This window comes from Dreissena polymorpha, chromosome 10, assembly GCF_020536995.1.
Source record: "Dreissena polymorpha isolate Duluth1 chromosome 10, UMN_Dpol_1.0, whole genome shotgun sequence".
NCBI lineage: Eukaryota > Metazoa > Mollusca > Bivalvia > Myida > Dreissenidae > Dreissena > Dreissena polymorpha.
The window spans coordinates 19,583,635-19,834,228 of record NC_068364.1 but is presented as its reverse complement, the minus strand read 5'-3'; the positions used below and the strand labels follow the sequence as shown (position 1 = coordinate 19,834,228).

The following is a 250,594-nucleotide window of genomic DNA, read 5'->3' as shown; positions in this document are numbered from 1 at the left end:
GTCCAGCTAAAAAGCAAAATGTCCTGATTTACTACAGGAATAGTATCCACAGAAATTATGGCATGTACAACAAGTCCTGACACATTTTTATATAATGAAATTATTAAATAGAAATGTCCATTAATTTTGGATTGAAAAATTTTAAGTGAGAGTTTTATTGTCCTGTATGAAAGTGGGAGGCTTTCAAGTTTCATTACAGGAAAATGTTGTACACAACTTTCTTACGGTTACCCAACACCAACTCATCAGTAAAGTAGTTTAATTTTTAAATAAGTGTTTGAAAAATTATTTGAAACCAGCATGCTATAGACTGCATAACACCGCAATATAGAACATAGTAACGTGTTAATTGTACTTAATTAGCCATGATCATGTGAAACAACTGGTGTAGAACCACACGTGTGTTTATTGTGTAACTGTACACAGTAACAAACCACAGGTGGAAGTAACGTACCCTGGATAGTACATGTATTTTTTTATGAGACCAATATATTCAAATCAATACATAAAATCATGTTTAATGAGAAAAAAATTGACAAAGAGCCATGAACAAAAAATCCCCACCCTCTGATATTGGAATCATAACAAGGTCATTAACTAGAATTTATCATCGACCTGTCTTCGCGGGCCGCAAAAATGTTAAAAATAGCTTTAATCCAACACATCCCTTGATCCTCCTATGGGCAATTGGACAACCTTTCAAAAAAAAATAACAAAATCTGTCAAGCCGTTAACTCACAGTCCGTTAATAACCAAGCAATATTTCCAGTCCGTTTGTCAACCCGAATAAATCTTCCACAAACTTTCAAGCGAAATTTTTTAGTTTTGCCCTTTAATCGATGGCTTAAACACTTATTTTGTTTCAAGGATCATTTCGTAATGTTCAAACAAGTAAAATAGTATAAGTCACAAATCAATAAGATTGCATATTATTTTATTCAAGTGATATTATGAATTGAGCTGAAAAAATTTACAGGTCAAAAGAGTTAGTTGAAATGTGGTTAATGACCATTTATCTGCAACGCATCTTGCTACCAGTTGTTTATAAAAAATATATATTATATTTCATAGTTTACGTGACTGGTGAGTCCTCTTAGTCGAAATGATCCGTAAAACAAAATAGTGTCTTTGTGTCGTATGAACGAATCTGCGTAAAACTCAATTTAGATTCACATTGTAAATCGAATCATTCCTGTTGTCAGTTGTCAAAACGAAAGTACGGTTGATATTCAAAATCATTATATTTCTCTTTCCGGGATATTTTTTCAATATGTTGATGCTGCATTAACGAATATACGTGTAAATAAAGTAAAAACACCAAAAATAAACAACGGTTGCGATAGACACCTATTAACTGTTAAATGCACATAATATCACTTAAACATTGGTTCATTTTTGTTGTTGCAGAATTTATATATGTCGTGCATAAATTTATGACATCAATCTTAACTAGTTATATCTAATTTAAATCTAAATTAGCATACAGTACACTCCACGCGTTTTCCCCAAAAAACGCGCTCCCTCCGCGGGTTTTTTCTGCTAGCGAGTGTTCACGCGGCGTTGGAAGAGCGAGGTGAACTCGATAAAACGCTCGGCGTTACGCCGCGTTCGCTAATTCCCGCGGCGTGTATTACTTTAGGCTAGTCGGTAAAGGCAGACACTTTCCGTTCTTATCAGTGATCGCCGCGCAACGCCGCGTTAGCAGTGTGCTACTGGGCATGCCAAAAAATAAAAACATTGTTATAATAAATTGTTTAAATACTGTAGTACATGTATAAAAAATAATTGTATAGAAAATTAATACGTATAAAAATAATGTTTTTTAATTCACAGGTACGTCTACGATATGAATTAGTCTAATATAATACATTTGACAAATTAATATTTAAATCATAACACATATGACACAAGAATAAATGTTCCGTAAAATTTCCAAATGAGAATAATAATTCGTAATCCGAAACACACTACGATTTTTAATTGTTAACACGACGTTTACAAATGCTTCCAATATACAGTCATGTATATTTCCCGACAAAAGCGCGCGAAAATTATGCTGCAATGTACAAGGTCAAGGTACAATGTATACTCCTGCAAAGCGTGCGTGTATTGATTTTTTTATACAAACTTTGTAGCGCAGAGAACATTGAATTTTGTTGACTTCGGTTAAAAGTTTCTTTGGTATTTATTAACGAAATTATATCGCGAAAAAGTTTATATTTCCTCTAAAATAATTTCAAATCGAACACGCCGAATCTTTATCGTTACGGTATTTTAGTAGAGTAATTATTTTAACACTAATTGTATAGTAAACTGATTAAAGAAGACATCTGGGCGGAACTGGATTTTAAGTGTTTGACGTTATGAAAACACGCAAAGCTTGTCTACTGACCTATTGTGTAGACTGCTGTCTGCGGTGTTTTGACAAAAGGGATTAACATGTGTGAATGTCACTCTGCCGATTTGGTCCATAATTACTGGTAAACATTGTTTAGAATGTCGACGCAACAAGAATACAACTGTGAATATTAAATGCAATTATCAACTCAATAGTTACCACCTTTTAGCGATCAATGGAATAACCTACAAACAAAGAGAAAATCAATGCATTAGCGAGCAGAGAATTGACTTTGTTCCGACAATTAAAACCATTCCTTATGCATTCGTTGAACGTGTTTACTTGAGTAAGTTATGCCTGTAGACAGGAAGCGGCTTTTCTTTGATTACGTCAAACTGTCAATTCACACAGATTTGCGAGATTTTTAGGGTCCTTGGTCATTTGTATACATGTTCAGTATAGAAAATCACCTGCTAACATGAAAACTTTGGATTAAATTATCAAAATAAAAACAATGTTGCAAACTGTGTTTATATTAATTGGTAAGTATTAGTTAAAAGACGACGTTTTGTGTGTCGTAAATCAACGAGTTTTCTATACAACAACAACTACTTCTACAACCACGTCGGGATCGATCTATCTTGGTTGTTTTTTTTTATTGTAAATATTATACTACATGTACATGTATGTACTTGTAATAAATGTAATTTTATTTGAAAATCAGGAAGTCAAACAAAATTAAATTGATCGTTATCTCGTAAAACGCGAAGTTTCCCCCGCGTTGCCAACGCCGAGGGCCGCCGCGTTGGCTTATCAGTTTTGCCGATCGTTAACCGCCGCGTCCAAAATCATGCAAACGCCGCGTATAGCGGGATTTTCTTAATCTCCCTCCAGGTCGAAACCCGCGGAGTATGGAGGGAAATTGGGGAAAACGCGTGGAGTGTACTGTAAATTATATTGTTTCACATGTTTTTCATTAAATTAAACGCTTGCATTTATTCAGCTACTGCCGTTTGCATTTTTTGCTACTGACGTTTGCCATTCCTAAACAAACTACTGACGTTTGCCATATTTGTTTTCACTCTTTAAACATTTATTCAATATCTGGTAGATATTTGTGTTTGTTTATGCATAGACATATGTAATATATGTTTGTCCGGTAAAGCATAGACAGTTCTGTGATCGTTTATTTTCGAGAACACGGACTCTTTGTAATTTTACTACTGACGTTTGCTTCTTAAATGGAAATTTGAGCCGAAGTGTTCTCGAAAACCATAGCAACACACAAAACGCGTGATATACCGATCGAAAGCTATATGCATGCCATATTGCGTGCACTAGGTCGTATGAAAGTCAGAGGATGATCAGCAAAGATATTGGAAAACCTACCTTTCGCGGCTGTTTGTTGAAATAAAATGACTACTGACGTTGACTTTTGTGGTCACGTGACAGTTTTTGTTCATTCACAGTGATGTCCATATATTTATTAAAAATACATGTTTATCAAAAAATCTTAAAAAGCTTTTGCCCTTAAATTAGGTAGCACCTATAATCATATTATATTTATTTGAATATATTAAGCTCCTAAAAATAAATGAATAAATAAAAATAAATACTATCCTGGGAACGTTACTTCCACCTGTAACAAACTAATGACAATAACAAAACAGTGAAGCACTCAGGTTGTATCTTACCATTCGATTTATTTTTGGACACACATATAACTGTTGGAATAATTGTAATTCATATAAAATAATAAATGTCTTTCACAAATTAGTCACGAAATTCCGTATTTTTGTTCAACTGTCATCCCACTTTCTCCTTCTTAACTTCCATATTTTCCTTGTGACTGATGTAGATTCTAAATGCCGTACTGAGAGGATCAAGTTTCCGGTATCTGAATCTGAATCGATACGTTGCAGGGCCTTGTAGGGCGTAGGTCGCAACGGGAGAGAGACTAGTCCAATTGTGGATTAAGCAGCGCAGTCCTGAAACTATTGACGGAAGCCGCGCACACAACACTGTCACTAAGTTTGTTCCAGTCTTATACAGTTCTGGGAAAGAAGGAGTTTTTAAATTGCTCGGTTTTGCACACAAAAGTTTTAAAGCACTTTGTATTATTTGTCACTTGGTTTTCTAGAATGTTTGTAGCTTGATAGTCATTAAATAATTTAGGTTTAACGTTTCTTTTATTTCTTGCTGGTGTTAGTATGTCATGACAAGGTATGACAAGGGTATGACTAGATACCGAAAACAGTACTGTGACAAATACTTTACACTCCAAAAAAACGTTATGCATCCCCATATTTATACAAACAATTGAAAATGGTTGACAACGACTGACGAACAAACACAGAATTCATAGGTTGCATATTTTGTTTATTTTAAAGTAACTTTCTGTACAAGAATAATCCAAGTGCAGAGAAATAACTGGTTCCGAGCGGAAAATAACACGGAAATTCAAACACAAATAAAAATAAATTACATATCTGCTTTTTATATGGGGCAATATGTATATAAGTTGAAAAAATATCTCTAACATACGAATAAGCTCTATATGTTCAACCAGAGCACTACTCGATATGCTTTATTAATTTAAGAGTTTATTACACAAATGTTATTGATGCCAGAATGAATTACATGTATTAAAAATATAAGTGTCCATTAATGTGTCTAACTGTTCCCACATAAAAGGTTATATGCAACGGAAACATAAACTCAAATGATTTTATTAACATATAGCCGTCGTCAAATAGGTATGTGTTATTTTATTGACTTTCATGCCAATATAAGTAAATACACGAGAACTGTAAAAAACGTATATGGTCAGTTATTATGTAGTTAACAATTGCTTCAAAGCCACTCAAAATTCTTTGTTACATTAAGATATTTAGTTCGGATCTAAATATGTTACTGCTCAAGTTAAGAGTTACATTAAGTTAATGGCTTGATTGTCTCGCTTTTGCATATTACTACGGAATCCAATAGAACAAGTTTTGAGGCAAGGATTAAGTAACAAGTGATTCAAATGAAACTAAAAATAACATTTTGATAAAATTTAGTAGACGAGTTGCATTCTTAAATGCATAGAAAGGAAACATTATATAGAATAACAGGTTAATGTCTGATCTTTTTGAAATATATCAAACAAGGCTTATAATAATGTAACGGCGAGGCTTGCCGAGCTGTTATTTTATTCGCACCAAGCCTGATATATTACAAAAAGATCAGGCAGTAACCTATTTTTCTGTTTATCATACCTCTACGTCTCCGATTTTAAAGAATATATTGAATGAAAAAATCGCTAAAAAGCTGCATTTTTAGCGGGAAAGAATACTACTTTTGTCGTTTGACGTGAATAATTAAACGTCATGAGCACGTGCGCTTAATATTTGTAAACAAGTTTTTTGCTGTTTGTGCTGCATTTTGTGTTTAAAATATATTACATCTTGGTATCAAATTGTTTGTTTTGCTGACTCTGATTCTATTTAACTAAAAATGAAATCTACTTTATAGTTGATTTCGAGTGAAATTAAACCATTAAAAACAGCCTCCACTCTTCACAATCAACCTCCGTCTGTTGTAAACCAAGCCACTTATCTTGGCGTTGAAGTAAGCTCAACTTTAAACTGGTCACCTCACGTAAATAAAATAAGTAGTAAAGCAAGCCAGAGCTTAGGATTCTTAAAACAAAACATCCATTCTTCTTAAATGGAAACTAAGGCAGCGGCATATAATGGCATTGTTAGACCATCTTTGGAATATTGCTCTAGTGTGTGAGACCCTTACCATCAGAAAGATATTGATAAAATTGAAAATGTTCAGCGTCAAGCTGCCAGATTTGTAACGAATAATAACAGCAAGACACCGGGCACGGTCACAAATTTAATTAAGGATTTGAATTGGAATACATTGCAATCAAGATGACAACAAGCTAGACTCATTTTGTTCTATAAAATAGTATATAATCATGTTGGCGTCAATCCCCTTCACTATCTAACTCCATTCATTAGACACTCACGCCATCACCATCACATGGCATACCAAATTTTGGTTTAAGTGTAATTCGGTAATGATATTCGGTACTCAGTTGTAATTCGGTGAAAAGTGGAATTCGGTTGTAATTCGGTGAAAAGTGTAATTCGGTTGTAATTCGGTGAAAAGTGGAATTCGGTGTTTCCATGCACCCAATACCACCAAGTACAGCTGATTACCACAATTTTTCTTTCTTTCCAAAAACAGTTGTACAATGGAACACACTTCCATCTTATGTAGTCAGCGCTGATACGATCCCTGGATTTAAATCAGTGCTGTCTACATCAGTGTTCCTTCCTTAGATCACATGTTTCTGCTTTTATCCTGTTTTTAACCCGACTTATATTCTCACCACATGTACAGTTGTATATGTATATATTTAAGTCTTAAGGGCTTAATGTGATAGGTTTTGCATTTTTGTATCACTGTTGATAGGATTTTCCTGAGTGGATTGAGTAACTCGGGAAACCTATCAATCTATTTCTTTTTCACCCCCACGCATGGCCATAATGTATCAGTATTGAACATAGCCATTATCATAAAAGAAGAAGAAGAAGAAATGACCTACCTAGCTCCTATATGTATCATCGACTGATATAAAAATTTCCTGTTAAACTGATATAAAAAATATATCATGCAACGTTATATCAGGTAGATATAAATGCAGCCGTGTGATAAAATAAGATTTCTCTCCAGGTGGTGCTGCTAAAATAGAAATTTGCGAACGGAGAAAATAATAAACAAGTAGGGATGCGTCTGGTGAATTAGAAACAAAGAGGACTGGGTTTAGGAAAGAAATAGTCTCAAACCTCGATGATAATGAAGATACCATTTGTTTTTTACCGATTGCTCACTGATCTTGTATCCCAAAATAAAGAAATAGGGAAATTTAATTTTGCTGCATTTGAGTATATTTTTAAGTCGATTTCAATACAGATAATTTAAATGTTTGTTTAGAGACACACAATGGATGCGCCCATTGGCATTGATTAGTAGATTTCCTTTGATTGACGGACTAAATTAGCCAAACATATTTTTCTTCCCCCAGAAGCACCATAGATTGTGAAGACATGGTTAAATAACGATGCAATAGGTAGTGATACTGATACATTCAAATGCAGCATTGTTGTTTTTAAGAACAAGGCTGTCAAAGGGGCCTTTTCACGTTTTGCTAAATTGACAAAATAAACATGATAAATGGTAGTCCATATAAACGGACTTCCAGAGCCTTTGATAATTTTTGCTACGGCGGCTCTGGCAGTCCATATGCACCCCTTCATAAACATGGGTGCAGTTTAGCGCTGAGAATCTGTGCGCTTCACTAAACAGACGTCGTTCGAGACAAATTGAGGAAAATAATGAATAAACTTCATAAACATGTAAAATTTACCTGAAAGGCAACCTACGGATGTTATCCTTTTCATGCACCCTATAAAAACACGACAATGTTTCAACACACTTTCCTTGCTGACATGTTTTATGTGCAAATTTGAAACAGTGTATTCTGTATCGAATAACACAGCGTTATCGACTTTGTAGGCTCCAACACATAACCAGACGTGCAAAATATTGGTGTACTGCAACCTAACTAATATTGGGTCAATTTTCCAATATGGCGGATACAGCGCACAAAAGCAAAACTAAGTCAATAAAAAGCAATTATTTATTGTTTTAATGGTACCATTTTATGAGTTTGTGGTTTTGACAGGTAAACGTTGATAAGATCTTGCAGTTTCAGTGTTCCTTAACCATTGCATTGTTGATTAAGTTTTGCACCCATGGGCAAGAGCCGGCGTTTTGCAACTATCAGCTAACCATTGGGGTATAAAGCTGAGAGTTGAATTATTGCAACTAGATAAATGGAGGATAACACTTTTTTTTCAGATCAGGATCCTTGCTACACTTTGGGGGATTGGGACCAAGGCCCTTAGAGGGGGGAATTTAGTGTCATTTGGGGCGAAAAGGGGAATTTTAGAAGATCTTTTCCAGGGTTGTCATTATTAACCGATTGCCGATCAAATTCATCAGTAAATATCGCCAGAAAATCCGTTGTTTTACCCGAATCTTTTGAATTAAGATCGGAAGTTTTGATCACACAAACCGACAATAATTGATGAGGAATAACCGTAGTATAGTAGAGCGACGCCTGGTCATACAGTCAGTCCATTAACTCCGCCTAAGAGCTACTGTTTTCAATGAATTTCTCAGCGAGCGGCCAATATTGATTTTTCCAGCTGTCAATCAAATTCTTCTTGGTAAGCACATCAACCAATCAGCGCTCAGGCAGCCGAATACACGCCGACCCCACATGAAACTGCATCAAATAGCTGTTCATAACACCGACCGTATCTCAGCGAATGTAGCACTGTAGAGCGTAATTAACTTTTTTTTTTAGTCAGGGAAAAAGTTTCCACATATTAAAAAATGCTTTTCGATTTTCTACCAAAATAAATTATATTAGGGACCTCTGCGCTACGAAGTTGTTATTCAGCATCTTAATATTAAAGTCCACGCTTTCCCCGAGGAAGAATGACGTGATGTTATACATGAAGTCTAATTTTGGCATGATTTTCATCTGTACATGAAAAACACGAGAAAAGTGTCTCTGTTGCTAGAATTTTCTAAATTTTCCGTGAATAATGAAATCTGAAAATGATTTCGGATAACACATTTAATTATACGCATTTGAAAATACTTCAATTAAATAATGCATTTTGTTATACAAATGGTCATAACACATAATATAATAAGTAGGTAAATAACGTGTTTTGAGATTGCCAAACTATGCATACATATAGGTCTACATGCATGAATGACCTGACAAGTTATATCACTATCCCGAATGAAAGGTACTCGGTAAAATTTAAAGAAAGACGCTTTTTATTCTCAGAAAATTAACTTTCACTTTAGCAAACTTTTCTGAAAGGAGGTACATGTACATGTAACAGTTTAGATTGAGTCGTTGATTTGTCGTTATTACTTAATATAAACGGTTCTCAATGCTCTCAAATCGCGTCACGTGATTCACGCATTTTCAATGGGAATTCCCCAATCCTACAATTCAGTTTGTGTATGCACTTGCGTTAAATGTCGGCCGACATTCATCGTCAATATTGGCCGTAATTTGGTTTAAAAAAAAAGAAATTGTATGATACTGGATTGTCGGGTAGTGGATAGAATTGGAACATGAAAAGATCTATCAATATAATATGTTTTAACGTTGTACAGTATACTAAAAATGTGGAAATCTTAAAATTTTCTATTCTTTTTAGACCTCATTTTAACTTTTTTATGCTCTGAGAATAGCAGTATTTTGTCCCTAAAATGTCTAGAATTTGTTTTTGGTTGGCCCCCCTACCAAGGCCTTGTCCTGGACCTACAAAGGGGCCTAGGCACCTTGACCCCCGGCCCAATCGCTTACTATTCCAAAATAATCCTTTACAATCATAATGACAACCTTGATCTTTTCACCAACCATTCAACACTTACAATTGCTATATTTTAACAGAATTTACAAAAATATACATTCGAGTAGTTTTCTGAGAAAACAGGGCTTAATGCGTGTGTGTAAAGTGTCATCCCAGATTAGCCTGTGCAGTCCACACAGGCTAATCAGGGACAACACTTTCCCCCTAATCTTGATTTTTGGTAAGGAGGGACTTCCTTGAAACTAAAAATACCATAAAAGCTGAAAGTGTCGTCCCTGATTAGCCTTTGTGGACAGCACAGGCGAATCTGGGACGACACTTTACGCACATGCATTATGCCCAGTTTTCTCAGAACACGATTCATTTAATCAAAGATTAATAGCATGATACTTGCTGGCAACATAGGTATAAAAGTTTAAAAAAAATTGTGTGAGGGGGAAATTTTTAGCTGAAATAGGGAAAAAAAGTATACTATAAAGTATTTTAAGGGGGGAATGGGGCCAAATTTCGGCCCCGAAAATGGCCAAACGAGGGCCCTGGTCAGATTCTCAAATTTTCGTTGTAACTATGATATTTGTGAGGAAACAGTAATACTGAACATTTACTATGCTCTAAAATATCCATTATGTGCATCTTTTGACGATCTGAAAATTATAAAGCATTGCAATGCCAAACTATTGAATAGTTTGGAGAGTTCTGTTGTTGTTGTTATATTTTGTGATAGTTCTGCTAGGAGGATCGCTTATATAAAGTATAAAAAACACCGCACATTGTATGAGCACGGATAGCCAAGTGGTCTAAGAGGAAGACTTTTACCCCCAGGGCTCAGTGGTTCGAGCCAAGTTCATGGTTACTTTTTCTTTTTTTAATTTATCTTTAATATTTTATTATGTATACATTCCATAACACATACAACAAACAATTATATTTCTCATTCTGTTATCATACAGTATTTTTTTTGCTTGATATTTTACAGCTTTTGCCTTTTGCTTTTTTGATTACATTGGAAAAATGATACGTTATTAACTGATCAAGACCTATAACTGTAACCAGCTGTTTAGTACAATTTATACAAACATGTACATGTATGTACCCTTTTGAACTGATGAAAGTTTAGTTTAGGTTTGCCTGTTATTTGAAAGTCAAAAGCTGTGAAGTCTTCTAAAGATATTGAAGTAAACCTTTACTTATGTTATATGTATTCAAAGTTTTTAGCTCGGCGTTTTCAGAGAAACCTGAGGTATTGTCATAGCTAGCTCGTCGTGTCGTCCCCCGTCCGCATCGTGCTAAAACCTTAACATTTTGTTAAGGTTTTGAACATTGGCTCTAAAATCAAATTGCTTCCACCTACAACTTTGAAACTTCATATGTGGATGCAGTGTTTTTTTATGGCAATTTCGGGGTGATTTTCGGCCCCATTCCCCTAAAAAAAGAGTATATATTTTCCCCTAATTTTGTAGAAAAAATCCCCTCCAGAAGTATTTTTTTTTTATTATTATTATTTTTTTTTTAGAAAGAACTGTCGTGATAAATATATCTCAAATTTATTTCATTAACAACCAACAAATTATATAACTATAATTAAAATGATTTTTTATTATTATAAAGAGTTATATAAAATTAGTTTTGTCCGAATCAGTGGACTTTTCACATGAATTGCATTTTTTTCCCAAAATGGCCAGGAAAAGGCCTTATGTATCTATATTGTGTCAATATTTGTTTATAAAAACATTCCAATTTGGTCCATTTTACTGATTAAAAAATTGCTCAAATTTGCCATTTTATCAATTTAAAAAATCCCATAGACTCAAATTGGCTAGGAAAACTGAAACTGTGCATGACTGCTGAACTGTCTGAAAATAATGTTGAAAAAATCATTGATATATATTTAAGAAAAAGGACAGACACATTCATTTGTGAATATTACATTCATACATACACGTTTATTCATATAATAAATCTCATTACGTATAAAACGTGAATTTTTAATTTTCCCCTTTTCCTAAAAAATGACGCGTTTTTCCCCTTTGGACGGGCCCCGCCACCATTCCCCTATAGGTGAAAAAAACACTGGGATTCACCTTGATGAGTTCTACACGCCAGACCCATTTTTGGGTCACTAGGTCAAGGGTCAAGGTCACTGTGACCTTTAAAAAAATGTATATTAAAAAATCTGACAAGCTTTTATTTATTCAAAACTGCTGTAGCCGAGCCTGGCACCTGTTACGCGGTGCTCTTGTTATAAACAGTCATGGACCAAGACCTTTAATTTTTAGCTCGGCGTTTTCGGAGAAAACCCGAGGTATCGTCATAGCCAGCTCACCGTCCGTCAACCGCGTCTTGCTAAAACCTTAACATTTTTTAAGGTTTTGAACATTGGCTCTAAAATCAAATTGCTACCCCCTACAACTTTGAAACTTAATATGTAGATGCACCTTGATGAGTTCTACACGATACACCCATTTTTGGGTCACTAGGTGAAAGGTCAAGGTCACTGTGACCTTAAAAAAAAAAAAAAAAAAAATTCTGACAAGCTTTCATTTATTCAAAACTGCACCCGTAGCCGAGCGTGGCACCCGTTATGCGGTGCTCTTGTTAAACATGAATGCAGACCTATGGTGGGATTGCATTTGATCCCAGTTGGGACATAGTAGCTTTAAATGGAAAAATTGGCAGTTTGTAGAGGGCTGGAATGCAAATTGAGAATGACGCGGTTGATCCCCAGCCCATCCATATGATTTGTGCACTTATTATCACCGGCCAAAGGCGGAGGGATATTGTTTTGGCGTTGATCGTCCTCCTGTCTTTCCGTCCGTCCGGCACTTTTGTGTCTGGAGCCATATCTTGGAAGTGCTTTGGCGGATTTCATTGATACTTGGTATGAGTATATATATTGATAATAGGATGATGCACACCAAACGACATTGTACACCAACGGATAATAAGGGAGTTATGGCACTTTGTATTTTGAAAAATGCTTTTTGTGTGTGTCCAGAGCCATATCTTGGAAGTGCTTTGACGGATTGCATTGAAACTTGGTATGAGTATATAATTATATGGATAAGAGGATGATGCATTTTGGCGTAGTCCATTTGTCCAGAAAACTTTTGTGTCCAGAAGTATATTGGCAGGGGATATCAATTAAACGAATTTGCTTGTTTATCATCAAAAACTTTCTACTTTCGTTTTCCCGCTTGCTCTGATCCCTCTTATTCCAATAAGGCAGTTTTCAGTATTTGCACTATTCACTGGCAAATCTTAGGAAAACAGTGGACTTGGTAATTGAATGTTGTGCTATGTATATTGTTGAAAAATCCAGCTACACATGTATCAAAGATTTCTGCTCAATATCTTGAGTTTGGATGGAGGTTATGTGCTGAGCATGAAGACTTTCATTCAAACTTAATTAAATTTAACTTAATTGTTGGGTAAACAGTTAGAAAATATAGTTTCTTGGCATGTTCATTTTTCTTGTTTTAATTGTTATTGTTATTTACATTTATAAGCTTACATCAGGTGGCCTACAGAACATGTTCATCATACATGAATCAGAATAATAGTTAAGTGCGCCATCTTGGGACAGCCCTGGTTCTCATTTTCAATTTTTAGCTCGGCTGTTTTCGGAGAAAACCGAGGTATTGCCATAGCCTGCCCGTTGTGTTGTGTCGTTAGCCGGTGTCGTGCTTAAACCTTAACATTGGCTCTGAAATCAAAGTGCTTCTACCTACAACTTTGAAACTTCATATGTAGATGTACCTTGATGAGTTCTACATGCCACACCCATTTTTGCGTCACAAGGTTTAAGGTCAAGGTCACTGTGACCTCTTAAAAAAAAAAATTGACAAGCTTTCATTTATTCAAAACTGCACCTGCAGCAAAGCGTTGGCACCCATTATGCGGTGCTCTTGTTAGAATATGAAGTTCAGTTCAATACTTTAGTGATATTTGTCAATTTGACATGTAACAAGGTACAGTGCTCAAGCTAGGATTTGAAAAGGGCAGGGGGGGGGCTTTTTGTCAGAAGGGCACTTTCGACGCGCAGTATTTTGTCAAAAGGGCACTTTTGAGCGCGCGGGCATTTCTGGAATGCTTATGTGTTATTAATAATTGTTAAAATATATTATTCCCACTATATGAAATCATTATAAAACCATTCAAACATAATGTCTACAAGGAATGATAAATTAAATACAATGTAATAAGAGATTTATTTATTATCACATGTAAAAAAAATATTATTTTTTTTGTTTTTTAAGTAAGGGTAGGGGGGGGGGGGCCTGGGGGGGCATGGCGGAGTTTCGGGAGGGCAGGGCAGGGCGCCTTTCAATTTAGGCCTAGCTGGAGCACTGAGGTATTACAGTTGTTCATCAAAGAAACAAGCCTATTTTCATGTTTAATGTTTTAATATTATCTTCAATAGAGAGTCATTTTTCAGATATTTGATGATGTGACATGCTCGCAATGGATGGCGGGCATTCGACAAAGAAGCGTGGCTTCTGCTTCATGCTCGTCCGCAGTCGTATAGGACAGCTGATCCTGGGACTGTTGGCCATCTTTGTTCTCTCAACCTTCATATCGCACTACTACATTTCAAACTTTGGGGCTGATGGTGAACTAGGGTACAGGTAGCATGAGTTTTGGGCATAGATTGATAGTTTGTAAAACTATTGTTTCTGATAGTGAAATAGCAGCAATTCAATTGCATTGTTAAGTAGCAACAATTTCATAGTGGAATAATAACATTTGCTTATTAAATGGCAAGATTTAAAAGTAAGCTTACATTGTATCTGGTATGACACTTCAAACACATGCATTCAGTGCAGTTTTACCAGAACGAGACTTTATTGTCCTTTTTTCCACTCAATATGAATGGCTGGAGGCAAAAAACTGTGCTGAATGTATGTGTTGACATAAGCATGCAAAATAATGTTTTCTGCAAACAAATACGGTTTTATTAATATTGGTAAATTAAATTCAACATTTTGTTCTGCTATTTATCTTAATTACATATAGAATCCAGCATTTATTTTTAACCAGGTTTTCTGAAGGAAAAAACTGTTTATTAGATTTGCGAATGTCGGCGGTCAGGCTGGCTGGCGGGCAGAACAAGCTTGTCCGGGCCATAACTTTGTCGTTCATTGTCAGATTTTAAAATCATTTGGCACTTTTGTTCACCATCATTAGACAGTATGTCGCGCGAAAGAATTACGTTGATATCTCCAAGGTCAAGGTCACAATTTGAGTTTGAAGGTCAAAAATGGCCATAAATGACCTTGTCCGGGCCATAACTTTGTCGTTCATTGTGAGATTTTAAAATCATTTGGCACATTTGTTAACCATCATTAGACGGTGTGTCGCGCAAAAAAATCACATCGATATCTCCAAGGTTAAGGCCACAATTTGAGTTTGAAGGTCAAAAATGGCCATAAATGAGCTTGTCTGGGCCATTACAATGTCATTCATTGTGACATTCAAAAATCATTTGGCACATTTGTTCACCATTATTGGACGGTGTGTCGGGCGAAAGAATTACACCAATATCTCCAAGGTCAAGGTCGCCACAACTAAAAATAGATTGATTTTGTAACTATGTAACTATGAACACTCAGTAACAATGCACATTTTTATTTTGAGTTGTCTCTCTTTATCAGACTTTTTATGCCCCCGGTAGGGTGGCATATAGCAGTTGAACTGTCCGTCAGTATGTGTGTATGTCAGTCTGTCCGTCCGAAAAAAAACATTAACGTTGGCCTTAACTTTTGCATTATTGAAGACAAGAACTTGATATTTGGCATGCATGTGTATCTCATGAAGATGTACATTTTGAGTGGTGGAAGTTCAAGGTCAAGGTTATCCTTCAAGGTCAAAGGTCAAAAAAAATAATTCAAAGCGGCATTCTCATGAAGCTGCACATTTTTAGTGGTGTAAGTTCAAGGTTAAGGTCATCCTTCAAGGTAAAAGGTAAAAAAAAACAAATTCAAAGCGGCATTTCTCATGAAGCTGCACATTTTGAGTAGTGGAAGTTCAAGGTCAAGGTCATCCTTCGAGGTCAAAGGTCAATTTTAGTATTTCAAAGCGGCGCAATAGGGGGCATTGTGCTTCTTACGAACACATCTCTTGTTTTTAGATGGGCGCTTTAGCGCCCGTCTAAAGTGCTTAGTGTGAAATTCAGGTCGATACGGCCTAGGTATGATTAGCCCAATACCAGCTTGCGTATCCGCGCAAGAAAGAGTTGTATAATTTATGCAAGAGGTTTGAGTTCTCCAATTATGTGTATTCACAAATGGAAACATTATATTAATATCGTGTTACTTTCAATATTTTCGAACGGTGTTTAATAGAAAAAAATCAATAAACAATGATCGTATTGTACGAGTCGCGGAGGAGATTGTTTATGAATGATTAAAATAGTTCACTTTCTGCTGCGTGTGCGTGACGTAGTATTTTCGCTCAGCTCATTCATAAATCTGAGGCTGGCGATAAACAAAGGGGAGTCCGTGTGAGAATAACGCAGTAGTATAAGGTTACGCTTGTTTATATTCACAGGTCTCAATTAATAATACGTTGACCACGAGTTCAACAATTATTACAGGGATACGATAGACAACATACAAAAATGTTTCATTATCGCTGAAACTGTTAAAAAACATTTAAATATAACAATAATATTCTCTAAAAAATGTAGTCTTGCTGTTTTGAAATAAGGTTTGGAATTTTGTTTTCTAAATAACTTAATTCAAAACACAAGTTAAATTATAGAGTTTTTTACTTGTTAGTCGCATATTTACCGCATTATAATGTGTGTTATAATTGGCAAACCATACATTAGTAAAATTCAATCTGCCTTCGCACATAGAAGGAATGGGTCAATTAGATGCTGCGTTTCCTTTGCTTACTTCAGTTAGAGTTCAATTATTTACGTAATAGCAATCACAAGGATCCGACTTCAAAGGATTTGCGGAGCGTTCTTACATAATTAAAGTCGAAGTCGCATGGTATTTGCGTTTTGCGTCCTATTTGGTCACGTGGTTCTTTTTCCCGGTTGTTTTGGCATTCATGATATGAGGCTATTAATAGATGCGCCTGTCGATAAACAAAGGAAAGTTTACGGTTTATAACAACGCAATAGGTTACGCTCTCGCATACAACTCAATGACGTAGTACAGGTCGTAAATTGAGAGATTCGGGAAAAAGTTGACGCTTATTTATATTCTCAATTTATAAAACGTTGAACATAAATTCAAATATAACTTCAGCGATACGATAGACAAAAAATTGTTTTTCATAATTGCTAAACCCGAATATAACAAACAATTGATAATAATAATACGAATGCAATAGTAGAAGGTTAGTAGAAGGTTAAGCTTGTTTATATTCACAGTTTTCAATACATAGACAGTTGGATATGAGTTCATCAATTACTACAGGCATACTATAGGCAACCTCGAAAATGCTTTTTAATCGCTAAAACCGAAAACAACTTAATATATTATATTAAATATATTTATAGCAATAAATGTCTTAAAAATGTAGTTGGCGTATACGCTGACTTTGAAATAAAGTTAGCAATTTACTTTTCTAAATAATTAAATACAATTAAACAAAAGTTAAACTATTGTGTTGTGTTTTTCACTTGTAAGCTGCATATTCACCGCATGAAATGTGTGTTAGCATTGTCAAACCACATATTAGTGTGAGTAAATAAAAAATATACTACGGGAGAGCACTTCATATGTGTCCTCATATGCCTTGTTATGAGTATCTTTCTTCACTATCGAAATATATCGTATGTTTTTATTTTATTTAAACGCAGTTTTCTTTCGACACATTTAAATCACACGTCAATAGCGCCGTCATGCGAAAATGGGTCTTATGCGTTTCGGCAAGCGTTTGTTAAACCCAACATGTGCTTTTGCGCAGTCAGGCCATAGGGGATGATGTTCGCTTTAAAATCACTCAATATGTTATGTTTCTCCTTACCAGAAGGAGGGATAGCTGAGTGGGCTATTTATATGATGGACGCATATCTAATAAGACCCATTTTCGCATAACGAGGGTCATTACAAATCTCATTGCGAATTGAAAATGCCACATTTAAGAACAATGCTTTTTGATACAAAATTGAATTGAAAATAGCAAACTTATTAATAATGGCAGCCTATCCACACATTAAGGAATGATTTCCAGACGTGCTGACCAAGTACGGCAAACATTGTGGTATGATAATTAAACGATTTTCTCTTATCGTGACACTATACTATTTCGCTAATGATTGTTTTCTCATCTTGGAGGCGAAAGTGAAATTCTGCGAGATGGATTGTAACGCGTAGTTGTAACAGGGCCACAATTTGTGTCGTTTGAGCATACAGAGAGTAGTCCGGAATTCCTTACACTGAACAGTGCTACATCCTTTGAATTGAGCACATACGCAGTGATGTAGCAAAAATTCAGAGGTTGTATCTCGAATCAGCTTATTAAATATTCGAAAATATTCATGCGTGTCTGTTGGCGTTATGTAAAAGTCACTAAGATGAAAACTGAAACAGCTACGCCTAAAAGCGCATTAGTGCTCTATACCTATGTTTATGTTAGCGTTGTTGACACCGTGTGAACTGCTCGGGTAATAAGTAAAGCTTAAACAGCAATGTTTATATACTTTTATTCCTCCATATACAAGATACGAAGATTGTTGTATATTTTGAATTTGTATATGGTGTCAAAAATCAAAAGTTTTGTACACGGAACTTTCATTATGAATTTATATTCTTGGTGTGATAGTCATTTGATATTAGAAAAAAATATTCCTTTAATATGATGGTGACTGCAAATTTTCTTTATATTAAGTTATCATTACCATTTTCATCATACTTTCTATGCTTTCAGAACTTCCAAAAAGCATGTTGTTTTTATTTTGTCTAAGTTATTTCTATGAAATAATAAGGATGATAAAAAGTGCACACAAAACTCGACCCGTGCGCTATGACACACACTTTATAAAGTTGAATGGCGTCTGTTCATTTCAAACTTGCGATTGATTTTCAAAAATGAATTGCGTGTTAAATTATGCAATAGCGAACATCTTCAGTGCCTTCAGCGCTTTGATTTCTAATTGAAATCAAGGTCAATTTTACACAAGGAGTTACCAATACACATTTTGAATTGTCTCCCTTTATCAGACTTTTTTTCAACTAAAAACCTGGTTTTGTGACAATTTTGTCCCTTGTTTTGTATTTAACTGCTCATCACAAATGTGGGTATTCATATCTAATTTCACAGGTCAAGGTCAACAAAAAATCACCCAGAAGATGCTGACCTTGACAGAGTTCAATGTCACGAGTTGAAAGGTCAGATAACGGAGCTTCGTAGAATTCGTGGGTCTGTAAACAATGAACTCCGGGAGCTAGAAAGCAAGCGGTTGAGTTTGCAGACGGAAATCACAAAAGTCAAAACTCACCTGGAAGCGTTAAGGATCGAACAAGAGAATATTGAGAAGAATATCAAGCAGTTGACGTTGAACCTGGATCAGCTGAAAGTAGAAGTGGACGAATTTTCTAATGGTGACCAGCAGATTTTGAAGGCGCCATTACGATTTATACCGTCATCAATAAGAATTAAGGCAAAATCAGGGACTGAGAATGACCAGTTTCACATTTGTTCGATGTTCACATGTTTCGACTTCTCCAGGTGTTCACTGCTGTCACCATTCCTTGTTTATGTGTATGGTTTGAATAGCCATTTTACTGACAGCAATTTAAATGACTTTATTAAATCTTCCGTTTATCAGGCTTTTGATGGAAATGCTCATATCACTTCTTCCCCTGAGACAGCCTGTATTTACGTTGCCATTTTTGGCGAAATATTTTCTGAAGAGTCCCCAGAAACAATTCAAAATAAGATCAACTCCCTTCGGTACTGGAATGGGGATGGTCTAAATCACGTACTCATTAATCTAGCAAGGTCTAGATCTAATGTGGATCTATTCCATGGTGTTAAAACAGGCAGGGCTATAATTGTGCAATCTTCTTTTGTTGAAACCGGTTTTCGCAGACAGTTTGATATTGTTGTACCACCGTTGCTGGGTAATTCTGATGGAGAAGTGTGGGCAGAATTGCCTCCCTTGAATCCAATAAGGAGGAATTATTTACTTTCATTTTCTGGACAGTTTAAAGATAATGCAAATAGTATAGCAGCAGTTCATAATAATGATATTAAAAAGGCAGGTCCACAGAATTACCAGTCTCGTACCTTACAGGCTGCGTTACATGTTCCAATATTAAACTCAAGTGTAAAACATGTTCAAAATGAACTTGAAGACTTAGAATCAAGTATAGTGCAGCAACTTAAACTTTTTGAAAGTGAAGGTACAGAAAAACTCAGTTTTAATTTTATGTGTGAGTCAGGGCATGAAACGGTCGGCATCAACGGAGAATGGTTACTCTGTGGGAATGAAAATGATAGAGCGAACATTTTGAAACAGTCAACATTCAGCCTAATTATTGCTCCAGCAAATTATACAATTATCTCGACGACAGTGTTTCAGGCGAGACTTTACGAATCTCTCAAGTCTGGTGCTATTCCAGTCATACTTGGGGACTATGCTGAACTGCCATTCAGCGAATTGCTGGATTGGTCAAAGGCGGTCATCATTCTACCTAAGCAGAGAGTCACAGAGCTGTATTACCTGCTAAGAACCCTGTCCAATGTTGACATGATGGAGTTTAAGAGGAATGGACGCAGGTCAGTGTTTTGTCTTTTTTGGGCATTGGGCTGGGGCCCTTTGGATTGGGTAAAATGGCACTGTTTTAACTAAAACTGGGAAATCGGTGTTTTGAATGTTTTGTTATTAAAAACTTTAAAATTGAGAGTGTTTTCAAAATCATATTTACGAAGGTTTGCCCATTAGGCTGCAAAGGAAAATTATCTTAAATCTAAATTTTCATTTTATTTATCTGTTTTTTATATGTTGTGCTATGGTAATGGATTCGAATGACGGCCCAAAATTTGACAAAAAAATTGCAGGTTTTGGGAAACGTATTTCGGGACCAGTAAGAGCGTCGTGACAACCATGCTGGCTGTCGTGAGGACTCGACTCAACATTCCCGCGCCACCGGTACGTGAGGAGCCATCACCGACCGCCGTCAGTAACTTCATTCCAGTGCCACAGAATTTGGGTAAGTCTGCTTGAGGGTTTATCAAATTTCACAATAAAAATAGTAGTCGACATTTTTCTGGACTTAACATTTGACGCACAAAAAATAAAGAAATGCTGTTTTTATCCAGTTTATGTGGAAAGATATTCATTTTTCCTTTAAAATAAATATCATTAAGTTTTTAGTCTGCTTGATTTCCTGTTTGTATGGAGACATGCAATTAAGCATTGTTTTGGGAAAACTGGGCTTAATGGATGTGTGTTAAAGTCGTCCCAGATTAGCCTGTGCAGTCGGCTGCACTGTACACACATGTTTGAAGCCTAGTTTTCCCAGATAACAGCAGCTCTTTCATAGAAACGAAGCCAATATTAAAAGTGGGTTTTTAATGTACCTGAAATAATGGTTTACTCTGCCACTATTGTCCCCTACCGGTGAAACCAGAGGGGACTTATGGTTTGCGCTCTGTCTGTCAGTCTGTCTGTCAGTCTGTCCATCACACTTTTCTGAATCCTGCAAGGACTTTAAAAGTTCTTCATATTTTTTCATGAAACTTTAAACATGGATAGATGGCAATATGGAAATTATGCATATCATTTCATTTTGTTCTTACATCAACAAATCTGGTTGCTATGGCAACAAATATATAATAAAAAAAATAAAACAATCTGAAAATGATCAAGTGTCGCCGGTAGGGGACATATATTGCTTGGCAATAGTCGTGTTATCCCCGCCGAAAAAAAATCGGAGGGGATATAGTAATTGGTCCTGTCCGTCCCTTTGTCTGTCCGTCTGTCCGTCCGGCTGAAACTTTGTCGGGAGCATAACTCCAAATCTATTCAATGGATTTACTTTAAACTTAGAATATAAACAGATGGCAACTAGGAGAAGTGCAGTGACCAAGAACCATAACTCTATCTACCTTAGTTTTTTAATTATCTCCCCTTTTATATAACTTTAAGGAAATTTTTTGTCCGGAGCATAACTCTAAATATACTAGAAGGATTTACTTGAAACTTGAAATATAAACAAATGGCAACAAGGAAAAGTGCAGTGACCAAGAACCACAACTCTATCTACCTTAGTTTTTGAATAATCTCCCCTTTTATATAATTTTAAAGTTAATTTTTGTCCGGAGCATAACTCTAAATCTACTGAAGGGATTTACTTGAAACTTGAAATATAAACAAATGGCAACTAGGAGAAGTGCAGTGACCAAGAACCACAACTCTATCTACCTTAGTTTTTTAATTATCTCCCCTTTTATATAATTTTAAAGTTAATTTTTGTCCGGAGCATAACTCTAAATCTACTGAAGGGATTTACTTGAAACTTGAAATATAAACAGATGGCAAGTAGGAAAAGTGCAGTGAATAAGAACCATAACTCTATCTACCTTAGTTTTTGAATTATCTCCCCTTTTTATTAGCGGGATTTTTTTCGAAAAAATCTCGGCTTATAGATTGATGTTGTCGGGCGGGCGGGGGGGCGGGCGGGCGGGCGGGGGTGGCGGCGTGCTCGAAAATGTTAAAGTTCTTATTTCATGGTATAACTTTGGTATGCTTGGACCTAGAGTCTTCAAACTTGACATGAAGGTTGGCCAGGATTAACAGATGACCACTGGTCATTTCAAGGTCATTCATTTCAAGGTCAAGGTCACTGTGACCTTCAATATAAAAAATGTTAAAGTTGTTATAACTTTGGTATGCTTGGACCTAGAGTCTTGAAACTTGACATGAAGGTTGGCCATAACTAGTTAGTAACCACTGGTCATTTCAAGGTCATTCATTTGAAGGTCAAGGTCACTGTGACCTTGAATGTAAAAATGTTAAAGTTCTTATTTCATGGTATAACTTTGGTATGCTTGGACCTAGAGTCTTCAAACTTGACATGAAGGTTGGCCAGGATTAACAGATGACCACTGGTCATTTCAAGGTCATTCATTTGAAGGTGAAGGTCACTGTGACCTTCAATATAAAAATGTTAAAGTTGTTATAACTTTGGTATGCTTGGACCTAGAGTCTTGAAACTTGACATGAAGGTTGGCCAGAACTAGTAAGTAACCACTGGACATTTCAAGGTCATTCATTTGAAGGTCAAGGTCACTGTGACCTTGAATGTAAAAATGTTAAAGTTGTTATAACTTTGGTATGCTTGGACCTAGAGTCTTGAAACTTGACATGAAGGTTGGCCAGAACTAGTAAGTAACCACTGGACATTTCAAGGTCATTCATTTGAAGGTCAAGGTCACTGTGACCTTGAATGTAAAAATGTTAAAGTTCTTATTCCATGTTATAACTTTGGTATGCTTGTACCTAGAGTCTTCAAACTTGACATAAAGGTTGGCCAGTACTAGAAGATCACCACTGCTCATTTCAATGTCATTCATTTGAATGTCAGGGTCACTGTGACCTTCAATGTTAAAATGTTAAAATTGTTATAACTTTGGTATGCTTGGACCTAGAATCTCAAACTTGACGTAAAGGTTTGCAAGCACACTTAGATGACCACTGGTCATTTCAAGGTCATTCATTTCAATGTCATTCGTTTGAAGGTCAAGGTCACTGTGAACTTAAATGTTAAAATGTTAAAATTGTTGTAACTTTGGTATGCTTGTTATTGTTGTTCATGTATATGCATGCATTCAAAACATAACACAAGGTTTGCTCATGCCTTGAAAAGTACTTACATTTCATTTTGACCTTTGAACAATATTTCAGTAATTTAAGTATTGCATTGACAAAAACACGAAAGGTACTTTCCTGTCATTTAAATCAAAAATCCGGCTTCAATGCGGTCATCTCCGACCGCGGAACTCTTGTATAACTTTAAAGTAAATTTTATGCGGAGCATAACTATAAATCTACTAAAGGGATTTATTTGAAACTTAAAATATAAACATATGGCAACTAGGAGAAGTGCAGTGACCAATAACCATAGCTCTCTCTACCTTAGTTTTTGAATTATCTCCCCTTAGTTAATGTTTGTCCGGAGCATAACTCAAAATCTACTGAAGGGATTTACTTGAAACTTAAACAGATGGCAAGTAGGAGAAGTGCAGTGACTAAGAACCATAACTCTATCTACCTTAGTGTTTGAATTATATCCATTTATTTAATTTCAAAGTAAATTTTTGTCCAAAGCATAATGAATTATCTCGCTTTATTTGTTTTTACAAATATTCATCTACTCTCTAAAACAAATGTTGTCATACAATGAAATGAAGAATTATTATATAATTTACACATGTATAGGCATAGATACCTCAATTAAGTAAATCCAGTTAATATGATCCTTAATCAGTAAAAAAGATACTCTGGTCTCATAATCACCAATTATTTTCAATTAATGCAGAAATCCAGCTTTGTATTGATGCACATTTTGATTTGTACAGAACTTTCTGGAGCAAATATTTTAATTTGATTTAAATTTGCCAACTTTGTAAGCACTAAAAAATAGGTTTCGCAGGTGGGTATGAATCTTTTCTGATGCATTTTATCATTAGAGAGGAAGTAAGATATTTGCAGAAACTAAATTCCAGTTACATTATAAAGATTAAAAGAAGGGGTTATTTTACTTCTTGCTTTCAAAATATTCTGATCAACATACAGATAACATACATATTTTTTTAGATCTCAACAATAGGATCATCTCCCAGCCAGCCCTATTAGTTGAACCTTAGAGATCTCAACAATAGGATCATCTCCCAGCCAGCTCTATTAGTTGAACCTTAGAGATCTCAACAATAGGATCATCTCCCAGCCAGCTCTGTTAGTTGAACCTTAGAGATCTCAACAATAGGATCATCTCCCAGCCAGCTCTATTAGTTGAACCTTAGAGATCTCAACAATAGGATCATCTCCCAGCCAGCTCTATTAGTTGAACCTTAGAGATCTCAACAATAGGATCATCTCCCAGCCAGCTCTATTAGTTGAACCTTTTAGATCTCAACAATAGGATCATCTCCCAGCCAGCTCTATTAGTTGAACCTTAGAGATCTCAACAATAGGATCATCTCCCAGCCAGCTCTATTAGTTGAACCTTTTAGATCTCAACAATAGGATCATCTCCCAGCCAGCTCTATTAGTTGAACCTTAGAGATCTCAACAATAGGATCATCTCCCAGCCAGCTCTATAAGTTGAACCTTTTAGATCTCAACAATAGGATCATCTCCCAGCCAGCTCTATTAGTTGAACCTTAGAGATCTCAACAATAGGATCATCTCCCAGCCAGCTCTATTAGTTGAACCTTTTAGATCTCAACAATAGGATCATCTCCCAGCCAGCTCTATTAGTTGAACCTTTTAGATCTCAACAATAGGATCATCTCCCAGCCAGCTCTATTAGTTGAACCTTAGAGATCTCAACAATAGGATCATCTCCCAGCCAGCTCTATTAGTTGAACCTTAGAGATCTCAACAATAGGATCATCTCCCAGCCAGCCCTATTAGTTGAACCTTAGAGATCTCAACAATAGGATCATCTCCCAGCCAGCCCTATTAGTTGAACCTTAGAGATCTCAACAATAGGATCATCTCCCAGCCAGCTCTATTAGTTGAACCTTTTAGATCTCAACAATAGGATCATCTCCCAGCCAGCTCTATTAGTTGAACCTTTTAGATCTCAACAATAGGATCATCTCCCAGCCAGCTCTATTAGTTGAACCTTAGAGATCTCAACAATAGGATCATCTCCCAGCCAGCTCTATAAGTTGAACCTTTTAGATCTCAACAATAGGATCATCTCCCAGCCAGCTCTATTAGTTGAACCTTAGAGATCTCAACAATAGGATCATCTACCAGCCAGCTCTATTAGTTGAACATTTTAGATCTCAACAATTGGATCATCTCCCAGCCAGCTCTATTAGTTGAACCTTTTAGATCTCAACAATAGGATCATCTCCCAGCCAGCTCTATTAGTTGAACCTTAGAGATCTCAACAATAGGATCATCTCCCAGCCAGCTCTATTAGTTGAACCTTAGAGATCTCAACAATAGGATCATCTCCCAGCCAGCTCTATTAGTTGAACCTTAGAGATCTCAACAATAGGATCATCTCCCAGCCAGCTCTATTAGTTGAACCTTAGAGATCTCAACAATAGGATCATCTCCCAGCCAGCTCTATTAGTTGAACCTTAGAGATCTCAACAATAGGATCATCTCCCAGCCAGCTCTGTTAGTTGAACCTTAGAGATCTCAACAATAGGATCATCTCCCAGCCAGCTCTGTTAGTTGAACCTTAGAGATCTCAACAATAGGATCATCTCCCAGCCAGCTCTGTTAGTTGAACCTTAGAGATCTCAACAATAGGATCATCTCCCAGCCAGCTCTATTAGTTGAACCTTTTAGATCTCAACAATAGGATCATCTCCCAGCCAGCTCTATTAGTTGAACCTTAGAGATCTCAACAATAGGATCATCTCCCAGCCAGCTCTATTAGTTGAACCTTAGAGATCTCAACAATAGAACCATCTTCCAGCCAGCTCTATTAGTTGAACCTTAGAGATCTCAACAATAGGATCATCTCCCAGCCAGCTCTATTAGTTGAACCTTAGAGATCTCAACAATAGGATCATCTCCCAGCCAGCTCTATTAGTTGAACCTTTTAGATCTCAACAATAGGATCATCTCCCAGCCAGCCCTATTAGTTGAACCTTTTAGATCTCAACAATAGGATCATCTCCCAGCCAGCTCTATTAGTTGAACCTTTTAGATCTCAACAATAGGATCATCTCCCAGCCAGCTCTATTAGTTGAACCTTAGAGATCTCAACAATAGGATCATCTCCCAGCCAGCTCTATTAGTTGAACCTTAGAGATCTCAACAATAGGATCATCTCCCAGCCAGCCCTATTAGTTGAACCTTAGAGATCTCAACAATAGGATCATCTCCCAGCCAGCTCTGTTAGTTGAACCTTAGAGATCTCAACAATAGGATCATCTCCCAGCCAGCTCTATTAGTTGAACCTTAGAGATCTCAACAATAGGATCATCTCCCAGCCAGCTCTATTAGTTGAACCTTAGAGATCTCAACAATAGGATCATCTCCCAGCCAGCTCTATTAGTTGAACCTTTTAGATCTCAACAATAGGATCATCTCCCAGCCAGCTCTATTAGTTGAACCTTTTAGATCTCAACAATAGGATCATCTCCCAGCCAGCCCTATTAGTTGAACCTTTTAGATCTCAACAATAGGATCATCTCCCAGCCAGCTCTATTAGTTGAACCTTAGAGATCTCAACAATAGGATCATCTCCCAGCCAGCTCTATTAGTTGAACCTTTTAGATCTCAACAATAGGATCATCTCCCAGCCAGCCCTATTAGTTGAACCTTTTAGATCTCAACAATAGGATCATCTCCCAGCCAGCCCTATTAGTTGAACCTTAGAGATCTCAACAATAGGATCATCTCCCAGCCAGCTCTATTAGTTGAACCTTTTAGATCTCAACAATAGGATCATCTCCCAGCCAGCTCTATTAGTTGAACCTTAGAGATCTCAACAATAGGATCATCTCCCAGCCAGCTCTATTAGTTGAACCTTAGAGATCTCAACAATAGGATCATCTCCCAGCCAGCTCTATTAGTTGAACCTTTTAGATCTCAACAATAGGATCATCTCCCAGCCAGCTCTATTAGTTGAACCTTTTAGATCTCAACAATAGGATCATCTCCCAGCCAGCCCTATTAGTTGAACCTTTTAGATCTCAACAATAGGATCATCTCCCAGCCAGCCCTATTAGTTGAACCTTAGAGATCTCAACAATAGGATCATCTCCCAGCCAGCTCTATTAGTTGAACCTTTTAGATCTCAACAATAGGATCATCTCCCAGCCAGCTCTATTAGTTGAACCTTAGAGATCTCAACAATAGGATCATCTCCCAGCCAGCTCTATTAGTTGAACCTTAGAGATCTCAACAATAGGATCATCTCCCAGCCAGCTCTATTAGTTGAACCTTTTAGATCTCAACAATAGGATCATCTCCCAGCCAGCTCTATTAGTTGAACCTTTTAGATCTCAACAATAGGATCATCTCCCAGCCAGCCCTATTAGTTGAACCTTTTAGATCTCAACAATAGGATCATCTCCCAGCCAGCCCTATTAGTTGAACCTTAGAGATCTCAACAATAGGATCATCTCACAGCCAGCTCTATTAGTTGAACCTTAGAGATCTCAACAATAGGATCATCTCCCAGCCAGCTCTATTAGTTGAACCTTAGAGATCTCAACAATAGGATCATCTCCCAGCCAGCTCTATTAGTTGAACCTTTTAGATCTCAACAATAGGATCATCTCCCAGCCAGCTCTATTAGTTGAACCTTTTAGATCTCAACAATAGGATCATCTCCCAGCCAGCTCTATTAGTTGAACCTTAGAGATCTCAACAATAGGATCATCTCCCAGCCAGCTCTATTAGTTGAACCTTAGAGATCTCAACAATAGGATCATCTCCCAGCCAGCTCTGTTAGTTGAACCTTTTAGATCTCAACAATAGGATCATCTCCCAGCCAGCTCTATAAGTTGAACCTTAGAGATCTCAACAATAGGATCATCTCCCAGCCAGCTCTATTAGTTGAACCTTAGAGATCTCAACAATAGGATCATCTCCCAGCCAGCCCTATTAGTTGAACCTTTTAGATCTCAACAATAGGATCATCTCCCAGCCAGCCCTATTAGTTGAACCTTAGAGATCTCAACAATAGGATCATCTCCCAGCCAGCCCTATTAGTTGAACCTTTTAGATCTCAACAATAGGATCATCTCCCAGCCAGCTCTATTAGTTGAACCTTTTAGATCTCAACAATAGGATCATCTCCCAGCCAGCCCTATTAGTTGAACCTTTTAGATCTCAACAATAGGATCATCTCCCAGCCAGCTCTATTAGTTGAACCTTTTAGATCTCAACAATAGGATCATCTCCCAGCCAGCCCTATTAGTTGAACCTTAGAGATCTCAACAATAGGATCATCTCCCAGCCAGCTCTATTAGTTGAACCTTAGAGATCTCAACAATAGGATCATCTCCCAGCCAGCTCTATTAGTTGAACCTTAGAGATCTCAACAATAGGATCATCTCCCAGCCAGCTCTATTAGTTGAACCTTAGAGATCTCAACAATAGGATCATCTCCCAGCCAGCCCTATTAGTTGAACCTTAGAGATCTCAACAATAGGATCATCTCCCAGCCAGCTCTATTAGTTGAACCTTTTAGATCTCAACAATAGGATCATCTCCCAGCCAGCCCTATTAGTTGAACCTTAGAGATCTCAACAATATGATCATCTCCCAGCCAGCTCTATTAGTTGAACCTTTTAGATCTCAACAATAGGATCATCTCCCAGCCAGCTCTATTAGTTGAACCTTTTAGATCTCAACAATAGGATCATCTCCCAGCCAGCCCTATTAGTTGAACCTTTTAGATCTCAACAATAGGATCATCTCCCAGCCAGCCCTATTAGTTGAACCTTAGAGATCTCAACAATAGGATCATCTCCCAGCCAGCTCTATTAGTTGAACCTTAGAGATCTCAACAATAGGATCATCTCCCAGCCAGCCCTATTAGTTGAACCTTAGAGATCTCAACAATAGGATCATCTCCCAGCCAGCTCTATTAGTTGAACCTTAGAGATCTCAACAATAGGATCATCTCCCAGCCAGCTCTATTAGTTGAACCTTTTAGATCTCAACAATAGGATCATCTCCCAGCCAGCTCTATTAGTTGAACCTTAGAGATCTCAACAATAGGATCATCTCCCAGCCAACAATAGGATCATCTCCCAGCCAACAATAGGATCATCTCCCAGCCAGCTCTATTAGTTGAACCTTTTAGATCTCAACAATAGGATCATCTCCCAGCCAGCTCTATTAGTTGAACCTTAGAGATCTCAACAATAGGATCATCTCCCAGCCAGCCCTATTAGTTGAACCTTAGAGATCTCAACAATAGGATCATCTCCCAGCCAGCCCTATTAGTTGAACCTTTTAGATCTCAACAATAGGATCATCTCCCAGCCAGCTCTATTAGTTGAACCTTTTAGATCTCAACAATAGGATCATCTCCCAGCCAGCTCTATTAGTTGAACCTTAGAGATCTCAACAATAGGATCATCTCCCAGCCAGCTCTATTAGTTGAACCTTAGAGATCTCAACAATAGGATCATCTCCCAGCCAGCTCTATTAGTTGAACCTTAGAGATCTCAACAATAGGATCATCTCCCAGCCAGCTCTATTAGTTGAACCTTTTAGATCTCAACAATAGGATCATCTCCCAGCCAGCCCTATTAGTTGAACCTTAGAGATCTCAACAATAGGATCATCTCCCAGCCAGCTCTATTAGTTGAACCTTAGAGATCTCAACAATAGGATCATCTCCCAGCCAGCTCTGTTAGTTGAACCTTAGAGATCTCAACAATAGGATCATCTCCCAGCCAGCTCTATTAGTTGAACCTTTTAGATCTCAACAATAGGATCATCTCCCAGCCAGCTCTATTAGTTGAACCTTAGAGATCTCAACAATAGGATCATCTCCCAGCCAGCTCTATTAGTTGAACCTTAGAGATCTCAACAATAGGATCATCTCCCAGCCAGCTCTATTAGTTGAACCTTTTAGATCTCAACAATAGGATCATCTCCCAGCCAGCTTTATAGGTTTAACCTTAGCTAATATATAATATGGGAAACTTTTTTTATTCTCAATTTTTGAAGCATTTCACAGCAAATAAAAACAACACTAATTTCCCAATATAAGTCAAAACGCTGTGATTTTTTCTCAATCCAAATGGACCCAGGCCCATTCCAAAATGACAAAAAAACTCACATAGTTGTTGTATGCTTAACACTCTAATCAGCAAATGGAAAGCCAGGCTAGCAGGTCATAATTGCTAAGCATACATGTAGCTATAATTTTTGTGAAGCTGGGTCAATATGACCTGCTTGTCTTGCCTGTGAATTTTTTATTACATGTGTAATTTGCCAATTATTTGTTAGTTTAAACCTAAAGCTATTTATTTGACCCAGATTGCATCAAAAGCGTTAGGCTATTTTATTGCTCTTGAATCTGTTAAAATATTTCTAGATTTATAAACAAAATAGATTAAATGAGACTCAATTAAGTTATGACGTTTAATAAACATGTAAAATGGGCAGCATATCAAATCATCAACTCTTGTGCCTTTCCTTCGAAGACAGCATTATGAAATGGCATGAATTAAAAGAAAACAAAAGATACAAAAGAATGCATGCAATACCGGTAGTTTGTGTTGGCGATTTTTTCATTGACAATGTGTGTATGTAGATTTTTGGCCTATGGTATTTCACATTTGTCCGGCCCCATATCAGGCGATGTTACCAGGTATTTCTAACCTGTGTTTGTTAGTAACACATGTGCTTTATACACGATATCTACGCAGCCCCAGACCCAGACGAGGTGACAGACGAAGTTCTGGGCCCTGTGGAACCTCCGTTCCCCTCCCAGACCTTCAAACAAAACTACACTGTCTGGACCCTGCGAGACCCCTTCAACATGCCCGGGGACCCCTTCCATCTATTCCCCTTCCTGCCCTTCGAAAAGTTCCTGCCTTCAGATTCCAAGTTCTTTGGTAAGATTGTATTAGCCTTGGTTTTTCAAAACAGGGCTTGTTGTATGTGCATGAAGTTTCATCCCAGATTAATTGTGCATTCAGCACAGCCTGATCTGGTATGACACTCCCTGATTAGCCTGTGAAGACTGCACAGGGTCACATGGGACAACACTTTACACACATGCATTAAGCCCAGTTATCCCAGATTGAGGATCATATATTTCCAGTATTGAAGTCCACATTATTTCAGAGAGCTTGATGGTAAATTCTGTGATAAGGTCTAATTAATTCCTTCTGTCTGACTGTAAATAGCAATGTTGATATTGATTACTGACCTTTTAATAGTTCCTACCATCTGACTTCAAGTTAATTTGTAAGTTCAACAAATATTTAACTAATATATGTATTTAAAGTACCGCCCAGATTAGCCTCCCCAGTCTGCACAGGCTTTTCTTAGAACACGGCTCATATGTTTTCTGTCTCACTCATACAAAAGGATTGTGCATTTTTGCATTAAAGTTAATCATGGACGGCACTTTCATCTTTATCATTTTTAACCAGGTTTTCCGAAGGAAAAAACTGGTTATTAGATTGGCGAATGCGGGCGGGCTGGCTGGCTGGCTGGCAGGCTGGCTGGCGGGCTGGCGGAACAAGCTTGTCCGGGCCATAACTATGTCGTTCATTGTCAGATTTTAAAATCATTTGGCACATTTGTTCACCATCATTGGACGGTGTGTCGCGCAAAAAAATTACGTCGATGTCTCCAAGGTCAAGGTCACACTTTGAGTTCAAAGGTCAAAAATGGCCATAAATGAGCTTCTCCTGGCCATAACTATGTCATTCATTGTGAGATTTTAAAATCATTTGGCACATTTGTTCACCATCATGGGACGGTGTGTCGCACGAAAGAATCACGTCAATATCTCCAATGTCAAGGTCGCCACGACTAAAAATAGATTTAAAAAAAAAAAAACTTACAAAGGGGGTTAATTTTGTTTGTTCATTTCAAAAGTTCAGTTTGAGTTTTCTCCCTTTATCAGATTTTTTTTTCACAATGAAAACCTGGTTTTGTGAAAATTTTGTCCCTTGTTTTTTTTAAGTACAGGGTAAGTCGTTTTTTGATGAAAATACAGTGTAGGCGGAAAGTGTAGTCCCTGATTAGCCTGTGCAGACTTCACAGGCTTATCTGTTTAGACACTTTACACACATGAATTCAGCCCAGATGTCACAGAGGCTCATACATTTTCTGTCTCACTCACATCTATGCATTGCATAATTATTGAATAAGTGGTAAAATGTGTATAAAAAATTCAGAATCTCACTTTCATACATTTATTGTCTGAAAAACTGGACAATCTTATAAGGCTGCTGTTCCTTATTTATATTGTGCATAATTCATAACTTAAAACAGATAAATTAATAATGATATGATTATTAAGGTCAACTAATATAACTACTTGTACTATTTACTGCAACTCATTCTCAAACAAGACATTCATTTATAATAACCCCTATCAGTTTCATTTCATGCCTTCTTACTTACATGACAGGTGCTGGGTCGGGGTATCGACCAATCAACAAAGGGGAGGGTGGATCTGGCAAGGAGTTCTCGGAGTCCATTGGTGGAAACCATCCAAGGGAACAGTTCACAAGTAGGTCACGTGGCTACTAGTATGTCATTGTGGTAAAGGTTTATTTCTGTATGGTGCATAAGATCATTGTGTTCTGCAGGGTTTAAATGGTGTGTATTAAGAAAAAAATGTGCGATTTCATGTTGATTATCTGATAGTTCTTAATTGAAATAAGCAATAATTAGCCCGGCTGTTTTGGGAGTAAACCTGAGGTATTGTCATAGCCTGCTCGCCCTGCTAAAACCTTAACATTGGCTCCAAAATCTAAGTGCTTCCACCTACAACAATGACACTTCATATGTAGCTGCTCCTTGATGAGTTCTACACGCCACACACATTTTTGGGTCAAAGATCAAGGTCAATGTGACCTCTAATACTAAGTATTCTTCTGACCAGCTTTCATTTATTTATTTCATTTATCACAAAACTGCACCGCAGCCGAGCATTGGCACCCCCTATGCGGTGCTCTTGTTTTGGCTTTGTTGCAAGCTATAATAATTGTGTCAATAGTTGTGTGGCATTTTGGGAGTTCGTTACTGCAATGTTGTCCCCATTAGTTTATGAAGATGATAACTTAAGAAGATTTTGCTCCATCATACTGAAACTATAAAAAAGGAATATAAAGCTTTGTTTTGTTTGCATATTTTTTTACTTATTTATGTTTTGCCTCTTTTGATGTCTTTAGGAAACATTGTACAAAAGTTGTAGATTACTAATAGTATTAAACCAACCCTATAATGCTTCGATCAAGACTTTCACCCAGTCAAAGCTTATACTAAAACCCATATTATATGGCGAATTTGCATTTTCCAGTTGTAATGTTGACATACGAGCGTTCTGATGTCCTGATCAAGGCTGTGACGCGTCTGAAAGGTTTGCCACACCTCAACAAGGTGATCGTTGTCTGGAACAACCCAACAGTGCCCTCCGAAAACCTCGGCTGGCCAGAAATTGGGGTCCCAGTTGTGGTAATGTAGCCATTAGCTTGATTTGTATAATATGGCTTTTAACAAATCCGCTTTGCTCTAGGAAAGTTGGACTTGAGTCTTGTGCGAAAAAGTGTCCTTCTAGATGAACGCTTTGCAGTCTGCACAAGAAAGACACTCTGCTTTTATGGAATTTTTCATGTATACATGTAGGTAGTCTCTTTTAAACAAAAATCCACTTTAGGCAGAAAGAGTTGGTCCTGATAAGCCTAGGTGGATTGCGCAGGCTAATCTGGGACGACACTTGACGCTCATGCATTTGAGACCAATTTTCTCAGTACAAGGCTCAAATAGTTGTGTGTGTCTGTCGCCAAAAAATAGGGAGTGAGGTCATATTATTGGACCCCATGTAACAAAGAAGAATGGGGAAAAAGAACTGAGTACTCTGAGTACTACGGCACTTTTTAATGAACAGAACTCGGGGCTTGCATAGATTGTTCATAAGGGTATAAAGTCATGCTTACACAATCTTAATGTTTTATGTCTTAAATAAAAAAAGATTCTGAACGATTTTGCTTGATAGAGAAAAAAAATAATTTACTGTTTAAATGAGCAGATAAACAAAACAACACAATTTGTAATGTGTTTTTGTGTTCTGATGAAACAAATCACCGAAATTAAAGCAAGTTTTATACCAAAATTACCTGGAAGCTTTAAAATGCTAATCATTAAACAAGAACTATGTAACGTTTCTTAGGAATTGTGCATAAAGAAGTTGTAGAGCTGATGCTGCACACACCTTATACAGGGATTATATTAAAGCAGAACCCTGCTTTTTAATGCCTGCATTTTCACGGTGCCTATACCACGTGAAATTTTAAGATCTGTGTTGAGAGAATAAAGCGCGACCCAGCTAACATTTTTAATAATGTCTTTTTTAATATTTCACCATTTTTAATGGATAAAGTGGAGAGCCCACTCATTCGTGAGAGTTTTCTATAGGTATCATGATCTTTTAAAAAAAATAAGTATTTTTTCAGTAAAGTGCAACCGCGTGTTTCAAATATGAAGTCCCCACACTGATCCGACATTTTTTTAACCGTTCAAACGCGGTATAGGCACCATGATTTTTAGCTCACCTGAGCACAACGTGCTCATGGTGAGCTTTTGTGATCGCCTTTTGTCTGTCGTCCGTTGTCCGTTGTGCGGCGTCAACATTTGTCTTGTTAACTCTCTAGAGGGCACATTTATTGTCCAATCTTCATGAAATTTGGTCAGAAGGTTGGTCTCATTGATATCTTGGATGAGTTCGAAAATGGTTTCGTTTGCTTGAAAAACATGGCTGCCAAGGGGCGGGGCATTTTTCCTTATATGGCTAAATATGGCTATAGTGAAATCTTGTTAACACTCTAGAGGCCACAATTATTGTCTGATCTTCATGAAACTTATTCAGAAGATTCATCCCAATAATATCTTGGATGAGTTTGAAAATGATGCTGGTTGGTTGAAAAACATGGCCGCCAGGGGGCAGGGCATTTTTCCTTATATGGCTATAGTAAAACCTTGTTAACACTCTAGAGGCCACATTTATTTTCCGATCTTCATAAAAATTGGTCAGAAGATTTGTCTCAATGATATTTTTAATGAGTTCAAAAATGGTAACCTTTGCTTGAAAAACATGGCTGCTAAGGGGCGGGGCATTTTTCCTTATATGGCTGTATATGGCTATAGTAAAATCTTGTTAACACTCTAGAAGCCACATTTATTGTCCTATCTTCATGAAACTTTGTCAGAAGATTCATCCCAATAATATCTTGGACGAGTTCGAAAATGATGCCGGATGGTTGAAAAACATAGCTGCCAGGGGGCGGGGCAATTTTCCTTATATGGCTATAGTAAAACCTTGTTAACACTCTAGAGGCCACATTTATTTTCCGTTCTTCATGAAATTTGGTCAGAAGATTTGTCTTATTGATATTTTGCATTAGTTCGAAAATGGTTACGTTTGATCGAAAAACATGGCTGCCAAGGGGCGGGGCATTTTTCCTTATATCGCTATATATGGCTATACTAAAATCTTGTTAACACTCTTGAGGCCACATTTATAGTCCGATCTTCATGAAACTCTGTCAGAAGATTCATCCCAATAATAACTTGAATGTGTTCAAAAATGATGCTGGTTGGTTGAAAAACATGGCCACCACGGGGACGGGGCATTTTTCCTTATATGGCTATAGAAAAACCTTGTTAACACTCTAGAGGTCACATTTATTTTCCGATTATCATGAAACTTGGTCAGAAGATTTGTCCCAATGATATCTTGGATGAGTTCGAAAATGGTAACCTTTGCTTGAAAAACATGGCCACCAGGGGACGGGGCATTTTTCCTGATATGGCTATAGTAAAACCTTGCTAACACTCTAGAGGCCACATTTATTGTCCAGTCTTCATTAAATTTGGTCAGAAGATTGGTCTCAATGATATCTTGGATTAGTTTGAAAATAATTATGTTTGCTTGAAAAACATGGCTTCCAAGGGGCAGGGCAATTTTCCTTATATGGCTTTAGTAAAATCTTGTTAACACTCTAGAGGCCACATTTACTGTCCGATCTTCATGAAACTTGGTCAGAAGATTAATCCCAATAATATCTTGGATGAGTTAAAAAATGATGCTGGTTGGTTGAAAAACATGGCTGCCAGGGGGCGGGGCATTTTTCTTTATATGGCTATAGTAAAACCTTGTTAACACTCTACTCTAGAGGCCACATTTATTTTCCGATCTTCATGAAACTTGGTCAGAAGATTTGTCCCAATAATATCTTGTTATCTCAGGTGAGCGACTTTGGGCCTTTCAGGCCCTCTAGTTCAATTATCTTGTCTTAGACTCCTGCATATTATCTCCCTTGCCTCAATTGATCAAATTTTTCAAAGAAGCTACATTGTAACTAAAAATATATTTTATGTAATGCATTTTTTGCATAGTATTTAATGGAAGTTTATGCAAATGAAAAAATTAAGAGCCTTATGCAAAAGAAAGAAAATATCCGATCCCTGAAAATTTCATTTGACACCTGACAATTTTAAGCACAGTGTAATTGGACTCCTGATATTTAAAATCTATTGAAATCTCCATTATAAGTGATACCGGTATGTATAAAAATCATACTACAGTAGGAAATAACATACATATGATGTTTACCAACAATTTCAGGTGGTCAAAATGGCAAAGAATAGCCTTAACAACCGATTCCTACCCTTCGAGGACATACAGACAGAAGCAGTACTGAGTATTGATGATGATTCGCACCTCAGACACGATGAGATTGTCTTTGGATTCAGGTTTGTTTACAAAAAGTTTAAAATAGGGGGTTGAAATTCTGAAAATAATTGCTTAACTGCTTTTTATGTCAATTTTGCAAAAAGTTTTGTTTCTCAAAGGTGCAGAACTAAGCTGGTCATGAGTACAGTCAAAACGTGCTACATTGATTCGTGATACAACGAAATGATAGGATACTGCGAGTAAGGATGCTGTTCCTGTCTAATGTCCATTCATACTCTGCTCAAGCAAAAAAAACGTTTGGAAAAAAAAAGTGATTTTTCAAATTTATTATTTTGGTCCCTTCATATATTTACCACTTAATTTCTAAATTGATATGAAGAAAATGTTTCAAAGCCTGATTGTTTACACCCTTTTGAGCACCTATATTCACACCTGTCAATAGCCTGCATGTAATTCACAGTAAAAGCTTATATTAGTTTTTCAGTTACATGAAAATTAAAAAAACTCGCTAGAACACAACTGATTGAAGAACATGGTTTTCATAACTTGTGTTGAGTTTAATTTTAAATAAGTTGAATGGATACAAATGTTTTTCTAACATTATAGCAAATGAGAGTCAATGATCAGGTCTAGTAAATCAACTGTTGTTAGCACAGTATTATAATTTGTTAGCCATTTAAACATCAGGAAAGAATATCGCCATTCTCAGGGCAAAGTCCCATTGCATACACAAATGATAAAATCTTAGATCAACCAATCTAAAATGGTTATTGGAAAGAATAGCATTGGGGTTTAAACTGGTTGTATGTTAATGAGAACACAAAATGAAAAAGAAATAATTAATCTTTCGAAATATATATATGTAATGCAAATTGTTTAAGGAACAATTTAGACACAAATAAATTCATCCAAAGCGTACTGTTTATCTCAGAATTAGATCTAAAACGGTGAGTTTCTTTATCTCATTATTTTTATTTGCAATTTTCGGTATCAATTTCAAATGGAAATATCATGTTATAAATCAGTCAAATCTTTGTTATTCTTTTTCTCATTATTCTTATTAGAAACTGTTATTATTGATGTTAAACTTAAAGAAATATATCATATGTTATGAATCAGTCAAATCATTGTTAACTTCTACCATTACTTAATTTTAATAATTATTATCATCCATGTCACCACACTTGTGTATTTTTGCATTTGGCTTAGAAGCAATTGTAATGCTTAATAGCTAATAAATGTTGTTGTTGCTGTTGTATGGCTCGAAAAGTTTGTGAAAACAAACAATGTTACAATCAATGACTTATATTTGCAAACTAGTGAGAGATACCATTGTTTTGTTTGCCAGTTTGGGAATGGTGCTTGGGCCATTTGGAATGTGAACAATTGTGTTTGTATTGCTTCCGTTGGGAAATTTGTGTATGTTATTTTAGCTAGTTAATACTTAAATTGCAACTAAAAGTGTGTTGAACATAAAATTGACTAAGGGCCAACTTATAAAGCTGAATAGGGAAATTAACAAAATGTTGCTATTGAATTTAAAATTGTTTGTTTTTATGCCACCGGATCGATAGATCGCGGTTATATTGTTTTTGGCCTGTCTTTCTGTCTGTCATTCTGTCCCAAAACTTTAACCTTACAGAAAAGTTTTGCAATAACTTTTGAAATATTGAACATAGCAATTTCATATTTGGCATGCATGTGTATCTCATGGAGCTGCACATTTTGAGTGTGAAAGGTCAAGGTCATCCTTCAAGGTCAAAGGTAAAAAAGCACACTTTAACCTACCGTTAAGTTTTGCAATACTTTTTGAAATATTGAACATAGCTACTTCATATTTGGCATGCATGTGTATCTCATGGAGCTGCACATTTTGAGTGGTGAAAGGTCAAGGTCATGCTTCAAGGTCAAAGGTCAACAACAAAAAATCAGCGCATTAGGGGGCATTGTGTTTCTGACTAACACATCTCTTGTTTATTATTATTAATGTTTGGAAACCTTAATTTTTGGAATTTTAGGAAGTAATTTGGGAAAAATACATACTTTTTGAGATTGGGAATGGAGTTGAATGTTGGCCCCAAAACTTTGAAACCCCAAAAAACACTGGGTACACAGTTATTGTCCCTGCAGGGTCTGGCGTGAGGAGAGGGATCGTATTGTGGGTTTTCCAGGCCGCTACCACGCCTGGGACCCCCGCCATGGGGGCTGGCACTACAACTCCAACTACACCTGTGAGATGTCAATGGTCATCACGGGGGCCGCGTTCTTTCACAAGGTACTTGGGGGTTTTGGGCCCCGTAGTGGTAAAATTGTGATAAATGCATGCGCATAAGCTTTTTTAGCTCGACTATTATATAGGAAATATATATAGTGGAGCTATCCTACTCACCCCGGCGTTAGCGTTAGCGTTCAAATGTTAAAGTTTGCGTACTACCCCAAATATTTCCTATGTCCTTTGACATATTGCTTTTATATTTTGCATACTTCTTTACCAATATGACCCAATCTATAAACAAGAGCAGACAACTGTATCAAGCATTTTGACAGAATAATTGCCCCTTTTATACTTAGAATATGCATATTATTGATAAATCTATGTTAAAGTTTGCGTACCTCCCCAATTATTTCCTATGTCCTTTGACATATTGCTTTTATATTTTGCATACTTCTTTTCCAACATGACCCCAATCTATAAACAAGAGCAGACAACTGTATCAAGTATTTTGACAGAATTATGGCCCTTTTTATATTTAGATAATTGAACATTTTGCTTAAATTGCCATAACTTCTATATTAATGATCGCATTTGATTCATACTTTGACAAAACAACACTTACCTGGCATACCACAATGCACTCCACCCAAACCATCCCCCATGCCCCACCCCAGAATCCTCCCCCCAAATTTTTTTTCCCTTATGATGAAAGATCATCTATTAAATGACCACACACCCACATTATACCCCCCCCCCCCTCTCCATGATGGCTTACGTTATACTGTCAAGCACTTGAATACTCGAGTGCGCTGTCCTCTGACAGCTCTTGTTTATACATTCCCCATAACTTTTGCAATATTGAAGATAGCAACTTTATATTTGGCATGCATGTGTATCTCATGGAGCTGCACATTTTAAATGATGAAAGATCAAGGTCAAGGTCATCCTTTAAGATCAAAGGTCAAATATATGGCTTCAAAGCTGCGCAGTAGGGGGCATTGTGTTTATGACAAACACATCTCTTGTTTAATGTAAGAGATATAAAAAGTGTTCTGTAATTTCCAAATGTATCAAATTAGCCTTATTCTTGGTAAACTGGGCTTAGTGTTTGTGCGTAAAGTGTCATCTCAGTTTAGCCTGTGCAGTCCACCCAGGCTAATAAGGGACAACATTTCGCTTTAATGGATTTTGTTCAAAGGAGGTCTCTTGTAAAAGAATAGCCAGTGTGAGTAGAAAGGGTATAGGCTAATCTGGGACAACACTTTACCCACATGCATTAAGCCAGGCTAATCTGGGACAACACTTTACCCACATGCATTAAGCCAGGCTAATCTGGGACAACACTTTACCCACATGCATTAAGCCCAGTTTTCCCAGAACGCCACTCATTCTAAAATTAGAGAAAATAAAGAACACTTTGTGTGAACTCTTATATAAAATAAAAGCTTCACTAAAAAGGCTAGTTGTCTGGGTGGTGGCATATTAAGTGTGCTAGCCTTTTGATCTATAATTTGCTCTTTTTCAAGGTCTGAAACTTTAGCCCTTTTGTTCAGATGCATGCAAACCTCACATTAAAAAAATTGAATGGCATAATTCAATTGATCTAAAAGGTACTTTGATTACATATGGATGTAGAGATTTTTATGCCCCAGTCTGTCTGTCTGTCCGTCCGCGAAAACTTTAACAGTGGCCATAACTATTGCAATATTGAAGATAGTAACTTTATATTTGGCATGCATTTGTATCTCATGAAGCTGCACATGTTTAGTGGTGAAAGGTCAAGGTCATCCTTCACGGTCAAAAGTAAAAAAAATACAATCCACAAAACCTTCCAAATTATATATTGAAATTTTATTTCAAAGGGGCGAACTAGGGAGCATTGTGTTTCTGACAAACACATCTCTTGTTTGCTTGTATATTCCAGTGGTATTAGTTTTAGGCTTAAGCATAGGGGTCTGCTCCATATCTCTTTAACCATTTTAAAGATTATCATGAAATTGGCCTCATATGCTAAAGTCATTTAGAAATACCCTTAAAGCAGGAATCAGTCATGGTGTGTAATTGAATTTTTCCTTGAAACTCATTTGTGATCCAGTCTAGGCTGTAATGCATTAAGCCCATTTCACCAGAGCCAAACTAATGTCATTTAAATCTCGTTGTTTGCAGTACTACTCCTACCTGTACAGTTACACAATGGCGGCGGCAATACGGGAGAAAGTGGATGAGTATATGAACTGTGAGGACATCGCTATGAACTTTCTTGTGTCCCACATTACAAGGAAACCCCCTGTCAAGGTAAAACAGGGAATTTGATATGTGGCATTCCATTACAAGTACATAACCCTGGCTTTCGAAAAAAGGTTTAATGCCTGTGCATAAAGTGTCATCCCAGAATAGATTGCACAGTGATCATAGGCTAATCGGGTACTACACTTTCCGCTTTAATGAAATTTTTTGGTTTAAAGAAAATCTTTTTAACAAAAATCCATTTAAGGCAGAAAGTGCAGTCCCTGTAACGCTTGTGCAGACTGCATAGGATTATCTGGGAAGACACTGCACACATGCATTAACCCTTACAATGCAGGAACCAAATTTTTAAGGCCTTTGCAAACAGTTTGGATCCAGATGATACGCCACAGAACGTGGCGTCTCATCAGGATCCAAACTGTTTGCTATTCTGATAGTATTTTTTGAAAAAAATCAAAGAAAATGCTAATTTTATAAATTCAGCAGACGACATTTTAGCAGACAACAAATTTCCCAGCATGCAAAGGGTTAAATCCTGTTTTCCTAAAGCAAGGCTCATATGAATTGTGGATAAGTTACATATTTTCAGTAGGTTCTTACATTATGACTTCTATTCCAGTGATGATAATGTTTAATCATAAAGCAGACAAACACATGTTTTTATGCCCCCGGTAGGGTGGAATATAGCAGTTGAACTGTCCGTCAGTATGTCAGTCTGTCCATCCGTCCGAAAACTTTAATGGTCATAAGTTTTTCAATATTTAACATAGCAACTTGATGTTTGGCATGCATGTGCATCTCATAAAGCTGCACTTTTTGAGTGGTTAAAGGTGAAGGTCATCCTTCAAGGTCAAATGTCTAATATATGGCGTCTGTCCGAAAACTTTAACATTGGCCATAACTTTTAAATATTGAAGATAGCAACTTCATATTTGACATGCATGTGTATCTCCTGGAGCTGAACATTTTGAGTGGTGAAAGTTGAAAATCAAGGTAATTCTTCAAGGTCAAATGTCAAATATTCTGTCCGTCCGAAAACTTTAACATTGGCCATAACTTTTTAAATATGGAACATAGCAACTTGATATTTGGCATACATGTGTATCTCATGGAGCCGCACATTTTGAGTGGTGAAAAGTCAAGGTCATCCTTCAAGGTCAAGGTCAAAATCAAATTTTGCAATATTGAAGGTAGAAACTTAGATATATAAATATATAGATATAATATATAAATAGATATTTAAAATACATGCGTATCTCATAGAGCTGCACATTTTTGAGTGGTGAAAGGTCAAGGTCATCCTTCAAGTTCAAAGGTCAAATATATGGCTTCAAAGCGGTGCAATAGGGGGCATTGTGTTTCTGACAAACACATCTCTTGTATTAATATATATTCTACCCTGTAATACAGTACATAGAACCAATAAAATGCAAAGATTCCATATGAAAACAGTTCAACCCTTTCATGTTCGTTTCCTTTCACAGTTATTGTGCATTAATCCTTTCCAAAGAGAAAATGGCTAGTATATGCAGTCAGCATATGACTAGAGCAGCCTGAAGTAACTTAAAGGCTGTTCAGGTTTATGCTGTTTGCTGCTCATCAGTACCTTAGGGTTGGCCATTAAGGTCTAAAAACTTTTAATTTAGTAAGAAAGGTCCTTAATTAAATATGATTTAATACTTGGGGATAACAAACTTGTTTAACAGTGTATCTGAGCAAAAAAGAGTTAAATTGTTAAGTTGATTAAATTAGTTGTATGATCTTTGTTCGTAGGTGACAACCCACTCTGGAAAAATGGGGCTTAATGCATGTGCGTAAAGTGTTGTCCCAGATTAGCCTGTGCAGTATGCAAAGGCTAATCATAGACAACACTTTCTGCTTAAACTGGATTTTTGCTAAAATGAGATTTCCTATAAATTGTGAAGATGATAAAAACTTTGCATAACCTGTTGACATTTGACTTTAGGTGACCTCTCGCTGGACATTCCGGTGCCCCGGTTGCCCACAACAACTCGCCCTGGATGAGTCACACTTCAGCGAGCGGCACAAGTGCATCAACTACTTTGTTGAGATCTATGGCTACATGCCACTATTATATACTCAGTATAGGGCCGATTCCATATTGTTTAAGACACGGATTTCACATGATAAGCAAAAATGCTTTAAGTTTATTTAGCCTGTATACGTTTTTTTAGCTTCACTGAGTACCTCATTATCTTCATCAGCTTTTGTTATCTTCTTTTGTCAGTCGTGTGTTGAATGTCGTTCGTTGTAAATTGGCCTTGTGAACACTCTAGACACTGTATGTATTGCCCAATCTTCATACACTTGGTTAGGACATTTTTCCAATGTTATCTTGGCAGAGTTTAAAACTGGGTAATGAAGATAAAAAACTGAGTCCACATTTGTTGGGTTGTCTCGATGAAACTTTGTCAGAACAGTTCACCCATTGATATATATCGGCTCAGTTTAAACGTGGTCCCATGTATTGGAAACCTAGGTCAATTATAGGTTGTGGACAGTCAAGAGTCCTCATTTGTTGCGTAATCTTTATGAAACTTTGTCAGAACATTCCTCCCATCAATATCTTGGCTCAGTTCAAAACTGGGTCACATTATAGGTTGCAGACACCCTAGAGGCAACATTTATTGCACAATTGTTATGAAACTTTGTCAGAACATTTCTCCCATCAATATCTTGGCTCAGTTCAAAACTGGGTCACATTATAGGTTGCAGTCACCCTAGAGGCAACATTTATTGCACAATCGTTAGGAAACTTTGTCCAAGCATTTATACCAATGATATTTTAACTGAGAAAGATAAGGCATTGGTACATAGAAAAACAAGGGCGCCATGAAGCAAGCATATTTCAATTGTGGCTTTCATAAAACCTTTTATTGTATTATTCTAGAAGTTACCATTTTGACATACTCATAAAAGCTGCTCAGAACATTAAAAAATTGTGTTGTTTTAAAATCTTTGCTGAGTAGGAAAATGTTCAAAAACATTGCGTTAAGGGCTTTGGGCAGTATTCCTTTTGTGTGGTTTGTGAACATTTCCTGTTCAAATGCTTTGTGCCATGTGTTTTCAGGTAAGATATTCTCTTGTAATTGTATAAAAGTTAGTATTATGGTAATTTATTCAGTGAACTTTTATATGTTTAAATGTCACTATTATATACTCAGTATACAGAAGGTGGGGAAGTTTCCATTTCTTTTATAAACAAATGTAGAATTATTTGCAAAAAATACTTCCAAGTTTTAATGAGCATTAGTTGTTATTAATTTAACTTGAATAAGTATAGTTATAAATGTTTTGTACAATTTCATGGTAAAATTGTTATTAATGTATACTAAATATGGCTTTCATATTGTTTAATGTAAATATTTGATAAATAGCAAAAATGCTTCAAATTTGTGAAGCTGTTTTCGTTTAATTTATTAAACATGACGTTACAAATTATATATATGTAATTCTGTAGCCGTGTTTAAGTTGTATTGTATTATGGTATAGCATATTTGAAATTAGTTTCAGTAAGGTGCTTTGTTTTTTTATTGTGTCATGTGTTAGTATGATATTCAAAGCATAAATGTGCTTATTATCCCCTACCGGTTTCACCGGAGGAGACTTATGGTTTGCGCTCTGCGTCTGTGAGTCTGTCTGTCTGTCTGTCTGTCTGTCTGTCACACTTTTCTGGATCCTGCGATAACTTAAAAGGTTCTTCATATTTTTTCATGAAACTTGAAACATGGATAGATGGCAATATGGACATTATGCACGTCATTTCATTTTGTTCCTACGTCAAAAACTATGGTTTCTATGGCAACAAATAAACTAGAAATACTGCGGAAAAAGGTGTGTTTTTTTTATCCTGCGATAACTTTAAAAGTTCTTCATATTTTTTCATGAAACTTGAAACATGGATAGATTGCTATATGGACATTATGCACGTCATTTCATTTTGTTCCTATGTCAAAAATTCTGGTTGCTGTGGCAACAAATATATAACAAAAATCTGACAATGGTGGAATTTCTGACAATGGTGGAGCCGGTAAGGGACATATATTGCAAGGCAATTAATTGTCTTGTTTTTTTGTAAATATAAGTTTTAAATGTGAATATTCTGTTTTCTTCGGAATTTTTTTTTATAAATACTTATTGTGTTGATGTTATGTCAAAATTACCATCTTATGTGATGCTTACCAAAACATGAAACAAAAAAGTATAACTTAAAGTATTTTTTATAACCTTAATTTCTCCCAGCGAAATGCTTAGTCAGTGTTACTTTAACCCTTTCTCTATTAGAAGCAAAGTGAAAATGGCTGTATATGCAAACAGTATAAAACCAGAACAGCCTGTGAGTCACTCATAGTCTGTTCAGGTTTGATGCCATTTGCTGCTCATCAGTATCTTAAAGTTGAAAATGAAGCCTTTATACTTTGAATCTAGTTAGGAAGGTCTATTGTTTGATTTTCAAAGGGACTACAAGTGTGTCAACATGCATATCTGAACGATGAAGTGTTAACAGTGATTATTTCTTTATGTCTAGAACTATTCACTCATTCACTGAGTAATTTGAGTTTTTTGTTTTCATGCAGTTTTTTAGGAATTTTTACTTTTATTGTATTTAATGTGATGATGTAAATATTCACTGTGATTTTTCCCCTAATTATACATTGTTGTATTTGTTCACGTCGTGTTGCATATTTTCAACACAACATTTTTTTCATTCATTGGATATCATGATATTATTATGTATTTTAAATCAGGTTTATGTGTTGTCATCCTTTATTGTTCAGAATTTTAAATTCTATTTTTTGAAACAAAGTAGTGTATATGTGAAAAAACACTTTAAATGCTGTTCTTAATTTCAATTTAATCCTTTTCAGTTGTTTGAGTTTAAGTCTTGAATGCTTATCACATTGAGAAGTTTATGTCTGAGACATTACCTTTATACTTAGGTATATTAAACTTGAAGCACATTGTATACATGTGCCATATAATTCTTATTCAATGTGTTAATTATCTTAATCTTTTGTATAACATGTGTAGAAATGTGTAGCAAATATGTTTTTCGTCAAAAATAAACATGCCAAAGAAACTGTAATATAAGCATGTCTTAAATATAAAAAAGAGACATTCATTTTTAGCTCAACTCTTTATCAAATGAGCCGCGTTCTGAGAAAACTGGGCATAATGCATGTGCGTTAAGTGTCATCCCAGATTAGCCTGTACAGTCCGCACAGGCTAATCAGGAGAGACACTTTCCGCTTTTATGGTATTTTTAGTTTCAAGGAAGTCCCTCCTTACCAAAAATTAAGTTTAGGCGGAAAGTGTCGTCCCTGATTAGGCTGTTGGGACTGCACAGGCTAATCTGGGACGACACTTTACGCACATGCATTATGCCCAGTTTTCTCAGAACACAACCCAAATAGTTTAAGCTATCTTACTCGCCCATATGAAAGTATAAGGGTCTGCCGAATGCTCTGGCTGCTGTAAATGTTCAACAGCTCCGTATCACTGTTTCTATTACAGATATTCCATTCACACATATATTCTTTGTGGTTGACCAAGTACCTTAACTCTGACCTTCAATTTATCAAAATTATGCCTCTTTTTATGCCCCCGGTAGGGTGGCATATAGCAGTTCAACTGTCCGTCAGTCTGTACGTCTGTCCGTCCATACGAAAACTTTAACATTGGCCATAACTTTTGCAATTTTCAATATATCAACTTGATATTTGGCATGCATGTGAACTCATAAAGCTGCACATTTTGAGTGGTGAAAGGTCAAGGTCATCCTTCGAGGTCAAAGGTCAAATATATGGCTTCAAAGCGGCGCAATAGAGGGCATTGTGTTTCCGACAAACACATCTCTTGTTTTTCTGAGAAATTCAGATTTAAGATTGCAACCAACTTCTCTATATTCTCATATGTTATACAGATATTAAAATACAAATTAACATATAACGGCCACTGGAAAAACTTTGTGAACCGTCATTGCGTGAACTTGATAACCTTTTTTTCCTTTAAGATATTTATAATTGAGATAAAGTTTACGATAAAATTCCCCTTTTTGATAATTTATTGATGGGTTTTTAACCAAGTTTTCCGATGTAAAAAAACGGTTATTTGATTGGTGAATGTTGGTCGGGCGGGCGGAACAAGCTTGTCTGGGCCATAACTATGTCGTCTTTGTTAGATTTAAAATCATCTGGCCCACTTGTTCACCATCATTGGACAGTGTGTTATGCGAAAGAATTACGTCGATATCTGTAACGTCAAGGTCACACTTCGAGTTCAAAGGTCAAAAATGGCCATAAATGATCTTGTCCGGGCCATAACTATGTCATTCATTGTGAGATTTAAAAATTACTCGGTACATTTTTTAAACATCATTGGACGGTGTGTTATGCAAATGAATTACTTCGATATCTCTTAGGTCAAAGTCACACTTTGAGAAAATAGATTGAATTTTACACAAGGGGGGTAACTAGGAACAATCAGTAACAATGCACATTTTGAATTGTCTCCCTTTATCAGACTCTTATGGCCCCCTTCGAAGAAGAGGGGGTATATTGTTTTGCACATGTCGGTCCGTCCATATGTCCGTCCGTCCTTCCACCAGATGGTTTCCGGATGATAACTCAAGAACGCTTAGGCCTAGGATCATGAAACTTAATAGGTACATTGATCACAACTCGCAGATGACCCCTATTGATTTTGAGGTCACTTAGTCAAAGGTCAAGGCCACGGTGACCCGACATAGTAAAATGGTTTCTGGATGATAACTCAAGAACGCTTATGCCTAGGATCATGAAACTTCATAGGTAAATTGATCATGACTCGCAGGTGACCCCTATTGATTTTCAAGTCACTAGGTCAAGGTCATGGTGACCCAAAATAGTAAAATGGTTTCCGGATGTTAACTCAAGAACGCTTATGCCTAGGATCATGAAACTTCATAGATACATTGATCATGACTCGAAGATAACCCCCATTGATTTTCAGGTCACTAGGTCAAAGGTCTAGGTTACGGTGACCCGAAATAGTAAAATGGTTTCCGGATGATAACTCAAGAATACTTATGCCTAGGATCATGAAACTTCAAAGGTACATTGATCTTGACTTGCAGATGACCCCTAATGATTTTCAGGTCACTAGGTCAAAGGTCAAGGTCACGGTGACTTGTCACAGTAAAATGGTTTCCGGATGATAACACAAGAAAGCTTACAAAGGATCATGAAAATTCAAAGGTACATTGATCATGACTCACAGATGACTCCTATTGATTTTCAGGTCACTAGGTCAAAGGTCAAGGTCACAGTGCCAAAAAACGTATTCACACAATGGCTGCCACCACAACTGACAGCCCATATGGGGGGCATGCATGTTTTACTAACAGCCCTTGTTTTGGTTCAAAATAGCCTTTCCCCTGTTATTTTTTGTTTTCCCATGTGATTTTTTGTTACCTTTATGGAATTTTTTCCCATATAATAATGGAATGTTATGCTATGAAAGAAAATTGAATTTTTTTTAGCCATTATATCTTTTCAAAGCCTTAATGAACATTCATAATGTTTGCTCAACAACTCAAAGAAATTAAATGCAATCATCATGAAGCTTGGCAATGGCTGTCTGGTTAGTGCAGTGGGGGGAACACTTTAGCCTTGTTCTGAGAAAACTGGGCTAAATGCCTGTGCGTAAAGTGCCGTCCCAGTTTAGCCTGTGCAGTTCACGCAGGCTAATCAGGAACAACACTTTCCGCTTAAATTGGATTTTTGCTAAGAAGAGACTTCATTTAAACGAAAAATGTCATCAAAGCGGAAAGTGTCGTCCCTGATTTGCCTGTGCAGACTGCACAGGCTAATCTGGGACGACAGTTTACGCAATTGCATATAAATGCCCAGTTTTCTCAGAACGCGACTCGCGTGCTTCTCACATCAGTGACCCAGGTTCAATCGCCTTCCTGGTAACATGTGAGATGGTTGCTGGTAACTGTGCCGGACAAGCAGGGTTTCCTTTGGGTACTCTGGCAACCCCCGACAACACATGATCGCATCGAAATTCTTAACTTTAGTGAGTGACATTGTAAATTAGGTAGGAGTTATGGGACACACTCTAGGTCCTCAAATTGTGAGGCCTTAGACACGGAAGGACCTCATAAACTTGGACATACACACACGAACTTGGTTATTTTTTTATGGGCATAATATGGGCCATGTTCGAGAACCAGCCAGATTGCATTAATCATTATTAAATTACTAAAAAGAAATCAAGTTTACCTTGTGTGCTCTCTTACTTCAATAGTTGGCATCAGATCATCAAGAATCTTGATGCAAATTTTATGGGCATATAGGCTTTGAGATAACAAGCCAAATTGCATTAAGGACTTTGCAATTACAGCCTTTTAAATATCTCAAATTTTCAAAAAAAAACATCTGCTCTCCAATAGTTTCGGTTAATAATTTTAAGTACTAATGAAGGTTTTCTTATTGTACTAAAAAATCTTGGGTTAAGGCATGTGTTTAATATGCAATAGTTACAGCTGTTTGCATTGACCGTTTTGGATAAACCTGTTGATTAAGCTAGCTTGTATGGAGACCATGCTTTTGGGATAAATTGGGTCAAGGTCACTGTTGCTTAATAAGATAAAGAGTTGTTTACTGACTTGAAATTAGTAGGCTGATAACATGGTGAAATGTTGTGTAGGAAGTTTCTTTGTAGATATGGCTTGGTATTGTATAGTTATATTTATTTGTGTCTTGTTCTGAGAAAACTGGGCATAATGCATATGCGTAAAGTGTCGTCCCAGATTAGCCTGTGCAGTCCGCACAGGCTAATCAGGGACGACACTTTTCGCTAAAACTAGATTTTTGGTAAAAAGGGACTTTACACGAAAAATACCATTAAAGCGGAAAGTGTCGTCCCTGATTAGCCTGTGCGGACTGCACAGGCTAATATGGGATGACGCAAATGCATTTTGCCAAATTTTCACAGAACAAAACACAAACTTTTACTATGAATATCTAGTTTTGAGGCACCCAAACTTTACTTGTGGTAATCTAAATTTTCAGGTTTTATTTTGCATATAACTTATTATGTCTGTATTAAATATATTCACAATCAAATATGTCATCATAGTCTGGTGACAGACCGGAAATGTACATTACACTATCATAGCAGAATACTAGTGACAGACCGGAAAGGTACATTACACTATCATAGCAGAATACTAGTGACAGACCGGAAAAGTACATTACACTATCATAGCAGAATACTAGTTGAGCGTGTTTTCTTTTTCTACAGCTCTTGTAATTTTGAGCTTTGGACTTACAACTAATGGGTGATCATCCTTCATTGTCAAATTAAACATTGTTATTTGTATTGATTAGAGTTTTTGTCGTTTTAAATAGGTTTCATATCGCAACCAATAATATTCTCGATCAGATAACATTAACCCGCCTTCCCTGAGTTTCTAGTGTAGGCAAATTTTTAATGTCCTGAAAACGGCCGTACTTGAATTACCGGTAGGTAGAATGGCTATTAACATGTGTCGCGTTCTGGGGAAATTTGAGTCGTGTTCTGAGATAACTTGGCATAATGCATGTGCGTAAAGTGTCGTTCCAGATTAGCCTGTGCAGTCCGCATGACACTTTACACACATGGATTAAGCCCAGTTTTCTCAGAACAGGGCTCATTTGGCTTATTGCATACCTGTAGGCGTACAGTGTCGTCCTAGAGCCTGTGCAGTCCGACCTGTAGGCGTACAGTGTCGTCCTAGAGCCTGTGCAGTCCGATCAGGCTAATCAAGGACACCATCCAATTTTATGGTATTTTTTGTTTAAAGGAAGTATATTTTAAACAAAAATCTAGTACAACTGGAAAGTATCGTTCCTGATAAGCCTGTGCGGACGTGTATGTTATGTTGTTGGGGCTCAAAAGTTGTACGTTTTCACAAAGAATCATAAAAAACGTGTGGTATATCCAACAGAACGCATACATACTTACGTTATACATACATACGTTATTTTTTGGGGCATGTTTATATAATGATAATCATTTGATTAAATAAGAATCGCTCTTTGCTTGTATTTGATAGTGATTAAAGCTTTTTTGCAAAATTTGATAAGTTGCTTTACCAAGACAATATTTCTCCGTTTGCTTTGTAGTTTGGTTTCCATGGCATTCACTTAATAAACCAACTTATGAATATAATTGGGTGTCATAAATGGAAATTGGCTAAAGACCCTGATAAAGTTGTAAATATTGTAATTGTCTTCTTGCGTGCTCTTGTTTATATCAAAGTTTAATCGTTAAACAGCTCGTATAGAGTTTTTAGATTTTATTCTGAAAGATTGATTTGAATCTCGCTCTGGGAAAACAGGGCTTAATGCATGTACGTAAAGCGTTGTCCCATATCAGCCTGTGCAGTCTGTACAGGCTGATCATGGACGTTATTTTCCGCTTCGATTGGATGTACGTTCAGAAGAGACGAAACATGAAATACAAGCGGAAATGTCCCTTATGAGCCTGTGCGGACTGTACAGGCTGATCTGGAACGAAACTTAACGCACATGCATTAAGCCCCGTTTTTTGCAGAACGAAGCTCGAATTATTGGCGTTTGTAGAGTTTGCTGAAGCCTTGATAGCGTGTTCATGATCTCTGTGGTTGTTTGGTATTTTTCTGTCAGGATGTTGTTTGATTTTTTGGTGAGGTTTTAATGGATAATTTATGTTATTCCGTTGCCATTTTGAATTATAACCTAGTTTTCAACGAAGATGAAAATCCTGGTTATAAGATTGGATTGAGGTATGGAGGGCGGGTGGGTCAAACGGTGGTTTCCGATTAAATTTTCTCAACTTAAATGTCAGTATTATAAAAACTCAATCTCCATTCGCTCGTGCAGGTACATTAATACATTCGGAAAGTTGAGAAGCTGCATTATTATTCTAAGTCATCCTGTTGATAATAACTCGAGTTTGGATGGAGGTTTTAATTTATTTTTTTTGGATAATGAATGTAATTAGTGATGAGGAAAACGAAAGATAACAGTTTTAAATTTCACTATAACTTCAATTTCACTGTAATTCCAATATTACCTATGACTCAAGAATGACATATTAAAGTTCTTGAAATAAGGATGCGTAATGGAAAATCGTTTTGATATGCATAATTTGTACAGGAAACGTGCGAGTAGTTTGAATAAACGAATGGCACAAGGAAAATAGAGTCATTTACGTTTACCAATACATAGGAAATATAGTATATGGATACAAAACGAAAAATTGTGCCAAATATTAAAGCAAACTTACATTTTTTGTGATATTTACAAAACATATTTTAAACTTATCCAGAATCGTTGTATTAGCTGCAGGAAAACCTCCTGTTAGATATATTGAAGCTTGTAACGCCTTTACTAAGAAGAAGTTTATTTATTGATTTCGGAGCCGCATCACACACGTCCGGAACTTCATCCGCAACCTCTGCGGAGTAATACGCCTCATCAAGTAGTGCACAATGGGTGACGCAGGAACGCTTCATTCTCAAACTCTGAATCTCGGAGTAAATGTCGAGAAATTTCTCTGCCAAATCTTCGTCGGCCATTCTTAAGCCGACCTTGTTGTTGATGGAGCAAGATATAAAAAATCAATGTACTGGTGGCATAGAAATACTGTTTTCGAGAAAGAATCAAAATGATAGTGAATGCTTTATTTTTTTTTCTCTACCAGCTCAAAGTAAAAAATTACTTGAAACGGGAAAAAGCCGCCGCGCGATGGCCGCTGAATTGTTTCAGTTTAATAATAACCCGACGAAAAAAACAACAACGACACTTGTGGACAGTGGTATTGTTTTTGTTGCTACCGCAATTAAAATTGAAGGATTTTCGTTATACAAAGGCAATTATCCAATAAGTTAAGACACATATTTTTTCTTTTAAATCATTTATCCGATGTATGAAGGTTTCGAGACGCAATTGTGTATTCCATAACTACCGTGTTGCAGTATACATGCGCAAAGAATTTAGACGAACTCAGAAATCATATGACGATGCAATTAAATAAAGATGCAAATGAATGGACTTAAAAGTGTTGTTTTTTTCCTGAATTTTCGGTACATTTGTTGAGTTTTAGCCTACACATTAATTAAAAAAATGCCTTTGTTCGTATATAAGGTAGCACCTATGATCATGTTACGAGTACTGATCTTATTGAAGAAGTATAATAATTTAATTGTCGTTTGCAAATTGGAAGCGCAATGCGCATTGAAATCAACGTTCAATCAATTTACTGAATACTGGCTGGCACAAGTAGAGTCTTCATGACAGGTGTCTGAATACAACTAATAAATAACGTGACTCGTATCAACAGTGCAAAACAAACATGTTGCGCCGGTAAGAAATACTTGTTCTTTAATTATTTCCTTTTTACCTTAAATATATGTTTGTTAAATTAATCTTACAAACGGACATGTTTACAACCTTAATAATTATTCGAAGCTGTTTATTTTAAAGTAGAATGTGATGTAATTAAGAAATCATCCTGAAAAAAACTTCATTACATATATGTTAAAATTTATTACCAGATCTGCGGCTAGCATTCCCAACTTCCGGTGTGTATCCTGCCACATCCGGGACGTTCGCTCGGGCGTCACTAGAGGGGGCGATATCGGAACGGACTTTGAATGCAACAAGGGTCGCCGCGGCGACACCTTCGGCCCCTCCCTCCATACTTTTGGCGAACATTCGGCTAATTGATCAGCGTTGTTGGCGGTCAAATTCAATGGGATACGCTCTGTTACAGTGTCGATTGTAGCTTTATTGTGCGCGAAATCGAACGTGAATTCCAGTTCTGAATGGAACGACCCTGTGTGGGACTTGTTTGTATGATTTGATGCATCATTACCGGCAGTTGATACACGATCTTTTCTGTATACTTTACGCACTGTTTCTTGAGTGTCGGATTTTTTGCGCATAAAGTTCGGCGATTTCTGTTGGCCTGTTGGTGAGAGGAAATTATAACAAAGCTGTCCATCTTGTACGAACACGTTGCTCTCACTCGAGCATCTGCTGTCTGGTGAATCCGGAAACGGCGGATATAAAGTCGCAGTGCTATAAACCCGCGTTGGATAAGAAGCCGACTCGGCCATCCGCCGTCGCCGGATATGCAGACGGTCAACGAGATATCGTAACGATGTCATGTGATCTGCGGTCATTTTCAAGGATAGCGTTTTTCACGGTACTTCACATGGTGTTACTAGCCTGTATCGTAAAACATGGTAAAATGAACTTATATATCTATTAAAAAATTACACAAGAACGTGTTCGCGTGTTAAATAAGCAAAACTTTTCATATAAAATAAAAAAGTACAATAAATATGCAAAGTATTCAATCTTGGTAAAACCAATTTAGCTGCCATTATGTAATCGTTATAACGATTAAACCTTATATAGTATTTTCAGAACACATTGTTCACGTACCTAGTAGATTACAACTATTTGTGTACGATTACAGTATCGGTCATAGTATTAGCCGACAGCGATGCAATTATTCGATAGCAACGTTAATAAACAGTCTCGTATTCAGAAAAAGATATAACTTACAAAACAATGGAAGTTTACACAGAACAAGTTTCACTCTTTTCTGATATATTTCGCCTAAATAGGCTTTTTCAAAGTTGTTTTTTTTTACAATTAAGCTATATTTTTTTCTATTTCCCAGCACAACAATTGTATTTCTGTGTCAATTTATATTTAATATCCCTACTGGATACGACGCTGAGTAATAGAACTTAAATCAATCCAGTCGTTTTATGCGAATATTTGAATATTCGATTGAATGGATTTGCGAATATTCGAATACCGATATAGGTATTCGTTGCCAACCCTACAAGTAATTTACAAGTAATACACGCATTTTGGAAAAAGCTGAGGTTCTTACCTTAGAGAATACTGTGGAGGTCCTAATCAAGAGAAATATCACTGTTGTACGCAGCAATGTGACCAGATAGTGAAAACAACTTGAGTTTTATACGGCTATTGTGAGTGATTTCGGATGTGTCAATGTCATCGACTTCCGACTGAGCATCTCAATGTTGTATATTGTGTTTGTATGTTCAGCTTAAGATATGATACTTAACAATATCGTTAACAAAGGAAATTAATACTGGAATCTCACTACCGGAATAAGATTGATTTTTCATTTTTAATTTACAAAGATAATGCGTGATACTCAATGATTTATAATATTGCTTCCATTTTAAGTTTACACAGGTAAGGCGAAATTCGAAAATTTCTGAAAAGATTGCTTCTTTTGAAATGTAAAAGGGATTGTTGGAACAAATTATTTTCGAAAATGATAATATATCATAATGTATAAAGATGTTATAACAAAACGTTACAGACCGATAAGGTAATTCAATATTTGTTCATGCATGATGAAATGTGCAGCCATCTCGAACAACACGTGACGATTCGAAGCTCGGATCGTAATGTAAAACGTTATAATGGGATCATTATACCCATTTCCAGTCAGAAGCAGGTAAAAATAGCTATGTGCAAACAGGACAAAACCAGATCAGCCGGCGAGTAACTCGCAGTCTGTTCAGGTTTTATGCTGTTTGCTGCTCATCAGTATCTAAGAGTTCAAAATGAAGTTTTTAAACTTGAATATAGTAAGAAAAGTATTTAAGTAAATTACACTTTCTAAGGGACTACAAACACGTCAAAATACGTATCTTAGAAGTAAAGGGTTAAAGCACACTCGTGGCTCACCATGACTTTATTGTATAATTTTTAAAGGGGCCGTCCAACAGATTTTGGCATGTATAGAAGCTTGTCATTAAATGCTTTATATTGATAAATTTAAACATTTGAACTAAACATATCCAGTAAAAAACAAGAATACAATTGAAAAAAAGTAACCCTCAAAAAGGCTCGAACCACTGACCCCTGGAGTCCTGGAGTAAAAAGTCTCCCGCCTAGGCCACTCGACCATCCATGCTCATGCTTAACGCGGATGTATTTTTTACCTATATAAGCAATCCTCGAAGTATCCCAAAATAAAACGACAACAACAGAACTTTCCAAATTATTCAATCGTTTCGCGTCGCACGACGCTTTATAATTTTCAGGTTTTTAAATCATCAAAAGATGCATATAATAGATATTTAAGAGCATGGTAAATGGTCAGTATTACTATTTCCTCAAAAACTAAAACGAAAATTTGCGAATTTACTAAAACGTGAAATCTGTTGGACGGCCCCTTTTATTATATAAACTCCGACTGCGGTCCCTTTTACTGTGCTGCAAAATGGATACCATCCGGATCTCATTATTGCCAAAAATAACACCCATTTTTTTAATTTGCTTGACCTTTTCTTTGTTACTCCTAAGTTGTCTCCAGCAGATCAATAAGAAGAAACAAAAAAGTAACAAATATAGCTCACATACCAGTTAGGTTTTCTAATATATAACTCCCAATATCTGAGTAGCAGTGAGTAAAGCAGAACGTTATTATTATTATTTGCTCGTACATTTATAAAAACCTGTCTATCTGTTCAAAAAGTTGTTGCGTTTGGCTGCTGAAAATTCTACAAGAACAGCAACATATCCTTCAGTAAATGTATCCAGGTAAAACATGCATGTCATATTCGAACCAAAGCCAAAATTAACAAAGAGTGATGTTTTATATAAGCCGTAGTATTTATATTATACATTGATTTACACAAACATGTAATCAGCGTTAAAATATAACAATATCCAACGAAATATATTTACCACAATAAAACGCTGTTACATTAATATTTCAGGGACCAATAAACCTCTAAGAATGCATATACTATTTGTAAGTGGTGCTGTTGTAATGCAGTTCATACGAATAATAAATAATATGCAATATATATAAGGAAAAAATATTTCGTACTACGGAGTGACAATGGTATAAATGGTATAAATAATTGCTAGAAAAATTCTTTAGAAAATAGAACATTAAAAAGTTTCCGTTTTATTTCCAAACATATATCCGCTGTTTCGTGTTATTTTTTTTAATAACTCATAAACCTCATTACATAATTTTGCAGTAAGAGAAGAAAACCACGGTGTCTTATCATGAAATTGCTATTTAATTTTGTAATGCGCTGTAATCTTTAATTTGCGTAAACGATATTATGCAAGATAATCTTAGTTATGTAATGACTCGCACATTATTGAATTGTATATCTACATTAAATAAATGTAAGGAAATTTTTTTTAATTGAAAGTTTTTCCACACAAGGTTGTAACCAGACATGCTTACCATCAATATAAATTAGTCGTATATAACAATTAAGAGACTCACACACCACTGGACATGACTGTGGTCGGTAGTAGTGTTATATTGTAGCACAGTTTTATAAAAACTTCGATTGAACCAATACCAGACTGTATATTATAAGCAAATCAGAAGTTTTCATCATTTTTAAAGTAGCAATATCAATGAAAAAACACTATAATTGATATAAGAAATTTGATAGGAAAAAATGAACAAAAAGTCAGAAAAACATCATTGAAGTGGGTATACAATTGATGACTCGGAAACCAAATAAGGAAATGACAGTAGGCAACGATAAACCAATGCCGTGTCATGCTTGATAGGTGAACCATATCTAAGTATGCATATGTAAGAATACACACAATTACGACGCCAGAATGTAATCAGCAAATCAAACAGATGTTTGATTTATAATATCAGTTTGCATGAATTATTTTCTGAGTATATGTGACTAACTGTATCCTTTAGTATAGTCATTATTATAATGTTTAAATACAGATTTTTTAAACGAAGTTTACACCTGTCAGGGTCGCGAACTGTAATTATCGTAACAATACAATTATTATCGAATGCCTCGTCATTACATTATCCTATACAAAAAATCATGAACTGTTTTTACGAGAGTTGTATGAAATTAATCCTATTGTACTATATATATTTAGCAGCGCGGCTTTTCGGTCACGTGACACATTACACCCGTTTACAAAATGTCTTTTTTTGGTGATGACCATTCACCAATCCAGTCCAAGCTTGATTTCAGTAAAGTGATTGAAGTTCAATGGAAAATAGATGTTTGTGATGTGTTCCATGCTAATGTAATTATTCAACACGTACAAATGGATTTCATTATTTCGTTATTCCGAACAACGAGCGGATAACATTTTTTGGTATTTCCGAAACCGTATCGCAAGAACCGCCAAGTGTTTCCATCATGTACTCCACCGCCGCTGCTGTACTCGGTATCATCTACACTGCTGCCTGCTTGACCGGTAATATTGTTTCATTATTTTGTCTTGCAAATGTTGTTAATACGGTTATTATCATTGTCTGTACATAATTTTATCTAAAAATCACCATACTGCGCTTAGATAACGACAGTTTCAGGGGTTTGTTTTTGGGATTGATTATTAAATGACACAGGCGTAAATTCATTCGTCTTACACAGTTTATGTTAACAAATAGCACAGACTGCAATGGCTATTCATTTCGGACGAATCTTAAATCCTTTGCATGCTGGGAAATTTGTCGTCTGCTAAAATGTCTTCAGCTAAATTTCTAAAATTTGCATTTTCTTCGATTTTTTTTCCAAAGAATACTATCAGAATAGCAAACAGTTTGGATCCCGATGAGACGCCACGTTCTGTGGCGTCTCATCAGGATCCAAACTGTTTGCAAAAGCCTTCAAAATTCGGTTCCAGCACTGAAAGGGTTAAGCACAAGTATCAATTCCCGTTTTCCCAGGTCAGTGGTATATTAATGTTGTAGAGCTATACATCGATACTTCGGTACACGCGACAACAAATAGAAAGCAACACAGAATAGTTTATTAAGGTCTCACTTTTGTACAATCAATTTGGATTCATTATGTCAAAATCAGTCTCTTTGTTGAAGGCTGGTTAATATCAGTGTGTGTTTTTTAAATAAGAACACAGACTTATTAAATAAAGTTACTTTTATGCATTTCACATTGCTAAAGTGAAACATCTTGAGCTCCGACGGGTAATTGAACCCACGACCTCCAGAGTGGTTGTCAGACACTCTTACCGCGTCCCTAAAAGCTAGCCCAACAGCAAGGCTGTTGGACGTGAACATAAATCACTTCCTTGCTATAAGCAGCATAAAAGGATGTCTTCTTATGACTAGTTAAAATTCTTTTGACAAAATGTTGGCGTGTTCACATCATTAAACGTTTGGTTCTATACCCCACCAAGTCACGTATCTCTCACCTTGAGTGGCTACATATAGATACTCAGATAGCGTTGTATTTCAAAAGTGCAAAATTAAACGAGATTATAGTATCGAACGAACAAAATTCACAACATAACATACACAACAGTGTATGACGAACATTCGACATCAATGAGAAAAAAATCTGTATACGTATGTCATATTATTGGTCATTTATACTCTCAGGGTCTACCGAAGGCCTGACCTGCTATAGATGCTCGACTGTCATGCACTGGAAATGTGACTATTACCAAAGAATCACGAAAGATCCGTGGACTGGCGACAGCTGTCAAACCTGCACTAGATCGACAACGTTTGGAGGTAAGGTATATATTATGATTATATATTATGAACTTCATTATTTGCAGTGGCCAATCTCTTTATCTCGAGCCTGACACAAACCTTAGCCTGACAATGATTCGCTATTGAAGATTTGTTCGTTTCGTTTGTTTTGTTTTGTTTCTCGCCGTAATCAACCTTATTTTAAGCCATTTATGCCTAGCGTCTAGAAAAAAGGCCTTGGCAAACAGCGTTGACTCAGATGAGACGCCGCATGATGCGGCGTCTCATCAGGGTCTGCGCTGTTTGCTTAAAGGAATTTCCGTAAGAAATATTCTTAATATAGAAAAAATATACTAGACATCCCTAATTTTGGAAATAAATTGATCCAATTTAGAAGGATGGGAGAGTCCATTAGGCATAAATGGGTTAATAATATCACGGCGGTCATTGAACCAACTCTCACTTTTCCTGGGTTAGTTGGTTTGCCAGTACTAAATTAACGTATGTATTCCATTTTTTGACAGCTGCCCCACGAGTCAGAAAGGCCAATTAAACAAAGGATTTCATGACAAATACCTGCACACGTTACGTGGCTGGGTCGGGTTTCAAACCCGCGATTCTCGGACGTGTAGACCAGCGCTATACCAAATAATCTAGCCGGCACACAAATTATGTATGCACTATTAAAATATCAATTTCATTGAAATTCGACCCTTAGTTTTAGAATCGAATTTTGCATATACAAGAACATGTTAACTAGTCTATATTGCCAATTACCTTGTGAAACACCTTTTTAATAAATGCGAGTTCGATTATTAAATGCAATTCAAGCTGATAAGAGTTCAACAGAATCATGTTAGTGTCCGCGGAAAATCGAATAAAAGTACAAGACAGATAAAACGTAATAGAAGTAGTTGTAGTAGAAGTTGTGATAGTAGTCGAAGTACTTTCAGTAGAAGTGTTGGAAGTAGTAGTAGTGAGAGTATAGGTAGAAGTAATAGTAATAGTGTTGGAATAAGTGGTGGTAAGAAGTAGTGTCTTTACTGTTGTTGATAAGCAGTAGTGTCTTTACTACTATTGGTAGTTACTCTTTTTATTTGTGAGCGTTAGCTCACAAATAATGCAGACGCAATTTTGCAAATCAGTATGGGTTTAGCAACGTTAGGAGCCGTAACCCATGACTGCCTGTGTGGATAACTGCAATAAAATTAAGCAGACGACGCATGCTAAAAGCGTCTGCTCTAACCACCTCATCTGTCTTTTCTCACTGGTACACAACAAAGTGTGTATTTAACAGTTTGTAAGACAACGTTGACCAGTCTAGTGTTTATCATTAAAATCTGTACATATTGGCTACTTTCAGGGGAAACGGGGCTTAGTGCATGTCAAATAAGATTAGCCTGTGCACACTGATTAGCTGTATCAATAATTTGAAAAATACCACATCTCGACCTGTGCTTTAAGCCACACTCTTTATAAATTTGAATGGGTTGTGGACATTTTAAACTTGCGATATAAAAAGCTATAACATAATTTTGAAAACTGAGTTGCGTCTAAGATTATACAACAGCGAACAAATTCACTGCCTTCAGCGCTTTGATTACTACTGTAAATAGGAAGTAAGTGACTTCACTGCTGTGTGTAGGCAGTATTGTATCTTCTGATGTTGGTAGGTAATGCGTGTCGCTACTACTGTTGTTGGTGAGCGGTAGTATCTTTACTGCCGTTGGTAAGCAGTATGGTCTATATTGTTGTTGGTAAGCAGTAGTATCGTTATTGCTGTTAGGATGAAGTGTATCTACTAATGTTGTAGAATAGCGATAGCTACGGTATTAGGCTTTGGTTGTAGAAGTAACACAAGTTCTGTTCCAGTAAGTGTTTAAATAACACCGTCATGTTTCCATTGTAGCAACTTTTCGCAGCTGCTCTTCAACCTATGCTCCAAGCCAGTGCGTAGGAGGCACGTGCGACTGCAATACGGATTTGTGCAACGCATCAGTAGCTATGGCGACTTCGCTACATCTTGCATCCCTGATCGTTTTTCTTCTTACCTCGCATGTTTTCTAGATTCAAGCAGCACTCCAAAAACAAACAGTTGATAATTGTCTTATCTGAACGATTAGGTTATTTACACAACCATTTTGTGTTTATAAATTGCATTTAATAGGAATCGATTCTCAGTAACTTGAAACAACAAATACGTTTATGAAATGTCAAAATTAATTCATATCATGGGTATAATCGTACATGTTTATTAAAAAAGAATTGTATCAATTGTGTTGTTTGTTTGTTTTGTTTTTGCTTTTTGTGAGCAATAATTTCAGCAATTTCATACACGAGTTTTATTTAAACGATCTGGTTCGAATCGTCGTCGTGTATGACCAATGTATTGAGTTGAGATTATATATGATGCGTGCTATGTGAAAAGGTTTTTTATGCATGTGCGTAAAGTGTCGTCCCAGATTATTCTGTGCAGTTCGCACAGGCTAATCAAGGACGACACTTTCCGCTTTAATGATATTTTCTTCTAAAGAAAGTCTCTACGAAAAAAATCTAGTTGAGGCGGAAATAGTAGCGAATTGCACAGGCTAATCTGGGACGACACGTTAGGTGCATGCAATGAATCAACTGTTCACACAGCACGCCCCATATGTTTTTCATGTTTACATATATTCTCATAAAAATAACGGGTTATATTCATTACATTATACAATCTACAGAATAGAAAATCATTCCCCGTGTCTTAAAGTGTAAAACAAACGAAACAAACATTATATTTACAACAATGTCTCAGTTAACATTCGCTTAATCACTCTTTAGCTTGGACAAATGTCATATTATCTTCATTCTATTCTACAGATACCGACGTATGTTTATAAATTTGCGCACAGATCGGAATGCGCTAATTGGTTATCGACGAACGTGGCATTAAACCGTCATTACAAATCTTCAAATCCTGCAGTCATTTTATCTTGGACTGTTGAATAATGGTATTTATATCTTTAACCCCTTGCAACCCGATTATATTGTGAAAATAACCGTTAAAAATGGATATGTTAAAACTAATCTACGTGCTGTTGTGTGGCTTCAAAGCTAAGACCGACAACTGTTATATGAGATTTTCAATATGTCTGCCTTCTTCCAGACACAGCTTGCGTGGTATTGAAAACTACCTTATATATTTGCATGTTTGATTCATTTCGGAACAGTTACAAATGTATGTTGTAATATTTATACGTATAATATTCAATATGCCCATGCTGGCCTAGAGTACTCGAGATACAACAAGGGATATAAAATCCTTCCCTTAAAATCCTACAAAGTAAATGCTGGCGTTTTGTTACATAAACCTTGTTCTTCAGCATTCCTTTACGGAATACCGTTAGTGCCATCGTGGTTACACATTTAAATCGAGAGGGGACAATGCGATAGTGCGATATTACGATGGAGACAATGCGATAATACGATGGCGAAAATGCGATAGTACGATGGCGACCATGCGACAACGCGATAGTACGACGGCGACAACGCGATAGTACGATGGCGACAATGCGAAAGTCATATCGTACTGTCGCCATCGTATCATCGCATTGTCGCCATCGTACTATCGCATTGTCGCCATCGTACTATCGCGTTGTCGTACTGTCGTAATTGTATTTACGCAATGTCGTTATCGTATTGTCGCACTGTCGTCATCATATTATCGCACCATTGCATTGTCGGATTGTCGCCATCGCACAATCGCACTGTCGTCATCGTATTATCGCACTATCGCATTGTCGCGATCGTACTATCGCACTGTCGTCATCGTACTATCGAGTTGTCGCATTGTCGCCATCGTACTATCACATTGTCGGCATCGTACTATCGCGTTGTCGCCATCGTATTATCGCATTGTCGCCATCGTACTATCGCACTGTCATATTGTCGCCGTCTGGATTTTCATTTGTAACCACGATGGCCCTAACGGTATAACTTGAACATCGATAATTATAACTGTTTACTGAGCATAACGATTGAAGTTGTTTGTTGCACTTAGAAATACTAATTAGACTTGCGAAATAAGCAAGTCAAAAAAGGTAACGATCAGAAAAAAAATACTAAAACCGTTGGCACCGTCCATAACCTCAATGTATTAATTATTCGCAATTCCATTTTCCATGTATTAATTATTCGCAATTCCATTTTAGACGATTTTATCTCTTATTAAGTGTTCTAAATCAAAATGAGCATTGGAAATTTAAGTCGTTCTTATGTCAAGAGAAGCTTCAAGAGAAAAACATTGAACTAGTAAACCAAACGGTTGCATTTTGTAGATTCGTCAAACAGAAACAGACCATAAAACTTTGTTTCAAATGTTATGAATGTAATGTTCTCTCATACCACTCGACCTGCTGAGGCCTCTGAGATAATTTCTTATAAAGTCGTTCTCTGTGTCTGAATCAACGTGGATAAGACTCCCACCATGCTGTTGACAGTAGTGCTTAGAAAAGAGAAATACGTACTAAAAACCAATACATCTAAAATAAGCAGGAACTGCGTGACGATGTTTTTATTTTTAAGAATTGTTTCGAATAATCGTTTCAATCATGACGAAAATATTCCTTACATATATTTGACACCCTTTTAAAACATTAGTAAACACGACAGAACTCGACAAGATCATGTCTTTGAAGATATATTCAATTTTCGTCTCTGTATTAATGCTTTTGTCCAAAATATAATTTAGCCTACATACAAAAACACTTTTGCAAATAAAAATCTAATACATACGGAATATTACGCTAGTCCATTGTTCCAAGAGTTTGTATCACTCGAGTGGCTTGTGTGATGACGTACCACACGAGAGGCGGAGCCTCGAGTGTGATGCGATATAGCACAAGCCACGAGAGTGATACAAACTCTTGGAACAATTGACTAGCGTAATATTCCTTTTATTATATACAACAACTAACGAAAACAGTTAACAAATGTATTTTTTACTTTAACAAAACAATGACTAAAACGGTACGCCATAGTTTATTTAAGACGCGTATGTATACAGTTTATGTAAATTAACGTGTAAACATTCGAAACGGGAAAACACAGGTTTCCGATTTTTATAACAATTAAGTTGACAACTTTAATCCGATGTTTATAACAAAAACGTTTAAACGATATGCACTTCCACTTCTATCTTCCATGTCTTTATCGAAACTTAGTTTAAATCACACTATTGTATTGTATTCCTATCGAAATAAACATTTAAGCATAATAAACACACACTCCAAAATACGTTTTGAATTCGTTCGATATTTTTAACAAATAGTTTACTGTTAAAAAACACCACGTCCGACATGTCCTTAAATTCCAGAGAGTTTAGATAAAACTATTGTGTTTCGTCACAGAAATGACGTCACACGATGTACTACGTAATATATTTCGTAATATAAAATATTTATATTTTCGGTGCGCGGAATGTGACGCAATTAAATTGGTCGAAGTAGTCCGGCTAGTATGGTAATACGGAATTGGAAACAGCGAGTAGCGTAATACGGGATTCTTTATTTCAACGATTGATACAACCTGTATTTTGTTAAATGCATTAAACAGGTATATAATACAATTGTATATTTGTTAATCATGTACTGACCGCAGCTTCAGTAAAGTGTGCATGTATGTCAGCAAACAAGTAGCATGAGCCTTCAAATGCCAGCCAGCCATCTGGACAATCGGTTCCCTCGGAGGCTGTTGACATGATTCGTTTTGTTACATATATGATAAAAATTAAAATTGCTATAATTCGCTTAAAGTTTACATGATTTACAATACTGTGCAAACACTAACACAATAAGTGTTTATCCTACAGCTTAATGATTTTATAGAACAAACTACGAGCCATACAGAAAATATAAGGTTTTCTCCATAGATATTTTGAGATAAGGTTTATCCCAGAGATATGTTTAGAACATGTACATAGGAACTACTTTTGTAGGCCTTTCACCCCTGGTTAAAGGTCAGATGCAGTTAAGACTTGTAGACCATTTAACTTGTTTAAATGTATCATATTTAATAAGCATTACATTGACCGAAAAAAATCAATGACAGTAATCATAAGAATAAAATAAATAAATCACTATTACACACTTAAGTACTGCCATCTGCTTCATATAAATATTGAACAAGTGAAAATTCTAAACAGAAGAATAAACATGTCAGATAATATTGATTATACAACAGTTAGCATTTTATGGGATGCAAAACGACATGGAAGATGACTCACTTAAAACTACAAACACAACAGCGAACGTGAAAAATGAAGAAAACGGAACGATAGAATCGCAAAGTGCAGATCAGATTGTTCAAGTTTAATCATTTGAAAATTTTAGTACGGATTCGATGCAAGGGTTCTGGCGATACATTTGAAAATTCAACTTTTAATGAAGCAGCCAGCATTCCGATTCCTGAAATAAATGAAGAATTTGAGGACATTGACATTTGCATGGTTAATAAACGTATTTTAGAACAAGAAAACAAAGCAACATTGAAAAAAAAATGTTGAAAAAATTAAACGATTCCTGGAATTAAAAGGCGAGAGCAGAGAACTGCATGTACTTGATGTTTATATTTTAGATGAATATCTGGCAAATTTCATTCTTTCATGCAAGACTAAGACTTGAACAGATTAAGAACCCTCTGGTATTAGAAACATCCTGTCAAGCATATATAGGGAACTAAACACCACAAATATCCATATCTGATCATGTCGAACACTGTTCCCGAGTTCAGTCTATCGAGGGATGCCTTCGCAGCAAGGTCCAAGAGTCTTAAGAGACAAGGCAAACATAACAAACCGAAAGCTGCTTCTCCATTGACTGACTACGAGATTGAGGCTTTATACCAGAAACAGATTCGTTGCTGTCAGACTCCCAGTGCCTTTCTGAACACCATGTGGTATAACAACTGTGTCCACTTTGGCCTTCGGGGAACCACGGAGCAGAAAGTCTCTGGTTTGAGTGATTTATAATCGTTTAGACATTTCCTTTGAGTTTTCTATATTGCCTGAAATTAAAAAAAACATTATTCTGAACAAATTGTAAACAAGAATACACCAAATAAGTCGGCAAAGTACATTTATTGCACACGGTAGAGCACAAAGTTTTGAAGTTTATTATTTTAACAAGAACTTTTTCAAATGATAATTTGCCCCATAGATGCAAAAGGGTACCATCTGCCATTTCAGTGACACACGGTACTTTTTTGCACCAATGAGGCGATATTCAACTAATATTTGTTTTTATTTCTTAAAAACTAAATTGTCTCACTTTTCAATGAATTCAATGTTCATCTCTTCTTGTTAGCTGGGAAGACGTTACCCTCAGAACGGCAGCAGATGGCACGGAGTTCCTTGGACTGAATGAGAACCAGACCAAAACAAAGACAGGGGTGACATTTCAAACATCAGGAAAGTGCCACCTAGGTTGTATGCCACACAAGACGACAGATGCCCCATCGCAGCCTACAAGCTGTTTGCCTCTATGCGACCTAGTAGATATTGTCAACCAGGAAGTCCATTCTACATTGCGCCTAGGACCCGGGCTTTGACAGGACCAGATGACCAGTGGTTTATTATGCAGAGGGTCGCCCTCAATAAACTGGGACACATGGTTCAAAGGATTGCTGAGCAGTGCGGGCTGGACCGTCAGCGCCTGACTAACCACTCGTTCGAAAGCGAATGGTCCAAATGATCAGGGACGAAAACGTTGCCCCTACTGACATTATGCATTTCACAGGCCACAAAAACATCCAATCTGTATTGAATTACAGTGCGATTTCTGAATCAACACAGAAGGTCGGATCACACATCCTGTCTGGGAAACGACGGTATCCAGTCACTGCAACTGTGACGTCCCCACAGTCATCATCAAGGATGGAATAGCACGATGATCGTCATGCAGCACCATCTCTCACGTCTAGCGCATTCAAGGAACCAACATCCGAACCCAGGTCCGTCAATATTTCCAACATTGATGTCCATTCTTTCCCCACCCACTCGGAACAGAATCATGTGTCCGTCTCATCATCAAGGAATCTCCTTCAGACACACTCTCAGTTTTATGGGCCAGTCTTCAATATGAACAATTTCAATTTCTACACAAAGCAAATTTAACGCTCTCTGTAATTCGCGTTATATTTGTTAAACTTTTTGTTCCATTTCCATTCGTTGTGTAGTCACACTGCCACATGTGCTTTTCATGATTCATTTATGATTGCAAATGGCGACCTTCACCTATTTTACGGAAAATTAATTTGTTTATTTCATTTAATACTTTATATTTAATAATAAAAATGTGTATTGCAATAAATTGAATAAATTTTAACCGAGGTATATGATGTTTAATCCCCTTATTTTTCGGAATCGTACGTTTAACTTTAGAACTATTTCGCGTTCATGCGAAAGAAGATCGACATATTTGTATATTAATACGCGAGGTAAAAATAGGTTAAAAACTTAAAGGTACAGCCCCGATGTTTGTTACATTATCGTTTCGTATAGATTCGTAACATTGTTTTTAAATTATTTTGTAGGATAAATAGAATACATACTATGTTAGTGTGAGTGTGTACTTAAACGTATCCCACTCGTCTCAGAAAGGCTTACAAGGCTCGGCAAGCCTCGCAATGTAAACCTTTCTTCACTCGTGGGATAAATTTAAGTACACAATCACACTTACACAGTATTCTCTATATACCTCAAGTTATAAGTAGCAATCGTACGTTATAACTATATCGTTTTTAAATTAATTCTCTTACGACTAGCTCAATCTTTGCATTTCTCAAATGTCAATGGACGAATCCTGATTTTGAATCCCAAGCAATATACACATTTATGTTATGGTGCTTGATTTGTGTTAATTTTAAATGTGTGTTACCCAGTATGAATAGTTTACTAAGTAGTTTGTTCTTGCTATATTGCTCTGTTTTGAAGTAATCTTGGGGGGAAAAACGTTCTATTTTGATTCAGATGATCAATTTGTAAGTTCTCCAAAGGGTTTGCACATTGTATGTAAAGTTAATTAAAAATACATTTCATTTTAAAAATAAGCACGCGGTATGTCTGCATACATTGCAAGTAATTTTGATATTTTCTTACTTTGTAAGATAATTAATTTGAAATTACGAATGATCAAATAAAATAAGGTTAAATTTTATCTATTGGATCATACAATACAACTAAATTATTCTATTTCTATGTATCTAATCGTTTGCATAATGTTTTCAAGATTTGACTAGGTGTTTATTGGGGAACAACATTATTGAAATTGGAAAATACCCATAATCAATGGGTATCGATAAAGTTTGCTTTTAAACTCTTACAAGCTATTTCAAATACTTTCATTTTTTACAGAAATGAATAGCCATTGTGTTAAAATCATCACTTCTATCTTATATGCAAAAACTTAATCATACACTAAGAAAAAACAATCACACATTGTTTACCTGCCAACAAAGCGAACAGAATAACAAGACTGTGTTGTTTCGACATTATCCCTTCTATGTAATGAAGTTTGCGAACTGATAAGAGTCCTAGTGTGAAATAACGCGTTCAAGTGTCCCGATGCAAAGACACGTGATTTGTATTGTGCCTTTCCATTATATACCACTTAAGCAGACTTGTCCACAAACATTTCCTGAATATAAACATGCATGTCGCAGCACTTTCGACTTTGACTTTAACGTTACTTAAGTTATACAAACAGATTGGACGAACATTATAGTTTGAATAAACATTTAGAGCAAATAAATAGAAGAGATCAATACATACCAAATGGAAAATATACGCATTTTTCGAGTAATTCGAACATATGAGACTAATTTCAATGTAAAAAATGGCGTTCGGAACACAGGTCGCGCAGCATTTTAATCTGCTTTTAAAATTGCTTTTTCTTATTGGAATATACTGTTAAAGCATGAAGACATTGTATTACATCAAGACGCCGCATTAGGCGAAACATCGTCAGGACACTTTAAAAAAGCAAATGTTAAACAACAAATGGACTTGGGCGTACGAAGTCTCATACATTATCAAAGCATTTCAATTGATATTGTTACGTGCCATTATGAACACTACTGAGTATGTACCACTAGCTTATGGTCTTATTTAACAATGCTTAAAATAGAAAAGCCTTTTCTTTTAATAAGAAATTCTATGGACGTCGTACAATGAATGTTTATATTTTAGTAAGCTTACAGACGGACCTAGCGTTTATAGGATTATGAATTCGATTAAATGTAATTTTTTTTTTACAATATTGACACCTTTTAACCTAACTTTTCGGCATGATCTTTTGTTTGGTTTATTTTTTTAAGAAGTGTAGTATGTGTGGGTAACTGATCAGTTCTTTAGTTGCATGGTGTGAAAGGAGTCGAAGATAAGACATGCGTAAGTACTTTGGGAGTTGATTAAGAGGCAACTATGTGAAGTAACAGAAACAATACAAACCATGCGTTGGCCACACATGAGTGTAATTTATTGTTGAAGAAGCACTAAGTTGGATAAATATACAATTATTTAAAAACTTATTATTTGTTAAATGTTGTAAGTTTGTTTTGGAGCTAAACACTTCCACATCGATTAAGCAATTAAATGGAAACTTACAACCTCCTATGTAGGTTACCCTACGATTGATCATCAATGCATGACTTTTTTTCCCATGAAACAGCTGCCACTGATCTGATGGGATAACTTGGTTGTCATGTCTGTGACAAAGCTCTGTTTTATATTCGCATATTTACATGTATAACCCTAACCTATATTTATCTAGTTATCTTGTCAGTTATTTTATATTAATATATAAATGACATTTAGATAACAGTGTGGATCTATAAATTGTGTGTGATATGTTAATAATTGAGGCTTGTATTTAGTATGTGTTAAATTTAGATTTTTTGTTTTTAACGAAGTACGCATTTAAAGAATGTTAAAGTTTGTTTATTATAATACATTTATTTTTTAGTTACACTTTTCTTAGAGTTTTTTAGTTGTTGTTCTCTTTATAATTATAAGTTGATTCTTTATTTAGATAAAACTGTCTGTTTATTAAAATCAGTGAGACTATATAGTATAAACTTTTATTAAAAAACACAACAACATTGTTAAAAATGTAGTATTCATCTCAATAATGAACTTCCTACAAATGTTTCTATTTTTGATTTTGTTTTATGATTTAATAATATGATAATTTTTGTTGTTTCTTAAAATGCTTTTAAAAAGTGTGTGCATTTTGTGAACTATGAATAGAACGTCAATAAAACATTTGATGTTAATACTCCGATATATTTTATAAACTGACAAAAAACTAAATATTGGTTTTTATAACATGTTTAATGTTGTTACATTCATTGAAAATAGCTGTAAATGCCATATGTTTGCTATATAAGATTATAACTTTAGAGGGATCTTTTCACGCTTTGGTAAATTGACAAAATTGAAAAAAGTTGTTTCAGATTCGCAAATTTTCGTTTTAGTTATGATATTTGTGAGGAAACAGTAATACTGAACAATAACCATGCTCTAATATAGCCATTATATGCATCTTTTGACGATTTTAAAACCTAAAAATTATAAAGCGTTGCAACGCGAAACGATTGAATAATTTGGAGAGTTCTGATTTTGTCGTTAAATTTTGTGCAACGAAGATTGCTTATATAAGGTATAAAATACGTCAAATTTGTGTACACGGCGGAATAGCTCAGTAGGCTAAAGCGTTTTTACTTCAGGACTCTGGCAGGACTCCAGGGGTCACTGGTTCGAAACCTGCTCCGGGCAATGTTCTTTTCCTTTTTTAATTTTATTCTTGATTTTTTACTGGAGCTTTTACGATCCAATGTTTACATTTATCAATATAAAGCATTTAATGAATAAGTAAAAAAAAGCCAAAATCTGTGAAAAGGCCCCTTTAATGCGATCGTAGAATTTTTTTTTTTTTTTTTTGGATACTTTAGGTCGGGATTCTTACAGAAGGTGGTAAATATATAGTTTATTGCTGTCTAATAAAAAAAGCAACGTTTTGTTCTTTGAGGATATCCTTTTGTGCGCTGTCTGAATAAGATTATACAGCTATTGTAGGAAATATAAAGCTTATTAGAAAAAAAACACAAGCATTTAACATGCCTCATTAATTAAGGGAATTTGTTTAATATAACAATTTGTTTGCAATGTCTGATACTCTGTTAAACTATACATGTACGTTAAACAATTCGTATTATACAAATATGCGCCTAGAAAAGTGCTTTTTTATTTAACATCACATGAGCTAATTCAGTGCCTTCGCAAGCAGCTATACAACGATGATATTGTTTCCCATGCTTAAGCTGAAGCGAGTGCAATGAAGAGGGCTTACATTCGTACATGCAAAACACATGTTGAAAAATAAAAAATTCCGAGGGTAACCACTTACATGTACCATTCGGCATTGCAAAACATGTATGCATCTCTTAACAACCACTAGTCCAAAATAATGACATCGATAAAACTACACAACTTATTCCCTAAAAAAACGTTATAGCCTACCGAAGGAGAAAACGTCTCAAGGACATACTTTTGCGTGCCATAATTACACCAGAAGCTATGAACAACGTTTCAGGAGCGTCAGTCACATGCAACATCGATCGTTACCAAACATTCAAGGCATGCCACCAACCCAGACATTGAAGGGCATATCAGCCGCCAAATTGTAAATAAAGGGTACCCATAACTGTAAAACAGCAAATGCAGTATAACTCATACAACAAACGCATTAAGTTTCAAAGGTCTGAACGGAAAACACTTACATTTAATAGGTTCCCCGCTGCATTACATTTTAGCAAAACTGGCCTCATGTTTGATGACATCGTATTGTGCTATATTGAAACTATGAAAATGTTCAGACGAAACACGAAAGCTTCGAGAAACATACAAGCGAAAGCTGCTCAACACTCTTCAGCCGCTTGTAATTTATGAAACGACACATAGAGGCATGATAAACAGAAAAACAGGTTACTGCCTGATCTTTTTGTTATATATCAGCAAGGCTTCGACTAATATAACGGAGAGGCTTGCCGAGCAGTTGTTCTATTCGAACCGAGCCTGATATATTACAAAATGTCCCCGATTATAAAGAAATAATGAAAAAAATCGCTAGAAATCTGCCGTTTTTGCGGGTAATAATATGGTTAAGGTAAAGGTAAATGTCTTTTTTATTATAGTGTCACCCCTATTGAAAGGGCCAGCCAATTTGGCTTATGAGACACCTTTGCGTATATACCATGTACCTCCAAACTCCTATCACTATGCCAGGCGCAAGGCGGATAGAAGTCGGTAACCATTCATGTGTAACGCTTGCGGCTCACGAGCCGGTCATATCGGAACAAGTCCCATGACAAACATCCATCCTTCGACAAACGCTCCCATGGAGTTCGAACCTTCGACCTCCCGATCCTGAGGCGGACGCCTTATCCACTAGGCCACGGCGATCGGTAATATGACTTTTGTCGTTTGACATGGTAATATTGACGTCATGAGCACGCGCGCTTTATATTTGTAAAAAAATGTACAAATGTCATCGCTTTATCGAAAAAATAAACTGTCTATAACACATATATAATCAGTAACAATCAATAAACACAAGGCATAAATATATGTTAAGACTGAATGCCAAACGTTCACTGAACTATGTCTATGTAATATTTTATTTATTTATTTTTAAATTTCTTACTAGTTTATACCGAATTACACCGCTGTAATACATTTATTATCTATTAAATTTCGACTTTTCAGCACAATTCATTTTCAATAAAAATTGAAATTGTATTCATTATTGCGATTAGGTTAGGCTCGGATTCAATCGCAATTTTTGTTTTCATTCCGCTTGGTAAGTCGCAAACGTTATATCAGTCTTTTAAAACAAATAAACCCGGTCGTTGAACCAACTCGTTTAAACTTTACGACACACTGGTAATAATTACTATATATGTGTTACTAAACATGCGACCTTTAACTTGTGTTTGATTTATTATCACAAATGTGTTGAATTTTACTTAGTATTGTAATTGTACAGTTATTTTATTTGTATGCACTTTATTAGATATTATTTCAAATGGAGCTTACTAAACATAAAGCAGTGGTTATTCAGTAAATTCGGTCTCGTGGGGATTCAGTACTACCGGGAGAAGGTTGTAATTTCGAGTGGCAAACCCGTGAGTGTTCTTCAAACTGACAACACATTGCACTGCGCTCGACAATCCACAATTAAGCAGCTTGCCAGGGGTTTAGGTTCAGTAACAAAACGTGTGAGGTTTTAGCTTAACCAACCATACCGGCAGTGGATGCAGAGAATCTGGAAATAAAGAAACCCTATTGCAATGCGGTCAGCAGTGATTCTGTTGATGTCGATGTATTTCGTAGTCTTCATTAAACTTCAGCAAGCTGACGCTTTGTTGGTACGTTTTAAAAGCTACTGCTAAAGATGTCAAACAGAAAATAATAAACGTTAAATACGTCACACTGATATATAGCAAAGATAAGATTTATGAGCATATGACAAGTCGTTTGACATTAAGTACAACATTGAATCATGTGCCTCTACGTGTACATGGGCGTGTGTAAACGACAACAGCACTGTAGCACTGCCACATCAACACCAACACTTACTTTATTCAGCAGTTATTTTTCTCTAAGCCCCATTTTTACATAGTATTCATGAAAAATTGAAACATTAGAACAATTAATACTGAAAAGTATAGTTAACTATAAATCAGAATGATTTAAAACAAACATACATATTTTTCTTAAACAAAAATAAAACAACAACAACTGTCCATCACTGGGATTGCCTACTTATATCCCGTATAGCATACGATGATATGCAAAGATACTGTTATGGTCTCTTAGTTAATAATCTTTTTGTCATAGGTACACCTTAGTCTGATAACAACAAGCTATACTTGACACTAACGTGAGTTTATACATAAATTTTCTGGCGGTTAAGGTAACACCATATATTGAACCAGTTGTACTTGGGGTCCCTAATACACAGTACGAATATTCGACATAATAAAAAAGTTCACATTAATAATCCTGACCACAACACTAAGGTATTGATAATGATAAAGTTATATCCGATGTTCATTTGCTCAAGTTAAATAGCACATTCAAATGTATGATACCTAGTCAATTACAACATGAATAGATGAATTACATTTAAATAACCTACATTATAGTTATGGGCTTAAGAACGTCGTTCGATAGCGACGTACGGCTAAAACTGCAATATCTACTAAATTATTTCAATATCACAAATGGGTGTCAAACCTTAATAAAAGATAAACGAATTTCGAGTTTCGTTAACTTAAACTTGTTTTTATTTCCCGAAAACTCAAAATATTATTATTAACTTTTGTGTATTGATGGAAACCGTAAGTCTGTATACTTTACAATAAAAATTTGTTTATGTTATCATTGGATATTTTATCCAAGTTCTTGTTGTATTCCTATGTAATGCATACAGAGTATATTTACACGTGCTTTTACAGGACGTATATTAATGTTTACATGGCATGTTGTACATCATTTTCAATACCTTATGTGCAACAGTTCGATACGCGAGTAAGACCGTATTTTTTTGTTTTGCTTTTCACAATAACATCGCAAGCAATATCAAATCACCATAAAGGCGCCCAGTCCGATATCGAGTCTTACCATCAATAACATTTATTAACCGCATATAAATTGCAATTGCTTCAATATTTACAACAATTAACAAGTTTCATATAAAAATGTTTCTTTGTTCTCACGGTTTGAACCTTGCAACCCAACACTATTCCAGCTATGCAACTTTTGAATGATAACACGAAAGAAAAGTATGCATAATCCAGTATCAGCAAAAGGGACTTTAAATTATATTTTACCTTTTTTCAATAATGAACCTGACTAAAAGACAATAATGTTACATTTTAGAATTACACTGCTTGCCTGTAAGCATTTACAAACGAATATGCAGTCACTTTGTTGAGATTTGCTAATTTTGTGAATTACGCTTATGTATCAAGTTTATCATATATCTCATTAGTAAATTTATTAACAATTATCTATAAGTCTATGCAAGCAATCATCTTTTTCGCATGCGTTTGTTTGAAACAAGCCCGTTTTATTTCTTTGTGAGTGTCGCGTGAGTTTAGTCCTGTTCGTAAATATTGGGCAAAGGTGACTAATTAATAAAAGACATCATTTGTATTTCATGAGATTTTTATATTTCTTATGCAGTTTGAGTTAAACATTATTTTAAAAAATAATTGCCATAGTTCAGCTGACGTTGGCGAACACTTAACCCTATTTAAGCATTAAGTTAAATTTATATCCGCATCAAATCCCTGACAATGCTCATATTGATCATGTTCAAAGTGAGTATTTCCTATGTATAGACACATTTTGTATGTATCATTTAATACTCGAGTCAACTTGAGTATGGGTATCGATAGTTCACATATGAATATACTTAAGTTTGCCCTTAATGCCTTTATGGAAATATTCATATGTTGTTTACTTTAAATTTTTAATTACCTATGCCTTAAGCCACACAACTTATTTGGCATAGTAAATTTAAGTAAAAATAAGAAACACATTGTATCAATGCAAATTAGAATATATATTGGGGTTACAAGGTAGTAATCCGTCTTTTTTTTGCGCTTTAAAACTTAAAAATAATCGCGTTTGTAGAAATGGACGTATACGTCTAGAAATCCTATTTTATGTTTTCAAAGCGTTACAGTTTGAAAAATTATAAATTACTTGCTAACTAGGCTATAGATTCAATTTTATCTATGCCTATAAGAATATATCTGGTGGTTAAAAGGTAGAAATCCGTCTTTTTGCGCTTTTAAACTTAAAAATAATCGCGTTTGTCGAAATTGACGTATATGTATAGAAATCCAACGTTCGGTTTAAAAGCGGTACCGTTTTAAAAATAATAAATTACTTGCTAACTAGGCTATAGATTAAATTTATCTATGCCAATTAGAATATATCTGGTGGTAACAAGGTAGAAATTCGTCTTTTTTCGCTTTAAAACTTAAAAAAATCGCGTTTGTCGAAATGGAAATATACGTATAGAAATTCTACTTTCGGTTTTAAAAGCGTTTGAAAAATAATAAATTACTTGCTAACTAGTCTATGGATTAAATGACAATTTGAACAGTTTCAAATTTCATCTGATTTTGATTAACATGTTTTGATTAACATGTATTTTATTTCAAAGTGTGTGGCTCTAATGAATACAATGGCAAGTAGTATCGATTGCGAGGTTAATTTACTGCGACTGTTTTAAGAAAATCCATTATAATACCATATACTATTCGTTACATTTAAATCATGCTGAATGTGTTCAAACATACAAATACTATTCAGCTATTACGATATATTAGCGTATTTGTTACTTTGCTAATACACTTGTAAATGTTCATACTGTACAAGGTTTTCGCCGGATTATTTTTTTGTAAATCCCTAGTTAAATTGGTTGTAATTAAAAATGCATTTTGAACGCACATTCATTAATTCCATACAATAATTATATATAAGGAACTACTGCGAAGACAGGCTGGGTTCCGTGCGTCAGTTTACTACTTGTTTAAACGTACTGTAGTCTTTTATCCGAAGTTTTAATAAACACGCGATTATTGAATAAGGCTTATAGTATTCACACTACATTTATTTAAAAATTAACGGTTAATCTTCCTTGAGGTTAAAAAAATACCCCTCGAAACGACACTCAATTCATCATGTCCATTGTTGTGGCAGAAAAATAGACGTGAATCTGCCATTACACGTGAACACGTTATCCTCCAAAAACTCGTCTCAATCCTTAGCGTACATACTTATAACATGACAGCGTTATTATCTAACCTTTACAGTTTATTTGTTAACATTATTTCCTTCCATACAGCCCTTAACTGCGTGTGCTACATTAATGACTGAATATTATCCCGCCTGTGTATACTCGTTATATTAGAGGCGAATACCAGTCAAAATATACTACACGTACTACTGCCTGTAAATTTATGGACGAATTAGAAAATATTGTTCACGATTTTGGTTTAAAGCGAAAACATCAAAATAATACGAATACAATCACACATGTTTGTAATATTTTAAATAATCTTATATTGAAAGTTGTATATCGTGATTTGTTTAAGAGCTCCTTTGGAGTAATTTTAAATAAACTTCCTGATAGACTTCAAACTTCCTCATTCATGGTTGAATGATTATAAATGCAGTACGTTTCATTAATTTACAAAACTTCCTTGTATATCGTTAAGACTACTCAGTTCTAAGATATTCATCGGGTTTTAAATCGCATGTATAATTGAAAGCTTCTTTAACGAACATTTATGAATGCCCTACCATAATTCTGTATAAAAAATACTGTGAAGACTGGCTGTGTTCAGTGCGCCAGTCTACTATTTGTTAAATCGTAATCTTATATACGAAGTTCTAATTAAAGCGCGATTATTGAATTAAGCTTACAGTATTCACACCCAATTTGTTTTTAGACTTAACGGTTACTCTTTCGTGAGGTTTTAAAAATTTCTCCATAAACCACATCAATTCATCATGTTCATCTATGTAGCAGAAAAAAACGTGAATCTGCCAGTACACGAAAACACGTTACCCTACAAAAACGTCTCAATGTTTAGCGTACATAATTATAATATGAAAGCGCAATTATCTTACCTTTACAAATTGATGTGTTAACATTACTTTGTTCCATACAGCCCTAACCTGCGTGTACTAGATGATTGACTTGACTGAATAATTGCCCGCCTTTGTATACTCGTTATATTTGAGGCGAATACCGGTCAAAATATACTACCAGTGTAAATATAAAGACAAGAAAATATTGATCACGAATTTGGTTTTAAGCGAAACCATAAAACAAAATAAAAATATAATTATACAGGTTATTAATATTTAAAATAACAGTATATTAAAAGTTGTATATATGTCGTGATTTATTTTAAGCGTTCATTTAGAGTTATTTTAAATTAACTTCCTTATTGACTTTAAACTTCCTGATTCAGGGCTGAATGACCATCGATGCAGTACGTTTAATTTATTCACAAACGCGTTATTGTTTATTGTTAAAAAACTCAGTTGTGAGATATGTATCAGTATAAGCAGACATGATATTATATTGTGTGACTTTTTGTATAAAATCAATTTCTTTGAGATTGAAAACTTGTATTTAAGCAAACTGAAAAAAATATGGCGACGATTTATATTATTGGCAGTGTGATTATTTGTGGAACCATCGCTGTGCAAGGTAATAGCTTTGTGAAATTCATTATAATATTGTTGACAAAATCAAACTAATTATGATCATGCTATCACATGCGTTACATTAATTCTTATATTATAATTGATAACCTATGACCTATTTATATTTGTATTTCATTGTAGGTCAATCATCGTGTTCCGACAAGTGTTCGAACTGCTCCATAGGGAAGTGCTTAAGCTGCATCGATGGTTTCTATATCAGTAGTAATAGTAAGGATTGTGTGCAGTGTAACAGCTTAAACTGCAGGACATGTGAAACGAGTGGTGTGTGTACATCCTGTAAGTCGGGATACTTTGGTGCATCATGTGCTAATCCCTGTAGAGATGGGTGCATCAATAGTACATGTGATTGGAACACAGGTCAGTGTCAGTGTAAAGACGGGTTTTATTTATTGTATTGCAACGGGGCTTGCTCGGATAGATGTCAAGATGTGTGTGATAAAACGAGTGGTATATGTAGATGTCGACCAGGATTACATGGACTATCTTGTCACTTGTCATGTTTGAGTTGGTGTGCTGAATGCACAAACTCAACGTCCTGCTCTTTGTGTCCAGCTGGAAAATATGGAGCAACATGCAATATTCATTGTAACACAGTCTGCAGCGATGGATCGTGTGACATTCATACTGGTCTGTGTACGAAATCATGCTCTGTTAACTGTCATGATTGTGTGGACGGAGACAAGTGCACGAGTTGTGTCAGCGGATATTATGGAACAAAATGTGAAAGGCAATGTCCAGTCAATTGTCAACAAGGTTGTTACCTAAATACAGGTTTGTGTACATCCTGTAGGTCGGGATTTTTTGGTGCTTCATGTGCTAATTCTTGTGGAACTGGGTGCAACCATAGAATATGTGATTGGAACACAGGCCAGTGTCAGTGTAAAGACGGGCACTATTCATTGTATTGCAATATGGCTTGCTCTGGTAAGTGTCAAGATGTGTGTGATAAAACGAGTGGCATGTGCCGATGTCTACCCGGATTCTATGGACAACATTGTCACAGCCCTTGTTGGAGTCGGTGTGCTGAATGTACAAACTCAACGTCCTGCTCTGTGTGTCCAGCTGGAAAATATGGACCAATTTGCAATATTGATTGTAATACAACCTGCAGCGATGGATCGTGTGACATACATACTGGTCTGTGTACGAAATCATGCCCTGTCAACTGTCATGATTGTGTGGATGGAGACAAGTGCACGAGTTGTGTCAGCGGATATTATGGGACAAAGTGTGAAAAGCCGTGTCCTTCACATTGTCTAGATAATATATGTGGTAAAACAAATGGTCATTGCCACGACTGTATTCATGGATACTCTGGAGTGATGTGCAACGTTTCTCTATGTCCTGATAATTGTTTGAGTTGTATCGGCTTTCAGTGCAATACCACAGGTAGTAAATGTACTAGTGAAGGTTTGTGCATTAACGGATGTGTAACAGACTTCATAGGACCGTCATGTGACAGAACGTGCCCCACACACTGTGCACCTGTGCTGAATGGTAGCAGGTGCTCTAGCGACGGAGTATGTCACAATGGATGTGTGCTTCATTATTACGGCAGTTGGTGTGAGAACGCGTGTCCAGCACAGTGTCTATCGGTTGGTACGGGAAACAGATGCGTTGACAATGGTACATGTAGAGCAGGCTGTATTGCAGGGTACTCGGGAGAAAGATGCGGTAGGATTAAACAAATTTATATTATACATTGACCGTGAATTAATATTGTATGGTCCCGTTTAAAAAGGGATGTATAATAGCTCGAAAATTTCATCATACAACTAGCTAATAATAGATGTCAGCTTAATACCATGACTGAATGCGTTTACCAGTCAGTTCTCATGAAATAGTTTTAAATATTGATCCTTAAATTGAAAACTTTGTAAAACATGGCCAAATTAATAGCACGTCGGCTCTCTAACTCAAGGAGTTTCAATGGAATCATCATGCCACTTGATAGGAGTAGTACTCATTATATATCGCCCAGGTTGGATCATTGGCTAGAACGCCTAGAGCACTTCTGAATTATTACCAATGAATTAAAAACATGGCCAAGTTAGAATGGTTGCTCTCTTACTATTGTGTTACCATTATATCTAACCCCCAATCGATAAATAGCAAGATCGTTGCAAAACTTCTGAATAATGTCCCTTAATTTAACAGAATGCGCTATCTACAATCGATTTTTTTTAATGAAAATATCATTAACGTTCGTATCGATATATATGGTCATTTAGATTCGAGCACGTTTGATAACGTACCAGATCGCCTGAAGTAGTTATGAATTATAGCCATTGCATTACCAAACAATTATACCATTTTAAGAAGCCGAAGAAGTTTTTGTTCTGATATTTCTTAAACGCATGCTTTTTTTCAATAGAGCACCGGGCTGACGCATTCCTCCCGGACGACAGTAAATCTGCCAGTACAGCTGGAATGGTGGCTGGTTCGTTTTTTGGTGGGGTGGCCCTTACAATTGCATGTGGGGTGATCGCGCTCGTAGTGTGGATGAAAAGGTATATTGTGTTTTAATATTTACTTGTGAACATATTGCATTTATACAATACTTGTTCTGTCGGTTTTTTTAGCACAGTTTTCACTCATTTTATTATAAATATGAGATATATGCATTAACATTAATTTCAGGAAGAAACCTACACCTTCCAATGAATATTATAATACACAGACTTTTGGAGCCGGTAAGATATATACAAATAAATGTTAAAGTTTGAGAGGTAGTCATTTTGTCATTTGGTGTTTAATTTATTTAAATTTGTATAAACATGACAAGACTTCATTTTTACGGAAATACTAATAAATAAAAAAAATAAATATCGCAAACACTCAAAACTGTGATAATTTGGGATGACAAATTTTTACTTAGAAAGGTATAACGATCTTTATTGAACTCAACATATGAAAGAAAAATGGTTATTAATTCAAATTTATTATATAATTTGTTATCTAACTTGACTTAAAATGGTTTCCGAGCATTATTTATTTGCAATCACATAGGAATATACCTGCGGTATATTTGAGCCCGACGTAAAGTATTATTGTCCAATTGATCTATACAGAAAATTTCAATTTTGGTGATATAAGTGTTATTCATGGTGTTATTTGTTTTATCTATCGGATTAAAAATAAATAAATTCCTATTTCTATCATCGAAGCTAGATATTTAGTATGTAATTAATAAAGTTATAAGATCCCATGTCATGTAATTAAAACTGGACACTAATTTTGTATGTTTAAGAGCAAGCAGTTGATCATTTTCGATAGACAAACTATAAAAGCAACTTATCATTTTTGAACACGCACCTTCCGTTTATAGGCAATGAAGCTTCAAATCATGACCAACCAAAATCAGATGCCGAGTCCAACTACACATCTTTGGGTGGCAATCAGGAAGAAAGACATACGTATTCAAGTCTGGACCAATAATATTCGTGAAGAACGTTACTGTTTGTGTCATCTTAAAATCGACATTGTTTTTTTTAACAATACAGTTGCATATCGACAAATATAACAATACGGATACATGTATGAGTTTCATGTTCAAAGAATTTTACAATTACACAATTTATCGTTTCAATTCAAAATGTGACTCTGGTAAAGCTATTGATAAATATACAAAAACTATATTTTACTCATCGTTTACGGCCGATACTATTGTGAAAATGTTACACAATTCATGCCATATTTATGCCTTTAAGATAAGGAATGCATGTATGTTCTTCTTGACTATGAATGTTCCAAATTTTGACTACATATCGCAAAGGCATAAATTGTTCCAATGTTTGTTTAAGTTAATGCTATGAATATGATAATGATAATTTAATTGTGTTTTAGTACGTATGTTAGAGAATATTATAACATATTTCTACTTGTTTAGAGTTATAATTTTTGTTGGGGGCTTATCCAAGAGGCAAATAAATTTAATTTGCATTGTCCATGTAACAAAAACTTACTGAACAACACAGAACTTATCTACAAAAATACAACTCCAAAGACATCATCAAGGAATCAAATTCACCATACAAAAGCCATTTATTTAAGACAATGGACCGATTGCTTACACCAGAGAGGACAATACAGATGAAAACACAATAATATACAAACACAATTATATAAAATTGACTTGATACATAAACCGAAATTGCAATTTGCTGAAACATTTAACAATTTAATTCCAATTAAATTAAAAGGTAGTTTCTTGCTACGTTGTACTTGGTATATTGTAAGCAAACATTCTCGAACTGAGTAGGGCAATGTTTTATACACTCGGCGTTGTAGTGGTAATGGCAGACATCTATCACTAAACATTTCATTTCGCTCGTAGCTGGTTTATTAAATATATATTTTGTTACTAAATCAGTGCTTATATTGACTAAGCGGATCACATTTGATGTAAATATCAATATTCATATTTAAACTTTGATTGCAACTCTAATGAACGATACTCATTATAACTATTTATTTTTTACAAGTGTATATTAAAAGAATAAGTCGTACTATAATAATCATTATTGTATAAATACATGAATTTTATAAAAGCGAATATAAAGAATAAAAAACTATCATTAAAAATATGATTTTTTATTTCGTTTTCCACCATGTTCGTGTTAGAAATATATTTTATAATTTATATACTGTATATACATAAAAGTTATTAATGAAATTATAATGTATATAATTGCGTTTGTTTGCATTACGAAACTTAAGTCTTGATAGAAGATTATTTTCTCACGAATTGTACAGCAGAGCATGCAACTAATGGAACATTTAAAAGCTGTCCCGTATCGCCCTGGTAAGTTATATGAATGGGAACAAATAAACACTGCACATCAACGTAGCTCATAACCATCAATGTTGTCAATGGTTTTTAATATAACCTTCCTATGTTAACAAAACACATCTCTACAAACAGCTCTTCTAATGCAAACGTTTAATGTTTCGTCAGAAACGGATCGAGATGGCAACTTTGAGTTGTATAGGTCGTAATATGTGATCATTTTCTACCTGGCTGATTTTGAATCGTTCAAATACAAAGCTCATGCACGGATAGACCGCGTGTCTGAATGGCAACCACGTGCAAAAAGATATGTTACTATTATTGCTATTTTTTCGAATTTGGTAGTGCATTCTGATAAACAAAATCGCAAAATCAGTGTAGATGTTTAATTTAAAAAAGACCTGTACTATAAGATGATTGGCGGCTGTTGGATCATTTTCACTAATACCAGCTCGTAACGCAAGTGGAGAAAATGTATTTAACATGTATCACAATTGCACATTTTTAGAATCTAACACGTTCTTTCATTTTATATCATATGCTAAAAAAGAAATTTAGAAATAATATATGTAAGCGAGAGATTGGATAGCTACACACGAATTCCATGGACGAGTTTTATAAATCATGGTATGAATGAACAACGAGTGTCCGTTCTTTGTTATCACATGCTTTTAAAGAAGCAAAGAAACTCATTAATTAAGTTACCGTTTTGGTGAAATCCTTAGAGATGCAAATGAAGCGTGACTTCCCTTCACGTTTAAGCGTCATTTCAATAAACTAAACTTACGCAATTTGTCCGTCTTGCTAAAAGTAGCCAATTAGACTCTCAGTGGATATATTGAATCTAAAACAAAGATTAGCATGTGATAAAACTGACATTATTAACCAATATTGTATTATTAAACATTGCTGTAATTTGTATCAAATTGTTGTATAGGCCCAACCAAATAACACGTGTACTTTATAAAAACGTTAACGCATCCTTTTTCCGAAATGGTTGAACAACCAACTGGCTTTTATCATAATGGGTTTTCGATGACAAAATAGTTTTACGTTATGTTATTGTGTGACCTTGTTATTTAGAGTGATATTGCTAGTTAACATATTATTCATCAAATGGTAGATCCATTGGAAAAGAATATTAACCAATTATTCTAGTCCACCAAACAAATGTGTACGAAATATGTCTAGTTATTATCGATAAATTATCAAACAACTCATTCTTCGTAGAAGGGCCACTGAATATGCAAACACCTACACTCAGTTTAACATGTGTAATACTTTTTTCAGGAAAACATGCTTCCATCTTATTGTTATTACTATGTGTTTTGTTTTTTATGTAAATAATATATACATACGAACAATTACTAGCACGTTCTTTGTCTTGTATTACAATTTACTAACTATCCATATCCAACTAATGCATACAGTCAATTACTATTTGTTAGTGCGTTCTATGCTAATTATATGTAAAATTTACCTGTCATAAACTATAACATATGTATACATTCCTTACATATACGGAAATTTATTTTTTCATATTATCGAATATTCCTTTAAAATCTTTATTTAACTTTCCGTTCTTTGCCTTGATTATTTTCTATACACATCCTGCATTTAAATACCCCAACATTGTTTTTGTGCAAGAAGTTGTATTTGTTTAATTCCCTCAATGTCAGATTATATTATACTCGTTAATACAAGCGAATGGGATTATTACTGGTAATTCGGTATTAACAATACATACTTATTTACAGTATTTTTAACAGAGGCAGTAGGGAATTAAAGACCACATTGATAAATATTAAAAATGGAGTGAGTGTTTAGTTGCTATCAATGAATAGACTTTTGTTATAATTATTGAATATCAACATTTAACAGAGCATGCGTATTTGCCAAGTTAACTAATTGAACTATGCCATTGACATTTAGATGAGTGGCGCATTAATCAATACACTAATTTTACAGTTAGACAAAGATCTCTGGAGAAACATATAACCCGTCCTATTAAGAAATCAGGTTACTTTTACATTGAAAGAAAGAATGTCAACACCTTACGCAATACATGACACGACGGACGACATAGGGGTTAAATATTCGTCGAAAATAAGTAATTGCAGACAAAAAAACATAGTAATAAAACACCAGTTTTGTATCATTTGAAACATGCCCAACGATTTAATACGATGTACCTCCATAACGTATGATAAGAACTGACAGGAGCACAATTACACGTTTTATTAATTTGTGAGATAATCGTGGTATATGGACATAAGCTTAACATTAATCCCCGCAACTTCGATATGGGGAGATGTTTCTAAATGATGTTTCACGGTGTGTTATCATGCCTTACTATTTGAACCTATAGTTTACAATATAACGCATTTGATCATATGTGTTATAGAAAAGTTCGAAAACGTTTAAACAGTGCCTAAGATTATGTATGATAACCTAAACATACCAAATTATCTCATAAATATGATCGGAATATTCATAATATATCTCGATCACATACATAACATGAATCGTCAAAACAGAAACCTACAAACATTTCATTCGTTTATAAATCAGTATTCGGATCATTCTGTTAAACTGATCAAGTAATGTCTTATTCAGAAATTTTATCTTATACATTACCATAAATTAATGTTCATCTGAAGTCCAGTACAAAAACATAAACCTAAACTCAACGGACACACAGACATACGCATCTGAACATCCACCAACACACAGAGGGTAAACCTTAAGTCCCCTCTGATCAAAGACCAGTAGGGGAATAATAATAACTTTGTTTATAATTTTCAATAAGGCAACATTGTTTACAAAGATGTGCTGCAGTCCAGTACATGAGTTCAGTCCACGAGTCCAGTCCATGAGTCCAGTCCACGAGTCCAGTCCAGTCCAGTCCATGAGTCCAGTCTAGGTTTTCAAGACTGCCGTTTTCTCTGGAACCGCGAGTTATTTATTACAGGTTAAATATGACTGTTGAACTTTGACATTATTATTGGTTTAATTTCCACTGGAAACGCGATTCATTAATTTCATGTGAAATAACACTGTTTAACTTTGGGATTATTATGGCCTCATTCAAACTGATTGTAAAGCACTTTTCACAAAATTAATTATTTTAAACATAACCAAGTATGATGCATTAATTGAACACACACATGTATTAATTTTTTTTGCAGTCACCCATCGTTACGTCGCGGCGGTAGGCGATTGTTTCGCTGAGACCGTCGTGGTCGGGAAGGCGTTGTACTGCGATAATTATTTGTTGCGGCCTGGGCATCTGTTTGAACTGGTTGAAATGTGATGCGTCCCGGCGAAACAGTTTTCCTTCATTTTCTACCGTTATTATAGAACCGCTCTTTTTAATGACCTTGCCAGGCGTAGAATTAAATGGCAAATCCAGTTTATCATATGGCGTTTTTTGTCTTACTAAGACTTTATCGCCTTAGTTGATTTGTGACGTTTTTGATTTTCGTTTGATATCTGCATTCCGTTTTTGGTTGCATTTTGAAAGTGAGTCCCTTTTTGACATGTTCGTCGTTTTCTCGTACTCTGAATATCGGAATTATATATGTAGTTTTAATTTTCCTTCCAAACATGATATCTGCTGATGAGCGGCCTGTGCTAGGATGTAGTGAGCTACGGTAATTCAAAAGAAAGATGCTAAAACCTTGTCAGATCTGTATTCCTTCCGTACCAGTCGTTTTCAAGGCTTTCACAAGAGGCTTCATGAACGCTTCAACTAGACTGTTGGCTTGTGGGTGCAACGGCGTTACTCTGCGATGTTGAAATCCGTATGTTCGTAAATTCTTTGAAATTGTGACTGTTAAATGGTGCTCCGTTGTCCGACTGATATCTCGAATGGAGAAAATATTCGCTTTGCTGGGGATTCCAAGCATAGTAAAGTGCTGATACATTTCTGATAAGTTCGACGACTGGGAATCGGCAGTAATCACATATAACTACCATTGCGTAATTACCAGTCGTCAAAGGACCGCAAAAATCAATTGATACTTCATCCCATGGTCCCTTGGGTGGCGGGCTTGATTTTACTGGTTCATAGTTATTGTGCGGAGACGCTGCCAGGCACAGGAAAGTTTTTACATACGTCCTTGACGAGTTTATTCATATATGGGAACCAGCAGGTGAATCACGGAGTACGAAAACGTGTTCATTAATCTTCACTGTGATTAGTTCATCAGACACAGTCTTGTACCGTTGATAGACGGGGTTGTTTTGCGTCGTTTGTTTATGCCAGGCGTTGTTTGCTAATGCATCAAAGACAGACCGTAATATTTCATCTCTGCTAGTGGTCGCGGCTGTTTCCGCTAATGTCATTAAATCTGGTACTGCCGAAATTGCCAGGAAGTTTGCGTAATCCTCTGTAAAAATTCATGTTTTATTTTCTTTCTTTGGGTGTCTTGAGTAGTAATCGGATACCATTTGATTCCCTGGGCGATATTTCATTGTGAAATTGCATGTTATCGATTTCAATTGCCACCTTTCAAGTCGGGCAGATTGAAAATTGATTCCAAGGGTTTGTGGTGAGTTATTAATGTAAACTTCGACCCGAACAGGTACAGATGAAAGTGTTGTCATCCGAAGACACACACCAAAGCCTCGCGTTCTGTTTGTGAATACCGCTGTTCTGCAGGTTAATGCGCGGCTACCGTACGCTACGACTCTGTTATGCTGGATCAATATTGCTGATAACCCTACTGGACTAGCATCCACGCACACTTCTAAGAATCTCGTGGGATCATAATAGGTCATGGCCTGGTTGCTGGTTAAAACAGTCCGCATTGTTCGAAATCAATTGTTTTGATCCGTACCCCAATCATATGCTTGATTGTGACGTGTTAATCGACGTAGAGGTTCCGATATGCTGGAATAGTCGTTTAAAAATCTTCACACGTTATTTGCCATCCCCAGAAACGACCTTCTTTCCGCTGCGTGTTTTGGCTTTTGGACATTTTTAATTGCCTCGATTTTCACTGGGTCTGGTGAAATGCCGTATTTGCTGATAATGTAGCCATATACTTTAAATGATGATTGTCCGAATTTACACTTGTCTGTGTTTAATGTAAGATTCTTTTCTTTAAGTCTTTTTAGCAGAGACTCGAGTCTTTTATCGTGGATTTGTTTGGTCGGCCCATGACAGATAATGTCGTCGGCAATGTTTAATGTGCCTTTTAATCACGAGATAACTTGCCGAATTTAATTTTGAAAAATTTCCGGCGCAGCTTTTAATCAAAATGTAATCTCTTAAAACGATGTAGACCGACGTGTGTTGCAAGAATGTTGCATGATTCGGGCGCTTATTCTAGTTGATGAAACCCATTATTTAGATCAACTTTCGAGAACACTGTTGATCCGTTCAATTCTACAATGACGTCATCGAGCGTCGGTGTCACGTGATTTTCACGTTTAATGACCGGCTTTGCTTTTCGCATTTATACACACATGTGAATTTCGTTAGGTGCATTTGGTTGTGGTGCAACAACAATGCTAGATACCCATTGTGTCGGGCCGTGTACACATTTAATGAGGTCTAAATCTTCTAAGCGTTTGAGCTCATTTTCAACTTGATTTCTCACATTGAACGGGATCCGTTTAGCTGGCTGTGCAGTCGGGGTAATTGTTTCGTCGACATGAAATTTAACTTGAGTGTCCTTTAATTTTCCCACACCCTCGATTACTTCTTTGTTTTTTTGTCATTTGAATCCCTGGATATCGTGTTTATTACAGGTACAATTCAGAGATTGGTAGCAAATTCGTTACCAATTATATTGTCGTTGTTTTGTCTCACTTAACAGGACATTCAGTCTTGTGGACTTTACAAACTTGAAGGACCGAAACATCACGCCACGAACTCAAATAAATTGACATAATGATAATTGGAAAATGAAATGGAAAATAGAGAACACAAAAATGAACACTAACAAATCACAATACACTCACAGTATTCTAAATGAAAATATTTGAACCAGATAAAAAGAAAGTAATTTCTCAATTGAAAATTCAATAATTGTAAACTAGTATGAAAATTGCTGTTAAAACAAATGATGTCAGATACTGATAGCTCAGTGTGACAGTGACTGAATGCAAATAAAGTATTTTACACAAAAATCACATTATACTTGTTAGGAATCAATAAAGTACCTAAAACAACAGAATACATGTTGGACGTCAATTACAAATAAATACACCAAGCAATAATCGGTTTTTAGGAAATTTCAATGACAGCTACTTACCGGTCGTGTAATTAAACTACAATGCCAACAAACTGACCACAGCGATATATTAATCAATAAAAAACAACACTATAACGCGTTAATTTGATCGAGAACGAACTGTTAATACCGCGATTACAGCAATCCTAGTTGCAGAACGTTTTTTTTTCATCTCACCGTAAGAAAGACAAATTTACTTGCATAAGAGGAAGTGTTCAGTGCGCATGCGCAGTAACATTTCACACATTTTAACAAAAATAAATCGTAATTTTTACTGCTAACATCTTACTTAAGCTCTCTTTTACTTTTAGTTTTTAATTCTATGAAATAAATAACATTTTGCTCTTTAATTATTTACCGGACATTCGGACCGACAACATAGCAATTTCAATCGGATCTGTCTTAAAAACCACAGTCAGGTCCGACGGTCCGGCACTTTTGGGAATGCCCAATTTTAGAAAGTACCCAGTTAACAAAAATAAGCAAGATAACAATTTAAAGTGTTTAATTATATTCTCTTTAAGCTTAAAAATGTGTCTTCGAGTGGTTCAGACACGCTAAGATAGTCGTGTGGCGCGACGATTTTATGGAAGTATAAGTAATTATTTCACGATGATCGCTTATTGCTTTCAAAATAGGTTGTATATAGATGATGTTTGCGCTATAGAGCTATATTTATATTTAATGTGTGTTTGATTAGATTGCAAACGCATTTGTATGGCGTCATTGAAAGGCCATATAAAGTACCACAAATCTGTAACCAAGACTTAATTTCACTTTAACCTTACGGAGTTAGAACGCATTTAAACGGCTCTAATTTTGCTAATTGGAAACCGAGATAAAATTCGAATAAGTGAGATATATCGAAAGATCCGACGCACATAATAGTAAACAGATCTCACAATGTTGACATTTTAACTAAAAAAAGTGTATATGCAAAACTATGAGAGTATCAGATATTGCGGAAGACTTCGGAACCAAATCATTGAGTAAAGAATGATATTTAATATCATAGCAGTCCCAATATATGTAACGTATCACTAATGTCCACTAGTATGCAATTGAATATTATTGCCACTATTATGCAATTGACAATTAAAACATCATAATAATAATGAAAATAATATAATAACAGTTGTATATTTGAAACAATAATATGTATCAGTTTAACTTATTTCTCAATAGTAGCTCATCTGTTAACAGTTCTATGTCACCATACACATTATATTTATTTTGGTCAACAATCTGGAATAAGTACTCATTATTAGCTTTTTCGTTGTTGTTGTTTTCTCAATAAATACATTGTAAGCATTAAATTGATATGCCCCCTATGTGATAGATTAAACTATGTCGTGATGTGTAATTGAACATATTGTAGACTGCCAATAGCCATTGAACAAAGGAGTGGTGAGCGGCACACTCATTATAATCTATAGCATTGATATACCAAAGAGTGCAACAAGGACGACAACTGTCGCTTGGTTAAGCGAATCTGTACACTCTTGAAAACGCCTTAAACAGTTTTCCATTAGTTTTATAAATTTCGCTTACTTGTCGATTGGTATCAAAACTGCCGACTGTTTGTGTGTTTTAGTTCTAAACCTATTTATTTTTGCTCGGTTGCATCAAAAGCCAAAAGCTTTTTTTGGAACGCTCTCGAGTTCGTTTTCTGGGACTAGAACCAGTATTTGGTGTCTTTGAGAGAGATCAAAAGAACGCTCCCACGATTAAGATCAAACTCACACCTCCCGGTCCTAGGCGGACACCATATCCGCTTCGCCACGGCGAACTTGCGTGTTTTGAAAATCACAGAAAAAGGTAAACTTGGATATAAAATGTTGGAATTATTTTTGTAAATGATATAATGCTATGACTTTAAAAGACGAGACGATATCTGTCCTTTTATTTCATCCAGCCTCAAAAAGTTTGTGTTCTGGTGCTCTCGTCGATACATACTCATTGATTAATCAAATGGAAATTACATTCAAATGTTTTCTTTAATTGCTATATAATAAGACTCGTGATGATATCCGGCTCAATTTTAATTTACACTTTAACCGGGTTAAATCTTCAATGATTCGCATTGACCGTTTCTTGGTTGTGACCCCACTTGTTTTCGGTTGTGTGGTTTCAACAAGTATATGGCGCTATGCGGTAGGTTTAATATTCAAATATCTCTGCAGAAAGACAAATATGGACACTCGTGGACGCCAATAAGCTAACATATGGCGCTTTTTCTAAAATGTGAGAAATCAAGGTTTATGCTACTTAGAAAATAATATTCGGGTCAATATATGGAAAAAAGACACTTACCCCCCCCCCACCCACCCCCCAGAAAAAAATTGCTATTAAAAATATTTTAACTGATTCTGGTATGGTAAAATGTCTTTTATAACATATTAAAAGTTTACCCAAATCTGACCACCGGAAAGTTGTGTTTTCGAAGATGGCGTCCAAGATGGCCGCTAAACCTATTAATGATGATAACTATGTGAGCATCTACTCAAATTTCATTATTTTGGTGTCTTAACTTAGATTTTGCGGGGAAAAGAACACAAGAAGGTGATACAAAATTATGTTAGTCTCACGTAACAGAGAAATCCAACATGGCGTCCAAATGACCGCTAATACAATATCGCAAGTGCATAACTATTGGCTCAAACGTGTTATTCTTGTTTCGCAATTCTATAATAACTAGTGTTTTATGTTTTGTTTTGAATATTTACACCTAGTATAACATTGCATTCCGTTATTAAGGCGCAATCGTCATAAACAACAAAATATAAAAACAGACCACCATTATCAGAGTGCAGGATCCCGTGACTTTGTGGGGTTCCCCATTTTAACTTTTATGGATTTAAACCCGGACTTTTTTAAACATTGGTTCTTAAGAATTTTAACTAGTGCATAAAGGAAGATTGTTATGCTGCTCATTACAATGTGAAATATGTCAGAATTACTTTATTTAATCAGCCTGTGTTCTTGTTCAAAATTCGATTTTGATGTTGGGGTGTTTTCATACACTCAAAGACTTTCTGGGGCCATAGGATTCCCACATTGAAGGAACCGGTCACAAAAACATACTTGAGCCTATCAATGGGGAATATGCCATTGTGCCCAGTATAACAGGAAAAGCTGACCAGAGGGCGTTGCGTTGCCATTTTCGTGTTTACAAGTGCCTACGCATCCAGTTAATTAAAGGAAGATCATAGATCCGAGATTCATATAATGCTGGATCAGGCAGAGTTGTTTTCTTCAATTCTTAGGGGCGAGACGACGCAGATTGTTCATGTTCTATGATTTTGATCAAACTCGAGACGGCTACAAAGAATAACAAAACAAGAACTTGCATAAACCACTAAGACAAGCCAATTATTGCTGAAGTATCAGCTTCTGATAAGCAAAGCAAGGATGATAAGTAAAGCGGGTCGTACTGGTTGTTGAATGGTGCATTTGCAGGCAGTATCCAATCGTCTTTCTGTTTTTGCTGCAGCTGGGTACTTCAATTACCTGCGATCTGCTTCTATCTATCTCAGCCAATAAGCAGCCTATATGAAACGCACTCAGAAGTTTATCAAAAGTTCGTTTATGGTTTCCACGTTGTTCGTAGGAGAAATCAGTGCTGTACTGGGCTAAGCAGTGATCTTGCCATTGAGCAAACATTGATGAGGTCTCTTAAGAACACAGGCTGTCTCACTCGCGGCAGTGAGTACACCGAAGAAACATTTGAACCTGTAATATCCGAGTACAACAATGCAATGCAGGATTTCACAGAACTGGTCTTTACTAAAAGTGCACAACATAATGACTCAACTGACTCATTAAAATAGATGCTTCTGATCTCGAGAAAATGAAAAAAAAAGATAACAACCTGTTCACCTACATAGCTGATCCTACTCTGAAAAAAACATTGTCAATTTGATAGTGGCTGGACCAAATGTGAATGCTCATGCATTTCAGGATGTTGGGAACAAGGTCGTGAAAAACATCATAGGAAAGTAGACCTTTGTTTTAAAAAGACAGATCCCAAAACTTTGGGTATAGCGCCACTCTTAAGATAACTTTAGACTGTGCTATTGATCTTGTCCTTCTGTTTGAGCGTTTCCTGGTAGTGTCATTATCTAGAGATCTTTCCCTTGCAGACATATTGTCGTATGAACTGAGTCCCCATCCTCCTGCACTATTATAAGCCAAGAACATACTTCGTAAAGCATACAAGCCTAAGACCATTTATTAAATAAGAGATCAAGATGTATACATATCAAGCGAGGCTGTAATGAACTGTATTCCTAAAACAGATTGTAAAGTGCTTGATGGTGTCTCTTTTTTTATCGTTTACCATAAAAAAGGGCGACACAAACAACGCAATAGCCGAATCTTATGCAGATTTCACGGACAAACAACAGTGGTGTTCGATGGTTACGAAGACGGCCCTTCTATCAACGATATCACACACCAGAGAAGAGGACAAAAAACGTGAACCTGAGTATGAGTTTCAACAACAAAAACGAATGATCATGCTAAAATGAGGACATTTTTCCCGTGACAAAACAAGGCAGGCATGATTGCTCTGATCAGCTCAGCTCTGACTTAGAGGGGATGTAATGCCATTGTGTCACAAGGGGATACAGACGTTGATATTGTAAAAGCAACAGCGGAATGATCCTGTCATAGCCCCGCAACGTTAATCAGCGAGGATACAGATTGTGTATCAGGTGATAGTGGACAGCCGAATGTCATAAATTGGATGTCATGACGAATCATCTGTTTATTGGTATCAACAATTCAATCAAAGTGTTTTGTCGTACAAACTATGGCGTTTTACTTAAAAAACATCACCTTTGAGTCAAACGTCATGGACATGTGAATCTTCTCATTGTGGTGGTGTCGTTTTTTAGGCTGTTTTGGATTAATGTGTATCATAATAAACTTACACTATGTCTGATGATCTTAGTGTTCTTTGATCCCGGTACATACACCAAAATCATCAAATTTGAGTGGATATTTACATAGTTGTATCATAAATAGGTTTTGGAGTCCATCTTGGCGGCCATCTTGAACCAAGCAATTTTCCAGAGGTTCGGTAAACGTTTGATATGTTATAAAGTACGTGCTACCCTACCAGAATCAAATACCTTTTGTAGCAATTTTTGGGGGTCAAAGTGTCTATCTACCTGACTATAAATAAAAACGGTATATATGACCAGTTGCCTATGCTCTGATAATGAAACTTATTTTACAAATGTTCAACCGTCTGTCTGTCATCCGTTCATCTTTTTGCCTTTTTCAGTGAAAAAACAACAACATACGTTGAGCTTGCGTTTCTTTAACGTCTACACATCAACACAGTTCAGTTGTAAAATTTTGTGAATAAACAACACGACGTTATATACGTGTAGTTTAATGCAGAAAAAAGAATATGCTTATACAAATTAATTAAATTATAAATGAACATAAAGTTGATAATGCTTTAATTTAAAAATGATCAGTTTATTACAAATCTGGTGAAACTGCGCTGCATTATGCAGAAATATTTTGTCAAATATTTCCTTAATCGTGCGTTTATGCGTGTGACTTTTTACAAGATAGTTTTTTTTAATTTCTTCTAATATTAGGAACTACTTTCAAAACATTAACTTTGTCCACGTTTCGGATAAGTTCGAAAATGGTTGTAAATCTTTTATAAACATCACCGCCATGGCGGGGTGGGTGGGTGTGGGGCAGTTTTCCTTTATGGCTATAATGACATGGCGCCGCCAGGGAATGGGGAGAGAGGGCAGTCGGGCAGTTTTCTTGATATGGCATAAGTGAATCCTTGTTAACAATTCTTAGAAGTCTCCTTCAGTCAAACCTTTATGAAACTTGGTTAGAACGTTTGTTTAATGATATGTCGTCCAAGTTGGAACATGGCTCCCGTCCGTCGTCAAACAGACCGCCAAGGGGAGGGGAAGTTTTTCTTGAATTGCTTTAGTGAAACATTGTTAATTCTCTATTTTTCAAATTATTATCCCACCATCATGATCTTGGATGGTTCACGTGAGCGCAAAAACTAGTTCAATTATGTCAAATAAAAAAAAAATATTTATTTTTTTATCTCATTTAAAAGGATATCAACATAAATTTTGATTAAGCAACATCTGTACTGCTTACCAGACAATACAAGTAGTTAATTGTGCATATTTACTGATAAAACATGTCATGAATCGTCATAATCAGAATCATTATCATCATTATGTTGGTAATGTTGAATGGTAATCGCGCTTTGGTGTTGACCTTAAAGCGAACGCACTTTGTTATTGGTAGTTGGTGCGGTACTACACAGCTAAAATGAATGGCTTAAGTATATTCAATTGCAAAGACCTATAAAATACATATGTCTTTGTAAATAGTAATGTGATTAACAGTAAACATCAAATTGAATTTCGTAACATTTACCATCGCCTGTAACATTCACTTAGTCATGAGGATATTAATATATCACTTGTGAAAACATGATGCGGTATATAAGGATCCGTTTGTTCGTAATACAAACACTTATACTGAATGGCTACACAAACTAAATGTTTCGATCCGATGAGTTTTCGTGTGGCCTCCGCCCAATCAAATATCAGACAACTAACCTAGAAGTTACTAGCCTAGCGACTAGGTGGTCACAGGTTCGATCCCCACCGTGGGAGCGTTCTTTAGATCTTCCCCAACGATACCAAGTACTGGTTCTAGGCCCAGGATACGGACTCGAGAGCGTGTCAATAAGCCTGAGGCTTTCAATGCAATCGAGCTAAAATCAATAGGTTTAAACTAAACTTACCTAGAAGTCGTTTTACCGAAAGTCTTAGGTCTCTTATAATATAATCAGGAATAATATTCCATCATAAAATTTGAACCACCAATCGCTCCTTTTAAAGAAAATTATTTTGGATAATGTTTAGGTTTTCTTTTTGAACGATGGTTTCTACATGCGATGTCAAAATATTTGTGAACGTCGGTTAACAGTGTATACATCGATTTTATGGGTGTGTATATTTAGGGGAAATACCGCCATCATTCACGTTATATACTGCATATTACAAAATATTTACAGCCTATAGATACTCTCCTATGAGTTACATAACACAACATATTTGGGCCTCGCTCAATGAAAACCAGGCGAAAGTGTAGACACTGATTAGCATGAACAGTACGTACATACTATTCAAGAACGACACTGAACAGTACGTACAGGCTATTCAAGAACGACACTGAACAGTACGTACAGGCTATTCAAGAACGACACTTTCCACCTAGACTCGACTTTCGCGAAGAAGAGACTTTCTATGAACGTACAATTCCAAAGATGGGAAAACTATCTTCCTAAATAATGCTGTGCTAATGAAATTAATGTTATTCATGTGAATCACATTTAAATAACCCATTTATGCCTGGCGTCTAGAAAAAAGGCCTTGGCAAACAGCGTAGACCCAGATGAGACGCCGCATGATGCGGCGTCTCATCTTGGTCTGCGTTGTTTGCTTAAAAGAAATTCTGTAAGAAATATTATAAATATATAAATAGATATACTAGACATCCCTAATTTTGGAAATAAATTGATCCGATTTAGAAGGATGGGAGAGTTCACTAGGCATAAATGGGTTAAAATGCTGTGTAAATATGCAACGTACGCTACATTTATAATCTCTCACATATTAACTGATGTTTCAACTGTGCTTTGAGAACTGCGATCATCCGCAGAAATGGATTAACATTTAACTTTGTGGATCGTAACCTATTTAAAGTGGCATTGAAAATATTGATAGAACAGTCGGTTTTATAACATGTAATTGACTTAACCGATTATTCTGCTCAATTGTAAGGCATTTAAATAGGATTTTATCGATGTGAAAGTAAGCGCAGTCCAGTATAGGAATAGGCTTTGTAAGCTGATATTAAACATATTTAAATATTGTCTTTCTGAAACATTCCCTTTGTTTTACTTTGTGCATCACACGTTGAAATCGAGGAAGATAAAAATGGTAAGTGCTTATAGCATTGTGTGTATTTATTTAGTGCACGTTTGTAAGAAATAGTACAGATAGTATATAACTAAGCCGCTTTTAGCGCGGTTATACTAAAATGAAGGCTTACTTGCAAGAATTCGTTAGTTTAATGAATGCGTCGATACGATTAGGTTAATTAATCATAAATCAAAGTCTATGGTATGCGACTCCAGGATTTAATACATATTACAATTTTATTATAGCGAACTGGTCCTGCAATTCTATTAGGGCGAGCTCGGGCGATAAGGCTTATATAAATCATGAATAATTGTGCCGCGATCTGGGAAAACAGGGCTTCATGCATGTGGCACAGGCAAATCAGGACGACGTCTTCCACTTGTATGGCACTCTCTATTTAGCGAAAATCCAGTTAAGGTGGAAAGTATAGTTCCAGATAAGCCTTTTCGGACTTCACTGGCTAATCTGGGACTTCATATTACGCACATACATTAAGCCTATTTTTGTTTTCAAGAACAATGCCAAATTGGTGAGCCATACACTTGGTTCTGTGTTCAACAACACTAAAGGCGGTTTCCGCTCTGTCATTATAACCGTTTACGATTGCTTTTGTCATATTTAAAACGGTATTCGGTAAAACAATCGTATTTTTTCCCAAACTTCATTCAATGGGTACTTAAAGGGGCCTTTTCACGTTTTAGTAAATTGACATAATTAAAAAAAGTTGTTTCAGATTCTCAAAGTTTCCTTTAAGTTATGATATTTGTGAGGAAACAGTAATACTGAACAATCACCATGCTCTACAATAGCCATTATATCACAGCATCTTTTGACGATTTAAAAGTAAAAAGTATACCTCAAAAGTATAAAGCTTTGTAACGCGAAAGGTTTGAATAATTTGGATAGTTATGTTGTTGTCGCTATATTTTGTGAATCTATGCGGATTGCTTATATACATGTAATGTAAAAAATACAACCTCCATTGTATAAGCACGGATGGCCGAGTGGTCTTAATGGCAGATTTTACTCCAGGACTCCAGGGGTCAGTGGTTCGCGCCCTGTTAAGGGTTACTTTAAAAAAAATGTATTCTTGATATTTTAATGGAACTTTTTAGATCCAATGTTTACATGTATCATTATAAAGCATTAAATGACAAACTTCAATAAATGCCAAAATCTGTGATAAGACCCCTTTAAAAGACAAGTTATGGTTCAAAACTGACCATGTCATTGAGTTGAACGGTTTGTGTTTGTATTTATTTGTTGTACAATAACTTAAAACTTGTCTTCTCTAAATCCACATCTAAAAAAATACCCACTAAACACATCTAGGTGAAATATTTGCCCCCTGTCGGTTTAATTTAAGAACGAAAATAAAATTATATTTAGACGACGCAATCTATTGGTATTAGTTTTTTTTTTTCAAATTGAAATTAACGCTAATACGAGCTGTAAGCATTGCAGGCTTAATAATCTTATCATATGGCTAATTTATTGTGATAAGCGTGTTTAATCCATTGTTTGTGTTGTGATTGGATCCTAATTGCACTTAGCTTCAAAACGTTCAAATCCACGGATAGCCATATGGATTATTGTCATGTAAATCGTACTTATAATACAATTACACGTAAGTTCGTCACTAATGCTGTGTTTTAAACCTCGTAGAAAATGAAAGTAAACCCAACATTTGGTAATAATTAAGAAACAAGCAAAAATAGCAAACGAATTTGGCACCCTCGGAAAAGTTGAAAGAACGTTTAATGAATCGTAATTCACAATTAAGTCGTTGACTTAATTCGACTATTATTTCTACTAATACTCCTACCACCGCCACCGCCACCGCCATCGCCACCGCCACCGCCACCGCCACCACCACCACCACCACCACCACCACCACCACCACCACCACCACCACCACCACCACCACCACCACCACCACCACCACCACCACCACCACCACCACCTACTACTAATTTCACATTAATTACCATCACCACGTGCCATTTTATTTCTCTGAAATTCCGCTGATTGTGGATTTTGTTTCCAATAGTTTTTATGCCACTTTCGCCTCATATAATCATTTTCTTAAATCCTTAAAGATTTATCAAACCGACTCAGTTGTTGAGTGAGTACATAGCACATACTGTTCAGATACATATTCGATAAACAATCAGTCTCCTAAAATAATTGTAACAGTGTAAATTTAGAGTTTTTGTAAAAAACGCATAAAACATAAATATATACGTAACTTTATTTCATAAGTCGAGCAATAGAAGATCAAGCAAAGTTGCAACTGAGGAAGACCATAGTAATTTTGATAGAGGTAAGTCGTATATATATCTCACGTTTAAGAGTTAATTGTGTTCTTCAAAATAAATATCTGTATTTTAATTCAAATTAATGTTAATCCTTTCTTTAAGTTTATACTGTAATTAACATTCAAACTCACAGTTTATAAATCGAGATATAAGTTATGAAGCAGGGATATCATTAGCGATATAAGATTAGTTTCATTGGTTTAAAGCGGGGATATCATTAGCGATATAAGATTAGTTTCATTGGTTTGAACCATTAGACCAGCATTCTTATACCATTGCGTGTCCGTCGTGCGTGCTTTCGCGTGTGAAACGAATTTGATAAAACCTCACATTGTTTTGATTTGGGTAGCCCCGCGCGTGGTAGTTTGTAAAAAATATATGTCTCCAACTTAAGTATGGAAATGATGTCGTTAATGACATCAGCATTGTCGACCATATGGAATTGATGTCGTTAATGACATCAGCATTGTCGACCATATAAAATGATGTCGTTAATGATAATTACTATTGCCAACCATGTGGAAATGATGTCGTTAATGACTATCAATATTGCCGACCGTTTGGTAATGATGGCGTTAATGATAATCAGTATTGCCGACCGTTTGGAAATGATGTCGTTACTGACAATCAATATTGCCGATCGTTTGGAAATGATGTCGTTAATGACAATCAATATTGCCGACCGTTTGGAAATGATGTCGTTAATGATAATCAATATTACGACTATATGGAAATTATATCGTTAATGAAAAAAATTCAAATTTAATTTCAATTTCATCATTCTAGGTGGTTTTGACACCAGGAAAACATATCATTTATTTAAAACATTATGACTCGTATGAATATATAAGAGCGTAATGTTGCAATCAGGTCGGTCATTAAGACATGTAAGTTGATGCGTTTTACTTTTCACATTATTATTTTACGTTGTACGATTTTTAGAATTTTACTTTGTAGTGAATTTTTTAATTTGTAGTATTTGATATTATAATGTTAATCAATTTCAACTTAACTCACATTACGTATTAGATTGTGTTGAATAATTCTATGTCGAAATTTCAACAAAATCCGTTTTAAAATAAGGGAGCTATATTGGTTTGATTACGTGTTGCGATAGAAAAGTCTTCAAGTGTACAGCTTTATATTTTAATAAACAGGTTATAATTGTTTAATTCCTTTTAATACATGCATATTACTGTATCTTGCAGAAATTGAAGAAATGTTCAAGGTATTTGATCGAAACGGCGACAAAACAATCTCTATTGAAGAGTTAAGAATGGGACTGAAATCCATGGGGACGACCTTCACCTACAAGGAGGCCATGTTGGCGGCAAAGACCATTGATAAAGACAGTATGAACTTTATGAACAGCGTTCTGGGAAAACAGGGCTTACTGCAAAGTGTCGGAACGGCGGAAAGTGTCCATATCACCAGATAAGCCAGTGAGAACTGCACTGGCTAATCTGTGACGACACTTTACGCACAAGACCAGTGTTCACAGAACGCGTCTTGTATGACCAGCCGAAAGTCATCTAGTGGCGTATATACGAATAATACGAGGGAAATTGCTCGCTTTAGTCATACATATTAAACTCTATATTTTCGTATAAACACCTCTACCAAAATTGTATTTGAAATATGATAAAATTCGACTTATATTTATCAAAAATAACATATAATAGGACTTAACAAGAGCAAAAATTCGGTATTTTAAACATTGAAAAGGACGAAGTGAGTGGTTCAAATTGTAAAGCTATGTGAATATATGACATTAATTTGCAAATCAGTTTCAAACATGGTTAGATTTCCTGTAAATTATATATTGCATGTATATTTTAACCCAAACTATTACATGCAACATTTTTTCACTGGAAAAGAGTGCATCTGTTGTAAGAAATGTGTCGTATTTAAAAAACATGTCAATATATGGTTAAAGTAAATATTTGGTTTGGCTTGTGTATCTAAATTTTTTTAAGAAGAGTGGGAATAATTATACGGTAATGTTTTTATGTTTACAAAATATGTTAAAGATACTATCAATGTATAAATTAGGGATGGCAACGAATACCGATTTCGGTATTCGAATATTCGGTCACCCTTCCGAACGAATATTCGGATATTCGGTCAACATCTGTCGGAAAAAAGTCAACTTTGTTTACCGTACCATTACTCCATGAATTCTACTTTCGTTTTTACCGGAAGTTCACCGGAAGTGACTAAATATTGACACAGCGTTGCCGTCTCTAATTCGAAGCTGATCTTGTTGATTACTTTTTATTGTTAAAATTGAATGACAAAAACTGATTTTAAACTATTAATATCGTACATCAACAATAGAACGAGAAACATAATATTACATGACGACAAAATAATTACATGACAAAACAGTTAGATCTACAGATAATTAAAGCTGAACTTAAACGAATTATGTACATAGCCACAACACACTTTGAACCTGTTTAACAGACTAAACAGTCAGTCTTTTAAAGTTGCCACGTTTAAAAGACACTTGGATCGGCGACTTCTTATCAGATGATGTCGTGAAATACTTCCAAGCAGCGGAAGGCGTAGGTGTCATTTTGCTTGGACAGATATTTACTTTATGCGTGTAGCAATTATAATATTTTCAATTAAATGAGGGTGCAATACCAAAAACATTTCTTTAAGTATAATACCTGATTGAATATTGAGTAATTAATAAATGTTTGGACCATACGATACGCAAATACTCATTAGAGGTTGAGTAAATTATTTTCTAAAAGCTTTTTTGATTGGACAACGTGATTATAACCATACGATCTGTTTTGTTTTTCACACCAAGTCGGCTCTTTCTTTACTCATTTAATCTTTGATCATTTTAAATGTAATTCGAGTTATTAGATCAAGACGGGTCGGTGTTTTAATTGCCATACGGTCTTATTTGTTTTTTACACAAAGTTGGCTTTTCCTTTACTCATTTAATCTTTGATAATTTTAAATGTAATTCGAGTCATTGGATCAAGTGCAGGTCGGTGTTTTGATTGCCGACGCGATTTGCACCTATCATAATTTTGACACAAAGTGTCTGGCTTTGTAAGCGGGATTTATGACCGGTATACTGTCATCGCCATAGCGACGCATTATCGCGCCTACCGGAATAAACATTATGACACGAGGAACAACTTTTTTGACAATGTTTGAAGCAAATTTTACGAATACAAAGTCTTTGAAATTACTCGATTTTTGATTTTTCTTCCGATTATTCGATTCGGAAAACAGTATCCGAATATTCGGTCCGGGACCGAATATTCGGATATTCGGATATTCGTTGACATCCCTAGTATAAATACATGCTATTATCTATAGACACAGACACGGTCAAATCTGTGATAGCGTTATTTAAAGTTTGTCATCGTTGTGAATGTTTGTTCTATCCAAACAACTATTCATAATCAAAATATGTGCTTGTACAATTTCGAAATTTTATCATCAGTTACAGGTAACAGGTATAACTATGTGTAATGGTAAGTAACATAATTTTTAACATCGTGTAACTATACTATTAAAACGTGTTTCAGAGAACGGCAAAATAGATATAACAGAATTTAAGGAATATATTCGCCAACAGTTTAAAAAGCAGGACATCTCCACGCAGGCGCGTGAAGCGTTCCGTGTCTTTGACAGAGATGGGAACGGCTCCATTGACAGAAAAGAGTTGAAGTATGATCGTGGTTATATACTTATTTATGATAGTTATAACACAGAGCTCAAGTAACATTGAGGTTATAGGCGAATTCCATTATAAGAGCAAAATAAAGGGCAAACGTAATAAAACGGTTTTATCGATAATATAGGTATAGTATAAAAAGGGCATATATAAGAATACGGTTATTTAGATAATATAGCTGCAGTACATAACTGGTCATATGTTGGAATACGGTTATATAGATAATTTAGCTGTTACAGAAGAAAATAACTGGCCATATGTTGGAATACGGTTAACAAGATAATATAGCTGTAGAAAATAAATGGTTATATGTTGTAATACGGTTATATAGATAATTTAGCTGTTACAGAAGAAAATAACTGGCCATATGTTGGAATACGGTTAACAAGATAATATAGCTGTAGAAAATAAATGGTTATATGTTGTAATACGGTTATATAGATAGTATAATCGTAGCTAAGAAAATGACGCAAGTAATGATACTGTTATAAATATAATGTATTTCGTGCACTGGAAAAGACGTTAGTGAAAATACGATAGCGTTGATAATATAGTTGTAGCAAAGAAACGTGTTTACTTAAGAAATAATCGACGGGTAATCGTTGGTTATTGCGGTAATAACCAATGGTATGGAGTTCCGATGCGTAGGAATTAAACCACGAGGGCGTAGCCCGAGTGGTTTGATAACAAGCATCGGAACGACATACCGTTGGTTATTACCGCAATAACCAACGCTTACACTTACATTATTTCGATTCTTACACGAGTGCATTCATAAGTTATCCGCGATTTAACGGTTATAAATGAGAATTATATTAACCGAATGTCCTCCAATTTCCGCGAAAACGCGACGTCACCACAACAATCTAAATCAAATGACGTCATCTTCATTCATGAACAGTGTGCGGACATGTGACGTCATACTTATATCCGTTGGTATATCGGGGTAATAACCCACGGTAGTTTTCCTTCTTTGTATATATAAAACAAGTCACGTGCCGTGGTAGAATATTATTTAGATCATATAGTTGTGTCAAAGGGAATATGGTGTTACAAGACTCAATTGAATCCAGTCGGTAAAATATATCGATAGCATGTTGTTGTTTTTAAGGGTGAGGGCGGGGATGGAGTAGGTGTGACGAATGATTACAATTTGATAATAAGTATTTTTTTCTTCAATATTATATCCTTCATTAATGTGATCATGAACTTTTAAATGCACGTGGTGACTCATATGTACCGGTCGGGAAATACCTTCATCTATAAAACCATGTACACAAATTGTTTCCAGATATGCAATGAAACTTCTCGGCGAGAAACTTAGCGAGATGGACGTCTCTGAGATGATCACAGAGGCAGACACCAATGGCGACGGGAAAATCAGTTTTGAAGGTAACATATTCATTGATCACGCCGGGTATGCGGATACTTTGATAACAGATGGCACTTCAATACCAGATAACAACAAAAGCCATGCGCGAGAGTTGAGTTATTCAGCTTTTTTGCATTTATGTTCTGTTCATTTGGTTTTCAGACATGTATTATTGTTTGTTCTAGTAATGGTATAGTACTTCGTATTGCAGAGCAAGAAAGTCGATAAAAAAACAGTGGATTATAAAAAAGAGATAAAATTTCATCGATAATCGTCATGAATTCGATGATCAATACGTATTTCAACAAAATACAAATACTTTGAAATAAATCAAGAACGTGCCAACTAATCGAAATAAAAGATCAATATGTCCATTAATGTTACAACATGTAAAATGTTAGTTGAATAGCGTGCTTAAAAAAATTCAAATGGTTTAAGAGTCGGATGCCAAATTTTCATGGACACTTCTTTTACCGATCATCTCAAAGACAATGGCACTTCGATTCCAGATAACTCGACACTTTTTACCAGATATCACACACTCTATTTAGTTAATCAGAAATGCAGAATTCGCTGTGAAATACTGCTATAGTAAGCAGGAAATAAATAAAAATGTATGTTAAAGTAAAAACGAATTACCGAAACATGTTCTTATCTCTTTGGAATATGATAATAAAAGGGAAAGGGAAGTGTAAAGGGAAGTGCTTCCTATAAGTAGAGCTTAATATAAAGGGAGTTTTCTAATCTATTTTAAATATTGTGGCTACGCATTAGTATCGTCTTCATGATGCGATTTTAATTAGCACCATTGACGAAGGATTTCATGAGGTGTATTGGCCGCTTTAAGACCCCTTGCTCCCCTTATCTAGAGTCCTGCTATAAGTTCAATTGAACACAGTCGTGTTGATCCACATGATCCGTTGTATTTTCAATTCTCTTAATCTCAATTTACCACTTAAAAACAAGTTTATTTATTATTTAGACAATTATTTTCGGTCGTCACTTGAAAAATATTAGTTCAGAAATAAGCATTTTAATCTTATTTAAAATTTGCACTTATAATATTAATCATATACATTGATAATAATAAGATTTTTGAAAACGAATCATGGATTTATTTTACATGTGAATGTAATTACGTTATGCATAGATTCCCAATGTGTCGGGCTTGACAATGCAAATTGATTCGTACTTCAAAATGTTTGGTAAGAATAGCCATAATATACATAAATGCATTTCAGGAAGAAGATAAAACTCGGTTATCAGAGTGCCCAATTTGTTGAAAGTCTCTGTTATCCGAAGTGCCCTATATCGGGAATCAAAGTATCCGCAACTTCATGAATACCACTTATTAAAGGGGCCTTTTCACAGATTTTGGCATGTTTTGAAGTTTGTCATTAAATGCTTTATATTGATAAATGTAAACATGAAATTTTAAAAGCTCCAGAAAAAAATCAAAAATAAAATTTAAAAAAGGAAAAAAAAGTAGCCTGTAGCAGGGCTCGAACCAGTGACTCCCGGAATCCTGAAGTAAAAATGACTTTGCTTTTTTGAAACGGTGATTTAGATTAATAAAACCTGGTGATGTAAATTTACTTATGGATTTCACGCTAAGACATTCCATAAAACTATCACATGCTTGGGCTATTCATCCCTTCGACAATTCGTTCAATAGATTCAAAATGAATTTTAATTCATATCAAATTTATAGATTTAAACAGAAGTTATTGTTTTTCAGAGTTCTTGACGTTGTGGAATAAGAAAATGAAAGGGCAGGCGGAATAACACTCGTGCACTGCACGTGCCACGCTGTCAAAGTGTCATCGCCTCTAAGTAGAATATTCACACACCCAAAACGTAGCGTATTAACGTCGTAAGATACAATGTATGTCTGATCATTTTTCAAATGCATGTAGATGTATTCTAGTATATAAATATTGCTTATATATTGGCGAATTTTAAATGTGGTCGTTTCATACCATATTAAAGAAGAGATCTGCAACAAGGACTTATTATTTTCTTTAAACGCGAATACGATTATTTATTTTGTGTGTATGATTAAATAATATGTAAAGCATCACTATTTTCAAATCTACAAAGATTCGATGACAATTCAAGTAATGTTTGATTAGAACTGCTGATATAAATAATCATATAAGATCGCATATCCGAATTCGCAGCCTAAGAGTTATCTCTCTTGGCGTGCTTATTACATTAAAGATCGACATGTTTGAATTAAAATGTAACGCAGGCAAAATAAAAACAAAAAACAAAACTCAACGTGAATCTTAAAGGTGTATTTCTTAAACGGATACAGTAATGATATGTACATGAGTTTAAGATAAAATGGCATAATAGTTAGACGGATGCTACCTAATTCAACAGTTTTACCGTTATAGCATTTCGTCACATGATATAAATGCGTGTAGAACAAAATTTGCCCCAGATGAGGAATGATGTTGTTTCGAAAGGGATATATGCTTGAATATTACAGCAAACTAGTGTTAGTAATAAATAAAAAGATTTTAGGGCAAATCTAGCAAAATTTTAGTATACTTATGGAATTTATTTACGAATACACGAATACACTATCGTGTCTAGTCATTGTAAATATAAGTTGAAAAAATCTAACATGATATTAATTAAGCTCTCTTTAGATAACACAATCGTTTAATTATCAATAAACTAATCTAAAAAAGGTAGTTATTAACCTTTAGTCCTTAAAATACATACATAGATTCGTATTGGAATTTATGATTTTCGGATATGTTAGATTACTTTTTGTGTTTGCTTCATCGTTGGTATTTTTATTTTCTAAATAGTTCTCATGCGAATTTACTGATTCACGCAGTAATATAAAAGTTATGATGCGCGTATCTGCAGGGATGGAAATTAACGGTTGCCCGTTCGCCCGGGGCGAGTAATTTTTACGTCGGGCGAATGCATCAATCTCAAAAGCCGGTAGTCCCTGAATAATCTCTTGTGCATCAAACTCGAGGCTCCAGATGTAGAGCACTTTGACCCAACTGATGCGGTTCACAACTGGAACACTGGTGGGATTCGCATGAGGAGACCCATTTTTAAGGACAATAAGTCCAAGGAGCAAATACATACATACAATGTGGTCAATATTGATGAAGTAGAAAATGAGACTGACAGTGAACTTGAATTTGACTAGGTGTCTAGCGACTCGTCAGATTCTGATTCGGATGAATCTGAGGTCTTTAATCGCTTGTTAAGCTTTAACGAACCTATGTAAATTATTAGTAGAGCTGCAACATTTCTTTTCATGTATTGACATATGTAACCAAATGTGTTTTCGTGAAATTCTCTTTTGATTCATGTATATCATGTGTCTGTGGTGTGAAAATTATTTACAGTGCCTCAAAATATGATACAGTTAAAATTATTGCATTGCAGCATGTATGAAGACCTTCAAATAAAAGAACTTACTTAACAAGAAAGCTTTGTGTTAATTACAGTGGTCTTGCCTAGTAGGGGTCAACATTAATCTAAAAAATGTACATGTAAAAAGTGTGCGTTTGAGGTTTATGATCACATCGCAAGCTTTAACGAAATTGTCAGGTCATGAATAAGTTAAAACAATGTACACAATGTGAAAATTATGTCATTTTATTACCTAGCTGTCTGACCTAACATTGTACGTTCATTGAACATCAAAAATGTATATAAAATATTAGGAAATATCTGGGCTCATAGGTTTTTTGCTGGGCAACCTAATTTCAGATGTTGGTTGCCCGTCTGGGCAACCAGCCATATCAAGTTAGTTTCCATCCCTGGTACTATCCCGAATCACGTCGGAAAACACTAGTTCTGATACGCGTTTGCCGAATCGAGTGGGATAACATAAGTTTTGACGCGCGTATACTAAATAACAACAGAAAACACTAGCGCTGATGCGCGTTTGCCGAACCACAACGGGCAACACTAGTTCTGAAACGCGTTTGCCAAATCACGGAGATTGACTAGTTGTGATGCGCATATTCTGAATGCCGCGGGAAAACACTTATTCTGAAGCGCATATGCTTTATCACACGGGAAAAATATTTCTTATGCGACTCTTATTAATAACGCGCGATAATACTTTATGGTTGTATTAACACGCAGCAGAATTGAAGACTTGCTATTATTTAACACACAAAGCAATTCAAAATAAAAAAAATGTTTCTAAATCGAGATACGTGTAACCGCTTTTAGCATCAAACCGCAATTAATATCGTTAAGCGTTATGTTATACAGGTTTACATTATAAACTTCATTAAACCACTACATAATGCAAAGCAATAACTTAAAAAGCAGAACAAATGAATTAATTCCAACAACATCAAACTTGTCAAAGTGAATAAGAAACTTTACTACAACAAATTATTCACTTGTTAAAATTGTCTAAAGACTTAAAAGTCTTCAACGTCACGTTGCGGCACGTCATGACGTCATATGTTGGCAGTCTACGTCACTATAATAATCACCACGGTCTGAAAAGTTCAAAACACTGACTTGCACAGATCTGCGTCGACAAACTCTGAAAAAAGAACACTTTTTTAATGTCAGTAAACATACAAGTAAAAATAACAGCAACAATACTTCTATAAAAATCAACTAGCGAACGTACATGCGAAGGATTCAGAGAATAATGCAAAATAGTTCACGGTCTTGTAATATACAGTTTAGATGTAAACAACTACTTAGGTTCATTTTAAATTCTATCGGCCCGTTGCCCTGACGTTTATTGATCAACGTTATCAATGCGTTCAAGAAAGTATACAAAAAGACCCAAGTCATGCGATATTGAGTGTTATGTCATATGGGACCAGCAGACCCAAGTCATGCGATATTGGGTGTTATGTCATATGTGACCAGCGTAGCCCCAGACCACTCTGCGTATTGGCACAGTCTGGTCCGAAGCAACGCTATTAAGGTCATGGGGTCATGGAACCGTGCGTGAATTAATAGGGGAAAGGGTTGCACCTGACCAGACTGTGCGATTGCGCGAGCTGTTCTGGCCGTATTGGCAAAATACCATTAATTGCACTTGTTTAAGGTAAGTGTTAGATTAATGCTCTTGGGCTATAAAAATATCGTTAAGTATACCATTATAGTCTATCCTCCCATCGTTGTTTTTATCGGCGAGTCTTAAGATCTCGTCTATCTCCCTGTCGGTGAAATGATCCCCTGTCCTCGACAAGGCGTTCCTTAACTCCTCCACCGAGATAAAGCCGTCGTTATTGACATCTAGGACTGCAATCAACGAGCGTGGAAACGTTAAATAACTTAAGTTGCGCTCTAGGAAAAAAGGGCTTAATGCATGTTCGAAAAGTATCGTCTTAGAAGCGTCTGTGCAGTTCGCACTGGCTAATCAGAGACGACACTTTCGTCCTCGACTGGGAATTAATTTAGAAGAGATTTCCTTCAAACGAACAATTCGATAAAAGCGGAGAGTGCCGTCCATGATTATTTATCCTGCGCGGACTTTAAAGGAAAATCTGTGACGATACTTTCCGCACATACGTTGTTTAAAATTGTCCGAGAGCGCGGCATATTAAGATGTGTCAGATCAATGGGCTAAACGTTAAATATTTCCACCATGTTTGCGTTAATTAACTAACAGACCCTGTGGATTAAACGTTGTAAACGACATTTGTGGACAATACAATGACGTCATTATGTCGTTATTGCTAATGTTTGTTGTTTGTTTGTTTTAGATTTCGAACAATACAAAACAAAAAATAAATAACTACCATTTGTTTAATCATCACAGAATATAAAAGTTATGTTGGCATAGAAAATGCAAACTTGTATGCAGCATTTAACGGACAGATTGATTTCCGTTTACTTATTCAAACACTCGAATAACAAAAATGTAGTTGTGAACCCTTAACGTGCTTACCTTTAAAAGCAGTTTTCATGCGATCTTTTTCGAAGTCAACTTTTATCATTTTTGATCTCATTACATTGAAGTATTCTTCAAAGTCAATATAACCGTCATCTGCAATAAAATTCGTACTATGATACAATAAAAAGACAAACACGCTAATATTGATTACGAAAATCAAATAGATTCTATTCAGGATAAAGTGTTGTTTATGTTATTTCTATAAACTTTTGTTGAATAGTTGCAGTTTAAAATATTTAAAATAGAAAAGTCACAGTTAATAATATATATGTCATTAGCTCATTTTGCAAAGTAAACTGCGGACACTGTCGTTAGGGCGATTTAAACATTTATTACAATACAAAGCACAAGAAATGAGGTTGAACGAAAATATATGATTGTAATATAATATGCAAAAGGTCTCATGTAGTTTGTGTCTGTTCATCGACAATATACTAGACTAAAGGTCACCTACCGTTTGCAGCATGTTCAATGTAATAGACTCAAGGTCACGTACCGTTTGCATCATGTTCAATCTAATAGACTTATAGTCACAAACCGTTTGCGTCATGTTTAATATAACTGACTCATGATCAATTACAGTTTGCGTCATATTCAATATAATAGACTCAGAGTCATCTACCGTTTGCGTCATATTCAATATAATAGACTTAGAGTCATCTACCGTTTGCGTCATATTCAATATAATAGACATAGAGTCACATACCCTTTGAGTCATGTTAAATATAATAGACGTAGGGTCACCTTTCGTTTGAATCATGTTCAATATAATGAACTTAGGGTCACCTACCGTTTGCATCATGTTCAATATAATAGACTCATGGTCACGTACCATTTGCGTCATGTTCAATATAATAGACTCAGTGTCTGCTACCGTTTGCGTCATATTCAATATAATAGACTCAGTGTCTGCTACCGTTTTCATCATGTTCAATATAATAGACTCAGTGTCTGCTACCGTTTTCGTCATGCTCAATGTAATAGACTCAGGGTCACGTACCGTTTGCATCATGTTCAATTTAATAGACTCAGGGTGAGCTATCGTTTGCGTCATGTTCACTATAATAGACTCAGGGTCAGCTACTGTTTGCGTCATGCTCAATATAATAGACTATCACGTACCGTTTGCGTCATGTTCCTTGACAATCTGCTCGAGTTCCGTCTTGGTAGGGTTGAAGCCAGCCAGCCTGTAGGCCCGAGCTATCTCCGTCTTGGAGATCCTCCCATCTCCGTTCTCGTCCAGCACCGAGAAGGACTGCAGGATCACTGCAATTATCCACACTCATCATGAGCATGTTAACAAGTTTTATTTCGTGTTTTTCCACATTAGATTCAGATTTAATAAGGGTAACTATTTAAAAAAATGTTATGGTCTAATTATGTGGTCGACATTACAAACTACGGAAACACTTTATAATTATATTTATATAACTATTTATTTGGACAAGTAATACTCGTTTGCAGAATGACTCAGTCGTCATACTTCTATTTTACAAAGCGATAATCGAAATGATCCACATTTATCACGAGAAAGTTAGCCCGCATTGCTATATTTAATCTTTCCATTTTGGCCTGGGGCGTAGCCCTAAGGCCATCATCGTCGGATACCCACGTTCGACCCATTCCGCTACTCTCCATTTATCGAATGCTGGAGAGTAACGGAATTAATAAGTCGTGGGTATCCGACGATGTAAGGCCATAGCAATGATACAAATTTCTAAGACAGTCTGAGTTGGCTGGCTGCCAAAACCCACGAATGAATTAATTCCCAAAAGTCCGATTTACCACTTGGCGGTAATTCATGCGCAATCAAAGAAGTTTTTCGCAGATCTCAATAACCCGCCTTGTAAATACAAAACATCACTATATAACATAACAGTGTCATAAAATGTGTAAAAAATATTATTGAAGCAAAATTGCTAAGCATTGGCTATTATTATTGTTTGCATATTCATGCCAGAATAAGTTCCTCACTTGACGGTCTATGCCGTAAAGATACGAGTGTCTACGGAGACAGTAAGAAGAATTTTTTTCTGATACATTTTTTGAAGACATTACATTTGGTATTTATAAACATATTTTAAGATTTTGTTATTTTATTTTGCGTCAACGAGACATTCAAGAAAAAAGAAAATGAAAAAAAACAACAACAACAAATATTCATGATCATTCTCGGAAATACACGAAGTTACCGGATATGATATTTTACTGCGCAGATCGAGCGCGCAAATCGAGCGCGAAAAGTTCTACGTGAGACAGCGTACAGAATCTATACATCGTTCTTTATTAGGGTAAAGGCCCAGTCTCAATATGATGCCGGCGGAGCCCCTTTGCGTGATCCGGGATCTACCGGGAAAAACCGGGGCTCTACCGGGATGAACAGGGGCTCCATCGGGATGAACTGGGGAAAACCGGGGCTCCACCGGGAAAATATTAAAATGTTTAATACCTCCGGGATGAACCGGGAGTCACCGGGAAGGACCGGTAACGACCGTCGCGGCTACGGGAACAACCGGGACGGCCCCGGGAACAACCAGGACGGCACCGTAACTCCACCGGGCCCCAAACAGACCCCGGCAGAGTTACGGCAACGCCCCGGTGAATGCACTACCGGCGATAACCGGGGCTATGCCGGGACGCTGCCGGCATTCACCGGGGCACTACCGGCGACAAACAGGGCTCTGCCGGTGCTTCACCGGGATAAACCGTAGCCAGTCCGTGTTGACCGGGACTCTTCCGGGCTGTTGACCGGCTTAAACCGGGGAGGGGCACCGGGAAATAGTGTGACTGCGTTAAAAAAATTCTACGAATCATCCCGGTCCTCGCCGGTCGAAGGGCGTTAGCAAACCGGGATGGGCCGAGGCTCTACCTGCAACAGTTATACTTGGGCTTAAGTGGATTTTCTTTTGTATACACATTATAAAGGAAGTATGAGTGTTTTCCTGATCTGTTAATTATGTAATAGAAAGCTATTTTAGGCTATTGAAAGTAATTTATTTGACGCCAAATAATAGCAGTTTTTTGCGACCATGTTGTTGTTGTTGTATATCTTCACCGCCTATGTAGACGAATCTCAATCAGATCTGTAGAGTTGAACAAAATGTTATCGTTCCCACCAGTATCGTGTCTTCCTCCACCGTCTATGTACACTGTAGTATATACACAAGTATTGTCTTGTCTTACAGTCTCTGAGCATCTGCACTCAACCGCTAGGTTCAATCCGTATACATTCGGACAAAGGGAGAAATTTGGACAAAACATCTTAAATGCATTTTACGTCACACTAAACCTAACCCCAGGCCTTCAGCGTCTACAGCGCTTTGATTACTCACACAGTCAGGGTAACGATGTAAATAAATTTGACGAATATGCATTATGGCCGAGTAATGCGGTAAACAATTTTCATAAAACAGGGAACCTACATGATGATTCTGTAGAAACATTCAATCCTTTCTGCTAGTAAAAATAGTATCTAAAATTACAAGGCTTGCTATACTGAGGAGCCTCGCTCTTGGAAAACGGTGCTTAATGCGTGTGCGTATAGTGTCATCTAACGGTGATTAATGCGTGTGCGTATAGAAAACGGTGCTTCATGCGTGTGCGTATATTAAACGGTGCGTAATGCGTGTGCGTATAGTGTAATCTAACGGTGCTTAATGCGTGTGCGTATAGAAAACGGTGCTTAATGCGTGTGCGTATAGAAAACGGTGCTTAATGCGTGTGCGTATAGTGTCATCTAACGGTGCTTAATGCGTGTGCGTATAGAAAACGGTGCTTAATGCGTGTGCGTATAGTGTCATCTAACGGTGCTTCATGCGTGTGCCTATAGAAAACGGTGCGTAATGCGTGTGCGTATAGAAAACGGTGCTTAATGCGTGTGCGTATAGTGTCATCTAACGGTAATTAATGCGTGTGCGTATAGAAAACGGTGCTTAATACGTGTGCGTATAGAAAACGGTGCTTCATGCGTGTGCGTATAGAAAACGGTGCGTAATGCGTGTGCGTATAGAAAACGGTGTTTAATGCGTGTGCGTATAGAAAACGGTGCTTAATGCGTGTGCGTATAGTGTCATCTAACGGTGCTTAATGCGTGTGCGTATAGAAAACGGTGCTTAATGCGTGTGCGTATAGTGTCATCTAACGGTGCTTAATGCGTGTGCGTATAGAAAATGGTGCTTAATGCGTGTGCTTATAGTGTCATCTTACGGTGCTTAATGCGTGTGCCTATAGAAAACGGTGCTTAATGCGTGTGCGTATAGAAAACGGTGCTTAATGCGTGTGCGTATAGTGTCATCTAACGGTGCTTAATGCGTGTGCGTATAGAAAACGGTGCTTAATGCGTGTGCGTATAGTGTCATCTAACGGTGCTTAATGCGTGTGCGTATAGAAAACGGTGCTTAATGCGTGTGCGTATAGAAAACGGTGCTTAATGCGTGTGCGTATAGAAAACGGTGCTTAATGCGTGTGCGCATAGTGTCATCTCAGATTAGCCTTTGTAGTCCCAACATGCATTAAGCCCATTTTTACCGGAACGTGGCGCATGGGGCGATTTATAATGATCTGTTCGGTGACTGCATTAAGCCCATTTTACCGGAACGTGGCGCATGGAGCGATTTATAATGATCTGTTCGGTGACTGCATTAAGCCCATTTTTACCGGAACGTGGCGCATGGAGTGATTTATAATGATCTGTTCGGTGACTGCATTAAGCCCATTTTACCGGAACGTGGCGCATGGAGCGATTTATAATGATCTGTTCGGTGACTGCATTAAGCCCATTTTTACCGGAACGTGGCGCATGGAGCGATTTATAATGATTTGTTCGGTGACTGCATTAAGCCCATTTTTACCGGAACGTGGCGCATGGAGCGATTTATAATGATCTGTTCGGGGACTGATTCATGCAGAATTTCACGAGGATTGTAGTTTCCCTTTGTTACAATGTATAATAAACGATAGACGGACAGTTAAATGTATACGTGTCTTATCATGAAAGAAGCTAGCGTTCTGTTAATCTGCCTATCAATACACTGTGCCGGTCTAGCCAACAAATCTTGCTTTTAATACGTGTGCGTCTAGATTTCTATGTCTTAGATTTTAGATATTAATCGTATGCACACGTTTATTTAATATTAAGGCCATACCCCTTCCTAAGTTTCATTCATAAACGATGGAATGAGGAATAAAACCGTATTTAACATTAAGCAAGCTTAAATTTTCACTTTCGAGAAAACTAATTAAAGTGACCGACATAAATGATCGTGCGCAAAATATTAAATAACGTGTTATTCTTAATGTATTATTAGTACATCCAAAAGGATGGCAAACAACAAAGAGTGTGAACATGAACATGTTCTGGTAAATTTGTTTACAGTTACGCTAGTCGACTAACAACTGCACGGGGTAGCTGTGACGTAGTGGATATAGTGGATAGTGAACAGCAGATATTGGCCCGCATTCACCGACACATACTTAGACTTAAGACTAAACAAACGAAATAGACCTTAGAAAAAAGCACTTCTGCCTTATGTGATGTACAAGCTATATATGGTGTTTATGTTGGCATTAAAATGTCCTTAATAAAAATATATTTAATGAGATGCAGTTATTGTCAACTCTGATTAATGTCCAAACAATCTTGAATATATCAATTTAAATTATATTCTTTATCATAAGTCCAAATATTGGTGAGTTAACACGGGACTTGTGCTCGATACATGAAGTTTTCTAAATATCTTATGTGCAGACACCATGTTTCCAGATTCTACCAAAGAAGCGGATATGTGATTTTCTAAACGAGCTATCGTCCTTCGATGCAGCAGATCTTAAAATGGTTACAATGAACTAAATATCAAACTCACATTTAATAAACTGAATATCAAACTCACATTAATGAACTGAATATCAAACTCACATTTAATAAACTGAATATCAAACTCACATATAATGAACTGAATATCAACTCACATTCAATGAACTGAATATCAAACTCTCATTTAATGAACTGAATAGCAAACCCATATTTAATGAACTGAATATCAAACTCACATTTGACTTGGTCCTCCCTCAGACTGGGGTCCTTCGTAAGGCAATCGTCTACGCGCCTGCAAGCAGAAATAAACTAAAATGTAACGCACGAGGCGTTTATGAACACATTAGAATCAAAGCGTTGAACGGTTCGATACACTGTAAAGCGAACACAGTCACGAGTTTCGCGCATTAACCCATTTATGCCTAGCGTTTAGAAAAGGCCTTGGCAAACAGCGAAGACCCAGATGAGACGCCGCATGATGCGGCGTCTCATCAGGGTCTGCACTGTTTGCTTAAAGGAATTTCTGTAAGAAATATTATAAAAATTGAAATAAATATACCAGACATCCCTAGTTTTGGAAATGAATTGATCAAATTTAGAAGTATGTGAGAGTCCACTAGGCATAAATGGGTTAATACATCGATTAGCTGACTAAGAGCCTGAAGCGTTAAAGAGAATCTATCAGATTGAATACGGACTTTTGAATGTACAAAATCAGGCTCGCTTGTGCAGCCCGTAAAATAACTCCGCCAACACCCGCAACCCTTCTGGATAAATATGCGTTTCCTTTAGACAGTCTACTTTCAAGCGGAAGAATAAAACTGAGTAAAACAATAATATTCTAACGCTGATGTTCATTGAGGAAAGAACAAAATTATTTTTTCCAAATTATGAAATATGCCCTATTAAAAATGCAGAAAATTCATCGAGTTCATGAATACCGTATCTTTATTATAATTTGAATAAACTTGCATGAATATTTGTTCAAATCCTACTCCAATAAAAAAGAAATGCAATTTAGTTTACATCTTTTGTTTTCGTAACGCTGGGTGGCTATTAATTACTTAAATGCGGAAGTTGACGTCAATGTTTATTCACCGATAAATAATACCAAATTTTATTTAGCTAATTGATAAGCGTCTAGAAAATAAAAGATGAAAACACGTTAAATAAGCGAACGTGATCATTAATGCGAACTTTTAAATCTAGAAGATGATGTGATCACATTTATGGATAATAGCTGTAAGATCAACGAAAGAAAATCACATGAAAATGTGTATTCCATGTGAACAAAAACCATACACAAATATGTAACAATCACAAGAAAACTCGCCTTTTATTGGAACCATCACCCACGTATGACTTGTAGTGGAGGTATGTATACCTAGTGGTAGGTCGAGTTGACTTGTTCATCTCAATTGGGCACTTTTAGGGGCTCACACAAATGCGAAAAAAAACACTAAGCGAAACCTCCTCCACGGTATTTTGATTTCACTGAACCGGTCAATATATATCACTTCTTTTATTTGTTCTTATGAAAATAACGTCTAGAATCAAATTATTGATAAATATAATTGTATGACACAATTGTTAAATCAATAGTAGATGTGACTGATTAGTTACAACTGATGGTCAGTCATTATGTCCGATTTCTGCCGACTTTTGCAGTACTGAAATACGTTGTGTATTGAAGTAACAAGTTCAAATATTGGCAAATGACAACTTTCGAATTGAGTAAATTTTGGAACGGAAGGTACAAACATTAACTAAAAACAAACGATTTAAATCACACGGCTAGCGCAAGTATTATACATATCGATTCGTTAATGGATTCATAAATAAAGATCGAAAATTATATAAAGGCGAGCGTTTCGTTTTTGGTCGGTTATATATTAGGTGTAAATAATTCAACGCCGAAACCTTGTATGATATATTCAGGTTTCAAAACTGCCAATCAATGTCCCGACAGCTATTGACAGCAACAGATGTTTAAAAACATATTTTTATTTTATTTTTTAGATTATCCCTTGTGAAATTGTTAATGCGCACCATGATTCACATTATACAAATACCACAAGATATACGAACTTGACAATGACATCGAACTAAGGGTCAAGTGCCTATTCGATTCACAAATACTATCCCATTTTTAATCCCAGAAGACATTCGAACACACAATTAACTCCATAACAATAGTACGAGTAATACATTTATAAAATTCAAACAAATCGCAAAATTATGCGCATTATAATTGACTGTTCGCCAGTAAAGTTGCAGGTAAAACCATCACCGAAACAACCTATTTCAGAATATCTGGAATACTGAACTATTTCGTGAACGGATGTGTAAAAGCAAACGAGCTATTTTGTTAACAAATCATTAATATTCAACGCTATAATTTGTAAATCAACTTTTAGGACAAATTCAGCCCGTATGTGATCTGATATTCAGTTTTAAGTAGTTGTACTGAATTTGAACCTCTTGACATTTTGATCCGATGATTTCCATTACAAAATTGCAAAATATTCATCCCTCGTCTTTATTTCGGGGTTACATAGTGTGGTTGAAATCATTTCTTTGCAACTGAATAACATCCGATTTGTTCACATCTTACGCTACATGTTTCCTAAGTCTCACGGGCTTATTGTTAAAGCACGAGTTTTTTTATAACTTTGCTTCCACAAAAAACGCGCTTTAACTGTTTCGATAGTCTAATATGTCCAGAGAGCCATATATTGCCTAATAATTAACCCATGTATGCCGAGTGGATTCTCCGATAAGTCTTAATTAGATCAATTTATTTCCAAAATTAGGGATTTCTAGTATATTTATTTCTATATTTAGAATATTTCTAACATAAATTCTTTTAAGCAAACAGCGAAGACTGGGTCTACGCTGTTTGCCAAAGCCTGTTTTCTAGACGCTAGGCATAAAAGGGTTAATTTTTTTTATAGTATTTTCGCATTCTCTGTATGATTTGCACGCCCAAGAAATGGGCATTTAAAAGTCCAATTATAATACAAGCTTACATGTTTAGACACGAGTAGTTTTTAAAAAATGATCGAAATAATTAAAATTAAACCTATTATTGAAATGTACGGTAAATCCCATATACGCAAAATAATATGCACTGATATATCCAACAAATGCGGCTTAGCGCTTCGTCGCTTCGTAGCAGCAGTTTATGTTTCAATAGAGAAAACCTGATATAGATTGTTACATATGTAAACAACGTCACCATATAAATGAACGCGTGATTAGCCCATCCGTCATTTTGCACTTGTTTTGGAGAGCGCACACGTCCATTTACGTCAATCCGGGAAAATAAATGGCCCTGTTAAATTTCAATTATTGGAAATAAAATCGAGATGTTTGCGCCATTTCAACGCATTCTTCAGCGCGGGGCATAATGGATAATCGTTCGCTAGCATGCAAAATCGGGATTATTTTTAAGTGTTAAGGGCAAGATTATTATTATGTATGATCAGTAGTGGACACAATGAATTGTTTGGATACGAATTTGTATTTTTAGAAACAAATTAACACTTGAACAGAAACAAACGGACGGAGGTACATAAGAATGAATGAAAAGTACGTAAGCAATGTTTCCAAATAACTGTAATGACATTTTTACTAAATAAGTGCAAAGCATAACAACTCAACGGACGGATTGATTGACCGACGGACGGATGGACGGACGGGTGGAATAATGGTTGCATTGACTAGGAACGAGGAAAAATCGTAGTAATTTAGAATGGTAATAACCTCGTTCTTAGCAGGTAAACAAGCCGTAGTAAACTACCGGTACAACGAAAAATAAAATCTTACACATTTTACGAACAACAAAAACAGACACTACAAATAACGTCACCAACTTCTTAATGCAAATATATCTGATCAAGATTCTATTATTTCTTCAAGCCGGGCCTAACTCTGTCGGGCGGAACGCTGTAACATGGCTATGGATGTTCACGAGTGATTTGTGGGGAAAAATATAATACGCCATTTCAAAAGCGTTTATATGGATTTCCAATATAATATGCTTGTTTGCCACACTTGAAAAGGCCCGATTCACATCCCAAATTGGTTCTAAATTAAACTTTTACGGAAATTACATTGCCAGTCTTTAATTGAATTTACAGAAACAGAAAATATCAATTTCGAATGGCAGTACTGTAAGTGGCGTCTTTGCTTACACTGAAATGAGAGATGTTCGATTTGTCACAGATGTAATCGATTTCAGAGCAAAACTAAAACAATAATTTTACTGAATTAAGTCAAAATGTAGTATTTAAGCAGGCACAATATATGAATAATTTATTTTGAAACGAAAATGATCATGAATAAGGCTTACAAAAACAACAAAAACAACGTGAATTGTTTTCATATCGTGACATTTTTAAATGAATCTATTTTCTAAGAGCCGTTATGAAGTTGTACAAGATCTGTTTTTCTGCGACAATGGTTAAAATAATTGATAATAATTATGAAACGGTTGTTTATGGATTCATTGAACAAAGACTTTAGGTTCAGAAGCCAGTTTAAGTTAACATATTACGACACATTTAAGTTACGATACAAATTTGGAAGAAGTATAATAAGTTTAATAGCAATAACCTCAATTATACGTTGATTTTATTTTTCCTTCATTTTAGATATGTTTATTATAAATGTTTTTTTGGTTGTGATTTCAACATGCATCTTTTTTAAAAACGAAAATTGTATTTTTACCACACACGAACACAGTATTATTAGTTGGTCGCGTTAGCGGCCGACTAAATTAACAGAGCATATTTTGCAAATCAGTATGTGCTTAGAAGCCTTAGCTACGGTAAGAACCGCAACTCACTATGCTAGGAGCGATAACCGCTGCCTGTCTGCACTGAAGACGGCAAATGCTTCTGCTCTACTTCTGCAGTGAGTGCATATACCAGCTTGTAAGACGGCATTGGCCAGTCTAGTGTTTATCATTGAAATCTGTACATTTTGGCTGCTTTCATGGAAAACGGGGCTTAATGCATGTCAAATAAGATTAGCCCGTGCACACTGATTAGCCTGTGCAATGCGCACAAGCTAATCAAGGACGACAACAGCGAACAACTTCAGTGCCTTCAGCGCTTTGATTTTATACGGAAATTGTATTTTTACGAAAAACGAACTCAGTATAATTTTCAATGCTGACAGTTTTTTGTATGCCATGTGCAGTGTAATGAAAACACTATAAACACATACTGCGGCATTTACCGGATGGCTCGAATTCCGGATGGCTCGAACTTATTTTGCCGGTCCAGACGAGTTTGAGCCATCGGGTTTCGACTGAATTTAAGGAATGAATTTTTTCATGAAGTGTTAAATCATTAAGAAATTGTCCCCATGTCTTTTGTGGTTATTTTCTCTGTTCTATGTGTGTCTGCAGCATTACTACGTTGAAAGATGAAAGTTTGAGGTATTTGGCTTTGTCTAAATCTCAAAGTCAAAACCCTGTTTTCTAAGGTACGCCTGAAATTACTCTTAATTTAATGTTCTTATAAACATGGCATTGCATTTGTATTCAAATTTTCATTCAAATTGTTTTATTCAATTAAACTTGCACAATCAGAAATACAAGAAGGGCGAGATAAATGCCTCGAAAGATGTCCTTCATTGAGTGAAAACGTGATATGTTTTTAATCACGAAAACCGAGCTCAGGAAAAGTATAAGGTTATACGATTTATAGTTTTAAAGAAATGCCAGTATAAAGTATATGCTAGCATGTGATCGCGTTCACAAACGCACAGATAGTATTTTATTAAAATCATTAGCACCGAAAAACTATTTTATGCAATCTTATATAGAAAAACTATTTAATAGAAAGTAAATGTCGTTCATTTATTTAAAACAATTTTGTTTATCAGAAATACATTCAAACTAAGTATATGTTTTATAGCTCTTTGTGCAATATTAAAGCCCCATAAACACTCAAAATCAACGAATATTTCGTAAAATAAAAATCAGTGTTCCTTATAACCATAGCCAAAATATCAACGCTAGATGTGGTCTGGTTATAAAGATTTAAAGATATACGAAATGCAAAATGCTCGTTTTAATTTTCGCGAAATTGACTTTGGGCATCTCATGCGAAATACGTAGTGGGCCCGACGCTGCCCGTGGCCAATCTTGCGTTCGCTAGTAAATGTTCGGATATCGTTGCGGGAAATTCACATATAAAATATTGTCACACAAAAAATGAAAACGGTCATGTTGCATCTCGTTAAATCTATGTTACCATACCACATCTAGCTTTGAAATTTTGGCTAATGCTATAAGGAACACGGATGTTTATGGGTTAACTTTATTTACCGAAATATTCGTTCATTTTTTAGTGTTTATGGGGCTTTAATATATACATGTTCATGAGAGGAACATTGCCACGAACGTAGCTCACTTCATCGATTTACTCTCAAATAATTACCAACTATCTTAAGTATTAAAACGCCCAACTACCAACTCGTTTAACATTTACCGAATCTTTTAGTCAGCAACACGTTAATTTTAAGTTCTTTTTAGAGAGTGGGACTTCACTGCTTTCTTATGTTAAAGGGGCATTTTCACAGATTTTGGCATGTTTTGAAGTTTGTCATTACATGCTTTATATTGACAAATGTAAACATTTGCTCTAAAAAGCTCCATTAAAAAAATAAAGAATAAAATGAAAAAATGAAAAAATGAAAAAAAAGTAACCGTCAACAGGGCTTGAACCACTGACCCTTGAAGTCCTGGTGTAAAAAGTCTCCAACTAAGACCCCTCGACCATTCTTCCGCATACAATTTCTTTATACTATATATAAGCAATCGTCGTAGTTTCACAAAATATAGCGACAGCAACAGAACTCTCTTAATTATTTAATCGTTTTGCGTTGCAACGCTTTATGATTTTCAGGTTTTTAAATCGTCGAAAGATGCCTATAATGCCTATATTAGAGCTAGTAATTGTTCAGTATTACTGTTTCCTCACAAATATCATAATTAAATCGAACATTTGCGAATCTGAAACAACTTTTTTAAATTTTGTCAATTTACCAAAACGTGAAAAGGCCCCTTTAACACGTGTTTAAGATAATGTGAGAAACCTTGTTTACACGAGAAAACTGAGTTCAGTTCATGAGAAAAATGTATTAAACCATTGTCAAAGGGCAGGCTGTTCGTTTATGTATATACACGCTATGAGAAACTTCGGTAATTATAAAAGGAGCCTTTACTAAAGTTATTTATAAAGACATACAACGCTCGATCCTTGAATAAGCGACTTAAGCCTCATTAGTTTTGATGTTAAATCAGGTATAAACAACGAGTAAATGTTCAATGAGTACATTTTTACTTAGTGCGCGTTTTATTGTAGCATTTGTTCGCTTATCAATAGATTAAGAATAAGTTATAGAATACAAGAAGTACATTAATTAACTGCAGGTTTCGTACGATTGAAGCGTATAAAACACGTTTCTTTGACAAGGATTTAGGTTAACATATAATGTTTTCTCACTATTATATATGATGCGAAGTGAATGCGTGAAATGAACAATATTTAGTGAAATGATATCAATTGTCGAGTTTGGAGTTTCATAGCAATACTTTAAAGTTCAAGTCCATGCCAAATAAAAAGATTCGTATTTTTTATAAATAAATTTTAGGTAAATAACGTTTGTTGAACTGACAACTAGTTCAATTTAAAGGAAATCATTTTATCTTCGTTCTGGGAAAACTGGGCTTAATGCACTTGTGCAAAGTGAGATTAACCTGTTTAATTTCGCAATGGCTAATTAGGGACGACACTTTCCGCCTATACTGAATTAGGGACGACACTTTCCGCCTATACTGAATTAGGGACGACACTTTCCGCCTATACTGAATTAGGGACGACACTTTCCGCCTATACTGAATTAGGGACGACACTTTCCGCCTATACTGGATTAGGGACGACACTTTCCGCCTATACTGGATTAGGGACGACACTTTCCGCCTATACTGAATTAGGGACGACACTTTCCGCCTATACTGAATTAGGGACGACACTTTCCGCCTATACTGAATTAGGGACGACACTTTCCATCTATACTGAATTAGGGACGACACTTTCCGTCTATACTGAATTAGGGACGACACTTTCCGCCTATACTGGAAACATGATATCCCGTGTTGCCTCGGAAGTATAAACATTCCTTTAGCACCAAGCGATTTCATTTATAGACATACGCGTATTTCTTACAAACACAATCGTTTTTCTTGCAATAAATGTCAATATATCTTTCAGTAGATCTGATTCAAATTTAGCATGGATTTATATATTTTCTGTAGAAAGATGCCTTTACTCAAATATAGGTCTACGTTCTAATAAGTAAAAACAAAAGAGAACGTTTAATATGAAAACAAATATATATATATATATATATATATATATATATATATATATATATATATATATATATATATATATATATATATATATATATATATATATATATATATTGTTCATACACGTATGGCAACTTCAAGAGTCGTTATTCCTCGTTACGTTTTGATACGATATGTAATCAAGTTACCAAGTTACCGGTAGGTATACGATAAATAAGATGCGCAAGTGTGTGGCAACCAAGTGTAGAATAAGATCTACAAAATCCATATTTGATTAAATACATTTTGTTTCATATGAACAAGATGAAACGAAAAAGTACAAGAACGATTGAATAAAATAAGTTTAACAGATGCTTATTATGTTAGTTACCTTTGAAGCAAACTTCCTTTGGATGTTTTTCTGATTCTTTCGCTAATTGTCGCCCACTTTGATTTATACATAGTTCCACTCTTTGAAATTTACAAACTTCTGACGAATTTCAATTATTTGGAAGTTTGTTTTAAGAAATTTTTTAACGAGGCACTTGTCTTTGTTTCAATAATTTGATTAAGTCGTTCGATACTACATAATATTCGTACATATATGCGTGTACAACAATTAGTTATAAAATTATGCATGCGTAAATTTGTAAAACGTCAATTTCTGTTTTTAAGTATATAAGAATCATTAAAGAATATTATCTATTAGATCCTGTTTTCTGATATGTTTTAATAGATCTGTTAATCTTATCCACCGTGTTTGAAATGAAACTCACGTTGATGAAACACTTGTCAATCAATCGTCAAAAAAAACGAAATGCTTTGAAGAAGACGCAAACTGAGTAAACAACATTAAATGGAGAATTATGTATACAGCGCACACAGAATCTTTTGAAAATGCACGCGTTGTATGAAACCGTGAATCTGAAATGATGTACTTTTTGCAACTCTCTGTGAAAACGGGGTTAACAGCAATATCGATACGTGTCGCACCAGCTTAGTCAGTACAGTCCACAAAGGCTAATCAGGGACGACACTTTCCGCTTTGAAGGTATTTTTCGAAAATACAGTTCAGGGGGAAACTCTCGTCACCGGACAGGCTTATTTTGGAGGATACATTACGCATATGAATTGAGCCCCATTTCCTCCAAGTTCGACTTATTTTCTGTTTTTCTGGTCGAATTGGAATCATTTTGCTTCGTTGTAATGGCAGGACCTTTTTCATATATTCATGTTAAATTGCATAAACGAATAATATTTTCGATTGTGACTTAATGACAGATTTGCAAAATACAAGTGTTAAATGTTTTTTTTTTGGTTTGTTGTCTTCCTAATATTATTTAATAGCTTCAAGTAAACATCAAATATAAAATATGAAAACATGTTAATCCACATATATGAAATAATTACAGATCGTTTTACATCTTGAATTTAACGCGGTGTGTTAGAGCAAGTTCCTATTGAAACTTATTGACTGTCGAGTTTTTCTTAATAATTAATCATGTTTGTCATGAATTATATGCAAATAATAACACATAACTCTGATTCTGATTTATACAAAAAAGCCAACGATAACTTTTACGTTAAGCTTCTTGACAAACAACGCAGAAAGTGTTCATTAGACAGATATGTTCATCTCAAAGGCAAAACAACAACAACAAAACACGTCTATCATAAATTATTACAATCGCATTATCTTTAATGATGGTTCAATTATGTAATTTTCGTTTTGATAATTAAGAATTCATACGAACGTTAATCTAAACGGATGTTATTGTTTAATGGCCGGAAAGCAATTTAATTATCGGAACGCTTTTTTTACGACAACTCTTTTTCAACTTTTAGTTTTAATGTTTACCTGTCATAAAGGCTGCGGTGATTTCTGTAAAGTAGGTAAAGCTTCCCGAAAGCGCGGGTTCTCTCCATAATTATTAAAAAGATTCAATGAACAACAATTAAGTTCACTATAAAATAAAGTAAAACAAACAATGACGGCTTTTATATCAGTAGCGATTTGTTTACAGGCCAGAAATCTGCGTGATATATTGTGATAAACAATATTGTATTACGGAACTTGTTAAGGATTTAATTGATTTATGAATGAAAAGAAAAATTAAATAAAACAATTGACAGTTTGAGGAAGATTAAAAGGTGTCTCGCATGAGTGTAACTTCTTTCCAATCGAATCTGTAGGGGATTATTGGTGAAATTTACAACTGTCTCGGTTTTTGAAAATATTTTTAGATGTCCTTCAAGCGCGCAAATATCCTTGAATCGAACAGGGTAGTATTGTTTTTTAAGTTCCTAGATTATTTTTTTAAGCTCGGTCGCATAAGATTACTAACTACTTATTTGAAACGCTCTCTAGTCCGATTCCGGGGCAGAACCAGTACTTGATGTATTTGGGGGAGATCTAAAGAATGCTCCCACGGTGGTGATCGAACCCGTTGCCTACCAGCCGCTTGGTGGACACCATATGCATTACACCACGGTGACATTTAGTTCTTGTTCCGTGTTGGTAATATTGACATACATACTTTTAAAACTTTCAATTGTAAGGAAACTTTCCAAGCGTATGTATTTATTTACCAACAGAAGACACCTACCTTTTAACAAGAGAGCGAAATGCCTAAGAAACACATCTGAGACGAGAAGGAACTGTTTTGAGCATTTGTGTGATGTTTCTGTAACCATTTCGGAACTAAGGCCATGTATATTTAGATCAAAATTAATGTTCTAGGAAAGTGTTATGTTCATTGTTCGATTAATGTGGCTTCTTGAGGGTTCAAATGTTTTATTATAGCAAAATAAGGAAAATCACCCCGACTAATGGAATCCATAATTCATATCGGATTTCGAACTCGGTCGAGTAAGTAGCAAAGTATCAAATTAAATGTTCTAAATGTTCTCACCATGAACATTTGACACACCAAGACGACTTTTAGAGTGTTCATAATGTGTTACTTTAGCCATAAAAAACAAACTTGCACTCCCCCACTCCCGGCGGCCATTTTGTTCAAAGGACCGGAACCATGACTGTTAGAGTATTCGCAAGGGCTCAACATAGCCATATAACAAGCTCTGCCATTTTTTTTCAAAAGGATGGACCCATTAATTTTCAAACACGTCCGTGATATCATTGGAACAATTGGAATATGATTTGTACAAGTTTCTTGACTATTAGAAAACACATATAACTTCAAGAATGTTTAACAGGTTTCACAACACGCTTTATAGACAACTACCCAAACCCCTGGCGGCCATATTTTTCAACAGGCCGTAATCGTTTTGAAAAGCGGCCGATGGATCATTATAACAAATATTCTGAGCCAGTTCCAAGACGAGTATAAACAAAATGTGACTCCTTGTCTGTTACAAAGAGTTAGTAATTCATTTATTAAGAAAATTGCCCCAATCCCTAGCAGTCATGTTTTTCAAAGGACATGATTTATTTAAAGACTCGGGGAAAAATATCATTATTAAACAATCTGAATAAGTTTCGAATTGATTGGGCAAAAAACGAACCCATGCTTGACTTTATAGCGGACAGTGTTGATTCTGATGCGCGCATAAGCAAGCAAGTCTCAAGCAAAGAGTCTCACATGGCATAAGATCATGTTTTCATGACGTGGATCAATTAATTGTAACAATTTTGACAAGCCTTCCTAGATGTGGCCTACTATCAAACCCAGATGTTGTACATAATCACGTCTGTTTATTTTAAAACAACATATACCTGTAGTTATACGCCAATACTGTTTTATTCTTTGCGTGTTTTCGTGTATTTCACGCTCATATCTTATATCCATATTTTGAATTTTTGCCTCAATCAACCAACTGCTAGTAAAAACAAGATGTGCTTGTAAAACACTATGTCCCAATATATTTGACCTTTAACCATGAAGGATGACGTTGACCTTGACCTTTCACCACTCAAAATGTGCAGCTCTATGAGATACACATGCATGCCAAACATGAAGTTGCTATCTTCAATATTGCAAAAGTTATGGCAATTGTTAAAGTTTGACGCAAAGCAACAATTTGAAACAAACCAACAGACAGGGCAAAAACAATGTCCCCCAGTATAGACTGGGGGACATAAACAAAGACACATTTGAATTATAATAATTATTTTGTCCAGTACACTGAACAAAACAGGTTTGATCAGCTACAGGATTAAATTCATTTTGGCTCAAGGTCGCAACGGATTAATTGAACCAGTTTAAATAATTGTGTATAATACTTTAAATGTTTGACCTGTGTTTGCATTCCAAACGGGTCACTTGATTGACTCCTTAGGGAGAAAGCTGTGAAAACAAACATCAGAAACTAAGCTGAGTATACTCAAAGTCATAAACGATCATAGGCAGAGTAGGTTCGTGTTTTTTCCCTTTCGTCAATTTATCGTATCGTATCGTATTTATCTATATCGTTTTTACCGATCAATCGATTGTTTCTCGAGTGGTGAACATAATGCAGTACCGATCATAATCTTTTAAAGCACACTTTTATTAAGCACATGTATATCTTTTAATTTTTCTTGTAGTACATTCTTTATATCATAGACGCAATTAAAGTACCGGTATTTCAATTATATTCATTGACAGTTGCATAATTTGTCTTATCTTAATTTATTTCCTCTGAGTAAAGCATTTTGAATTGGAATATTAAATCTGGGTTAAACTGCTTGGTTCTTACAGGCCGTTCTGTGCTGAAATTATTAAAACAAAACGTAGTTTTTTTTATTTTCGGTTTCTTAATCACACACAGAAGGAATACATAAAGCTCGAGTACCTTGCATATACAGAGTTCCGCCTCTTGATTGTCACTTGAGGTACACTTAATGTATCCATTTCAAATGATTACTGTTATATCTTTAATAATGCACTTTCGTGGATTTACTGTGGTTTAAAAAGTAAGCTAACCCAACATTATGAAACAATTTAAATTAAGTGGTTTTACTTCCATAGATTTCTGTAGACTTTATTGCACTTTACCTACTGAGTAAACCAAACTGACCGTAATAATTTAACGAGTCATTGTAATAATATTAATCCACGAACAAATACTATTGTAAAGAAGGTTAGATGATATATAGTCTTTAGAGTAAGAATGAATGGTCAAAAATAATATTATGGTTTAAGATTTCGCTAGTATGCACTTTGGGTCATGGCGCCGTAAACAGCTTACCAAGGTATAGCAGGCTGTTTTTGTCAGCAAATATTGTATGTCGCAATTCACAGCATAAAGTTTTAATATAAAGATGATAGAATTTAGTAATCTGACAATACAAGCACAATTAATTTCATAATATTAAAATAAATGACAGTTTAAAGTCCCATGAAAAACATCATTAAATGATGTTAACATATAAATTGACACCAGCCATGCAAAACGATAATTTCAAATGAAAATTATTTGATGGAACAAGTAAAGTTTTCTCTTAGTTGAAATTAGCATCGAATAAAAAATAATAATGTTTGTTTTTAAAAGCCATTTAAGCTCCCGACAAGACTCGGAAATCTAGAGAAACTTTCTACAGACTCTTACCTGAGAAAAGATCGGACCCAGTGAGTTAAATTGAACCCTCGCACACTTTTCCCCGGTAATGAAGTCAAACTGCCCTGAATATCAGAAGGTCGCAGACATTGTGTCGCTCGAATTAAATGGTGCGTGAATAAAGTAAGTGAACACTCGCTTAAGAAGATTACTAGTAGTTCTTAATCACATTTTACCTTAATGCTTTCTTTGTTATATCATATGTTTCATAAAATTGGTCAACCTAATCACCTAGTAATATGTATAAGTGGTGACATTTAGTTGTGAAATAAGTGTTTGCGTCCGACAACACAAAATTAATGAGAAATTTGTTGAACTAAACAGATATATAATCTAAATGAAAAAGAGATGTGAGGAAACGTAACAACATTCTTCCAAATAGGATTGCAGACCGTCATACATATGTAGTATATTACTAAATATGTCATATATGAATAATCATAACCCCTCATAATTCGCTGGATAAAAAAAAAATCCAGTGAAAATTAATTTTCTAAGATTTTCAATAGATGTATGGTAGTGGAGAAATTACATATAACAAAGGGACTTAACTCATATATCAAACACATAATAATGTAATGGGTCGTCTTTCTTGTCTTAAATAGTATAATACATTTTATGCTGTAATTGTATAAAAAATTTGAATGGAATAATCCCAATGCGGTAAGTAAAACCCGTAATAACTACATCAACTTCACTAAGAGCGATGAAGTCTGAAAAAAGAGAGAAGGAAAACTTAAATCAGTTAATGGCAGAGCAATAACAGGACACAATTCAAGCCGGCTACAATCTTATGGTAAATTGAGCAATCGAATGGGTCTTACAAATACTACGAGGGTGGCGCAGTTTGGAAACTATAACCCGTATTGTATCGCTATCAATATATTCGGCGTCACAAGTTTTAACTTTCACGATATAATTGGTCTCGTGCGATTTCATTGTCACGATAAAGCCCACGTCATGCGATATAACTCTTACAAGACAGTCGGTCGGTCCATGGGCTATCACTTTAGTCGATGGTACACGCTATAGCTCACCCGCAAATTACCGTCTCGAGAAATATAACGTTCACAAGAAAGCCTGTCACACGTGCTTTCAAAATGGCCGATGCCACACGATTTAATTCTATTTGGTCTTGCTCACTGTACCTATAGTCTGTGCCACGATACATAATACCCGAGATAGTTGTCACGCGCTATTATATACGTGTACGTGTCACACGTTATGAAAAACATGTCAAAGTTGTTGTCACGCACTATAACATACATGTATGTGTCATACGACATTAAATACATGGCATAGTATTTGCCACGCGCTGAAACATATTGTTTTCACACAGTCTAAAACACATGAGATAGTTGTTTTCACGCGCTACATCATCCATGTATGTGTCACACGAACTAAAATAACTGACAAAAATGTGTTGGCACGCGTTATAGCATATACCGTATGTCTATGTCACACAAACTGTAGTAAATGACATAGTTGTAGGTGTCAAGCGCTATAGCATGCATGGTAAAGTCGGTCTAACTTTATTACCCAAAAGGACTACACTTCAATTAGAGAGTGGATCGCACAAGCTGTAACTTACATGAGATAGTCTGTTTCTCGCTGATTGTATTTCCTAAGCTCGGTTTCTACGTCGAGAGGCATGGCGTCATCGTCTGCAATTTTCCGCATTGCCGACTGATCGAACGAGTTCATCAGATAGTGCTGCAATATTATAGACAGTTATTATGTCATTATTTTAACCCATTTATGCCTAGCGCCCTGAAAAAGGACATTGCAAACAGCGCAGACCCAGATGAGACGCCGCATGATGCGGCGTCTCATCTGGGTCTGCGCTGTTTGCTTAAAGGAATTTCTGTAAGAAATATTCTAAATATAGAAATAAGTATACCAGACACCCCTAATTTTGGAAATAAATTGATCCAATTTAGAACAATGGGAGAGTTCACTGGGCATAAATGGGTTAATGTGTTTGTGTTTTGAAATAAGTAAAAAAATAGGTTTTGCAAAAAAAATTGCAAATAATTTGGCGATTGTAGCGTTGATAGTTACAGTGATGGTTACAGCGCTGGTAATGCAGGCGCTGATGGAAAGTAATGGTGATGATAGAAATGAGGAAATTTATGGATACTCCGTCTGAGGAGTAGGTAATAATACTGTTGATTATGGTAATAACTTTTGCTGGTTGTGTTGTTTCGATGGTTAACCCATTTATGCCTAGTGGACTCTCCCACTCTTCTAAATTGGATCAATTTATTTCCAAAATAAGAGGTGTCTGGTATACTTATTTCTATATTTAGAATATTTCTTACAGAAATTCCTTTAAGCAAACAGCGCAGACCCAGATGAGACGCCGCATTATGCGGCGTCTCATCTGGGTCTGCGCTGTTTGCAATGTCCTTTTTTTCAGGACGCTAGGCATTAATGGGTTAAGTGGAAACACTTTTGCAAGTTAACACATCATTATTGCAAATCTTTTGGCAGCGCTCACTGTTGTTTTTAGTTCAACCGAAGACTGTTCACAGACCAATTATGTCGGCATTTAACCTTTGTTGGTAAAGATAATTATATCCGGTTTAGCGGGTGTATTCAATGTTTTTATCGATCTAGCCTTGGTTGAAAATCGTAAGTCCGTAGTGTCATGCTGTAATATTATCCCGTTGATATCAATCTGCATGTAATATTATACTGTTTGTATCGTTATTTGGTATTTGCGTTTTATTTTTTACAGGTTTAACATAGTAAAAATAAAATCACTGTCCTTCATGAAGGTCATCAAACTGAATTAGGATATGTTGCATGTTAACGAAAACATATCTTTACTACTGTGGATATATTCACAAGACAACTCTGTGAGACTGTATCTAGTACCGTGTTAACCCATTTATGCCTAGTGGACTCTCCCACTTTTCTAAATTGGACCAATTTATTTCCAAAGTTAGGGGTGTCTGGTATACTTATTTCTATATTTATAATAATATCTTACAGAAATTCCTTAAAGCAAACAGCGCAGACCCAGATGAGACGCCGCTTGATGCGGCGTCTCATCTGGGTCTGCGCTGTTTGCAATGTCCTTTTTTCAGGACGCTCGGCATTAATGGGTTAAATGATAAAGTTATTCGATTGAGGTACTGTAATGGTTTAGAATCCAATGTATGTCTGAAAAATTGTGTGAAAATCTTTAATACGTGCAATTCATTTTGCGGAATATATACACGTAAAATAACGTAACAGATAAGAACTTATAAAAATCAATTTTGTGCATCTTAACAACATCTACTAACACATGCGAATGTACATGTATTCAAAATAAAAACCTCAACACTGAAAAAACTCGCAAAACTACATACCACATTTAAATAATAAATAAATGTTGTATTCCCCTAATATAACTATGAACACATACTTTCCTTTAAATATAAATGTCCAGAAGAATCTTTGATAATACCGGCTGATCGATTATCCATTAATTCCTATATTCAATTAATAACGCCAGCCTGGCTGTGTTGATTTCTATCGCATGTGACGAATTAACTTGTAATGTTTCCCCATCGATATTTCTGAGTCGCTGGAAACGCATTAATTAACCCATTTATGCATAGTGGACTATCCCATCCTTCTAAATTGGATCAATTCATTTCCAAAACTAGGGATGTCTAGTATATTTATTTCTATATTTGGAATATTTCTTACAGATATTCCTTTCAGCAAACAGCGCAGACCCTAATGAGACGCCGCATCATGCGGCGTCTCATCTAGGTCTACGCTGTTTGCCAAGGCTTTTTTTTTCTAGAAGCTAGGTATAAATGTCTTAACTGAATTTTGCGAAAAAACTGACCATCCCATTTGGTACCCGCAAAGAGAAGATAACTTAATTGGTCAGGAAATTCGTACTTTCCAATAGGTTTATTATCAATTTAACATAATTCGCTGCCTTAAAACCCAAATGGTAGATGGCAGGCAAAGCTATTAACCTGATCGTCTATATAAATGCTATGTTTGAATTTATCACATTCAACTTAAGAAAGTGTGTGTACTTATATGTGTTCCTTCCGCGCATAAGGGTGAAATATGTGTGGAACCGGAGTGTGTTCGCTCAGTCAAACGTAATTAACTTACTACACGCACGAACGTTGCGACGGATTTTAAAGTAAAATTGCAATTTCCAGGTACATAGTTGTTACTGAAAGGTTTTCAATTGCGTTGTGTTACTATTTTTCTTCGGGGGAGCCGGAGTACCCGGAGGAAACCCCACCTGTCCGGTTAGGTGACCAACAACCAAACTCACGTGCGCCGAAAACAGGGATTGAATCCGGATCGCTTAAGTTAGGAGCGCGTGTACAGACCAACGCGCGAACAGGACAGCACTTCTAATAACCCATTTATGCCTAGCGTCTAGAAAAAAGGCCTTGGCAAACAGCGTAGACCTAGTAGATGAGACGCCGGATGATGCGGCGTCTCATCTGGGTATGCGCTGTTTGCCTAATGGAATTTCTGTAAGAAATATTCTAAATATAGAAATAAATATACTAGACACCCATAATTTTGGAAATAAATTGATCAAATTTAGATAGATGGGAGAGTCCACTAGGCATAAATTGGTTAAAGAAACAACCTTACGTACTCGCAGGGAAGACATGTATCACACATCATAATTGATAACGATATACTTGTGAAATTAACATCTAGCGTTTACAACTAGTGCAAGAATTGTGATAAAATAGTTATATGCGTATTAGTTATAATGCTTGCTAAATGAAATATGTATGTATGAAAACGTCGAGATAATTTATGAAATTTACGTCAACACTTCAGAAAATGTACAAAGTACCATAACCTACAGTATCGTGCGCGTAATCACATAACACATAAGAGTCATTTATACAGGATAATGTACTCACCTCGATGATGTCATCATCATTATCATTCGCGGACAACTTCTGTTCTTCGATCCCATTTTTGACCTCCTTATGGGCCATTGACCCGTTCAAGCGTTTTGACTCGACGACCTCGCCACGTGACTTTCTGACCGACCCGGCCCCAACGGGGTTTGAACGTCCAACTTTATTCATATCGAATAATCACGTGATTCATACACGTTCAACCATTTTTACTTGACGCTTGCAAATGTTATCAGCAAATCTATCTTTTGTATTGTTTGTTGCTTTCAGTTGGCAAACGTTGGAAAATTAAGGAATTAAATATACACACATTGTCAACACGTTTCACTTATCGTCTTGTCAAATGTCATGAGTGTAGGCTGCAGACACTTTTATAATCTAATGTATTAAAATTCCATTTATTAAGAAATTGCACAATACTTTTCAACGTAAATCGCACACTAGTTTGTGACTTAGCATTAAACAAATAATCCAATGTATGCGCGTGGTGCCGTTTCGCTGTAATGCAAGTAACAATGTACTTTTAATCCTTGTCAATAACTCCGACATCATTAATAGGCTGGGAATTGTTGTCAAAATAGATAAACCAGTGTGGTATAGACCTACTCCGTGTTAATTATGATATATCTACTAGATAAACAACTTCTAAAACTACTACTACTATTAATAATACAACAACTACTACTTCTTCTTCTACGACTACTACTGCTTCTGCTGCTGCCACGACTACTGCTACTACTTTTACTACTACTACCACTACTACTACTATTACTACCTACAACAACTACTACTACTACTACTTCTTCTTCTACTACTACTACTTATACTTCTACCACCTCTATTACTGCTTCTGCTTCTAAAAATAACGATACAAAATAACAACATTTCTGTTTATATTACTTACTACAACAATAAACCATATTTCAACCTTACAATCGCATAAATTATATCCTGGCAATAAATATTTGTAAATTGAATAACACATAGTTAGCGTGGTATGCGTTTCCTTCCCCATCTTTTGTTATTAATTCAAACACTTACCGTGTCCTTATCTTGGCCTGTCTCGATGACCATGCAGTACAATACCACTTATAGCATTTAACTGCAAATACAAACACTGCATTCATGAACTGCAACCGTAGCGCAGCTAACATTTATATATACATGATATATTATATTTACGACGTCACTGGGATTATGTTCTTACACTTGGTACCGTACCTTGTGTAAATAACATCACAATTGGTTGACGAAATTCTCAAAATGTTATTATTGGAAGTCTATTGATATTTCTTTGTTTATCCATTAATGAACAATCCTACTTAATAATACACTAGTATTCTTCGGGTATTCCTCTTTCATTCGTTCAAAAAACCACATACAACCTTTTTTTTAGATTTCACAACATTTTGCTTCAAAATCGGATGTTCTTGTGTAAATAAACAATCCTTCAAACTTTTAAGGACAGTTTGTTTGGTTCATTGTGCTACGAAAGTCGGAAATTAATGGACGCCTTTTACCATACTGATCGAAAATAAATATACTTGGATAGTATTTGTGTTTATTTAATACCGTTTGATCTTACCTTGAATATATGGCCTTTTTATCAAGATGTAAATCAAATTGCCTATTTGAAATCTAAATGAAATAGTTTGCATTTATTTAAAGAAGTGAATTATTGTTTCCATTTTTTCCCACGAGAGTTATTGACACTGTATACAAAACGCTAATGTGTGTTTGCGACTTATTATTGAACCTCGCTCTAGCTGGGCTATTGAATGTGCGTTTAGTTTCGTTCTAGATAAGCCTGTTAAGGCTAATCAGGGACGATACTTTCCGCTCTCGTCGAATGTTTCGTTTGAAGGATGTGTCTTGTACAAGAAACAACAGTTAGGGCGAAGCTCATCGTCCCAGATTAGCCTGTGCGGACTGCACGCGCTAATCAGGGACGAAACTTTACGCAATTTGCATTCAGTCCGCTTTTCACATAACGTGACTTGAAAAAAAAAGAAATTAAACAAGATGCATCATACAATGTATGGTAGATCGTAATGTTTATAAGCCAAGCTTTCTTTTGATTTTCTTTTAATACGATAACAAAACGTTTACTTCGTCAGTCATTGTGTAACGCATTCAAACAAAAACATCGTTTTCAAAATGCATTCTTTGTAGTTTTGCCGTTTTATTATTTTACGATATATATAAATAAAAGAAAGAAAATCTTGCTGCAATATATGCACTGAACAAAGATACCTCATCGAAACTCTTGCTTGAACAACGCCTGAAATGTATGCAGTCATGTAGTTTCTAAGGTTACACATTTGGAATATGAACCGCGGCATGCGAAAATGGATCTTATGCCTAGTGCAACCAGCATAGCTCCAAACCAGCTTACGCATCCGCGCAGTCTGGTCAGGAGGTACCCTGTCCGCAAATAAGACCACGAAACCTTCTGTGATTGTATAGTGGACAACCTTACTCCATCATGATTTACGCATGGGATTCATGTGATTTATACAGAAATTAGAATACTAAATATTCCGGTAAGACATTCATGTGTTTTATACAAAAATAAGAACACTCAATATTCCGGTAAGACATTCATGTGTTTTATACAAAAATAAGAACACTACATATTCCGGTAAGACATTCATGTGTTTTCATACAAAAATGAAAACAATATGGAACGCAGCTTTTTAACGTTGAACTATTTTAAAATATTGTGTCTTACTCGCGTTCTAAAAACCACTTGCGTATTGCATAAATATGAAATATCAAATTATATTAAAATCAATCAAAATATATCAAAATATATAAAAAAAATATAACATACCACGTCTTAAGAAATCAAGATAATTGAAACAACGATTTCACTTGTTAGCTTAAGCAATAATTCATCTTTAAAGTACTTACGAAGCGCAAAAATATTGACAATAAATACTTGAATAAGACGGTTTACGTAATGCAAACTGTATATTAGTCCAATCCACTGTCACACTGACACAATGTTATAGCATACCAGTTCCTTTTGTTCATTACCTAATTATAAGTTGCTGCTGTTTAATTAAGCATAAACTTTTACCCCTTGGCATGCATTTCAAGCTTATGCAATATAATAGAGATAAGTTACTTGTACAGACTCAATACACGCCATGCTTAGTTGTTATGTTTGACCGATTTTTGCGTAAGTATAATACCGATAATGTAATGTCTTTGTTGGCTGTTTTCAATTAACGATTTAAATGGAAGATACATTATACTATTGTTATTGTTTTGTCGATTGAATAGAAACATAAAACCGATCTGTTCATGAATAATAATGTTACATTCAGCGTATAAAACACTGAAAGCTCTAAGGTGAAAAAATAACTTGAAAAAGAAACCTGTAAAGTCCGGGTTCCGAAGAAGATACAACTATTTATGCACGTAATTCGAAGGCTATTTCGGTGTTGAGGCGGCATAATGTGCATCACGTGAAGAGTCTTGGGCCCAGTTGCTCAACGCACCGTGACGATAAAATTGTAATTAAGCCTTACGTACGTTAAGTATCCAAACGCAGCGTTATATAATTAGATGTTAACTTCATGTTGCTCAAACAGTTTTAACTCTTGCGTTATTTAACGCAGCGTTAAGACTTTCACGTCTGTGTTAAATCCCACAATGCATTCCAAATATCCACTTCCTTGTCATGTTATTTAAAATGGCCTACCATTGCTATGCAATTATTGCATTTACAGATAAATTAAGCAACACATTTTTTTTGTTATATAAAAATTAGGGATGTCACCGAATATCCGAATATTCGGTCCCGGACCGAATATTCGGATAAAGTTTTCCGAATCGAATATTCGGAAGAAAAAATAAAAAAATCGAGTAATTTCAAAGACTTTGTATTCGTGAAATTTGCTTCAAACATTTAAAAAAAATGTTCCTCGTGTCATAATGTTTATTCCTGCTACGCGCGATAATGCGTCGCTATGGTGATGACATTATACCGGTCATAAATCCCGCTAATTGCCTAACAAAGACAGACACTTTGTGTCAAAATTATGATAGGTGCAAATCGCGTCGGCAATCAAAACACCGACCCGTCTTGATATAATAACTCGAATTACATTTAAAATGATCAAAGATTAAATGAGTAAAGGAAGTGCCGACTCGGTGTGAAAAACAAAAATGATCGTATGGTTATAATCACGTTGTCCAATCAAAACAGCTTTAAGAAAATAATTTACTCAACCTCTAATGAGTATATGCGTATCGTATGGTCCACACTTTAATTAATTACTCAATATTCAATCAGGTATTATACTTAAAGAAATGTTTTTGGTAGTTCGCCCTCATTTAATCAAAAATATTATAATTGCTACACGCATAAAGTAAATCTCTGTCCAAGCAAAATGCCACCTACGCCATCCGCTGCTTGGAAGTATTTCACGACATCATCCGATAAGAAGTCGCCGATCCAAGTGACTTTTAAACGTGGCAACTTTAAAAGACTGACTGTTTAGTCTGTTAAACAGGTTCAAAGCGTGTTGTGGCTATGTACATAATTCGTTTAAGTTCTGTTTTGTCATGTAATTATTTTGTTGTCATGTAATATAATGTTTCTCGTTCTATTGTTGATGTACAATATTAATAGTTTAAAAACAGTTTTTGTCATTCAATTTTATCACTAAAAAGTAATCAACAAAATCAGCTTCGAATTAGCGACGGCAACGCTGTGTCAATATTTAGTCACTTCCGGTGCACTTCCGGTAAAAACAAAAGTAGAATTCATGCAGTAATGGTACGGTAAACAAAGTTGACTTTTTCCAACAGATGTTGACCGAATATCCGAATATTCGTTCGGAAGGATTACCGAATATTCGAATACCAAAATCGGTATTCGTTGCCATCCCTAATAAAAATGCATTTATTCATGGCAATGTTTAATTAATAAGAAAACTAATGGCACACGTATCAAAATAAATTGAAACTGATATGTAATCAATTAAAAGCGTACGATGAAACTCATAGATTAAAACATTCATACATTTTATTTATCCATAAACATGCGGAAACATTTGTTTATCGATGCATTCATAACAAAATTATACGTATTTTTCCACTCGTCGGGCTGGCGCCCGGCCGATGATCGCACGGACACCGGGTCATTTTGTAGCATCGGGCGGCGTCCGGATTAATTTTAAGTCGCACTTAAAATTTTACCCGACGTCGATCCCGGTAAGGAATCGAGTGGAGATCGAAAAAAGATCGGACGATCAACGCAAGGTTTTCATCAGGATTTCCTTCCCGGGCGCGACGTCGGGGTATTTTTAGTGAAAAAACGGTGTCGCTCATCGGACGGCTCCGACGTGTCCAGTCTTCCCGATGCCTGGAGATCAGAAACATCAGCCGACTGCATGTTTGTGCTCTTGTAATTCGAACTATCTGGTACTGTATCTTAAGGTTGTGGGAATCTCTTTGGTGGTAAAAAATGAGGTGCCTTTGTTTATAGCAATGTCGGCAAGTATCATATACAAATAAGTTGAGCCCCGCTCTGGGAAAAAGGGGTTTAATGCATGCAGTCCCCACAGGGTAATCAGGGATGATACTTAATGCATGCAGTCCCCACAGGCTAATCAGGGATGACACTTAACGCTTGAAGTCTCCACAGGCTAATCAGGGATGACACTTAACGCTTGCAGTCCCCACAGGCAAATCAGGGATGACACTAAACGCATGCAGTCCCCATAGGCTAATCAGGGATGATACTTAATGCATGCAGTCCCCACAGGCTAGTCAGGGATGACACTTAATGCATGCAGTCCTCACAGGCTAATCAGGGATGATACTTAATGCATGCAGTCCCCACAGGCTAATCAGGGATGACACTTAACGCCTGCAGTCCCCACAGGCTAATCAGGGATGACACTTAACGCTTGCAGTCCCCACAGGCAAATCAGGGATGACACTAAACGCATGCAGTCCCCACAGGCTAATCAGGGATGACACTTAATGCATGCAGTCCCCACAGGCTAATCAGGGATGACACTTTATGCATGCAGTCCCCACAGGCTAATCAGGGATGACACTAAACGCATGCAGTCCCCACAGGCTGATCAGGGATGACACTTAATGCATGCAGTCCCCACAGGCTAATCAGGGATGACACTTTATGCATGCAGTCCCCACAGGCTAATCAGGGATGACACTTAATGCATGCAGTCCCCACAGGCTAATCAGGGGTGACACTTAATGCAAGCAGTCCCCACAGGGTAATCAGGGATGACACTTAATGTACAAGTGCCTCAATCTTTTATGATTGTTTTTGCGGTATCTGTCATTGATTGAGCAATTGTTTGAGAACTGCAATCACCATAATTTCTGTCATGAAATATTTTTCCTGCTTTGTCAGATTGCACTACGAACTAACACGATTAACTTTGATGACAATCGCTTGCAGTGTATATGTATATCGTTGAAGCATGCTCCCTCGATTTGCACGATTTACCTCAATACCAATCTTGGCAAAAACATGATTTTGTAAATGTAACAACAGGGTCAATAAGTTTGGCACTCGAACTTTGAACATCCGCCATTAAGGCGATACCCTCAACCACATTGTGACGAAGGCGTTTATAATACGTCGTTGTGTGACAACTGGGGTCAATGCATGAGCGTAAAGTGAAGACCAAACTTGCTATTGATTTTTTTGCGTGTAAAAAAAGTCAGTTCAACCCAGCTTAGGCGGAAATGTCCCTCTCTGATAAGTCTGTGAGAAAACACATTAAGCCAAATTTTTCAAGTATGGGCTCAGATATGAACGTACATGTATTTACAAACAACAAGAAAATTAGCATTTCGTGGTATTAATCAACAATATTATTCAAACAAAATAATTGTATGCATGTATATGTAAACAAAATAATAACACACTTTGCAAGCGATACATTAATAAAGTTGATAAATAAAATGTCATTGCAGTCCGTTGCTTTTGCTGAAATCGCGATTGCATTATCCAGACACCAACCTCTGTCCTAACTCTATCTGACCTTGTCGGTGAAGTCAAACATGAAAAGGTAATACATTGTACTATGTTTATTTTTGATAAATGGTAGTTTGATTAGCTGTAATGTTGAAGCTCTCACCAGTCCTTTTCACATACTGAGTTGACGAATTCTAAAACATAGTTTGAAAGGTTAATCGTTTCAATTGTAAAGTAATAATAATGAAGAATACATTTGTATCAATATTCTACTGTATTAAATAATGTTAACATGACATTGAACTTACGACCTACAAACAGCTTATTATAAATCAAAATTAAATCATTAAAAATAAGACTATTGCCAAGCAATATATGTCCCCTACCGGCTCCACCGATGTCAGCTTGTTTTTATTTGTTGCCATAGCAACCAGAATTTTTGACGTAGGAACAAAATGAAATGACGTGCATAATTTCCATATTGCCATCTATCTATGTTTTAAGTTTCATGGACAAATATGTATACCTTTTAAAGTTATCGCAGGATACAGAAAAGTGTGACAGACAGGCAGGCAGACAGGCAGGCAATCAGGCAGGCAGGCAGGCAGGCAGGCAGGCAGGCAGGCAGGCAGGCAGGCAGGCAGGCAGGCAGGCAGGCAGGCAGGCAGGCAGGCAGGCAGGCAGGCAGGCAGGCAGGCAGGCAGGCAGGCAGGCAGGCAGGCAGGCAGGCAGGCAGGCAGGCAGGCAGGCAGGCAGGTAGACAGACAGACAGACAGACAGACAGACAGACAGACAGACAGACTGACAGACTGACAGACAGACAGACAGACAGACAGACAGACAGACAGACAGACAGACAGACAGACAGACAGACAGACAGACAGACAGACAGACAGACAGACAGACAGACAGACAGACAGACAGACAGACAGACAGACAGACAGACAGAGCGCAAACCATAAGTTCCCTCCGGTGAAACATTTTGGATCGCATTAAATTAACTAAAATGAAACACGTATTTTATTGCAACTAACTAGTAAATATTACACAAATCGCACAAGCGACGCACAGAACGAATCTTGATTGCCATTACAAATTTTAAATCCATTTCATCTTGTCGGTTTAAACAATTTCATCAAGTTCAGTTCCTATAAAAGACAAAACAATAAATAGAAATCTTTCCTCACCTTCGAAGCTTATTTTACCGTCCCCGTTTGTATCTCCCTCTATAATAAGTTGGGTTAACTCCTCATCTGTGATTTCGACCCCTTCACTTCTTAGAACCGTGCGTATCTCTTCTCCTAAAAGTATATTAAGTCGCTTAGTCTTGTCAACTTCTCTATGATCATTCAGTTTATAAGACGAGTTAATAATTGTAAATGAGTCGCGTTCTTGGAAAACGGAGCTTAACGCATGTGCATGAAGTATCGTCCCAGATTTGTATGTGCAGTCCGCACAATCTTATAAGGGACGACACTTACCGATGTTATGGTATTTTTCGTTTTAATGAAGTCTCTACAACACGCACCTCTTGGTAAACTGTTTATGCGGAACGCGTCGTCCCTGATTAGCCTGTGACGACTGAAAGGCTTATTTGACACGACATTTTACGCACGTGCATTTTTACCCAAATTCTTAGAGCGCGACAATCGCCTTAAGCATTACAGCTTTTCATAAAAGTGATGATATGAATATAAATATTTATATGAATCTATCTATTAAGTTTGTTAACTTAAGACGACATCAAGTTGATACTTTTTTGTTTCGTTTCATCGTGCCACATTATGTTGCAGTTGTGTTGCTGTGGTAAACATCTATGAATTCGTAACCTCATGCCGCCACAGTCGGCCGTCATATTTTCCCAATGGTGTGATGCATATCTTGTTAAAATATCAATGAACTCGGAATGCAAGTAGAGCTGCACGTTTTTAGTGCATATAAGGATGTGTTGAGGTGGCAGATGACAAATTTGCAATTGATGACAAAACGTTTGATGACTTCGGAATTCTTTCGCAATTTAATGCACTTCTGGTTGCGTTAGCAACTTTTTATTTGTTATTTTCGTTGACTATAATTTTCTTTTTTTTTATCAGATTTCATAATTAACACCTTTGAATCGGCGCATGACATTGCCGACAATCGTGTTAAAAATATTGGACGTTTTTATACAGCGTTGTTATATTGTAGGAACATCAACAATCCACATAATATATATGAATGTTTCACACAAAATGTTTTGAACTTTTCACGCATTTGCCTTTTTGGCAGATTGATCGAAATCTCCGGGCTACAGAGCGACTGCATTAATGTAAGCGGGTCCTTATTTATTTATGATATCATTTGATTTTTTTTGTAATTTTTTCATCCCGATGATGTTTTCTTAAATAAAAATATAAAGACCCTGCCATTCAAATTTGATGGTATAAACACATATACAAGTAAAAATCGACGACTAGTTTGTGCTTAGCACGAACACTTTAAATACAGACTTACATGGATTTAGAATGTCAAAGCCTCGTTAAATAAACTTTACTTTGTTCAACACTTACCCTGCATTCAATATATTTGGCATATAAATGGCATACGACTATGAAAACAGGGTAGAAAGCATGTAAAATAGCGCTGTTAAATGTACTGTGCGAAAATTAAGAGTTATTAATTATTGACTTAAATCGGCATGTCCGAACGTATTAAGTCACGAAAAATAGTTATTTTTGCTAAAAGGGGGGATTTCCGAAAATTTAAAGTGTCCAAAAGCTAAGAATATTTAAGGTAGTTGTTTTGTGTGGTCTTCATAGCCACCACCTCACCTGTAATGAAACCGTCTCCGTCTTTGTCAAATCGCCGGAACTGCAACTGTAGCTGCTTGGTTTTGAAGTTGGCAATGATCAGCCGTGGTGCCATGAGTCGCTCAAACTCGCGATACTCTATGAAACCGTTTCCTGGAAAACCAAAATCGCGGTTGATTTAAGAATTTTGTTTAATAAATAATAATAATATAAAATAAATAAAGTAAAGTAAACAGGTGACATCACTTGCGATTACATAATGCAAGTTGAATGTATCATGCATGTTATCTAGGTTCGGGAAAGGCATACATAAACAAACACAATGTTTCGTTTAATTGCTGTTTTAATATCTAACATTCTATCATCTTAAATAGCATATAATATTATTGGTTAGATAAAAACTATCAATTGAAGCAAAATAATGAAAATGGGTAAGATTTTAAAGCCGAAAATGTTATCTGAAAATTAACAAATGAACAATTAAGGTACAGTCACTTTTGCAGTAATCCAATGTTATTAATACAGCAGTAAATAAACGGTGAATTAAGCAAATAAGTAAGGGATATTCACAGCAAATTGCTTCTCCTCATTTTAGACTTCTTTGTTTCTTTTATTTTTGGCGGAGATTATGTCAGGTAAAGAATGATTAAACGAGGGCTTTAAAACGAAAAAACAATCTGCGAATGCAGATCCAGATCTGTATTTGCAATAAAGATTTCGTCGAAGAGCTGTCTATTGAGTAAGCAATACTTTATCATCACAATTAACATGGGAAATAAGATCACAGAGCTAGTATTGACTATGTAGCTTACTGTCCTTGTCGGCCTCTTTGATCATCGCCTTGAGCTCGTCACGTGACAGCAGGATTCCCAACTTCCGGCACGCCATATTGAGATCGCGTTCACCTATCCGCCCGTCCCTGTCCAGATCTATGGCTTGGAAAGTTTTTTTCAGTGCTGGTGTATTGTAAATAAAAAAAAAGCAGCTGCTGTAATCGATTATGAATACGTTAAAACTAACAGCAATGCCACACTAGAGGTATGATGGCGTTACATTCAATCAGAGTGTAGAAACATATATGCACAGCTCACTGTTTCCTATCGAATATGGTTGCACCAAGAACTTGTTGAATCACCCGATTAAGTCTCGATTAGCCACATGCCTCCATATGCTATCGAACTATTGCTAACTAACCACATCTGTGTCTGCTGCTGTCTTTTAAATATAAACAAAGCGAAACTCTGATATACATGTTTCCGATCAGTAAACATTGATCTTCATGTTTACATACAAAAGGGCACAAAAACCAATATATATGCAATACATTTTTTGATCTCATAATGTTCCTAATATTTACCATAAAATGTACTGCTTTGTTTTAATCGATGTAATATGTTATTATTAACTGCTATATTTAAGACGTGATATTTCATTATTAACTTGTATATTTAAGACTTTTAAGCTTATTTAATATCCTCATTAGAGTCATACCGATAGCTAAGTCCCTTTAGCACTGAACAGAAGAGAAGCAAATTATTAGAACTAAATTGATGTAAGAATACAATATGCATATATTAAAGCGTAAAAAAACAAACACCTATTTTTTCGTAACTGTTTTATATATTGTATGACAATACTAATTTCGATTATTTCTCTTTTCGTGTGGTAAGATTATAATTAATGAACATAGTTTCTCATGTAGCAACGCTGTATTTCACAGCTATATTGTTCTAATAATCTACTAAACGCTATCTTACTTTTGATTTGTTCTTCGGTTAAGGTTTCTCCAGTCATTTGCATTGCCTTCTCCATTGCTGAAAATTGTATTAATATGCATACAAATTTCAAATATAGATGCATCGGTGGTATAATTGTAATTACAGTTTTTTTTCAAGTAAATACTGTTTTTAAAAATAATAAGATATGTGTTTTTCAGAAACACTATGTCCCCTTCTGCGCCGCTTTGAAGCTATATATTTGACCTTTGACCTCGAAGGATAACCTTGACCTTTCACCACTCAAATTGTGCAGTTCTTTGAGATAAACATGCATGCCAAATATGAAGTTGCTATCTTCAATATTGCAAAAGTTATGGCAAAATGTTAAAGTTGGAGCAAACAAACACACAAACCAACCCACCAACAGACAGGGCAAAAACAATATGTCCCCCAACACTATAGTGGGGGACATAAAATGACCTTATAAGTACCGCGTGATAAATTTAACAAAAGTTTTAATATATAATAATTATCGTTGTAAACTGTACTTAGGAATTGAAAAATGGAGTGATGTCAGACGAATTAATTACTTTATAGTCCAGAAGTAAAACGTGTTATGGTTTAATATTTCTTACATAAAACCCTTTTTCGTATATACACGTTTGTGTATTTAAACAATTAATTACTTAAATCGACACTTAGAGCAGTCTTTCTAAAATGTTAATTATATTCATTTTTTTTCTTGGATTCCTTTTAAATGGCATGTTTAATTTAGTAAAGTAATATTAACATTTGTTTTATAACATTACGAATGTCTGATATTTAGATTTAACAATAGCAACGTACTTGTTCTTTGCAGAATTATCCAAAATATATCTTTACTCCCGAATCATTATTTAGCAAATGTACCCTTAAGTCACTGAAAAAGCCTTAACGTGTGTATCAATAAAAAAGGAGGTATTAATAATAAATTCGATTCCTTTACCTACATTGAAAGGACGTGACAGAACGATACGTAGATGGCACAATGGTATTGAATTACATTTTAATTTAAAGGTACCGTAAGACCACATGGAGTGTAATATAGTCGGGACTATTCATTTCCGTATTTAAACATCCAATGTATACAATTTGGGCTTTGACACGACTATATCGAAAGAGGCTGTACACAAAGGATTTCTGAAATGTGGTTTATTTCTGAAGTTGGACATATTAATTTCATAGTCGAAAATGAATGTTACAATAAATGACTGCATTAACGTGCAATGTTTCAGTCTATAATGTACCCCGTTTTATGTATTCACACATACAACAGTAAGAGTACAACCAGTAACAGCAAAACAAGCAACAGCAAAAACAGAAAACAACAGACTTTCAGACAGTTATTACAATTACATCTTCGGCCACTCGCGCATGTGAATCTTTAATGAATAGTCAAACAATACTGTTTAAACCATATTCAGTCTTTAAAAAAAAATCTATACCATTTTAAACTCAACTGTTGTTTTGCACGTCTACATGACTGATCACACCTTTAACAGCCACTTAAACAAATATAATTCAAGTAGTAGCCATTGTGTTTTGACTGTTCTCTTTGATATTATCTTAAGGTATTGGCCAGGTCTCATTTATGGACATGCATATGTCGATCATTGAGCATATATCTACGTCTTTAATCGTAAGTTGACTCATAATGGGTTTATGTATTTGTTACGCGCGGAATAGTATTTCTTACTTAAACTATTCAATAAAGGATTAAATACAATTATTGTATGGCCCGCGTCATGCGAAAATGGGTCTATTTATATATTTGGTTGCATATGTAAAATTCTAATTGCAATACATTTCTACAAAGTTTTAAGTGATGATTATCCAGTCCCTTATTCAGTTTGAATAACGCGTCTTCTTCATCTTGGATGCCAACGGTACATCCGGCGATCTTCAAATTGCCACCAGATTAAAGGTCGTGATAAACGACAAAATAGCGCTTATCTTGGTGGTAACCAGTCCTATTTGTTCCGAAGACAGTGCACCTGGTTACTTTTTTCCACAAAAACTGGTTATCATAACGCCCAAAACTATTTAGAAATGTACGTAAATTTCTACATATTTTTAATACCCAACCTACATTTTAAATGCTTTTCATTGATATATTGGTCTCTTTGGTTCATTTTATTTGTATGTGTGTGTGTGTAAGAAAAAGGTAGTTCTTTCTTCGACTTGAAAAAGGAATAAGGAACCAGTCTCTTATTCCCTTTTCAATCCGAATAAGGAACTAGGTTATCATTAAAAGAAACTTATAAGAGATGTACTGCAATTAATGTTTGTTTATACCCAACCTACATTAACAATGATTTCCATTGATTTATTGGTCTCTTTGGTTCATTTTGATAGTTTGTTTAGTATGAAAGAACCAGTTCCTTATTCCTTTTTCGCACTGAATAAGGAACTGTGTTATTCTTAAATAATACTAGGTAGAAACATAATGCATTAAATATTGTTAACTTCAAACCTACATAAACCATGATTTTAATCGACATTTAATATTATTTGGTTAATTTAAATTCATGTTTTAGTAAGGCAATATTATTTCCTTATTATCGTCTTCATAATACTTGTTTTCAGCGTGTATCGTCACATAGAATATAAAAGAAATATGACAGAATGCGCCCATATAACATATTCACGCTTAAATAACCCACACACCATCTAAAATATAACATATCCGAAAGTTATCGCCAAAACTACAGGCTTCCGAATAAGGAAGTAACTTTACGCCCAATTCCTTATTCAGAGGCCATAATTTCGGATACTTTAATTCGGATCATTTTAGAATAGCACAGCTTTATATTCGTTATTATTGGCGATTTTTTGTGTAAGATTTGTTACTTATATCTCTGGTACAGTTCTTGAAGTCTTATCTGACCCTGAACTTTGATCAAGACGATAAAATAGCTGAAAACTGAACATTTTGTAGATATCGTGTTCCGTTTTCATACGAAAACTGTAACGAAGGGATATGATTACGAATGCAAAATGATTTCAACACGTCTCCATAAAAGAAAGACTGAAAAGTTTCATCGAAATGCCTCAATATTTTATTTTATAATTGAAACGAAAAAGCGCGCATCCTAGCTGTAAAAGTTTGTTTTCTTCTGATATATTTTTAGTGCGAATACGCGTTTTCTCGCTAATGCAGACCGACAGTACATTCGGCGACTTTCAACCTCGGCACAAGACGAATGACTATGTTCCTGACAGAGTTGTCATCAGTGCGACGTCACTGATGTCACAATAAAGCAGAGAAGGAAGCAGAGGCCACGGTGCCTCTATTAGACTGGAAAATTTCATCGAAATCCCTCTGTATTTCGTTGTTGCTGTTTTTTTTTATATATTAAACACCAAAACTGACATAGCTGTAATTGGGTGGTTTTATTTCAGTAGATTTTCTTTCTCCGAAAGCGCGTTTCCTCGCTCTATGATACCTACGTTACATCCGGCCACCTTCAACATTGGCGCACGATTAAAAGTCGTGAGAACCGATAAAATGGCACTGTTCTCGGTGGTTATAAGTGATATCTATAGATTTGCAACTGGTGACGCTTTCCTTATTCAGCCGCGAAAACAGCTCTAGGTTATCATTACACAAGAATACTAAAAAGAAATCTACTGTAATTAATACATATTTTTTATTCCCAACCTACATATACAGTGATTTTCCTTGATTTATGCGTCTCTTAATTCATATTATTTTATTTGTTAAGTAAATACCAGTTGCTTATTCGATTTGAATAAGGAATAAGGAACCAGTTTCTTATTCCTTATTGAAAACGAATAGGTAACTATGTTATTATTAAATTCAACAAAGTAGAAATGCACGGCAACTAATAATTTTATACCCGTCCAACATATTCAATAATTTTCTTTGAGTTATTCGTCTCGTTGGTTTATTTTGATTTATAATTTATAGAAAGAACATTCCAGTTCCTTATTCGAGTTGAATAAGGAATACGGAACCAGTTCCTTATTCCTTTTTCAATCCGAATAAGGAAAACGGTTATCATTTAATGAAACATAGTAGTGATGTACTGCAATTAATGTTTTTGATACCCAACCTCAATTTACAATGATTTTCATTGATTTATTGGTCTCTTTGGTTCATTTTAATAGTTTGTTTAGTATGAAAAAGCCAGTTCCTTATTCTATTTGAATAAGGAATAAGGAACCAGTTCCATATTCCTTATTCGCATTGAATAAGGAACTGTGTTATTATTAAATAATACTAGGTAGAAATATATTGCCATAAATATTTTTAACTTCGAACCTACATAAACCATCATTTTTATCGACATTTTGTATTATTTGGTTAATTTTAATTTATGTTTGAGAAAGGCAATACCATTTCCTAATTATCCTCATCATAATACTTGTTTTCAGCGTATATAGTGACAGAATATTCAAAGAAATGTGACAGAATACGTCCATATAACATAATCATGCTTAAATAACCCACACTACATCTTAAATATAACATATCCGAAAGTGATTTTCCGAAATACAGGCTTCCGAATAAGTAACTAACTTAATTCCAATTCCTTATTCAGAGGCCATAATTTCGGATATTTAAATTTGGATCATTCTAGAATAGCACAGCTATATATTCGTTAGTATTGGCTATTTTTAATATAAGATTTTTTTATTTTATATTTCTGATACAGTTTTTGAAGTTTGTTCTGACCCTAACTTGTAGAGAAGACTTTCCGATAGCAGAATACCATTCATCATTTAGCTAATCCATTCCGTTCTTGTACCTAACAGTCTCAAGGGGATATGATTAAGGATGCAAAGCGATTCAATGCGTCAACCAGTTCCTTATTCTTTTTTCAATACGAATAAGATACTTTGTTATCATTAAATGAAACTTATTATAGATGTACTGCAAATAATGTTTATTGATACATAACCTACATTAAAAATGATTTTCATTGATTAATTGGTCTCATTTTAATAATTTGTTTAGTTTGAAAATGCCAATTCCTTATTCAATTTGAATAAGAAATAAGAAACCAGTTCCTTATTCCTTATTAAAACCTAATAAGGCACTATGTTATTATTAAATAAAACAAAGTAGAAATGTACTGCAATTAATATTTGTTACGACCGACATACATTTACAATAATTTTCGTCGAGTTATTCGTCTCGTTGGTTCGTTTTGACTTATAATTTATAGACAGAAATTTCCAGTTCCTTATTCGATTTGAATAAGGAATAAGGAACCAGTTCCTTATTCCTTATTCACACTGAATAAGAAACTGGATAATCATCACTTGAAACTTAGTAGAAATGTATTGCAATTAGAATTTAACATATACAACCAATATATAAAAAATATGTTCATTTATATGTGGTTAATTTTGGATCAAAGTAAGAAAATGCCAGTTCTTTATTCGGCTTGAATAAGGAATAAGGAACAGGTTCCTTTTTCCGTATTCAGCCTCGAATAAGGAACTGGATTATAAATAAAAACAAAACATGTTTAAATGTACAAGATTAATTTTTTTATCACATACATGTAAAATAATAGTATATGCCTCAAGTTTTGTTGATTTGAAATTAGTATTCGAATTACAAAATATCGGTTTGGTTTAAACAAGAAATCATGTGCAAGCGCGAAGCAGAAACTTGAATATGTAACGTAATACATAAAGTAAATGTATTCGAGTTATTTTGTTTTGATTTACTTCAGAAATGTTTGCATTATTGTTCTTTAAAACCCTATAACAAATATATTACGTGTGAATAAGGAATAAGGAACAGTTCCTTATTCTTTTTTCGAAAAAAGAATAAGGAAATAGGAAAAAGGAATAAGGAACTAGGAAAAAGGAACCAACTTATCACCTATACCTTGCGCGGCTGTTTGTTGTTTTAAAATGACTACTGACGTTGACTTTTGTGGTCACGTGACAGTTTTTGTTCATTCCCAGTGAAACGGTTGATTACAGATATAAAAGATATATAGAATTAACTGATCTAACATAAACAAAAACATGTTGTGTAAACACAGTTTTAATTGCGAGGTTTACCGATTTTAAGATCATGTAAAAGTACAACAAATTTATTTGCAATTGAGATACTTTATAAATACTGGTATATCGTTCGGTATAAATGTTTCTGTTGGCACCTATAGTGTCCCCAGTTCAAACATTGTGTCACCTCTTAATTTTTAAATCATAGTATGCAATTTATACACTTATTTTGCAGCTGCATTTTAACGATTGAATTGAAAATAAACGTTCAGGTATATCATTCGTCTTTTTCTTCATTTATTCTTTCAAATAACACATACAGCAATCATGCATACATCGGTATTCATCCGAGCTTTTTTTTACCTGCCAGCCATCTACAGTATCGACTTAGCCGCTACAAAAAGTATGTCAATGATGTCAGTATACTCAGTCATCGTCATCATCATCAATCCTTTGACCGGTTTGGCCGTTGGGGAGAAATGAGGGACGACGATACAGAAATTCTCCGCAGTCTGTTGTGTGCTGCTGAGAGTAATTCAGCCATGCGAAGGGATGTCCATTCTTTTACATTATCCATCCAGTTTTTCTTCTGAAGGCCTCGACGTCGACCTCCCTCTAGCGTGCCTTGCACTAAGTAAAATTTCGATTAAAATCGGCAGACATTGCATAGTCAGTTGGTGACGAAATCAGTTACCCTTCATTTGAAAGCAAGCGGATAATTAATGTTTCCAAATGCATTAATTCAATTATCGTTGTACTTTTATATGGAATGTGTATCTATTATTATAAAATATACCGCTAACGACCAGATTTAGGGAAAAACACCGGTTGCTGGGATTCAATGTCTATTATCGCAGTAGGGACCTTTCCTGAAAAGAGAGAGCTTGAAACCAACGCGATTTAATGTTTTGAAGCTATTTTAAATATATTGTTGATGGATTTATGACGATAATTATAACAAAGACATTGGATTGATCAAATGGAATACATTCGAAACATTTTTATTTGATTAATGCAATCGGGATTTAAGCAAAACTCATCCTTTCCCTCTCCTCACCATCGTCATCACCGTTATCTTCACATCCATCATCATGATCATCATGAACATCATCATCATCATTATCATCATCACCACCACCATCATCAACAACAACAAACACCCTTAGCAACATACAAAATTCATTTTCTCCACAAACACCGTATTCACAGCAATCATCGTCTATCACATATCCATATCAAATAATAAACATCAAAACAGCTTATTATAACATACTGAATTCTTTAAATTAGTATATAAATAAAACAAATTCTCCGTTCATGAATTCAATGTCGACCTAGATCAAAGATGATGGTCACACCGGGGCTTTAACGGGCAAATTTAAAGGGACTCGTTCGCAGATACTCGAACTGTTGAAAAATATGCTGAATAACACATCTAAATACGTTTTGAATAGTCGTCATTAATTTTAATAGCAAGAAAAACGTCTATTAGAAGCAATCACTGGGCCACACAGGCTTTAGTATGAAGTCGCAAAACATTAACGCTTTCAGTACAATACTCAACATTCAGTCGCAAGACATTAACGCTATGTCAGTAGAGTACTCAAAATAATGTCGCAAAACATTAACGCTTTGTCAGTAGAGTACTCAAGATACAGTCGCAAAACATAAACGCTATGTCAGTAGAGTACTCAACATAATGTCGCAAAACATTAAACGCTATGTCAGTAGAGTACTCAAAATAATGTCGCAAAACATTAACGCTATGTCAGTAGAATACTCAACATACAGTCGCAAAACATTAACGCTATGTCAGTAGAGTACTCAAAATAATGTCGCAAAACATTAACGATTTGTCAGTAGAATACTCAACATACAGTAGCAAAACATAAACGCTATGTCAGTAGAGTACTCAAAATAATGTCGCAAAACATTAACGATTTGTCAGTAGAATACTCAACATACAGTCGCAAAACATAAACACTATGTCAGTAGAGTACTCAACATAATGTCGCAAAACATGAACGCTATGTCAGTAGAGTACTCAACATTCAGTCGCAAAACATAAACGCTATGTCAGTAGAGTACTCAAAATAATGTCGCAAAACATTCACGATTTGTCAGTAGAATACTCAACATACAGTCGCAAAACATTAACGATATGTCAGTAGAGTACTCAACATATTTTCCGAATGATTGAGAAAATGCGTTGCAAACACTAGTTTATTTTACCGATTTCGAAACATCATCCATAAGTGAACCAATATTTTTTAAATTTTAGATAATAAGTACATTCTTTTTAATCTCTGACAATTATTTTTAAAATCGTCATTTTATCAAACAATGAACGAATCTCTTTAAATGTATTTGCATTTTATGTTAATAAAATTGAAAACGAACTGGCACAAATATATCGGATATGTATTAAAGTTATATCTAAAGGTCATACGTCAAAATATTTTGCTTGCGTATTACTTGATACATTTAGTGATAACAATCTTATTAGCCTGTAGGAAACATGCTAGAAACGTGAGATACTTATCAATTGTACCTATTATAGTCTGCTTAATTTTTAGTGCTATCGTCAGCCGTTGGAAGAAAAAAAAGTTCATCGGAATATATAAATATGAACGGAACCACTTAATGCGCTGTTGCCTGAATTAGTTACCCGGACGCTGTAAATAAGCAAGCATGAAAAACAACGAGCTGCGTTTTCAAACATATACACAAACTAAATGGAATACGATCAATCAACGTGCAAAAGAAGTTCTCTGTAAAAAGCTTTTCTTTAAATTACACTGTGATGATATTGAAAATAATGTCGCAATTCCATATTCTGATAAATCAACGGATTTCTAATTTAGCGCTCTACAAACGGAGAAAGCCGACCCGATTATCAAGGTGCATGGACGTAACAAATCTATTTTAAAAACACAGCGGTGGGAAAATTATCGAAGACAAGGCCTTTAAATTTATGTCGCAGTTTTCTTCATCTTATTTTCTGATGTTTTAAAGTTGTGTCTCCGAATTCTATTACATGTCACTTTCATTTATTTAATATATTACTATTATCTTAGCACGAACAAGGGACCTGGCTAGAATCTCTTGAACACAAATATACCATAGTATTGCGTGCATTCACTGTACTCCTCATTAATTATTCAAACTTTATATTTTTGTCATTGCTAACGCAGCTCGTTTAATACACTTTTTTATGCGGCAACAATATTTCTATTTATGATTATTTTTGTTGTGTCCTTCTAAACATGTGTAAATACCATTATGTCATGGAACAGGAACAATTACGTTATCCTTATAAAAGCCGTCAACTTAAGAAGCTTAACAGTCTGTTATTTAGTTTAAACGTATTTATTTAAGCTCGATTGCAACGAAAGCCGGGGATTATTGAGGCGAAGTCGGGTACGTTTTCTGGATAGAAAAGTAATTAGCATATTTTAAGAAGATCGTGAAAACGCCTTTACAGTGGGGACCAAACCCCGGACCTCTCGGTCGCTAGTTTTCACAATATCCACCATGCCAAGGCTATATTACCGTGTTGATTCGCTATGCATCTAACCAAAAGTGCCAGAGAAAAAATGTTACATACGCACACCTAATGCTCAGGTAAAATTTGAGACGATAAATCGTGTCTTTTGAAATATATCCATGCTTTTTTGCGAGCGGTCTTTTCATGTATATGGTTGTATTGTAGATCTTTTTTTGCGAGTAATTTTCTTTTAGGAATATAATATTTTTTTTATGTATACACTATTTAATGACGTTTTTTGTCGTATATCTAATTACATTGTTGAAATATGGGCTGTATATAATATCTTCATTGAAGTGCATGCAATTTAGTTTTTATTATGCTTTATGTTGGGCGTCTCATACATACGCTCACTAATCTTTGGTATGTGTGATAAAAGACACAGTGTACCTTCTATGGAGGACTTTTACATGTTTAAAGAATTACTGATCGCCTCACTTAACCACAATTTTTGGTAATTCTTGGCATGCGCGTGTATAAACCTATGCCAATCAAAAGCGTCATATTCCCCACATAAGCCGTGTGTTCTTTTATTGCGATGACGTTTGTTCCCCTTGTCCAACAGATTTTATGCTGAGAATTTTAGGAAAACACTTGGTTACAAATGCTTTTAATAAACGCAGGTGCGTGACATATTACACTTTCGAAATGGCTTAATTATGCCATTACTTCGTGTAAAGGTAGGGCATTGAATTATTATCGATTTGAGCTAATCGGATTTGTATGCGATTTCCTTGACAATTTTATTTGTTATATTTGTGTTAAGCAGAAATTATAAAATATCTGAACTTCCATAAATAAAAACTAGCAGATATCCAACTAACACGTTGCAATATGAAGCTCTCGATGATTATAAAGTGAATAATCTTTGTTAGTTTATGTTTATGTCACATTTAATCCGTATTTATTGACAAATACTGTTATTGCCATCAGGTTATTGACATGAAACGTCCTTTTACAAAATCCTTATTTTAGCTGATATTTTCGAAAACGCTTACCGGTAGCTACCAAACAATATTATACATATTGATTAGTGATTTCGACAAAACATGCTGTAACAGTAACAAAAACAAAGTACATTGTCGAAAGCATTTACTCCACCATACTTTACATTGGGGAAATAAAACACACATTTCCATTTTTTTCTGTTTGCTAAATACGTGGAAACTTAATTGCAATCGTTCAAGGTTAGTCCTCTGCATAACGTTTGTACTATAATGAAAACAAACGGTCCAAAACAATAGCAAGATTAAAATTCCTCCTATGCACTTGCAGCAAAGGCCTTGCTAGCCGCTCTGGAGACCTGGTCATAGCTCACTGGTCTTTCAACGGCGGTGTAGACTTCGGAAACTGGAGGTGAAACCGGCGGACTTCCACTTCCACCGGGAACCATCTTCGCAAATATCTTCTTAGCTTCAGGAAGAGACTTCGATTTAGCGATTTCGAGCGCAGCCTTCGACGGTCCTGCTAACGGTTTGTTGTTTTTTAGTAAGGTGGTTGCTTTTGTCCCGGATTTGTGAAGTCTGTCGTAAACTGACCTTGTAATGGCATCCCTCTCAGGCTTTCCACCTTTAGCCTTAACTGCTGAAACTTCTTTGTCTACTTCTTCGCTGATTTTCCTCATAGCCAACTCTTCTTTAGCTCCACCGATTATGGCATCAATTAGTGCTTGTGGAGTTGATAATGGTACGTACTGACCCCCGGCAATGTAAGCCAACGCTTGGAAAAAGTCTTTGTAAGGTAGAATGGAAGGTTCGCAGCCGACCGAATACAGTGTTATGCCAATCCTTGCCATTCTGTACGCCATTTTGACTGGATCAATGCCTAGAGGATCACCGTCTGGCCACCTGTCACCTGACGTCACCAGACCATGTGGCGGCGCGTCCGCTATCAGGATAGCAATCTTGACTGCAGAGTCGTACCACGACAATGAACTCCCCGCGTACAGTGCAACAGCAACAGCCTCGGGTAAATCACCACCGCCGTTTGCTTCTGATTTTTCTAACCACGATTGCATTGTTGTTACCGACGACGTAAAGTCTTGTTTTCTGTACACGTATGTATTTTCTTCAGGTTTGTGGTCCCTATACTCAATGAGTGCAAACCTGATGTGACTTTCGGAAATTTCCGTGATTTCTTGCACAACTCGTTTGATGTTGTTCCTTGCTGTTTCGATATACGGCCCCATGCTTCCAGTTGTGTCCATTATAAACGCTATGTCAAGGTGTGTAGTCATTGAGTTAGTAGCTTTACCCTGGCTACGTATTCCACAGATCAACGTCGTTAGAACAAAGAAAACGTTTAAGACAAACATTGTTTTCCGTGATTTTGAAATCACAAATAAGTGAACTCTAGAGCATTGCTATTTATACAGGCATATTGTGGACGTGGCTGGCCTTTAAACCGGATGCTCACATACCACTGGTTGTTAAGCAGGCTTTTATATCCGTATTGGACCTGTTGTATCAAAGCAGTATGTCGCATAATTGATGTATATATCTTGTTCGCAATTATGCATGCCCTGTGTTTACGAGACTCATTAGTTTGTTGACAGTAGATGCACGCTTGTAATTGGGTTCAGTCCGTTTAAATTATAGATCAAGACAAGATTACATGGTAAATAGACTTTTGTTTTCGTGTCGGTGCAATTACCAGATAAGAATTACGCCCGTATATGCATTTCAACAAATTGGTTTGACCCATCAAGTTGACATTTTTATGTAACGATACATGTATATAAGCAATGCTTCTTTTGTCACAAGAACAATAAGGATTTAAACCATAGGAGAGACGCTAGAGAACAAATACTTTAGGAGCCTCACAAGAACAAGAACAGTAGTCATGTATTTACGATAACCACTTTGTGACACAACAAATGCATTCCAAGCATTTAGAATAAAAATTGTTTTAATCTTTCTTTGAGTTTTAGTGCCTAAATAAGATCAAGAACAACCGTTGCGTATTTACCATAGCCACCTTGGGACCTGATACATATTTAAAACACCAGACTTAATTGGATTGCATTGATTTACATTCACAACAAATGTTTGAATTATAAAAGCATGATTATTTTAGTGTTTAATTTGAGCTTACAGTGTACCTTAAATGTTCTGAAAATTGTATTCACATTAGTTTTTTTAGGAGAAATATGACTCCATGGTACACTGTTTCATAGTTAGAAATTTATATAAAATGTTTAACACGATAAGCATCCAAGTTATGTGAGATAAGCACAATGTTTTGAAGCAAGATCTTATCTAGCAGCAAAGCACAATTTAAAGAATATGGGTTCATGTGCACAACAACAACTCAACTCTTAAGTTTTATTTACTTGCAATATGAAATAACCAAATGGATAGCTCTTTAATTTCAAACAATAAACAGCAATGACTCATATGAAATTCAATCGTTCTAAGAGTATACGTCAGTAAATCAATATGTTTTATGCCAACTTCGAGAGTAATGATACATATGTACATTTGGAACAATTAGAAACAGTGCAAACCACATGACTGTTATATACTTTTGGGACAAGGTTTCTTGTTTTCTTTTATCATGTACTATTGGACTTTGATTTTCTGGAAATTTCGTAATATTGTGTAGATTTTACAATGCCTAAAAATTATATGCCTAAATGAGTAGATTGACTAGTACAGTTACTTGGGGTAAAAAAAGATAAATACTTAATACAGACTTTTTCTGTAAAATAATGTTACTTGCCTGTCTTAATCTACTGGGCCTAGTTCTATGCGGTGAATCCAGCTGGGAAATCTTCACGGATGAAGGGACAGGGCTGGATTTCTGTTTAATGGGTGACAATTTTTTCTTTTTCTTCACTGGTGGAAGTTTGTACACACATGGAAACTGAAATAATATGTGAATAGGTCTGTCAAATGGTTTACAAATAAGTAGTTATTTAGATTATTCAATCTTCAATATCGTATTTATTTGTATTGTTCACTTCCCGGAACTGCGATATTAAAAGAAAATAAAGGTTAGTTACTATATGCTGCACACTCCAAAAGTATCAATTATTCAATACCCATTAATTATAATACACAAGACATTAATCTTATATGAAATGGTTTTATGAAATGTGTATGCATAAGCAAATAATTATTTATCGGCTATTTTTCCAAAAGACTTCGTATCATCAAAAACTGCTTATGTTCATAACATAATTTTACAGAGCATGTGTTTTATAATGATTTTGACCATTTGCTTTGTCAAACATACAACAAATACAATCAAAATGCAACACAGCAGGAATAGAAATAATTTTGCTATGGTTGCTCCATTTCCTTCAGTCAAAATTTCTTGTACAGCGTACACAGGTGTCTTTCAAAAGATCTAGGTGCCAACCATTAATTTTAGGGGTCATTGGCTAGTGGGCCCATACTTATTTCCATCCCTGAACACAAACTCTGTTCATAAATCCCTAACAAAATTCACAAACCATCATGCTTACCTATCTTTTACTATCAAATGGATCAGGCTTGATCAAATCTTTGGGTATTTGATTGTGGCCTGGCGGTACACCCTGACGTCTGCCCCACATAATTGTGGGAAGTGCAAGTACCGCTGACCCGAGGCGTCCGTTCCAAGCACCAACTCCCGCTTGTCAAACGGCTGTAGCTCTATAAGGTCTTAAGGACTCCTGCATATGCTGTGTGATAAAAACGTGTCTATGATATTTTGATACTAGTTAATGTGGGGTTGTATTTGTTTTTCAAATATTTTTTTAATAACTTCATTACATAAAATCTACCATTCAAATTATTTTTAATTACCTAATTAATTGCACATACAATCCGGTTTTAACTCAAAATAGAGCTATTTCAAGATGGAATCATAAGTTTATGTCATATGTAAAGAAATTAAATGCGCTAGAGTTGAGCAATTGGCAAGGTGTGAGAGATTTATTTTTATTTACAGAATGACATCTCAACAAGACTAATGCTACATTAAACCCTTTCCCACTCAGAAGCAAAGTGAAAATGGCTATATGCAAACAACATGAAACCAGAACAGCCTGTGAGTAACTGTTTGCTGCTCATCAGTATCTAATGGTTGGAAATTAAGCCTTTAAAACGTCGATTTAGTAAGAAAGGTATTTAATTACATTTAACTTTATATGGTACTAAAATGCGTCAAAATATGTATCTAAATGGTAAACTGTTAAGGGAGTGTTATACAATCATCACATGTATATTTAAGAAGGCATCAACATATTAATAGTACAACTCACCAGGCAATAATCACAGAGGGACATGAGGATCCAGACTTTCCTATACAAGCTCAGTTCATGGTATTTCCTCTCTTCCAGGGGATTTTTAGCACATGAAATATAAAACAACAACACTCTTTGTTCAATATACAACATGATAAAAGACCAAAATAGAATGCAATTAAAACAAATGCATCTGCAATCACACTAAGAGTACCGGTAAAACAAGAAAACAAGCACTCTGTTTTTTTTTCATTAAAGAATCATAGTTAAAGTGCAATTGTAAATCTGAAAACCTTTTTTGTTAAGAATCACTTGTGTTATACATAAATAAGTATACAAAAGTATTTATGTAAGGATAAATGTGCTACAAAGGACAAGGAATTGTATAGAAATTAAATGTGTGTATTGATAGTTATTACAAAGTTGAAACATACGACATATGGTAAAATAAGTATTTGCATGTACATGTCTTTGTAAATTGATTGCATCATATATTATGACATGAATAACAACTTTGAAACAGAAAAAAACTATTTTTGTGAAAGAAACAATTTTAAAACGTGTCATACGCACAATAAATTTGAGAGCTTACCCATTACATCAAAGAACTGTTCATCTATGCCAAATTTCCGGCAGACCTGAAAAAAGCGCATGTCTTTTGTGTAGCAACATACAAAGCAAACCAAATCTGCTATCAAATAAACAAATAACGTAATCATTTAAAAATTTGAAGACAATTTTACAAGAAAAGTTAGTTGGAAAACAATAAATGTTTAAAGCGCAAAGATAATAGAATCTTGAGGTTGCTGAAAACGTCCAGGCCTGAGGCAAATCTTGCAATATGGGGTGGTGGTGAATACATTCAATTCTAGGGATGACACACATAAGCAGAACAATAAAGTTGCCAACAAAGTATTTTTTAACCCTTACATTTTCCTTCACGTAGCCTGCGTCAGCATTCATTTGAAACCACACCTGTAGCTTGTCAATCAAACCTGAAACAGTCACATAACAAGATAAATATTTTCAAGGATACTTTAAATACAAAATGTTGGTCAGTGTCAAGGTCAAACATAAAACTACGGTCTGCAAGTTGGCTAATCATTTGAGTTTGCTGAGCGTTGAACCAAAGGATCAAAAATAGTAACCCTTTCCCACTCAGAGGCAAAGTAAAAATTGCTATGTGCAAACAGCAAGGAACCATAACAGCCTTCGAGTAACTCAGTCCATGTGGGGATGTTGATAGTGTTCAAAGACAACATCCATGCAAGCATCAAAGCTTTGTAGGAAGAATTACTGACAACAAATATAATTTTGGGTTAACCTTGCACTGACTAACGAACTAACCCACATGCACATTGCTACATGCCTCATATAATAGTTACGCCGAAAATATAAAAATTGGTGTGAAAAGGATGGAAATCTGGTATAAAATGAAAAGCGTGAACAGAACAGAATGTAAGTCACCAGGATAATTCTCACTAGTAGACCTACTTGACTCTCTGAAATGGTGTCTGAGAAGGGAGGTCATGATACGTGCCAACGTCGTGCTTTCCCGGGGCATCACGAAGGAACGCTCAAGCTCAAAGTGCATCATCTCACCAATGTTGAGTGGCTCTTGAAATATAAAGAAGTGAAACTCCAGCTGCTGGAGCAGCATTGAATTTTCATTAAAAACAATTAGTAGGTCCTTTATTCAAGGCAAGTGACCGATTGCCCAAACAGTACAAAACAGCACAATACAAACCAACATAAACACTTGAAGCAGCACCACGAACAGGCCGATCTGGGGAATTTGATAAGGAGAAACAAGAAAGCTTGACGCACTGAGATGCTCACCGAATGCCCGAAGTAACTTCACTATTCTGATCAGGTAGTGTTCACACAGTTTCACTATACTTAAGGCATAGAAAAGGCCCCACCCTATAGCTGTAACGTACTTTCAACGTACTTCCAAGCCCAGAATCGTTTCAAAATTTCAATTATAAGAATAAGTTTCCTGATGACCATTTCCTTAAAAAAGTGACTCCTAGTACTCAACAGATTTAAATATAGCCATTAATTGACAACTGGCCAACGCCTTGGCTACCAAGTTTTTTTATCACTGGCTTAATTAATTATGTGAAGCCAATAAATGCCTACATACAAGAAAAAATAATAAATAACCTTACTTGATATCTTTTTCTACTTGAAATTTACATGTTTACCTATACAAAATTATAAATAAAATATTGCATGGCAACATGTAAATATAACCTTGGATACATGCCATACAGGTCTTACAGTAATTAAAGAAGGTATTGGTCTTTATTTGAATAAGTTTACTAAATATACAATTCCTTAAAAAGCACATCAACCAACATTTTACAGAAATAAACAAATGAACAAAAGGAAAATCAATCTTGTAAGCATTTAGGTTATGAACAATTTAATTGGACTTCTAAGAGAGTTATTACAAAACAGAGGCTTTTAGTAACTGGAATGTTTTTAAGAAAAACTGTTTAATGAATTCTATAAAATATTTTAGTGTAGAAGTTAAACTCAGTGCTGTTACATATGTATCATGTATGCAGGATACATGCAAATAATGCTTTGTTGTAAAGGCAAACAACTTGAAAAAGGGGGAAAATAGTATCAGATTTTAAACCAATCTCCAAGCCCTTACATACATATACCACACGCAATGCATGCAAAAACTGTCTCATTTTATTTAAGTTGATTTGTAAATCAAAATTTTTCTGCAACAGTTTTAAGGGAACATTCAAAAAACAAAGTACCATCAACGCAAATACTGGCCCTTTGTTATGGAAAACCAACTAAGTTATTACCAAAAATGTAATGCTCAATTTTTTTTTTCAAAACATCATAAATTTTATGTAGTTAAATGGCCATGAATGTGTCAAATCTTAACAGCCTAAAATTACTTGAAATTACTTAAGAGAAATCCATTTTATGTTTACAAAGTTTCAACAGTGTCTTTATATGTTTATTCTGCAACAATATAAATGTAATGAAGATTATGTAATAAATGTTGCCTCCTGAGTTTGTTGATGATGGACCACAACAGAGAAAGCATTCGGACAAATGTTTAGACCAAGTTTCATTAATGGCATTAAGTGCAGCCTCAAGAGTGTTCATACGTCACGCGCTGACAACACAAGATTCAGACTGCACCAAAAGGTGATAACAACGGCTTACTATGGTCATGTTGAGCAAATCAGATACTTTCACAGCACTATGCCAAAGAATTACCTCCCATATAGCTTTCATATGTTCTTTCTTTCCCCTAAACAGCACAGTCTCCTCCCACTCGTGTATTTCCTGTGCCAGGGCCTCGCGCTCAGCCCGCCGGTCAAGGATCATCTTACGCCGGCGATCTTTCTTACGCTGAATCTGTTCCTCTCTGAAGTGGGTCATCAGCAAGGATAAATTGTGTGGAACCAGAGATTTTGGTCTCCATCTCAGACCTTTAAACAATAAAATTTATTTTAAAAATGTATCTATTATTTAAAAACAGATAGTTGTTTTCTGCCTAACATTTTTTTATTTTTTTGCACAAAACAGAATATATATATATATATGTATATCATATTTATCTTGCCTGTAGGGATACAGGAAAACAAAATTTCAAATTGTTTTTGTTATTTTCTTTAGCTACAATTTTCTTTAACAGACATTGTGTGAATTTAAGTAAATAACAAAACAACAAATCTATCAATCATATACCCAAACCTCCATGATCTGTGTGTGTTTCCCCTGCTGTAGCAGCAATTGAAGTTTTCTCTCTGATTTCCCTTAAAGAAAAAGAACCTTATTCCATCTACAGAAACAATAAGAAAATACACAAGATGCAGATAACTCAAAACCCATTCAAAATCAGTATACAATCCTATTACTTTAAGTACAATACAATAAACCTTGAAAGAAGGGCTAGTTTCTGTTCAAACATCATTTCCAACTTGACAGCTCGTTTTGAAATTAGATGATCGGGTCCATTGAAATGGTAGTGATTTTCAAGCATCAAACGGAAGTCGGACACGAAATGTGTAATGGATGAGTACTGGTGTGTTTCAAATTTCTCTTTCACTAAAAAACAGACGAGAAATAAAGGTTATCAATTTTATTTTAAATTATTTTGTTTTTTCGCATTTTCCCTACTGTTGGTGAATATCAAGTGTAAAAGGGTGAACTCATTGTCGGCACAGCTTCTACTTTAAAGTACCCTGGGTTTTCATTATAGGAAGCATAATTTTCCTATCTAAGGTGGATTGTTGCATACTTAAGAGTACCCAGGGTACTTTTAAGTTGTACCTGAGCCAACAAAGACCAAATTAGCAGAAGTATGGGCTCAAGCCTGAAATTTAGACCGTGGGGAGGTGCATCAGCGACCAGGACGGCGATTTTTACGGCGTTTGGTCTCCATGACAACGAATTCCAGGTGTGTAGGGCGTCTGCTACGGCTTCTTGCGTGTCTCCGCCACCTGACGCCTGAGAGGCGTCCAACCATGATTTCATGGTAGAGACCGACGGCGTGAAGTCATGTTTTCTGAAGACGTAAGTGTGGTCCTGTTGAGGGTGGTCCCTGTATTCGACAAGCGCGAACTGGATATCTTTGTTAGAATCTGTTGATATTTCGTCGACGACCCTCTGTATGTTACGTCTGGCCGTCTCAATGTAAGATGACATACTACCAGTTGTGTCAATAATAAACGCAAGATCCAGCGATTCTCGTCTTTTCGTGAGATCTACGGGAACCGGCTTTGAGGTAATCATCACAATCGGAATATTTGGCCGTAGCCGTTCCGGAGCCGCCTTCATTACACCGCGATGAAAATTGTTACGAAAATCTTCTAGTGACACCCGCAAGCCTGCACATGCGCAGTACAATAACGACGCAAGTATAGGCAAACACTCTTCGACACGCATGTTGATGGTTAATTATATACCTAACTGCTTCGTTACAATCTAACGTCGTTTTTATATTCACGTTTAACCGCAAATGACGTAAACGTTCTTATTAACCTTGCGGATGCGGGATTGAATACTTGGAAATATAGTTTATTATCTTACAAAACCCATAATAAAGCGTCGCGCCGTTACGCTACGTGTGTGTACATCGTACTAAGCCGTGCATATTATTGTTTACGCCCTCAGGCGTCGTCTACATTGAATAGTAAATTGTAAATTTTTACGTTATTTGTTGATTTATTTTTTGACGTAGGGAGTGTTGCGAAATGCGTCTGACCCGAATGATTTCGAGTTTTAAATAAACGATATATCACAGGTGTGAACCAATATTTCATCGTATGTTTGGTTTGCTGCAATTAAACGACATGCAACATGTCCAGTAGGCAAAGTAAAACTGGTCCGTGTTGACCGTGACGGTGGTTGTTGACAAGGTTTCGAAAAAACTCGCAGTTTCATAAACAGTGATGAAACGAGTTTTAGCGATGGCAGTCATCATGCAAAGTCGTTAGACTTCTTCGTCTTAACTAGACTATTCATTATATATATGGGCCGTGCTCTATGAAAAAAGGGTGTAATGCATGTGCTTCAAGTGTCGTCTGTCGCCAACAAACGTTAACATTTACCAGTACAGGTAGATATGGTTCAATACAAAATTTTCTTAAAACGTGTTACAATTGGTGATTTAGAACAAAAAGTAAGAGGTCGCCTAACATTTTATTGGTAACTTGGCCATACGAGCACCAACGAGAATTGGGAAAAATTGCATCATCCTCATCAAACTTTTTAAAATGAGTTCTTGTCCTATATTCGCTCGGCTGTGTATTGTTAGCGTCTGTTAACCCATTTATACCTAGTGGACTCACCCATCCTTCTAAGTTGGATCAATTTATTTCCAAAGTTAGGGATGTCTAGTATATTAATTTCTATATTTAGAATATTTCTTACAGAAATTCCTGTAAGCAAACAGCGCAGACCCTGATGAGACGCCGCATCATGCGGCGTCACATCTGGGTCTACGCTGTTTGCCAAGGCCTTTTTTGAGTCGCTAGGCATAAATGGATAAATCACGTTCACACACTAGATGAAAAACAAGGGCATCTACCTGACTATTAACAAAAACCATAAACACAAAAAAATTAAAATAATGGGTGATAAGTTTGTTCCATTTTCCTAGTTCCTTATTCGAATAAGGAATAAGGAACTGTTCCTTATTCCTCATTCACGCGTTACATATGTGTTATAGGGTTTAAAAGAACAATAATGCAAACATTTCTGAAGTAAATCAAAACAAAATAACTCGAATACATTTGCTTTATGTATTACGTTACACATTCATGTTTCTTCTTCGCGCTTGCATAGGATTTCTTGTTTAAACCAAACCGATATTTTTATAATTCGAATACGAACTTCAAATCAACAAAACCTAAAGCATATACTATTTTTTTACATGTATGTGATAAAAAAATCAATCTTGTACATTTAAACATGTTTTTTTTTTAATTTATAACCCAGGTCCTTAATCGAGGCTGAATAAGGAAAAAGGAACCAGTTCCTTTTTCCTCAAGCCGAATAAGGAACTGGCATTTTCTTACTTAAACATCAATGAAATTGATCCAAAATTAACCACATATAAATGAACATATTATTTATATATTGGTTGTATATGTAAAATTCTAATTGCAATACATTTCTGCTAAGTTTTAAGTGATGCTTATCCAGTTCTTTATTCAGTGTGAATGAGGAATAAGGAACTGGCTCCTTATTCCTTATTCAAATCGAATTAGGAACTGGAATTTTATTTTTATAAATTATAAGTCAAAATGAACCAACGAGACGAATAACTCAACAAAAATTATTGTAAATGTATGTCAAGTGAAACAAATATTAATTGCAGTACATTTCTACTTTGTTTAATAATAACATAGTTCCTTATTCGGTTTGAATAAGGAATTAGGAACTGGTTCCCTATTCCTTATTCAAATCGAATAAGGACCTGGAATTTTCATACGAAACAAAATATTGAAATGAACAAAAGGGACCAATAAATCAATGAAAATCATTGTAAATGTAGGTTGGGTATCAAAAAACATTAATTGCAGCACATCTCTATTAAATTTCATTTAATGATAACATAGTTCCTTATTCGGATTGAAACAGGAATACGGAACTGGTTCCTTTTTCCTTATTCAAATCGAATAAGGAACTGGCATTTTCCTACTAAACAAACTATTAAAAAGAACCAATGAGACCAATACATCAATGAAAATCACTTTTAGTGTAGGTCGGGTATAAAAACATTATTTGCAGTACATCTCTAATAATTTTCATTTTATGATAACATTGTTCCTTGTTCGTATTGAAAAAGGAATGAGGAACTGGTTGACGCATTCAAATCGCTTTGCATCCTTAATCATATCTCCTTGTAACTGTATTGGTATAAACACGGAATGTGATAGCTAAATCGTGACTGGTATTCAGCTATCGGAAAGCCTTCTCTAGAAGTTAGGGTCAGAAAAAACTTCAAGAACTGTATCAGACATATAAATTTCAAACTCTAACATTAAAAAAAGCCAAAAATACCGAATATATAGCTGTGTTATTCTAGAATGATCCGAATTAAAATATCCGAAATTATGGCCTCTGAATAAGGAATTGGCGTTAAGTTAGTTCCTTATTCCGAAGCCTGTATTTCGGATAATCACTTTCGGATATGTTATATTAAATTTCATTTTATATTCTTTGTCACTATACACGCTGAAAACAAGTATTATGAAGAGGATAATTTGGAAATTGTATTAACTTTCTCAAACATTAATTAAAATTGACCAAATAATATAACATGTCGATGAAAATCATGGTTTATGTAGGTTCGAAGTTAAAAATATTTATTGCAATATATTTCTACCTAGTATTATTTAATAATAACACAGTTCCTTATTCAGTGCGAATAAGGAATAAGGAACTGGTTCCTTATTCCTTATTCAAATCGAATAAGGAACTGGTTTTTTCATACTTATACAAAAGGGCCAAGATGGCCCTAGTTCGCTCACCTGAGAGGAGTCGGTTCATTCAATCTTTACCAAACGTCAAACTTGACCTAGATATTGTCCAGACAAACATTCTGGTCAAGTTTCATCATTATTGAACCAAAACTCTGGCATATGGAGTGATTTTGTTTTTGTAAGATTTGACCTGGTGACCTATATTTTGAGTTGACCCCCCCCCTTACCAAATATCAAACTTTGCGTACAAAAATAAATATTATGACCAAGATTAAAAACATTTGAAACTAAATTGTGACCTCTAGAATGTTAACAAGGATTTTGTATAATATAATGAAAGTTTGGACAATCTAAAGGCAATAATTATGACATTAATTATGTGATATATAAAAAACCAATCTTTTCACCTAGTTTCATGATGATTGGGCAAAAAATGTGACGTCTAGAGTGTTCACAAGCTTATTTTACTATATAAATATGAGAAAACTGTCCCCCCCTACCGGCAGCCATGTTATTCAAACTCAACTCTCATATCAAGGAAACAAATGTTCTGACCAAATTTCATGAAAATTGGGCCAAACATGTGACTTCTAGAGTGTTCACATGTTTTCACTATATACATATAGAGAAAAATGCCCCGCCCACTGGCGGCCATGTTTTTTTTACCGATCTGGACCATTTTCAAACTCGTCCGAGATATCAATAAAACCAATGTTTTGACCAACTTTCATGATGATTGGGCAACTATTGTGACTTCTAGAGTGTTTACAAAGTTTCTCTACAGCCAAATAAGGAAAACTGCCCCGCCCACTGGCGGCCATGTTTTTCAACGGACCGGAACCTCTTTTGAACTCAACCAACATATCATTAAGACAAACATTTTGACAAAGTTACATGAAGATTGGGCATGAAATGTGACTTCTACAGTGTTTACAAGTTTTTTCATTTTTTTTGACCTAGTGACCTAGTTTTTGACCCGACACGACCCAGTTTCGAACTACACCGAGATTGCATTGGGACCAAGGTTCTGACTAAGTTTCATGAAGATCGGACAATAAAAGTGGCCTATAGAGTGTTTACGAACAAATGTGGACGGACGACGGACGGACGGACGGACGGACAAAGACCGGTCACAAAAGCTCACCTGAGCAATCAGGTGAGCTAAAAACTATTAAAATGAACCAAAGAGACCATTAGAGTATTGAAAATCATTGTAAATTTAGGTTGGTTATAAACAACATTAATGGCAGTACATCACTATTATGTTTCATTTAATGATAACCATGTTCCTTATTTAGATTGAAAAAGGAATAAGGCTCTGGTTCCTTATTCCTTATTCAAATCGAATAAGGAACTGGCATTTTCATACTTAACAAACTATTAAAATGAACCAAAGAGACCAATTAATCAATGACAATAATTGTAAATGTAGGTTGAGTATAAAAACATATATTGCTGTACATCTCTACCATGTTTCATTTAATTATAACCTAGTTCCTTATTCGGATTGAAAAAATGAATAAGGAACGGGTTCCTTATTCCTTATTCAAATCGAATAAGGAACTGGCATTTTCATACTTAACAAACTATTAAAATGAACCAAAGAGACATGAAAACAATTAATATGAAGACGATATAAGGATCTGGTTATAAGGAAGTGGCATGTTCATATTTAACAATTATTAAAAGGAACCAAAGAGACCAATTAATCAATGACAATCATTGTTAATGTAGGTTGAGTATAAAAAACATAAGGAACTGGTATTTTCATACTTAACAAACTATTACAATGAACCAAAGAGACCTGAAAACAATTAGTATGAAGACGATAATAAGGAAATGGTATTGCCTTACTAAAACAAAAATGATCATTAACCAAAGAACATTAAATGTCAATGAAATTCATGTTATGTGTTGGTTCGTAGTTAAAAATATGAATTACAATATATTTCTACTTAGTTCTATTAAATAATAACACAGTTCCTTATTCAGTGTGAATAAGGAACTGGTTCCATATTCCATATTCAAATCGAATAAGGAACTGCCATTTTCTTACACACACGCACACCTAGAGTTAGATAAAATATTTTGCTTCATGCATTTCTCCTTTATTTACCGCATCGAATTGCACTCCTACTTTATTCAGTTTTGCACTCTTATTTTTTTTTCAATCTCGCTCCCTCGACTAAGTATGTCATGGGGACAAGATATAAAAAGAGGTGTGCAATTAAAAAATCAAATAAACAAGGAGGAGTGAATTTCACATTTATGCTACTGTAGAATTAGGTACTGGCTTAAAACAATGTGTAGTTGACTGTATTAACCCTTTGAATGTTAATTAATATCTCTCGCTCGTGCAGACCAACGATATTTTAGGGGACCATCGGATATATTAAGGACAACGTTGCCGTCAGTAAGACGTGATTGGCGTCACCATTAAGGCGAGACTGCACCGTAAGCAGCGACCCGGGTGCCTCTATTAGACTGGAAAGTTTCATTAAAACATGCGTAAACAATCCGTAATTGAGTGTTTGGATTTAAACAGATGTTCAATCACTGGAAACGCGTGTTCTCGAACTTGGATGCAAACGGTATGTCCGGCAACTTACAACATTGGCGCGCGGTAAAAGGTCACAGGAATCGAAGAAATCGCGCTTTTCTATTTGATTACCAGGCCTACCAGTATTTTTCCTAAGTTATAGCAGCTGGTTACTTGTGCATTATTTAGTAGCAAAAGACAGGAACTTGGTTATCATTTTAATAAACAAAGTAGAATTGTACGGCAATAAGTATTTTTTTAATCCTACTTACATATATCATGATTAACATTGACGTTCATTAATGTTTGGTTACTGTATCAATGTTTGATTATGAAAAGGCCAGTCTCTTACTATCGTCGCCATAATAATTATTTATCGCAAATTATAATATACAGTAGAAATGTAAAAGAACATTTCCATAGAATATAATCAAGCTTAAATAACCCACACTACATCTTAAATAGAACATATCTGAAAGTGAGTGTCCGAAATCCTGGATTCTGAATAAGGAACTAACTTTATGCCAATTCTTTATTCAGAGGCCATAATTTCAGATATTTAAATTCGGATTATTCTAGAATAGCGCAGCTATATATATTGTAATTATTGGCTATTTTAAACGTAAGATTTTTTTAATTTATATCTCTGATACAGTTCTTAAAGTTTTTTCTGACCCTTTTTCTGACCCTATCTTCTGTAGAAGACTATCCGAAAGCTGAATACTAGTAATTTTTTAGCTATCTAATTCCTTTCTTATACATAAACAGTTACAAAGGGATATGATTAAAGATGCAAAGCGATTTCAATGCGTCAACATGAAAGCAATACTGCAACGGAAGCAGCGGTCTGAGTTCCTCAAGTAGATTTTAAAGTTTAATCGAGAAGCCTAAATTTCTTATTTTATTATTCAAACGCATGCGCGCATACTAGCTGTAAAAATGTGTTTTCTTCATAGATTTGTTTTTTAAGCGTGTTCTCACTCATTCAGACAAACGGTATATCCGGCAACCTTTAACCTCAGAACACGACTATTGACTGTGGGGTCTACAAAACGGTGATGGCTTCTTTGGAAAACAATCCCTCGCCGATCTTATCGTAACAGTTCCGACTTTATTCGTACCGAATGCTGGTGGAACATTTCGTACAGCGTTCTCGTCATTGCGACGTTACTTACGTCACCATAAAGGCGAGACTGCATCGGAAGCAGCGACTCACAGGCCTCTGGAAAGTTTCATAGACATTCCTTTGTATTTTTTTTAAACAAATGCGTATGCCAGCTTTACTTGAGTGCTTATATTTAAATATAATTTTCTATCTCCGAAAACGCGTCTTCTTCATTTTGGATGCCAACGGTACATCCGGCGATCTTCAACATTGCCACCAGATTAAAGGTCGTGATAAACGACAAAATAGCGCTTATCTTGGTGGTAACCAGTCCTTTTTATTCCGAAGATAGTGCACCTGGTTACTTTTTCCACAAAAACTGGTTATCATGACGCATTTTTTTTAGAAATGTACTACAATACACATGTACATATTTTTAATACCCAATCTACATTTAAAATGATTTTTATTGGTATATTGGTCTCCTTGGTTCATTTTATTTGTATGTGTGTGTAAGAAAATGGCAGTTCGTCATTCGATTCGAATAAGGAATAAGGAACCAGTTCCTAATTCCGTTTTCAAACCGAATAAGGAACTAGGTTGAGATTAAATGAAACATAGTAGAGATGTACTGCAATTAATGTTTTTGATACAAAACCTAAATTTACAATGATTTTCATTGATTTATTGGTCTCTTTGGTTCATTTTAATATTTTATTTAGTATGAAAACGCCAGTTCCTTATTCGATTCGAAAACAATCCGAATAAGGAACTAGGCTATCATTAAATGAAACTTAATAGAGATGTGCTGCAATTAAAGTTTGTTGATAACCAACCTACATTTACATTGCTTTAGTTGATTTATTGATCTCTTTGGTTCATTTTAATATTTTGTTAAGTAAGAAAATGCCAATTCCTTATTCAATCCGAATAAGGAACTAAGTTATCAATAAATGAAACACAGTAGAAATGTACTGCAATTAATGCTTTTGATACCCAACCTGAATTTACAATTATTTTCATTGATTTATTGGCCTCTTTGGTTCATTGTAATAGTTTGTTCAGAATGAAAATGCAAGTTCCTTATTCGATTTGAATAAGGAATATGGCCAGTTCCTTATTCATTTTTAAATCTGAATACGGAACAAGGTTATCATTAAATGAAATATAGTAGTGATGTACTGCAAATTATGTGTTTGATACCCAACCTAAATTTACAGTGATTTATTGTTCTCTTTGGTTCATTTTAATAGTTTTTTTAGTATCAAAAAGCCAGTTCCTTATGCGATTTGAATAAGGAATAAAGAACTGGTTCCTTATTCGCACTGAATAAGGAACTGTGTTATTATTAAATAATACTAGGTAGAAATATATTGCAATAAATATTTTATACTTCGAACCTACATATACCATGATTTTCATCGACAATTTATATTATTTGGTTAATTTTAATTTATGTTTGAGGAAGGCCATTTACTAATTATCCTCTTAATAATACTTGTTTTGAACGTGTAAAGTGACATAGAATACAAAAAGAAATGTGACAGAATACGTCCATATAACATAATCATGCTTAAATAACCCACACTACATCTAAAATATAACATATCCGAACGTGATTTTCCGAAATACAGGCTTCCGAATATGCCAATTCCTTATTCAGAGGCCATAATTTTGGATATTTAAATTCGTATTATTCTAGAATAGCACAGCTACATATTCGTTATTATCCCCCGCCATAGGCGAAAGGATATTGTTTTGTCGTTGTCCGTCCTTCCGTCCATCCGGCACTTTTGTGTCCGGAGCCATATCTTGGAAGTGCTCTGGCGGATTTCATTGAAACTTGGTATGAGTATATATTTGGATAAGAGGATGATGCACGCCAAATGGCATTATACATCATCGGATAATCATGGAGTTATGGCTCTTTGTATCTTGAAAAAAATATTTTTGTGTGTGCCCGCAGCCATATCTTGGAAGTGCTATGACGGATTTCATTGAAAATTGGTATGAGTTGATATATATGGAAAAGAGGATGATGCACGCTGGCATTGTCCATCCGTCCAGAAAACGTTTGTGTCCAGAAGTATATTGGCGGGGGAAATCAATTCAATGAATTTGATTGTTATTGGTTATTTTTAATGTAAGATTTTTTTTATTTATATGTCTGATACAGAGAAAACTTTCCGATAGCTGAATACCAGTCATGATTTAGCTATCCCATTCCGTTCTTATACCTATACAGTTACAAGGGGATGATTAAGGATGCAAAGGGATTTCAAGGCGTTTTTTTTATATATCCAACCTACATTAAAAATGATTTTCATTGATTTATTGGTCCTTTTGGTTCATTTTAATAGTTTGTTTAGTTGGAAAATGCCAGTTCCTTATTCGATTTGAATAAAAAAAAAAATGAACCAGTTCCTTATTCCCGTTTTAATCCGAATTAGGAACTATGTTATCATTAAATGAAACTTAATAAAGATGTGCTGCAATTAATGTTTTTTGATTCCCAACCTACATTTACAATGATTTTCATTGATTTATTGGTCCTTTTTGTTCATTTCAATATTTTGTTCAGTATGAAAATTCTAGTTCCTTAATTTTTTAAACCCGACATAAATTTACAATAATTTTTGTTGAGTTATTCGTCTCGTTGGTTTATTTTGACTTATAATTTATAGAAAGAAAATTCCAGTTCCTTATTAGTTTTGAATAAGGAACCAGTTCCTTATTCCTTATTCACACTGAATAAAGAACTAGTTATTCATCACTTAAAACTTAGTAGAAATATATTGCAATTAGAATTTAACATATACAACCAATATATAAATAATATGTTCATTTATATGTGGTCAATTTAGGATCAATTTCATTGATGTTTAAGTAATAAAATGTCAGTTCCTTATTCGGCTTGAATAAGGAATAAGGAACTGGTTCCTTTTTCCTTATTCAGCCTTGAATAAGGAACTGGATTATATATAAAAACAAGGGACAAAATTGTCACAAAACCAGGTTTTCATTGTGAAAAAAATCTGATAAAGGGAGACAACTCAAACTGAACTTTTGAAATGAACAAACAAAATTAACCCCCTTTGTAAGTTTGTTTTAAAATAAATATATTTTTAGTCGTGGCGACCTTGACATTGGAGATATTGACGTGATTCTTTCGTGCGACACACCGTCCCATGATGGTGAACAAATGTGCCAAATGATTTTAAAATCTCATAATGAATGACATAGTTATAGCACAGACAAGCTCATTTATGGCTATTTTTTACCTTTGAACTCAAAGTGTGACCTTGACCTTGGAGATATTTACGTAATTTTTTCGCGCGACACACCGTCTAATGATGGTTAACAAATGTGCCAAATGATTTTAAAATCTCACAATGAACGACAAAGTTATGGCCCGGACAAGCTTGTTCCGCCCGCCAGCCAGCCCGCCAGCCAGCCAGCCAGCCAGCCCGCCCGCATTCGCCAATCTAATAACCAGTTTTTTCCTTCGGAAAACCTGGTTAAAAATGACCTTTGACCTTGAAGGATGACCTTGACCTGTCACCACTAAAAATGTGCAGCTCCATGAGATGCACATGAATTTATTTTTTTTGACCTTTGACCATGAAGGATGACCTTGACCTTTCACCATTAAAAATGTGCAGCTTCATAAGATACACATGCATGGCAAATATCAAGTTGCTATCTTCAATATTGCAAAAGTTATGAGCAACGTTAAAGTTTTCGGACGGACACACGGACGGACGGACGGTAAAAATTTGTGTGCGTATGGAAAGGCGTTGTCCATATACACATGCATACCAAATATGAAGGTTATATCTCAAGGGACATAGAAGTTATGAGCATTTTTCGAAACCTAAAAGCAGATTTTGAAACCTAAACGCAGACCCCTACTTCAAGGTCAAGGTCACAGGAGTCAAAATTGTTGTGCGTATGGAAAGGCCTTGTCCATATACACATGCATACCAAATATGAAGGTTATATCTCAAGGGACATTTATGGCCAGTTTTGACCTTTGAACTCAAAGTGTGACCTTGACCTTGGAGATATCGACGTAATTATTTCGCGCGACACACCGTCCAATGATGGTGAACAAATGTGCCAAATGATTTTAAAATATGACAATGAACGACATAGTTATGGCTCGGAGAAGGTAATTTATGGCCATTTTTGACCTTTGAACTCAAAGTGTGACCATGACCTTGGAGTTATCGACGTAATTATTTCGCGCGACACACCGTCCAATGATGGTGAACAAATGTGCCAAATGATTTTAAAATATGACAATGAACGACATAGTTATGGCTCGGACAAGGTAATTTATGGCCATTTTTGACCTTTGAACTCAAAGTGTGACCTTGACCTTGGAGATATCGACGTAATTATTTCGCGCGACACACCGTCCAATGATGGTGAACAAATGTGCCAAATGATTTTAAAATCTGACAATGAACGACATAGTTATGGCCCGGACAAGCTTGTTCCGCCAGCCCGCCAGCCAGCCAGCCAGCCCGCATTCGCCAATCTAATAACCAGTTTTTTCCTTCGGAAAACCTGGTTAAAAACCTGGTTAAAAATCATTGGCAAAACACCCGGACATCAGGGGTAAATCTGACCTACTCTGACTTAAAATAACTTTTATCTCCTGAAAGGTCACAGGGGCAGGTCGGACCTCAAAGACCTTGTGAAGAGGCCGGTAAGACCTGTAAATAAACTCTGATACACACACGACTCAGGGCTCAGAGAGTATTAAAGCAGCACTGAAACACCACAAGATCAAATCAGCTCAGGTTATCAGTGTTTATCTGAGATTAAATTAACATTGGTATATTTATGTACATTTTTATGGTTTCAGACTGGGGAAATCTTAACTACTATACATTTTTTATTATAGATTAACCGTTGATGCATAGAAACTTCATGCATATTGATGATATAAAAAAATATTATTAAACTAGACTGTTGTGTGTTTTTTTAAATGAAACCTTAAAATGATGAAAACAACCAAGTCTTGTTATTTATAAATCCTTACAGTCATTATTGTAATAATGAAATATTATTAAAAAAGGAGCAAAATTTTTGCACAAAATTAAAATGAAATAATGGATTGAATTAACAAAAATAAGTGTAAATTAATAGATTTGTAATGCAATGTCATCCAGCAGACTTAATGTTATTTTCCAAGTATAAAAAAGACAATTATGCAACCATTAATTGGTTATACAAAAGAGATGACTAGACAAAGACAAGTAAGTTAGTGGAATTTAAGTGGAAAAAACAGCAAAAGATCAAATATATTTAAAATTCTAACATTTTATTGTTATTTCCTATATTTTGAATTTTTTAACAGCTATGCAAAAAATTCCAAATTTAAGTAAATTCATGATAATGCTATTTATTTATTCATGTTATGATTTATGCTGTATTAAGCCGTCACTTATCCAACAACTCTGACAAGCCTCGGTGCTGGTTGAAGAAATGAAAACTTGTGAAATCATTAATTTGTGAATGAGCTCTTGATGTGTTCTACGTTAATTATTTACACAAAAATAGTCATTGTGAATATTATAGTAAATAAGAGAAAATGATGTTTTAGCAAATTTGTAATTAAATTAGCAATTTAATAGTAAATTAAATGTGTCACTTCACCATTGTCCTTTAAAAAGGTTTTGAAACACATTGCAATGTCTGATATATAGAAATACACAATCTTGTCATTCTTAAACCAATTATAAGAAAACGTTCTGAAAAAGTCTAAGTCCATTTTTCTGCATTAAATTTTCTCTAAGTATAAATCACCGCATTGTGAAATAGTCAGAGTCCAAATCTCCGCAACTGAAAATCGTCTTAGTGCCACTATACCGCATTTTCTACGCGTCTACTTTTTGCGGAGATTCTGCGGAAAAAGAAGCTTTCCGCAATTTATCCGCATTTTCTCCGCGTTTTGTAATGCAACGCGGAAATCTGAACTTAGGGATGTAGTGATACTGACGTATCGCATTGATAATGGTGATGATTATTTGACAATTGTCTTGTGATTTTTAAAACAAATAAAACTACTCCTGAAAACAAGGCTTCTCTCTCAAAGAATCAAGTAACAATATTTATGATAATCTATCATGTAATGCTTGGCATAGTGTCTAAAACCAAACCGAGCACAATAAACCAAAAAAGTATAACAACTAGTTCTGCAAACAAAGTGAGTGAAATTTTATCACTGAAATCCCTTTAGTAACATATACATTCCAAACCATCAACTGGCCTTCAATGTGTCTAGATCATTAGTCCAGGTATTGTAATGAGTGTTGCTACCTTCTAAACAAGGTTCTAAAGCTTTCACCCTCCATCAAGATTGAACTTTAAACCTATTGAGCGTTAAAGTGTTAGTAACACACACAATCTTCTCCAAGATTGAGCTTACAACTAAGCACAGTTAATGCCTGATAATGATAGAACACTCATCAATACTATCAACTTTTGACCTTCAAAAGTTGACAGAACGCTTGCAATGATTATTTTTACTAAAGGGATTTGTTGTAGATCAGTCCAAAAAGTCAGTTTGAAGTACTAGCTTTCCCATGTATCCTTATGGGTGAGTTGTCACACCATATTTTCAAGACAATGCATCAAGGATTGCATGTGCATTCATGCATCCATTTTGCTGGAATCTAATTGTCAGATTAATTTGAGGAAAAGTTCTACATCAGCAATCAATGGATTTGGTTCTTTCAAAACATGACTTATCGTTTTGCTTATGGTAATGATAATTTTAACAAATGCCTTGTGACTTCTTAGACAAATATAGCTACTCTGAAATCATAATTCTTTCTCAGAGAATCAAGCCATGTATGTTAATATATAATGTAATGCTTGGCATATTGGTCTGAAAATATACTGTATACAATAAACCAACAAGAGATGTGTTTGTCAGAAACACAATTCCCCCTAATGCGCCGCTTTTTGTTGTTGTTGACCTTTGACCTTGAAGGATGACCTTGACTTTTCACCACTCAAAATGTGCAGCTCCACGAGATACACATGCATGCCAAATATCAAGTTGCTATGTTCAATATTTCAAAAGTTATTGCAAAACTTTAATGTAAGGTTTTAAGTTTTGGTGACAGAATGACGGAATGACAGACAGACAGACAGGCCTAAAACAATATACCCCCTATCATTCGATCCGGAGGCATAAAAAAGATTAAGGAAAGCAACTTGTTCTGCAAACCAAGTGAGTGAATTGTTATCATTGAAATCCCTTCACTAACATATTCATTCCAAACTATCAACTAGCCTTCCAGCTATCTAGATCATTATAACCCTGGTAGTATAATTAGTACTGCTACCTTCTCAACAAGGTTGTAAAGCTTTCAATCTCCATCAAGATTGCGCGTACAACCAATTGAGCACTATGGAGGTGGTAACGCACACACAATCTTCTCCAAGATTGAGCTTACAACTAAGCACACATGCAGGCTGAGAATGATAGAACACTCATCAATGCTATGAACTTTAGACCTTCAAAAGTTGAAAGGCATGAAAAAGGCTTGCAATGAATATCTTACTAAAGGGATTTCTTATAGGTCTGTCCACCAGTCAGTTTGGAATACAAGGCTTTCCCCAATATCTTTATAAGTTAAATGTCACAGTGAATTTTCAATTCAATGTACCAAGGATTACTTGTGCATAAATGCATCCATTTTGCTGGATTCTCATTGCAAGATGTCAATCGTACCATGAAGTTATTGAAGTCTATTGAATGTCTTTCATTTTCAAACTGTCTTATTTTAGGTTCAATATCTTAAATAACAGAATGCTGGACAGACAGACAGACAAACAAACAGACAGACAGTGCGACTGCTATATGCCACCTTACCAGGGGCATAAAAGCAATACAGGGCAATAACTCTTATTTGAGAAAGTGTAGGGTTATGGTTCTTGAGGAAAGCAATGCTCCTCATTGATATCTTTAGTTTCTGAGATAAAGCATTTCAAAGTTTGTGATGGAGTGACAGGCAGATGCATTGACAGACTGACAGCACCATGTGGGTTCCGTTTTTCTTAGATTTGGTTTATGAATGCACCTAGTTTCTAGAGACAATGGACAAAACTTCATTGAGTCATAAATGTGGCCTCTATTATTTTTCAAATGGTACCGCTTTTTAAACCAAAAGTAGGATTTCTATACATATACGTCCATTTCGACAAACGCGATTATTTTTAAGTTTTAAAGCGCACAAAAGACGAATTTCTACCTTGTAACCATCAGATCGAGATATATCCTAATTGGAAGAGATAAAATTAAATCTAAAGCCTAGTTAGCAAGTAATTTATTATTGTTCAAACGATACCGCTGTTAAAACCGAAAGTAGGATTTCTATCTGTATACTTCCATTTCCATAAAAGTGATTATTTTTTAATATTAAAAGCGCAAAAAGACAGATTTCTACCTTGTTACCATCAGATATATTCTAATTGGCATAGATAAAATTAAATCTATAGCCTTGTTAGCAAGTTATAATTTTTTTCAAATGGTACCGCTTTTAAAACTGAAAGTAGGATTTCTAGACGCATACGTCCATTTCAACAAACGCGATTATTTTTTAGTTTTAAAGCGCAAAATAGACGGATTTCTACCTTGTTACCACCAGATTATTTTAATTTGCATAGATAAAATATGTTTCTTATTTATACTTTAATTTACTAATGTCAAATAAGTTGTGTGGCTTAAAATGTTTGTTTTGCAGATAGGGTGAAGCCTGCAGCCACATTGCAGCACTGCTCTTTAAATTTGAAGCAATTGGCAGACTTGGACAAAACAGCGACTCCAAGACCAGTGAGGCCTGCACATGGAACCGGTCATATAGGAAGAAGGTAATTTGAAATATCTTGCCATTGTGCATGTAATCTTACAATCAGAGCATGCCTGTTATATTGAAATATGACTTTGTTTTTCATTATAATTTTTGTTATACAATAAATACAGACTGGAAGAAAGATAAAATATGTTTTTTAAATTGCAGGTAACACCAACGCAAATTGTGGATATGGACTTCACAAAGCCCAAGCATGGAAAATATGCAAAGCTTTAAGTCAACAAACCAAGTCCTTATCAGGAATGCGGACTCGATGACAATGAGCTGTAGACTAAAAGATTCCTGCAGGAGCTTCCGTGAATTTGCCCAAGTGCGGGGTGCCTAACAAAGAATGACTCTGATACCGACAGCACTTCAGAGGATGAGATCATTCACCGGTAAGTAAAAAGCAGTGTGATTGCTTGTTTTTCTGTAATACTCATGATGCTAAGAGTTATTCAAAGCTTGAATAAGTTACATGGCAAATTAATAACATGGTAAATTAAGATTTCCCAAATTATTTTCCTTGCATCTTTTGATGCAAATGTTACCATTAAAAGAACAAAGAAAACTATTTATTATGCTACATTATGTTTTGTTTTGCAAGTGATGTACTAAAATGTAAGCAAAGCAACACAAAATATCTAGACTTAATTATTTTGACCATTGAACGTTTTATTTAACCTCTGACAGTTACAAGCATGGGGTCATTTCTCTTGGTTTATTACAAAGAAGCTTTAAAGTAACGGTCTTCATTATATTCATTACTTGAATGATTTCAATATCCACGAGAGATGTTTGTTTGGCAGCTTCTGAACAGGCCCCTTCACCAGGATGTACACAATGACATGTAAATGATATGGACCTGTGATGCATATGTTAAAGACTTTTTGACCACTCCAAAGCTGCACAAGTGCAAAACTTAAATACAATGACACATGCGCAGAACAACAGTTTACTGTGGCACCGGCATCATAAATGTCGAGAGTGCTGCATTTGGCATAAGGTATGAGAAAAAGGCAAAGGAGCAGTACAAATCAGAAATAGAAAGCGTACATGAACAATTTCAATTGAGGGATTGTGGGTTTGTAGTTTACTCTAGCTTCCCCCTGTTGCTGCTTCTCCCGATGGTGTCGGGTCATTTGCATACCACGGTGAAGGTCTCGTGGAAGTTGAGTGCTCATTGAAATACAGAGACCTTCAGATAAAAAACATACCTGAGATTGAACCTACCTTACATTTAGAAAAGATGACATTGACACTTAACTCTAATCACAGATACTACACCCCACGTTCAGTTTTACATGCATGTGGCAAACAAGAACTATTGTGAGGTTGTGGTTTACACAAATCAAGGTATCCATAAGCAGACTGTGCTGTTTGATAAAGAATTTGTTGACAAACTGGTTGTCAAGTGCACAGCATTCTGTCTTGATCATATTGTGCCAGAAGTAATTGAGCAGAAGTTTGGTCGATAGTGTATAAATTACTCAGCACAGGACAAATTGACTGCACACAAAGATGCCATGTTGATATTTCGCCTTCATTTTTTGACGATGCGAACAGCATCGTCCAAGGTTTGATTATCACCCTAAAATTTTTCACAATGGCGGCCTATGTAAAAGACCGAGCCAGTCCGATTGAGATAACTCGATTTTTCAGTTACTTCCCTTTTGCATACAACACTGCATAGGAGCAGTGATAACATTCTCCTAGCAGAGTTGTCGTTCGTGTTTCAACATTCAACAATGGCCGCCTTAATGAGAGTCTCGATTCAAAAATTTCTTACTGCATAAATTGGCTTGTTTCGCTATTTAGAAGCTGTCATTTAGGATATATGAATTATTTATTCACTAAATCTCCGCTTATGACAACAATAGTTGGAATTCGAAGGATATATACTCGATGTGAATGAAGGACTTTCTGGATCGTAACAGCTTGACACGGCAAAACTGGCATACTGATTACTGGTATTTTTAGTTATCAATATAAGTCACATTGAGCTTTATAAATTGTATTCTAGCATTTTGCGACTTATTGAATGACTATGATACCCGATATCAACATTTCATCGGGGCTTTGCAGATCACCAAGCTGTCCTGAGATTCAACATTGATTTCAATCTCTTTACTGGTTAGTACTCTTTCTTAGTGTTAGTACTTTTTAGCATTTTAAAGTTAAATGAACTGTGTCACAGTAAAAGAAACATTAAGGCGATTGTGGCCAGTTTGGATCTAGATGAGCCTGCAGTCGCTTGAAAGCTGTTTGCTTAAAAGCGTTTTTCTGACAACAACAAATAATTTAATTGGATACTGATTTGACTGCGCTTTTATAGTGACCTGGCTCAAATAATAGAAATGTCATTAATCAAATTATTCATTTCGAACATTAATCAATTGTTTTTCTTGTCCCTCGGGATCAATGACTCCAGCACTTTCCTGTTGAGAATTGAATACTGCTAAAGGCGATGCTAGGGGACGTGAGAGATATTGCACCTTCCAGTATCGCTCTATTGTTCATTGTCAGCTCGGGTACTACGTACATGTACCCCGGGTACTCTTAAGTATACTTACATGTATCCCGGGTACGGTAAATATACTAAAATGTACCCGGGAAATTTAACCCTAAATCAGTTGTTGTCGACTTTTTTTTTGTAATAATTATATATACATATCAGGGCTTAACACTAACTTTTTTTCAACTAGTCCGTTCGGGCTAGTAAATGCAGAACCTACTAGCCCTGACCAATCTTTCATGTGCCCTGACCCAAGTATTATAACAAGAGCACCGCCTTGCGGGTGCAGACTGCTCATCTATTTTCTTTTTAAAGGTGAAGGGACTCTCATTTTCAATCACAAAGGAGGGAGGGGTGGAGTGAAGAGGGGTGCATTGTGTGGGGGTGTGGACATTTATTACATTATCTTCCAAAAATGTGAAAAAAAGGAAAAAAAAATCGGGGGGGTGGGGGGGGTGGGGGGGGTGGGGATTCATGGGTGCGATGGTTGGACGGTATTTAAAACATAAAATAATAAAAATAAATATTTGTGTTTTTTAACCGTTTCAAAAAAAACAAACATGGGGGGGGAGGGGGGGTGAGGTGGGGCGGGGGGGGGGGTATAGTGTGAGGGTGTGGTGGTAATTTGTGAGATGATCTTAAAAAAATAAAAATAAAATAAAATAACAAAAATTAGGGGGGGGGGATTCGGGTGGGGGGAGGGGGGGGTGGGGGGGATTCTTGGGTGCAATGGTTGGACAGTATTTCAAACATAAAATAATCAAAATAAATAGGGGGGGGGGGTATAGTGTAAGGGTGTGGTGGTCATTTGTGAGATGATCTTAAAAAAAAAAAAAAAAAAAAAAAAAAAAAAAAGGGGGGGGGGGGGAAGGATTCGGGGGGGGGGTGGGGGGGGGGGGGGGGGAATGGGGCACGGGCGATGGTTTGGGTGGAGTCTATTGTGGTATGTCAGGTAAGATATGCAACTTGTCCTTTTACTGTACCCTTATGATAGTTTGCGAGTGTTCCAAGTATGAAAGCAATATCTATGATACATTAGGGGTAAAGTGGACCAAAACACAAAACTTAACCAAACTTTCAATTTTCTAAGTATAAAGGGCCCATAATTCTGTCCAAATGCCAGTCAGAGTTACATAACTTTGCCTGCACAGTCCCCTTACGATAGTTAATAAGTGTTGCAAGTATGAAAGCAATAGCTTTGATACTGTAGGAATAAAGTGGACCTAAACACAAAACATAACCAAATTTTCAATTTTCTTAGTATAAAAAGGGCACATAATTCTGTCAAAATGCCAGTCAGAGTTACATTACTTTGCCTGGACAGTCCCCTTATGATAGTTAGTAAGTGTTGCAAGTATGAAAGCAATAGCTTTGATACTTACGGAATAAAATGGACCTAAACACAAAACTTAACCAAAATTTTCAATTTTCTAAGTATAAAAAGGGCACATAATTCTGTCAAAATGCACGCCAGAGTTATCTAACTTTGCCTGCCCAGTCCCCTCATGATAGTAAGTAAGTGTACCAAGTTTGAATGCAATAGCATTGATACTTTCTGAGAAAAGTGGACCTAAACGCAAAACTTAACCCAAATTTTCAATTTTCTAAGTATAAAAAGGGCACATAATTCTGTCAAAATGCACGCCAGAGTTATCTAACTTTGCCTGCCCAGTCCCCTCATGATAGTAAGTAAGTGTACCAAGTTTGAATGCAATAGCATTGATACTTTCTGAAAAAAGTGGACCTAAACGCAAAACTTAACCAAAATTTTCAATTTTCTAAGTATAAAAAGGGCACATAATTCAGTCAAAATGCACGCCAGAGTTATCTAACTTTGCCTGTCCAGTCCCCTCATGATAGTAAGTAAGTGTACCAAGTTTGAATGCAATAGCATTGATACTTTCTGAGAAAAGTGGACCTAAACGCAAAACTTAACCGGACGCCAACGCCGACGCCGACGCCAAGGTGATGACAATAGCTCATAATTTTTTTTCAAAAAATAGATGAGCTAAAATCCTTTATATTTATCATTCAACTTGTATTTTCTTGTGCTTGGAGATGCGCAATTATGATTAAATCATTCTTATTAGCTTGCCTTACTATATAATGCTATTGAATTCAATATTCATCTATTTAAGACAACTATTTGTAATCTTCACGCCATTTCTGGAGAAATTTTCTTGTTTTTTTATTTCCTTATACTTTCTGTTACTTTCCTCCTTCCCTTTTCTTTTCGTATCCGAGGAACCCCCATGCCCACCCGTAAAGCCAAACTTAAACAACGACATGAACGTTAAAACCTTTTTTACCCCGTACATAGATTGCCGGGTTACCATCTTAAAAGAAATGGTAAGTGAATCTTAGCAAAATAAATAACGTGTTACGGTAGTTGTAACAATTGTACAGGGTTAACTCTCTACAAAAAGCCGGGATCTTAATATTAGTTTTGCTAATTGAATTGGGTAAAAAATATTGTCAAAACACTTCTAATCTAAATAAAGTCTCTATCTTCCTTTAAATGGATTTATTAATCTAATCTAAAGAATGGAATAACTTTTCCATAATGACAACAAATTAAAATTATCTAAAATTGATAAATAACTATTAATTTTATAGTTACTTTGTGTTAATGTCGAGTTTTATACCTTCATCATTCCGGACAATCATGGGCGATCCCGGCTTTTAGTTTCAAACGTATTTTCATTGAGAAAACACGTCACTTCGAGGAAACCAATCAAAAACCGTGTCTAGCGGCATTCCGTTTAAAAATAGGTACTGACGTGTTTTACCAGGAAAACCGCCGGGGTTTTCTGAATTGTCGGCCTCTTTTTTATTGCAATCAGGGGGTTCCGAATCTATTTCGAGATACGATCGGTTCGTTGTCTCCGAACTCACCCTGAGATTTAATTGTCATCTGATCGTACTGTATCAAGATTTTTGCATCTTTGAAAAGCTTATTTAAAACGCAGTTTATTGATATAGAACATATAATCCCGCCCAAAATACACACGACCGGTCGGGCATGTTCCTGGGACATTGGCTAGCCCGGACCAAGGTACAGGCAGTGAATGTCGTTCGGACTTGCCTTATAAAATAAGTGTTAAGCCCTGCACATTTATGTCAATTTTCTGTAGAATGGCCTCTATATTATCGGAACACATACTCAAAAAGCATGTTGATGCAGTTTTTTTTTAAGAGAAGTGTGTTTAAGATAATCAGTTGCGCGTTTTACGACATCGGATTTTGGGCGCGAATACAACTCGGGTACAGTCTAATATGGACCGAGTACAATTACGTTTATTTACTGTACCTGGGGTACATGTAAGTATACTTAAAGTACCCAGGGTACATGTAAGTATACTTAAGAGTACCCGGGGTACATGTAAGTAGTACCAGAGCCGACAATGACCAATCGAGCTCCATTATCCCTCATGAACAGACTCAAAAAACCGAGTCGGCAATATTTGACTTAATTTTTGGTTTGGTTGCTCTCGAGCGATCGAAAATTTCAGAATCTTCCTAAAAGCCCTACGGGTTTGATCCCCAGAAGGGACATTGAAAACTAGCATACTTTGTTATCTAAAAGGCTGCTAAACCTGATATACAATGATAATGTGAATTTTCTCTCACATGATGTTCATCAGTCATATTATATAAAAACTTACAGCAGTAGTAAAAAACTGGACAATAATTAATGAATGCATCTTTCATTTGTCTTTGACACTTTGATTTTGACATGGCCTAGATTTAAATATGTGACTGGACTTTACCAGCACTCTTGTAACAGAGCTAAAGTTTAAATGTACCATTGAAGATCACCTAAATCCAGATTTGCTATAATAGACATGTGGAAAGTTTTAAGGGTGTGACAAGTAAGCAATAAACAGCTGCGCCATGAGCGCATGATACGCCCGTCGTTCGCCAATGAAGTAGTAAGGTAATAAATAACCCTTTGAATCATTTTTTTACTTCAGTTTATTTGTATTTGAATACATGGTTTATTTTATAAGTACATGAGCATGGAGCGCCGTCTCCTTGACATTCATACCATATCTTTTTTTGAGTATATGTATGCATTTCTTTAGAGGATATGGAGTTGAAGTAAACCTGTTATAGATATTTTGACCAATAATAAAAGAGAAATGTAGATGGGTAAGTGGTAGTGTACAATCGGAATAGAAAAAAGCTCACCTTGTTCAATTTTTCAGGGATACTAAAAAAAAAAAAAAAAAAAATCCATCGAAGGATATTTGAGCTACAGTAGGACATTCAATGAAATCACGAAATTTTGACGAACAAAGTCCCATAACTCTGGAACGACAATTCAGAATTCCGTCAAAAACGAAAGGGGATCAGGGTTTATCAATATTAAGATTGTGTTGAAATTTGAAAAAAATCCATCGCAGGATATTTGAGCTACAGTAGGACATTCAATGAAATCACGAAATTTTGACGAACAAAGTCCCATAACTCTAGAACGACAATTCAGAATTCCGTCAAAAACGAAAGGGGATCAGGGTTTATCAATATTAAGATTGTGTTAAAATTTGAAGAAAATCTGTCAAAGGATATTTGACGTAGCGTACGACATTAACAGACGGACGGACGGACGGACAGACGGACGCGGGGTATACCATAATACGTCCCGTCATAGACGGGCGTATAAAAATTGGTCATTACTTAGAGGCCACAACTGATCTATGACTGTATTAAAACAAGAAAAATCAGTGCCTGATTTAGATTTCCTTAGATAATTCAATAAAAACTAAATTCATAAGCCTGGTAACAGTTTTAAAGGTAATGCTACCAATGTGTCACACCAGGGCCTTAAATTTGAAATCTAGGACATGCACGGTCATTTCTTCATGAAATCAGGACACAAAATTGTATTTTAAGTCCTTAATTGACCTGGCTATAGTTCTCAGATTATTATAAGCTCAATCAGTATATTTATATCATTATTTATGCTAAATGTGTATTGTAAACATATACACAATCATGCAGTTACATGATAGCAATAAATAATATCAAAGCTACCCATACTATAAAGGTCATTGACAAAGCCTATGGTCAAAAAGTGAACACATTGAGTGTAATCGCCCTCTCGTGCCAGCAAAAACAACACGTTGACAGGTTGTCATTTTTGACAGTTCTACTTTCACTTTCATTTTGTGATATCAAACTATTAACAATTATGTGGCTGAGAAAAATATCGCCATTGCTTTTTATGCCCCCGGTAGGGTGGCCTATATCAGTTGAACTGTCAGTCAGTCAGTCAGTGTGTCAGTCTGTCCGTCCGTCCGAAAACTTTAATGGCCATAACTTTTTAATATTGAACATCCCGTACGAAATAATGGGGCGGATTCCGGGCGTAATCAGGGCGGAATTGGCACGTTATGTTGGAATTTCGCCCGTACAACTGGCGGAATGAGTTTTACGCCCGGAACTAAAATTATTTCTGGGCGTAATTCAACTGTTTTTTCCGGGCGTAAAACAAATCCGGGCGTATTTTTATACTTAGAATTTGAATGATGGAGATTTGTGGACGGAATTTTGCACTTAGTTTCTTTCGTGGGGCAGAATTTCATACTTATAAAATATTTGTGAAGCCACATGACGGAATTTTGAACTTAGTAGTTTTTATAGAGAGTAATATTGGACTGAACAATAACTTAATAAATTTAATTTAAACCAAAGTACTGAACAAAATATTACCAGTAACTGATAACTTAATAAACGTTTTTAAAAAAAATATTTAATTTTATTTATACATTTGTACAATCAATGAACATTCATTATAGACACAACTATTTCAGTCACAGTATAATTAATTCAGCATAAAGCTTTGATCTAATTTATGATTTTCATGTTCAGATTCTAAAACATATTTTGTAGTATTTTTATACTTAATTTGTGAGAAGCTGAAAAGGAGACAGACTTGTGAACTTGTGATCATGAATTATACTCTTAGATTTTGCATTATTATTGGCAATATTGCTGGTAAAAAAAAAAGGAGATAACAATAACACATTTTAATTAAATAAATTTTATCTATTGCTGACTTTTACAGTTTCCACTTATAATTTTAAGTCTGAGGGATGACCATGCATTAAAAATCTATATGCACTTATTTTTTTAATTCACTTCTTTAATTCTTCTTCTTTTTTGAAAATTTTGCTCATTTTTAATAATTATTTCATAATTATAATAATGACTGTAAAGTTTAATAAAGAACAAGACTTGGTAATGTTTTCATCATTTTAAGGTTTCCTTTAACATTAAACGCACAACAGTCTAGTTTAATATTATTTGTTTATATCATCAATATGAATGCAGTTTCTCTGCATGTTACTCTATAATTTTTTTTTATAGAAGTTAAGATTTCCCCAGTCTGAAAAGACCATAATTATGTACATAATTATACCAAACCAATGTTAATTTAATCTCAGATAAACACTGACTACCAGCTGAGTTGATCTCATGTATTGTGCTGCCCATTCTATACTCACCAAAGGCTGAGTCACATCTGTACATGTTTATAAACCATCTGGGCTTATCAGGCTTCAGTGGATTGGTCAGTGGTACAGGAAGTGAGAGGTAGAAGTTGCAGTTTGAAAACATAAGAGCGGTTAAGCAAATTACTGACTCTGAACTAAATTGTCAGTATAATACTTAAGCAAAATGAGGACTAAACTGTAGTGAAAAAATGTCTTGCAGGGAGTACTGTGTCAAAAACAATTTGTATTTAATACACATAATGTGGAAATGAACAATAAGTTTGTTGCAAAAGAGGTTCAATTTGGCTCAGGTTTAACTGTGATTTGGTCTCACCAAATTCCTGTGTTTTTGGAATACTGCAGAACAGCATAAAAGGTTTGTATTTTTACTCCTTCATTCCTCTATTATTTAGATTATTAACTGATATAATTGTAATTGTATTTGTGTACTGTCCCAGTGGGAAATGTAAAAGGATGATGAAAAGTAGACGGGCATCTGAAGGAAAAACAACACAGTTTGAAACTAAAATGAAATACACAAATTTCTTTAAAATATATAGAAAGTACTTAAATTAACATTTCATTTTCAGATTATGTCATAGGATTAGGGAGAAAGGTTGCTGGTGGCATAACAAATTTTCCCTTCTCGGACCTCAAAAGCCACATCACAAATTGAAGAATTTGTTTGCAAGAAAGCACAGTGTTGAAAAAAACATGTGCTTTTTTATATAAATTTTGCTCTGTGTGCGCGCCCGGATGATGAGCACAAAGCGGTCCTTGACAAAGGAAAGCTGGATTTGTTGATCACAATTTTACTATACAAGTTATTGTATTATTAGTTTGAAATAGTTAAGTTCAAAATAAAGATTAATTCGAATTATACGATTAGTGATCCTCAGGGCTAGGCCTGTCAATAACAGGGTGTCTCAGTACCTTGCCGCACTAAGATCCAAACCTGCCCCCTTTGACCCCCAGTCATGTTTTAAATTGGTTCTGATCACATTATTTTACAGAATATTCAATGAATTTTCAATAAACTAATTTTATTTTAACAGTGAAACTAGTTTTATCAACTAAAAAAAATATTTTTATGCCCCCCTTCGAAGAAGAGGGGGTATATTGCTTTGCTCATGTCGGTCTGTCTGTCGGTCGGTCGGTCCGTCCGTCCACCAGGTGGTTGTCAGACGATAACTCAAGAACGCTTGGGCCTAGGATCATGAAACTTTATAGGTACATTGATCATGACTTGCAGATGACCCCTATTGATTTTGAGGTCACTAGGTCAAAGGTCACGGTGACTCGAAATAGTAAAATGGTTTCCAGATGAAAACTCAAGAACGCATACGCCTAGGATCATGAAACTTCATGGGTAGATTGATCATGACTCGCAGATGACCCCTATTGATTTTGAGGTCACTAGGTCAAAGGTCAAGGTCACAGTGACCCGAAATAGTAAAATGGTTTCCGGATGATAACTCAAGAACGCATAAGCCTAGGATCATGAAACTTCATGGGTAGATTGATCATGACTCGCAGATGACCCCTATTGATTTTGAGGTCACTAGGTCAGAGGTCAAGGTCACAGTGACCCGAAATAGTAAAATGATTTTCGGATGATAATACAAGAACGCATATGCCTAGGATCATGAAACTTTATAGGTAGATTGATCATGACTCGCAGATGACCCCTATTGATTTTCAGGTCACTAGGTCAAAGGCCAAGGTCACGGTGACCCAAAATAGTAAAATGATTTTCGGATGATAACTCAAGAACGCATATGCCTAGGATCATGAAACTTCATAGGTAGATTGATCATGATTCGCAGATGACCCCTATTGATTTTGAGGTCACAAGGTCAAAGGTCAAGGTCACGGTGACCCGAAATAGTAAAATGATTTTCGGATGGTAACTCAAGAACGCTTTTGCCTAGGATCATGACACTTCATAGGTACATTGATCGTGACTTGCAGATGACCCCTGTTGATTTTCAGGTCACAAGGTCAAAGGTCAAGGTCACAGTGACAAAAGTCGTATTCACACAATGGCTGCCAGTACAACAGACAGCCCATATGGGGGGGCATGCATGTTTTACAAACAGCCCTTGTTAAAATGAAAATGCATGTAATATTAAATAATATGCGCATATATTGCACATGTTATTTGAAAATATTCCACAGGGATAAATATCCAAGCACATTCAAAAGTGTACTTAGTTGCCAAATTTGGACCCTGTCTTTTTCAAATCCTAGATGGGGCCCTGGATTAGATAAAAAGTTTGAAAAAGCAATTCAGTCTACATAAGTTGTTAACAGTATTTGCAATAGGTGAACTGTAGTTGTACTTAATATCAAATTAAATTTCAGATTATGACATAGGATGGGGGAGAATCGTGGACCTGAACAATACTGTGATAGAGAGGAATTCCTACTCAAGAAAGCAGTTTAAAAAACACAGTCAATGTGAAAGAGTGAACTTTTTTATTTTGGCCGTGTATAAGAACAGTTTGTTTTTTAAAAAGTGCATGTCTATCAAATTATTTTTTATGTATATATATTGAATATTTTTGTTCTTTGTCTTTAAAAGCTACATTGTATCTTAAAAGTATCATCAAAATGCGGAACGAAAATGCATACATTTTCCGCATAAGTTCCACATTTTTTGTGACTGCGGAAAACATGCGGGGATTTTCAGCATTTGTTCTGCATTTGCAGAAGTATAAAATGGTGATCCATGTTTTTAAAATGTATTATCTTAAAATAAATATAAAGATACTATGTTAAATGTATCTTGTCATAATTTTGACTAGTTTTTAGCTAAACTGAGCACAAAGTGCTCATGGTGAGCTTTTGCGATCGCCTTTTATTTTTTCAAATGGCCTGTCCTTATATGGGTATATTTACAATATGCATGTAATCCGATTTCCGCCCGGTATCTAAATTACGCCCGTAATCTAAGTTACGCCCGTAATTTTAACATTCCGCCTGTAATCTGAATTCCGCCCATAAACTGCTTTCCGCCCGTAATTTAAAATTCCGTCCCACCTCATTTACATATTTCGCCCCTGTTTTCCGCTCGGATTACGCCCGGAATCCGCCCGGAATCCGCCCCTCTTCTTAAAATCATATTTAGAAAAATACGCCTGGAAATATTTTTTACGCCCGGAATTTAGTTTGCGATTCCGTGCCGATTCCGGGCGGAACATTTCGTACAGGATAGCAACTTGATATTTGGCATACATGTGCATCTCATGGAGCTGCACATTTTCAGTTGTGATAGGTGAAGGTGAAGGTCATCCTTCAAGGTCAAATGTCAAATATAAAGCGTCTGTCTGTCTGTCCGAAAACTTTAACATTGGCCATAACTTTTTCAATATTGGCGTGCATGCGTATCTCATAGAGCTGCACATATTGATTGGTGAAAGGTCAAGGTCATCCTTCAAGATCAAGGTCAAAGGTCAAATTTTGCAATATTGAAGATAGCAACTCCATATTCGGCATGCATGTGTATGTCATGGAGCTGCACATTTTGAGTGGTGAAAGGTCAAGGTCATCCTTCAAGGTCAAAGGTAAAATATATGGCTTCAAAACTGCACAGCAGGGGGCATTGTGTTTCACAAACACAGCTCTTGTTTAATATATTTTCTGCACATTTCTTCAAAAAACTTACATCAATACACGATTTTCTTCGTTAATTCACTCATTCCCGACAGACTTGTGTACATATTTCGCTTACATTTTGACGCGCTTAGGTAGGACCGCATTACCGCTTCCGAAATGTGTATTCATACTTTTGCCTTCGAGGAACTTATCTGATGTTTGACGGAAAGGGCCGAAAATGTGCGAGTGTGGGTCAAGTTCCCCACAGGTACTACTTTCCCGTTCCCCCAATTTTTTTTCAGTACCTAAAATTTTTCGTACCCAATTTTTTTTTCGTACCCAATTTTTTTTTCATCCCCACTTTTTTGTTCGTACCCAAATTTTTTTCGGTCCCAATTTTTTGGTTCCCAAATATTTTTTCGTACCCAAATTTGTTTTCATACCCAAATTTTTTTCGCAATTTTTTTTTACCAATTTTTTTTTTCGTACCAACATACACAATTGTGGTGATTGTGGTGATGTAGATAAACTAAACTTGATGCTTTTATATCCATCCTCTCAAAAGCATTGTCACACCAGTACTGTCAGTACTTTGATTAGTTTATTGGAAGACAGATGTACCTTGATTTGTGTAAACCACCAACTCACAAACACCTGAAACTTAACTAATGGCTGTATCATTTGTGCCATGAGTCATAAAGGTGAACTTACAAATGTTGGGATATTTGTTTTGCAATGCTTGTGATAAATGCAATAAAAGCTTAGAAAAAGTGGGCAAATTGAATAAGTGTAGCAACATTGTTTTTCAAAACAAATTTTATGTGTGTTGAGAAACTTTCCTGTGGTTTGCAATTTAACCAATTGATAAATATATTGAATATTTCAAACTTCAAATTATCAACAATTTTTTTTATCAACGGTCACCAAAACTACTTGTCTACTTTGTTTGTGAGAAGTGAAGTTATTACTTCAAAGCAAAAACTCATGGAAATTGTCTGTCTCTTAAATATTTTAAAGGCGATAAATGTGGTTAAAATGTTTGCTTTTTAAGAATGAGTCGAGTGCGTACTCTTCCTGCAATGAATCCGAATCCGTTTTGTGTATGGGGTCTTGTATTGTCGGATACCCACGACTTATTCATTCCGTTACTCTCAAGCAATGGAGAGTAGCAGAATGGGTCGAACGTGGGTATCCGACGATGGGGGTCTAGGGGTATTTGGGTTCTCAGCTAGATGAGGGCTATGGATGTAAAGGCAAGTTACAGGCACATTTGAGCTAGCAATTTTTAAATAGTTTGATATCATTACTTTATCTGCTATTTAAATTTTCGATTTACGTCAACTTGAAAATTGATTGGTTGGTAAATTATATTGATATGCAATTGTGTTAGTGTGTGTGTGTTTAGCAAGAAGTTGAAGTCGCCTTAACAAAAAAATATAAGTACAACATATCATCATTAGTTTAATATAATATTATCTTACTTTTGTAACTGAAATACTGCAAAAATTCAATAAAAGTACCATGAAAGACTGAACCACAAGCAACAGAAGAGTTTTATTGTGGAAATGAGAAACTTGTAAGATAAATTTACTCATTTAGTGGTTTAATATGATTGACAAGAAGTAGTAAAATGACATAGTAAAAAATTTTCTTATAAAAGATCATTTTTTAGTTTTGCTGATTTTCTTTAGATAATGGCTTCATACCCGTAGCCAGGGGGGGGGTGCGTTGGGTGCGGGTGCGTTCGCACCCAATCTTTTTAAACGAGAAAAAAAAAAGTACTTTAAGTTGCAAACAACTTTATATGACGCAGAAACGGTTATTTTTTCCAGGAACCCATTCAATATGCAACCGACAGGTCACCATATAATTAATTCCTCAAGTAAGTCATTCCCAAGATAGCGAGTGATTTTTATTTACAATTTATAACCGCAGAATAGTTGAAATCAACAGAGATTTTGACTGCAAAATTTTAGAAGATCTAGGAAGCCGGTCCCCGCAAAATGTAATTGGGATCTTTGTTATAAATGGATGTTTGTTTTCTGTACAATGCATAATTATTAACATGGCACTCTTATCCGTATAAAATCGATACTTATTTATAGATATTTGATACTTAATGATTGTTTTGTAACTTTTGTCATCGTAATTAATGTCTGTTAAAGCCATAACTGTGTTAGATATCATAACAAAATGATGAAGCCGTGACTTATAACAATTACACATTTTGCACATCATTTTCGACAGACTGCGTTGTCTTTTTGTTATATCCCCGTACAACCATTTTCGGATCCCCTAAATGATTTTCCAGCAACAAAAATATCAGCTATGCTCAAGACAGGCTCATTTTGTTGTTAAATGACAAGAAAACAAATCATTTCTATAAAGCAATGTAGCTTTTTTTATAGTTTACCACCCCCTAATGGCATCTGTTCGATCTATCTGCTCTACATACGTAACTTTCCACAATGTTTTAATTATGTCAAACTTGACACTAGGAATGTTCTACACTCAAACAGTTGTTATAATGAATTTAAAACGTTATAACATATGATCAGGTGGACGTTAACGTTAAATGTTCATAAACTTTGACGGATCTTGAGCATATTATGGGCAAATAATTACATCTTTTTTTTTCGAAGGGCTGGTATACATTGTTAAGGACTTTGAGACCATAGGGCCAGTAGTAGTTTGTGGTTATAGGGTCTTAATGAAGCCTTAAGTGCTATATTTTTCTGAAATTCATTTAGAAAAAGATTACTTATTTGTGGAAAATAGTTTTAAAAAAAACAAATAAAGTAACCAGTCATACAATTTTGATTTATTTTTAGTATTGATGCAGATTAGAGAAGACCCAATTTTGTAAATCAGTGTTTGTTGTACAATACACTATTAGCACGTTTAGAGCAATGCTAATCCTCTGGTACTATCCATAGTAGCAGACAAACAAATGTTTTGAAAAAAAGTCAAATACTTCCATTTAATTTGCTCGATTTTATTAATGGTAGAATGTTGGAATGGTGAAACACAACAATTTATCAAGATTCCATGAAATAATGATATTTTATACCGTTCTTACTGTTTGATTTAACATTCTATAAATTTGTTGTTGCATATGTAAACAAAGTGTGTGCGCGCATTCTAGTGTCGGATTAAACACCGTATAAAATGATGTATATCCGTGACTGATCAAGGTGGTTATTAAAAAACGTGGTGGGGAATACATGTATGCCATATCATATTCATGTCGATCAGTCACTGAGTATGGTCAATGAAAGTGAAATTTCATATACAAAAATGCTCTTTCATATACAAAAATGCTCTGTAACTTCACTCTCTAAATACAGTTAAAAAGTGACCAGAATGCAGTAGTTTACGTTCCATTTTCAAAAATTTCTAGGGGAATCGAGGACCTCCAAAGCCCCAGATTGCAGGAGGGGGGCATCCCCTCCCGCACATACCCCCTTTGCCACCCCCTTTGCCACTTTGTTGCTCAATAACAATTGTCGCTGGCAAAAATTCGCACTCCCCTTTTCAAAACCCTGGCTACGGGCCTGGGATTGCATTGTCTGTCATAAATAATGTCCATAAATAATGGTTACTTCAGTAGTAAATGACAATAATTAAGCGCACCGATGTTTCTTATACAGACAGAAGGAAAAAAGGAAATTGTACAAAAAATTGACTCATACAGCAGTCTTGAATTAAAGCTATAAACAACTATTCTGGAAACAAAACTTTTTTCCAAGATCATTAAGCTAATCAGGACATGAATCCTTAAAATACATAAAAAAGTAAGCTGTTTGAAATCGACCCATCAGGATAAAGGGAAGAGCCTAATCCTTCAAACTAAGTGAGTGTGCTGGTCTTACGGAAGTCCCGTTAGTGACATGTACATTCCCAACGGTCAACACGCCTTTTTACCATCAAGATCATAATTTCAGGTATTGCAACGAGTGTTGCTACCTTCTCTACAAGGTATAAGGCTTTCAATCTCCTTCGAGACAGACCTTACGGCCAGTTGGGCATAGCAGTGGTGGTAAGACTCGCACAATCTCCTCCAAGATTGAGCTTACAACTGCACTAGCCAGAGAATGATACAACGCTCACCAATACCATGCACTTATGATCTTGAACAGTTAGAAGGCGTGAAGAAGGCCTGGAATGTATAAATCACTGAAGCGATTTCTGCTAGACCACTTCATCTGGCACTCAGTTTGAAGTGCTTGGCTTTCTTTCTCAATGTCCCAATGGGTTTTACTGCCGCAGCCTACTTTAAGAGGATTTATCAGAAGTGATAATCATGTGACTATCAACACGGCGACGTTCCTGCCTAAACAAGTATTTTTCGCTGGTTTATACCCATTGTTACTTTTGTTTAATTTTGAAATGCCTCCAGCTTTCTGGCCATATCAATAAGAAAAAGATAAGGGTTTATTTTGTACTTATATATGCTTTACATCATGGCTTTACTCAATTTGAATTTTCTTAGCTGAAGCTGTAATTTTGTAGTCCGGCTAAGAAATTTTGTAATGAGTTAAGTTGAAAAAAGAGCGAATACTAATACGAAATACACCCTTATCACTTTCTTGCTGATTTGGCTGGAAAGTAAGCAGCATTTAAAAAATTAATAAAAGTAATAAAGGGTATAAAACAGCAAACAATATACGTTTCCGCATGGATGTCACCATCTTGATAATACTGTGCCTACCACCTCTGTTTTACAAGGATTACTTTACTGCATTCCTGCACCTATCTGACTTGACTCTTGTGGAAACAGGTCAAGTTTACCATGTACTTGTTCATGAGTCTACTTAGCATATTGCCAGTAAATTGTGTCGTATATTTACACACAAATGATTATATTAGAACAGGTATATAATAAATAGCTGCTTATCATAAACTTCTTGTTTTTATAAAAGTTCTGTAAAATATTTATTTGTTAAATAAAAAATTATACTGGGATACTACACTGGAAACAAAATTTCATTATTCTAGAATTTAGGCAAAATATGCGTCAAGAAATGCTCGGTACATTGGTCTTCAAACAGTCTATTATGTGAAGTTGGAAAACGACATTAATTCTAGAATGGACTGTTTCAGCTTCATTTGCTTTGTTTTGACCATGCAAATGTCAGTGGTCATAAAAACAAAGATTAAAGCCATAGAGTACAGAGTTCTCTATTAAAAATAGATGGACCTTTGCTCATGCACTGTATGGGCAAACCCTCTTTGCTCATACACCGCATGGGCATATCCCATTTGCTCATGCACCGTATGGGCAAATCCCCTTTGCTCATACACCGTCTGGGCAAACCCTCTTTGCTCATACACCGCATGGGCATACCCCCTTTGCTCATACACCGTCTGGGCAAACACCCTTTGCTCATACACCGTCTGGGCAAACCTTCTTTGCTCGACACTCAACATGCATGGATCAGGCTCCATTAGCAATAGTTGCTCATATATGTATGAACAAACAATATGCAATTGATTTATGCTGAATGATTATGTGAAATAAAGATAGGATATTTGTTGTTTGTTGGTAAAGAGATCATAGAAATAGAAATTATTCTTTTCGTGAGTGGCGAAGCAACAAGTGAAAGTATTTACTTTCAATGATTACGAGTTAATAAAATTAGATAGTCTATTGAAACTAACACATTTTCTTAGTATTTTATGCCAAGTTGACAAACTTACTGCTATAAAATCCATGTTTATCAGAAAATTCTGCGGGAATCTGAATTATATGACGCTACGTCATTTCACAATTTTGCATTTACTGTAGACGATTGGTAACAAAAAACAATGAAAAATTACAGTGAGAAATAATGATATTTTTCACTGTTTGAACAGTGAAATATACAGTTTTTGTCACACATATTTCACTGTAAATCATCAAAGAGCATAAATTGATATGCTGTTATTGTACAATTTGTTAACACATCTGGATGTGTTATTTAAAAAATAAGAACAACAATTTTCAATTTTCAAAGTCATATTTTATTGTTTTCCCTGGTTTATTTCATTTGGAAAGTTTTTGACATGTATGGAGACTTGTACATTAGGTTTAATTATTTGAATTTTTTTTTTTAAACAACAACATGCACTCTTCGAAGTAAGTTTTTTATTTTTGGTTGTAATAGATGACCATTTTTTTCATCAACAATCATTAATACAGTTTATTCCATTTTATGTGCATTTAATTGATTTAAAAAAGAAAGCAATTCAAATTTTAAACAATTCTATAAGCATGCTTTTAACCATTATTTTCTATAATTCATGATGAAAATTACTGGAAAACCGATAATTTCATAGGATGGATTTTTTTTTTTTTCATAATACATAAAATAACACAGAAACAGAAAAATTAATTAACAGTCTTGCAATGTTAACAATGATGTACAATTCATTGTGTTTTTAAATAATGAAATTTTTGTATGAAAATTGACATTTGTCTCACTCAGGTTTGATAAAGACTTCAAATTTAATAATGTAAAAAAATTACTGTTAATGCACTGCGTAATTTGACCTATAATTAGTAAATTCACCAAAAAGATATTTTAAGCAGATTAGTATGTAAATGTGACAAACATATTGTAAGGTAGACAAATCTGTTTAAAATAATAAAAATACATAGATTATATATGACATTATCAACATGTACAGTCGTTTACAGTCATTACAATAAAATATTAAAATCTATTTCAGGAACTTGACGGTAGAATGTATATTAAAAAAATCACACATGTGATTGTTTATAATAAATTTATATATAGCACATACACATTAATTATAGAAAAACCAACAAGATAAAATAAATAGATTGAAATATATAACAATATTGATTGGAAGTTCACATATAACTTTGTTTTTAAAAACTCCAAAGATACATTATATACAATGGCTTCAAACTAGAATTGTACACAGAATTGTGGGTACAAAATCTCTGTTATTTAATAATATTGATTAGAAATTTACACATAACTTTGTTTTTTAAAACTCCAGAGATACATATATACAATTTCTTCAAACTAGAATTGTACACAGAATCTTTGGTACAAAATCTCTGTTATATATGAAATGAAAAGTTTAAATGACAATCTATCATGTTATTTTTGTAAAAAACATGAGGAAACCTTAACTCATCTCTTCAATCCATTTTCAACTATATAAAACATTCAATGATTCTGAACAACATCAATTTGCCCAACAGTTCTTGCCAACATGTGCTCGTTGGATTTTTTTTATGAAGAATTGACCCCATCATTATTTTATTTTATTCTTGAAATAAAATTGTATGTTTTTATTTGTAAAAAAAATAGTAAAATCCCAACATGTCCAGGGCTAGGAAAGACTTTTCAACTAGCATGGGAAATTCAAAAGCACACCATTTCCCTAGACTCGGAATTTCCAAATTGGTCAGTTGTTGCATTATTTATGCTATGGACCCATAACGAAAAAATGTCCTTGTGTTAAATTGATGTGCACTGAAATGAATATTTGAACTATACACTGTGGTGTTGGTATCACATTTTCTTTTCAAATCTGTATTTACCATTTACACGAGAAAACAGTGATTGTATTACAAATTTCCATATTATGTTACTATAATTAAGATCCCTGTCTTATATAGAAAGTATAGTTACTACATGTTGTACTTGTATTTTCTGTGCTTTTACAAAGATTTACTAAGTACACATGCATACATTGTACACTTCTTATAAACTTGCATTCTGTTTATAAACTTGCAAACCATGTAGCTGTATACAAACACAACAGTTTCTGTATTCAATTACTACTTGTTTGTAAGGTATGAAGTAGGATCGACCACTCCTTCACAAAGTTTATCCTATTTCTACATAAAAACCGATAGAATAACTACTGATACTATAAACTTGAGCTCTAAACTATTGATATTTGTTGAGCATGTTTTTTTGCGATCTCTACTTTTAAAACACTGTATGATACAACATGATGTCATAACAAATGATGATGTTTAAAGTAAACAAATAGCTCATTGCAAATATTGGGAAAGCATTGCTATTGCTTTGATTTTAGGGCGATAAACGACCACAAATTAATCGGATAAATGTAATATTATTTGAGGGTCGGATAGAGATCAAGATTATAACGCTTGGCTTGAAGCTTGCACGATAAACTTGATCTCTATTGGACACTCACATAATATACCCTATTTATTAGGCTAGACAGACACCATAACCACTACACCACTGCCACCACATGCAGAGGTTGAAATGCACACACTTAATCACACTTCTATCATTACTTTTATTTCCTCTGCTCTTATGCTTTTGTTGGTGTGAAACAAATAAACTATTATCATAAATCCAAGTTTGACACAAAGTGTTTTCCTTAAAAGATTGAGGAATTTTTTTTGCTTTTGAATTTCATTAACCAGTTAAGGCATACAATTATTAACCTTGCATACCACGGTAATCAATTATCATTATGAAAACAGAAATCCATGTTTTCAGATGATACTCTTATTAGTTTAAGGCGAATGACCAATTGCCACAAAAAAATGTTTCTATGTTTTGCATTTTTTCACGCCACTTGTTTTCTATATACAGAAATCAAGTGTGGGTTATTCTGCAATAATTATGTATTTAATTGCTATTAACACATTATGTTTGTAAGGTGTGGAGTAGGAAGGCCTCGACATATGCATACTTATTGAGGATGTAAATAAAGTTTGTTTAAATAAAAATAAACATTTTAAGTAAAACAAACTTGCTGTTTGCCATTGCCTTAAAAAGAAAAAAAGAAAGTATATACTATTTTTTATTTGTTATGAAACGTAATTAAAAAACATTAAGAGCATATCAGCTTGTCAGTAGCATCAATAAACATGACGTCATTTAGTTTCTACGATGTTTGTTCTGAATTAAAGTTAAGTCATGAGCAAAATATTTATGAATGAAAACAACTTCATATGTTAGTACAATTCAATGACGTCACTAAAAAGGGAACTTTGTACTTAGAAGGGCGAAGTATTGAAAACTATAGTTTATGTTCAAAAGCTTGAACCAATCAATCTGAATCATGTTAGAATCTAATTAATATTTTTCTATGAGTGTTTGTTGTTGAATAACCCACAGTAAGGAGTATAGATGCATGTTATCAAATCGCTCGTGCTGTGGGTTATTCGACAAGAAATCATCATAGAAAATTGTATTTCTTAATAAGAAGTGTGATTAAGTGTTTGTAGATGCTCTAGTCAAAATAAACATCTACCTGATCCTTAATGTGTTTGGGCAAGTGCCCAGAAGGGGTAAGACTGAACCCTCTGCACCAGATGACATTGGTGTTCACAGTTTCAACAAAGGGTTCAGTCTTACCACCTTTGCAGCCTTTCATTCTCCTACTTGCAGGAGTCCAGGCTGTTGTTTTTGCCCCCTTGTACCAGTGAATTTCAACCTCTGCAGGCGATACAATATTAATGACTTTGGCAAGCTGGGGCCACTCATCTGCATATTTCGCCCAGTCAAGTAAAACAAAGAAGCCTTCTTTGATCGTTTCTTTCGCTGGAGCAGCAGAGGCAGCAGCAGCCTTCTTGTTGCCTATTATTACAGGAGGGATGGGATCGTCTATTTTTGCGATTCCCAGCAAGTCTGATAAGTCATCTGAGGCTGCTGTGTCCTCTTGCCTCCTTTTCTGCATAAGCAGATCAAGGATGTGCACTGGCTCATCCATCCAACTGTCCTCTGAAGGAAGAACATGCATAAATACTTAATTTGCAATGATGAGTGATCAACGTGGTGTTAATTAACCAGTAGCTTTATGCAATCATGAACTGGTATGTCAATTTTCGTAGATTCAGCATCTTAGTAATATATACCTCAGGCTCAATTGTGCAATTAGCCAGATTTGTTTTCCTGCTCCTAGAATGTAGTTTTTTTAAATATGAAAGAATGTTTTATATTTTTTTGTGCAAAAATGACTTGAAAATATTAGGATAGCTAGAATAAGTATAGGTCAGAATATTAGTTGGATACTAGTGATAATAGAAAACATCCATTTTCTGTGATCACTCAATTTAGATTGATTTTCTTCTGTATCCAACAAATTTTCTTTTTATTTTATTTTATGGTTTTTTTACCGTTTTTTTACATAAAATAGTTTACCTGGAGAATTTCAGAGGAATAATGACCTCATTTCCTTAAAATATGACTTAATTTTACAGTATAACAGTGATACATAATCAATATATTTCACTGCTTTTTTTCACTGTTTTAAACAGTTAAATATCAATTCTGTTTTACTGATATTTATACTCTATAAACCTCTGCAAAGCATAAAATAAATAGAGGATTTGTTGGATTTGAGTGATCATAGAAAGTAATTTTTCACGAGTAGCGCAGCCATGAGTAAAAATCTATGTTTTCTATGATCATGTGTGAATTAATATACATGAAGATATTACACCGAATCCAACAAATTTTCTTTTTATTTAAAGCTTTTCCCCATTTTTTTAACTTTTAAAATAGTTTTAACTTATATTTCCCTATGATCCACCAGAAAGCATAAAAAATATGTGATACTCATATAACATTCTGTAACTCTCTGTCTTAATATTTGTGTTGTTGGAAATAGAGCTTGTATGTTTTTTAAACTTAAAATGTCTACAAAATAATTACCTATTTCCTTAAGTTCATTGAAATATTTGTCCCAGTAGTTGGCCATGGCATTGTCCTTGTAGAAACTGCAATATATAAACATAATTGGTCAATATGTTATATTTCGAGATTTTTAATACCATTATATCACCAAGAATGTGGTCGCTTTTACCAAAGACATGCACACACAATTTGGATGTTAATCAATGAACTCCAATGTGAAAATATACCATATAAATTAAATCTTAAGCTAGCATTTTCAAATATTTGGGGTCATATTGTTTTTGCCCTGTCTGTTTGTTTTTGTTTGTTTGCTTCAAAATCTAACATTGGCCATAACTTTTGTAATATTAAAGATAGCGAATTGATATTTGGCATGCAAGTGTACCTCATGAAGCTTCACAATTTGAGTGGTGAAAGTTAAAGGTCATCGTTCAAGGTCAAAGATATATGGGGGACATAGTGTTTCACAAACACATCTTGTTTACTAATACATATAAAAATAAAATTACCTCTAAGTGTGAGGCTAATTTGAATTAAAATGCATGAAATATATCAGTGCATACTTTTCGAAGTGTGTTAAGCCAATTAACGATATATGGCTGGGGTGAACATTTAATTGTTGAATTGATTTTAAAAATGGAAACATAAATAACCTTAGTGTTCAGTCTAGATGGCATCATCTCATAGCTTATGCTACTTACGAAGCAAACGTCTGCATATCATTGATGACCTTATCATCAATGCGTTCCAACGATGGGGCAATCTGTGAAACTGGTCCTGACGGGCAACTCTTCAACAAGAAGTTTCCTTCGCATACATTCCAAGTCTGCAATAGACATGTTTAAATATTTAATTCATTTTGAGGACTTCAGTACAAATACATATTTGTACAGTTTATAAATTAAATTTCCTGGTAAAATGTAATCCATAGAGCATTACCCAGTACAAAAGTTGACAATCACAATAGCTCTATTTGCAATTTATGTTAATATTTCAGAACACTTAGTAATTTTTGTTGCACAAAATCAAAGATTTTAATCACATCATCACTTATACATGTAAAAACCACCTTGCGTGAAACTTTCTGTCAAGTAATACATATTAGGGATATGTATTTTACTCATGCAACTTTTTAAAAATGTTATGATTTTTTAAGATTCATTTTATATTCAATTTTTATGTTTGTAAGTCATTTTATCTTCTGTAAATGTTATTTACAAAAAAAGGCAGTAGATGTTGTTGAAAAAAGAATATGATATCAATGTTGATTATTTATATTATTTTATTTTATACTTTCCGGTGGTTTATAGAGAAATATCAGTGAATTAAAACTGATAATTTCACTGTTTCAAACAATGAAAATTATCAGTGAAAATTATCGATAATTTTCACTGTTTATGTTAAATGACGTCATTTTTTGGACGAAATGACGTCATTTTCTCAACGTAATTCTTTAGTTAAACTCTTTAACAATGTATATAAACTGTGAAATAAAGCATAAAATAAAAAGAAAATTTGTTGGGTTCCGTGGATTATCGATTTTAATTCACTCGTGATCATATAAAATGTATATTTTCACTCGTGGCTGCGCCACTCGTGAAAGTATTATTTTCTATGATCACTCGTGAATTAAAATCGATTATCCACCGAATCCAACAAATATCCTCTATTTATTTTCTTTGAACTTTAGATAAAGTCACAAACTGAGTGTATTGCAAAGTCATGTTTATTAATCTTCATTAAATTTTGACATAAATATGAATAGTAATTGCTATATATGACACATTTTTTATGAAAGCCAATGTCATGTGAGGCTTTTGCAAAACAAAAGGAAATATTATTTCATAAATTTCTGCTTTCTTAAATTTTCTAATTGAGCTTAATCATTAAAGGGGTTTCTTAATTACATTAGTTGATTTTACCTTATCGGTGGACCACTTTTTTGTGTAAATCACAGCTTTGCCATTCTGATTTATTATTTTGAAAACATGTGGCCTGCTGTGGTTACAAATGGGATTCATGTCGAGGTACTCAGCAAAGTTGTATACCTCACTGAGCTTGATCCCTGGAATCATCCATTTTAATATCTTAAAATGAAAGCTTGGTATATGTTTTTTATGTTTCACTTTGAATAATTCTTGTGGCTCTCAGAAAGACAAATTTTAACCAGATAATGAACAAATAAAGATGTACTAATAAAAAGGTATTGGTCATTCTGAGTATGGTTCATTTAATACACTTGCATGTCAACTATCAAGTGGCTTCAAAGTACTAGTATTGCAAAAGTTATGGCCAATGTTTGAGTCTGAAGCATACAAACAAACCAACAAACAAACAGACAGGTCAAAAGAAAATATTTCCCCTAGCATAGACTAAGGAACAAAACAATGACATTAAATACCTGTATCTTTAGTCAACAAAACTTAATTATATACTTAATTACATATGCATCTATAGAAAGACTTACCTGTGGGTGCAGGTGTGTAACATTTTTCGAAGCCAATTATTAGTTCATCAAGTGTCCTCACCTCCTTTGTCCACAACCATGTAGAAAATCTGAAATTAAGAGAAATAATGATGTATTTGATAATCTCCTTTGAATGTGAGTGATAAATGTTATGTAAAAAAATATTTATCTTCATATGAATACTGCTACCATTGTAAAATTTTGCTGTAATATGGTTGAGTACCTGGAAAACATTTGATCAATGTCCTCATGTGTATGTCCCACCATGAGGAATGAAAGTTTGACTTTCTGAAAAACACCATATTCCACCAAGGCAGCCAGGAATCCCAGCATGTATCTGTTAAACAAAAGACCCTTATTAGTGAATTATTTAAAGCGGTCATTATTGGGCATGTGTATAACTACTGTTTCGATGTTCCATGTGACATCATAACAAGTAACCTGTTTAGTATGGTAATACGGAATCAGTAAACTAGCCAGTAGCATACATCTAAATTTATTTCTGTGCAGTTGTATTATAACTACTGATACAACTTGTATTCTTTTTTATCAGAGACAATAAGTAAGCATATAATAAAATTGTTTATTTCTATGTATAGATTCATGAACATATTGAGTATCTCATATTTTCTGATTGTAAACCTCTATCAAATACCTGTTTTTATTTTGGCCTGGACAGTTGTCTAGTTGCAGGTAGAGAACAGGAGGGAGACTGGTCATAAGCAGAAGGGTATGAACCAGAACTGAAATGCAAGAAAAATATCTTGAAATTCTTATCACATTTTCATTCAGATCATCATCATTGGAATGTCTTTTTTATACGTTTTTTTCACAAATTCAATCACAATTGGATAAATGTAGAACACTCATATGGCGATTGCAGCTATCTATATTTTTTTAATTATTTATGTTTTTGTTTTTTTTACACATTGATTGGAAATCGGAGTAAAACACATTTTGTTCCAAAGGTGTATAAGAAACATGTGCCAGAGGGAGATTAGAACATAGATTTGCACTATGGGAAGTTTAAGTTACAAAATAACAGAATATGGACGAGGTTAAAATAACATTTAGAATTTTGATTACCACTGATAGCAAAGGAACTGCCATGAGCCCACTGGAAGGTGTCAAAAAATCCATAGGCACCATATCCATGGACAATGGCACCCATGAGATTAACTTTCACCTTCCAGAGGTTAGACAGTCCCTTTGCTTCCTTCAGGTAATGTGGAAGGCTTGTCTTCTCCTGGTCCATCCCATCCAGAATGATAGACAGGTATCTGGCAGGGCTAAACTTTGCCTTTTGCGCATGCTTATAGTACTTCTGGCGTTCCTGGCTAAAAGAACAAAATTAACATAATGTTTAATGTAGAATTGCAATGCTAGTCCAACATATATTTAAACTATCCTTTGTTATCAATTCTTCATGTCCATTTATTAAGACATACTTTATTATCATCCAATTATACATCTTAATGAACATTAGGTCTGTAAATATTTTTGTGAAAGCTGATTCATGTTAATTGAAACACTTAGCAAGAGATTTTTTTTTTTTTAAGAAACACAATGCCCCCTACTGCGCCTGCCACTTTGAAGCCATATATTTGACCTTTGACCTTAAAGGATGACCTAGACGTTTCACCACTCAAAATGTGCAGCTCCATAAGATACACATGCAGACCAAATATTAAGTTGCTATCTTCAATATTGCATAAGTTATGGCCAATGTTAACGTTTTGGAACGGACAGATGGACTGACGTACAGTTGAACTACTATAAGCCATCCTATCAGGGGCATAAGTTACAATTTCATCAATCTGTCATGTAATTCATTAGATGGTTAAATCAGAATGAAAGTATCAAAATGAATACAGAAAAAAACATATCATTACTTCTGCTGTTGTAAATGTAATTCTCTCAATTTGAATAGTTTTTTCTTATCCTCCCTGCATGTTGCCTTTTCAATTTCAGTCTTTATTTTTGTGCACACATCACATGCTGAAAATCTGGATCTCTGCAATAAATGTACAATTGTTTGAAAGAAAACCAACTTTCCAATTGCAAAACAGTGCACTGAATAAAAAAGAGATTGTAAAATTGCAAAAAATCAAAGTTAAATTAATATAACAGAAATCAAACTTAAGATGTATTTTTGTTTTTTTGATATTATATATAAAGAATTAAAACCTATATTCGAAAGGTCACCGTATTTATATTTAATTGAAAACAAAAAACATAGAAGGACTATTGCCAAAATGCATCTCTCATCCCATAATTTGTTTATTGAAACTGGCAGACATCATAATATTGTCAGAAACGAAAGAATATGCCCCATGTGAAGCTGTAATGATATTGAATATGAGGTACATTTCATACTTATACTGTCTGCAATACCTATAAGCAAGAATCAAATATATTCCAGAATTCTATTACAAGTGACCTAGTAATACTATGGTCAAATACATTAAACTACTAAATGATAGAAAGAAAACGACACTTAGAAAATTATCAACTTATTGTATAACGTGTTTCAAAAAAAAGAAATAATAATTTGTTTATTATCACATGATTTGTTAAGATTAACTATAGCCTACACTAACAATTGAGTGTACTTTGCTTGTAACATGTTGTCTGTAAGATTTTCATGTATTTGTATATGACGATAAGCTTGTTATGCTTAAGTCAAAATAAATATTATATTCTTATTTGATCTGATATTTGTTATTTGATATTTGAGTAATTGTTTAGACTACACACGACTACTTTAACTTTACCTTAGGAATGATGATGTGTGGCATGTACCTGGCCCACACCCGCATGAAGTGTGTATGGCTGATCGGATGTTCGCCATACACCTCTGCTTCCACACACATCATGTTGTACACATCTTTTTTTTTAAGCAGTAGGGAAGATGAAGTCTAAAACAAACAACTAGGAACGATACGATATGGTCATGCACAACATGAAACATATCAATAACAAAGAGAATTCAAACAAATATTTATATACATAATTGAGTAATATGTTACAGTAATAACAAGAAATATCTTTAAAAAAAGATATACGGCGGTGATTGTGGTTGGTGAAAGGTAAAGAGTTTAATGACTGAAATCAAAGATAGCATATGTCTTAAAGGTTTGTACAGTTCTTAGCTGCATTCCACGCAGTACGGGATGTTACACGTAGTTTTTGCGTTTTATTTTACATTATTACATATTTCTGATCATATATCTATAGATACAAAAAAAGAAAAATGGAAGTGAAATTAAAACATTTTAGTCAACCGGCCACACGCGAAGTATATGAACTAAAATATACTAGTTCACAGACAGGAATATGTAATTAATTACTAAATATGAGAACATAGCCTTTAAATACAAACATTTTGGCGCTGGCAATCCTCTGAAAATAAAAGGTGCACGCACAAACTGTATTGATGTCAAGAGTTGAGTGTAAAACTGTTCTATCAATCAAGCCTTTTCATTAGAGATAGAATTGTTTCATGATGAACACACAGTAAAACAGTGTTACAAACACGCGGAAATGTTTCCAATGTTCTGGTGGTATACTCAAATCAGCAATTGGAATAAATGAAGTGTATTCATTCGTGGTAAGGTCAGGTAAGGTGAAAAGCTGGGTTATACAGCTACGCCGAAAAAAAACAATATCTTACTTGTTAGAATCTGGCATCTTGTGTTGAATTTTCAATTATTAAAGTAAAAACAATCCTGAATCGTATATCTAAAACAGGTGTGGGTTGTACAAACAGCAAGTCAGTTACTGACTTACCATGAACAAAACATCAATTTAAAAAAATGATTCCATTATAATATATTAATGTTACAAGGAAATAATATTGGAAAAAAAACATTAAGATTTGTGCTGATTAATGCCAGTCATGTGTCTATAAACATAATCTTTTAAAACAAATAACAAATATAATGCTTTGTTACTTAAATAATTTAATAACAGGTTTACAAGCTTGAGGGCCTGGGCCCAGTTCTCTCAGTAGCTGCCTACAGCCAAGAAAACTGGGCAGCAGTAGAACGCATTTTCGAGTCCCACTCGCAAGAGTCATTCCCTCAAAACGTAAGAATCTGTGCATCTTACATTTTCTGTTCCCTTAAATAACTGACATACATGTATGTTAGTATGATTTGGTCAGTTCAGAGTTGTATCCTTTAAGTGATGGTGAAGGATATCAGTGAATTAAATGTTCTTGTTTAATTTTTAGTTATTCAGACAGCTGCAGGGTGTCCAAGACAAATCCAGGACACCCTACTTAATAAAGGCAATTGGCACTTCAGGATTAAAAGTTGCCCGAGAAATTGCAGAAGATAAAAGAAAGTAAGGTTATGTCAACATTGAAGTCCATCAGTTTTTAAGTTTTATTAACCAAGCTGAAGTTTGGGCATATTGTTATGGCCTTGGAAATCTTTATGTCATCTGGAGCTGTTCATGTGTCAATATCAATCTTGAAATAAGGAGTTTTGCCCCATAACTTAGCAGTTGGTAATATTTTTGTCATAAACTTTACCACACTTGCAATTCATGTATGCACAGTTGATTCAAAGACTATTAAATACATAATGGTGAAAAACATGGTTTTACACTAAACACAAACTAAAACACACCTTTAATTAATTTCATTGTTTTCGATTTTAAATAGCCAGCAACTCAGATATATGTGTCAATACTTGAAATCCCATTTCAACCACCAATGTTTTTTTCATAAGAGACCACATGAAGCAATTAGCTGTGGCCACATTACAGATGGGGACTTGGGAAGACATTGAGGAGACATATACGTTGTCAGACAAGATGTTAGAGTTCACTGGTATGCTTATTTATTAAAGGTTATAATTTGGAGAAAAAATAGCCTATTAAAAATAATGGCTTATTTGCAATTATTAATCCTCTCATTACTACAATTGTATTCATTTTATAATGCTTGAAATATCATAAAATATATTTGTTACTTTCCTAAGAATTGAACAATTAGACCCTGAAAATCCTAGCCTGAAGTCCGCTTAAAAATATTTAACAGATCCATATTTCATACACAACTGTATGTTTCCTTGATCTTACAAATCATTACTTCAAAACTTGTTTTAATTATATGCTTTCAAATTTCCAAAAAACATACGCCATTTTTATGGCAAGTTAAAATTGCAAAGCCCCTTCATACATGACATAGCAATAGTACACATAGAGGATGAATGGACAATGATATTTTATTTATATTTTTCTGTATGTTATTTAATATATGCAATACAATTTCACCAAAAAAAACTAAACTGACATTTTCAAAAAAAGGTTTTATCATGAGTTAACAGAGCAATTGTTCTTATAGTTAAATATCACTTATATAATTTCAAATAAATCAACAATATTATAAAACATATTATACATCCAATAAATTCATCCAATCGGCATTCTTCATATGTGACCGTCCAATATATTCCGGTATTGGATCCAAAAAGTCTGTATTTTTTCCATATAGGACAGATGAGTACAAGTGCACTAAGCAATTGTTTTATAACGATAAAAGCCGTTACTGAGAAAAAGTATCCGAATGTACTATTATCGACTTGCACGGGCGCTTGTCTTGAAAATAGTATAGATGCAATTAAAGCATTTTTAAATCAAAATTAAAATGAAACAAAGAGCTGAAGAAAGAGATATATGATAAAAAGCTTATTTGACGTTTAAACTGTACAGTACGTGATATATTTGGACTCGCACACAGCCTTAAGGCTCATCCAATATGACGTCAGACTGTGTGCTTGTCAAATTATATATACGTATTGTGCAGTGAAACGTCTAATAACCTATAAAAAAGGGAAGTTTTAGATAACAAAGTAGATGTCTTATTTCTTGAATATCAATTACATTTTTATTATTACAGGTGACTTATCAACCCCTCAAGGACGTGAACGTTATTGTTACCACGTTGAGAAATTGTCCGTCAACGACAAAGATGCATGGACAGTTACAATAACTGTCAAAAAAAATGGAATTGACGTGCCATTGCAGCCACAAATTTTACAAAAGTTCACTGAAAAAATTATTAAAACAGTGCAAAAAAATGTCACTGATTTTGAAGAATAAATAGATAGACGAATTTTGTTGAATTCTGTGGAATATCAATTTTAAGTCACAAGTGATCATGTGGGTGATCCACTCTTGAAAATACATTCTTTCTATGATCACGAGTGATTTAAAAATGATATTCCACAGAATAAAACAAATTTTATTTTCACTTCATGTTTTTTTTCAACGTTTATTGACATCGTAAACTAGTTTTGCTAAAGAATTTTGCTGGAATAGTGACTGTTATTTTTCACTGTTTGAAACAATGACGGACGGACGGACGGACGACAGCGCCAAAACAATATCCCTCCGCCTCTGGCTGTGGATATACATGTATACTCATACCAAGTTTCAATGAAATCCGCCAAAGCACTTCCAAGATATGGCTCCGGACACAAAAGTGCCTATAGTAAAAAGCATTTTTTCAAGATACAAAGGGCCATAACTCTGTTTTTAACAGATGGTGTACAATGCCATTTGGTGTTCATCACCCTCTTATGCATATATATACTCATAACAAGTTTCAATGAAATCTGCCAAAGAACTTCCAAGATATGGCTCTGGACACAAAAGTGCCGGATGGACAGCCGGACAGTCGGACGGACGGAAAACGCCAAAACAATATCCCTCCGCCAGAAACGCCTCTGGCGGGAGATAAAAATTCTCATATAAACTACGGTAATCTGGTGATAATTGTTAGTGACATACGGGACATAATTGTAACACTCTCATGTAGAGCTAAAATAGTAGAATTTGATTTCCGCATAAAGAGAGTGAATTATGTAAAGACTTTTAACTGAGATTATGTTCCGGTACTTTAATTTTTTATTTTTTTTCAGATTTTATTCAATTGATATAAGGGTTCGTTTAGAGTCATACAAGCAACTAGCTGTATTGTACATGTTAATACAATTTATTGTCAACCCTCAAACACCTTCTATGGGATGTGATATTTATATATCATTTGAATGCTTGCTTTATTTATATTAATTTAAAATGTTCATGAAAAAAATGTCAAACAAATATAATGTGCATTTTCTTAACTAGGGGGGGGGGGGACAATTTTAGTATGAATAAGGCCAATTTTTTTTTACCTAAAACCAAAACCGGCCTTGGTTTTATTCATATGCAAAGATAACTTGCATGATAAATAGAAAATATTATACGAGTGTCTGATTGACATCAATATCATCATGCGAGCTTCAAGTCGAGCATGGTAATCTTGATTTCTATCCAACACTCGCATAATATTATATTTATCCAATTAATTTGTGGTCGTTTTTCGCTTTCGCTAAAAAATCAAAGCAATAGCGTTGGTTTCCCAATATTTGCAATGAATTGTTTGTTTAATTCAAACATTATCATTTGTTATGAAATAACATTGAATCATACAGTGTTATAAAATTAGAGGATCACAAAAAAAATGCTCTAAAATTAACAATAGTATAGAGCTAACGTTTATAGTATCAGTTGTAATTCTATCTGTTATCATGTAACAATAGGATAAACTATAATTTCTTCTGTTTAAGGCAATGGCAAACTGAAATTGTGTTGTTGTTTTACTTAAAATGTGTCATTTTTATGTCCCCCACCACTACAGTGGGGGACATATTGTTTTTGCCCTGTCTGTTGGTTTCTTTGTGTGTTTGTTTGTGTTTGTGTCAAACTTTGACATTTGCCATAACTTTTGCAATATTGAAGATAGCAACTTGACATCTGGCATGCATGTATATCTCATGGAGCTGCACAATTTGAGCGGTGAAAGGTCAATGTTAAGGTCATTCTTCAAGGTCAAAGGTCAAATAAATAGCTTCAAAGTGGCGCAGTAGGGGACATAGTGTTTCTGACAAACACATTTTTTGTTTTAATATGCATTTACTGTTAAGTTCCTGAACTACATTTTGATATTGTATTCGAATGACTGAAAATGATTGAACATGTTGATTATGTCATACATAATCTATGTATTTTTATTATTTAAAAAAATTGTGTCTACCTTCCAATAGTGATGTCAAATTAAAAAATAATCTGCATAAAAATCTTTTTTGGTGAATTTAATTATTACAGGTCAAGCTATTTAAGAGCATAAACATTAATTTTTTAATTAATTATTAAATTTAAATCGATACCATACTATAAATTTTCAGTAAAAAAGAACACTATGAAACACATTATGTATTGATCCTCATTGTTAATATTGCAAGATTGCTAATTTATTTGTCTTTTTATGTGTGATTTGAAGCATTATTTGCATAACTAATGACCATTTTTCAAAGAACAAACATATTTACAATAAAATGAATCTAGCGTTTTTACTATTTAAACCAGCCAGAAATAAGGTGACCTTTTATAAACATTATTGGCATTAAAACCTTAATTTTGAAAACTGCATGTTGTTATTTATAACCATAATTATATGTAATGAAACATAACGTACAAGTCTCGATACATGTCAAAAACTTTCCAAAATGAAGTAAAACAGGGAAAACAATAAAATATGACTTTGCATAATGAAAATTGTTGCTTATTTGTGAAATGAGGCATCCAGATGTGTTGAAAAATCATACAACAACAGCATATTATTTGATGATTTTTGATGGTTTACAGTGAAATATGTGTGACATAAAATGTATATTTCACTGTTGAAACAGTGAAAAATATAAATATTGTTCACTGTCATTTTTCTTTTTTTATATCCTGATCTTCTACAGTAAATGCAACGACCCACAAATGACGTATGGCTCAAAATTGTGAGATGACGTAGCATCATATAATTCGTGTTCCCGCATAATATTTCAATAAACATGGAATTTATAGCAGTGAGTTTTTCAACTGGGGCATAAAATAATAAGAAAATTTATTAGTTTCAATAGACTGTCGATTTGTATTTGCTGGTGATCATAAAAAGTATATATTTTCACTTCCCCACACACAAAAAGAACAATTTCAATTTCTATGATCACTTCACCAAACCAAAAAATATCCTACCTATATTTCACATAATCATTCAGCATAAATCAATTGCATATTGTTTGTTCATACATATATGAGCAAATATTGCTACTGGAGCCTAATCCATGCATGTTTAGTGTCAAGCAAAGGCTAGTTTGCCCATGCGGTGCATGAGCAAAGGGGTTTGCCCAGACGGTGTATGAGCAAAGGGGGAATGCCCATGCGGTGTATGAGCAAAGAGGGTTTGCCCAGACGGTGTATGAGCAAAGGGGGTATGCCCATGCGGTGTATGAGCAAAGAGGGTTTGCCCAGACGGTGTATGAGCAAAGGGGATTTGCCCATACGGTGCATGAGCAAAGGGGATATGCCCAATGCGGTGTATGAGCAAAGGGAGTTTGCCCATACGGTGTATGAGCAAAGAAGGTATGCCCATGCGGTGCATGAGCAAAGAGGGTTTTAATCTTTGTTTTTATGACCACTGACATTTGCATGGTCAAAACAAAGCAAATGAAGCTGAAACAGTCCATTCTAGAATTAATGTCGTTTTCCAACTTCACATAATAGACTGTTTTCAATATAAGCTGTTTAAAATCGACCCACCAGGATAAAGGGAAGGGACTAATTCTCCAAACTAAGTGGGTGAGCTGGTCTTACTGAAGTCCCGATAGTGACATGTACATTCCCAACGGTCAACACACCTTCCAATCATCAAGATCATAAGTTCAGGTATTGCAACGAGTGTTGCTACCTTCTCTACAAGGTATAAGGCTTTCAATCTTCTTCGAGACAGACCTTACGGCCAGTTGGGCATAACAGTGGTGGTAAGACTCGCACAATCTCCTCCAAGATTGAGCTTACAACTGCACTAAGCCAGAGAATGATGCAACACTCACCAATACTATGCACTTATGATCTTGAACAGTTAGAAGACATGAAGAAGGCCTGGAATGTATAAATCACTGAAGGGATTTCTGCTAGACCAGTCAATTCTCTTAGTTGAAGTGCTTGGCTTTCTTTCCCAATGTCCCAATGGGTTTTAATGTTGTAGCGTATTTTTAAGACATGTACCAAGAATTTCTTAACTGCTTTTATGCATATATTTATATGAGTACTTATTGGAGGGTATAACTCAAGACCAGTGTAAACATTACATTTATATTAAAGTTACCTATGACAAGTTTCTTTACTATTGAACAGTAAAGAGTCTCACAAAGTAGTACAGCAGAGACAGAAGATTTCTTGTACAGTTTTTATGCGACTTTTATTGCCTAAAATACTACAATTAAAGAAAAAACAGAAGACACTTTAATACACTTCCCTGAACTGAAATAGTTCTGACGCCTCATACTACAAATACCAGACAATACAGAAGGGACTTTAAAACTTGTTAATGAGTTTTAAGCTCACATTACAAATTATAGATCATAAGCTCTATTGATCTGTCAAACGTAGTATGAAAAACTGTACATACAGAAGTTAATACTTAATGTTTATGAGTTTTTTCCCCTTAAAAACAAATAACAGAAAATTTTGAGGTGACTTGGAATACTAATGAATTTGCGAGTTCATACCCCAAATTATAGAAAGACAGAAGGGAATATTTGTGTTATCGGTTTGATTGAAACACATTAAATAAACAGAGTAAAGACAGAGTTAACGTAAATTCTGCTCTATTTGTTTTCACCGTCTCATATAGTGCAAAGTAAAGACACAGTGGACATGAATACTTGAATTAAGGTTTACAGCCTCATATAAGGCAAAGTAAAGATAGACTGACTTGAATACTTGCAATTGTATACGTCTCAACTATTTGTCTATCAGGTTTCTACGTAATGCAAAGATAATGAGAGAATTGACTCAAATACTCTTTGATTAGAATAGATCCAAATGCTTGTCTGTTAGGTTCCACTGATTCATATGAGTCGTGTTCTAAGAAAATTGGACATAATGCATGTGCGTAAAGTGTTCTCCCAGATTAGCCTGTGCAGTCCACACAGGCTAATCAGGAACCACACTTTCTGCTTTTTACAATTTTTTCTGTTTAAAGAAAGTCCCTGCAAATAACGACGCCTCAACCTGGACGTTCTACAAGCCCTGCAGATGATGAACAAAGCCTGGAAATCTGTGACCACCACAACAATCTAAAACTGTTTCAAGCATGCTGCATTCGGAAAAGAAAGAAGAAACCATCTAAGACAAAGAGCAATACCAAGAAGTGCCACACAATCCCGATGATGGCAACCCACTTGCAAGACTTGCAGCAATATTTGGCTTCACTTCAAGCATTAACGACTAGAGCAAAGTCGGGTAATTTCGACACCTTAAGAGTAAAATTTGATTTAGTCCTGATGTGTCGAAATTACCCTCCAAGTGCCCAAACTAAATGAAAAACACCGTTTTGACTTGTTGATATTTGCTCACGAACGTTATTATCGTTGCCGGCATAATTCAAAACTTCAAGCGATTTAACTAAATGCGGCGGAGTGTAATTTCGACAGTAAGCGGCTAATTTCGACAGTCAGCGGCTAATTTCGACACTTGTCTTTGTATTAATTTTCAACAACTGTTTTAATCAGTTATTTACATTGTATGTCTCAATTAATAGAATTTCACGATCTCTTTAATGTCTAGTGTTAATTAGGCTCGATTGTTCATTGTCGGCTCGGGTACTGCTAACATTTACCCCGGGTACATTGAAGTATACTTACATGTACCCCGGGTACGGTAAATATACTAAAACGTACCCGGTCGAAATTAGACTGTACCCGAGTTTTATTCCCGCCCTAAATCAGATGTCGTAAAACGCGCTACTGATTACCGTTATTACGAAACAAACTTCTGTTATTTGTTTTTATAAACTGCATCAACATGCTTTTTGAGTATGGGTTCCGATAATATAGAGGCAATTTAACAGAAAATTGACATAAATATGAACATAATTAATCTAAAAAAAATAGCCGACGACGACCGATTTAGCGTAAAAATTCCCGGGTAGATTTTAGTATATTTACCGTACCCGGGGTACATGTAAGTATACTTAAGCGTACCCGGGGTATATGTAAGTAGTACCCGAGCCGAAAATGACCAATCGATTGTTAACAAGGTTGTGGTGGTTTAGTGGATGTGATGTCCGCCTAGCGATCAGGAGAGAGTGTTTTAATAAGTCGTAGGCTTTCCATGCAGTGGAGCTTTAATAAATAGGATTATACTAAACTAGTGGTAATTTGCAAATCAGAGAATTATAAATAAATTGCATTTAGAGTTCGTATTGTGCTCCCACTTGACTCAATATATAGTACAGACACCGTGTACTTAAACAAACGCCACTCGCCGCAATGTTCATCTCACTGTTAGCTTACCAATATGAACCCCGCGATAGGTGTTCAGATCAAATGTCGCGGGGGCCGTTTGCCATAGACTAACACCGCGAATCACCGCGGACCCATAATATCTACAGCGGTGATCATCGTGTTCGCTAAATATAATTGAACATAAGCGTATTGAATTGATCCCTTTAATTTAAGAGTGATAATAAATAAATAAATTCTATTTTAATGTACATGCTGGTCGAAAGGATGTGATAAGTATTTAAAATATATTGGCGACAATAAAACGCCTCCGATACATATGTGTCAACTGTATCTATCGAATACATGCAACTTCTCCCTTCTTTAATTATCCATTTCTCGATAATCCCATATACGCCCGATTTCCGTTTTTAAAGCAAATTATCTGAGGGAAATATAGACGATAAGAGTGCTCAAGAATGCCATAAACATAAACGTTCGCAATTTTCGAAAGTATCAAATGAATTTCGGCATATGATTCTATTTAAAGGTTTGATGAAATACGTGTAAGCCCCCAAACAATACAGTTGTATAACAACATGCGAAAATCATCTTACACGGTTTGCACGCGCCGGGTACAGCTATTTTCGGTAAGCAACTTCTAGATAAAATAAATGAATTTCTTTGTCCTGATAAAAAGCGCGCGAAAATTGGCGTGGGTGTATTTATTTGTAAATACACATTTCGTAGCGGGTACAACATTGTGATCATTTGATTTCCATTAAAAGTTTCGTTGTGAATTTCAACTTAAGTTGAAATATCTCGCGATATATTTGGCATTGCCATTAAGAGTTAATAGTATTGATCATCTAAACGCTTTATTTACGTTTCCGACGTTATGTACTGTACAAATTTAAGTGCATACGTGTGCACATACTTATAACATCTACATGTAGTACACATGTATATGATTTTCTTTTGTACATGTACATTTAAAACGCGTGAATGACCCTCGCAGACAGGTGTTTACGGTGGTTGCGCAGCATCCGAGGTGATCACAGGTGATCCAATTAACGATATAATTAAGTAAAAAAAATACATTTTCATTAATCAATAACCTTCACAATCTTTAAATAGCTCTAATTTTATACAATCTGCTTGAAACGATATAGAGAGAGCTAAATATAATATTCAATAAGCTGCGTCAATTATTTAAAGAGTAATTCTATTCAACGAATCTATCTTTCCATATGCGCTGGGAATGCTTGAAACCATTTGGAGTGTCGGAATTACCCACCATCGTATAAAATCGGAGGATAATTTCGACACCCCACAAATCATAGTTTAAGAAACGATTTGCACTATTCAAACACAAATACAGGTCAAGTGAAACAAATTTTATACTAGAACTTGTACAAATACCAGAAATACAGCGAAATCCTGAAGGGACGTAATTGACAATTATGTAACCTCCCTTAGCGAAGCTCATAACGCTATAAAAATTCTCTAAGTAATACAATGTACGTATTTTAAATGACTCACTTACATGCAATTAGCAAGACGTTTGATAGAGAGATGTTATCTGGTGACGTCACAACACCAACTACGTCACATTTTACAACGAAATCATACGGGATGATGATGATTTAAGACTGGTCTGATAAATACTGTGAAAAGTGTCGAAATTAGACGACTGTCGGAATTACCCGACATTGCGCTACATCAGCATCGACAACAATCTTCAAGCAAACGAGGACATATCCGATGATGACACCCTGCAAGACCTTCCAGATATTGAACCAAGAGGAGAAGACACTCCCACATCATCAGATGAAGAAGACATCCAATTAAGACATCCACCTAATCAGCCATGGGAGCGTTAAATGTAATCCATAAATGTCTGGAAGAGGGCCAAGACTCGAAGCATGTACAATGTCAACTTGATGGAATAGAAAACTTTGTATCTCAACAACAACTCACTTATGCAACATAGACTGACATAATGTTGTTCTTAAAAAAGACAAAACAAGTGAATAAATGAACAAGAAACCGTCAGAGACGGGTGGTGCTCCCCAAAGTTTTTTTTAGTAGTCGGGGGGACAAGAATTGCTCTATATGTACAGTTCATGGAAAATTTCAAAGGGCCATAACTCTGTGAAAAATCATCCAACCAGAACCGGATGATAATATGCACATCTCCTCTTGGTAGTGAAGCTTCCCATAAATTTTAATTGAATTCCGATCATTATTTGCTGAGAAATAGCCCGCACAAAAATTGTGCACGGACGGACGGACACGCGCACGGACAGACGAAGTGGCGACTATATGCTCCCCCCCAAAATTTTTTTGGGGGAGCATAATAAATCAATACAAGTAGTGCTATAAAATTTCAGCACTGTGTATACAGGGCTTGTGCATTTTTTGTTTCTTAGTGCTGTTTCTTACATTTACTCTTATATTTGCTATGTAAAAACATGCTGATATAATTAATTATATGATATTGGTTTGATTGTATGTGAAACTGTTCTCAAATATTGGTTTATTAAATTATTAAGTCAATATTTGTTTCTTATTAATTCAAAAGAAAAATGTACAGAGTTTAGGCAGTTGAAATACTCTTCAACCGGATATGCAAATCTATGGCCTTTAGGTCTCCACGAGTTAGAGCCATACGCTTACAATCCACAGCATTTAGAAGTTTTTGATAGGAAAATTATCAACATAACATTGTTCTGTGTTGGCATGGATGGACATGTCCAGTGCTACTTTTTACTGTCAACAGCTGCTGATTTATGAGGTAATGAAATATCACAATACCACAATACAATTAGGCTTATAGGTTTACAATCCTAAAATGTATCTTTTTAAAGGTCTTTTTTATTTTTTTTATGAAACAAGTTCTATCAGGATGCTGAAAACGAAATGGGGCGCTCTGTAACGGAGATTGACACTCAGCTGAGAGTACGTAAACTTTAATTTAAGAAAACAAGCCTCAATGGTAAACCTTCAGTAAAAATGTACTGCAGCTTTATCTTGATTTGGTTCGTTTATTAAGTTTGCTACTTTGTGCAAAAGATCTTTCACAAATTACCTGAGAATTTTCATGGCCAGTTGATCAGATGCCTTGTGGTGGAGAGAATTAGTTTGAAGCACATCTTTATATTAGGAAGTGGCGTTAGCTCAATCCAGAAATAATTCATAGCACTTTTCAATAGAATGAGTTTTATATCATGTTTTGCTTACATACTGTGTTGTGCAATATTTAAAATCATATCCACATTTTATCTGCAGCTTAAAGGCTATTCGTGAGCTCATTAAGCAGAAATAGTTCCTCATGATAAAAGTTGCTCAACAATTTATATTTTCAGATTGTGCCGTAAGGAAGTCAAGCAATTTCTATCATGAAAATTTAGCGCAACTCTGTTAGCCCTGGGCAGGTACATTTGAAGGGAATCCTGTGCTCATAATGAATAGAATTGTTTTGAACCATAGCATAATTAGTTGTTTAAATTGTCAACTAAAAAAATCACTATTTTATGTGTAAGGATTATACTTGGTTAATTACATCAAAATTGTTTTGAGAAGTTACTTCCCATGGTCTCATTCAGGTACTTCAACTTACATAATCAATTATTTGTTTAACGTGAACACTGAATTGTTTAATATGTCATGTTTCTTTATTTTAGCAGTTGCAATTAAAGAACTTTAATTAAAGGTCTTTTTTATTTTGCATGAAACAAGTTCTTTTAGGATGCTGGAAATGAAATGGGGCGCTTTGTTACAGAAATAAACACTCACCTAGCAACAAAGTGCAGAGTGAACACAGACATGTGTTGTCGTGGTGGCACAGTGAACACAGACATTCTTTGTCATGGTGGCACAGTGGACACAGACATGTGTTGTCATGGTGGCACAGTGAACACAGACATGTGTTGTAATGTAGGAACAGTGAACACAGACATTCGTTGTCATCGTGGCACAGTGAACACAGACATGTGTTGTAATGGTGGAACAGTGAACACAGAAATTTGAGTTGACATACCTTTGTAGCTCCTGCTGGACGTGAAAGACTGTCAAGTTCTGGACGTGAAAGACGTGCATCTTCTACTGTAGGACCAGCTGGAATTGGACAAGATGGTACCTCATTAACAAATGTACATGCTGGAAAGTCTCTTATTTATGTGACAACTATGTGTCAAGGTCAAATTACAAGAAGATAGAATTCACTCATTTACTGACTCCATATTGAATGTAGAGAAGTTTAGACTTTTTACAGTAGATGAAAACATCACAGATTCACAATAGTGACACTTCAGCTGCAAAATCAGAGGAGAACTCCTTTTTTATAACTTCAAGTGTAGGGAAGTTTACTGACTCCAAGGAACAGATTGAAGTCTAAGTAAAATACTGAGTTTAGAAAACCACATTATGTTCCAGTCGATATTAGACTGTACCAGAGTTGTATTCCCACCCAAAATCTGATGGCGTAAAACGTGCTACCGATTACCTTAAAACGATATTGTTTATCATAAACAAACTTCTCTTTTAAAAATAGTTTTTAACCTGTCTGTCTGTCATTCTGTCTGTCTGTCTGTCAATCCGTCCCAAAACTTTAACCTTGGTTAAACTTTTGCAATAACTTTTGCAATATTGAAAATAGCAACTGTATATTTTTCATGCATATATGTATCTTGTGGAGCTGCACATTTTGACTGGTAAAAGACAGCTTTTTTCCTCACTACTTTGGGAATCTGTTACCGGTACCAGTCAAAGTGGGAAAATTAGCGTTGTTTTAATCCGAATTGGGAAATTTTTACTTAACGCTGAAAACTTCTTAAAGCATTTACAAATAATAATAAGTTGCATTTAACAAACTCAAACAAAGAAACAGTTTACCATCTAGTTTATTTAATAAATGACACAACAATCAATTTTATAGGTTAATGTCAGATCTTCAAGGTCCTTGACATTTCACCTAAGAAACAGGACAACTGGGTTTGAATTGATCACACATAGTTCCCTAACATCTAGGTAGACAATGTAATGCCACCAAACACAAAGCTGTCACAGTCATGAACCAATACAACTTTATCATAGTTACATTTTAGACCATTAAATCAACCGGGAAAAAAGAGGACCATAACTATCTTAAAACAAGAGATGTGTTTGTCAGAAACACAATGCCCCTTAATGCACCAGTTTTTTTTTACCTTTGACCTTAAAGGATGACCTTGACCTTTCACCACTCAAAATGTGCACCTCCATGAGATACACATGCATGCCAAATATCAAGTTGCTATGTTCAATATTTCAAAAGTTATTGCAAAACTTTACTATATTAAATTTTCAACCTTTGACCTTGAAGGATGACTGTGACCTTTCACCACTCAAAATTTGCAGCTCTATGAGATGCACATGCATGCCAAATATCAAGTTGCTATGTTCAATATTTCAAAAGTTATTGCAAAACTTTACTATATAAAAGTTTTAAATTTTCGACCTTTGACCTTGAAGGATGACCTTGACCTTGATTTCACCACTTAAAATGTGCAGCTCCATGAGATACACATGCATGCCAAATATCAAGTTGCTATGTTCAACATTTAAAAAGTTATTGCAAAACTTTACCATATTAAAGTTTTAAATCTTTGACCTTGAAGGATGACCTTGACCTTTCACCACTCAAAATGTGCAGCTCCATGAGATACACATGCATGCCAAATATCAAGTTGCTATGTTCAATATTTAAAAAGTTATTGCAAAACTTTACCATATTAAAGTTTTAAATCTTTGACCTTGAAGGATGACCTTGACCTTTCACCACTCAAAATGTGCAGCTCCATGAGATACACATGCATGCCAAATATCAAGTTGCTATATTCAATATTTACAAAAGTTATTGCAAAACTTTAATATATTAAAGTTCTAAATTTTTTACCTCTGACCTTGAAGGATGACCTTGACCTTTCACCATTCAAATTGTGCAGCTCCATGAGATGCATTTGCATGCCAAATATCAAGTTGCTATGTTCAATATTTCAAAAGTTATTGCAAAACTTTACTGTAATATTAAAGTTTTGGGACAGAATGACAGACAGACGGGCCAAAAACAATATACCCCCGATCTATCGATCCGGGGGCATGAAAAATAAGACTTATGATAATGTATACACTATCTAGGAGTTCACATGCAAATCAATACATTCAAATATTACCAATACATGCCAGTGAATTTGATTTAAAGCCGTACCTAGTTAAAGGGCTGCATTTAGGATAGTTGTTTTGTTTATTTTCTGACGATAGTACTTCGAATTATGGCTCGCCATTTTGTTGCGAAAATATATTATATCAGGTTCCCTTTCTCAAACACACGAGTATACAGACAAGGGGAACCTATGAAAAGCTTACAGCGGTTACTTCCCCTGTTGGTTAACAATCACTGATTTAAGCTTCACTCGATTGTCGTGGCAAAACAAAAGAGTAAATAAATCCATTTTTTTCCCTATGAATTGGGAATTTTTTAGGTGAATTGGGAATTTTCATCTTGCAATTGGGAAAATGGTGGCATTGAGAATGGTGCCATTTTACGATACCAACTTTATATAGAGGAAAAACACTGAAAGGTCAAGGTCATCCTTCAAGGTCAAAGATACAGCTTCCAAAACTTTAACCTTGGTTAAACTTTTGCAATATTGAAGATAGCAACTTGATATTTGGCATGCATGTGTATCTTGTGGAGCTGCACATTTTGAGTGGTGAAAGGTCAAGGTCACCATTCAAGGTCAAGGTCAAATAAATGGCTTCAAAGCGGCGCAATAGGGGCATTGTCTTCCTGACAAACACATCTCTTGTTTTCCCATGCCTTTGGTAAGGTAATAAGCTAAATTATTTTCATTATTTTTCCACTTTTCAGCTGCTAACAACACTCAGGGAGATGGACGCACTGGTTTGCCAGCTCCAGGCAATTGTGAACCAGTTTAAGCAGGTTCAAGCGGGCTAGCCAGTGCATGTACCCATGGTCCATGCGGAGCGTATGTATGTGATTGCGATTATTGCTCTTGACAAAACTCAGCAACAAACTGTTCCAAGGTTTGTGATTTGCTAAAGATAAATGCTCTAGACATCACAGCAACATAGAAAATATGTGTTGGTGTGATTATCAAATATTTAAATAAAGTTATCCAAGAGATTAACTTATTCATGTCAGGCTAAATGGCATATTTACTGTATAAGACTATGAGTGGGTAAACACTGTTTATCTACCAAACTAACATATTTTATTTGCATTAAATGCTTTTCAATAGTTGTGAAAATTTTTAAAGGGTTAAACTGGAAAATCTTTCATCAAGAATTTAACCTCTGATATTAACTTATAAATCTAAGAAAAACACTAAAACAAACACAAACCAAACTTAAAATTAATGTTTTTCAGTGGTCGGTGTGCAAGCCAGGCAAGGCACGCCACCTCAGGCCCCCTCCCACCCCACCAGCCAGGCTAGCCTCCAAGGTACCATACTAAAATTGAATGTTCTTTCATATAGTGCTCAAGCAATTCATTCTATTTGATAAATTTCATTCCAATCCAGCATGAGTAGAAGCTGCCAAAAGGTTTTTAATGTCCCCAGTATCAACAGTAGATTGTTAACGGGGATTCAGTAGGCAGAATGTGATCACAACTCAAGTTTCTTTTTTCATTCAAAATCGGGTCCGGTAACCGGACACATTCCCAATGGAAAAAAGTACATATTTTTCCCAAATGGGAGCTAAAATTCCCAATGGAAGGTTTCCACAAAAAATATATAATAATTTAGATCTTAATATTTCGTTCATCTCCCATCCATATTAGTTCAACCTTAGTAAACATAATACTAGACGCACTTGTACATGTATCCTCAATTTTGAAGCATTTTTTAGCAAAAAAACAACACTTACTTCCCATTTTAAGTCAATTTAAACGCCGCAAATTTTCCCAATCCAAAGGGACCCGGCCTCATTCCCAAAACAGTGAAAAAACAACACTGCAGCTGATATAAGAAATTGCTTGAAAGTGAAATTATTTTAAAAATCTCTTAAAAATCCCTAATGAAGGAAAGTTAGACAGTAAAAATGCGGATTTTGATGTGGTTTACAAACTGTGGGCTGGTTAAAAAACAGCAAAGTTTAATAATCCCCACGTTTTTGAAAAGCTTGAGGATATTGTGGTTATCTCCGCTGTCTGTCCGTCCGTCTGTCCGTCCATCCTGGCCACTATCTCCTCCTACACTATAAGCACTAGATCCTTGAAACTTACACACATGGTAGCTATGAGCATATGTGCAACCCTGCACTATTTGGAATTTTGATCTGACCCCTGGGTCAAAAGTTATGGGGGTTGGGGTGGGGCCGGATCAGAATGATACTGAACATCTCTTATGACAATACGGTCAATCTCAACTATGCATGGCCCCATTACCAACCCTGGGGCGCCCCGCCCACTTAGACCACGCCCACCCAAAATTGCCTTTTACTATAATCTCTTCATTTCTACACCCATTCACTTTGAATTGATACTGAACCTCTCTTATGACAATACGGTCAATCTCAACTATGCATGGCCCCATTACCAACCCTGGGGCGCCCCGCCCACATAGACCACACCCACTTAAAATTGCCTTTTACTATAATTTCTTCATTTCTACACCGATTCACTTCAAATTAATACTGAACTTCTCTTATGACAATACGGTCAATCTCAACTATGCATGGCCCCATTACCAACCCTGGGGCGCCCCGCCCACATAGGTCACACCCACCCAAAATAGCCTTTTACTATAACTTCTTCATTTCTACACCAATTCACTTCTAATTGATACTGAAATCCTCTTATGACAATACGGTCAATCTCTCTATGCATGGCCCCATTACCAACCCTGGGTCAAACATGCGGCGTGGGGATACGTGTCGGCCTCTGCCGCGCCATTTGTAGTATTGAAATAGCAATGATGTATGTCATGACTTCGTTCTCTGTATAGCTTGATTTGTTTACAATGTATTTTTAGAATGAAATATGTGCTTATATTTTACATGAAATTTATGCATGTTGTAAAAATAATGCTGTATGATAATTGCTCTTTTATTACGTAAATTAAATGTACATCTTTTAAATATATTATGTTTGTACTTGAACAAATACCATTATCATTCCTTACTATATTGAAAATTGTATGATATATTATGATATATGATATGTGCGTTTTGTCATAAAAATTAATATTTAAACAATCCAAAGTATAATATATATTATTATTATTGCATATGTTACTATATTTAGTAACAAAATTGACCGTTTGCTCGCAAATAACTCGTAAAAATCTCGGTATTGAGCAAGTGTGCAAATAACCGGTTATTGGCACACTGTGCCAACATCGGTTATTTTTAAACTTCCGCTTATCTGGGAGCAACGGCGCATCATCGGCACGTGTTGACGTTACGTAATTGACAACCGGAACGTTACAACAAAATGGCGTCTGAACGGGTTTTGGAATCGCTTTTTTTCTCAAAACCGGCTTTTCGTACTTTTATTTTTCATACAACTGATAGCGCAATTTATGACGTATGTTGAATGACGTAATTTCTCTGACGAAACACACTAGTTTGATTTAAACTATCTGGATTTTAAGGACATGTTGGGCGTGTTGTTTTGTTACATGAAGATTGGGCATGAAATGTGACTTCTACAGTGTTTACATATTTTTTTGACCCGGCACGACCTAGTTTCTTATTCGACCGAGATTTCATTGGGACAAAGCTTCTGACCAAGTTTCATGAAGATCGGACAATAAATCTGGCCTCTAGAGTGTTTATGAACAAATGTGGACGGACGGACGAGGGACGGAAGACGGACAAAGACCGGTCACAAAAGCTCATCTGAGCAATCAGGTGAGTTAATAAATCTAACTAAATGTATACACAGATCAACTAACATATAAATAAAATCATGTTTGTCTTTCTCCATTTTCAAACGATACCTAAAATGCCTTCATTTTGCGAGTGACAGAACTCCAGTTTTTCAACACTGGTTTTCATGACACAGAGTTCGAGTGCAGATTTATTATATATTCATTTAATACATAGTTGTTTCCTGTATTTTAAACATAGTCTTTATCGTTAATTGACATACACATTAATATCTACTTTTTTAACAAAAAAAACCTTTAATTTTTGCAATTTGGAAACAACATAATATCGTCACTCATTTTGGGCAAACAAATCACTGGTGTTATTACCTTCCATTGAAGTACTGTGAAACCATTATTAATCGTCAGGCATTAATTTTCATAAATTTCGTCAGTCGACCGATCGGCGAATTTAAGATCCGAACGAACAATCATGCTCTATGTTTGAACAAAAGTTGAACAATATTCTAAAACTTTACCGTAGACATGAGGCATTAAATTCCAACATAATCCATGCACACATTCACTGCTGTTTCGTAATCAAGATTAATCCGGTTTTGACACAAAGGGATGTAGATTACACAAGGTACTTAACTGACACGTTACACTTCTTCAAAACGCGAGTGCAGTACAGCTGTATCGAATGAGTTGACTTCGTTTATGTAGAATGGTAATGAATTAGCGCTAATTGTTTATAACTTTATTACCCATTAGGTGCATTGTGTTTTTCAGAGGTGTTGCATATTAGCCATCACGCAGCGAATGCCGATGAAAGACAATAAACCAAATGAAAAGATGACGATGTGTGATCAACATGCGTATTTATCACAAATTAATAAAGAATATTTTAATTGCTGTTTGTTGTTTGATTGTTTGCGTTTAACCACACTTATTACTATTTTATGTGTATCAATTTATTTATTTTTAAATAATTGACATTATTGATTTATATACAGGTAGTTTACTTTTTAAGAACAAACACACACATAGAGTCTATAATTTTAATGTTGATATCAGAATAAAAAAAGCATTTTATTTGAAAAAAAACACTTAACAATCTGGAACCTCTTTCGTATAACACAAACAGTTTTAAAACAGTATTGACAGCATTTTAATAAAAATCATACCAACTAGAACACATACCCAAGAAAATAAACAAAAGTCCGCTAATCATAACAATGAACGTGTGAATGGCATACATTAAGAGCGTCCATTACTGTCCCTTGATAACAAAAGACTAGTTAATTGGCATGTGACAAACAGGCCCCACCTCCTGCAGTGATTCTCAAGTGTGTTCCCGCATTCGTACCACGATTTTTCGCAACTGCGATTGATCGCGAATATGTATTACACACAATTCGGATATTGACTGACGCATTTTTTTAAAATTCAAAATCAGAAATCGGCGAATTTAAGTGCTGACGAAATCGTCATTTTTATAAAAATGACGAAATTTTGTGCTGTCGAAAATAAATGGTTTCACAGTACCTGGCTCTGCAATAAAATGTTAAATTACAAATAAAATGGGGGTTCATGTAGCGTTAAATGGCCGGTATTATTCATTATTATTTCTTGATAATGTGTAATCAGTTTTTAAAAACCACTCAAGTACATTAAACTAAATCAAGTGATGCCACAGTGAAAAAAAAACTTTTTTTAAAGCATGTGATGTTCTAAAATTCAATGAAAACTTGAGGACAGTTATTTAATAATTGATTGATAAATTCTGATATTTCTGTATGGTCAAGCTGTAACTCAAAAAGCTTTTATTGTCTATTCTATGCCATATAAATGTAGCCTGGAAAAGATCTACAAACTCGCATGTAAACATACAAACGGAAAGACAATTGCAATTATATAATTGCTCCAAGATGTACAATACCATGCCTTTCTCTTTGAAAATAGGCCCGTGGCAGAAAATTTGTATTTCCCAAAATCATTTTGTTTTCATTTTTCAAAATGAAAGAAAAATCTACCATAGATAATACTATACCTTAGTTTTTTGTTTTGTTTTTATTTTGCAGGTAATCAAATTTTTTAAACAATTAATAAATTTGCTTTTTTCAATAAATTAAACATGTTCACAGATAAATCCATAAATCTGAACAATTAGTGCGAGAATTCAAGCAATTTTATTTAACCATGAAAATGCAGAATTTATGAAACATGCCAACCAAAAATTAATTCAGACAAACCTTTTATACGTATTCCTGTCTCAACAGTCTCTAGTTGCACGTAGGAAGTTGACTCTTAACTAAACTTCTCAGTCACAAAATATTGACAGGGATAGACTGACAGCATGCCTGTAAATAAATGAAATACAAATTAAATAACAATTGTCTAAGACAGAGAGCTCTAAAGTAGATGAAATAATTTATTGAGCTTTGTCAGTTAAAATAGGAGATACACTAAGTACATGGGCCAGTATAACAAAAGAAGAACCCCAAGGGTCTATCCTTGAGCCCATACTGTTCAAGTCTTTATTAATGACACTTATAAGTGTCTTACAACAAGAAAGCAATATTCTTATTGATTGGTTTCATTTTAATAAGATGCAAGCAAAACCTGACAAATTTCAATCTTTTGCAATAGGAAAACTAACTTCTAGTAAAAAACCCTTATTTAAAATGTAGGTGATGCTGATATTACTTGTAAAAATGTTAACTAGTTTGTATTGACTTAGATTATAAACTTAACTTTGATATGCATACATTACAAGGATTATGTAAGAAGGCTGCAACTCAGATTAACATCTTAAAAAGAGTTGCAGAAATTTAAGTGTAGCAAACAAGCTTTTAATTTTCCATACTTTTGTTTTATCAAATTTTAATTATTGTCCAATGACCTGGCATTTCTGTTTAGAAACTAATATTAACAAGATACAGTACACTCCACGCGTTTTCCCCAATTTCCCTCCATACTCCGCGGTGATTGACCTGGAGGGAGATTAAGAAAATCCCGCCAGACGCGGCGTTTGCATGATTTTGGACGCGGCGGTTAACGATCGGCAAAAGTGATAAGCCAATGCGGCGGCCCTCGGCGTTGGCAACGCGGGGGAAACTCCGCGTTTTACGAGATAACGATCAATTTAATTTTGTTTGACTTCCCGATTTTCAAATAAAATTACATTTATTACAAGTACATACATGTACATGTAGTATAATATTTACAATTAAAAAAAAACAACCAAGATAGATCGATCCCGACGTGGTTGTAGAAGTAGTTGTTGTTGTATAGAAAACTCGTTGATTTACGACAAACAAAACGTCGTCTTTTAACTAATACTTACCAATTAATATAAACACAGTTTGCAACATTGTTTTTATTTTGATAATTTAATCCAAAGATTTTATGTTAGCAGGTGATTTTCTATACTGAACATGTAAACAAATGACCAAGGACCCTAAAAATCTCGCAAATCTGTGTGAATTGACAGTTTGACGTAATCAAAGAAAAGCCGCTTCCTGTCTAAAGGCATAACTTACTCAAGTAAACACGTTCAACGAATGCATAAGGAATGGTTTTAATTGTCGGAACAAAGTCAATTCTCTGCTCGCTAATGCATTTATTTTCTCTTTGAAGTTAGGTTATTCCATTGATTGCTTAAAGAAGGTGGTAACTATTGAGTTGATAGTTGCATTTAATATTCACAGTTGTATTCTTGTTGCGTCGACATTCAAAACAATGTTTACCAGTTATTATGGACCAAATCGGCAGAATGACATTCACACATGTTAATCCCTTTTATCAAAACACCGCATACAGCAGTCTACACAATAGGTCAGCAGACAAGCTTTGCGTGTTTTCATAACTTCAAACACTTAAAATCCAGTTCCGCCCAGATGTCTTCTTTAATCAGTTTACAGTACAATTACTGTTAAAATAATTACTCTACTAAAATACCGTAACGATAAAGATTCGGCGTGTATGATTTGAAATTATTTTGGAGGAAATATCAACTTATTCACGATACAAGAGTTCCGCGGTCGGAGATGACCGCATTGAAGCCGGATTTTTGATTTAAATGACAGGAAAGTACCTTTCGTGTTTTTGTCAATGCAATACTTAAATTACTGAAATATTGTTCAAAGGTCAAAATGAAATGTAAGTACTTTCAAGGCATGAGCAAACCTTGTGTTATGTTTTGAATGCATGCATATACATGAACAACAATAACATTTAAGGTCACAAATATGAACTTGAATTGACAATTAGGAAAGTTTGATCTCAATTTTTTTATTAGCAAATTAGTAACATATTGTTTGAAGTTTCCATCAATTTCATTATCAAATGTAAGAAAATAAACTTAGATGAAATAATACTATTTATTGTTTATTATTTATTTACCTACCAAAGTTATAAGAACTTTAACATTTTTACATTCAAGGTCACAGTGACCTTGACCTTAGAATGAATGACCTTGAAATGACCAGTGGTCATCTAAGTGTGCTTGCAAACCTTCATGTCAAGTTTGAAGACTCTATGTCCAAGCATACCAAAGTTATAACAATTTTAACATTTTAACATTTAAGGTCACAGTGACCTTGACCTTCAAATGAATGACATTGAAATGACCAGTGGTCATCTTCTAGTACTGGCCAATCTTTATTTCAAGTTTGAAGACTCTAGGTACAAGCATACCAAAGTTATAACATGAAATAAGAACTTTAACATTTTTACATTCAAGGTCACAGTGACCTTGACCTTCAAATGAATGACCTTGAAATGTCCAGTGGTTACTTACTAGTTCTGGCCAACCTTCATGTCAAGTTTCAAGACTCTAGGTCCAAGCATACCAAAGTTATAACAACTTTAACATTTTTACATTCAAGGTCACAGTGACCTTGACCTTCAAATGAATGACCTTGAAATGTCCAGTGGTTACTTACTAGTTCTGGCCAACCTTCATGTCAAGTTTCAAGACTCTAGGTCCAAGCATACCAAAGTTATAACAACTTTAACATTTTTATATTGAAGGTCACAGTGACCTTCACCTTCAAATGAATGACCTTGAAATGACCAGTGGTCATCTGTTAATCCTGGCCAACCTTCATGTCAAGTTTGAAGACTCTAGGTCCAAGCATACCAAAGTTATACCATGAAATAAGAACTTTAACATTTTTACATTCAAGGTCACAGTGACCTTGACCTTCAAATGAATGACCTTGAAATGACCAGTGGTTACTTACTAGTTATGGCCAACCTTCATGTCAAGTTTCAAGACTCTAGGTCCAAGCATACCAAAGTTATAACAACTTTAACATTTTTTATATTGAAGGTCACAGTGACCTTGACCTTCAAATGAATGACCTTGAAATGACCAGTGGTCATCTGTTAATCCTGGCCAACCTTCATGTCAAGTTTGAAGACTCTAGGTCCAAGCATACCAAAGTTATACCATGAAATAAGAACTTTAACATTTTCGAGCACGCCGCCACCCCGCCCGCCCCCCCCCGACAACATCAATCTATAAGCCGAGATTTTTTCGAAAAAAATCCGGCTAATAATTTTGTTAAAAAATACCAAAGAAACTTTTAACCGAAATCAACAAAATTCAATGTTCTCTGCGCTATAACATTTGTATAAAAAAATCAATACACGCACGCTTTGCAGGAGTATACCTTGTACATATCAGCATAATTTTCGCGCGCTTTTGTCGGGAAATATACATGATGACAGTATATTGGAAGCATTTGTAAACATCGTGTTAACTTTAAAAATCGTAGTGCGTTTCGGATTACTAATTATTATTCTCATTTGGAAATTTTACGGAACATTTATTTTTGTCTTATATGTGTTATGATTTAAATATTAATTTGTCAAATGTCTTATATTCATTCATATTGTAGACGTACCTGTGAATTAAAAAACATAATTTTTATATGTATTAATTTCTATACAATTACCTTTTTTTATACATGTACTACAGTATTTAAACAATTTATTATAACAATGTTTTTATTTTTTGGCATGCCCAGTAGCACACTGCTAACACGGCGTTGCGCGGCGGTCACTGATAAGGACGGAAATTGTCTGCATTTACCGACTAGGCTAAAGTAATACACGCTGCGGGAATTAGCGAACGCGGCGTAACGCCGAGCGTTTTATCGAGTTCACCTCGCTCTCTCAACGCCGCGTGAACACTCACTAGCAGAAAAAAAAACGCGGAGGGAGCGCGTTTTTTGGGGAAAACGCGTGGAGTGTACTGTATGTGTTTGTCAGAAACACTATGGCCCCTTTTGCGCCGCTTTGAAACTATATATTTGACCTTTGACCTTGAAGGATGACCTTGACCTTTCACCACTCAAAATGTGCAGCTCCATGAGATACACATGCATGCCAAATATCAAGTTGCTATATTCAATATAGCAAAAGTTATTACAAAATGTTAAAGTTTGCGCAAACCAACAGACCAACCAACCAACAGACAGGGCAAAAACAATATGTCCCCCACGATAGTGGTGGGGGACATAAAAAGATGGAAAAACTTCAGGAAAGGGCAATTCATTTTATATATAGTATACAACGACTATAGCACCCCATATAGTGATCTTTTACAAAGGGTAGATCTTCTGTACTTGCAAATAAGACGTATAAGATCAATGGCTATTGAAACTTTTATAATTATAAATGAAATTTCTCCACCTTTGTTAAATGATTTAGTTGTTAAGAAACAGTTAGGTACACAAATATTTTACAGATACCACAAGTACGCACATCAAGAATTCCTTTAGATATGCTGCCCCCTCACTGTGGAACTCCCTACCGGAAGAATTTAGAAAATGTACTAATTTTTTGCAATTTAAAACTTTAATTAGATCATGGAATGGCAAAATCTGTATGAGCAAAAGTTGTAGATTGAGTGGGATCTCCACAGCAAGGAGCATCGCATCAATTAGTTCTAAAGTTTTCACTTGTGCCATACATGGGCTATTTTTCTACTTCAATGTTATATGTTGTATCTGCTTAGCTTAGTTGCCGCTCAATGTTATATATTGTTAGTTTCTGCTTAGCTTAGTTGCCGCTGTCTGAGTATGCTCTGTATACTAAATCTGCAAGCTTCTGGTTTTTTTTGTTTTTTTTTTAATGAATGCTGTGTTTCTGTATTATTTATATGTGTTTTAGAAACCCCAGATACTGTGTATTGTTTATTGGTAACTAATTAGGTGCTGCTTTGTATGCTCTGTAAACTATATGTGCTAGCTTCGGCTTTATTTTTACGTGCTTTACATGTATGTGTTGTTAGAAATCCAAGTTATTGTGCATTGTCTATTAGTGACTAAATGTGCTGTTTTATGTATATATGCTTATACATGTAAAATGTTAAATGTCTAGTAACAACACTGTATTATATATTTTTTATGTACTTAAAATATTTTTTTAAACCTCTTATTTATTTACAAGAAATTTAGTGGATATTTTAATTTTTTTTCTTAATTTATCTGACTTTTAAGCAGACAAATCTAATCTTTTTAAATTACCATATCGGATGTTATAATGATGTTATAATATAATTTTGTATATTTTATGTATATTTGCCTTATTTAATTACAAATAGGTTTCAGTCTTTCAGCTTTTGTACACTTGCTATCCTTATTCATCATGTTTTATAGTCGGTTGTACAAGCTGCCTAGCATATGTTTGTTGCTGTAAAGAAAAAGAAAACAAAATGTCTATGTGCAAACAGCATAAAACCAGAAAAGCCAAAAAGTAACTCGCAGTCTGTTCAGGTTTTATGCGGTTTGCTGCACATCAGTATCTAAGGTTGGGAGATGAAGCCTTAAAAACTTGAATCTTGTAAAAAAGCTTTTAAATTAAATATAACTTTCTAAGGGACTACAAATGCGTGAAAATACGTATCCAAGTAGTAAAGGGTTAAGACACCAAATAAAACAAGCAAATTACTTCTGGACACAAAAGTATTATATTGACACTAAACAAGATGTGTTTGTGAAACACAATGTCCCCCTATATGATGTTTGACCTTGTAGGATGACCTTGACCTTGTGAAGGATGACCTTGACCATGACCTTTCACCACTCAAAATGTGCAGCTCCATGAGATACACATGCATGCCAAATATCAAGTTGCTATCTTCAATATTGCAAAAGTATTCATAAAATAAGCGATTTGGGCCACATATATTTGACCTCTGACCTTGAAGGATGACCTTGACCTTGAACTTTCCCCACTCAAATGTGCAGCTCCATGAGATGCACATGCATGCCAAATATCAAGTTGCTATCTTCAATATTGCAAAAGTATTTATAAAATAAGCGATTTGGGCCACATAGATTTGACCTCTGACCTTGAAGGGATGACCTTGACCTTGACCTTTCACCACTAAAAATGTGCAGCTTCATGAGATACACATGCATGCCAAATATGAAGATGCTATCTTCAATATAGCAAAAGTTATTGCAAAATGTTAAAGTTGGCGCAAACAGACAGACAGACAGACAGACCAACAGACAGGGCGAAAACAATATGTCCCCCACTACTATAGTGGGGGACATAAAAAGCATTTTTTTGAAGATACAAAGGGCCATAACTCTGTTATTATCAGACAGTGTACAATGCCATTTGGCGTGCATCATCCTATTATTAATATATCGTCGCTGTCGTTCTCAAACCTCGTAGCTACAAAATGCCAACTTTTCAGGAGAGAGAAAAAACCGTCTCATTTTTTTATAACGATGTTTTAGAAATTGAAATTCTGTAAAAATACCAAACAAATGAAGCTGCAAAATACGGTATAAGCCGTAAACGCGTAAGTCATACTGATACGTCATACTGACAGTCAGACATGGTAGCTACGATATTTTGTCACCACAGTTTTGTCATTTTTATGAGGTACGACAATTCGTCCTGATAGGAAACCTCGTAGTTGCAAATAAAACAAGAGCACCGCCTTGCGGGTGCAGACCACTCATCTATTTTCTTTTTAAAGGTGAAGGGACTCTCATTTTCAATCACAAAGGAGGGAGGGTCGGAGTGAAGAGGGGTGTATAGTGTGGGTGTGTGGACATTTATAAATTGTGTTTTTTAACCGTTTAAAAAAAAACATAATTGGGGAGGGTGGGTGGGGGTATAGTGTGAGGGTGTGGTGGTCATTTGTGAGATGATCTTAAAAAAAAAAAAAATAAAAAAAAAATAAGAGGGGGATTCGGGTGGGGGGAGGGGGGGGTGGGGGGGATTCTTGGGTGCGATGGTTGGACGGTATTTCAAACAAAAAATAATAAAAAAAATATTTGTGTTTTTTAACCGTTTAAAAAGAAAAGAAAATTGGGGGGGGGGGGGTATAGTGTGAGGGTGTGGTGGTCATTTGTGAGATGATCGAAAAAAACAAAAAGTTAGGGGGGGGGGATTGGGGGGGGGGGGGGCACAGGGGATGGTTTGGGTGGAGTCTATTGTGGTATGTCAGGTAAGAGTAGTTTTGTCAAAGTATCAATTAAATCTAATCATAAATAAAGAAGTTATGGCAATTTTAGCAAAATTTAATAATTTGACCTTGAGAGTCAAGGTCATTCAAAGGTCAAGGTAAAATTCAACTTGCCATGAACAGTAACCTCATGATAGCATGACAGTATTTGAAGTTTGAAAGCAATAGCCTTGATACTTTAGAAGTAAAGTGGATCGAAACACAAAATTTAACCATATATTCAAAGTTACTAAGTCAAAAAAGGGCCATAATATCGTAAAAATGACAACCAGAGTTATGCAACTTGTCCTTTTACTGTACCCTTATGATAGTTTGCGAGTGTTCCAAGTATGAAAGCAATATCTATGATACTTTAGGGGTAAAGTGGACCAAAACACAAAACTTAACCAAATTTTCAATTTTCTAAGTATAAAGGGCCCATAATTCCGTCCAAATGCCAGTCAGAGTTACATGTACATAACTTTGCCTGCACAGTCCCCTTATGATAGTTAATAAGTGTTGCAAGTATGAAAGCAATAGCTTTGATACTGTAGGAATAAAGTGGACCTAAACACAAAATTTAAACAAATTTTCAATTTTCTAAGTATAAAAAGGGCACATAATTCTGTCAAAATGCCAGTCAGAGTTACATTACTTTGCCTGCACAGTCCCCTTATGATAGTTAGTAAGTGTTGCAAGTATCAAAGCAATAGCTTTGATACTTACGGAATAAAATGGACCTAAACACAAAACTTAACCAAAATTTTCAATTTTTTTAAGTATAAAAAGGGCACATAATTCTGTCAAAATGCACGCCAGAGTTATCTAACTTTGCCTGCCCAGTCCCCTCATGATAGTAAGTAAGTGTATCAAGTTTGAATGCAATAGCATTGATACTTTCTGAGAAAAGTGGACCTAAACGCAAAACTTAACCGGACGCCAACGCCGAAGCCAAGGTGATGACAATAGCTCATAATTTTTTTTCAAAAAAATAGATGAGCTAAAAAATTATAAAAACGTTTTTGTCAAATTTGTCCAAACGAAACGACGTACCTATAGGTGAAATGGCGTCGCTACGACTTTTCGCCGGGAAAAAAGCCAACAATCATTCTACAACATTTCGTCACGTGGCTTTTTCAAGGGCTCTGATTGGCGTAGAGCTACGAGATATAGCACAAAACACGCGCCAGACTTAATATATTCGGAAAAGACGAAAAAAATATTTTGAAAATTTTGGAGCTACAAGGTTTGAGAACGACAGCGACGATATATACTCATACCAAGTTTCAATGAAATCCGCAAAAGCACTTCCAAGATATGGCTCCGGACACAAAAGTGACGGACAGACGGACGGACAGGCGGACAATGCCTAAACAATATCCCTCCGCCTCTGGCGGGGGATATATACTCGTTCCAAGTTTCAATGAAATCTGCCAAAGCACTTCAAAGATATGGCTCCGGACACAAAAGTGCCTATAGTAAAAAGAATTTTTTCAAGATACAAAGGGCCATAACTCTGTTTTTAACAGATGGTGTACAATGCCATTTGGCGTGCATCATCCTCTTATGCATATATATACTCATACGAAGTTTCAATGAAATCCGCCAAAGCACTTCCAAGATATGGCTCCAGACACAAAAGTGCCGGACGGACAACGCCAAAACAATATCCCTCCGCCTCTGGCTGGGGAAAAAACAATATCCCTCCGCCTCTGGCGGGGGATAATTAGCAGCAGTTATATTCAAGCACTGTCCCATTTTTGTGTGATTTGTGACGACAATTAACTGAACTATAAAAATTCAAATGTTGCTAAAGACTGAGTTTGACAACATTGATTTACCAAAAATCGGTTCAAACCAGTAGAGGGATAATCATGCTCTCTGTCAGATTTGACAATTAGGTCACGCAGGTTTGTTTATAAATAAAATCCAGAGAACGCTTAGAAAATACCACGAGTTAAACCGAACCGCCAGTTAAAATGGGTGTGAGTATTAATAATATACTTGTGAAATGTGGACTTGGTTCTCATTTGATAAGGACTAACCAACAAAATGACACCAAAACCATTCCTACTTTGATACTGTTTAAGCGACCTTTTTTAAGTGTTATCAATGTTTAACTTTCACCATATAAGGAAAACTGCCCTGTCCATTGCATCATTTTTTTCTAATTAACCAGATTCATTTTCAACAACTGCTCCTTGTGATAGCGATGACAGCACTTTTAAAAACAAATGATGTGTTTGTCAGAAACACAATACCCCCTACTGCACCGCTTTGATTTTTTTTAACCTTTGACCTTGAAGGATAACCTTGACCTTTCACCACTCAAAATGTGCAGCTCCATGAGATACACATGCATGCCAAATATCAAATTGCTATCATCAATATTGCAAAAGTTATGACCAATGTTGAAGTTTTGGTTAATGTTTTGGACACACACACCAGCATTATAGATAATTGTTTACCCATGGAGGTAAATACCGCCTCTTTTCAAAGCATGGGGGTAAATGGTCAAATTGTGCCTTGCTTGAAGGGTAATTTGCTAAAAGTAAAACAATAATATAGCCGGGGTACGGACACACTACTTTAATCATGTTAAACACAATAAACCATTAACTTTGATTGCTCCATCAGTGGCCCAAACATTATCAGCCTTGTATTGTTGGCAGATTTTACATTTAAGACGAACTTCGTCCTTATCGTCCACCACCGTTAGCCACAGAAAACTTTTTGCCAACTTTCAACAGTTGTTTTAGAAGCGTTTAAGTGTGTCCTTTTTGATTTGAAAACAGAGGAAATTAAATCATTCAGTATTGGCAGTACGATGTTTTTACTCCATACAACTTTTGCCTTATAAAAAATCAATTTTACTTTTTTTTGGCTTCGAAGAAGCCATGCTGACTTTTTCATGTAAAAAATACAACACATCAGCGCTTGAGTGTCTGTTAAAAAATCAATACTAAATTTACCATGCGTCTAGATGATACAGAGTATACATACCGACTGGCTAACTATTCCCACAATCCAGCGCACAAATTAGCTCTAATTTTTACGATAACCAGTCTCATATTTTGGCGAAAGACAATCAACTGTTGATATATTTTGTTACGTTGTACGCAGAGAATTTAAATCATTTGCGTAAGTCCAGATTGGCTGGTAAATTGAGCGTATCTTGATATTTATTATGCGTATGTTACGCTGATAAGCAGCTTATCTAGAACGGTGACACACACACACACACAGTGACACACACACACATACAATGACAGACAGGCCAAAAACAGTATACCCCCGCAGGGCCCTCGATTCGCCCTTTTTACCGCAGAATATCGGCGGCTTCCCCCCATGAAAATTTTATACCTTTTTCCCCTATTTCAGCTAAACATTCCCCCCTCCAAATTTTGTTTTTATTTTTTTATTTTATACCTATGTTGCCAGCTGGTATCGTGCTATTAACCTTTGATTAAATGTATATTTATGTAAATCGCATTACAATATAGCAATTTTATGTGTTGAATGGTTGGTGAAAAGATCTTCTAAAATTCCCCTTTCCGCCCAAAACGATGCGAAATTCCCCCTACTAAGGGCCCCGGCCGAAATCCCTAAAAGTGTAGCAAGGGCCCTGCCCCGATGATTCGATCCAGGTGCATAAAAAATATTTGATAACAAATTGATGTACATTTTATTGTTGCTATAGTCTTAACTAAGAAAAATCCTTTTAAATTTTTTGATTTAATGAATAAATAAAAAATTTACATCAATTTTACAAAATGGAAATTGGACTTTATTTCTGCCAAAAATCGCTTCCCATTTTACTAATTGAACAGCCTTTGGTTAGAACACTTAATCTTAAGTCTGTTTTAATCAAATTGGTTTTTATACGAACAAGATGTGTTTTGTTAAACACTATGTCCCCCTTATATTTGACCTTTGACCTTGAAGGATGACCTTGACAGAGCTCCAGATAAGGTTTTGTGAAATTCTGAAATTACTACCAGATTTTTAAAAAGAATTCTTAACTCTGAAATTTTATTCTTAACGTTACTACTAAGTTTTGGAAATAATTCTTATTTTTTCTAAATGACCTAAAAATAAATAATAATGGTTATTTTCATGCAAAAAAAATCAAAATAAACATACTAGCAACTTTATTTATACGAGTTCAACAGTGTCTTTTCAGTATTATACAATTTTATTTTTCCAATACCTTCATATGCCCAAACTGTGTTTAGATTGCATGCCTTAGATGAATTTTTACATATTTCACAATTAAAACGGGCCTCCCCTTCAATCTTTTCAACGATTAGCCACGGGACTTGTCCCTTCCACTCGTTCAATGTGTTTTTTGTGTTTAAGTTTGGACCCGTCGTGGCGCGTTTTTGCTTAGCTTTTCCGACTGTGTCGGCAACTGAACATACAACATCGTATAAGATCTTTTCTATAATGTCTTTCTAAACATTTAATTTCGGCTCACTTTGCGTACAATATGTTAAAAGCGTGTTTTTGGACGCTTTGCAGTTTTTTAGGACGCTCTCTTGGCGCCGCCATTGTTTTTTGACAGATAGACTGTATACGCCGCTTTTATTGGAAAAAATGCGCTTTGTTAAACAAACCCGATAACCATTCTATATAAGCACCGCAAAGATCTTTAATACGCGAAAAGAACTCAATAAAAATCGATACGAACCGATGTAAAAATAATATTCGTAACTTGATTTTGTAATTCTTAATGGTACGACAAGATTTTAAAATAAATACGTAACAGACTTGAAAATAATTCGTAATTACGAAAATACGACCCTTATCTGGAGCTCTGCTTGACCTTGACAGTTCAGCACTCAAAATGTGCAGCTCCACGAGATACACATGCATGCCAAATATCAAGTTGCTATCTTCAAATTCATAGAAATTATTTGACCTTTGACCTTAAATGATGACCTTGAACTTTTACCATTTAAAATGTGCAGCTCCATGAGACACATAATGCATGCCAAATATCAAGTTGCTACCTTTAATATTGCAAAAGTTATGATTAAGTTTGAAGCAAGCCAACAAACAAACCAACAGACAGGGCAAAAACAATATGTACCCAGGGCTTTTTTTCCTTCTTTTGGACCCGCCGAAAAAAGGCCCTTTCCCCTCGGATTTTTTCCCCTCAGCAGGTAAATTTTCCCCCAGACTTCTTTTTTTTCCCCTAAAAAAAAAAATTTTTTTTTTTTTTTTTTACTTTAAATACATAAGTTAACCTGATCCAGTGTAGAAAATATAACATATTGCATAATTAAATTATCTGTTGCCTTGAATTGTTTTAAAAACAGCAAAATAAGTTAAATGATTATTTAAGACTTTCCTTATTTTCCCCAAAATCCGGCATTTCGCGTGATTTTTCCCCCCAAAATCCGGCATTTCGCACGATTTTTTTCCCCCTCAAAAAAGGCCAGGCCCTTTCCCCAAAGTCAGATAAAAAACCCTGGTACCCCAGTATAGTCTGTGGGACATAACTAATGTCTTTTTAAATCAATTCTTACAAATAATATTATTGCATATAAATTTAATGACGGAAACTGAGGACACAATTAGCAAGGGACATCACAAGATATTGACCAACAGATCCAGTATAGTCACACCGATAGTGACTGACAGTGTATGGTATATACACCTTCAGTAATTTCATACCATACAAGAGCGATTTAGAAGTTTAACAAATTATCATACACCATTGTAAAAGTAAAAAGTTCACCTCACAATTTACACCAGTATTTTCAAGTCTCCACTTCTGTAGTCTTTCATGAGTTGATATGTTTGTTGAAAATGGCCATATCATTTTCAAATTTAACGTTGAGCAAAACAGCATTGTTGATTTGTTTTTCTTTTTTCTTCAATCTTTTAAAAATTATAACATGTGACATACTCTAAAACTAGGCACCCTGGTTAGCAATAATGCTTATGTCAATAGTTTTACTTTCATTTTGTGTTTTAGTTCAATGATACTGTGCAGTATGTTTTTAAGCATTCAATTTAATGTTTATTTTACATCATCATCACTTAAAGTTGTATCACCCAAACTATGTAGATAAGCATGTTGTGCAATATAATAATAGAATTTTGACAACTTAGTGTCTGGAGTAAACACTTTCTGTAACAAAATTTAAGTCTTTTAAAAAATGTTTTCTTTTTTTCATTTGACAGTCACATACTTAAACATTCTAAGCAATAGTTAGTTGTAAAAAAACACATGGTTGTTTGTTTACAGAGTATGAAAATTAAAAAGGGAAAATAATGTTTGTCAGAATATTGTTCTGTCCGAAAGCCACGTTTACACAATAACGTTTTTTGAGGAAAGTCCTTGCCAGACTGTTATGTCGGTGTATGACACTTAGATGGAGCATTCTATGTTAAATATTACATTTAACATCAACTCGACCACTTACATTACAATTTCTGAGACTGTACTGTTCTGATCTTTGGTTCGTTTTTTGTAAACTTTCTGAAGTTTTGTTCACGGCATTTGATGATTATCCAAACAGTGACAGAGTAGCCGAAGCAATGCTGAAGCACTGTTGAAAACAACTACAGAAATTATCGAGGAACCACTGAAACGTACTATTGGGGTCAGTCACTTCAACTAGCCGGCGCTATTTTGCGATACAGAGAATTTTCGAAAAAAAACAAAAAAAAATGTAGTGGATTTTACTGATTGAAGATGGAACTTATTCAGGCTTATAGTGGAAATCAGTAAGAAATACAAATTCCTGTTTATTTGGGCCTGTCAAAAAGCACAAAAATGGCACGCAACTGTCAAGTGACTAATGACACGAGTACGAGTATGCTACAGAATGAGATTAGTACATCACATGGAAAAAGAAGAAGAAGAATTAATATTAATGTTACGAAAAATGAACCAATTGAAAGCTCAGAATCTTTTTAATGATGTTAGCATTTTTTATGTACGTTAAAAAGAGGCTGAGCTATTTATATTCAAAGCACGCAACCCTTAAAAAGAAACTGAATTCGCAGGCGCCACTTCAGCAGAAATACAATAAGTACGGCGAATTTAGCGCAATATAAACATATTATTTGATATTGCAATGTCCCATAATTACTCATATAAAAAATTTGTTATTTATGATTCATTTGCAATAACAATTCAGAGAAAAGAGTAAGAAACATAATGTTTTTAATTTAGGATTGTTTAAACTTGCACTCTTCATAATGGTGACAGATACCGGCTCGTTAGCCGCCCTATTCGTTGTTGTCGTTACTAGTGACCTACAGCACGTGCATTTTTCAAACTCTAAAACATAACTACTTTCATGAAAACTGCTTGACAAGTAAGCATAACTGAAATTACCTTGGCGATACAGGAATAAGATAGCAGAACAATTACACCACTCTGTCAACGATATTTCAGCAGACGTTCAAAAATGAGAGTATGTCATCATAATGATCAACGCAATTTGTGTATGCATTCTTCCCGCCTCATCGCACAAAACGGCATTCAATCAAAAAGTTGGTCGAAACGGCCCCATAATTTGTCAAAACGGTCGCACTTTGGACAAAATGGCTTACTGCGGGTCAGTACATGTACATGTATGTTGACGCACAACGACAACTCTGCTAGGAGAATGAAGATGGCTCCAAAGTCAGTTTTTAAGTTGGTAAAAATGGCCCCAAGAGATAGAGAGAAAGAAAAAAATGTGCTCCTGTTATTGTCTGTATCAAAAAAGACACTTCGTGGTATATTTTGAATCTGGTCGTTATGCCCTCAATCCCGTTCGGCCCCGAGTCGTTTCGCCCTAATTACCGTTCGCCTTGGGTCGTTTCGCTCTAATTCCTGGGTCGTTTCGCCCTAGTTTTTATACGTACAGCGATTTTAAAGGATTTATCTTTAGCATGTAAGAAGCTGAATGTGATATTGTTTAATACAGTATAGTATTATCTTTATTACTGTTTCTTTAGTCTTTTGCTTCAGGTATATCGTCAAAATGAGGTGTTACAATGCTAGAGACGCTTTGAAATAAAAACAAAATACAACGTTATTTATATTCAATATTTGCATATATTTGGATAGCTCTAAAGTGATAAGATAACAAGAAGAATTCACACGTCTCAACACAACATTCAATACAGTGTCGTAGCACACACACACACAAACAGTAGACATACATTTTATTTAACGTAACAGAATACAACTGAGCACATCACATCAAAATACAGACTTCATTTTATAATAATTAAAACACCTGTCTCAACAAAACATTCAATACAGTGTCGTAGAACACATACACAATCAGTTAACATAAATTTTATTTTACGTAACACAAAACAACTGAGCACATCACATCAAAATACAGACTTCATTTTATATTTATTCATACACATGTCTCAACAAAACATTCAATACAGTGTCGTAGCATACACACACAATCAGTTGACAAACATTTTATTTTACATAATTTTTTTTTTGTTTTGCTTATTTTAATTTCCATAACATTTTCACTAGTTTATTTCAGGTAAAAGAATTTTATAATAAATTCATTATTTGGATAGTTAAATCTGAAATTACAACTTTAAATGATTTGGTTTATTTTACCCACATACAAACATTGATTGCGTCGTTTTCAATAATAATTCTTTACCTTTAAACTATCTCACAAATAACTGATTGCGTCGATACTTAATTGTTTGTTAGAAAATAATTTGAATGCGTGCGAGATTGGATGAATAAGCATTAGTTAATTCTGATAATTACGCTTCTTTGAGAATTTAGATTTATTGTATTATATCATAATTACATCACAATTATAACACAATCAAATTAATTGTTAATAATATGCATGAAATCAATTATTTCCCGAGCATTTCAATATCGGCCATAGACAATCTAGTCCATTTTTATGATCCATTTAGTACAATACAGATTTAGTAAATATATTTGAGTTTATACTTGTTCAATGGCAGATAAGTGTATCGAGTGCGCGTTTACAGTTCGACCGCCACAATAAGGAAATTCGTGTGACTCATTTGACGCATGGAAAAACCGAACATGCAATTCAGGTAAGCGAGTATCCATAATATTATTTGATAATTAGATTTCTAATAATTTTAAATATAGCTCTACATCTTAATGTTCAAACATAATATAAAAATCGACGATATGTACGAATTTATTACAGGTATGTACCTTGGCGATTTCAAACGAGCATGTAAGGGATACCTTTTGCACTTTATATTGGACGATTTTTAAAAATACATGTAATGCGAAATATGTTGACAAAACATATAAAAACTAATCACCCTTTAAAATTTTCCGTTAATTTTCAAAATATACGGGCCTGAGCGCAACCTCGGAAGTAGCATTGGCTTATTTATTAATGCATCTCAAAAAAGAGGAGGCGCGCGTGATTAACGGTCGTGTTTAACCTTGAGCCATTTTTTAAAACGTTATCACTGCATTTAGATTGCATCATTAACTGTTCCTTGTTTTTCTCTCCTGTTTCTGCGGTGGGTTGGTGAACAAATGAATGTTAAATATATTTGGTAATCGTCAAACTGAAAGGATTCAATAACACAATAATATTTAAGATTTTTTTATACGCTCCTCACCAAACCGTAACCGTGTTCTGTAGCGAGATTATGTTAACATTAAACGTGTCGTCATGTAACTTAACACAATTTATATCTTAACGATTTATTGTATTCTGCTAAATTAAAGATAAGG

General features: G+C 35.3%; 11 protein-coding genes and 2 long non-coding RNA genes across 13 annotated transcripts in view; 5 read left to right on the top strand and 8 right to left on the bottom strand.

The window, feature by feature from the left end:
- Nucleotides 1-4,190, bottom strand: part of LOC127848976 (ras-related GTP-binding protein C-like) — a 33,012-nt gene extending 28,822 nt beyond the window's left edge. Inside the window, exon 1 of the mRNA XM_052381705.1 lies at nt 4,033-4,190. Within this exon, the coding sequence (XP_052237665.1) occupies nt 4,033-4,035 (3 nt within the window). The 5' untranslated portion in view covers nt 4,036-4,190. The remainder of the gene's footprint in view (nt 1-4,032) is intronic.
- A 3,067-nt stretch (nt 4,191-7,257) lies between these two features.
- On the top strand, nt 7,258-44,217 carry LOC127848267 (exostosin-like 3). The gene is made up of 11 exons (XM_052380633.1): nt 7,258-7,466; nt 14,237-14,426; nt 19,078-20,538; nt 20,821-20,972; nt 31,354-31,542; nt 33,075-33,176; nt 33,969-34,123; nt 37,293-37,420; nt 39,492-39,636; nt 41,743-41,871; nt 43,790-44,217. Exons 2-11 carry the CDS (start codon nt 14,254-14,256, stop codon nt 43,997-43,999), a joined length of 2,844 nt encoding a protein of 947 aa, XP_052236593.1. The 5' UTR covers nt 7,258-7,466; nt 14,237-14,253; the 3' UTR covers nt 44,000-44,217.
- An 8,835-nt stretch (nt 44,218-53,052) lies between these two features.
- LOC127848270 (uncharacterized) lies at nt 53,053-55,860 on the bottom strand. Its single transcript, XM_052380639.1, has 3 exons — nt 55,765-55,860; nt 54,407-55,085; nt 53,053-53,443 (listed from the first exon to the last, which is right to left on the bottom strand). The coding sequence occupies exons 2-3, from the start codon at nt 55,037-55,039 to the stop codon at nt 53,192-53,194; spliced, it is 885 nt and encodes a 294-aa protein (XP_052236599.1). The 5' UTR covers nt 55,040-55,085; nt 55,765-55,860; the 3' UTR covers nt 53,053-53,191.
- A 3,043-nt stretch (nt 55,861-58,903) lies between these two features.
- Nucleotides 58,904-62,576, top strand: LOC127848281 (uncharacterized). Its single transcript, XM_052380655.1, has 3 exons — nt 58,904-59,123; nt 60,268-60,402; nt 62,273-62,576. Exons 1-3 carry the CDS (start codon nt 59,066-59,068, stop codon nt 62,428-62,430), a joined length of 351 nt encoding a protein of 116 aa, XP_052236615.1. The 5' UTR covers nt 58,904-59,065; the 3' UTR covers nt 62,431-62,576.
- Nucleotides 62,577-64,714: 2,138 nt separating this feature from the next.
- Nucleotides 64,715-69,960, bottom strand: LOC127848975 (snaclec aspercetin subunit alpha-like). The gene is made up of 3 exons (XM_052381703.1): nt 69,844-69,960; nt 65,996-66,090; nt 64,715-64,846 (listed from the first exon to the last, which is right to left on the bottom strand). The coding sequence occupies exons 1-3, from the start codon at nt 69,887-69,889 to the stop codon at nt 64,715-64,717; spliced, it is 273 nt and encodes a 90-aa protein (XP_052237663.1). The 5' UTR covers nt 69,890-69,960.
- Nucleotides 69,961-79,639: 9,679 nt separating this feature from the next.
- LOC127848974 (multiple epidermal growth factor-like domains protein 10) lies at nt 79,640-87,426 on the top strand. The gene is made up of 4 exons (XM_052381702.1): nt 79,640-79,697; nt 80,267-81,388; nt 82,089-82,224; nt 87,342-87,426. The coding sequence occupies exons 1-4, from the start codon at nt 79,640-79,642 to the stop codon at nt 87,424-87,426; spliced, it is 1,401 nt and encodes a 466-aa protein (XP_052237662.1).
- Nucleotides 87,427-93,191: 5,765 nt separating this feature from the next.
- On the top strand, nt 93,192-108,210 carry LOC127848973 (calmodulin-beta-like). The gene is made up of 6 exons (XM_052381701.1): nt 93,192-93,236; nt 100,999-101,059; nt 102,263-102,406; nt 104,612-104,753; nt 106,052-106,152; nt 107,871-108,210. The coding sequence occupies exons 1-6, from the start codon at nt 93,192-93,194 to the stop codon at nt 107,915-107,917; spliced, it is 540 nt and encodes a 179-aa protein (XP_052237661.1). The 3' UTR covers nt 107,918-108,210.
- A 1,730-nt stretch (nt 108,211-109,940) lies between these two features.
- Nucleotides 109,941-137,260, bottom strand: LOC127848272 (uncharacterized). Its single transcript, XM_052380641.1, has 7 exons — nt 136,696-137,260; nt 133,377-133,498; nt 118,095-118,150; nt 113,169-113,312; nt 112,041-112,139; nt 111,245-111,391; nt 109,941-110,675 (listed from the first exon to the last, which is right to left on the bottom strand). Exons 1-7 carry the CDS (start codon nt 136,864-136,866, stop codon nt 110,638-110,640), a joined length of 777 nt encoding a protein of 258 aa, XP_052236601.1. The 5' UTR covers nt 136,867-137,260; the 3' UTR covers nt 109,941-110,637.
- Nucleotides 137,261-142,034: 4,774 nt separating this feature from the next.
- LOC127848972 (calmodulin-alpha-like) lies at nt 142,035-148,266 on the bottom strand. Its single transcript, XM_052381700.1, has 5 exons — nt 148,212-148,266; nt 147,267-147,410; nt 146,476-146,607; nt 144,853-144,966; nt 142,035-142,072 (listed from the first exon to the last, which is right to left on the bottom strand). Exons 1-5 carry the CDS (start codon nt 148,264-148,266, stop codon nt 142,035-142,037), a joined length of 483 nt encoding a protein of 160 aa, XP_052237660.1.
- A 10,557-nt stretch (nt 148,267-158,823) lies between these two features.
- Nucleotides 158,824-167,794, bottom strand: LOC127848971 (uncharacterized). Its single transcript, XM_052381699.1, has 3 exons — nt 167,366-167,794; nt 166,684-166,687; nt 158,824-159,633 (listed from the first exon to the last, which is right to left on the bottom strand). The coding sequence occupies exons 1-3, from the start codon at nt 167,792-167,794 to the stop codon at nt 159,008-159,010; spliced, it is 1,059 nt and encodes a 352-aa protein (XP_052237659.1). The 3' UTR covers nt 158,824-159,007.
- LOC127848285 (uncharacterized) lies at nt 161,451-163,158 on the bottom strand. Its single transcript, XR_008034439.1, has 3 exons — nt 162,995-163,158; nt 162,215-162,412; nt 161,451-161,610 (listed from the first exon to the last, which is right to left on the bottom strand). It is a non-coding gene; the product is annotated as an uncharacterized LOC127848285 (long non-coding RNA).
- A 35,055-nt stretch (nt 167,795-202,849) lies between the features above and the next one.
- Nucleotides 202,850-212,073, bottom strand: LOC127848652 (uncharacterized). The gene is made up of 10 exons (XM_052381232.1): nt 211,957-212,073; nt 211,075-211,196; nt 210,269-210,519; nt 209,838-209,925; nt 209,406-209,519; nt 209,183-209,271; nt 208,638-208,780; nt 207,417-207,541; nt 206,734-206,798; nt 202,850-205,800 (listed from the first exon to the last, which is right to left on the bottom strand). Exons 1-10 carry the CDS (start codon nt 212,056-212,058, stop codon nt 205,310-205,312), a joined length of 1,590 nt encoding a protein of 529 aa, XP_052237192.1. The 5' UTR covers nt 212,059-212,073; the 3' UTR covers nt 202,850-205,309.
- A 969-nt stretch (nt 212,074-213,042) lies between these two features.
- On the top strand, nt 213,043-217,763 carry LOC127848910 (uncharacterized). The gene is made up of 4 exons (XR_008034811.1): nt 213,043-213,271; nt 213,417-213,529; nt 213,919-214,019; nt 215,091-217,763. It is a non-coding gene; the product is annotated as an uncharacterized LOC127848910 (long non-coding RNA).
- The last annotated feature ends 32,831 nt before the right edge of the window (nt 217,764-250,594 follow it).

Bases quoted from the DNA above. Each gene is read 5' to 3' on its own strand.
- LOC127848270 (XM_052380639.1), bottom strand. From the start codon at position 55,039: ATGACCGCAGATCACATGACATCGTTACGATATCTCGTTGACCGTCTG. The intron at 53,444-54,406 runs GTAATAAATTTT...ATCAACAACAAG, and splicing joins GAATGCTAGCCGCAGATCTG to GTCGGCTTAAGAATGGCCGA.
- LOC127848973 (XM_052381701.1), top strand. From the start codon at position 93,192: ATGGCGTCCAAGATGGCCGCTAAACCTATTAATGATGATAACTAT. The intron at 101,060-102,262 runs GTAAGTCGTATA...TGTATCTTGCAG, and splicing joins CCATAGTAATTTTGATAGAG to AAATTGAAGAAATGTTCAAG. The intron at 106,153-107,870 runs GTAACATATTCA...ATTGTTTTTCAG, and splicing joins CGGGAAAATCAGTTTTGAAG to AGTTCTTGACGTTGTGGAAT.
- LOC127848971 (XM_052381699.1), bottom strand. From the start codon at position 167,794: ATGAAGGCGGCTCCGGAACGGCTACGGCCAAATATTCCGATTGTGATG.
- LOC127848272 (XM_052380641.1), bottom strand. From the start codon at position 136,866: ATGAATAAAGTTGGACGTTCAAACCCCGTTGGGGCCGGGTCGGTCAGA. The intron at 118,151-133,376 runs GTAAGTTACAGC...TTCTGCTTGCAG, and splicing joins CGAGAAACAGACTATCTCAT to GCGCGTAGACGATTGCCTTA. The intron at 110,676-111,244 runs GTATACTTAACG...TTCTTTTTTCAG, and splicing joins TGGGAGGATAGACTATAATG to AGTTTGTCGACGCAGATCTG.
- LOC127848652 (XM_052381232.1), bottom strand. From the start codon at position 212,058: ATGATGTGTGTGGAAGCAGAGGTGTATGGCGAACATCCGATCAGCCAT. The intron at 209,926-210,268 runs GTAATCAAAATT...CTTGCATTTCAG, and splicing joins CAGTTCCTTTGCTATCAGTG to TTCTGGTTCATACCCTTCTG. The intron at 209,520-209,837 runs GTATTTGATAGA...TTTGTTTAACAG, and splicing joins CCAGGCCAAAATAAAAACAG to ATACATGCTGGGATTCCTGG.
- LOC127848972 (XM_052381700.1), bottom strand. From the start codon at position 148,266: ATGGAGAAGGCAATGCAAATGACTGGAGAAACCTTAACCGAAGAACAA. The intron at 147,411-148,211 runs GTAAGATAGCGT...ACAATACACCAG, and splicing joins AACCGAAGAACAAATCAAAA to CACTGAAAAAAACTTTCCAA. The intron at 144,967-146,475 runs GTGAGGTGGTGG...ATATACTTTTAG, and splicing joins CGGAGACGGTTTCATTACAG to GAGAAGAGATACGCACGGTT.
- LOC127848974 (XM_052381702.1), top strand. From the start codon at position 79,640: ATGGCGACGATTTATATTATTGGCAGTGTGATTATTTGTGGAACCATC. The intron at 79,698-80,266 runs GTAATAGCTTTG...CTTTGTGTCCAG, and splicing joins TGGAACCATCGCTGTGCAAG to CTGGAAAATATGGAGCAACA. The intron at 81,389-82,088 runs GTAGGATTAAAC...TTTTTTCAATAG, and splicing joins GTACTCGGGAGAAAGATGCG to AGCACCGGGCTGACGCATTC.
- LOC127848975 (XM_052381703.1), bottom strand. From the start codon at position 69,889: ATGTCGAAACAACACAGTCTTGTTATTCTGTTCGCTTTGTTGGCAG. The intron at 66,091-69,843 runs GTAAACAATGTG...TCATGTCAACAG, and splicing joins TCTGTTCGCTTTGTTGGCAG to CCTCCGAGGGAACCGATTGT. The intron at 64,847-65,995 runs GTCAGTACATGA...CTCTTTTCTAAG, and splicing joins CACACTTTACTGAAGCTGCG to CACTACTGTCAACAGCATGG.
- LOC127848267 (XM_052380633.1), top strand. From the start codon at position 14,254: ATGCTCGCAATGGATGGCGGGCATTCGACAAAGAAGCGTGGCTTCTGC. The intron at 20,539-20,820 runs GTCAGTGTTTTG...AAAAAATTGCAG, and splicing joins TTTAAGAGGAATGGACGCAG to GTTTTGGGAAACGTATTTCG. The intron at 37,421-39,491 runs GTTTGTTTACAA...TTGTCCCTGCAG, and splicing joins GAGATTGTCTTTGGATTCAG to GGTCTGGCGTGAGGAGAGGG.
- LOC127848281 (XM_052380655.1), top strand. From the start codon at position 59,066: ATGTACTCCACCGCCGCTGCTGTACTCGGTATCATCTACACTGCTGCC. The intron at 59,124-60,267 runs GTAATATTGTTT...TTATACTCTCAG, and splicing joins CACTGCTGCCTGCTTGACCG to GGTCTACCGAAGGCCTGACC. The intron at 60,403-62,272 runs GTAAGGTATATA...TTTCCATTGTAG, and splicing joins TAGATCGACAACGTTTGGAG to CAACTTTTCGCAGCTGCTCT.